The 218,085-nt window shown below is 56.6% G+C and overlaps 6 protein-coding genes, 3 long non-coding RNA genes and 1 pseudogene across 21 annotated transcripts; 5 read left to right on the top strand and 5 right to left on the bottom strand.

Annotated features, from left to right (window-relative positions):
- The first annotated feature begins 283 nt into the window (after nt 1-283).
- LOC141572067 (uncharacterized) lies at nt 284-8,247 on the top strand. Its single transcript, XR_012497108.1, has 3 exons — nt 284-367; nt 4,872-4,949; nt 6,549-8,247. It is a non-coding gene; the product is annotated as an uncharacterized LOC141572067 (long non-coding RNA).
- Nucleotides 8,248-11,357: 3,110 nt separating this feature from the next.
- FAAP20 (FA core complex associated protein 20) lies at nt 11,358-16,370 on the top strand. Its single transcript, XM_074334259.1, has 4 exons — nt 11,358-11,502; nt 11,879-12,017; nt 12,117-12,406; nt 16,213-16,370. The coding sequence occupies exons 1-4, from the start codon at nt 11,441-11,443 to the stop codon at nt 16,283-16,285; spliced, it is 564 nt and encodes a 187-aa protein (XP_074190360.1). The 5' UTR covers nt 11,358-11,440; the 3' UTR covers nt 16,286-16,370.
- Nucleotides 16,371-19,033: 2,663 nt separating this feature from the next.
- On the bottom strand, nt 19,034-112,490 carry PRKCZ (protein kinase C zeta). 5 transcript variants are annotated; one of them, XM_019712080.2, is made up of 18 exons: nt 112,178-112,490; nt 107,828-107,949; nt 106,827-106,916; nt 105,508-105,558; nt 48,204-48,289; nt 45,252-45,383; nt 44,075-44,156; nt 42,502-42,554; nt 39,844-40,032; nt 36,745-36,842; nt 27,315-27,401; nt 25,730-25,865; nt 25,432-25,519; nt 24,151-24,270; nt 23,603-23,682; nt 23,129-23,218; nt 19,498-19,613; nt 19,034-19,401 (listed from the first exon to the last, which is right to left on the bottom strand). In XM_019712080.2, exons 1-18 carry the CDS (start codon nt 112,246-112,248, stop codon nt 19,314-19,316), a joined length of 1,779 nt encoding a protein of 592 aa, XP_019567639.2. In that variant the 5' UTR covers nt 112,249-112,490; the 3' UTR covers nt 19,034-19,313. The 5 variants fall into 5 exon arrangements, with proteins under 5 accessions (XP_019567639.2, XP_019567643.2, XP_019567641.2 ...); XM_074334256.1 differs by lacking the exons at nt 19,034-19,401; nt 19,498-19,613 and adding an exon at nt 20,436-20,700 and having other exon boundaries at nt 112,178-112,480; XM_019712084.2 differs by lacking the exons at nt 105,508-105,558; nt 106,827-106,916; nt 107,828-107,949; nt 112,178-112,490 and adding an exon at nt 92,124-92,513.
- A 10,817-nt stretch (nt 112,491-123,307) lies between these two features.
- GABRD (gamma-aminobutyric acid type A receptor subunit delta) lies at nt 123,308-134,056 on the bottom strand. Its single transcript, XM_074334260.1, has 9 exons — nt 133,457-134,056; nt 128,004-128,116; nt 127,707-127,774; nt 127,381-127,601; nt 126,132-126,214; nt 125,572-125,709; nt 124,765-124,920; nt 124,352-124,563; nt 123,308-124,065 (listed from the first exon to the last, which is right to left on the bottom strand). The coding sequence occupies exons 1-9, from the start codon at nt 133,942-133,944 to the stop codon at nt 123,766-123,768; spliced, it is 1,779 nt and encodes a 592-aa protein (XP_074190361.1). The 5' UTR covers nt 133,945-134,056; the 3' UTR covers nt 123,308-123,765.
- LOC141572069 (uncharacterized) lies at nt 131,932-132,634 on the bottom strand. The gene is made up of 2 exons (XR_012497110.1): nt 132,295-132,634; nt 131,932-132,094 (listed from the first exon to the last, which is right to left on the bottom strand). It is a non-coding gene; the product is annotated as an uncharacterized LOC141572069 (long non-coding RNA).
- Nucleotides 134,057-136,018: 1,962 nt separating the features above from the next.
- Nucleotides 136,019-139,702, top strand: LOC141572068 (uncharacterized). Its single transcript, XR_012497109.1, has 2 exons — nt 136,019-136,918; nt 138,414-139,702. It is a non-coding gene; the product is annotated as an uncharacterized LOC141572068 (long non-coding RNA).
- A 4,091-nt stretch (nt 139,703-143,793) lies between these two features.
- Nucleotides 143,794-201,476, top strand: CFAP74 (cilia and flagella associated protein 74). 6 transcript variants are annotated; one of them, XM_019712107.2, is made up of 39 exons: nt 143,797-144,386; nt 155,367-155,452; nt 156,693-156,777; nt 156,899-157,042; nt 158,035-158,133; nt 159,207-159,311; nt 161,692-161,865; nt 162,598-162,708; nt 163,051-163,153; nt 163,842-163,999; nt 165,083-165,287; nt 166,669-166,827; nt 168,474-168,647; nt 169,155-169,273; nt 170,105-170,171; nt 170,549-170,638; nt 175,467-175,631; nt 176,134-176,272; nt 180,238-180,299; nt 180,861-180,986; nt 183,973-184,094; nt 185,060-185,188; nt 185,473-185,560; nt 186,023-186,196; nt 187,036-187,169; nt 194,141-194,417; nt 195,563-195,661; nt 196,726-196,865; nt 197,467-197,601; nt 197,787-197,896; nt 197,991-198,046; nt 198,149-198,268; nt 198,477-198,632; nt 199,390-199,519; nt 199,705-199,859; nt 200,051-200,183; nt 200,362-200,492; nt 200,686-200,820; nt 201,015-201,476. In XM_019712107.2, the coding sequence occupies exons 1-39, from the start codon at nt 144,229-144,231 to the stop codon at nt 201,114-201,116; spliced, it is 5,055 nt and encodes a 1,684-aa protein (XP_019567666.2). In that variant the 5' UTR covers nt 143,797-144,228; the 3' UTR covers nt 201,117-201,476. The 6 variants fall into 6 exon arrangements, with proteins under 6 accessions (XP_074190366.1, XP_074190363.1, XP_074190364.1 ...); XM_019712108.2 differs by having other exon boundaries at nt 143,798-144,386; nt 180,864-180,986; XM_074334262.1 differs by having other exon boundaries at nt 143,795-144,386; nt 200,362-200,820; nt 201,015-201,153.
- On the bottom strand, nt 147,929-148,417 carry LOC109434776 (small ribosomal subunit protein eS27-like; annotated as a pseudogene).
- Nucleotides 201,477-203,644: 2,168 nt separating the features above from the next.
- TMEM52 (transmembrane protein 52) lies at nt 203,645-205,610 on the top strand. 4 transcript variants are annotated; one of them, XM_074334266.1, is made up of 5 exons: nt 203,645-203,801; nt 203,887-203,930; nt 204,022-204,081; nt 204,705-204,883; nt 204,986-205,610. In XM_074334266.1, the coding sequence occupies exons 1-5, from the start codon at nt 203,733-203,735 to the stop codon at nt 205,162-205,164; spliced, it is 531 nt and encodes a 176-aa protein (XP_074190367.1). In that variant the 5' UTR covers nt 203,645-203,732; the 3' UTR covers nt 205,165-205,610. The 4 variants fall into 4 exon arrangements, with proteins under 4 accessions (XP_074190367.1, XP_074190368.1, XP_019567673.1 ...); XM_074334267.1 differs by having other exon boundaries at nt 204,756-204,883; XM_019712114.2 differs by having other exon boundaries at nt 204,040-204,081.
- Nucleotides 205,611-205,841: 231 nt separating this feature from the next.
- On the bottom strand, nt 205,842-207,503 carry CALML6 (calmodulin like 6). The gene is made up of 5 exons (XM_074334269.1): nt 207,429-207,503; nt 206,517-206,691; nt 206,281-206,425; nt 206,091-206,191; nt 205,842-206,019 (listed from the first exon to the last, which is right to left on the bottom strand). The coding sequence occupies exons 1-5, from the start codon at nt 207,429-207,431 to the stop codon at nt 205,973-205,975; spliced, it is 471 nt and encodes a 156-aa protein (XP_074190370.1). The 5' UTR covers nt 207,432-207,503; the 3' UTR covers nt 205,842-205,972.
- Between the last annotated feature and the right edge of the window lie 10,582 nt (nt 207,504-218,085).

The raw sequence follows: 218,085 nt of genomic DNA on the forward strand, positions 1-218,085 counted from the left end.
AGAGCTGTTGGACACTCAGGCCAGGGCTGCTGTCCTGCTCGGCAGTGGCCACGTCCAGCCTTGCTCTAGGCGGAGCCTCAGTTCTGATCAGGCAGCTGAGCCCCTCTGGGCCCAGGTCTCCTGCAGTGGGTCACCAGCCTATGTCTCTGGCTAGGCCACACTTTACTGAGCTGTCACTACATGCCCAGCCTGAACGCGGCCCTCAGCACAAAGAAGGGGAACGAACACTCAAGGCTGGAGGGCAACTCCAGCTGGGGTGGGTGGGAGGGTGGGCACCTGCACCCTGGGTCCCCCTCCTGGAGAAGCACCCTACCCCTGGGTGCCGTGCCGATTGGCTGAGAAGTCTCTGCAGTGCCTCCCAGGACAGGTGAGTGGTGCTTGGAGCTCCCCACCCCCCACGCCCACCCAGTCTCCCACCCCCGCCCCCACCCTGCCCGTCAGAAGGAGCGCTCCCTGTGGCTGGGGCCCCTGGGCTTGCAGAGACCTGCTACCCCGCCTGTGGGATGTTGGGGTCCCTTCCCTAAGTAGGGCCTGCCCCTCCCCATCACCACGTGACTAAATAAACTCCAGCCCCACCCCACCCCCCAACGCCTTGGCCTGAAAGCAGACCCTGGGTCTGGGGTCAAAGGGGAGGGGAGCAGGTAGGGTGGGGGGCTTTGAGGGGCTGGAGGCCCCAGCAGCGGCCAGGCCCGGGGTCAGGGCCACACTCCGTCCTGCCAGCATCTAGAAGGGCAAAGAAGACACTTAGCAGGTATCTCATCCCTGAAGTCTCTGCCCCCAGCAAGGATACTGAGAGGTGCTGTGAGCCTCACATTCCTGCTGGCTGTCAGGTACGAAGTCCCAACTCGCCTCCGTCTGACATGGGCAGACACACTCACAGGTCTGGGCACGAGGCAGGCAGGTGGGCGGCCCCGTCTCCATCCAGAACCCCACACAGACACGTTCACAAAAAGTGCGCAGAGAGCACGCTGTGCTGCCACAGGTGGGCCTTTCCAGCAGCCCCACCTCCAGAAGCCGCGCTGTGTCAAGGCCGCGTCCCCAGGACACGGTGCCAGAGGAGAGACCCTGGTGGCTACACTGCCCCTGAGTGCAGGTGGCTCTAGCAGGGAGGTGACAGGGCTTGTCCAATGAAGTACCTACTGCAACAAGCTCCATCTGGACAGAAGGCGGGAGGGCGCGACAGGATCTGGCATGTCATCATTACCCATTGGCAGCTGTGCCTGGCCAGTACGGGCCTCGGGCCTCTGCCCTTGTCCCACGGGTGTTCATGTGGGGCCCCTGCCACTTCCTCCCCTCCCTTTGGGTCTCCACAGGAGGCCCCTGGTCTGAGCTCTGCCCCGCCAGGATCCAGGTGGGGGCCCGGGGCTCCGGCCTGAGGGGCAGTGAGTGCCCCGGGTGGGACCCCACGCTAGGCGTGAGTAGAATTGATTTCCTCCACCAAGTTGCTTGAGGGCCCCCCTGTGCCCAGCAGAGGTGAGCAGAAAGCATTCCTGCTCTCGAATGTTTGCAGGTTCACGGGAGACGGTAAAAACTTACACTTCCCTAGGTTCTATATCAGATGGGGGCATGTGCTCTCAGAAAGCGTGGGCCAGGGAGAGGTGAGGGTCTCCGTACCAGGTCCGTTTCAGCAGAGCCCTGGGATGGATCAGAGCACGGCATTCTGGGCAGGGAGCAGTGGGGGCAGTGGCCCAGGGGGGCTCAGTAGGGGCCACGCACAGCGGTGGGGAGCAGGTAATGAGAGGAAGGGAGGGATAGGTGGTGGTGGCGTTCCCGAAGGGGGTAGGGAAGTCCAGCAAACAGTACCCCTGTACCTCCACTTCCATGCTGGGAAAACTGAGGGCCAAACAAGAAGAATCGAGTCGAAACAGATGAGGTTATTTTTCTGAACACTTTGTTCCCGGCCCAGCCCCCAGCCTGGCATGGGACTGGAGTGACTGGCTGAGCGGAGGGCCCTCGCCTGGCCTAACCCAAGCCCCTCTCTGGCCCCTGGTGGCCCCTTCCTGCCCTGCCCAAGGACGCACTGCCCACTCTCCTGCCCACTCTGGCCACAGCTGGGGGGTTAAGTAAACAGGCTGCTTCAAAGGGCGGGGCCAGGGGCTGGCAGGATGGGTACAGGGCACAGAATGCCCACTTGCTACCCAGCCCCACAGCCAGCGGCCCCACAGACACCTCAGGGAGGGCTCCCGCGGCCAAGGCCTGGCATTGGCCTGACCCAGCGCCTTCCACAGACCAGCCCACCCCCAGGCCAAGCACTGCCCAGCGGGCTCTCGTCCCCATGAGTAATATTTAACTTGGAAGTGCTGACGGATAACTGCAGGGGAGAAGTTAAGAACAGGTTTGGATTGCAAGCTGCCTGCCAGGGAGGGGGCAGAAGGAGGGAGGGCAAAGGTGAGAGGAAGAAAGGAGGGCAGGAGGCGGGCGGAGGGACCAGCACTCCGGGAGGCAGGGCTCCAACGACTGATGGGGCCAGGACCTCAGTGCTGTGGGCCACGAGCCAGCCCTGCGCCCGAGAAACCATAGGACCACCCCCACCAGAGAGCAGGAGGCCAAACGGCAGGTAGCACACTCGGAGCATGTGGCTGAGCCCCTCCAGCCTCAGTTTCCCCTACGGGAACCACCGGGGCCAGGAGGAGCCTTGGGCTCCCACTCTGGGGCGGGGAACACAAGACACACAAGCATGCACACGCAATCACAAGTACACACACCCATACACACACACACACAAAAGCACACCCATACCCACCTATATACACATATACTACATGAACATACACACCCCCCATCACAAGAACACACACCAGCATATACACACACACAAACACACCATATACACACACCCACATCACATGAACACACAACCATACACAAACACACACACAGAACATAGAATTGTGAGCAGAACGGCCAGCCTGCAGAATGGCCAGCCTGCAGCTCTGAGGCTTCGACACAAGGATGGAAAAACCCGGGAGGCGGGAGCAGAAATGAGGCCCCATTTTGGGGCTGGGGGAGGGCAGGACCGCAGCCAAGATGGGCCGTCACCAAATGGAGGTCCCCGCTGGCCAGGCTGAACACCAGGGCCCTGCCCGGTGTGCCCTGATCCGCTGTGGGAAGCGTAGGTGGTCTGCATCCCCCGCCCCCAAGGACCCTGTGCCTCAGGGCGATATCAGTCAGCTTAGCACAGGTCCATCCCCACTATGTCCAAAAGTGTGGGGCAGTGGGGTCGAGAGCAGCTGGCGGGATCCACTCCAGCTGTCACCTGCCTGCACCCACCAACACCTGGGCATGCTGGGCAGTCAGGAGGCCCCAAGGCTACGGCCCTCAGAGGAGGCTGCTGGGGCTGTGACAGGCATCTGAGGCCCTCTGTCCCCGCGGGGTCCCCGTGGCTGCAGGGCTGGGCCTGAAGCCCTGGGCAGACCCGGATCTCAGCAGCGTCCTTCCTGCACACTCAGCCGGCGGCTTATTCCTTCTGCTCCTCAGCCGTGAGGCCAGCTGCTTTCATGGTGTGGGGAAGACCAGCACTTTCTGGGAGAACTGACCATGCCAGGGCTCGTCCCAGCAGGGGACAGCTCTCTCAGCGGAGGTTCAGGACAGCCGTACTAGTGCAACTGCTTTCAGGGTCTTCCACAGCCACAGATGCAGCAGGAGCCGGGCACAGGCTCGTAATGCCGGCAGGACGAGCACCCAGGCCTGGGGCCACCACAGGGATCCCAGCCATGCCCGCCCGCTGCGCGTCAGCAGTTGGGGAAGCTGAGCACGGCAGATGCAGAGAGGGCCTAGGTGCCCTGAGGGGGGGACAGTCCTCTCCCTAGGGGTCTCGGGATGGGAGGGGTTGGCCTCACCATCTGCCCAACCTTGGGCTGGGTCCCCAGGCCAGAGAAGCTGCCCCAGGGCTCAGAGCACCCAGCACTGCCCAAACTCCTGATCCCGAGCCCCTTGCACAGGCCACTCGGTGCCCCTAAGTGAGCAAGACCATTGGCCCAGGCAGTGGCCCAGGAGACCTGGGTTCAAGTCCCAGCTCAGCACTCATAATCTCATGGCCTACGATTTGGGGACGTGGCCCTGGGCCTCAGCCGGCCCCTTTGTAAATGGGGTGAAGGAACACAGCTGCACTGCTGGGCTGGATGCCCGTGAACAGGCTGGCACCCTGGAAGTGGGCACACGGTGTGAGGTCCCTCACCCAGCACTGGGGCTGCCCACACAGCAGGGTGGGGGAGCAGCTCAGAGTGGGCCGGCCCAGCCCAGGGGCTCCCACCTGCTGCTCAGGCCCCGACACGGCCTCATGGTCTGCATCCTATTTGGTTCTGAGAAATAGGCACCTGCCCCCACTTCCACCCCTGGCAGGGCCTTGGGGGCACTGGCCAGCCCCAGAGCTGGGAGATAGGGGCTGCTTAGGCCTCAGCTGCCTGCCCTGCCCTCCCTGAAGGGGTGCAGAGTCAGCACAAGCTGACCACGAGAAGGACCATGCTGGGCCCCAGGAATGGTGACCCATGTGTGGTGGCTGCCAGGATCCCCAGCACAGCTGTGTCTGGTCTGGGCAGCGTGGCCTGACCAGCACCTGCAGTACGAGTTTGGCCACAGAGAAGCTACACCTTCCCTCCTCACCTTCCCTGCGGAGAAGGAGGTGGTGTGAAAGCAGAGAGGCCGCTGGGCCATCCCAGGGCCCGACCACCATGGCGGATCAGCTGGCGGGCTGTGGGGACAGAGTCCCAGAGAGCAGTTTCCAGGCTCACAGCCTCGCGTGGGGAGGTGCTGGCTCGGGTAGTGAATGACCATCAACTGTGATTGGTTGGCCATCAGCTGTAACCAACCGGTTGGCCAATTGGCTACTGATATAACTGCAGGGCTGCATTGATTGGTTGGTTGGTTGGCAGGCAGAGAAGTGAATGGCGGAGTGGGGATCGTGTGGCTACTACTGTGTGTCTCGCCCAGCCTCCAGTGAGACTGTGGAGGTATGACTCCCCTACCTATGGCTCCGTGGGTGTTCCTTTTTGGCCTCACCACATCCTGCGTTCTTGTGTGGGGAGCGGGAGCTGAGACCCCACAGGCCGCCCCGCATGACACATGGCGCAGGGAGCAGGGTCTCCCGCACGACACGGGCCCTCCCCAGCTCCACCATGGAGCGGGGGTGGGCGCCACAGTCCTGGCAGGTGGGCAGCCCAGGCAGGTGCCCACTGTCCATGGTGGCCGCACTGGGAGAGTGACCGCACACGTCACGTGTCCCCGCTGCCCACTTTCTCTCCATCCACAGCCCCCTGCCCAGGTCCCCCCACCTCCCTCACCTCTAGGGTTGTCGCCAATTTCCTGCTATTCCCCAACCCCAACTCTTCTCCTGCTGAAGGGCCAGATGGCCTGAAGGTGCCTCAGGGACTGTGAGAGGAGAGGCCGCTCTGTCCCTGGGCTGCTGCCCCAGCCAGGCCCCTCCCTCCCTCCTGCCAGCATCCGGAGGCCTGCAGAGTGGCCTGAGGGGGAGGAGGGCAGACCAGAGGCAGCAGGAGGGCACGGGCCAGTCTCAGTGGCCCAGGGGGCTTGGGCAGCTGCCTGAGTACAGCCCCCAGCCTGTCCTGATTCTAGCCACGTCTTGGCCCCACCTTGGGCTGCAGGCGGCTGTGACGCCAGTTAGATTCTGCAGCGCAGCAGGTTTCAGCTCTCACTGGCCAGACAGAGCCCTGCAGGGGACCCGAGGGACGCTGGGCTGCCCTCTGGCCTGGGGTGGAGGTGGGGTTGCCAGGCCACTCAGAATTGAAACAAGAGCAACTTGGTGCCCATCTCTGAGGCCCAAGCCCCAGGGCAATGGGAGTGGGGGGGGGCCCAAAGGGTCTCTGTGCAGAGGCCGCCTGGCCCCTGCTTGTTCCACGGGCCACACAACACTTATGCCCTGACAGCTGCCTGCCCCAAACCTGGCAAGTGGAAAGAGTAGACATAGACCCTCTGCCGGGAGCTGGTGTCCCTCACTGTGTCACAGGCTGATGACCCCATGACCCCTGGTTGCTGCTGGGTCCTCTGGTCAGCCAAAGGCCTGGGCGGAGTCCAGTAAGACTCAGAGGCAGATCCTAAGAGCTCTCATCACAAGGAGAAAACCTTTTCCCTTTTTATCGTATCTGTGTGAGAAGATGGATGTGACTCACCATATAAGTGACTCAAACCATCCTGCTGGCTGCCTAAACTTACACAGGGACTGTTAGCAGTTAAACAGTCAACTACTTCTCAGTAAAAAGGGGGGAAAGGGCAGGTGAAGTAAGTCCAGGAGCACAGCCCTGCAGGAGGAGGAGGGAACAGGCATCTCTCCCTGCCTGTACCTACCTCCCCTGCCCCAACAGACCTCCACTCCTGACTGCCAGGGAGGTCAAATAACCGTCTGCTGACCCCTGACCCAACCTCTGTGTCCATGCTGGGCGCTGGGCGGGGCTGAGGCCTCTGCCCCTTGTTGAAGAGAGGAGGGGAGGAGAGGGGGGAGGGGGGAGGGGGGAGGGGGGAGGGGGAGGCACAGCTGAGGCCCCGGGCCTCATCTGATGGAGACCCGCACGCAGACCACACAATGTCTCCACCAGGCCAGCCCCAGGCCAGCCTGAGGACGGCCCCTACCCGAGGAGGCCCCCACGGAAGGACACAGATGAGAGCTTTCTACATCAGACCTCCCTCACGTGAGGTCAGAAATTGCTCACCCAGAAATGGGGGTTACACAGCCGGTGCTCAGTGTGGCAATGGGGTTGGGCCTAGAAAGGGCCAGAACAGGACAGCGGCATCTCAGGAAGTGGTGGTCTCAGCTGGCGGGTCTGCCGCAGGGAGGTGGCGGGTGGCAAAGCTGCTGCTTCTGGAGCTGAGGTGCCTGGCCGTTCCTGAGGTGGCTGGCGGCGATGGCTCCCGCCCACCCTCTCCACCCAGGAGACACGTTGGTGAGCCGCTGAGCTGGCTCTCCCTCCATGGGCCACCTCTTAGCTCCCAGCTCGTTGGACGAATGGTTGACAGGACCCAGGGGGAGAGAAGCAGGTTCAGGACCCCCAGCTGCCCCCAACACAAGTTTTCAGGCAGTACATGATGCGAAGGTTTGGAGAGGCCCAGGGGCCATGTCAGTGTCCTGTGGCTTCTGCACAAGAGACCACAGACTGGGTCTGAAAACAACAGAAATCTGTTCTCTCAGTCTGGAGGCCAAAAGTCCAAACTCAAGGTGTTGCAGGGCCGTGCTCCCTCTGGGAGGTGTAGGGGCAGCTCCTTCCCGCCTCTTCCAGCTTCTGGTGGCCCAGGAGTCCCTTGGCTTGTGGCCACATCACCCCAATTTCTGCCTCTGTTGTCACATGGTCTCCTCTCTGTGTGTCTGTGTCCAAACTTCTTTTTGCGAGGACACCAGTCATACTGGTTTTAGGCCACCCTAACCCAGTATGGCCTCATCTTAATTCCATCTGCAAAGACCTTATTTCCAAATGAGGTCACTTTCACAGGTCCCCAGTGGACAGCAATTTGGGGGGATACTGTTCAACCCCCCAATATCCCCAAAACTTGGTCTCTGCTTGACTTACATTCCCCACGGGAGGAGTGCCCAAAGTGATCCCCTCCCCCTCAGGATTGGTTGGCTGGCCCCTCTGTGGACACTGTCGGGGGCAGGGTGCAGGATTGCTCTCCTGGGAACTCAGACAGCACCCCAGCCCTACAATTCTCACTCATGGGGCAGGAAAAGCCAGGTGGCTGGTAGGGTGGAGGGAGGGGCTGGGAGGAAGCTTCAGACCACGAAGGCTTCTCTGGGGTGGGGGCGCTGCCAGAGCAGAGCCTGAGGGTCATTGGGTGCTGCCATTGGTGGGGAGGGCAGCCAGGGCAGAAGCCTGAGCTGGGGCCACGGGGACAGAGGAAGGAACTGTGTGGCTGATGGAGAGAGTTGAGGGGGGGCCACAGCAGTGACGAAGTTCACTAGGAATGCTGGGAAAGGGCGGCTGTCCAGGAGATGGGGTGGCTGGGGTGGAGACTTGGAAATAGGTTCACTGTCTCTCTCATCAGCCCCCCAGTGCCCTTTAGTTTTCGGGCTCCTGGGGTGAGGGCTGGAGGCTGTGCCAGCCCTTGACTTTAGCCTGCTGGCCTCCGGCGGGTCCAACCATTGACGCTCAGCCCTCTGCAGCAGAGAGGAGGTGCCCTGAGGATCCACGGGTGCTCCCCCAATTCCTGCATTGGTGAGTGGACCCCTGCATGCCCGCTCGCTGCCCTATGATCCTTTGATGTTTCCCAGGTAACTGACTCAATCCAGCCCATCTGCCTGACACTCACACACCCACCAGTGCCACCGCCTGGCTCCGGGCAGGCTTGCCTGTTGGCACATGGCAGGCAGGTGTGGTTGAGTGCAGCCTGCTGCCCACTCGTCAGGAGCTGGCTCCAGGGAGGAGGTGGCCCATCCCTTGAGGCCATCCTCTCCCAGCAAGCGGGCCTGGGCAGGGTGCCTTCAGTGGGTGCTGTGCTGCCCTGGCAAAGGACGGTGGCAGCCCCACACTGCGAGCATGTGCCCGCCAGTGGCCACGGGTTCCACTTGGCATTGGAAGGGGCTGGTCCTGCCTGCCAGTCTCCCGCCCACGTCATCAGACCCATCTGCAGGGCAGCCTGAAGGCAGAACCGACCCCAAGAAATCAACGCAGGGCGGGTGGGGAAGCCAAGTGAGCTGGGATGCCTGTGCCAGGACGGGGCCCTGACTCTGGAACGGTTGCCTTGGAGGGCAGGGGCGTCTGGTTCATCGCCCATAGACACGTCACTTAGTGGGGGCTAGGCCCATCCCCCGCTGCACCATGTCCACAGGGTGGGGCCCCATGCCCCCGCCCATCAAGCACTTTCTGCCTGGGGGAGGCGCCTCCTCCAAAACACTGAAACCTTCTTAGACATGGTTTTGGCTTGTGAAAACTTGTGTCCGCAGTGCCAGCGGCGATTCCGATCAGAAATGATTCCCCACTAAAGCCCCACAACCTGTCACCCAGCAGATGATTCAGAGAACATGAGTCTGTTCACCAAGTTCAACTTTTAAATTTCCTCCAGGCCCACCACTGCCACATCTCGCTGATGACAGCGGGATAGCTGGGAGAAGGTGGGCCTGGCGGGGTGCAGGGCGCTCCCACGCCACCTCCAGAAGGTCCAGGTGCAAGGGGGGTGGGGGGTGGGTGGGCAGCTGTCGGAAAGCAGGGTGGAGAGGACGGGAGGGGGCTTCCTGCCACGCGCCTGGCTCAGGGTGGCCCCAGCTCTGTTCTCTGAGGAAGTGTCCCAGGCTGTCGGTCCCAGTGGTGACGGGGGTTAATCCCTGGCAGCCGGATGAAACCAGAGAGGAGACGCTCTCAGGAGGACTTTCACAAGCCCTGAGAGCTCCCAGCCCCGAGGGCCTCTGTTTGCCAGTTGGCGCAGGCCTGGCCTGGGGTCTGGGTCCCCTCTCCTGGCAGCCAAGGTAAATGAGACCCATTGGGGTGGTTAAGGCCAAGGAGAGTGGGTGACCCTGCCCCCCTTCTGAGCCAGGGCCTGACAGCCATCCAGGGGCCTTTACTGCCAGGGGCACCTGCCCTCAGGCCAGCCCAGGGTCCTGGGTCCACCTGAGACCCCTCCCCTGCTCCTGCCTTGCTCTGCCCTTCTTGGCAGGGAGTTGGCCTTGTGAGGTGTGTGGAGGAAGGGCTGGTAGGGGCTGGGAGGGGCTGGAGTGGCCAGGATGCTGAAGACCCCAGGGCTCGCTTCCTGGACCTGCTTAGCAGCTGCTGCTTACATAGATGTCCCCACAGCTTCCCAGCATGGCCCGAGAGCCGGGCACACATTGGCTGTCTGAGGCCTGGCGGGGCCTTCCTCTGCCTCAGGGAAGCCTGGCGCCATTCCTCCTGGAAGTCCCCAGGGCTGGCTTGCACAAGTGTGGTGACACTTCCAGGAAAGGCTCTCAAGCCAGGGCCTGCAGGGACCATCCATGTCAGGGAACCCCAGACACAGCTGTTTGGGAGTCCTCAGTCAGCTGGCACCTGCAATGTGCCAGACCCACGAGCCCCTGAAACTGGGAGCAAGCCCAGCCACAGGTCACCTCCTGCAGGGGCCCGGTTGGTTCCCACACACGGGGTCTGTTTTCCAGCAGTTGGGAGGCTCGGGGGTGAGGACCCCGTCTCGTCTCCCTAGGGGGTCTCTGCATCTAGACCAGTCCCTGGCACCGGCACATGTGCATAGCCCCGCTTGGGAGGTCTGCACTGGCAGTGGATGAAGGGTGACCTCTGTGCCACAGGAGGATGACTGTTCACCTGGATGGCCTCCACTCCGGGACGGGGGTCCTGGGCTGGAGAGTGCTATGGGGTGGGGGGTGCCAGGACTCTGGGCTGGGAGGAGGAGGGTCTGAGATGTGTGGAGGTGCTGAGGTGACGAGGCTGGAACAGCGCTGTGGGAGCCCCTGCAAAACGGGCTGCAGAGCAGAGCCCCAAAGCTGCTGGGTCCCAGCTCCCTGAGTGACATCTGCTTGTGGCCCATGAGGAGAAGCTGCCCACCACCCAGCCCCTTGCACACCCCAGCCCGGGAGGGTGGCACAAGGCGCGGGTTCTGCATAGTCAGGAGTGGCGGAGGGTGTCTGGGCATCTGCTGCCACCAAGTGGCAGATCGAGTGGTGGCTCCCAGAGATGGCTGGGGCCCGGGTATCAGGGAAGACCCTTGCAGGAGCCCCACCCCCAGGTCCCCGCCCAAGCCCAGGGCCAGCCACCTGGACTTTGTCACCTCATTTCATTTCTTCTTAATTTAGGAAACCAGATTCCTCCCGTTTGTAAGGACACAGTGATTGTCCTGGGAAGGACAGCTTGGGTCTACAGAGCTGGGAACTGAGGCTCAGAGCTGTTGTGGCAGCAAGAGGTGGCAGAGCCAGCGCTGGCTTCGCAGCTGCGGGTGGGCTTTAACTGCTGTGTGTGTGTGTGTGTGTGTGTGTGTGTGTGTGTGGCGGGGACCCCCTAGTGTGACTTCCTGCCAGGTTCCTCCTCCTCCTCGGAGACCTCTGCAGACCCCAGGCCGGCGGGGTGACAGCGGTGGGAATGGCCTCCACTATTTTCATTCGCTGGAAAATAGCTCCCTTCAGGACAAGTCCGCCTCCCCCTAAGTCCCACCTCTGTGGTGGAGGAAGGAACCCAGGCCTTAGTTTCCCCAAAGGTTGGGGTCAGGACACCTTCTGCTCTGATAGTGTCACAAAGGGGAGGTCACCTCATGGCCTCAGGAGTAGACCGTAGGGCCCCTCGGGGGTCGGGATCCAGAGCGCAGGTGGGGAAGGTCGGGTCAGGTGGGGCTGGGGGTCGGGGTCTACAGCGCACGTCCGGCGGGGTCGGGGTGGGCTCGGCGGCCAGGATGCGGTCCAGACGCCGGGAAGGTGCCGGCGGGTTTCTAAGGCGGAGGGCGGGGCCAATGCCCGGGGCGGGGCCAGGGGCGGTGGTCACCCGCGCGCGGGTTCGCTTACTTCCGCCCGACTCGCGGGCTCAGGCCGATGGAAGCGGCGCGGAGGTCGCGGCTGAGGCTGAGCCGCCGGAGGCCGCCCTCGGGGGCCGGGTGAGGCCGGTGTCTGGAGTCTGGGAGGGACGAGGAGCAGGGGGAGGCACGGGTGGGGGGGCCACCGGGCCGAGCTGTGGCCGTTGTCACGCTCCCACGTGTTTCCCGGAGCGCGCCTCGGGCCCGCCCTTCCCCGGCCACACTCGCTGGGGCCCCTCCCCGCGCAGTTCTCTCCACGCCTCCCCCTCCGGCCCCGCCCGCCCGGGCGAGTGCGCCCCCCCCCCGCGCCGCCCCCTGCTTTGCTGACTAGCCCCCTCGTTGAGTTCTCACCCCCCCACACTCCTCGGGTCTCCCCACTTTCTCAAACACTCCCCAACCCCCGCGCTGACTGCTCCCCCTGCTGAGTTCTCACCGCCTCCACCCCGCGCCGCCCCAGGTCCCCGAGCCCCCGCCTGGGCTCCCTCCCGGACGGCGACGTCGAATGTGCGCGGCTGTGGGCCGAGCTGCTTCGAACCGTGAGCGCGGATCTGAATCTGGACGGCGAGTTGCCGCCGCTGCCGGCTTTCCCCGGCCAGGTGCGTGTGCCGGGACCGACGGGTGGCCTGCGGGTGCGGGTCTCCTGGCCGGGAAGGGGCCGAGGCGCCGCTGACGCCGGCCGACGACCCGTTTTGCAGGAGCCCAGGAGTGGCCCAGAGCGCGCCGCGTCCCTCGAGGTCTTCACTGTGGGATCTGAGACCTTTTCCTGGACACCTTTCCCGTCGGCCCCAGCGGGAGGCGAGGGCACAGGTCGCTCTTATCGGGTGTTCGGCGGGGCTGGGGTGCGCCCCGGGCCACCGACCGGGTCCTGGCAAGGGCGCACCACGCCGGAGCCCCGCGGGATTCCCTACGCCCAGGAGCAGCCCACGGTGGACCGTGCGCAGACCCTGCGGAGCTGCCCCATGTGCCAGGCCGACTTCGACCCCGGGTGAGTGCATCAGCCTTGGACCTCCTCGTCCCCCTGCTGCCACGCCGTGACCCCGGCCACTTTTAGAAGGCTAAGAGGTGCCTGAGCTCCACTTTGGCCTTTTCAAGTTATGTTTCATACACTGAGAGTTGGCAGAGCAGCGACTATGAAGATTAGCCCGAGGGCACAGCACTGTAGGTTTGGGGACCCCCCACAGGCAGCATACTCCCAGCCACAGCTCAGATACTGCCCATAGGGAGCAGCTTCTCTGCTCTAACCCAGCCCATCCTGACGAGACCTGGGGGGCTGAGACCGCCTGTAGAGCCAGCGGGGCTGTGGGTCCCTGAGCTAATTCCTGTTTAGCCCCCCTCCCCCCAGCACCTTCCCAGTGGTGGGTTGTTTTAAAAATGAAGACTGTATGTGTGTGTGTGTGCACGTGCGTGTCTGCATAGGTGTATTTTTATTTTTAAAAAATCCAATACATGCTTTTATGCCTTATTTTAAGTAGGGGGATGGAATCCAATTTGCTAAGAAGTTAAACCTAAACTGCCCAGCTTGTGGACTGGGTGTCACACAGCCAAGGACACGGCTGTGGGGTTATGGGGGTCAGTTGGCCCGGAAGGACCTCAGTTGGGTGCAGTGAATGGATAGCAGGTTTCGGGAACTGGACCTGCTCCAGATTCCTTGTGGCCTGGAGATGTGTGCTCCAGTTAAGTGCACTGTCCTTGATCTTTCAGAAGCAAAACAGCCCCAAAGGTGAAAGAAGGGGATTCCAGAATTAGCTGATAACAAACAGCCGATTAGCTCAGTTGGTTAGAGCGCGGTGCTCTTAACTGGGTTGCCGGTTTGATCCCCACATGGGCCACTGAGCTGCGCCCTCCACAAGTAGGTTGAAACAACTACTTGACTTAGAGCTGATGGGTCCTAGAAAAACACTTAAAAATGAATAAAAGTAAAAAAAAAACGCCATCAAGCTGGTGTTCCAGACATACAGCACAAACCCGCAGAGACACCCCCTCCAGGCCTCATTCAGAGGTGCCAGCACCTCTAACGGTATATCAAGCCTCTCCCAGCCTGAGAGCCTGGTGTCAGGGGTGAGCCCAGATGGCACAGCTTGGGGTGGGGGGAGATGACAGTGGTGGTTTGGGCCAGGCAGTTCCTGTGTGCTGGGTGAAGCGGCCCCTGCAAGAAGTCCTGGTAGCACCCATGGGAGAATTTGCAGACCGTTTCCAGAGCCGGTGCGGCACTACCCGCCTCTTGCCTCCTGGTCTTCTGGGGTCGTTGAAAGCTGCCTACTGACTCGCTTGGCGATTCTGGTGAAGCAGTGAGTGGAAAAATGAAGCCTTCGGACTCCCGTATGGAGAAACCCAGGCTCAGAAGCCTGGAAGGTTCCTGATGCAGTCAGAGCGCCCCCACCCCTTGTCAGGTTCTGGGGGCCTTTGTCCTTGGACCGTCTGAGAAAAGGGTCTCGAAGACAGAAACGTTAAAGAGGAAAAAACAGTTCCAGTTTTGAGCTTTTAAAGCAGTTAAATGAAGTCTTGGCAGAGTGCCTGCGTTTTCCCAAAGTAGGTGTGAGCACGGGTGGGTCCAGGTCTCAGCGTGTCTGGAATGCTTCTAGCACGTTCTTCCATCTGATTATGAGGGTGAGAGACAGTATGAGGCCCAGAACACACCCCCAAGGCTGCAGCAGTGACTGGGGAGATGACAGGAGTCCTGCGTCTCGGAAACAAGGTCCCACCCGCCATAGGACGAATGCTCTAGGACCAGGGCACAGGCCGGGCCATGGGACGGCCCAGTTTAGCAGCTGGACACAGCAACTGCACTGTCATATCGGCTTGTGACTGTCCCCAGAAAAATGCTTGTAGTGATTCTCGGGAGCCAGAAGCGTGGCTGCCCTTCAGGCCGGCGGCAGCGATGATGCTCCTGGTGGAGCGAGCACGTGAGAGGCTGAGCAGGACAAGCTGACCTGTGTCATTTTCCTCCGTGTGTCAGCGTTTTCCGGGTCACTCAGAAGGGTTTTATTCTTTGGTGTGACGGACTCAACAAGCCATGTGTGAAGTGCTGTCCCCTGAAGACCTCCTGCTACTGAATTCAGTTATCACGTGGGTTTCTGCTGGCCGTGAGTCATGTGGGCGGTTGGAAAGATGGGCTCCCACGGGCCAGACGTGGAAACCAGAATCTATCGGTGCGGCTGTACCAGCTCAGTGGCCCTGTCCACGTTCCAGCCACTGGAGGTGTTGGCTGAGTCCCCTCTCCTGCAGCCGTGCCAGCCGTCCACCTCCACACGTTGGGTTTCAGATGCGACGACGAGGTGGGACTGTTGTGATGCAAGCTGAAGCAGAAGCCGTGTGTGACAGATCCAGCCGAGACAAAGCTCTGTCACTGGGGGGAGGTCTGAAGGAATCCCAGAGGCAGCCCCTACCCGAGGGACACCGCCTGGAAACCTCTGGGCGGGATGCCCCAGCTCCAGATCTTAGAATCTTCTGGTAGCTTTAGAGAAGGCTTGTGGGGGGGGCTGGTTCCGAGGACGGGCTGAGTGGCCCCAGGGACCTCAGAACACACTGGCCTGGGTCTGCAAACATGGAGAAGCCAGTTGAAGGCCACCAGAACCGCTTGGGCCCGAGTGCAGCAGGGTGTTGGCTGTGGGGCCAGGTCGGGTGAGAAGCTGGCACTGTCCTTGCCGGTGGGGCTGTGGCCCTCAGCCTTCTCGGTCGCTGCACCTTGCAGCAAATGGAGGTCTTTTAGATTCAATACTACGACGCTGGAGCTCCAGGGATGGGTCTTTCCAGTCTGGCCAGTGAACTTGGGCACTTGACCAGGATGGCCCTGGAGGTGGTCAGAGGAAAAGCCCTGTCCTAGGAGGTTCCTGTGAGCAGGGGGTGGGTGTCTGGGCTGGCGGGCAAACCACCTCCCTGGCTGTGGCCATGGGCATTTCTGGGAGGCCCTAGGTGGGCCTGAGCTGGCATCCCTACCCAGCTGCTGGAAGGGACCCTGGGTGACTGACGGGGAAAGCTGTTGGGGTGAGACGGGTGAGGTGTGTCCTGCTCTGTAAGATGCGGGTGCAGGTGGGGTCCCTGGCCGCCATGACACTTGGATGGCGTCGGGCTGCCAGAGCAGAGCAGAACCTAAGGGTCAGTGGCACCCCTTCCATGCGAGTCCCACCCTGGAGGGGTCATCCCCCAGGGCCCCATGGAGCCCTCCGGAGACTGGGCAGAGCTGACGAGTTCTCCCCCTGGGGCTCAGTCCCTCCATATCAAGAAAACACAATTCTCAAGCTTGGACTGCGCTCCCCGCTTTCGTCCGGGCAGAATCCTTCACGCTGCATCTTTCTGGGTGGCCGGGGGGTGGTTTTGAAAGGTGGATGCCCTGGTCATTGTTGATGCCAATGCCCCTGCCGGATTTTCCCCTCGACCGTCACACCTGGAGGAGGGGCCTTGACCTTGTGCTGCCGCCATCAGCTGGGTTCTCAGGCACAGCTGTCCCCAGGAACCTCAGGTTCTCAAGCTGAGCAGTTGCCAGAGTGCCCTGGGGGCTCGTTACGCAGTGCCCCTAGCCTGAGAGTACACCTGACGAGGTCTCCCAATGGCACCTGTCCAGGGTGCACTCAGAACCTTTGACCCAAGAGTAGGGTCTGGAGAGGCCTCTCCTGACTGGTGTGGCTCCTGCCTCGTTTCCAACTAGCCATGGAGACCCGTCAGGGTTCCTCTCCGCCGGCCATGCTTTGGTACAGTTGTGAGTGCCCGGCAAGGGTGTGAAAGCACGCCACGGAGGCCCTGGCCAGGGGTCCCCTCCGTGGGTGACTGAGTGACCGTCTCTCTTCCTCGCAGGCTGGCCCAGCTAGACATTGATAGCCATCTCGCTCAGTGCTTGGCAGACAGCACAGAAGACATGGTGTGGTGAGCCGCCGTGCCCTCGTCCCTGCAGGCCCCCTCCCTTCCACCCGACACATGGAAAAGCTGTGTAGTAAACCTGTTACTGCAAACTGCTTGTCGTGTTCTCCTTCTGTTGAAACCAAAACCGTGGATCCTTTTTCTTTCTTGGCTTTCGCTCAGCAGAGGGACTGGCTGTGGTCAGAGAGCAGACGTGCTCAGGCCACGGCTGGGCAGGCCAGGGCAGGCCAGCCGATGGTTTGGGAGCTGACAGGGCCCGTTTGGCACAGCGGGCAGGCTGGGGCAGCTGCTCTCACTCCTGTGTCCATTCCTCAGAGTGCTGCTGGGGTGAGGAAACTGTCAGGGGCGGTGCCCTGGGACCCTACCATCGGCCAGCCAGCAGGGGAATCAGGGCAGCTCCCGCTGGAATAAGATTTATGGGGCTGGAACTGGCAGAGGTGCCATGGGCAGCGGCAGGCCAGCAGGCAACATCTGTCTCAGGCTTGCGCGGGCTTTCAGGACTGGGGAAGGAAGGGCCGGAGTGTTGGCGGCTGTGCCCCTCCAGTGTTGGTCTGTCAGGTTCTGGAAGAGCTGGGCTTCGGTGCCAACTCCGCCTGACACCCTCATCTCCGTCTCAGCCATGGCGGGGGGAGGGGGCCAATAGGAAGCCCCAAGATTAATTTGCAGAAGGCCCTATTTTCCTTTCAAAAATGACCCCACACCAGCCGTGAAAAGATGTGGCGGGAACTTAAATAAAAGTTACCAAGTGAAGAGGGTCAACCTGAAAAGGCAACATCCTGTGTGTTCCCAACAGATTCTGGAAAAGGCACAACTACGGAGCTGCTAAAAAGGTCACTTGTGTTGGAGGAGCAGAGGGGGACAGTGGAGCATAGGGATGTCTGGGGCAGTGAGACAAGTCATCCAACGTTTTGTCCAAACTCACAGGACCTACAACATGAAGAAGTAAACGGGGGCCCTGGGTGCTGGTGACAGAGGTCAGTGCAGGTCCGTCGGCTGTAGCATGTGCACCTTCTGGGGACACGGACAGGGATGCTGATGGGAGTGGGGGGACAGGGGGACACGGGACATCTCTGGCCTTCCCCTCGATTTTGCTGTGAACCGAAAACGGCTCTAATAAATGGCTTCAAAAACCTCTGCTTCCTGGAAACACCTACTTTTAATGAAAATAATAACAGTAAGCGTTGTCATTAACGTCTTTAATAGATGTGCAAGAACACGAACGACCTTGGCCGAGGGTGAGAATATCCACAGAAGGAGAACAGCCACGGGCTCCGCTCATTAATTGTACAGAAGCACACGCACGGATTGACCGCTTTACAATCGTGACGTCACCAGAATTTCCGCGAAGCATCTCGAAAGCGCACACACACGTCGTGACGAGCTGCTCGCCAGCGCCAGGATGTCTGATCCCGTCTCACTTCAGTACATGTCACCTCTCATTTATAAAACACGTGGCTGTGCATAAAACCTCCCCTGCACAGGGAGCATGGCGTCCTGCACACGCCTCGCACGCGAGCAAGCACGCTGGCCGCCAGGAAGCTTCTTGGCGACACCCGCACTGAAGTACACGCGTTGCACTTGGACAAATCGCAGGCCTCGGTCCTCACTGAGGAAAGACGCTGTCACTGCCTGACACAGCAGGAGGAAGGGGGCTCTCGGGTGGTTTGTTAGCCCTGCCTGGGCACCCAGGGTGTCCCTCCCCGGGTGACGTCAGCACGTCCCAGCGCTCTGCTCACCTGAGTGACCACAGAGCCCTCAGATTAGGGCTCTGCCTCCCCACCGGCTAAGACCCAGAGTTGGTTCTCGGGTTGTGCCCTGTGGTCCCTGATCTTGGCCTTTGGGGGCAAATCTTCCTGGTGACACTTGGGGGCTGGGAGCACTGCTTGTCTATCACGGCAGCGGCTACTCCGTTTTCCCTTTTCTAAACCATAATATTCCTCAAACCGCCAGCCACACAGGGGAGAAAAGTGAGGCTCAGCAGTCCCAGAGGCCCAGAGGGGACATGGCAATAGAGGCCGAGGTCACGTGAGGGACGTTTGGGAACTCGGTGTCTGAGGAGCCCTCTCCCGTCCTCTGCGGGGCTTGTGCCACACCTGATGTGTGAGGGACTGGAAAACCCATGACTTGCATCTTTCTAGAAAGCCTTTGGTTCGTCTTGTCCCCAACGAAGCCACCTAAGAAGGAGGGTGACCGGGTGACACGTGCCACCTCAGGAAAGTACAGCACGTCTGTGGGTATTCTGGGTTCACTGTCCCACTTTAAGGCGAGGGCCCATCTACACATCTTTGCAAATTTTCTCAGCATCATCATTACCGTTAAAAACATTTTCCAAAAATCAACGTAACAGAAGACATCATGTAGGCACTGCTTAGTGTTTTCAGAAATATATTTTGAGCAGATCTAGGTTTCAGCTTTTTTTTTTTTTTTGGTGTACTGGTGCTTTGGTGAGCGAATCTGTCATCCCATTTTCCTCATCCTGGTCCCACGTGGGTAGGGGGTGACTGACTTCTGCGTTAAAGCACGCGGCCACTTACACGCTCGGTGTGAAAACACTTGTTAAATGTTAACAACAGGAACTTACCGGGATTTAGAAAATGTTCCGAATTTGTAAAAATTCTTTGTCAGTGTGTCCCTGCAGGCACTTCAGCTCCCGTCCCCAGCCCCCTCTGCACACGCCGCACGCCGCCTCCACACGTGTGGTTACGCCTGCGACGCTGGCAGGTGCCACACGCGGAAAAAAGGCAGCAAAGGGAGCGTCTACATCACCGGCACATTTTATTCCTCGGGACATTACAGGTAACTCCTGGAGGAGCAGGTCAGTTCTGTTCTGTGCAAAGTGTGCACCTTCGAAATCGTGGCTCGTCTTGTCTCTCCCTGACGCAGGCACAAGAAGCAGACGCCTCCAGCGTGAGGCCGCCCTGCCCCGAGCGCCGTGGACACCCGGGCCCGCCCTCCGTGGCGGCGCCCAGCTGGCATGCATGCGCTGTGGTTAGGACAGTTAGGGGTCAGTCAGACATGTCCACGGCGGAGCGGGCGCCTCACACGGACTCCTCGGTGGACAGCAGCAAGGGGTTGATGTACTCGAAGCCTTCGAACTCGGACTGGTCGATCCTCTTGATGACGTCCCTGTGGGCACAGGCAGAGGGCGCCGCTACTGGTCAGCCTGCGACGCCTCCCACCCAGCCCGCTGCCCACGGTGGGGGGGGGGCCCTCAGGGCTTACTCGTCGTCGGGGGTCAGCTGCACGGGCTCGCTGGTGAACTGCGTGTCGAAGTTGTCCAGCCCGTAGTCGTCGGTGATCTGCGGCTGGAACGGGGGCAGCGCCTGCTTCTTCTCCAGCTTCGGAGACAACGCACAAGGCAGGCACGTCAGCCAGCGTCGTGTCGTCTAATGGCCTCAGTGCCTGCACACTGCGGCCGCACGCAGCAGACGGTGCTCACGTTTACACACGCCTCGCTGACACGCCGAGAAGGCCCGAGCCCGCAAACGCCCACAGGTCCTCATCCAGGCCCCACGCGACGGGAGGGTGACCACCGAGTGGACACGAAGGTGACCCAGCCCACCCCAGCCTGCAGCCCCCCTCCCCCGCCATCTGCATCTTGGGGCCCAGGGCGGTCAGGGCGCCAGTACTAACCACAGGAACAACTGGGCCTGGAAGCCTGAAAACGGTCGCTACGTTCTGGGGACTTACAAAGAGTGAAGCTGGGGATGGGAACGCGGGCGTCACAGAAACGCGAGTCCTGCCCACGTGATGCCCGACAGGTATCAGAGATGAGCCAGCGAGGGAGCCCGGACACAAGCAGTGTCCACGGCCAGGCGACAGGGTGGAGACATGCTGGTGGGTGTGGACACGTGTGAGCCCGTGAGTGTGTATGTGAGCTGCCACCTGGCAGGCATGGGCCACAGCCAGGGCAGCATTATGGGGACACAGGCACTCCCTTCATTCATTCCTTTTCACCTTTCATGTGCAATTATGGATTCTTTTATCAGTAGGAAACGCTGTGATAAAAAATGGGAAAGGGGGGAATTTCGTAAACCATTCTCCCTGCCTTAGGTCTCAGCTGCTTTAAAAGACATGACGACAAGTCAGAGCCGACCACAAAGTAGCACAGCCACATGCTGGCCGGGCCCCCCAACCTTCTCCCCACCCCTGCCCCCGGCCGCATCGGCTGCTCTCCAAGAGCGGCCCTCTCGTCAGTGTCACCTCTTTCCTCAGTCAGAAGCAGTGAACAGGAACGGTGCCACCCTGGAGGGGCGCTCCTATGCAGGCCATGCCCAGGTATGCTTGGTGGCACCAGAAAGGTCGCTGGAAGGGGCCAGGGGAGTCCGCCATGGTGCCGGGGCTCAGTTCTGAGGTGGTGGCCTGAAGGCCGTGAGGGGAGGGGCACAGCCACGCAAAGGCCCCCGTGCAGAGAGTGCCAGGGACCTGTGGGGACCGTGAGGCCTCAGTGAGGGAGGAAGGAGGGGTCAGGGGTGACTGCTGGGTCTGCCGCCAGAGGCAGTGGTACCCAAACCACCACCCAAACCACCGTCCTGCTGAAGACAAAGAAACGGGCAAAATAGGAGACTTCTTCCTAAAGTCCCCAAGGGGCTGACGGGGGGTGGCGGGGTGACAAGACAGCAGGTAGGCAGCTGGGCAGAGCTGGCAGTCAGCAGTGAGCCCTGCTCAGCCTGTTGGAGACGGCTGCCCCCGGCCAGGGCCAGGCCCCCAGGGCAGCAGGGGAGCAGGGGAAGGGAAACCAATTGGCCCTGAACCTGGCCTGGGCGGCAGTGGGACGATTCTGGATTCTGGAGCCAGGACCCAGGTTTGTGGAGAAGACCATGGGCCTCAAAGGATTTACACACTAATTTTTCAGGGGCTACATCCAGCGGCCAATGGAAGGACGCCAGACCCGTGAGGCGCTGGGACATCCTGAGAACAGGCCTACGTAGGTCAGACGCCGATGCGGAACCCACAGGCAGTCAGCCTGGAGCCGCCCATCAAGTCTCTCATTCTGTGTTTGCCCAGTGGACGTGGAACATTCCAGCAAAGAGCCAGACACCATACAAAACGCCACTGCAGGTCAACGAATAACCACCTAGAAACCCCAAAACCGAGATGTGGAGTCACCAGACCCGGACCTCTGGCAGCTCGGTGTGAATGCTCAGGCGGGGCCAGCTGGGCCTCGCAGCCCACGTTCATTCTGAGGTGTTCCAGACCCAGGAGAACGTCAGGGCCAGGGAAACTCCATCGTTTGGGGCTGGCCAGCAGGAGTGGCCCAGCCTTCAGGGGACAAGAACAGAGGGACGGGACACAGGACAGCAGAGCGGCATCAGGCGAGGGGCTTCCGGGCAGGGCAGCGGGACCCCAACCCCCACTTTGCCAAAAGGCTTCTTCCCCTCTTGTCTCCATGTCCCCGCACAGAAAACAATCCTCCTCAAGTGCCCTTCTCCACCCTGTGAACAGGAATAGCCACCACCAGGGCACCACCGGGGTGTCACCCACTCAGAGGCCAAGGGTGGCCGTGCACCCCCCACACTCCATCAGGCACCACTGGGCTCATTCAGAGTCTGCATGTGGCAGAAACACTGTCCAGAAAAGAGGAAGCCACCGCTTCACACCCAGCCATCAGCCCTCACCCCTCCTTCCCAGCTCATGGTTTAGACGGGATTTAGGGGCATGGCCGGCACCCAGGCCGCACCCAAGAACAGGCTTTTCAGCAAGGATGCAGTGGCCAGAAGTGACCAGATGCCACCTTCAGGGGACACGGCGCCACAGGCCACGAGGGCTCTCATCGAGGCCTGCGATCTGGCTGGAGCCCATGGCTGTGTGGGAGCTGTACTTACTGGAACCTAAACCTGAAAGGCCAAGGGTCAGACCAGTGTGGGCGCCAGGCAGGAGACACGCCTGAAGGCAGCAGGACGCCCACTGTGATTAACCACAGCCTGGCGGCGACACCCCTCTGGGCCAGGTGTGCCTGAGCTGTGGGGCAAGGGTTACAGAGCAGAGTCCTGCTTTCTTCTGCCTTGTGTGAGCAGAACAATGACATTAAATGAAGACATCTGATCGGTCTTAAAAGCACTGATGCGCTGAACACCGTTTTTCATTGCTGCCCCTAAAACTGCAGGGGCGACAGTGTCAGATTCTGCTCTGAAATCGCCCAGCTGGGCCTGACAGCCACACGTGGGTGGGGATGATACATGTCCTGCCTGCTTCCCCATCCCAACCAGGGTCCCAGAAACTGGGGGCACCTGGCTGCGCCCCCAGCCCCTCAAACGCACCGATGAAAGTCCTGTGCATGGAAAGTATCAGCCACCAGAGGAGAGGGGTCCCCTATGAGAGATGGAGGGAAAAGCCCCAGAGCGGGCTTTCGTCCCACCTAGTTCAAGCTTAAATTCCACATTTACTGAATTAACTATATAGATTTTTTTCCTTCAAAAAACCCAGGCTTTCAAGTTACATTTCAGTAAGTCTGCAACCGTTCATATATTTTCCAACGGATTAGGCTCTGTTCTCCTCTAATACCAGGACCCTCAGCATTAAAGTCGAAAGGGCTTCAATTCTTTGCCCTCGGCGGGTCAAGAACACCAGGTTTTGGGAAACCAAACAAAACTTCCTTCTCTGAGCCAGCCCCACCTGCGTGGTCACACAGCAGGACGCCCCCCACAGGACCAGCAGAACACAAGGCTCCCAGGGCCACCAAGCGCCATCCCTGGGGCCTGTCCCGCCCTTCACTCTCCTGTCACATGTGAGTTCCCAGACCCCTCCCCCAGAGGGAGCCCACCACAGCCTCCCACCCAGCCCTCCCTGCTGTGTCACCATCATCGTGTCACTGTCACTGCAGGGAGATGAGGTGACTGCTGGAACGCCTTACCAGGTCCCAGTCTATGCTGCGGAAGAAGGCGTGAGACTTGATGTCGGAAAATCCGGTCTGTGGCCGGCAGCCCAGCCTCTCTTTGGGGTCCTAGAGGTCAGAGTTCAAGTAAGGACAAGTCAGCTTTCACAGCCCCCCACGCAGCCCCGCACAGCCAGCCCTGCCAGCATGGGGCTGCCTGCCTGCCTCACGTGGGGAGGTCTGGGCCTCAGTGGCCTGCAGGGCAGGATCAGACCACCCTTCACTAAACACCTCCCCAGCACGGTGGCCTAATTTCTCACTGTTCTGTCTTGTCATGTGTGAATAAAAATCCACGATTCACAGGACAGAGCTCGAGTGAGGAAACACAGGCTCCCATCACACTGAGGTGTCCCAGAGCTGACACTGAAAATGGCACTGAAAACACCTCGGCCCCTAAGCGCAGGTGGCCCGAGCCAGGCCCCCGGCGAGTCCGTCTGGTGGCTACAAGCGTACCTTGTTTAAAAATCCTTTCAAGACGTGGGAGGCTTTGACGGAGAGGAATCGGGGGATCCGGATGGGCTTCTCCAGGATAACTGTGGATGTGGGGTCCCGGTGAGAAGCCGCGCCCTGTGCTGTGCTCCCCGAGTACGCTCTGCCCAGCAGTGAAGGCGCCACGCGGGCGGAGGGGCTCTGGGAAGCCACCCAAGCAGGAGCGTCGAGCGTGCTTTGGGGCACTGGACCCCCTCCCTTCCCACAGCCGAGGCCCTGATCACGCATGAACCAGCAGCATCCCGTCCCCATGTACACGCAGCTCCACATATGACCACCAGAGGGCGCCATGGGGACAACCAGGGCCCAGATCCCAGGGGCAACAAAGGGGGCTCAGGGCCAGGTTCCCTGCTTCTGATGGCCAGGAGCCCCCGGGGACTGGGAGGGGCAACGCCCTCCGCGGTCACGGGAAGGGGCAGGGCATCCGACTCCCGCGTGGGTCTGTGAGAACAGGCCTGGCCCGACATGTCGGAGGTGCAAGGCCAGCCTGGGGACCGTCCCACCACTGTCACCTTGGAACAGGTAATCCTCCGTGTTCATGTCGGGGTTGTCGGTGATGATGTCGAAGGGCGAGCGCCCGGCCATCATCTCGAACATCAGGACGCCCAGCGCCCACCAGTCCACGCTGAACCCTGCAAGACACAGCCTGTCATGCCAGTCGACCCACGGCCGCCAGGTTGTCACAACACGTCGGGTCCAGTCGTGGGGGCAGCAGAAGTGTAGCTGCGAGTTTGCATTCCTCTGACCAGTGCTGAGGCGGGTGTCCCCACCCTCCCCGGGGGCTTGGCCTCCCCTGTCCGCTGTCCCAGGGATGCGGGTCTTGGTCTTACAGTGGCAGAGCTGTTCCACACCCCGGCCAGGAACCCTCCACGTGGCATTGTGCCAGCCCCCCAGATTGTCACCTGGCCTTTTAACTCGGCATGTGGCACCTCCGACCACAGACATAAAATGGAGCCAGTCTGCCGTCCTTCTTGCGTCTCCTCTTACTCACCTAAGCTTGAAAAAGCCCTCTCTCTAAGGCTGCGAAAATACTGTCCTACGTGTCACTGCTTTGGCTTAATGTTCGAATACAGCGGATCTGTCAGGGACGTATTTCAGGGCATGGGGGAGCGAGTGGGAGGGTGTGACTGCAGTTCTGCATTTCCGTGGCGGCCAGCTGTCCCCGAAACCCGAGGCTCAGGGGTCTCAGCACACACGGATCCCCACACCGGGCCAGGTTCCAGCCACCTGCTGTCCTCCTCTGGCTACTAAGTGACGTCCACCATAGTGGCCTCCCTGGTACCCAGTTACAGGTACTGCCCACCTTGCTTCCCCCACTTTCTAAGAAAATGCTCAGAAACATTTGATGGCATGTCTGCAACGTGCTTCACCAAGAACATGAGCACACAAGTGTGGAGTGTGCACACGTGTGTGCACCAGGATCGCATCTCGGTTCTCAGAGCGAGAAGAGTGGCAGAGCACAAGCGTTTCCAGGGGGGCTGGTCGGCACTCTTCCCACGTGGTTATGGCTTTGTTTGTCCCCCAGCCACACCCACTGACTCAGGACACCCAAACCGCTGGTTTGTCTCTGCTGCTTCCCAAGCCCTTGGGGCTCCTTGATAAGAGGAACCCTGTCCAGTGTCCCCCACCAGCCACACTCGAGTGGACACGGGGCTGCAGGGGCTCGAATGAGGGTGGAGGCCAGATGCGGACATGGGCTGGGAATGAAGTGAGGTGTGTGCATTTCAGGTGTAAGGTGGTCAATACAGCCCCTCCCTGGTGTGGCCCCTGACCCCCCAGCAGCCCCCCCTCACCGTACTCCTCTCCTCGCAGGATTTCTGGGGCGATGTAGTTTGGGGTTCCGCAGAAAGTGCTCGTCGTGTCCCCAGGGCCCAGGCCTTCCTGTGGGGACAAAGTCAGTGACCAGGAGGAAGGAAAACCTCCAGATGCCACAGGCCTCAGAGAGAACCAACACAGGACAGGTGAAGTGGGAGGTTCCAGGGCCTGGGCATCCTGGAGCCGAGGCGGCCGATCAGTCAGCATGTGTGCCCCAGACCAAGCGGGGCCGCTGGGGGGCCAGGGGCCGGGGGCTGTGGGTGGGGGGCCGCGTGCCTTGCACATGCCGTAGTCCGTGAGCTTGATATGGCCGTCGGCGTCCAGGAGGACATTGTCCAGCTTCAGGTCCCTGTAGATGATCCCTCTGTCGTGCAGGAAGTTGAGAGCGATGCAGATCTCGGCCGCGTAGAACCTGGGGCGGGACACCCGTCCTCAGCAGCGGACCCCATGAGGAGCCTGGACGAGAGGCCCGTGCACACAGCACCAGCTGGAGGGGCCGCCGACCCCCACCCTCACACCAGCCGTCCCCGTGTCAACACCCCAGGCGTCAGGGCACACGCAGAGCAAGACGACGAGACACCACCTCACACCCCCGAGGATGGCTCCTGTCAGACAGACAGGAAGCGAGTGCTGGCGAGGACGTGGGAAGCGGGACCCGGGCGGCCTGTCGGCGGGCAGTACAGTGGGGACGCCGCCAGCATGGAGGCTCCTCAAACACTTAAATGGAGAGTGACCATGTGACCCAGCAATCCCACTCCTGGGTGTTCACCCCAAAGGACCGAACACAGGTCTCTAGAGATATTTGCACACTGTGTGCACAGCAGACAAAAGGTAGAAGCAGCCCTCATGGTCATCAACAGACGGACAGACAAGCAAACCGTGGTCCAGCCACACGTGGAATGTTCCTCAGCTGCAAGGAGGAAGGAGACCCTGACACGAGCCACAACGCGGACAGGCCTTGTGCTGAGTGACATTAGCCAGTCACACAGGACAAACACTGTCTGAGTCAGATTGACAGAGCCAGAAGGGAGGGGGGTGGGACCAGATGCTGGGGGCAAGGCTGAGGGGTGTTTCATGGGGACAGCAGTCCAGTTTGGGAAGATGGAAAGTTCTGGAGACCATGCTGAGGAGGCAGGCACACGGTGTGGAATCGCTTCCTGTCACTGAGCTGTGCACCCGAAAGTGGTCAGCACGGTCACTGCATGTTATGTGCACTTCACACGGTTACAAACAAGACACGTGTGGTGGGCGGTCTGCTTGATTTATTACCTGCGCTTCCCTAAAAAGGATCTAAGGTGACCCAAACCCACATGGAATTTTTTTAAAGTGAGGAAATGGGGAAAAGGGAAAACAGGAAAGAGTGAGGGAGTGGAAATAAATGCCCCGCCCCCACCGCCTGTGAGGCCTGAGGGGAAAGGAAGAGGTGAGTGTCCTTTGGAGTCATTTACAAACAAACGGTGATGTCTTTCTCCCAGTGCCCAGCAAACCCCTGCTTTGCATCTGTGTCAAACAACAGGAAGCAGGGTGGCCTGCCATCCACTCAGGCGAATTTATAGTCAGAACTTGTCTCCCCACTTTGGAAACAGAGAGGGCAAAACCACAGCAGCGCCAGCCCACAAAACACCCACTTCTTTCAGACCAGGGATGACGCTGCCATGCTGCTCCTGCAGGAACAGGGTCTGACTGGCTGTGGGGCTCGGAGGCCCCGCCCACGTTCACACCCCCTGAGCGGCCCTGGAGAAAGCAGGGCACACATTTCCCCCGACTTCACCTCCTCCCTTCAGCTCACTGCTGACCTCCCCACTAAGGTTCCACACGCCCGTCCCTCCCCAGGGCCCATGCCCACCTGGCCAGCACCCACCTGGCGTGCTCTTCTGGAAGCTTCCTTTGTCTCTGCATGTGGAACATGAGGTCCCCACCGTTGACATACTCTATGACCAGGAACAACCTGGGGCAGAGAGGGTGATGGAGGCGAGGTCACGGGCGGCCAGTGTCGCCTGAGACACACTCACCACAAAGCATCCTCCCAGGAGTTACTCTTGCTGGTGGCCAGTGACCTGTCTACTTTCACTGCCGTGTCAACTCCTGAGTGGCCAAAGAAAGACACAAGCTGGGGTCAGTAGGGAATGCAGCCCAGACTGGAAAGGGAGGCTGTGGCCGACGCAGAGCTCTGAGCCCGTCATCGAGGTGTCATCCTGGGGACGCCCAGCGACCCTGCCATCGGCCCACTTCTGACCCAGATGTAGGAAGACTCAGAAACCACAACTTTCACCCACTCGTTCATTTCACCCAACAGATAGGAGCTCTCCTAGCAGTGCCAGACCCACCTTAGGGTAAAAAAAAGTAAACACAAGGCAGGGGAAGTGGCCAGAGACCCAGTGGGGGAGGGGAGGCCTCCCAAGGTCACAGAGGCCTGGACAGCGGGAGGCAGGGGGTGGGCAGAGAGCTGCCGGACCATGCTGACGGCGGAGGGGACCAGCTCGGCACATGGGAGGAAACACCAGGAGAGGAGGTGGCCAGGTGCACAGGCCAGGTGACAACGGGCCGGTGACAGGTCAGGTGCACAGATCAGGTGATGGGCCAGGTGATGGGGATGACATGGTCCAGTGAATGACCGCTCTGGCCACTGAGTCTGAATGCGCCCAGGGAGGGGACAGTGGGTGAGCGGAGGAGTGGAGATGCCCTGTAGCAGGTGGGACATGGGTGGCTTGGACTGGCAGTGTGGTGGCGAGGAGGGGCCGAGGCAGAGCGGACAGGGCTGCAGGTGGGACATGGTCACTGGGACCGGACACTGTGGGGCTGCAGGCCCAGGAGGGGTCCAGCAGGGCTGATCCGGCCATGGCGAGTCTGGGGAGCAGTCGAGGGGCAGGCTGGGGTCAGGCCAGAGCTGCCGTGACCCTGGGATTTAAAGCACCGAGACCCACTGGTGTCATCAGATACACACAGAGCCCTTCAGGTCTCCAGACAATTTACCACGAGGTTTCTTTCTGGGGAAGATCTTTCTTGCATTTAATAAGATTCCATTTTCAAAATTAAATTCCACCCAATTTCCCAGAAATACCCTGTGGAGGTGGATTTTTAGGTCACGGGCTCCTCTGGGGCGTCCTGGGAGGCAGCAGCTGTGCAGGGGGAGGGGAGGGGGAGCGACGCCCAGTCTTCAGTTTGCACAGGCTCCGCCTGTACCCACAGCACCACCACTGGTTCTCCAGAGCTGCAGCCACTCTCAGCTTCCCGGGTGCCTGGCAGTGGCGCAGGGGGACAGAGGTCACTGGACACTGAGCCAGTGAACGGGAGCTTCTGATTACTATTCAGACCAGAAACAACTAAACATGCGAATATGCAGAGATGGGAAACAAAGCCTCACTACTGAGCAGAGACCCAGACCCGGAGGGTCTGGGGGCGCCTTCCCGGAAGAAAAGCCCAGAGTTGGCTGGGGGCCATTCATCCTTTCTCTTCCTTCTGTCCCCGCCTTCAGAGGATACAGCTGGGAAGGGTCTGGTGGCCTTGACCTTGCCATGGGCAGCCCGCCCTCACACCAGTGAGAGGCGGGAGTACTTACTATCTGGCCCTTCCCAGAAAAGGTTTGCCGACCCCTGGGATAACCATGACGATGACAAACGACAGCTCGTGCAGCCTCACTGACCGTCTGGCACTCTCCTAAGCATAGGCTCTTGTTTAATCGTCAACCAGCAGGAGGGACCTAAGACCTAAACAAAGAAATGCACAGATTCTGGGAAACACAGGGCTACGGTGCCGAAGGAAGCTGAGAAACTTAAGGGACATCTGAAAACCGGGAAACGGAGAGGTAAAGCGAGTTTCCTTGTGGACCAAGAGCAAAGCCTGTCCTGGGAACCTCAGGGAGAACCGTTTCTTTACAGGTTGAGCTGGACTGTAGCTGCCACCTGTGGCCCTAGGTCCCAGGTTACTCGCCAATCCAGGAATGTGTTGAGCTTGCGACACGGATGAAGCCCCAATCACAGCGGAGTGTTTTCGGATAAACCTTAAAATTACCTAATGCTACTGACGCTGCTTCTGAGCAGAGCTCCAGCAGACCCATGCGGTGCTGACTCATTCTGACGACCACGATACGTGAGACTCAGATGAGCTGCTGTGACAAAACGCCCAAACGTCTGTGTCTGAGCGGCCAAAGTTCACCTGCGCCACACGTGATTCTGCACCTGGTCCTTCCATGGCGGGCGGCCGCCTGCAGCCGGGGGTGGTGAAGACCCACACCGTTCACGCGTGGCCTGGGAGTGCCACTCATCCCTGCCCCACTGCCCCTGGGTCACACAGTCTAGTGGAGGCCTGGGACGGCCCTCGTACTCTGAGGCCAAACTCCCAAAGGCACGCCCCGCCCGGAGGGGAAGGAAGCGATCCCTGCGGCCAGGATAGCAGGTTATGTTTCCTCAACACTTAATAAAGTGTGCAAGAAACAGTAAAAAGTAGCCAAATAGCATTCCCCCTGTTTTACAGATGGGGAAACTGAGGCGGCACTGGTAGGTTGATATCTTCCCCAGGACCGCAGAGTTACTGTCTAGGAAGAGCCGACATCAGACGACCTAGTGAATCCAGAACCCACACTGGGCAACCCCTCTTCCAGTCATGTCCCCTCATCACGGGGGTGGCCGTCCTCCAGTGGAGCTGCCGGAGGGGGAGGAGGAGCAGCGGGGCAGAGGTAAGGAGTCGTCCCAGGAGCGATGCTCAGGGAGAGGCAAAGAGGGTCAGGGTGAGTGCCCAGACCAGGAGGAATGACCAGGAAGGCGGCTGATGTCCTAAGAAACGACTGACAGTCAGAAGCGCCCCCATTCCCAAGTGAAAATGCAAACCAGAAACAGGACGAGCAGCGGGACAGACGCGGTCAAAACCCAAACTCTGACTCAGAAGGATCCAGAAGGCGCAGACGGACTCGACAAAGATCAGAGCCAGGGAAGGAGTTCGTGCAGCCCAGCGGTGTGTACGGGCCAGACTAGCCTCAGGCTTCTCCGGAGGACAATTGCCAGGACACCCACAAAACACCGTGAGTGAGGGCAGGTGGGAGCCGGCTAAGCTGGGGCTCGAGTGCAACCGCGAATGTGAAAGCACGCGCGTGCAAGCCCCACGCCTTCCCGACTCAGGAGACCCCTGAGAATGAACTTGAGCAAATGAGGAGAGACCAAACAGCGAAGCTGCTGTGGGAGGACGAGGGTGAGAGCGTTACCACCTAGAAAACGTAAAAGTAGTTCCATTAACAAAAACTGGGAGGCCGGGGGAGGGGTGGCCACCCTCTGAAACACCCCAGGCCTCAGCCGTCTCTGCCGAGAGATCAGTCCAGTGTGACTTAGAATGTTCCAGAGAATAAATGAGGAAAATTCAAAAATCCCATAAAGACTGCACCAAGGGAAGTGCAGACCAAACATCAATATTCATGAAAAAATCCTAAATAAAATATCTGCGAATTGAATTCAAAAGCACATCAACAGAATAATACACTCAGACCAGCCATGGTTTCCCCCTGGGATTCAAGGATAGTTCGACCCTAGGAAAAGACCGTGGTGACAGATTCTGGAGCTGCACTTCCAGGCCCCTCTGCCAGCGGACAGCCCTGGAGGAGACCAGACGGGGGACCAGGAATCAGGAGAGGACGGTTCCCGTTTGCAACAGCTCAGACAGGACCAGCAAGCACGTCCTTGGTCTCCAGGCCTGGCAGACGGCGCACGGCGTCCCTGGGCCCAGAAGCCAGTGTGATGGCCGCAGGTGAAGGCCCTTGTCTGCGGCGCTCCCTCCCCTGTCCTCTCCCAATGCTCTTGCAGCCCCTGAGGCAGGCAGTGCTGCCGTGCGTCCGTCTAAACCGGGTACAGTGGTCTGCTCTGCCCTCCGGACGCCCGATGGCCCATGGTGGCTGGCCCTGCGCTCACTGTGCAAACTCCAGAAGATTCCACGGGGAAGAGGCTTGCCTGCCATCACCAGTCCCCGACCTGAGGCAGGTACTCGCTCTGTCATTAGATAGAGAAAGAAATGAACAGAGGCATCCACTGGATGGCAGAGGGTAACATTACTTCTGTTTATAGATGCTGTCACCACGTACCCCTAAACCCAAGAAAGCCACCTGAAAACTACCTCAAAAGGAGAGGCCCTAAGGCAACAGGCATAGAGTTAACGTCACCTGCCAGATGCTATAATGGAAGGAAAAAACCCTCATTAAAAATAAAAACAACACACTCAGGACAAAAACTAAGCAAGGAAGTGAAAATACTGCACGAAGAAAGCTACGAAATCTCCCCTGAGAGGATGTGAGCTAGTGGGAAGGTGGCCGTGAGCCTGGGTGGGTGGCTTCCACATTCGGGGACGTTGCTTGGTGTCCCCTCGGGTAATGTGTAAACAATACATCCCAATAAAAATGCCAGTTTTTCTTTCTGGAGAGACACAGAGTGATTCTGAAGTCCAGGCGGGAAAATAAACAGCAAAAAGGTCCCCAGAAGCACAAGTGTGACACCAGCAGGACCAGGGGTGTGTGCTCCGTGACTTCCTTCTGCATTTTAAAATTGTGTAAAGTTTCAAAAAAGAAGCTCCTCTTTTGTGGTTTCTGGTATCATTTAATAGTTGGCAAAAGCACAATTTCCAATTTCCAGGTCTGGTCCTGACAGTTCCTTTGACACAGGAGGTCCGTCTGGGACCCACACCCGGCCAGACGAGGCCCATGCAGCACGGCCACGTCTACGCCGTCACACAAGCCGGGGGTGGAGGTGTCACATGCGAGGTCACCTCACTCCAGCGCTTCCATTCCCAGTAACACCCCACAACCTGTCCTGGTCCCAAAGCGTCCTGTCACCTCCAGCTTAGGAAGAAACAATGAATCACGTTCACGTGTGTCGTGCGTGGTCCACAACAGCAGAGGACTCCGTCCCCAGGCTCTGGGACAAATGCCACGTGCCCGAGGGTCCCTCACTGTCCAGGGCTGTGGGATGACTCAGCAACGGCCGTCAGTCCATCACACTTGATGCAGAAACAAACCCTGGAACTTGTCCCAGCGCCCGAGGGAAGAGCCGTGTCGCCCATGACGCCCTCGCGGATGGGCAGCCTGCCAGCCTGAGCGGTCCTGCTCCAGACCCCAGGGGCTGGGTGGCGTTTTAGCCATTTTAGGTGATCCACGTGAAAAGCGAGTAAGGTCAGGGCTTGTGAGCTGCCACCGCTTGTCAGGAGAACAAAGGCTGAGATGACTCAACCTCCACCCCGCTCTGCCACCTGTCACTCCACGTCCGCTCTATTCTGGGTTTCAATGCCGACTGCAACAGCGTACTGTGTGCAGGTCCTCAAGAGGACGGCCCCGGCCCCTCAGGGGCGCGGTCAGTCTGGGGTTCATGGCCCTTTCGCCCAGTCCTGGCATGCAGTCCTGACATGGCCCATTAGCACCTCCCTCTGTTCCCGGAGGCCCCAGGAGAGCCCGATTTTCCTCCGACCCCACGATGAGGAATTTGCCGAAGGTTCCATTGGGCCAGCCCTGCTCAGCTGGCACATCCGCCTGCTGCCACCAGATGACCCAGGGCCCTCCCCGCCCCAGTCTGCCCCCACCCGGGCTCGCTGACCTCTGCCACCTTCACCATGTCCCCAGGCAGGCACACATATACTCTGCGGTCCCTCCTTGTGCCGGTGGCCCATCACTGGGTCCAAAGCTGCGATGGGTAGATGGACACACAGAGAACGGTGCTCGGCTTACTGTCCAGACGCCACTTTGCAGCCAGAAGCAGCTACTTAAGAGTCCAAGTGGGTGCACAGCCCATGAAACTCCCCACAGACGAGGCTATGACAGATGCCTCCTTTGTAAAGGGTCAGAGCACATCCCACGTACCAAGTGGACGTGTAGTAACAAATGGAGTTAGACAGTGAAAGCTCAATGGCAAAGGAACCGTAAATATGCCGGATGGTGGTCTGTCACCTACGACCTGAGATGGTGCTGAAGTGAGAAAAGTCCCATAACCACAGTCTAACGTGGGGTGGGGTGGGTTGCTAAAAACAGGAATTTCAGCCACAATCTCAGATGACCCATTTTTCCTGCAACAGCTTAAATGAACGCAGTTCCCCATCTGGTGGTTCTGTAGTTCGTTTTCATTGGGCTGCTGTTTGGGAACGATGGGTCGTCCGTGTAGGTCTGAGGTGTGCTTTTCCAGAACTCTGGTATTTGTTTTGTATGAACCGTCTGTAGACATGTGGTGCTACGAAGGCCGATAGGAACACTCGGGCAGGGCATGTCACCCCTGGGAGCACAGAACACGGCTGACCAGACGGGCGCTACTGGATTTGGGGAGAACACAGAAAAATCCTTATTTCTCCCCATTTAGAGGCCCCCTCTTACCAGTCAGGCTCACAGGCAACCTTTGCCGGTTCACTGACCAGATTTCTACTGGAGGCCGCCAGTGGGCACCTGGCCCAGCTCCGGGTTGAATTGGTTTCCTGTTGTGTTTGTCTGCTCAGAATATGGTGACAGCCCTCTGGCCCCCAGCAGTGGCCAGAGCAAACCCTCCGCGACGTGATCAGCGAGGCTCCAATGAGCAAAGAGAAAGCCCCATGAGCCCTGCAATGACCCTCAGCTGCCAGGTACGTGGCAGGCACCGGCCAGCGCCTCCAGGCCGAGCCCTGGGCCCTCACCCCCTGCAGCTGCCCCAGCAAGTGCCCCCTTGTATTCCATGACCTGGGTCTGCGAGGTCCGGTGGCTGCGCCGGGAGGGCGCTGGGCTGTGTTGACAGCCAGCCGGGTCTGCCCCAGGGAGCTGCCGGCGCTCAGCCCATCGGGCTCAGACGATGCTCACGGTGCATTTCTCCAAAGACGCGGCGCCCACCAGAAAGGCGCAGAGCAGCAGCGCATGCTAGTTGGCAGTTTACCCTGCGCTGGGCCTTGCTATCAACACTTCAGTGTCTTAACTCATCCCCACAGGAGCCGCACCATCTCTGTACCCAGAAGAGGACGCTGCGGCACAGGCAGGGGACCCTTTGAAGGTCACACCGGTGATAAGAGGGGCTGGAATTCGAAGCCCAGCTCTGGCTCCAGAGCCTCTGCACAGCTGTCGGGAAAAGCTGTGCGCGGCTTTGAGGCTGCCCAGTGGGAGGACTGGTACCGGGGGCACGAGGCCCTCCCGGCACGCCCCTTCCAGGCTATGTTTCCACGGGCCTTTCACTGTCTCAGCCCCTTGCTAACTCAGACAGTTAGCCATGCCGATGGCACACAGACAGCCGAAGCAGAGGACACCACTCCCCCCTCCCCACCTCCCAGCCAGCCAAGCCCACCTGGGCCTGTCCCTCGTTCATCAACAAGTCACTAAAATCTGACACATGTTCACTTTCTATTTGTACCAAGGACATGGTTGCACCTTAAGGGAATCACCCTTTAACACCACAACTGCCTACGAGGTGTCAGGTGCTTCTAAAGGTCACGGACAAATTCTGTCCAAGTGACAGGCGGGGGGCTAGATGGGCACGTTAGTTACTCCAGCCTGTGAATGTCCAACGTACTAGCTGTAAACAAGTCTCCTAGACGTCAGCTTGGAAGAGCAGTACGGGAAGTGCTTACGTCACGGGGCCCCCCGGAAACACCTAGCGGGTGACATTTTTTACAGTTCTAAATTAACACACCTGGGAACATGTAACAGAGATGCTGGCTTGTGTTCTGGGCAACGGACTGAGGTGCGAGGTCAAAATAGTTCACCCTTTACATCCCCATCCCAACCAGTTCACGCAGGAAAATTCACCGAAACAGAACCAAACTCTGGACTCCACTTACGGAGTAGGGGGCGGGGCGGGCTGCCCTCCCCTGCGTATCCCTCACCCAGGACACGGTGGTCGGCACTGAAGAGGCTTGGAGAAGGAACGCAGAGCAGAGGGCCTGCCTGCCACCGGCCAGCGGGCTGCGGGGCAGGACAGGAGGCGAGCACAGAACGCGACCCTTCCCGTCGTCACACAGCACAGCCATCGGACAGAGTGGAGGGACCAGGGTGCAGCCTGGTCACAGCGACCTCATCCACACAAGGGATCCTATCCCAGAAGCCACTGGGAGGCTACTCAGAGGAGCTCTGAGGCAGGACAATGACCCTTCAGACCCGGGTTTTCAGTGTGACTTAGTTCCAATGTGGGGGAAGTGACAGCCTAGGGCCCAGGAACTGGGTGCCCCAAGGAGGCTGTGGCTGGGGTTCAGGCGGGAGACAAAGGGGATCTGAGACCCACTCAGGAGGTGAAATCAGTGAGGTCCGCGGAGGGACAACCGCAGATCTGGGGGGAAAGGCTGGCTCATCCCAGGTGCTTTGGGCGCACAGGTGACCATTCAGTACAGGTGGGAATGGGACTGAAGGTCAGGGGATGGAAAGGTATGTAAGCCGCTGGCCTGGTGTATATCAGGCACGGAGCAGAAAGGGTTAACACAGCAGCACTGAGGAAGGCCTGCTGGCAAGGGGGAGCCTCAGCTGGAGTCTGGGACCCTGACCGTGAACAGTCCCAGCTCTGAGACCAAACTTTCCCAAGATGACACGAGAGGCTCATGGTGCCCGAATGGCTCGCATATACATAATGGTTTATGCTGAATTCCTGCTTCCTTCTGGGGGTCTGGCATTTGGGGACCTGCCAGGAAGAAGGTGCCCATGTGACCAGCCCCCAGTGAAAACTTCTGGAGGAATCAAGTGTGTCACGTGTGACTCCACGGGAGGGTGGGGGGGGGAGCTCCTGGGCTCGTGCCTGGTCTCTCCCCCCTGCACCCAGCCCCTCTGCTGACTCTGCTGTTTCCCTTCACAGCAGAGTCGTAGCCTTGAGCACGACCACGTGCTGAGCCCTGAGTTCTCCCGGTAAATCAGAGACTGGGGTGCCCCTGAGGACCCCCTTCACCACAGTCAGTAATTTCTCAAATCAGCAAATTGGGTGAGTTCAAGTCAACTGGCCAAATGAATTCTAAGCAGAGTACGTTAAGTATCGTCGAGTAGCCGTAGTTGAGCCTTTTTAAAGCAGGGAATTCAGGAGGTGGGAAGCTTGAGGGTGAAGCTGTGAGCATTATTACTTCACTGGGCAGTGAGCGCAGCATCACAGAAGCCCACGTCCTGTTCAGGACCCAAAGCCCGACTCAGCGGGATGCTCTCAATAGATACTTTGGGAATTACACAATTTATGTTCAGATGCATGAAATTAGTGACACCAGCCAGTGAGAACAACAAAGCTAGTTGGAGGAACCACAAAAACCCCACATAAGCGACTGGGAGAACCCTACGGCTCATGGCTACTTAGCCTCTACACAGTTCACATTACAAATCAGCAGAATTCCAGAGACACCGGTTTTCTTACCTACTAGTCGTCTGGAAGCAGGAGTGTAGGCCGACCAGGAAAGGGTTGCTGGACGCCTGCTCAAACACGTGCTTCTCTGTCTGTACCCAGTCGATATCCTGGAATACAAACCAGGGAGCATTACGGGGGCTCCCGAAACTTCCCAGGCATCCTGCAGAAGGGGAGGAAGTCTCCCACCTCTGCTCATGGGAAAGCCATGCAGGGAGAAAAAGAAATGCCCATTTAGAAAGACATCACTGTCACCAACATCACTGTCATCATCACCACTATCACCACCATCACCGTCACCACCACCATCACCATCACCAGCATCACCATCACCGTCACCACCACCATCACCACCATCACCATCACCATCACCACCACCACCACCATCACCACCACCGTCACCACCATCACCGTCACCACCACCATCACTGTCACCACTGTCACTATCACCATCACCGTCACCATCACTGTCACCACCACTGTCACTACCACCACCACTGTCACCACGACCATCACTGTCACCACTGTCACTATCACCATCACCGTCACCCTCATCACTACCACCAGCAGCATCACCACCATCACCATCACCATCTATCACCATCTCCACCACCATCACCAAAGCCACCATCACCACCTGTGTGCTGGCCTCTGGGCTATAGGTTCTCCATACATGGCCTCACGTGCTCCCCACGGCAGCCTTGGGAGGTGGGTATTATCATCCCCACTTGAGACACGAGGAAGCAGAGGACGGAGGGTAAGTAGAGTCCCGCGTCCGTCTCCCCAGCACCGCTCCTCCCGTAGGGCTGTCTCCCTCCCAACCCAGGTGGGAACGTGGGGAAAAGCTGCAAAGTCAGGTCAACTTCAGAGTCACCATCAATGATTCCACAGCTCTGGTTCCGTCCCAGCTCCACAAAGCAGGGCTGGAGAAGGTTCCTAAAGTTCCTAGGTCAAAGCTCTCATCCTAGGGTCTGGGCAAGTGAGAGGGAAAGGGCCTGTAATGCTGCCTCCCCTGAAGGTCTGGGAACCATCAGCAAAGTCTCACTGAGCATCCGTTCAGCTGGGTCCCTTCTTGGGCTTGGTCCTGAGCCCCCTCTTCCCTTTTCTGTCTGCTAGGAGGCCCCTTGGGCAGAAGGCTTCAAGGCCATCTGTCTATACGGAGGACTCCCAGGTCCTCCTTTCCCCAAGCTCCAGACTTGTTCGCGCAGTGGCTGTGGGGAAATTCCACTCGGCCTCTCCCCCTGCACAGCAGGCCCTCAACAGCGCTCGTGACCAGCCCGCATCTATTCTCCAAAAGCACCCGGTCACCCCGCTGCTCAGGCAGAACACCCTGGTGGGTTGCCGAGCCCCCCCCCCCTGCAGAGATCATGCTACCAGGGTCTCGCTTGGACGCAGGGGCCTCCTTACCGCCTGCTAGACTCCTGGGGCTGTTTTAACAAAGTGCCACAGACTAGGGGGCTTAAAACATCAAAAGCTTCTCTCACAGTTGTGATGCAGCCAGTCTGAAATCGGGGTGTGGCAGGGCCCTAGGAAGGATCCTTCCCCTTTCCAGCTTCTGTGTCTCCGGAGTCCCTGACTTGTCCCTCTGCCTCCATCTGCACGTCACCTCCCGTGTGTCTGTCTATCTCACGTCTTTCTTACCTTTCTCTAAAGGGCCCACCCAGATAACCCAGGATGTCTCCCCAAGCTCCAGAACTACATCTGTAAAGATCCCACTTCCAAACAAGCTCATATTCACACAGTCTGGGGATTAGGATGTGGACATTTCTTTCGGGGGCCACCATCCAGCCCACCGCTGCAGTGGGTCTACACCTGATGTCCATGGCCCAGACTCACGGCCAAGGGACACCAGTGTCTCACACACACATGCACACACTCTGCTCCTGCTCACCAACCCTTCGAGTCCCGCTCTTCTCAAGAGGCCACATTAAATTCCCCCTCTGCCTCGTGGCCCACAGTGGACAATATGAAGATGCTGAAGAGCAACCGAAGCAGTGACTCCCCTGACTGCCTTCCCCTCGGGTCCCACACAAACTTGACCTCACACAGTCCAGGAGCTTCCCAGCCGGCCGCCGTGCTGGGGGGGGTCTGGAATCCCCCAGCAGTGCTGCTGCACCTCCCAGAGCCTCTGCTTCCTCACCTGGAGGCGCCACCAGCTTCCCTTGTGAGCTCAGCACTCAGGCCAGAGGGGCCAGGTGGGCAGTGTAAGCCCTGCACAAATGCTAAAAGCTCAGGTGCAGCCCCAGCTCTGCTCTCCCAGCCGTGAGCCCAGGCCAGGGGAGGGTTGGGGCTCTGTGTGCTGTGCCGGCTCCCCACACACCAAGCCCGGTAGGTGCCAGCGGCCAACAAGCAGCAGCACTGCCAGCTGTGCCTTAGCCTTTCCTCTGCTTCTAAGGGAAACAACCTGCATCCAGGTGTGAAAGGAAAAGGTCAAAAGGACACGAAGGAAGAGGTGTGTGGAAAGAGGCGCAGCATCACCAGTCTCTATGGGAACGCCGGCCCAGAGTGACGGCGCTGATGCAAACCCAGAAAACAGCAGGGGCTGGAAAGGATGCGTGGGAGCTGGGCCCTCGGGCACAGCAGCGGGAACGTGAAACGGTGCAGCTGCCGTGGAGCAGTCTGGCTGGTCCTCTGACAGTTACGCAGAGTTACCCACTCCTAGGGAAAGGCCCCACAGAACGGAGAACAGATACGTGTACACGTACGTTCACAGCAGACGCTTCACAACAGCCCAAAGGTGGCAGCAGCCCAGCTGTCCATCCACGGGTGGCAAGATAAGCCAGCCGTGGCCCAGCCACACGCTGGAGATATCACCCTGACACCCGGGGGCGGACCCTGGACACACGGAGCTCGGTGAGCGCAGACAGACCAGGCCACACAGTGGGGCTCCGCGTACGGGAAACGTCCAGAACAGGCACGCTCAGAGAGGGTGACTGCTGGGGGTGCAGGGTCTCCTCCCGGGGGTGGGAAGGGCCTGCTGCTGGACCCAGGTGACGGGAGCACGTGGCGAAGGCACTGAATGCCACAGCTGTGTCCACTGAGCTAACACGGCAATGTGGTGTGTGTGACAGCGTGGAGAGGACGTGGCCAGAAGCCGGGCGCGGGGCCCACCTCGTCATCGTGCACCAGCTCCTTCTTCACCACCTTCATGGCGTACACCTGGTCGTTCTTCTTGAGCCGCACCAGCAGGACCTTGGCGTAGCTGCCACGCCCGATGACCCGGATCAGGTCGAAGTCCTGCAGCCCCAAGCCCTGGGAGATCTTGATCCCGTCCATCCCGTCGATGACCGGCTTGAGGTCCTGAGTGGGAAGGGGCGTGCGGGTTCAGACGGCCGGCCTGCACCAAGACCCCTGCGCCCCAGACCTGAGCCCGATTCTGCTCACCCGTCTGACCCCCAACCCCGCTCAAGAAGTGAGGCCAGACGTAAGGACAGTGCCGCTTCTGATAGGACAGCTACAGGTGGCCCCTGTGGGATGCGGAATGCTCAGGGCCAGCCTCCCCAGGATGGGCTCAAGAGGTGACCACAGGCTCATACATCCCAGGGCCATCAGGGCTGGGACAGGGGAGCCCCCGGCCCTCCCAGGGCCACAGCCAGCTAATGTCTGCAAAGACCTGCCACGCCAAGCAAGTACTGCTGGGAACACACAATGAGACAGCAAGGCAACCTGATGCAAAACAGAAGCTTCCCTCCAGCGAGCTATTTCTGGCAAGGATGTCTGTGGTGGACGAAGGAGGCAACTGAGTGCTCCTGACTTATTCCAGACCCAGAACCACCAGGTGGAAAAATCTAGAAGTCCAGAGGGCGACCTTTGTCGGTTACTTTGGGAAAGCTGTGGCCTGCGGTTTTGTGGACAGGTGGTGAACACCAGCTGTGTGATTATTTTCCTGACTCAAGAGTACAATTTGTTTGTGCCTTACTTGTCACCCAGAGCGGCCGCAGACAGACGCCCAACGGAACCTCTCGGTCCGAAGCTGGTGAAGAACACAAAAGGGCAGAGAGGGTTTGCCTGGCCAGTAGGACAGTGTGACACTGTGCTTTATAAAAAGAACTATGTATTTGGTCTTCCTACCCGTGCAGGAGCAGAGCTCCTAAAACCCTAGGAATTTCCTAAGTGCCAGAAGGCGTCTTTTGTTATGCTAATGGGGTTACTTTTGGAAAGCCCCGAAGTCACCTAAGGATGGGGGCTGGTTGCCAGGGAAACCAACCGTGTGATTGGAGGGTTGGAATTTTTCAGTCCCACCCCCACCTCCTGGGAGGAGAGCCGTAATGGAGCCTCCATAAAAACCCAAAGGACGGGCCCCAGAGAGCTTCCCGGTTGATGAACGCATGGAGATTTGGGGAGAGTGGCCCCTTCCCCACACCTTGCCCTGTGCATCTCTTCCATTTGGCTGTTACTGAGTTACACCCTTTTACAATAGACCTGACGCATTTCTCTGAATTCTGTGAGCAGCTCCAGCAAATTATTCAAACCTAAGGAGGGGGTCATGGGAACTTCTAATTTATGGCAGGTCTGTCAGAAGCACAGGTGACAATCTGACTTTGCAGGTGAAGTGGGGCAGTCAGGTGGGGCTGAGCCTTTCACCTGTGGGTCTGGGGCTGTCTCCGGGCAGTATCAGAATTGAGTTAAACTGCAGGACACCCGGGCAGCGTCCACCGAAAAGTGGAGAACTGCATGGTGGTATGGGAAACACACCAAGGACAAAGAAAGAATAAATACTTTGACGAAAACTGCAACTCAAAAAGCAGCCCTGGACCCGCTCTGCCGTCTGGGCAGACAGTGTGCTGGGGAGACTGCATCCAGAGCAGAAGACCTGGACCCCAAAGTGCCTTGGGGACAGCAGCCTCTGAGGACTCATAAAGGGTGTGCCCCAAGCAAGACCCAGCTGTGACAGCAGCAGCCCGTGATGCTGGAACCAGGCCCCGGTCCCCTCTCCTCATGACCCCGACAGGTCCTCACAACACAGTATACCCCATCCCCAAAGCCAGAGGGCCCTCCCTGTGCCCCACGAGAAGTGCCCGTGGTGCCCACATCTCGATGCTTCAGGAGGCACCAGGTCCCAGTGAGGGGAATGCCTGGCACAGGTTGCAAAAGACGGTCGTAGAAAATGTAAGACTGAACACTGGCAGCGGCAGGAGAACCAAATTACTAGTGAGTCTGGACGGCAACTATCGGTCCACTTCTGACCCTGGGCCCAGAGACTGCCGGCCCTGTAAGCGTGCCCAGCAGCCCCTTCTCACCCCCGGGGCCAGCCCTCCAGCCTTTCCCAAAGCACCGTGTGGCGGTCACCTGCTGTGATGGCTGGAGCCAAGGGCGCTGATGTGGGAACGGCCACGCCAGCGTCAGCGTTGGGGAAACTTGCTGTGTGCCAGATGTTCGCCCTCATGAAAACATGCAATCATCATGCAAACTCGACAGAGGAGAATCCTGAGCTCAGAGAGGTCCCCTGACCCAGGCTCAGCACACGGACCCAGCGGGTGTCACGTCTGCCTGAGAATCGCGTGTAAGCAGCAGCCCTCAGCCGAGAGGCCGCCACGGCTCACATGTTCCCGTGTTCACAGTTCACCTCTGTGCCAAATGAAAGGCTCCATGGACCCCCGCCCCAAATGCTTCCGGGTGCACTTCTGGGCGCCCACAAGACCAGCCCTTGTGCAGGATGAGCAACAAACCCGACGCGTCTGGTCTGCACTGAAATCCCACAGTTGCCCCAGGAATGAGCTAAGAACCTAAAGGACACTGAAGTTCCCATGAGCCACTTCGTACACTCACCTCAGAATCATCTTTGATGCTGTCACGTTTCCGGGTGGAAGAGATATAAGCAACTAGTGAGGAGGGAAAGAAAAAGGGATGTTACAGGTGTGGAAGGAAATCAGCCCAGGCCCAGGGGCTCCCACAGCCCGTCACCCCTCGGCAGACGGGCCGCGGCCTGGCCTGGCCGCGCCAGCAGTGCTCAGGGCAAGTGCAGGGGACAGCCACATGAACCTAACGGGTCTGCAGAAATGCCGCTCCCTGGGCCACAGCCACAGCCGCTGACTGACCGCTTGGGGGTGGGGCCTGGGAACCTGCATGTGTAACAAGTTTCCCTAATGATTCTTCTGGAAGGAAGTATCATATAAGATTTTGGTGTCTAGCCGTCCAGCCTTTGTTCTTACAGTACGCGTGTGTAGATGGATGGTGAGCACATGGGTATGTGGGTGGGTGGGTAACTGTTTATTAGGAATCTCCTTTGTGTGAGGTGCCAAGTGCTCTATGTGCCGTGGTCTCACTTCACACTTCGAGAGCTCCCAGGGATGGAACCCACACTTGCCAAGCAAGAATTAGGGCTCTGGGGCGAACAGGTGGCTCAGCTGGTTAGAGCGAAAGCTCTGGGCAATGGGGCTGCCAGTTCGATTCCCACATGGGCCAGCGAGCTGCGCCCTCTGCAACTAGAATGGAGTCAATGAGCTGCCGCTGAGCTTCTGGGAGGCCACATGGCTCAGTTGGTTGCAGCGCGGGCTCTCAACCACAAGGTTGCTGGTTCAACTCCTGCAAGGGATGGTGGGCTGCACCTCCTGCCACTAACAACAGTGATTGGACCTGGAGCTGAGCTGAGCTGTGCCCTCCACAACTAAGATTGAAAAGACAACAACTTGACTTGGATGGAGCTGATGAGTCCTGGGAAAAACACACTACTATTACCCAAAAAAAAAAAAAAAGTCCTGGAAATACACACTGTTCCCCAATAAAGTCCTGTTCCCCTTCCCCAATAAAATCTATAAAAAAATAAATAAATAAATAAAAATAATTAGGGCTCTCACATACCTCTGTACTAGCCCCCAAACTTTGGAAGCTTAAAGCTGGGCCATCAGTAAAAATGGTATTCAAAATCGCTCTCCAAATGCTTCTTAGCATTAAAAAAGTCTCTCCCCACAAAAAACAAAAAAATCCCACCAAAGCCCAGGACCACCCAGCAGCGGGCCCTGGGCACTGAGGGCCACCCAGCAGGCCTTTCTTTCCGGGGATCAGCAGCAGCCGGTGTATTTGTGGGCAGGGCTGGCATGGCCGGTGTGGCTTCTAGAAGTCCAGAAGTTGGTACAGAGGGAAGATCCTACCCGGACTCCCATGGCAGGAACTCAGAGATGTGGGCCCCAGGGAAGGCCCCCCGCCCCAACTGTCTCTGCTCAGGGCCCTGGCATGTGTGTGCCTCCCAGCCCCTCCGGGAAGCGGCCACGCATGCTGACTTTGACCCTTGGAAAGCAGATGGGGCTAGAAAGGACTAGTGGTCTGGAAGGGGAGCAAGCAGGCAGGTGCCACAGGGCAAGGAGAGCCTGGGCTTCTCCAGCGGGAAGGAAGCAGCCCCTACTTCCATCAGTGTCCTCAGAAGGAAGGTCCACGTCGTCGTCCTTGTCACCTCCTGCAGGTTCTTGCGCAGGCATGACAGAATCCTGTGGAGAGATTGGGCCTTACTCAGTGACTGAACAGGTGTCACAGTGTAGCTTCTGGAGACACCTCTTGTGACATATACATTGTAACACATATCCCATACAAATACAACTGTCACATTCCTCAGGCAGAGGTGACCACTCAGCACGACGGGTGGAGACTCCCAGCAGACGCTTTACAAAACGGCTGTGTTTGCACCACGCTTGGTCATATCCCCTGCCCCCCCACCACATCTGGACATGTCAGCACCCTGGCAACGCCTCCCGGCTCGCGGGCTTCCATGCGCTGACTCATAATCGAGGCCGCTCCCTATTGGTGGACATCTGGGTCCCAGCGTGGGGGTCCCTTAGCCCTGGTGACAGAGTTCCGGGCTGGCCTCATTTCTTAGGCTGCCTGGACCCAGGGTGCCCGAGGGTCTGTGTGCCTTTCCGGTCCTTGGCAGCCACAGCTGAAGGGACCCCGAGAAAAGCACGGAATTCACCCACCAGCCTGAATGGGGCCCCATGTGCCTGTGCCCAGCAGTGTCGGGGGCCCCCATGTGCCTGTACCCAGCACTGTCAGGGTGGCACCCCATGTGCCTGTGCCCAGCAGTGTCGGGGGCCCCCATGTGCCTGTACCCAGCACTGTCAGGGTGGCACCCCATGTGCCTCTGCCCAGCAGTGTCGGGGGGACCCCATGTGTCCCAGCAGTGTTAGGGGGTGGCACCCCAGACCCACAGTGTGCCATCCTTGTCCACGCTACGGCAGATGCAAATAAGTCAACAACGTCCTACATGGCTGGAGGCTTCACACCCACGGTCCCGGCTGGTGAGGGCGGCACACGGCCGGGCCCCTCAACTTTCTGAACAGCTTCACGACTGGTGAGGACGAGTTATGGCTTAACACCGGCCTGGCTCTGAGCAGCAGAGGGCACGGGCCCCCCAAGAGCGTGGGGGCTCTCAGGGATGGGAAGAGGGGTCCTGTCCCAGACCGAGGGCGTGGGCCATCACGCTGAGCCCACAGGGCCCCTTCCCTTGTCCAGCCAGTGGCAGGGACAGTATCAGTGTCAGGACCTCACCAGGGGTCCCCAGGCGGCCCCCCCCACTGGCTCACACTCACCATATGCCTGTTGCAGGTCAGCGGGACGAGGACGTGGCAGCGTTTATGGACCAGCAGTTTGCAGTTGATGCACTTGTAACCATGCCTCGCGAGACCCCATATCCTTTCGCTGCACTGGCCACAGTAAGCTCTCTGTGAGTGACAATAGTAGCCATCAAGCCAGGGCCCCGGCGCTCCCCAAAGCCCGCACCTCACTGAGGGACCCAGCTCAGCACTGTGACACAGGTACCTGCCCCGATTTTCTCAAAAGATGACATAGAGCTGGGACAAGAGGTGGCCCGGTCCCCTTGTCATATCCAGCACCAGGCCCTGCCTGGGCTCAGGAGCCCCCACTTGGGTCCATCCCAAGGTTGGGGAGAACTGTGGCTCCTCTGGCTCCTGATCTGTGTGAGGGGCAAAGGGAGGACCGTCAGACAGGGTGACGAAGTCCCCTCCATGGCAAGGCCCCCTTATATGTTGGGGGCGGATTGTAGCTCCTGCCAGGCTGAGTGAGGAACAACCACGGGGTCCTGTCTGGCTGGAGTGAGCCAGGCTGAGAAGAGTCAGGGGGCAGCCCCTGGCCTGACCCTTATCCAAACATCTCACCCAAACGAGGACCACAAAGAAAATGACTCTGCCTGGCATTCTGTCAGGTGATAATTCTGAACTGCTATAGGGCAGGATGCAATTAGCTCGGCAATTTTATCAATATGTTTATATATTTTAGTGATTCCGTGGTTCTAAACAGCCTGAAGTTAGTGGTAATTATCAGCTTGTCTGGTGGTCCTGATGGCTGAGTGTTTCAAAGCTTGTGATGAACGTTGAGAACTGGCCACACATTTGCTCATCTGCTCCCTGGGGGGTGGGGGTGGTGGTCAGTCATCCGTTACCCGGCACATTTGCACGTCCACAGGTACCTGGGTTTCCCAATTAGAATTTTTATCCAGCCGTGGCTCATTTACATATTTTAGATGCCCTTTTGAAATTTTTTACAAATTCCTTTCTTTGAGAAAGTCCCAAATTACACCTGGAGAAGAATTAAAAAGAATCCACCAGCAGACTGAACTGAGCTCATTTAAGAAAACTGATGGAATCCCACCCTGTGTGGGCCTGGGGTATGGCCGAGCGGACGGACCAACGCGCCAGCCGTCACAGGATTTCACAGGACATGCCTGCTGGCGGGCCAACGGCACCGAGAAGCCGATGTCTCATTGGGGTAGGGACGGGGCTGTAGGGGTGTCCCCGTCGAGTCTCCACTTCTCCATGGGGAGGAAAAGCCTCTGCCCACTGCGTCTGAGGAGGGGGCAGCAGGAGGGGCGAGCGAGGCGTGTCAGAGTCTGTATCTAACAATCAGAGAAAGGGGTTTTGCTCTAAAACCTGAGGGTGGGAAAGTCCAGGCCCCTCTGCTGCTGGGCCCTGGCTGCCGCACTGGGCGGGTAGGCTTTGCCTTGGGCCAGTGAGAGAGCCGGTAATGCAAGTCATGGCATTGCACTGGAGGCCGGCAGGGGGGCAGGGCTCCAGAACCCTCTCTGATATCCTGAATGGACGGACATCTGAGCCTACGCAGAAAGGAAGGGCAAGCAGGGGCTCCGAGGACGTGGGGAGGGCAGCCGGCTGGGCCCCCAGCACGAGGCCCTCAGGTGAGCACGCTGGCTGCTGTGCTGGTGCAGTGGTGTCCCCCAGGCTCATATGCACCCAGAACCTCAGAGTGGGACCTTATCTGGAAAAAGCATCTTTGTAGGTGTAGTTAGTGAACACGAGCTTGTACTGATGGTGTGGCCTCATAGTAACGTGTCCTCTGAGGGCACAGAGACCCAGAGAGGGGAGGGCACGTGAAGACAGGCGGCTCAGAGCACAGCAGCAACAAAACTAGGAATGCCGGCAACACAGAAGGTAGGAAGCAGCAGGAAGGACGCTCCTGGGAGCCACGAAAGGGAGTGGCCCTGCCGACACCATGGTTTTGCACTTCCAACCTCCAGACTGTGAGAGAATGAATTTCTGTTCTAAGCCCCCAGTTTGTGGTGCTTTGTTCCAGCAGCCCCGGGACACTCTTGGTCCTCGGCCACCGAGGCGCCTGCTGACACTTCCCCTTCCAGAGGGACATGGAACAGCCAGGTGAATCACATCATTTCTAGAGATATAAAAGCATCATGAAGAGAAACACTGGGAACTAAGCTCAAGTGCCCTTCACAAAGGGCCAGGTGGTGGGACCATGTGGTGGCAGAGACTGGCGGGCTGTGTGGGGCTTCTGGGGTTCACAGGAGAACTTCCACCACAGCCACACTGTGTGCAGTACAGCACGTACCCTAGTGTTACCTACCAAATGCTGTCCGACTACTGGACATGAGCAGGCGGGACCTCAGCGTCACGGCACCCTGACCAAGGATTGCATAACCAGGAGGCTGGGGGTACCTGACCAGACTGCATTTGTCACGCAGCACCATCTGGGAATGACCTGAGCTGGAAACTTGACGGGCTCAGGAGGCCTTGTGAAGGCTCATTCGTGACGGAGAGAAAGTCTTTCTGTACCCAGTTTGGGACAGTCTCTCTGCTGTGTGCTGAACAAAGCCTGGCCCACTCGTAGCAGGAAGTGCTTCCCCTCTTTTCTCTTCTCTTTTAAAGTGACACTCAGCAAACAGCACTTGGCATTCAGTATTTGGCACACAGTACTCAGCATTCCGCACACACTACTTGGCACAGCACTAAGCACACAGCACTTAGCACTCAGCACACAGCACTAGGCAACAGCACTCGGCACTCAGCATACAGCATTCAGCACTAAGCACACACTACTTACCACACAGCACTCAGCATACAATACTCAGCATTCAGTATACAGCACTGGACACAGGACACAGTACTCAGCACTCAGTACTTAGCACAAAGCACTTGACACTCGGCACACAGCACTGGGCACACAGTATACAGCATGCGACAGCCCACGAGCCCAAATCCCAAGGCAGCAGCACTCACCCTGTTAAAGCGCTTGGCTTGGAAGAGATGGCCGTTGGCGCGGTACAGCTTCCTCCATCTTCTGGCTCCGCGGCGGTAGATGGATTCTGTAAAGGATATGAGAAAGGTGTGAAGAAACACGCCTAGCGCCCGCTGGCCCCACTCCACAGGTGCCTTTGGGACAGGCTGCTCCCGTCCAGGTGGCTGGAGCCGAAACAACAGCACCCCCAGCGGCGGGCCCCTCTCTGCCTCTCCTCACAGGATCCCCACGTCACAGTGTGGGTGGGGAGGATGGACACAGCAGCCAGGACGGCCGCAAGGATGGCCACCCACCCAGGGGCCGGCTGTAGGGTCACCCGAGGCCCCTGTGCTGTCCCACTTGTCTTCCCACGCACCCCCTTCCCTCCGGTATGAAAACAGGCCCCCTTCTCCACACAGACTCGGTTCAGATGGGCTGTGAGCTTGTGATATTTACGCCTGGCCATCCTCCGAGGGGCAGCGGCTGCCATTTAGCCAGCCTTGTCCCACCCCTCCCCGGACACAAGAGCCCCCTGAGGGCCCCTCAGCCAAACAAATCTTGGGGCAGAAGGAAACCAAGGAAGCAAACACTTGTGTTGGATCCAAGTTACCAAAACATCTCTTTCACAACACGCATCGGATAGTTCAAACCTCCCGAAGTTTTAGTGTGAAACCCTGTGACGGGAAAAGACGGGAGCTGAAGCCACAGCTGGAGCTGCTGCTGTCAGTCTCCCTCCAAACGCTCCAACCTCGCTCCTTCCAAATACTTGAAACGAATGTATGTGAAAACAAAGTCTTCAGGACACAAGGGGGGCTTTGTGCTTTTATAAAGTTCTGCGGTAAAAGCGACTTTCAGAGAGTCATGGAAGTGCCATGAAGACACGAACATGGAAACTGCAGCGGAATGTTTTTAAAACAAGCAAACGGCCAGCTCTGGCTGGAACCTGCCGGAGCCAGGCCACGCTGCTCACAGAGCAGCTTCCCTCCCTCTCCTGGGAGGTCGAGTGAGGAACTATGAGGTCTGAAGTCCCCGCAGCAGGAGCCCCATGGCCGGCGGGCAGAGGCCCAGGCAGGAGGCAGCCACCTGGCCCTCCCGCTCACACCTTGAGCTCACGCCTTGGGCTTCAGGCTGGGGGTCCACGGGAGGGACCCCTGTGGTGCACCCCCTGGCATGATCTGGGGGAAGCCTGGCATGGCAGTCCGTGCTAATGTCCACAGAACTAACTGTCCCCTCGTGTGGCATTCACACCCCCTGCCCAGCCCTGAAGAATGAGGGAGAAGGCAGGGAGGGACAGAGACAGATGGGGACACAGAGACGGCGATGGCAGAGGGAGCTGAGCTGGTCAGATGAGGACACCAGAGCCGACGAGCTGGCTCCTCCTCCACCCAGTGCTCACACCACGTCAAAGTGCAAAACTATACCCCTGGACAGCCTGCAAATTCGATCAAAGCCACCTGGCATCCTGGCAGGGACCAATGGCCAGGGAGCCCATAGCAGGCGGGACCAAGTGAGGGGACAGGACAGGGAGCCCCATGTGACCCCAGGGGTGCAAGAGTGACACCCCAGTATCCACAGAGAGAAAACCTGCATCCCTGCTGAGGGGTCTGTGCCCCCCATTCACATATCAGGCCCTGACCCCACCCAGTGTGGCTGCATTTGGAGGTGGGGCCTCTAAAGGAGTAATTAGGGTGAGACGAGGTCATGAGGGTGGGGCCCCCACAATGGGATTAGTGTTCTAATGAGAGGAAGAGCCACTAGGACACTCGGCCACATGGGGATATTCGGCCACGTGAGGGAACAGAGGGAAGGAGGCCCTCCCAGAACCCGAGCCCGCCGGTACTTTGCTCTGACACTTCCAGCCCAGCACTGAGAGGGGTCTGTTGTGTCACCCCCAGTCTAGGGTCTTGTGATGTCGGCACGAGCTGACTGAGGCACCGGCCTCACTCCATAAGCAAACTTGTCACCTCAAAACATAAGGACTTAAACATGAGAAGTGAAATGACAACAAATCTCAGAAGGAAGTGTAGACGACCTTAACAATCTCAGGGGGAGAAAAACTCAGAATTTTTATCGAGATCCTCTTTATAGTTTGCTTCTGGAGGCTGGAAGTCTGTCATCGGATCAACTGTCACGCTATCCCAGTGCTGTGTCCACGTCACCCTACCTCCCTTAATATGGGCCCCACAGCGCAGGAGAGGGGGTGCTGGCAGTCGGGTGTGACAGAGAGAAGCCGTGAAGTGCTTCCTTGAAGTAAAGAGGCGAAAGCTCTCGCCTTAATAAGAAAAGAAAAGTATCAAATGCTGAGGTCGCTGAGACCTACGGTGAGGAAGGACCTTCAATCTGTGAAACTGTGAAGAAGGAAAAAGAAATCGGTGCCGGTTCTGCTGTCGCCCCTCAGGCCGCAAAAGTTCCGGCCACAGTGCGCGAGGGGAGCTAGTTAGGAGGGAAAAGGCCTTGAACTGGTGGTGGGTGACGGACAGGAAACGTGTTTCGAGTGACGCAACGTGCTTCCCAGAAAGTGTGGCGCCTCTGCGAGGACTTCAGCAAGGGACCCTGAACGGTGACCGACCACAGGCGCTAGGTCTACCCAGCAGGTCGCTGTCACTGTTCTACTTTATCACTAGGCCTGTTGTTCGTCTCCGACTGGGCCTCATCTGTAAACTAAACTCCATCGTAGGTATGTCGGCACAGGAAAAGCTAGTACATGACGGGGTCTGGTACCCTCCGCGGTTCACACACCCCTGGGGTCTGGGGACGTGTCCCCCGCGGGTAAGGGGGACAACTGTAAAGGTTCCCACAGACCCCAACCCCGGCTCCCCCATCGCTGCCACCTCACAGATGTTGATACACTTGTTACAATGAATGAGCCGATACTGACACATTATTATTAACCAAGGTACACACTTTGTTGCTTTCCTTAGCTTTCCCCCATTCACTTCCCGACCCGTCTGCCATCCAGGATGACTGTTTCTCACACGCCTTTGGCGTTGATGACCCTGGCAGTCTGAGGAGCACAGGTCAGCATCCTGTGGAACGTCCCTCTCCCGCTTTGCCTGGCGTCTGACGGCCTCCTCACCGACTCCATCAACAAGTACCTCCCTTCCTGGGGAAACCCACGACCCACAATGGCAGCCACCAACACCCACACACGTTCCAACTCTGGACTCTGTTAGAAGACCCCAAGTGCAGGGCTGCGCTGGACACGGCAGGACGGTGCCACCTGCCTTCCTGAGCCCAAACCCGAGGTGACCACAAGGTCCCCTCCCCTCGCAGGCCCAGGGCCATCAGCCTCCTGGGCCATCGGCTCAACAACAGTCACATTTTTAGCGTATGAGTTTCTGCTCGGAAAGTCACAGCCCTATTCCTGACCTAAAGTGACAGCCGCAGTGTGAAAAGGAGAAAAGGCCACGTGCCCTCAGAGACCACGCGTGTGGAGCGCTCCCAAGGGGAGGCGCTCTGCGCACGTCCCCAAGCCGCGTGGCTGTGTGCCCGGCTGTGTGTCCCCCTTCTCACATCGACTGATCTCAGTGGAGATGATGCTGTGGGACAGAGTCCCGAAGACCAGCGGGCGTGCAGGAAAGGCCTCCCCAGGGACATCGGGGCCCCTGGGGGGGGTCCGGCCACACCCTGCACGTGCTGTCCTGCTGGGTCCAGGCCAAGCTCCGGAGTCAGAGCTGCTGAAAGGCACGTGACTGCAGGGTCCTTGGCACATCTCGTTGCCTCGCTGTGTCCCGTGCTCTCCACGCACATGGGACCCACCGAGGATGGAGCAGAAGTCTGGCCACAGCAGCAGCTCTTAGGGCGCCTGGCTTCCCTTGTCAGCCTCACTCCGTGCTCTAAAACTATAATTAGGACGGCTGCGGGGAATTTTAACCAGCTGTCTCTATGGTAACCCAGCATTTTGACGGCTCTGACAAGGCGAAGAAAATACATTTTAAGAACCTGAGAGCAACAGGCTGCTCAACACACCTCACACCCCCAGGTCTGGGGGCGCACGCGGCTGCGGTTTTCAGGAGCCAGTCGGGATGCTGGTTGAGGCCTCCCTTGTTCACTGGAAACAGACTGCTGACTCGTGACCGGCCCACACTAGCCCTGCAGCCTTTGGGACACGCTATGCGGGGACAGCTCCAAGCAGGAGCCAGTGAGGTGCCTCAGACCAAAGTGGCAGGAGATGGGGTGCAGCCCCGTGGTGGGGTTCAGGCAGGGCAGGTGCCCCCCCAGGCCAGCTTCCTCCTGGGAGCAACTTCCTCTGGATTCTGTGCCCCAGGAGGGCAGGGCCACCCGTCTTTCTCCCCAGGACCAGGTGCAATGCCAGCTCATTCTAGGCAAATATTGACACACAACGCAGCAATGCAGAAGGCCATGTTTCCAGGGCTGAGATGTCTGGGCTGTCGGTCACTGGGCCGTGTGCAGGGACATGGGTGTAGGGCAGAGAGGAGGCCCCCGCACGGCCATTCTCACGTCACATCACCTGCTCTACTGGGGTTCGGAGCACTTACTCCAGAAGCTCCTGGAACCTTCCAGAAACAGGCATTTGGGATTTCGGGGGGAACTTTAGCATGGCTCTTGGGAACACACCAGGGCTGCTATGAAGCCTGGTGGCCATGCCAGCTGGGGGGCCCTGGGGGTGACAGTGGCTGGGCAGACTCCTCGGACACGGCCTCATGTGACTACCCACTGCTATGTCCCCTGGGGCTGATCACTGGGCTTCAGGAGGCCTAGGCGCTCATCCTGTGACAGCCGCATGAATGAGAACCCGTTACTCCTTCCGCTCTACCGGGGGTCACACCAGCCATGTGGGTGCCATTCCAGGGGCCAGGGCAACACGAGTGGGACACAGGTGGGTGAGCACCTCAATCGGGACTGGAGGGCGAAGGGGCGGCTGGGGGTAGGCAGTCCTCCTGGTGGCTGAGCAGGGAGGGCAGCCCGGGCTGCAGACGGCCCCACTGGGGCCTTCCTACCACCAGCTGGCACTCCAACCCCCTGCTTCTCAGCACCAACCTGTCCCCAACTGACATGTGGCTTCAAATATGCTAGGCTTTCAGACATGAGTGACGAGTAAGTGACAGGAGCAGGCCTGCGAGAAGGGCAGGAAGCCACGTGACATGGGAGGCGGGTCCCTCAGCTTCCCCTGGGCTCCCACCACAGGGCAGCCACCTCCCACGTGCCCTCGTGTGCATGAAGGGGCCCTCTGCAGCCACGACACCGCAGGAAACCTAGGGAAATTCAAGAAACACCCACCTTGGCCACGCACAGGGGGCGCGAGATGAGGGCTGCGGCTTAGGGGTCCCAGGATGCACAGGCCTCCCGGGGTCCCCTCAAAGATGTCCCCCCATCATCAAATACCTTCAGTAACCGTTAAGAAAACCAATCCTAAGAGATGTTTTCAGACGGAGGGGCTATATTATAACAGTTCAACTTCCTAATAATTTTTATCATCAAGATAATTTGTCACGATACAAATTACGTTTGCATGAAACGGCTGAGCAATATTTTCATGAAGATTCTATGGAGAAATGTTTTCCAACTCCCAAGTAATTTGTTGCAAATAAATTCACATTGAACTCAACTTGTTTCTATGTAAAGGTTTTCCCTCATGGATTCACTTAAATAGTAGATACATATTTAAATACATATATTTACAGCGCTCTGCGGTGCCTCCCTGTGCTGGACAGGATGTCCCATGTCCCCCAGACCGGGCTGGTGCGCGCAGCACAAAGCAAAAGACACCCCAACAGAGCACTGTCAGGCGTGACCATGCTCACCCAGAAACACCCAGACCAGGAGAGTGGGAATGTCAGTGGTGCTGGGAAAGCGACTGGACGGGCCGATGACACAGCCAGCGGTGGTCCAACCTCACGTTCAAGAACAGTCACTGAAAGCTGGAAAACAGCAGTAAAAGTGTGCAGGCATCCCAGACTGGATGCGAGTCAGAACAGGAGACAATGCCTGAGGGACGTGTCTCCAGGGCCACCGCATGTCCTCGGTATTTGCTGACTCCCTGGAGAGCAAGGTCTAGAACTTGTGGGTATGCAACTGAGAAGGAAACTGGGGTTCGGGGTGACCCAGACCATCCAGACGATAGAACTGTCCCCGCTCAGCCTGCCCTAACACAGCACCTCAGCCTGGGGGCACAAACAAGAGACGGCTGTTTCCATCTGGAGGCTGGAGTCCCAGACCAGGGAGCCCACAGGGCGGGTGCCAGTGTGTGTTGCTGTCCTCGCGAGGCACACAGCTCTCTGGGGTCTGTTATAAGGGCACTAATCCCATCACGAGGGCCCCACCCTCATGACCTCATCACCTCCCAAAGGACACATCTCCTAATACCGTTACATTGGGGTTAGGGTTTCATCACAGGTATTTCGGGGGGACACAGCCCTCTGCCTGCTCCCCCAAACCCATGTCCTTCTCACATGCAAGACACATTCATTCCACCCCAACAGCCTCCAAAGTCCTGACTCCAGCATCAACTCTAAAACTCATCTAAACATCACCTACAGCATAGGGTGACACCGGAGCTGTGTCCCTCCTGAGGCAAATACCCCTCCACCTCGAACCTGTGGACCCAGACAAACTATGTGCTTCCAAAACACAGTGTTGGGAGAGGCCTAGGGGCGAAAGGGAGAACTGGGGAAGAGGGGGAGGTGACAGGTTCCAGCAAGCCCCTGGCCCAGCGGGCAAATCTGCCAGACCCTACGGCTCAAGAAGGTTCTCTCTGTTTTGATGGTGTGCCCCCGGGCCCACTGGGGCGGCAGTGCCACTTCCGCCCATGGGCTCTCTCAAGATCCCAGAGGAAAGGGAACAGTGAAGAATGAGGCTAAAATGCAGTGCGTGGCTCCCGAGGTGCCTGCTGCATCCTGAGCTGCATATGTTCAGGGCAAGAGGCCAAGAAACCCACCGGGCAGCTGTGCAAAGCTCGGAAAGCTCGGCAGAGATGCTGACGGACTCATGGTGCTGGGAGACAGAAGCTGGAGACTGGGGTCCCAGGAAGCCCCCAGCAGAGATGACAGAGATTAAAGGAAGAGAAACAGACCAGCCTCAGCAAAATCAAGGTGATTTGCCCACAGTCCACCTGCCAAAATAAAAGTGAACATTTTCATGAGGAAAATAACATCATTCAGGGCTGCTACCGTTTCACAGGGTCTGACGGTCAGTGTCTGATGGTCACTCGCAGTGTCTGATAATCAAAAATTAGCAGGCAGGCCAAGAAATGGACACACAGGACTGAATAGTCAACAGAAACAGACTCACAGGTGATTTGCATATTCAGATATATTTAAAAAGGTAGACGAAATGAGAGAAGTTCACCAATGAACTGGATCTACAAAGAAAGAATCAAATTCTAAAAATCCTAGGGGTTTAGAAATCCTACGTGTAAAAAGTACAGTAACTGAAATTAATAATTCAAGATATAGATTTAAGAGTCTATTAGACAGACTACGAGACAGCCGTAGGAAGGGTCACAACTAGAGCAGAAGGGCACATGGATTCAGGTTCGCAGGCCTGGGGAAGAAGAAGGTATGAACAGGACAGTATTTGAAAAAATACTCATCAATCTTTTGCAAAAGAGACAGAAGACATTATGCCCCAAACCCAAAAAGCTCGACAGACCTGTTAGGAGAAGTTCAGCACTTCCCCCGCTTTCCCAAGGCTGCTGGAATAGAGGACAAAGACCATTTTTAAAGCAGCCAGAGGGGAAAGGGAAGAATTACCTTCAGGGGAACAGTGACGAGATTGACAGGTGACTTTCCAACAGAAAAACCAAGCCCAGAGGACAATGGATAACACCTGCACAGAGACCTCAGTGTGTACCCAGACTTCAGACCCAGTGCAAAAAGTCCCTCACAGATGAAGGAGAAAAAAGGCATTTCACGGAAACAAAACCAATTAGCTGTCTGCAAACTGGTGCTAAAAGAAATCCTAAGGGGAGTATTTTAGACAGAAGGAAAGTGGTCTCAGCTGCAGGCCAGACCCGCAGGAAGAAACGCAGCACACGGAGGTAAACCTGAATGAACACTGCCTACAACAGTGGTGACTGGGGTTTAACACGTGTGCATGGCTCACACATGTGAGAGCAACAGTGTAAACATGACAAGGGGGGAGAAACAGAACGGAAGTGCTGTAAGGTTCTGGCCTTATCTGGGAAATGGTGAAAGCATTATTGAAGACACATTCCAGGGCTGTGTCTTCAATTTCTGAGGTGGCCAGAATATAGTTTTAATATATCTTTTAAGGTGTTACTTAACAAAGCTAATAAAAGAAAGGGGGATGGAATGATAACACTTGATTAAGCCAGAAGACAAGAAAGTAGGCCAGGGCCGGCCCAGTGGCTCAGGCGGTTAGAGCCCCGTGCTCCTAACTCCAAAGGCTGCTGGTTCGATTCCCACATGGGCCAGTGGGCTCTCAACCACAAGGTTGCCAGTTCAACTCCTCGAGTCCCTCAAGGGATGGTGGGCTCCGCCCCCTGCAACTAAGATTGAACACAGCACCTTGAGCTGAGCTGCCTCCTGAAAGGCTCAGTTGGTTGGAGCACGTCCTCTCAACCACAAGGTTGCCGGTTCAATTCCTCGAGTCCCACAAGGGATGGTGGGCATCGCCCCCTGCAACTAAAGATTGAACATGGCACCTTGAGCTGAGCTGCCACTGAGCTCCCAGATGGCTCAGTTGGTTGGAACCACAAGGCTGCCGGTTCGATTCCCGCAGGGGATGGTGGGCTGTGCCCCCTGCAACTAGCAACGGCAACTGGACCTGGAGCTGAGCTACACCCTCCACAACTAAGACTGAAAGGACAACTTGAAGCTGAACGGCACCCTCCACAACTAAGATTGAAAGGACAACAACTTGACTTGGAAAAAAGGCCTGGAAGTACACACTGTTCTCCAATAAAGTCCTGTTCCCCTTTTCCAATAAAAATCTTTTAAAAAAAAAGAAAGTAGGGCAAAAGAGCACAAGGTGGGATGCAGCGAATGGTAAGATGACAGATGGAAACTGTCACACATCAGTACGGCATTAAACATAAACAGACCAAATGCTGCAATTAAAAGGCAAGGACTTTCAGACCGGACGAAGAATGATCACTCATTTCTGCTGATTAGGAGCCATTTCCAAAGTAAGACAGAGAGAAGCGGAAAGTAAAAGGATGGAAAAAATACACCTTATAAACACTAAGCTCCCTCCACACACACACACACTCAAGCTGGTCAAGTTATACTAATATCAGACTAAAGAGACTTAAATGCGAATAATACTTTTCACCTTAAAGAACAGCATTTCATGGTGATGAAAGCGTCAATTCAAAAGGAAGGTGTAATGATCCTAAATTTGCACGCACCACATATAGCACAAAACACATGAAGAAAAATCAACAAAATTAACAGAAAAAAAAACCCTAATAGTAATTTAATATCTATAGATAGCGAAGATATTTATAAAAAGAATAAAGTTATGAACTATGTCCATAAATGATTTAGACTTTAAAAAATCCTTAAAAACAAAACTTACTGAGGGTGACAAAAGTAGAAATACAAAATCTGAATAGCTGATGTCTGTTTAAAAATTAAACCCAGAATTTAAACATTTCCACAAGGAAAACTTTAGACTCATAGGGCTTTACCGGTGTGAATTCTTCTAAATAATTACGTTGGAAGTGATACTAATCTTCTGTAAAATCTTCCCAAGAATTAAAAAAAGCCCAACTAATTTTAAGGCCAACATGCCTCCCTGTTAGATTCTGGCAACATGACGAAACAGGAAAATTACAGGCCAATCTCTCTCGTGAACGTAGTTTCAAAAATACCCCCAAAATATGAGCAACACAGAGAAAGGATACTATGTGACAACCAAACAGGGTTACTAAGGGGATGCAGGCTGGCTTAGAATTCCATCAATTGTATAATTCACGGTATTAAAGAACAAAAGAGAAAAAAGTTCCAGCATGTCGACAAAGAAAAAACAAAAAAAACACAGCATGTGGTAAAATGCAATAGCATTCAGGATTAAAAACTCTCGAGGAGGAAGAAAGGAGGACCTTCCTCCACGTGATGGTTGGGATTTATTTACAAAAGAAAAGTCGCCTTTGGTGGTGACATTCTGGACGCCTTCCCCTGAAATCAGGGCCAAGAGCTCGTCATCACTCCTGTCCCACGCTGCTTTGGAGACGAGCTGTGCCAGCGTGCCAGGCAGCACACACAGGGGTGGGAAGTAGGAAAGTCACTCCTTGGTGAAACGGAAGCCCACGGAAACCTGGGACAGAGGGCTGGGCTGGCTTACAAGCACGTGGCAAGATGGCGGGGCCACAGGAAACCGCTAATTGCATCTGTCCACACATTACCATAAACACATAAAAAACAAAACTGACGACGGACTTATAACAAGATATTAACAGTCATTACGAAGCTGAATTTTAACTGCAATACTGGCACACAGACCCGTGGGACAGACGCCCTGAAACAGGCCCCACACAGATGGTCACCTCATTTGTGACAAGGGTGTCACTGAAATGCAGCAGGAAAAGAATGGGCTTTTCAATAAATGCTCCTGGGTCCACTGGCACTCACCAGGGCCCCCACCACATAGCTCACGAGAGCGTGCCACTGGCGTGTGAGTGTGTCCAGGACCTCGGGTTAAGGGGAAGTCTCTCCAACAGGATACAGAAGGAACTAACTGTAAGCCTTCACACTGTTTATGAAAACGGGGGAGGCAGGCCACGAGGGAAGACGTTTGTAACAGGCAGCCACAGAATTCATACGTAAAACATGAAGAGCTCCTACAAATCAATGGAAAAGGTGAACAGCCCAATTTAATTGCTTTTACGCAACCCGATTTTGAAACTGGGCAGACTCGGAAGAGCAGGTCCTAAGCAGCTGTGAGAGTGCGAGTGGACACTCACCCTCGAAGGGACGAGGAAAGGCAAACTGAGGCCACCGTCTGGTAGCTTCACAGCTGCTCTGCTGGCAAAAATGAGGAGCTTCTGAGGGCCCAGTGCTGGGAGGATGTACGAGGAACCCCCCCCAACCAGACTCAGTGTGTAATAAACACATCTGGCTCCTGGCACAGCGCCTAAGAACCTTGGAATCTCTGGGTGACAGAGTGTCATCTGTGCCAATGAGGTAACTGGTGATGGGCCTGGATGGCTTCAGGCGGGGGCTGGTCCCCAGGAAGACCAGGGCAGGACTGGGGCTTGGAACATTCAGCCCTTGACCCCCATGGAGGGGAGGGGCTGGAGACTGAGTCGGTCACCAATGGCAATGATGGAGCCCCCAGGACAGGGCTGGACAGCTTCCGGTTGGTGAACAGGTGGAGGTGGGGGGAGGGCGGCCCAGAGAGGAAAGAGGCTGCGCAGCCCCTGCCCACACCCCTGTGCACTCTGCCAGGGCCGCTTCTCAGGTGGCCCCTCCCAGTGAGCCCGGAAGACGCAAGTGCAGCGTCTCCCGGAGCCCTGAGAGCCCATCCACAGAGTCTCGAACCTGAGGAGGGGTGTTGGGGACCCCGGCTGACAGCGGGTGGTCAGAAGTCCCATTGGTCCCAGAATTGAGCCTGGAGTCTGAAGGGGGCAGTCCCGTGGGGCTGACCCCCAATCCCAGGCAGTGTCAGGACGGAGGTCAACTGCAGGACCCTTGGGCATCAGAAGCGGTGCTGGTTCTGACTGGAAAACCCCACAACCGCTGTCAGGAGACAGGGCCGAGTGTGGGTGGGGATGACGACGTGGGACGCGGTGGCAGAGGCCACGTGAGGTGGGCAGGCGCAGACCCCAGGGCCCCAGTGCCCTGTGTGCGGGCACCTGAGACGCGGCCAGGGATGGTCACGCAGCGCTGTCTGCAGGGGCCGGGAACCGGCATGTTCGGGACACAGGAGGAAGTCCCCGCAAACCATGCCGGTGGCCCGTGACCCAGCACAGGGACGGATAAAGCAGAGCCACACCAAGCACTGTGGCCATCTCACCAGCAGGATGCTGAGCCCCATGTGACTCCATGACAGAGGTGCTCAGAAACAAGAACAAGCACCTGTGGTGGCAGAGGCGGGGGTGGGGGGGTGGCTTCCCGAGGTGGGGGAGGGGCAGGTGCAGTTGGGGGAGGGAGGAGACTGACAGGTGAGGGCTACACCTTGATCAGCGAGAAGGTTTCCTTTGTAAAAACCCACTGAGTTGGACACTCTAGACCAGGGGTGCCCAAACTTTTTTCAACGTTTTTTGGAATTTGCTGCGGGCCAATTAACAATGGGTTGCGGGCTGCAGTTGGTCCTCGGGCCGCAGTTTTCACACCCCTGCTCTAGAGTTTACATCTGATGGAATCTTTATTTCAACTTAAAAAATTAAGGAAAAAAAGGGATCAGAGAACGGGGGCCCAGGTCCTAACATCGCATCCACGGAGAGCTGAGCTGCCTGCAGTGGGGCAGCCTGCGGGTCTGACGCTGGTGCCTGACTGTGTCTGAGTTTCTGTATTTGCTCCATAAGATAAACTGTTGGAGCCACACTCAAAAGTCACCGGGCAATTTGATAATCCCTGTATACTATTTTTAAAAATCCACGTCTAAAAAGAATTAATGTCTACCATATTCTCATGTGTCCAGTGAAATAAGGCATTTCTCAGGTTCTCAGTTCTTCCATCACCAGACAGCCCTCACATAATGGGGGGGAAACCGAGTCAGGCAGTGGGGCTCGGGCCCCAGTGTACCCCGTGCCCACACACTGCCCCAGCACAGAGCACCCACATGGCAGCAGCCTTATGCCACACCGCCCATCTCCTGACACCTCACGCTGTCCCACAAACACGACACACCTGCAGTGTCCTCGCTTACGGCTTCGCTGTACAGCACGTATGAGCCACGTGAGCCAATGGGAACTGCCCCAAAGCCAGCCAGGGGGCCAGACTGGTGGCACCTCACTCTGTGACCTGCGCCCTCGGCCACCTCCAGGTCTCCACACATCAACACTGTCATCTCTGCCCTCAAAGACTGGGGCGTTGGGTCCCCTTCTCTCTTTATCTCAACACTCATGACCTTAACCTTCCTCCTCGGCCACACCCCAGACCTAGCGTCCCTCAGAATCACCCCCCAAGCTCCCCACTCCTAGCAAGGACTGGGCCACAGCCACCGGTGTCAACATCAGCCTCCCCTGCACCCCTGGTGCCAGCCCGCCCTCCCACACGCCCACGGAATCCCAGAGCCATCAACTGTTAGAAATACCGACTTCACGTACCACTAAGAAGAAAGACAAATGTCGCCAACGAAACTGGGACACACAGCCCTGCAAGACGCACCCCGATTTCAGCTACGTTAGGAAGCGAGAGGCTTGTCCTAGAACTGATGAAACCTGGGCGGGGGCTGCCCCCCAGCTCTTCTGGAAGGAAACAGTCCTGTCCTTTCTCTACGCTGGTCTTTTCCACTTGGCTGGCAATTTGGGAACTTCCAGATGGACAGATGGTTGGACAGGAGGCTGGACACACAGGTGCCAAATGTTTGTGAACCCTGAGACTGAGAATCAAATCATACAAAACAAGGTTTGGGGAAAGGATCTGGAACCCCCTGCCCCACTCAGGAGCTCGGAGAGGGTCTGACAAGGGTGGGCTCTGTCCCAGGCAGGGCTGAAGGCCAAACAGTGAGTAAGGAAGGGCCAGGCTGAAGGCCCTGAAGTGTCCTCAGAATCTTGGTTGGTGGCAGCCTGGAGTGACAATGGTGAGGGGCAAGGCGGGAGGTCCTCTTGGATTAGCCAACCCTTCCGAACAGATCTGAAACCAGGTGACCAGTGAAGGGGAGCTTGCAACCAGCGGACCAATCCCCCTACCCGCTCCCCCCCACGGCTCCTTCCAGCCCTGACTCAGCACCACACACATCCCTGCCCTGCTGCCCCCCCAACACACACCCCTAGGCCCACACTGAGCCACCCACCTCACATGCCCTCACTGCTTGGCTCTCATCCCCCGCTCATCCTTGGCTATTGTGTGGTCCTCTCCTGTCTTCCCAGGTGACCCCCAAAATACCACCTCAGTCTCCTCCCACCACCCCCGCTGTTATGGGCTGAATGTCTGTGTCCCCAGAATTCAGGCGGAAGCCCCAACCCCCAGTGTGATGGTGTTAGTTGGTGGGGCTTTTGGGGGTGACTGGGGGAGATGAGGTCACGGGGGTGCCCCCATGGGATTAGTGCCCCTAGAAGAGACACCAGAGAGCTTGTTCTGGCTCCCTCCTGGCCGTAAGGGCCATGAGAACACGGCATCAGCACACCAGGGAGACACCTCACCAACACCTGCCCTGTGGGCTCCCTGGTTTCAGACTCCAGCCTCCAGACCGAGAGAAACAACCGTCTGTGACGTCACTCCATCTGTGGGGCAGGCCATGGCGGGTGGGCTGACAGACCACAGTGACCTCAGACCCCGGCTGCTTCTGATCTGACCCCATCCCCACGTCCCAGCAGTTCTGCTCTCTCGACACAGCCGCCCTGCCCAACCATCCTGAGGCCGCAGCAGGCCCAAGACCCCACAGACCCGCATCCACAGATGCCAGGACCCTCCACACAGGTCACCCCCAGGTGGCCACGCTCCCTCCGCACACGTTCACGCTTCAATCTGTGGGTGCACAGAAGTGGGGCCCACCTGTGTGGTCTGGAACCTTCCCGATGACCCAGCTGCACCGACACACTGGGTCCCTCCCTCGTCTGCTCAGGGCACATCTGCTGATACTGGGGCACTGGGATGGACAGAGCCCATGCCACATAACTGGGGGTGCTGCCCTCGGGGAGGCCAGGGCTGGGGGAAGCAGTTCATCTCAAACTGCGCTAGGATGACAGGCGTGGCCCCCCAGGGGAAGGCGGAGATGGCCACGAGCTGCTGAGACACCAGCCCAACCCCCACCTGCCAGGTGCTTCAAGCCCCCCCACACCCCCTCCACCTTTTGAGGCTCCATTGCCCACCAGCCCAGCCCGGTCCTCCCAATGGCTGCTTCCCAGTTCCCAGGGCCCAACCTCCCCACACAGGAGTTTCCACCCGTGATGGTTTGAGGGTGGGCAAGTGACCAGCGCATCAAGGGGCTGCTGGGACCTCAGTGCCAGGATGGAGACCCTGCCTGCACCCCCGGGTGTGACCCAGCAGTGACTGGACCCCAAGGAGGCGCCTGGCAGAGGGGGAAGCTCTCCGAGGAAGCCGGGGTGCAGAGCACGACCAGGCCAGTCCTGGCCTTCGCTTTCCTGCCTCAGATCTCTGCGCTTGCGCCCACCTGTTTACTGCTCTCCGTCGCTCACCGGAGCCCTGAGGAAGTGCCCTGTGCCCCTCCCCGGGCAGAAACCCCCACTCCCCATCCCATCCAGCCAGTGACCAGGACCAATTGTGCCTCTGGCCGCCTCTAGATTCACCCCTTGTCCCTGCCACCTCCTGCCTGCCCTCCCCAGCCCCCTGCTGACCCCAGCACCAATACGTCAGGTCTCAGTGCACACACCAGTCCCCACTGATCCCACACCCCGCCCGTCTGCTGGCCGTCCGCTGGCCGTCAGATGCAGCTCAGTCCTGAGGTTATAATTAGCATGTGAATTTCTGTTACTGCACTTGATCATGAGAACAATCAGGTGTGTGGGGGGGTGTGGGTATCGTGGACTCCATTTCACAGAGGAGCAAACTGAGGCCACCCGGGCCAAGGTCCCCAGGGGAGCTGCACGTGGCTCCCAGGCTCCCACCAGTGACCCCGTCTGCGTCTCGCCCTCACTCCAGGACCCCTCCAGCAGGGGCCAGAAGCTGCCCACACCACGGTGCCGGCAAGTGCCTGCGGCCGGCTGAACAACGATGGCCCCAGACGTCCCGGTCCTTGTCCTCAATACCTGTGATGATGACACCTCACATGGCAAAAGGGACTTTGCAGGTGTGACTTAGTTAAGACCCTGCGATGGGGATGAGCCTGGATTATGTGGGGGACCCAATGTCATCACAAGGTCCTCATACGAGGGAGGCAGCGGGTCAGAGTCAGGAGCAGCGGTGAGCCTCTCGCCCCAGCTCTCAGCGTCTCTGCACCAACCTCAGACGCTCCAGGGAGCCCGGCACAGGGTCACACCAGGGGCCTCAAACCTGCGACACGGCCATCTGGCCCTGGTCAGCAAAGCCACGGCCAGTTCTGTCGCCGCCTCCTGCCTCCTTCCAGTAAGACGGTCAATTCGTTGGTTCAAACTGTTATAGATGCCGGCAGCACAACCGGTGCTCTGCCAGGACCCGGAAGGGACAAGAACACAGCCCCAGGACCGGGGACCCAGTGTCATGAGAACACGGCCCCAGGACCGGGGACCCAGTGTCATGAGAACACGGCCCCAGGACCGGGGACCCAGTGTCATGAGAACACGGCCCCAGGACCGGGGACCCAGTGTCATAGGAACACGGCCCCAGGACCGGGGACCCAGTGTCATGAGAACACGGCCCCAGGACCGGGGACCCAGTGTCATGAGAACACGGCCCCAGGACCGGGGACCCAGTGTCATGAGAACACGGCCCCAGGACCGGGGACCCAGTGTCATGAGAACACGGCCCCAGGACCGGGGACCCAGTGTCATGAGAACACGGCCCCAGGACCGGGGACCCAGTGTCATGAGAACACGGCCCCAGGACCGGGGACCCAGTGTCATGAGAACACGGTCCCAGGACCGGGGACCCAGTGTCATGAGAACACGGCCCCAGGACCGGGGACCCAGTGTCATGAGAACACGGCCCCAGGACCGGGGACCCAGTGTCATGAGAACACGGCCCCAGGACCGGGGACCCAGTGTCATGAGAACACGGCCCCAGGACCGGGGACCCAGTGTCATGAGAACACGGCCCCAGGACCGGGGACCCAGTGTCATGAGAACACGACCCCAGGACCGGAACCCAGAGGGGACAAGAACGAGGGCTCCGTGCGGCTGCAGGAAGAAGCAGGAGCCGTGGAGGGTGGAGTGGAGCCGAGCGGTGTGGCCTCGAAGCCGCCCCCAACGGTGCCTGGTCATGAGGCACTGAACACGGGCTGCAGTCAGCTCGGCGACGACACAGCAAGAGGAAGGAGCCACAGGGACACAGATGAGGCTTCTGGGATGAACTTCCAGGGCTGGCGCACGAAGCCGCTTCCACACACACGGCGGTTCCACTTTCTGACACTCTCAAGACACCAAAATTAAGGAGCCAGAGAGCAGGTCGGCGGCGGGCAGGGTGGGGGGGCCCGAGGGGAACACGAGGGACAGCCCTGTGTGGAAGGAACATCCTGCGTCCTGACTGGTTCCACACGTGATGTCGCCAGCTGACATCGTGCTCCGGAAACACAGCATAACACGGGCCACAGACCCCCCTCTGCTGCAACTGCCCATTGCAGGGACCTGCCTGATTTTAATTGATCCAAAAACAAACCATTTTTAAAAATTGAGACAGTTGGGGAAACTGGGATATTTGCTACCTATTTGGCGATGTTAAAAATGACAATAGATGTTTCCTTTTTTGTTTTGGTGAGATAGTGCTATGGAGTCTTTTAGAGACCACTGCTGAGATATTTATGGATGACACGATGTCTGGGATTTGGGGTTGAGGGAGGGGGTACATGTTGGCCAGAAGTTAAGGACAGAGCTAAATGAGGGGTACATGGGGCTGCATTACACAATCCTCTTTACTTTTGTAGATGCTCAGAACTTTCGTATTAAAAATTGCTTTTAAAAACACACCAAGAAACTCTTTTCCGCCTTTTGGCTTTCACACCCACCCTGAGCTGGAATGCTGGCTGCGGGGGTTGGGACGCAGGCCTCTGCCTTCATGGGCCTCTGGCCACTCCACCAGCTGGGTGGGGGCGTGGGGCACACAGCTCTCTAACCTCAGGAACCAGCCGAATGCACTGAGACCACAAGGAACAGAGTGATGCCCCCCACCCCTGTCCCACTGTTACCCTGCGGCACCCCTTTGACCATGGAGGGACCTCCCGTCAGGACTCGTGCCAGTCCCTGGGGACAGCCCTGTCCACCCTGGAGAAAGGATTCTCGTCCATGGCTACGAGATGTCTCAGAAATCCTCGTGACGTCCCCAGCTCGTGGCCCCCACAGCAGCGCCCAGATGATCTGGCTGGCCACCCCTGCTCCAGTCGCAGCTCCCAGCCATGTGACTACCTACCCAAATCTATTTCGCTTGGACATTCACTGAGAAAGACCTAACCTGACACTAGAACCCCTGAAGACTGCACTGACTTCACTCTCAGGCAGACCAAGGGCACAGCCCTGTTTGAAGTGAGCCCAGCCCACTCACAACGCGTCCCCCACACCCTCAGCTCCCTTCAGGGTCCTCTCTGCAAACCCCTGCAGGCTCTTGTCCCCAGTCGGCTGCTGGCCTGAAGTGCTGTCTTCTTTCCAAGAGCAGACTGAGTGCCAGGGCCAGTTAGAAGGGCCATTCGCCCCCCACCCTGGGCTGTGCGTGTTTGTTTCTGGGCCGTTTAGTGAGGCAGGGAGTGGGGCTGCCTTTTTGGACTTCTTTTCTGCAAAGGTGGAATAAAGAAAAAAACTACATGAAGTCTAGGAATCTATGGCCGCCCCCAAACAAATAAAAATGTAACAGAAGGCTTGTAACAGGCCACGGTGCAGCTCACACCAGACCCTGAGGAAAAAATATAAATTAAAAACGAACTCCTGGGGCAGAGCAAAGGGATGGGGCCCAGGGGAAGGACCGAGGTCAGGGACAGGCGAGCACCGGCTCTGACCTGTCACCCTCCTGATGTTAGAACCCAACACAGATTACGCTCCTCCACCCACGGGACAGGAAAAGTAGCTCTCCTGTGTCTGGCAGAAAGGAAGAGAGGAACAGAGGGAAAGGAAATCGGGCTGTTTTTCCAAACCCCCATCCACAATCCTCCCTCGTGAAAAGAATCCCACAGATAGTGACGTGGTCCCTGGCACACTGGTGAGGCATTATCACGCCTGCTCCTGTTATGTTTCTACTATGTGTATGTCACATAGCGGCTAAGTGTTTATTATGTATCTATTATATTTGTATCTCCACTATTGCCTATTATATGTCGACTATGTATCTGTTATATGGACTATGTATCGTATACCTACTATGTGTCTATTACATGTGGTGTGATAAAAAGAAATACAGTGAATGCTTAAATTGCCATATACCAGAAGCGATGTGTGACGTGGATGTTGTCATGATGGAAGATGATTTGTGGGACGCTTTAAAACACACCTTCTCTCAATAGTTCACACCCGACTGACTGCACCAAACAAGTTGAAACTTGTCACACACTGTTATTAAGGCTCGATGTGCCACTTCCCGTATTGAGGATCCCTGCCTTTCCGTGGGATGGCACTCGGCGGCAGCAGTCACCGTATTTTCTGACCACACCAGAAAGGCTTTGTGTCACGCATCGCTTCTGGTAACGGCAATTTCTGTCAAATAAAAACATTGTGGTGTGTCCTCATCCACCTTATTCATCGGACCTGGCACTATGCGACTTCTGGCTCTTCCCCAAAGTCAAAATGACCATGAAAGAAAAATGTTCTGAACTGATTCAGGACATCGAGGCAGCCATGACAACACAACTAAAGACACTCACAAAAGAGGACTTCCAGAACTGCTTCAGAAAGTGGCAAGAACGATGGCATGAGTGTGTTCAAAGTGGGGGGGGGGTGTATTTTGAGGGGGGTTAATGGCAATGTGTCTGTCTTACTGTAATAATATTTTGAAATGTAAGCATTCACCGTAGTTTTTGATCAGACCTCGCATATACGCTATATAGCTACTATGTGTACAGTATATTTCCACTCTGTGCCTCCTGTGCGGCGCTGCTGTTCGTTCCAGGGGAGAACACACTGAATCTTTTCCTTCTCACAGGCCGACAAGGCAGCATCGACGCCTCCATTTTCGAGGCATGGCTGCCTAGCTGCTAAAACCTTCGCAATGTCTGGACTTCAGGTCAGGTCTGCATTTCCAAAGCCTGTTTGACCCTTCACCTCCAAGGAGCGGAGCTACAGACACGAAGAAACACAGCAGGTAGGAAAACGTACACGCACACAGCAGAAGTCCCATGGGCCTGCCTAGCTCAGGCTTGGGTCACGTGACAGTTCTGCCTTCCCAGGGCCCTGTCCTGGTGGGGTGAAGGGCAAGCAATGGGGTGCTGTGACCACTGCTGGGAAGCGCAGCAGAGCAGGGAAAGGGGGCTCGAGGGTGTGGGTGCTGGACCATCACACCAGCCTTCAAGACAGGCACTCCTATCACCTCATTTCACAAGAAGGGGAACTGAGGCCCCGGGAGCCTGACATCTATTGTCCTGGGTCCCACAGTTGGTGACTGACACAGGCCAAGCCTAGCTGAAGTGGCCTGGCTCATGGTCTCAACAGCTGAGCTAGAATGAAGGAATGAAACACACAAATTGAAAAGAGAATAAGTAAATTTGCATCAGGGCCTCCCCCATGGGAGGTTACACCTGCGGTGTCACGAGCAGGTCCAAGGAGAAAAGGAGGGGCGTCAGCAGTGCACTGGGGTCCAGGGCCCCACCTGGAAGGACGAGGAGGGACGATGTCCACTGGCCTCTATCCAGTTAGAGGACCTGGCTAGTGTATTTTTTTAAATTTCTTAAATCATGTTTGAGATTCAAAACAGCCTTAGTAATTAAGCACACAAAGTGGCCTGTTTCTCTTGGAAATTAAGCCTTTTGAAAGGTTTTAAGAATTTCCTAGGGGAAAGCCCCTAGGTGTCACCACTACAATTCAGATTCAAAGGTTTACGCAAAGGTAGAAGGACCCTGAGGTCAGGAAAGATGGCGTCTGCCTGCCAGGGGGCAGGGCAGGCCCCGGGCCACTCAGGATGCCCGCCAAAGAGGCGCCATTTTAATGTCCTTTACAAAACATAGGGCAGAAAGGCACCCTCATGGGGACAGCCTCTCACGTGCCTGGAAAGCGAGAGGAAGCCACCTGGAGCACCTCGTGGACACTGCCACTGGTCAGCCTGTCGGTCATGGGGTCAGAGGAAAGGGAGGTACCGAGGGCAGAGCCTGGGCGTGTATCCCCCTCTCCCTGTGAGGCCCCACTTTTCAGCCCGAGTGACCACCGGGCTCCTGAGCTGGGAGGCCTGTTCCCAGTGCGTCCCCCAGAGTGATGCCCCCACTTCCTCTGCTCACCTCTCCTAAGACCGACTTGCAAACTGTGTCACCCACATCTCATTCACAGAAGTGGACACGAGAGAGCCGGCGTCCAAATGAGGTCGTTCTCGGAGAGGGGACGTCGCGACATTGAGACCCGGAGGCAGAGCCCTGGGAGCCAAACCCAGACCTAGAAGACCAGGGAAGCAGCCAGCAGGAAAGGGCAGCTGGGGGCTGGGGGTACAGGGGGCGGGGGCAGAGGAGAGGTCCCAACCTGCAGCTGGTGGCTGTCACGTGAGCAGGGTGACAAAGCGAGACTCGCCAACACAGAAGCTGCTGCCTCGTGGACTCCGTGGCTACTGCAGATGGTCCCCTGACGTGCACGTTTTTCCATGTGGCACATTTTGTAAAAACTTAAACAAAACCACCTCTACCACCGCAAAATAAAACCAAACCAAGCAAAAGCTTGCAGCATGAGTTTGGGAGCGAAGGGTCAGCCGTGGCGGAGGACGTCTCCTGTCTGCCTCTGGGCCAGGGTGTAAAGAATTACAATTATTGTTAAGTGTTAGGGAGACACTGGGGTATTTCATATTTGACAGGGTTGGAAGAGCTTTGAGAGGATGAGACAATTCACGGCGTTAATGAGCAGGTCCAAAGCAGGGTGCCCGTCACCCAGTGGGCACAGCTCATGGCTACCATGGTCGTCTTTTTCCACAAGGCATCCTTACCCCACTTTCATTACTTTGAAAATGTACTGCAAGACTTTTCTGCTCCTTGCAAGTACACCGATTTAGCTACACATGGACAACTACCCTTCAACTTAATTGGAACAGGAAACAGGTCACTCCCAGGTTTTCGTTTCACTGAATGAACTCTTTAAAGGCTCACAAAATGCACAACTAATGGGCGACCACAGACTCACGCGTGTCACCCACCCAGCTCCCACCCTCACCTCTCAAGGCTGTTCTGTCCCTCGGGGCCTCCCCATTCCTCTACCTGGCCACCATCCCTGCCCCCCAGGGCCTTTGCACATGCTGTGCCTCACACCTGAAGAACCACACCTACTCTTCCCACAGCCAGGTCGTCCTGTCCTCTGAGCTTCACCTCACGGGCCACCCCTCCTCGGGCCATCCTGGAACCATGGTACCAGCCACACCCACCCCAACCAGTGTTTCTGTCTTGGCTCCGCTGTGACGGCCACCTACATTAATTATGACTCGGAACTTTAAATTGCCTGTCTGCTGTGCATGTCTGCTCGTTAACAAGGGGCGATTAGAAGTATATCCTCCCGATCACTGCGCTCCCAGCGCCCGCCCAGCCCAGGCACCCAGGCGCCGCCATTAGTATATGTGGAATGAATGAACAAATGAACGAATGAATGAATGGCAGAGCTCTAGGGAGAACTCTCCGGAATGCCATCCTGAGAACAATCTCAGACAGTGAAATAACAGACCCTTCATTGGCTACCTTGTGCTACAATTTAATACTGATTTCCTAATTTACTATCCCAGCGATTCGGGGGAGGGGCAATGTCACCTGCTGGGAGATGAACTGGGTCACACAGAGCTGTGTGGCTCCAGGAACCGGCTTCTCCCACAGAACGTCTCGCAGAGCCCAAATCACAACACAGATAAAGGTGGTATGTGATTAGCTTCAAAGCAGTAAACGCCTTATTATTCAGGCAATTAGTGAGCACAGAGCTGCTTGTTCACAGAGTCTTCTTGGAGGCCGGCGGACATCTGTGGTTTCTGTCCGGTTGTTTGGCTTGGATGGTTCAGAGTTGAAAAACCTGATTCAGCAGTAAACTGACCAGCAGCTTCAAGGGCAGGAGCGGGGGGGTTGGTTTCGAAGGTGAGAGAACTGCCAACCACCTCCCAGCCACAGCCCATCTTTTCAGAAAGGCTCCGATGGCAGCAGCACAGCTCCGATCTCCGTCCCCAGGAGCCGGCACACCTGGTGCACCTGCCCTGCCGTGTCCCACCGCGCACAAAGAGGAGGTTCCAGGGGCTGCTCTAGGCCAAAGCAGGGTTGCAGCCCCAGCTGAAATGCAGTGTTCCTCACACTCACGTTTTCCCAGACGTGTTTTTCTTTCAGTACAGCATCTCCTGCATTTGGAGAAACAGTCTGCAGGCCAGCACATCACAGGGCTGCACCCCAGTGAGAAGCCACGCACCGGACAGCTGGTGCCCGGGTGACTGAGTCACCTGAGGGGCCTGGCCGCCTGTCAGGCGGTCAGTCTTCTCCTCGAGGATGCCCGGTCCCGGGGGCAGAGGAGGACCTGGCTCGAGCTCCCACACCCTCCGTCAGCCCAGAGAACCCTCTGTCACACCAGAACGTAAGGCGACCCAGCCCTCCAGCACGGCCACATGCCTGACACCAGCACACGGGCTTTTACACGCAAGCTGTCACGGGGTCTCCACAATCCTGAGAAGCAGCGATCTCAGTGCCTCCCGTGATGAGCGGGAGCCACGCCCATGGGCACGTACCTTCTCCAAGACCACCAGCTCCTGGGGAGGGAGTGTGGCTGCCTGTGCCACCAGCTCTGCCACCCCCCAGTGTCCACCTGACAACCTGCCCCAGGCAGCAGCAGTGCCGGGTCCCAGGGCACGCTGCAGTCCACCGGGGGCCAGGGCACCACAACCCTTCCACAACGAAGGTCAGGGTGGGCCCTGGGCCCGGGAGGAGGCATGGGCGTCAGACAGGACCTTCATCAAAAAGGAAGAGAAACCTGCTTTGTCCCCTGGGGGAGCAGGAACCACTGACAGCAGGAGGGCAGGGCCCCCAGGCGCCACGTCAGCTCCTCCTTCTCCCCTGGTCTGTGCTCGTGGCTGGGCCCTAAAGCCACGCTTTCCGCCAAGACAGCAGACACGCAGTCCCTGCTCGCTGCACAAGGATTCCCTGTCCCCCAGCTAGGATGCCGCTGGGTGACGTCAAAGGACCTGCTCAGTGACAAGCGCTGTTAGAACCCACCTCTGCTGTGATAAATCACACAAACCAGCTGCACGGATAGTAATCAGACTTTCTGACTGTTCTTTTCCCTCCAAACACTGCAAAACGCAACAGGAAACAGGCCTGACGCCAGGAGCGCCCAGTTCCTGAGTCTGAGCCCCTCCCTGAGCGCCACTCGGTAACTCAGAGGTTCAGCAGAGACTGAGGGCAGAGCGGACGACCCCCCAGGTCTGTGCTGGAGGAAAAGCCAGGAGCTGGGCAGGCAAACCTGGCCGTGGGCACGGGAGACGCTCACATCCACATTCTCCGCTCACGGCTCACAGCCCAGGCCCGTGGTGCGTGGCACGGCGGCAGCTGCACCGAAGCGGCTGAGATCTCCCTCCAGGAGCTCTGTCACCCCCCACTCAGAAACACGCCAACCACGTCAACACACACTGGCACTGAGTGTGAGCACCAAGGACAGGCTGGTGCCGGGGACGTTTCCACATCGTGGCACTAAATCCACGTGATTATGTTGTGTCCACATCCGCCACCTGAGGAAACCGAGGCCCTGAGAGGTGACTCCCCTAAGGTGACAGCAGGAGGTGAGGGTCTGTCCCACGCACACACCCGTGCTCCGAGCTGCCTGGCGGCCAGGCCTGTATGCTGTGGCTGCTTCCAGACACTCAACGACCTCAGACCTTGGCGTGAGTCCCTCAGGCCCCCACAGAAACTGCCGCCCTGATCAGGGGATGAGCCACAGGCTCAGGAGGAAGAAAGGGAGCAGCTCCTTCACCGCAGCACCCGCCCTCTTCCCCCCACACCCCGAGTCAGACTGCGGGGGGGCGGGGGGGGCGCCCGTCTTGTGTCCAACTGGGTCCTCCGTCCAGCTGACCCCTGCCTGCCTCCCTGGGAGGAAGGGCCCTGCCAGGCCGACGGTCCAAACACTGAGCTCACCCCTGCAGGACCCCCGGCCCCACAAGTCCACTGTCAGCAGGTGTGCGCGCCAGGCCCGCCCAGGCCCCCGGCACACTGGCGACAAAGCCGACCAGGTAATATGCGCGGCCAGGTGGGCACAAGGTAACTCTTGGTGCCTGGGGCCGGGCCCACGTCGGGCACTGACGGAGACTGGAGGGCACAGGAGAGGACGCAGGGACGCCTGAGTCACATGTCATTCTTTCCCTCCTTAGTCTTTCTTGAACAAGTTGAAAACAGTCATTTCCGGGGCAGTGTGCTTCTTTGCTCTCCCAGACCCACAGCGGGCGCTGCCTCTGCAGAGAACCATGGACGGGCCAGCCACCCCCAGTGAGCTCACAACACGTGCTGGGCTCCCGCCACGACCGGGGGCACCACTTACGGGAGGAGAAAGCCACCAGGACAGCCCAGGACTGAGAGGTCCAGAGCTCGGAGCTGGACCATCGCAGAATCCACAAAGGACCTGGGAGGCCGTGATGTGCTCCCGACCTGAGGATGCCACACACTGTGTGAGGCAAGAACACAGGCGCCCCCGAGACGGTGTGGCCAGGGCTCAGGCGACCTGGCACCCAGCAGAGACACGGCTCAGGCCCCTGGGTGACCGACAAACCCGCAGCCCAAGACCTGGGGACGAGCGCCTGTCCCCAGGCTCCCAGGACAGCTCAGGGTGCTGCAGGCTGGGCTGGTGAGCGGCATCCACACCACTGCTCAGCAGGGGCAGGGGGGCCCCCAGGGAGCACTGTGTACAGGACGCAGAGCGAGAGATCAAAAATGAGCTTTAAGAAGAAAGAAGTCAAGGCCGAGCGCAGCCGAGCCGGGAGATGGGGCCCCAGACAGGAAAGGAGGCCGCAGCAGAAACCCAGGGAAGACGGCACCCCACGACTGAGCAGCAGTGAAGGCTGCGCCCCCTGTGTGGCCAACACTTGTCCAGCACATCCACACACCCACACACCCTCCCACGTGAGAACACGCAATGAGGGGAGGCCAGGGCCCCAGGGCCACACGGCTCACACTGGACCTGGGTGCTTTCCAGCTCTCGCCAGAGATGGGGTCCGGACAGTGGGGTGCTGCTCCTGGGGTGGGGGTGGTGATGGCAAGGAGAGCCGCTCCAAGACAGTACGTGCACTGGGATAGAACATTCTGGAGAACGGGAGGGTTCCCATGAGAGGTGGCTGCCCCAGATATGACAAACAGGGAGGGTCATCAAAAAGGGGGTAGGGACAAAGGTGGGTGTCTGGAAAGAGACGTGGCCCTTGAACTCAAAGTCGGAGACAGTCCTGGGAATCAGGGCACTCCCTCCCCCGCACCCCAGACTCAGCTGCAAGTCCCCCTCTACCTGGTGCCTTCCCTTGGGGTGTCCACGCTGTGCCCCACCCAAGCAGCCCCACCGAGGCAGCTGGACTGGCAGGTAGGGAGCAGGGAGGTTCCTCTGCGAGATGCCGGGGGGTTGGGTCCTCGGGGCTCATCCCCAGCATGCCCTCTTCATGCCACCATGCTCGGGGGCCAGGCAGGGACCCAAGCCCCAGGGCCCTGGAGACATGGGTTCTGAGTGTCCTGCACTGATGCCCATGTGGCTGCCCTGGGCAGCGTCACTTCTGAGGACACAGGAGCATGCGACCCTAGGGCCACCTACTGTCCCGCCAACACCAGGGCTGTTTCCAGGGGAGCCAGCTATGGCAGTTCCTCAACCCTCATGACAAATAGACCCACCCACCCCTAGAGAAATGGGTGCCAGGGTGCTGGCCAGGCCACAGAGCCCACAACAAGCAGGAGTCTCGAGTCACTGAGAATTAACTGCTGCCAATGCTGCACCCAGAGTCCCCACACGGAGCAAGTCGGGGTCCCCTCCAACATGGTCGGCCCTGTCCAGGGGACCCCGAGGATCCAGGGGGACCCCAGGCTTCGCCATCCAAGAGAAGGCTGGGTCCAAGCAAGAGACTGAGGGCTGGCACAGAGGAACGAGGAGGCCAGGAAGGGGGGGGGGGGCGTCTGCACTGTCCATTCCTATGTGCACAACACCCACTTGTCTACACCTGTCTATCCCATGACACAGCGTCCACACCTGCCTGCTCGCACCCACGGCCATCGCACCTGTCTACACAGCATCCACGCACGCCTGTGCACACCTGTCTGCACCCAGGAGGAGGCACTTTTCAAGGGGGCAGGTGCTGTTGGCCTGCCATTAAAGCCAACCAGACAACCCAATTAAAAAATGGATGAAGGACTTCATGGGCCATTTCTGCAGAGAAAACGTGCACGGCCCGGGAAGAGGTGCTCACATCCCCAGCTGGCAGGGAAACGCAATTCAGAACCACCTGAGACACGGCTCCACACCCACTGGGATGGCCACCACCAAAGCAAACAGAAAGCAAGTGTCAGCGAGGACGTGAAAAAACCAGGGTCCTGTGCACTGTTGGCGGGAAGGTGCAGCTGTGATGGAAAACGGTGTGGAGGCTCCTCAGAGTTAAACACAGAGCAACAGGATGACCCAGCAACCCCACTTCCAGCTTGTCCCCAAAAGGGCTGAAAGTGGGGACCTGAACAGAGACGCAAACACCCACGTTCTCAGCAGCGCTATTCACAATCGCCAAAGGTGGGGACCACCCAAGCGTCCACCAGCGGGTGGTGTGTTTGCATGTGGGGTATCACGCGGCCTTGAGGAGGACGTAGGCACTGAGCCCGCCACCCTGTGGCTGGTTCTAGAGGACGCTGCGCTGAAATAACTAGTCACAAAGGACATGGAGACAGTTCCGATTTGGGAAGATGGAGAGCTCCGGAGAGGATGGTGGGGACGGCCGCACAACAGGGTAAGTGTGCTTGGGGCCCGAGTGTGCACTGGGCAATGGTCAGCACGGTGAATTGTAACTGACGTGTGTATTTTACTGCAAGTTAACAACGGTGCTGGGCTGGATTTGGCTCATGGGCCATAGTTCTGTGACTCTTGTGTTAAAATACACCCATCTGATGGCACATTTGGCTTTTAAAAAATTGGCATTTACAACGACCATCAATAATACGCTTAGGTCGTGTCAAGAAAAGGGAGGTTCTGCAAATTGTACAGAAAATTAAATTAATACAGTTAAAATATGTGTATGGAAAAAAGCCTGGAAGTAAATTAACTAAACGTTACAAACGAAGACAGAACCCGACACAAGCTGGAACCCTGGACGCGATGGCCATTCTGGGTGCTTCCTTCCCACAGGCAGCTCAGCTGATGCTCAGAGACCACACCAGGTCTGGGGGAAAAACACACGTGTGGGAACAGGACACAGGAGGCGAGGCTTGCTTTGTTTGTACCGTGCAAGGGGCCTCCTGCAAGAAAAATCACGTTTCTTCAAAACCATCCGAGTGCAGGGCTGCCCAGTGAACGGCCCTCCCTCAGGGGCCCACGACCTGGAGGGAGTGGCTGCAGGTGAGGACGCCACAGGCCAGCTCTGTGCTCGTGGAGGTGTGATGACCCTGCGGGGACACTGGACATGGGGCCCTGACACTCGGCACTTGGGTCAGCAGGGTCCTCTGGTCAATCGTACACCGTCCACTATCACCTAAGTCAAGAGGTGGGTGTGGGGGTTTGTGTGGCACCCAGCAGCCCTGCAGATAAGTCCCCCACCTACCGGATGGCTCTATTTCACAAATTTTTAAATGATCAAACGTATTGCTGTTTTTTGATAGAGTGATTGCTCTTCTGGGATTCTGCACCGAGGTAACAAAACACAGCCTGAGATTTCCTCCTGGGAATGCTGGCTGGAGGACCTCGGTGAGGGGACACGCTGCCCAGGTGACCGGTGAGTTCAGAGGACCCACCGCCCTCAAGGGAATCCTAAACCATTAGCTAATAACCAGGAGGAATTCTAACTAACCTGATGTCATTAATATTTTCTTAATACTAATAAGCATACAAGGCTAGAATATATTTTAAAATGGTATGTCCCCCAGGGAGAACCACGGGGGCAATTAAAATGTGTTTCCTGACATTTGGGTGCATGTTTCAAATTTCCAGGTTCAACGTGTGCTGCTTTTACCACCAGAAATGCCGCTCTAAGTACACAGTGGAAAGTCCGTCCTTTCTGGTATTGTCACCACACTTCCTCCCGAGACACCGAGTGAAGATGCTGCAGCCGCGAAGGCTTCTGGGTGGCCGAGCGGCACACGTGACTCAGACGGCTGGCTCGAAGTTCCCGCAGCCTGACCCAGACAGCAGCAGTGACACTCCAGCCGGCCAGCGGGCAGCGCTGCTGCAGCCCAGCCCTGACCAGTCCTGGCGGGGCCTGGGGACCTCAGGAGGCACCCTGGTGTAAGGAGGGGTGGCAGGACCCTGCACCCACCACTTGTCACGAAGGGACTCTTCACTGAAGGAGGTCCAGCAAATGTCCATGGAGGACACACCCGAGGTCAAAGCAGATGGACCCGCCCCCGCCCCGTGGAGGCCACAGTCTGGGGGGAGGGGCACAAGCCTGTGTGCTGGGGAAGGAGGAACGGGGGAGCCTTCATGTAGGGAGCAACGGCCTTTGAGCAGAGACTCCAAGGAAGGAACGGGGGATGGGAGGGAAGGATGTGTGAAAGGGGGTGGGGAGGAGAGACCATGGGGGAGGGAAGGGGGGTGAAATGGGCAGACCTCTGGCATGAGCTGCAGGGGTTCAAGGAGCAGTGAGAGGCCTGCCTAACCAGAGAGAAGTGGGGAGATGAGTGGGGGAGGGGAGTGCAGGAGAGAAAGTGACAGGGAGGCATTGAGGGGGTCATGGCCAAGTGGGGCTGTCTACAGGCTCCTTCAGCCTGCAGGGGTGGGGCCATCCAGGTGAGGGAGGCAGAGCCCAGGCCAGGTAGATGAGGAATCTGCTAAGTGACCTCCCTAAGGTCACATGTGAGGGAAGCACCAGAACCGAAATTTGAACTGGGGTAGCATCTAAGACACAGCCCCCCTCACCAGCACACGGGACAGCTAGAGAAAGCCACTATTCAGAACTGGCCCCGAACTGGTCAGAACAAAGGACGCCTTCAAACCATGTGTCCAGGCAGCCAACACGTGCCAGTCACCACGCAGCCTGCCCCTCACGCCTGTCCCGGCGACTCCCCTCCAGGTCAGCCCTCCCCGGCTGGGGGTGCCCAGATGCTGCCCCCCCAGCACCAAGTGGCCTGGATGGAGCGGGGGCTCCCTACCCTGTTTCTGGGACTCAGATGTTTTTCCTTAGCTGGTCAGTCCCAAGGACTCTCCTCTCCAGAGACAGCAGAAGGCGGCAAAACCCTTCCCCTTCCCAAAATGCCGGTTTTGAGGAAAAGCTACATCTGAGTTCCTCATTTATTCTTTTTACAATAAATCTTTCTGATGACATAATACACACCGCTCAGGTATCCTGCTATATTCCTCTGGTACCACGACACCAGTTTTCTGGATGGTGAGATAAGACCAAAATAACTTCTGCAAAAATAACGGCTTCACGAGAGTCCCTCAGTGCAAAGGTTTCAAGCGAGTGGCACAGAAGCAGGAGAACCACACGACGTCTCGGACCGCTGTCCAAGGTGCTGACCTCACGGCCCGCGTGCTGGGCCCTCCCCCTGGTAATACAGGAACCCAGGGCAAGGCCTTGACCTGGTAAGACGCAGTGCCCAATGCTATTGGGCATTTCCTGTTTCTTACAGAACTCGTCTGTGTCTCACAGCAGAAGGTGGAAGAGCTCTGGAGGCCACACAGTGGGACCACAGTAACACTTCTGATCTGCACCGTAAAGATGCTTAAGAGGCACCTGTCACAATGACCACACCCGGATGCCTGCCGACAACACCCAAAACTGGCAGGACGTGGAGCAGCAGGTGGTCAGTCACTGCTGGGGGGACGCAGGCGGTGTGGCCACTGCGGGACACAGCTGGGTTTTACAAAACTAAACAGACTCGCATCTAGGATCCAGCAAGCATGGTCCTCAGTGTTTGCCCAAAAGAGCTCAACACTCACATGCACACAAAACCCGCACATGGACGTTGACAGCAGCTTTAGTCATAATCACCAAAACTCGGCACAACCCACGTCCTTCAGTGGGTGACGGGTAAACTGTGTCCATCCAGGCAATGGGACACGATTCAGTGACAAAGAGAAACGAGCTGTCAAGACATGAAGAGATGTGAGGAACCTTAAACGCACATGACTAAGTGAGAGAAGCCAGTCTGAAAAGGCCATACAATGTAGGATTCCAACGTTCTGGAACGACATCCTGGAAAAGCACACCTACTGGGACAACACAAAGATCAGCGGTTGTCAGGGGTTAGGGGGCGGGAAGGATGAATGGGGGGGCACAGAGGACGTTTAGGGCAGTGAAATTATTCTGAGTGACACTAGAATGGTGGACACGTCATTATAAACCCACAGAATTTACAACACCAAGACTGACCCTCACATAAAGTATGGACCCTGGTGGTGGTGACGGGTCAGTGCAGCTCCGTGGGCTGTAACGTGCACTGTCTGTGGGGCGCTAACAGGGGGAGGCTGTGTGGGGTGGGGGGCACATGGGACATCTCTATGCCTTCCCCTCGATTTTGCTGTGAACCTAAAACTGCTCTAAGAATAAAATCTTAATCAAAGCAATCATAAAAAAGGCTAAGATGGTAAATTTTCTACTTTTTACCACAGGTAACAAAAGATGATGTATCAGGAGTGTAGGACAGCATATGTTCTGCGGCGTCTCACTGGCTGCTACGCTGCTCTGTGTGACAGACAATTACCAATCGCTGACCTCCAGCGGTAAGGCAGAAACAGTTATTTTGAATAAAAATTGTATCTAATGAAAAAAAGAATGGCTTATCTTAGAAAGTGTGAGAATCACGGTGTCTCTGGTCACAAATCTCGAGCAGGATTACAGACAGCTGACTTGTGTGTGACAAGCTGCGCTTTACACATTTCCACAGGAATATTGAATGAAGCCACACATTTCACTCATCTCTAAAAAATTACAGTGTGAATGAAGGTAACGCAAGCTTCCTAGAATGTGTGCCTATGACGAGCACTTTGCCAAGAAACGCGGTTAACGCACGACCGTCATCTCAAAGAATAACACTGCAGAAGGCTCACTGCACAAGACTTGAGATGTTCTGAGGTCTTACAGAACTTAGAGGAAAGAAACTGAGATTTCCCCCAAATTTGAAAACAATCCTAAAAATTTATGTGACATTACCAATAATTTGTGAGACTAAAGTAAAAGATTTTCTAAATGGCCAAAAAGTAAAAATTTGCAACTATATAACAGAAGAAACTGCAGTACAGTGGTACCTCAGTTTTTGAACATAATCCATTCCGAAGACCGTTCGAGTTCTGAAACGTTTGAAAACAGCCGACAGCGAGGCCTGAGGGTCTTGCACTCAGCGGGAGCCACGTGACATGTTCAACTTCTGAGGCGTGTTCGAAAACTAAAGCATTTACTTCCGGGTATACGGAGTTCGTAAACCAAAATGTTCGTCAATGGAAACGTTTGAAAACCGAGATACCACTGTAATTACCTTTAAAATTTCTCTAGAAAATATTGCAACATTGTCATTTGAGAAAACAACAAGTTTGAAGCTACAAAATACTGGGGAGAAAGTATTATAGGACCATGCCCAGCAGACATCTAATGATAAGTCTAATTATTGCCATCTTCCTGGATTTTGTGATACTGTTGGTATTTAAAAATTTTATTTACTTTGATTTGTATTCTCATCCTAAATATACACACATTCATGTCTTAGAAAAACGTAGACAAGTGTAAGAAAATAGAGACGGGTAATATACGAGGCTACCCTTTATGCAACAAAGAGGAGTAAATAATACACATACACTTATTTTTACAAAAAGAAACAAAGGAAGGATAAGCCAAAAAAATGAACTAATGTGGGTACCCATGGGATCGAAGTTACATGAACAGGAATCTTTCCTGTCGTTATTACTTTTGAATCATGCTAACGTTTTACACAACCCATAAATATAACAAAATTTAAAAGAATGGGGTAAATACCCTAAAACTGAATGCAAACAGAAATAAACTCAAGTGACAATGACATTGTAACACAGCCACGCAGGTGACAAGCATCCACGCTGACACCAGGACACCGCGCCCACCTGCACTGACACAGAATGCAGTCTGAGGACAAAGGGACCCTGAGGGACCCTGCCGTCCCTGAGCAGCTGGCTCGGTGCTGACACGGCAGTTCTGAAACTGCTCAGTCCGGTCCGGGTCTGAGTGACGCCATGAGAGCGAATGGACAGGCTGGGCTCCCTGATGCGTGTGGAGACGTGGGGGCAGCACCGGGTCCAGCATGAGCCCAGAGCCCCAGCCCATACCCTACTTTCCCAGTTCCCTTCTCCCCCAAAGGACGGCCCGTTGCCGGAGGACCTGGACCGCACATGGTGACCCTGGGGACCATCAGGCCAGGAACGCCCGAAGCTCACGGGAGCAGCTTCAAGGGACCCTGCCCGCCTCACACAGGAGAGCTCAGGAGTGACAGAAAGGGAGTTTCAGAGCCCCCGTCCCCGTCCATACTGGCCTCACAGTATCTCAGGCAGGGAGGGGAGAGGGGACGTCCCTTCCTGGCAGCACATGCCAACTCACACTGGTAAAGGGAATGACAGAAACAGCTGCCACGTTAGCCCCAAGCAGGGATGCTTGGGTCGGGCACACCCACGAGTGAGCGTGGAAGCCACCGGCGAGGGGGCCCGATAGCAGCCGCCACTGACCTCACTGTGGTTCCAAGGTCCCACTGTCCAAAGTAAAATCACTGGCTGGCACTAGCTTCAAGCATCTTCAGATAAAAAAGGATTTTGAAAAAATACAATAAACAAAAGCATGGTTTGCCAAAGCGGAGGTTGCAGGCGCTGTGGAGGAGGGGTGGGGTTTTGGCCCTGTCGCCAGAAACCACAGGTGGGACCCAAGACAGCCAACCCCTCGGAGCCTGAGTTCTGATGACCTGAGACCACACAGTGCAAAATGCTGGTACAAATGCACCTCCATTCTGTCACCTGGGCTTTCTGTGTGTCACTAGCTGTGCCTGACTCACTGCAGTGCAACCCACGTCCTCAATCTCCGGTCACATAAGTCCAAAAAAGTACTGAAAACACTACTGATATATTCCTGTTAGAACAAAACCCCACCCAAGGAAGTACAACTGAATGACACAAAAACTAAGGGTGGGGGCTGACACTGCAGCAGACCCCAGGTGCCTCCCGATGCCCTCCCGCCCTTCGCCCCAAGCCGATGACTCCGAGCTCACCGCTCCCTGTGAGTCTATTTCTGCCCTCCTGACACACTGTTCCCCACCATGTTGCAGTGCCCTCCCCGAGCTGGTTCACCCCGAGAAGAACCCTCTGTACTCTCGACTGCCTCCCCTCCCCCTCCCCAGCGGACCCAGGAGCAGGGTGTGTGGGGCCAGAGGCAGCAGCAGACTCATGTCAGCTCAGCTGGGGCGCAAACAGCCCCCTGTGAGACTCGTCAGCCTCCGTGGCCCTGCTGACCTCCACGTGGCGACAGTGCGACCCTGCAGGCCCAAGTCTGAACAGCCTGGAGGGTGCAGCGTCCAGAGACAGTGGACTCAGAACGTCCTCTGCACCCCTCTAGTCCCTACCTACGTCCCCAGCTCAGAGAGCAGGGCAGGGGTGACCACGGACAAGCTGTAGGCCCCCAACACAAGGATGGCCCATCCGTGGGCCAGCCAGCGACACGTGTGCTCTGCCATACAAGGGGGCAGAGGTACCTGGCTAAGCCCAGCAAGATCTGGAGACCCTGCTGGGAGCCTCGGGGGGGGGGGGGGCAAACCGTGGCCATAATGAAAAGACAGCACCTGCCTCCTTCTCTCTCATGGCTCCCGAAGGTAGAGGGGAATTTCCACAGCACTTCTGGAAGCTCTGCAGAACTCAGTCGGCCAAGATTTCAACCCAGGAGTAGGAAAACGGCACAGACGTGGTTTCAAGGTTGCACGAACCTTTAAGAAATGACCCTTGTCGAGTTTGAGAGAAATGCGAAGGAAGAATACCCACATGTATCGATTGGGAAAGGCTGTTAAAACACCCCACGCTTTTCCAAACGTTGCGTTTTCCTCGAATACGTCAACCACTAACAGACTGTGGCAGAAGCGGGCAGGCCCCGCCGTCCCTAAGCCAGGCGTGACGAGCTTTGCAAAAATGTTGCCACCTTCTCACTCAGTTTTTTCTTTCTTTTTTAAAAAATTTATTGGGGTGACAATTGTTAGTGAAATTACATAGATTTTAGGTGTACAATTCTGTATTACATCATCTATAAATCCCATTGTGTGTTCACCACCCAGAGTCAGTTCTCCTTCCATCACCATATATTTGATCATTTTTTCTTTATTTTGAAGGCTAGTCATTTTTCATTAAAAAGGTGTAATTTCCGTTCAATGTTAACGGGTTTTAATTTTTAAATGAATGACTATTTCTCATTTTAAATCTCCAGTGCAGTAAATACTGATAAAGTCCACGTATCAAAGAACTCTCTGAGGTCCTCAGTGATTGCCACGAGCAGAGGGGGTCCTGGCATGGCTGGCCGAGCCATCAGACAGGCCAACAGCAGGCTGGGTGGCTGGGACTACAGAACAAAGAGAAAGAATGGGGCATCGAGTGGCTCCCGGTCTGCACCACCCGTGCAGTATCCCCCCTCGTACCAGCACCTGCTCCCCAACACCCCTGTACTTCCAGGGAGCCCAAAGCAGAGTCCCCCAAAACTCAATGCTTTCAGGCCAGCGACGTGTGAATGCTAACCCAGAGAGGGTACTGAATACTGGTCTCCACAATGTGACAACCTGAAAGGTCCCTTTGTCTCCAGACCTATCAAGAAGACAAGCAAGTGAGAGGGGACGGGCTTCGCACGAGGGCGACACTGTCCGTTCACCTGCGTCTCCTGGGTCTGCTGCCCGGAAGCTGCTCGTTACCTGGCTCAGGTGCCTAGTATCCACGTCAAGCTGCTACTCTGAAGGGGACAGACTGAGCCCATCAGGAAGGGTGACGTTTTCTGAGAGGCCGTAATTAACTCAATGGAACCGCCTCCGGGGACAGCTGGAGGAGCGGGTGCCAGCTTGAGAGCCACCGCGAGCATCTCTCCCAGTGCCACCTCCAGGGATGCCATGTGGCAGCATGAAATCAGCCAGGGAGGGAGCAGTCACATCAGGGTCCCCTCTGTCCTCCCCAGAGAGCCGGCTGCTGGACCCTTGGGTGATTAGTGACAGTCTACACCCAAATCCACTTTCCTTCCTGGCCAAGGTAACTCCCTGCAGTTTAAGGCAGACACCCGGACGGCAGCTTGCGAGTCGCTCTGCCGGTCCATCCTGACCCCACTCGAGCAGCCCGGCCCCACGCGTGACTGTGCCTCATGTTGCCCTGCACGGGCCCCTCTGCCCAGACACAGCACCACAGCGGGAAACAGGCACCCAGGACAGACAGAGCATGTGGGGGCAAGGTCAGGGCTACAGACATAAGGGGGCCCCTCCCAGCAGTCCTGGGGTGCCGTCCTGGGGCAACCATGCGCTGTCCAATCTGGGAACCCAGCTGGAGCTGTGACGACCAGGGTCAAGCCTGTCGTGATGCCACCGCTATCAGAGTCACGAGGATGCTTCCAGAGGAGACTGCCCGTCCAAAGGTGGCTGCGCCGACAACAACGGAGCTGCTGTGAAAGGCTGACCACCGCACGGCCCCTTCACCGCCCCTTGCTTGCTCCTGCCTTTGTCATCTTGGTGGGTGCGAGAGAGCGCCAAGGGCGAGGGGTCAGAGGCCAAGCCTGTGTCCAGGGCGGGAGAGGGTGTCTCCGGACAGAGGAGCCTGGCCAGCGCGTGTCTGCAGTGCGTTTCTGAGAAGAGGACAAACCAGGGGTCCATGCTGGAAGCCCCCATCTGGCAACAAATCCAAGGTCTGGAGAGGAGCCCGCCCTGTGCCCCAGGGTCCCCCCAAGCCTGTCCTCACCCCTCAGAGCCCTGGAGGCAGCACTGATAATCCCCCAGCACCCCACACCCTCCCCGGGACTCACAGGGCCACCAGGGCAGGGTCCACGCCCACAGCCACAGCTGCCCGGGACCTGCTCCTCTCCTGCTTGGCTGGAGGGGGCCCAGTGGGGGCAGAGCCCCCTGCCTTACCCTCCCACCTCTGACCCTCCCGTATCTCCCCTGCTGGCCCAGTCTGGCCCTTAGCGCTCCCCCCACCCCCACCAGGACCAAGCGGAAAGAGCTCCCAGTGGCCAAGGCTGGACCCGTGTGAGCATAAGTCCTAGCAGACTGGAGCCCAGGGGCAGAACTGAAACCCACGGGTTGTTTCCAACGTTAAGTAAGTCGACGACTGAGTAATAAATTAGTGGGAGACTCTCATTTCTGTCAACACCCCTGCAGTGAGGTAAACACAAGCCCTCCCCTCCACGGTGGGCACAGGGAGGAAAGGAAGCCTGCAGTGCAGACAGCTGGCAGGCACAGCTCAGCCAGGTATTACGGTCCCATCTGTGACAGGCCATGGAGAGCAGCACCCTGACATGATGAGATGGGAAGGGCAGCGCCCCTGGGGTCCCCTCCCCAAAACCCACACCCCAGTCTGACCGTGAGAAAAATATCAGAGCAACCCAGATAGACAGAGGGACATTCTACAAAGCACCCTCAAAGCCACCAAGGCCATGAAAACAAGGAAAGTGAGGAACCATCACAGCTCGGAGCAGACTGGAGACGTGAGGACTAAATGTCACGTGGGATCCTGGGTGGGACATTAGGGGGAAACTAAGGAAACCTGCATAAGGTGTGGACTTGAGCTAAGAGCAGCGTCTTGACATAGTTCATTAATTATGACTATTAATACACACACCAGGGCTGGCCCGGTGGCTCAGGTGGTTGGAGCGCCGTGCTCCTAACACCAAGGTCGCCGGTTCGATTCCCACATGGGCCAGTGAGCTGCGCCCTCTACAGCTAAGATTGTGAACAATGGCTCTCCCTGGAGCTGGGCTGCTGTGAGCAGCTGGAGGTTGGCGTGGGCTGCTGTGTGCTACTGTGTGCCGCCATGACTGTCTGGCAGCCAGCATGAGTGGCCAGCAACCATCGTGAGCTGCTGTGCGCTGTCGTGGGTTACCGTGTGCTGCCAGGAGCGGCTGGTGGCCAGCGTGAGTGACCGGCAGCCGGCAAGAGCTGCCGTGAGCTGCCGTGAGTGGCCGACCAACGACCAGCGACCGACTGCCTCAGCAGCGGGGAGCGCAAGGCTCATATACCAGCGTGGGTCACAGAGCTGTGTCCTACACAACTAGACTGAGAAACAATGGCTTGAACCAGAGTGTGTCGGGGGGGGTTGGGAAAAGGGGGGGAAATAATACGCACACTAACGTAAAACATTAATAACGGGACCTTGTGTTTTCCACTACTTGTTACCCTTTTCTGTAAATCCAAAACTGTTCTAAAAAACAGTCTATTAACACACACACACAGACACAAATATACACACACAGAGACACAGACACACACACACACACTCACACACACCTGTGCTACCAAAGCACTTGTGGGCCCACCAGCTCCACCTCCTCAGTGTCCCACCCATGCAAGAGGCAGAAGTGACCTACACCCACGACAGTCACCCCATAAGGGGTCATCAGAGAAAAACAAACCACAGCCTATCCCTTTAAGCCTCTGCTTCGTGCTTAGTCCCATGGTGACACGGGGCCCTTGGACGTGCTGGTTCATGATGTCCACACGTGCCCACGCCCACTGTGAAAACCCTTCCCAGGCCCAGGTCCCCGTGTGACTGAGCCTTGGAAAGGTCTAATCGACATGGCATCCAACAGCAGGGACATAGCTGGCACCTGCGCTCCCTCCAAGGCCACAGGCAGAGGAGAAAGGCACTGAAAACCCACAGCAGCAAAGAGAACAGGACAGGCAGCACCACGTGGGAGCTGGACAGGACAGCTGGTCACCAGAAGACTGAGGGGACTGGACCCTGAAGGTCCCGCGTCAGAGGCTACAGGCGTCAGGAAGTGGGTGCCCACGGCGCAGGCTGCACACCTCTGAGGAGGAGGCTCGTCCACCCCCAAAGTAGCCAGCGGAATGAGGGCTCGGCCTTGGGGACACCCCTGCTCCCCGCCAGCAGGACACTCCCAGGCACTTGGACCAGCCACCTGGGGGCGCCCAGGGCAGTCCCCGCAGGACCGTGATGTCCACAGCGGCCTGGTGCCCTCCATGTCAACGTGGACAGATGACCACGGTCACTAGGGGCAGAGAACAGCGGAGAAGAGGAACCCCAGCGGGAACGGAAGGGCCAAAGTAAACAAGAAGAGAGCACCGCCCAGCAGCGCCAGGTGTCACCTCATCCTGCGTCTACACTGTCGCTCTGAGCTCCGGCCGCGTGGTGGGCGGGAGGGCAGGCACAAGCACCTCACTGACTTCGTCCTCACAGGGATGGGTGCCATGCCCATGATGGCCACCCTGTTCACGAGGGAGAACCACAGCTGGACGGTGCTGAGACTGAGGTCACAGGCTGGCCAGCGGCACAGCGGGGGCCTGACCCCTCGGCAGAGAGCACAGACTCAGGCCCAGCCCGGAGGAGAGGAGTCCAGCTCCACACAGAGGCCGCCGTGAGCTGGGGAAACTGCTTGGCTTCTCTGCGCCTCAGGCGCCATTCTCGCCACAGAATAGAGACGACAATGGACGTACCTCATGAGCACTGTGAGGACCACAGTGTGAAGCCTGAAGTGCTCACTAACTTGCATAACTACGTTCCGGGGGCTTCTTGCCACCATTAACCTCAAAGGGACAGTGGGATCTTCCTTGTCTGAAACAGGAGCAGGACTCTGGTTTAACAAGGAAACGTCAGGGCACTAAAAGAGCGCTTGGAAATTAAAAACATAAGGACAAGAAAAAAAAACTTAATATTGATGGTTTGGACAAAAAAAAAAAAAAAAAAAAATTTTTTTTTGAGGGTATCTCCTGGAAAGTAAAATGGACAGAAATGGAAAACAGAAAAGAAAACTGGAGGACCAGTCTACGAGTTCCAACAAATGATCAGTGGTAGATCTAGAAAAAAGGTGATAGAGGGAAAATCATCTAAGAAATAACTGAACAAAACCATCCCACGCCTGAATGTCCCAAGTTGCCACACTGAAAGATCCCAGCACAAGAGACAAAAAGAGGCCTCACACCACGGCGTGGCATCATGAAACTTGAAAGCACTGAAACAAAAGGTCTGAAGCACTTTTAGAAGAAAATACACACACGAAAGTCAAAATGTCTTCTGACTTCTCAATCAGACTGAAAGCTAAGGGAAAGTTACTTCCAACACAGGGTTCCACACCCAGCTAAACTAGAACCAAACCAAAGGCTGGAGCAAAAGCATTTTCAAACGAGGTCTAGGAAAATTTACCTCCCACGCCCCTTTCTCAGCATGTCCTGGCGGATGTCTGAACTGGAGATTAAGCCAAAAAGGGGGCAGGGGGCCAGGGATGGAGGGTGCAGACAGAGACACAGAGATCCAGGGTGACAGCAAAAGGAGGTCCCAGGATACGCCGTGCCAGGGCACCAGTGGCACCGGGAGGGACGTGCCACACGCATCAAGGGGCCTGCTCATCCACTGGGAAGATTATGGACAAATTGGAGACAGGACTTCGAGAAAAGTCTGAGAAAGAAAATCAAAACAAATATGATCTACAAGTTATATAGGAAAGGAAATGTGATGCTATTTATATAATCCATAATGAGCAAATGCTCAATGAGCAAACAATAAATGGTGACCTAACCCTGCTTGGAGATGGACGGAGAGCTGAAGTTCCAGAGACTGAGGGGAATAAGTCACGCCCCAAACAGAAAAGTGTTACTCAGCGATCTGGAAAAGATGCCAGGAACCTGCTGAGACCGAAAGTGAGCCCTCCGAGGGGTGGGGGAGGGGCGGGACACCTGTTCTCTCTTTAAACCACAGGGGCCTAGTCAACACCTTAAAAGAGAAACACTGAACTCAAAATTAACTTCAAAATATGAAGATAATGTACAATGTAAACTTCACACGCAAGCATTTAGCAATAAAAGGTTTCCTGACCAGGACGACTCCCAGCCTTTCCATGCGCACCTGACCTCATCTGACTCTTTCAACAGTCCCATTTCACAGACCAGTAAACAGAGGCGGGCACTCAGGGGGCCATCTGGGACCACGTGACCAGGGCTGCCCTGGTAGGCACTGACCACCTGCTCTCCATCCTGGCCCCACACTGTGCATCCACGCACACACGGGGCAGCTCCATCTTGCTCCAAACCAAATCTTTTAAAACTTCCCACAGAAGAGACATTAAAAAAAGCAAACTTTAAAAAGACCAGACACATTCAAACCACCAAATTAGACAATAAAATATGCAATCGGGGTCCCCCCCACCCAACAGCATCCTGCGTACAATCTCATTCACCCAATAAATGAACAGAAATAAAACGAAGCTGAAACAGCCCCCGGGGCTGTCAGACTACAGTCACAGCACCTTTAAAACAACTACCAAGAAAGGACTTGCCACCAGGGTGGCATTCTTGCCTCTCCTGATTGTGACGCTCCCTTGGGGTAGACAGCCGCCTGGGGTGGGTTGGAATGGGGCTGGGTCAGCCTGGAAACCTCGGAGACATGGAAGGGACGAACAGATGAGCAGCCAGTCTTAAATGAGGTGCCCTGCTCTACGTACTTAGAATCATCCTAAAAACAAACCACCATACCCAAATACACCAGCCCCTGTATGAACAGTAACTGCCCTAACTTAATTACCAAAAACAATCTAAATGTTGCACAGGCAGTTGGTTCAGATGGGATATTTTGGACACAAATATCTTTTCCTGCCCCTCCCATAAACAACAAACTTTTCCTGCCCCTCCCATAAACAACAAACATTACAGAAGGCCTCCTTCATGCCAGGCCACTGGGCTGGAAGCACGAAATGCCTACCAACCCTCCTGGGGAGGTGGTGATGGGAGCAATGGCTCTAAGTACTGTTCACCCTGAAAGAGTGGAGGGAAAGGCACATGCAAAGGCCCAGTGGTCGCTGGGATGGAGCAGATGGGCCAGACCCGCTGGCCCCGGTCCCTGGGTCTTTCCCCATCAGTGAAGAGGAGAAGCACAAAAAGGAGACTTTCTCTGTCCTTTGGATATAAAAACCACAGCGTCATCCACCCTGGAACAAAGGTGTCTCCTCCATGGGGCTGGGAATGGGCCTGGCTATGGAGAGCCCTCATTCAGCCCCCCCACCCAGGACAGCCCCCTGCTCAGCACATCCTGGCTCTCAGTCATGGAAGGAGACAACTGCTACCTGCGTCTTTGGATTCTCAGCAGGGTTTGGGTACTGACCCCAGACCCCACTGCGCTGAGCCTGGGGAACGGTCCTCCCAATGGTTAGGCCTCCATGGGTTCCACTCAGTCTGGGTGACTAGTTGTGCCCAGCAGTCGAGACACAGCCTCACTTCTACAAACACATTCCAGGAAGCTTCTGAAACAGCCACAAGCCAACCCCCAAAGGAAGGCTGGCGGAGGGTGACATCCACCTGGCATGCCCAGTTGGGACTGACCGGGCCTCCAGGCTGCTGGGCTGATGAAGGTGGCTGTGGCTGCCCCAGAGGTGAGGTCTGGAAGGTTAGCCCAAGCTAGGAGTTGGGCAAACAGCACACACGACTCCTTACATAATTGCCAGCGGCTCCAAACTTTGTGAAGGCACCTGGTTGGCGGCCGAGGCAGCTAAGACAAGGCTAGTGAGTCCCCGCGGGTCTGCCTGGGACACAGGTACAAGTGACACGCAGCCACAGCCCTATCTGGCAGCATCAACACAGAATGAGGTTGTTATGGTTTTTGTCTTTTTTTTTTGGGGGGGGGCATAAGGTTAGCTCCTGCAACCTGTCCCCAGTTCATGGCTCTGACTAGACCTAGCAGAGGCCCTGAGGCCCGGAAGCCACTAGCGCCACTGGTCCCCTGCCATGCTCTGGGTCCCCTGGGCTATGCTCTGGGTTCCCCCAGCAGCATATGTGCAAGGAGGGTTTGTATGAGCCGAGCACGGCAACGTGTGATCTCGGGAAGGAAAGAGGCCAAGATGTCCCAGTCCTCCGAGGAAACCATGACACAGCTCGTCTCTGCCCACTGGCACGCACCCACGTGAGCCCACACCCTCCCTGCTCCACTTCCCTTTCCTGCGGCCCCGCACAGGGCCCCGCACAGGGCCCCGCACACAGCCAACGTTTCCTAATTCAGGGGTCCCAAACAGACGAGCTGGCCCTGCTGCTGTTGGGGGAGGGGCGCACGCGCCGTCCTCGAGGGGGACCCACCGCCAGCCCCCCCGCCCTGGCCGCCAGCCCCCCCCACACCCGTAGCCCGTGGTGGGGGGGCTGCCTGCTGTTGTTTGTCTTTTACAAAACACCTTGCAAAATGGACGTCAGAAAAGCACCCACTCCCCACTCCCCTCAGCCGCCGCATCCGTCTACCTCCGACCATCTCAGAGTGGAGACGCGGGCCTCCAGCCGCGCTCAGCTCATCGCCCACACCGGGGACCTGCGGGCAGAGCGAGCGAGTGAGCGCACGTCAACACGGGCCGCGCCACGACGCTGTCGTCAGTGCAAACCGGAGCCAGGACCCGCAGAGGCGGCAGGGACGGGAGCCGCCGCGGGCTCGGCCGGGACGCAGGTGCCGCCAACGCGGCCCGAGCCCCCACGCGCAGCCACGCAGGGTGAGCCACCAGCCGCGCGCACGCCCCTCGCCCGTGGGCCGGCGGCTCGGAGGACGATGGATGTTCCGTGAGCCCGCAGCCCGACAGGCCCGCCAGGCGCGCTGCTCTGGGGCCAGTTCGCCCCAAACGCTCACCCCTCCGAAGCAACGGCCTCCCCCGGCTCCCCCTGCGCTCGCTCCCCCCGCGCGGGGCTGCTGCGGTCGCATCACCGCGTCTGTGCCGGGAAGGTCCCCTGCGGGCACACGGCCTGCGAGGCGGCTGCCGGCCCCTGTGCGGGCGGAAAACGCAGAGCGCTGCCCGCGCGGTACTCACGGCGTCCTCCTGCCTCCCCAGCTGACTTCTTTATGCTCCGCGGCGCGGCGGGCGTGAATCGTGCATGTCCCTGCCCTTCAGCGCTGATGCTGCCCCGCGCCCCTCGACCCGACAATGGGCTGTGGGCTCCCACGCAGGAGACAGGAGGGGCGCTCAGAGGCAGGCTGGCCGGCCCGTGCCCCTCCGCTCACATCCCTGCCGCCTCATGTCTTCAGGCCCGGGTGGTACCCGGCTCCCCTGGGAAGCTGGAGCCGGCAGCTGAGGCACCAACTAAAACACGGCCTGGATATCAAGGAGCTGACGTCACATGAAAACAAGCATCTCTGCATTGAGCCGGTCCTCAGGGCGGGCAGTAGCCAAACGGAGGCAGCTGGGCCTCAGGGAGTCTTTCAAATGCAGCCTCCCAGGGACAGAGCCCAGCTGGCCCCGCGGCCAAATCAGGTCCGCTGGCCAGGCTGCAGGGACACAGTGGCCACCAAGGCAGGAGAGACCAACCTACATCCAGAGACCAAGAATGGGCCCAACACAAATGCTTGAGGGTCCAAGCCAGTGCCGAGGGGAGACAGAGAAGCCGAGAGTCCAGTCAAAAGCGGGCTGAACCCTAGGTCAGGTGGCCTTTGGAAGTGGTTGCCGCTCTGGGGGGCAGTGGGCACCGGGAAGGGAAGAAAGGGGGACATTCCACACACCAGGAGGTGAGAATCGGGGTGCCTGGCTGGGATCACAGGAGGGGCCCCCGCTGACTCATGCCACCTATGTCCTGCCCATGGGCGCCCAGAGCAGAACACGAGCCCAGGCGTCCAGCTCTCACCCGCCACCTGACAGCCCACTCCCACTGCCCTCCAAATCCAAAACACATGCAGAAAAGATGGCACCAGCCCTGCATCCACCTGGCACTCCACACTGGGAGCACGGGCAGTGACAGGAAATGTCTATCCCCGCCCTCCAACAAACACGTGCTGCCACCATGGGCAGAGATCTGGGAAAGGTGAGGGTCCGGCTGGAACCGCGCACCTCCGATGGGTTATAAGCAGGCAGCCAGAGCTCTGGGTGCAAACTCCCGCCCTGCAGGCTCTGGCTGTGTGGCCTGAAGCATCCGGCAGCTGACTGGCCGTGCCACAGCCTTTCCTAGGACGTGCTATACGTAAATACAACACTCAGGGGCACCATTCAAGGAGAAGGTCCCCAAGTGTCCTCTACTGGAAACGCAGGTTGACCAGGTCTCGGTGCTCCCAGACAACAAACAAGCTTAAGGCTGGCTTTTACAGTTTCGGTTGACTGAGTAACACCAAAACACTCACTATCGGGGCCTGTAGGAAAGCTTGCCGACCCGACTATGACCAACTGTAAAGTCACGAAATAACTGATGCTCCCTCTCCCCTGGGCTCCCAGGGAAACGCAGGGTTAGTGTGTCCCGTGTGAACAGTCACATGACTGGCGTGACATGACCCCCAGCACCTTCCAGCTGTGGCAGGCCCGGTCCGTCCACAACACGTACTTTGGTAGGACACAAGAAAATCAGGTTGAACTGGCAGACTGCTGATTTTACTGGAAGCCGATTTTAGGTGGAAAACTAGCTTTTCCGGTATGTTGCAAATAATTTGAGACAAAACTGAATGAAACTGGATTTTTAATAGCCATACCTGTAAGTACCAGGGAATGAAAAGCAGGTGTTTAAGTCATTTTGGAAGCATTTGTAGTAACCTGCCCACCTGTGCCTGAGGGACACTCCCGACGGCCTCGGCCCGCAGGTCCGGACTCCCCACTCCACCAGCTGCATCCCCAGGCCCCGCCCTGAGCTTGTCTGGTCCCTGTCACTCACGAGGACGCTGCACTGGCTTGACCACACCTGATGGGGGCGCTTTGCTTCCCACTTGATCAAGAGCTGAGCTGGGGGTGGTTGACGGTGAGCTGGCCTTAGGGAGCCCTCAGCACGTTTCTGGAGTCCTTCCAAACTCAGTTAATGTGCATGCAGCCTCCTTTATGGGGGGAAACTGAGGCACAGGGAGCCACACCCATCTGCCCAGAGCTGCTCAGCTCACTGCAGAGCCAGGGTCTGGTCCCAGCAGCTCAGCAGCACCCCTTGAATGTTATGCCCACCACATTCTATGGTCTCACAGACACATACGTCCCCTGCTGCCACCAGGGCCATGCTGAGCCGACACCTGGCTTCCCCATATGGGTCATGGTCAGTGGAGGTAATCTCTCCGTGGACTCAAAGGACTGACAGGCCGAGTGAATCAGGACTAACTCAGCTCTGCCCCCAATCTCAGTGTGGACACCATGGCTCTCCTTCCATAGCCCTTCCCGGGTGGCCACCCCGAGTGTCCACCACAGGCCCCAGGGAAGCCAAGGCGCCAGCCTGGGACAGGAGCCTGCTGGAGGACCACCTTATCCCTTGGGTGGCCCTGCCCAGCTGCACGCTGCCCAGGCCTGTGGCCACCCACCAAGGGTCCCCAAGGAGTATGTGGGCTGGAACAACAGTAGAAATGCCCCAAGGAGGGACAGCACTGGGGCCTGCAGCCTCCATGTCCAGCCCTGTGTGACAGGCCCTGCTGTCCAGCGAGCCTCCTCCTCCAGGAAGCCCCTCGGGCCAATGCTCATCACCCCCAGGACAGCCCCAAGTGACAGAAAAGCTTGTTTAATGCACTGAAGTCTCCAGCCCCGTAAGTGCCACCAAATGTCCCTTAAGACACACTGAATACTACTGCTACTCCACCTTTTACAAGCACTATTGTACTTACAGCCCCATTATTTCCACTTTGTAAGTATGGACAGGCGGTCACTAAACAGCCAGTCACTGGCTTAAGGACGATGTAAGTGTCCCTCCCTTTGGCACAGCCATGGCCACTGCTGGGACGCAGGTCTGCACAGGCATGCACTGCCACACCTTCCCAGGAGGGTGACTGAACCCCTCCCAGCCACCCTGCTGGGGCTCGCTCCAGCTGTCAATCACCTCCCAGCCCACAGTCCCTGGGAAGGGCCCACGGGAAGGGCCCACAGGATGGGCCGGCAGGAACTGGAGGTCCGGTCACATGGAGCAGGAGTTGGCTGGACGTTAAAGGCAAGCGGCTGCCCAAGGGAACGAGAGGGTGGTGGGTGGCAGGACACAGGCAGCAGGACCCCAGTGTCCTTGGGAAAAGGTGCCGGACCTGGGCCTCCCCACTTACGGGGACCATGGTGGGGGTGATAGTCTCAGCTACACCTACCTGCGAGGCCTGCCCACTGGGCCTCAGTCTCCCACAAACTGGCCCAGGGCGTGCTGACCACCAGCACTGGCGCAGGACCGACTTCACAGCCCACGGACCACCTCGGCTCCAGCCCCCAAACCTCTCCAGTGACCCTGTGTCAGAAGGGGTCCTGCACCTCCAGGCCATCCTGGTGTGAACCCACCACCCACAGTCCGACTCAGAGCTCTGCATGGGACTGCCCCCCCCAGAAGCAGCTCTGCGAGGGCACCAAGACCCCATAAACCTGAATAGCCTCAACCACAAAACATGACACGAGAGGGCCACGGAGACCCCATGCAGAGAGCATGTCCCAGGGACAGACCCACCTGCACAGTGCTGGGGGAGTCAGGCCCCCACCCCCGAGGAGACTAGACAATCGGACCTGGATGGTGGCCCCCAAAAGACATGTCCATGTCCTAACCCCAAGAACCTGCAGATGTAGCCGTTTGGAAAACGTTTTTGCAGGCAAGCTTGAGCACCTCAGTCACGCTGGAGTAGCTGGTGGCTGGTGTCCGCAGGGGGAGGGACGGTGCCATGTGAAGACAGGGAGGCAGACCGCAGGGCAGCCTCTCGCAGTCAGGGAGGCTCACACGCTTGCCTGGCCCCGCAGCCTCCACAGGCAGCTGGGCGTCCGTGCCTCCAGGCTCAAAGGGAAAGTCTGTCTTTCTGAGCCGCCCGTCGGGGAGCCGTTATGGCACTGGGGGACCGAACTCACCCTTCCACACACCGCAGTGAACAGGGACGGTGAGGAGAGGGTCCCTGAGAGGCCCTTGGCAGGGTGCCCCAAGGGGGGCTGTGACCATTACTGCAATGACGGGAGCTGTCGGCAGGGGGCTGGTCCCACCCCCTTCACCTGGAGGCACCCCTTCTATTAAGGGGACTAATCTGCTGTTTGTCACGGTGATTATCTGATTTTAGGGAACCACAGCCCAGGTGTCCTGGCGGCCGCCAAGTAAGAAATTTGCTGCATCTTCAGGAGAAGCAGCTCGGCCCTCCGAGTCCCTGCTGAGGGGCAGAGCAGCGACGCGTCCTACCAGACAACCAGCCCAGCACCACCCTGCACAGATATACACGCCAACGGAGCAAAGCCCAAAATGCAAGAAACAAAACATTCCTACCCTGTGGGGTCGCCAGGAAGGAAAACACTAACAGATGTGAACGCACCAAAGCAAACACCAACATGCCGTTTGACCAGAGGCACCAAGGCACCAGGCGGGGCGGCCTGGGGGAAAGACTGCAGGTGCACTGTGGTGTGGCATGAAGAGCCCATCCAGCGTGAGAATGGGCACAGACGGAGGGCCACAGGGCAGTACGACCTGGTGGGGACCCCGAAGGTCAGAGTCAGGCACAAAGAGCCCTGGGCTGCCCGGCCCACCCTGCCCAGACCAGCAGGCGACCACCCTCAGACACCAACGCTGCCGCGTCATTCTCTGCCTCAGCAAGCCCCCCAGAGCCGTGCGGGCCCCACCTTGCTGGGACATCCCAGCTAGCCCACCTGTTCCCACAGCACCTAGGGCCACCATGTCACCAGGTTGTCGATTCTTGGTCATGCCACTCACTCACCACCACCCCCACCCAGCCCTGGAAGGCCCCGGAAATGTGCCTCCACTTGCTTCCCAGCCCCTAAGGGGCCCTCGTTGCTGACGGCAGGGAGCACGGCCTCCTGCCTGAACCCCGACAGCGTATTTACCTCTGTCACTTGTAACTGGCAGGCCTGCTCACGTAGGACCCAGAACCAGACTGAAGTCAGACCCCTCAGAGTGGGAGCCTCACAAGGCCCCGTGCATGGCTTCTGATGATGTTTCCACACACATGTGTCTGATGTGTGCGTGGATAAGCAGCCCAGGGGGTCCACACGATGGAATATTACTCAGTCACAAAAAGGAATGAAGCAGCAAGCAGACAGGAGATGAGTAAGGACACGGACGGCCTGGACAACCCTCAGCCCAACACCGTCCAGCAGACAGACACAGAGCACAATACCCCCAACACCCTTCTCGGGGGCACACGGCACATTTTCCAGGAGAGACCACTAAGAGGCCTCAAATTAACTCTCAATAGACTAAAAAGATGGATCTCATGCAAAGCACCTTCTCCGACCACAGCAGGAGGAAGTCGGACATCAGTAACAGAAGAAAAACTGGACAATTCACGAAATTGTAAAAACTAACGCACCTTAAACAACCAATGGATCAAAGAAGAAATCACAAGAGAAATAAAAACATACTTAGAGACAAATGAAAACGAGACACAACACACCAAAACTTACAGGGAGCAGAGAAAACGGGGCTAGCAAATGTGAATGCAGACATTAAAAACAAGAAACATCTCAGGTCAGCAACCTAACTTTACAACTTAAAGAACTAGGAAAAGAAGAACAAACTAAACCAAAGCTACCAGAGGAAGGAAATAATAGATTAGAGCAAAGAGAAATGAAATAAACAACAGAAAAACAATAGAAAAAATCAATGAAAAAATCAACAAAATTGAAAACCCTTTAGCTAGATCAGGGGTGTCCAAACTGCGGCCCGCAATCCATTGTTAATTGGCCCGCAGCAAATTCCAAAAATATATTTAGTTTACTTAAATAAACCAGGTGAGGCAATACATACTTCCCCTCGAGTGAGTGGCCCGGCTGTTTGTGTATTTTACCGCATGTGGCCCTTGGTAAAAAACATTGAAAAAAAGTTTGGACACCCCTGAGCTAGATGGTCTGAGGGGGAAAAAAGGAAAGACATTACTAAAATCAGAAGGGAAAGTGGGGACATTACTATTGATTCTACAGAAATAAAATTGATTATAAGAGCGTACTGCGAACAATTACATGCCAACAAGCTGGATTACCTAGATGAAATGGACAAATTCCTAGATCTACAAAACCAACAGGACTAAACCACAAAGAAATAGAAAATCTAAGTAGACCCGTGACTGGCAAGGAGAGTGAACCAGAAATCAAAGTCTTCCCACAAAGCAAAACCCTGACCTGACAGCTGCACTGGTGAATTCCACCAAACATTTAAGGAACTAATACCAATCCTCCAACTCTTCCTAAAATCAGAGAGGAGGGAACAGTTCCCAACTCATTCAAGGAGGCCAGCGTAACCCCGACACCAAAGCCAAAGACACCACAAGAAAACTACAGACCAACTTCCCTGATGAACACTGACTCAAAGGTCCTCAACAAAATACCAGCAAACAGAATTCAGCAGCACATGAAAAGGACTACACATCCTGACCAGGTGGGGTTTATTCATAGAAGGGAAGCTCAGTATAGGAATAGTAAGTGTAATATCCACATTGACAGAACAAAGGAGAAGAAACACACCACATGATTACTTCAGCTGATGCCCAAGAGGCACTTAACGAATTTGAAAATCCTTTCATGATAAAATACTCAACAAACTAGAAACAGGAGGTAGCATGTGTGCTTTTTCGCCACACTACCAAGCAATTCCTCAATTTTGATATTATCTGGAGATAACGTCACATCCCACAGGTTAAGGGCTTGGTCCTACAAGGCTCCCCCCTTCAGATCCCAATCACCAATCCAGGTTGTCACCTGTGCTTCTGACCCACCAGCTATAGGTCGGACGTTCCTGTGACCCCTCCTCTGAGTCCATTAATTTGCCTTGGGGCTCACAGAACTCGGAGAAACATTTCACTTACCAGATTAACTCAAGCCAGCCAAGTGGAAGAGATGCATAGGGCCAGGCGTGGGGAGAGGGCACGGAGCTCCCACGCCCTACCCAAAGGGCCCAGCAACCTGGACACTCTCTGAACCCACCCCAAAGTTCCATAGGACTTTAGGAATTTCTATGGAGGCTTAGGTACACACACACACACACACACACACACACACACACACACGATTGATTAACTCACTGGCCAATGGAGACTGGCTCATGTACCAGCCCCTCCCCCTCCCCCAGGTCAGGAGGGTGGGGCTGAAAGTTCAAACCCTCTAATCACAAGGTTTTTGTGGTGACAGCCCCACCCTAGGCTATCCAGGGGCCCCACCCAAGTCATCTCATTAGCAAAACTCAAGTGTGTCAACAGTATGGCCGAATGAATGACAAAAGACACTCCTATCCCTCCGGAAATTACAAGGGTGTTCTGAACCTGGAATTGAGGACAGAGACCACAGACAGATGCCAAAAAAATGTACACATTGTAAGAAAGCAAAACGGTATTAAATTGTAATACTCAATATGTACCTGTAACAAACGATGAATACAAGTCCCGTTTGACGTCTGCAACTACAAGAGGTGCTCAAAGGGGTTCCCATCAGTGTCATTTTAATAGTTTTTCTCCTTTCTTAAAATGTGTATGCATTTTTTGGCACCGCCGGTATTTCTTATTATGCCATAGAAAGAAAGTACCTCAACGTAATGAAAGCCACATATGAAAAGCCCCCAGGAGGCGTGTGTGCTGAGGCTCCCAGAGCCGTCCCGTGAGGCCCATGTTGCCTCCTGCTCACCAGTACCCCAGGGACTGGAAAAGCACTGACCTCACCATCAGGACAGAGGTACTTAATGTGGGTGCGAGCTCGGGAAGTCTGACCACCGGATATCATGGCACCCGGCAAGATGGCTTCTCCCAAGGGCACGCAGACACACGCCCCTACGACGGCAGAACTCCCGAAGGACTCGGGGATGACGCATGAGCCGAGACGTACAAATGAGGTGTTGGAGTGTGCCTCCCGATACGTGACCATGATTCTAGACGGTGCAGGAAGCTACCCAAGCCGTGCTAAGAAAGCTTGTCGCAGTAGACAACGTGTCACTGGCCACCCAGTGCCGTGCTGACCACTCTTCTACCTCTCGTCCCCCAAGAGACTTTCGATTTGCTATTGCGAGGCACAGAAATCAAACCCCTTTGCTGTTGATGAAGCCATATTCAGCCCCCAGATCATACCTGAAGGTACTGCTGGACTCCTCCAAACTGAAGTCTTCACCAAAAAAGGCTTCTACTTGTTGTGGGAAGAATAACAGTTCTCCAACTGTTGGTGAGATACTAGCAGACCCAGTACTCCCACATTTGGCACACCAACCCCACAAACCATGTCTGTTTCAATTAAAGTACGGACGCCAATGTCCCTCACAGGGTAAAGGGTTACAGTACAGACGCCTGCTTTGCAGCCCCCAGCTGTAGAAGCCTCAATGCCTTCAACATCAGCAGTTCAGAATGTTCTGATTAATCCATCATTCACTGGGTCAAAAACATTCTTATTACCACTAACGTAGTGTCATCACAAAATACTGCCAGTGACTCATCAAGTGCATTGAAAACAAAATGTGACGATGACATGATAACTTGTAATCTAGCCTTGATACATGTAACATGTACACTTGGTCTTGAATCCATTGTACTGAGATTGAACTGTTGTGTTGTAGAAAAAACTTAAATAGTATTTAATGAGTAAACAGTTACCATACTTTTCAATCAAGATGTTTTTTCTACTGAGATGGTGGATTTTCTTTAACAGCACTCGATGGTTTTTCATCAGCCTTTACGTGTAAAACATAAAGTTGTTATTCTTCAATTTAAAAAAAGAAAAACTGACAGCAATCTTATCAACGGTGAAAGACTGAACGCTTTTCCTCTAAGATCAGGAACAAGGCAGGCATACCCACTCTCACCACTTCAGTTCAGCACAGCACTGGAAATTCTAGCCAGAGCAATCAGGCAAGAAAAAGAAATAAAAGCAATCCAGATTGGAAAGGAATAATAAAATTATCTCTGTTCACAGATGACGCAGAAAAATCTAATGATTCCCCAAAAAACAAATTCAGCAAAATGGTAGGATACAAAGTCAACACAAAAATCAGTGGTGTTTCTATACACAAGCAATGAACAACCCAAAAAGGAAATTAATAAAACAGGTCCATTTGCAATAGCATCCAAAAGAATAAAACACTTAGGAAGAAGGCTAACAAGGAGGTGAAAGACTTTTACACTGAAAACTATAAAACAGCGCTGAAAGAAATTAAAGACGACATAAATAAGTGGAAAGATATTCCATGTCTATGGATTAGAATGTTATTCCCACCTAAAGCGATACACAGGTTCAACGTAATCCCTATCAAAATCTCAGTGATGCTTTTTTGCAGAAATAGAAAAACCCACCATAAAAATCCATATGGAATCTCAAGGGACCCCAAATAGCTAAAGCAATCTTAAATAAGAACAAAGCTGGAGACATCACACTTCCTGATTTAAAAACTTACTACAAAGCTACAGTGATCAAATCAGTGTGGTCCTGGCATAAAGACAGGCATACAGAGCAGTGGAACAGAACGGAGAGCACCGAAATAAACCCTCATGTCTATGGTCCAATGATTTCCAACAAGTGTGCTAAGGCCATTCGATGGGGAAAGCAGTCTTTTCAACATATGGTGCTGGGACAATTGGACAGCCACACGCAAAAGAATGAAGTGGGACCCTCCCCCAACACCACATACAAAAATTAACTCAACATGCATTAAAGACCTAAAATCAAAACCACAAAATCAAGATGAAAACGAGACACCACCTCACACCCATCAGAATGGCTCCTGTCAGACAGACAGGAAGCAAGTGCTGGCGAGGACGTGGCAAGTGGGACCCGGGCGCCCTGTCGGTGGGAGGTAAAGTGGAGCAGCCACCAGCATGGAGGCTCTTCAAAGACTTACGCAGAGAGTGACCATGTGACCCAGCAATCCCGCTCCTGGGCGTTCACCCCACAGGACCGAAGGAACGCAGGGACGCAGACAGGTGTTTGTACTCACAGTAGCCGAAAAGTGGCAACAACCCAGGTGTCCATCGAGACAGGCAGATAAACAAAATGTGGCCCGTCCACACAGGGGAATAGTCTTCACCTGCTACAACATGGAGGGACCCTGAGGACACTGTGCTCAGTGAAATAAGCCAGACAAAGAAGGACAAGTCCTGCACGACTCCATTTATAGGAGGCCCCTGGAGGGGTCAGATTCAGAGACAGGAAGTAGGAGGGTGGGGGTCAGGGGCTGGGGGAGGGCATGGGGAGTGAGTGTTTCATGGGGACAATCTCAGTTTCGGAAGATGGAAAGTTCCGGAGATGACGGTGGTGACACCTACACAATGGTGTGAATGTACTAGATGCCCCTGAACCGGACACTTAACAATGGTTAGATGGTGAATTTCATGTTATGTGTATTTTACCACAATTTTTAAAAATGAGAGGGAAAGGATTGTTGTTCTGACACACGTTACACATGGATAAACTTCAAAAACATCGAAGTGAAAGAAGCCGGTTCCAGAAGACCACCTATCCGAACTTCATTTATACACAACGTCCCAGAAAGGAAAACCCAGAGACGGAGTGAAGATTGGGGGTTGCCAGGCGCTGGCGGGCAGAGAAGGAACGAGGAGGGTCAGTGGGGGCATGAGGTTTTCTTTCTGAACTTATTTAAAAAGCAGGCAGAGGGAGTGGCTGCACAACCGTGTGTGTATCAACTGCCACTGAATGTCACTTTAAATAGTTAAAATGGGAAATGATATGTTACATGTACTTTACACAATGTTTTAAAAACCCTGCAAAACTGATTAAATGCATAGAATGTGCATCTAGAGTAGAATGTGTGGAAGGTGTTTTGCTGAAAGTAAACAGGCTGGGCTGCTGCAAACTGGCCGCGAGCAAAACGTGCCCAGGCGCAGCGGGTGGCTGCATTCCTGCCGCGTGGTCATGTCAGCAGATGTCGTCCATCCCCCCGGTTCTCCTGGTGAGGACCTGCCGTGGCTCAAGGGCGCCCTGGAACCCTCACAGTCACCCCTGGCGGGGGCAGAGCTGCTCCACGCCAGGAAAACAGAACAGGATGGCCCACGCGGGTCCAGTCCCACAAGCGTGCTGCCCACCACAGCCATCGGGAGGCCAGAACAGGGCTGTCCTACGTCCAAGATCAGCATTAAAATCGAGCCAACGTGCAAACAGCCCGGGCGCCTGGGAGACTCCGTGTGAGAGGGTGCTCTGTGCTGCTCCCTTAGTTTGCTGCCCGGCCAAGCGGACGTCAGCGTCGGGAGTGGTATCCATGCCGGGGGAGGGACACCGGCCGGGCACCCAGCCACCACCCACAACACCACGGATCCCCGAGCCCCAGGGCCACCCCGTAAGGTCCTCATGGACGCACTCCTGTGCCCGGGCAGCGCTCTCGTGAAGCTCACCGCATTCTCCACATTCCTCTACAGTGACACGGCGGCCGGTGCCCACGTGTCGCTCCCACCTCTAGCTTGGCAGAGGGAGGGTCAGCCCTGTCACCCTCCCTTGGACAAGGCCAGCGTGGATGTGACCTGGGGCGGGCAAAGCGAGGAGCCTGGGGGCAGTGCTGCCAGGCCGTGGACTGAGTGGACAGCCCGCTCCAGCCTCTGGGGTACTGGACAACGCTGGGACCCCTGCGCCCCGGGGCGGCGCTGGCTGCTGGACACATCTGTCAGCAGAAACAGACAGCCTGTCACCGCTGTCAAAGCCTAGCGCTGTGAGGGGGCGACATCTTACTTTCTTTTCATGTGTCCAAAAGGACACGTAAACTGTCAAGTGTGATGCTGCCCTTTCGGGGTGCACGACCCTTTCCATGGGATGTGGGCACCCCCAACGGAGGGACACCAGCAGGGGCAGCCCCGTGGGGGACGAGGACCCTGAAACCCCTGTGCCGCCGCCCGTCTCTCAGGCCCCATGGACGGGCTCCCCTCTGGCCGCCGGGGGCTGCTGCAGGTGAGCTGCTGCCTCACTGGCCACCTGCTCAGCCCCACCCTGAGTGCCTCCAGGTACCCACTGCACGTCCCGCCTCACAAATCTCCTCCTTTGATCCCCCATCCTTGCAGCTCCCGAGCCCCACAAGCAGAAACCCCACACGTGACATGTGAGTAAGTCACCAGCTTCCCCTGGCCCGCCCCCCCCTGGCTGGGCTGCAGCAGGGAGTCCGCTGACAGCTTTCTCAGCATGGTTTCCTGGCCTCTGAGTCTCCAGCTGCACCCCCACAGCCACCCAGCCCTTCGCCCACCTCTGGCTCCATTTCTGAGCCTCCGACACTCATGTATCTAGCTTGTCATCTGCCGCCTACTAGGACATACGGGGCTCCGACTGTCCCCCTGCACTGCCAGAGTGGGGCCAGCTCCAAGACACACACCCAGGACTGAGGGAAGGCATGTCCCTCCCTCTGCCCCGCAAGATGGCCCTCACACCGCCACTGTCACCTGCTACGGCCACACCTCGCCAGCTCCTGGGCACTTCTGGCCTCAGCAAACTGCCAGCTCCACCTGCCCAGATCCACGGATGTTTCTGAGGCCCCACTGCACCCTCCTGCGGAGTCACGTGTTCTCTCTGGGAGCCCGCAGGGCGTGGGCCGATCACCAACCACTCTCGCCGTGACTTCAACAGTCTCCTCCATGCTAAAGGCTCCCCATATCTATCTTCACCCCGACTTCTCCCACAAACCCGACACGCACCTAGCCTCCCACTCAGCACATTTACCGTCCCCAAGGGGGGACGCGGACTCAGCACGGCCTGGACCTGAGTCTGCTCAGTGCAGTTCCTGCCCCACCCAGGGCCGAGGGGCCACCCAGGCCCCCGAACTGAACAAGAAGCCACCTTGGTCAGGGCTTCACGCTCACCATGCCAGAGCGGGCGCAGCGCCAGGCCAGCGGCCCGGGACACACGGGTACCCTGCCCTGAGGGGGGGAACGGCTGCAGCGTGCGGGCGTCCGGTGGCCTCCTCTGACCCCACCGCTCCTGGGGACTTCATCACCATGGGGACGGGAAGGACGCCCATGTCACCCGTGGGGCCAGTGTGCACTGGGGGGCAGACAACCAGGTTCGGGGGTGGCAGTGAGCTGGGCAGACGCATGGCAGCAGCATCCAGCTGTTCCAGCCCGGGTCCTTCCCTCGCAGGGAAGATCAGGGCATTTTCTAGACTCTGCCACCAACTGAGCCAGCTGGTCCCCTCCCCGATAGCCCCGCTCATTTGCCAGGACAGACACACACAGAAAAGGCAGGGGCACCAGCCAGTGAGAAGCGCTCACTCCCTTTAGTCTTCACAGGGTAAACAATCCTAAGCCACAAAAAGCTCTGCCTGCCCCTTGCTGGCATAATGCGTAAGTTCAACCCACAACGTGCGACACGAGCCCGGGGAAAGGGCAGTACTCACTGTCTTCTCCTGGGCAAGGCATGCCGGGCTGCTCAGGGATGCTCGGGAAAACTGCACGGAGAGAAAGAACGTGGTTAGCGCCCGCGCCTGGCCCTGGGCAGTGGCACAGGAAGCCTGCTGGCTGGACTGCCACGAGTCCTGCACACGCTGCCCACGTGCCCGAGGATCAGCTCGTGGGAGATGCCCAGTGACAGAGCCTTGGACACCCATGTGCACATGTGTCCCCTGCCCCCTCCTCTGGGACTTCCGGAGCACTGGATGCTGGGGAGTCACGGGAGACAAACAGGCAGCACAGCGCCTGGCGTGGCGTGTTGACACAACCACGGAGGAGCCGCCCGCTGCGAGCGCATCACACCCCGCTCGCCGCCTGCTCCCCACAGAGCTCACGGTGAGGCACTTCCAAGTGCACCCTGGACTCCGTGACACGTACTAAACAGAAGCTGAGAAGACATTAAAGCCACCTTTTGCTTAGTCTGGAGCACAGCTGTCAGCATGACGGGCACCGTGAATGAGCTCAGCGCCATTGTCACCACCAAGTGGACGAGCTGCACTTTCAAATCCAAATGCCACTGGTATCCAGAGCGACAAACTGGGTCTTTGAACCAACTATTGCCCAGCGTCAGACAAAATGATGACGGACAGAAAACGCCAGGCGGTTTCACACTTTGGACCCGGCCACATGCCTGGCAGTCGAAGCTGCACCAGAAGGGGCTGCAGACGTGGCTGGTTGGCCACAGCTGCCGGGGCCACATCTCTCGGGCCCCACAGACACCCTTCAGAACCCTGACAGTGCTGGGGAGCAGTCTGAAAACCCCAACTTACAGGCTGTACTGAAATGAGAATATTTCCTCCGTTTCTAAGCCAGCTCTGAGCCTCCTGGGCGGAGGAAAGCTGTGAGCCTGGGGACACCCACAGGAAAGCCCCGGTCCACCCGAGCCGTGCCCGTGCCAGCCGTGAGCCCAGACCCTCCGAGCTGCAGGAATGCGGGGGCCGGTGTGCGAGCCCTGCTTCGGAGGTCCCGGTGACACCGGCCGAGGATCAACAAGCAGAAGCCAGGCTCCCGTGTCCAGTGAGAAGACACCTCACTGACTCTTCACCAGTCAGAGCAACGTTTATTGGGGTTAATAAAATGGAAGAGAGAAAAGCAAACCCAAGTTGCCTTACAGCCAATGTCTTTACATGCTCTAGCACCTAAGATTTCAAACTGTGATCCTCCGTGTGGCTTCCGGTCTCCCAGGGGGTCTGCAGAGGTGCCAAGATTGGCCCCGGTTCCCATTGCCCCGCCCCGCCGGCCCCAAGGTCCCCAAGGTGTCACTGACCATGAAGGATGAGCCCTTCGTCCCTGCGCTGACAGGACAGGCGGAAGGCCTCCTCCAGCTCCATCTGGGATGACACAGTGCAGGGGTCACCTAGGAGGGCAGGAAACAGCACTGAGGCCACTGCAGGCCTAAGGCAGAGGGGCCCACGTGACTCACACTCAGTGTATCAGACTCGAGTTTGGGGGGCAAAGTCCCCCAGAGCAGAGCTGGGAGGACGTGGAACAGCCAGCACATCCCCCAGCCCAGGGCCCACGTCAGAACCCAGCCACACCCAGAAGGAAAGCACGTTCACCCAGCAGCCAGCGCCCGACAAGCCATGTGGACAGCGAGGCTGGGCTAACTAACGTCCCGGGCTTGGGTGAGATGAAGCACATTCTTCTTAGGTCAGTCCCAGCCCGAAGGGAACGGCTCCTTGCCCTCCATGCTGGATGGGGACACAGAAGTTCACAGAACCAGGGCCCCATGGAACCAAGGGGAAGGGGCTCCCCTACCCCCTCAGCTGCAAGCTGCCAGTCGTAGTGATCTGGAGAAGGGGGTCTCTCCTGGACTGTCTCCCAACCCCTCAGCTCTCCAATGAGTCTGACTGAGAGGTGGAAGGGAGGGAAAGGGGGGGAGGGAGGGGGCAGGAGCAGGGAGGGATGGCAGGCGAGGGGGAAGGGAGGCCCTCGCTGCACTTACCCTCCCCACTTGCCCTGAGAACAGGGAGAGCTCATCCTGACTAACCACCCACTGGAAAAGCCGGGACTAGGAGAAAGGTCAGGTCAGGAGAGTAAGGGCGGCCCATGGGGAGACCCCTGCGGCCCTCTCCTGTGTCAAGACCAGCTCCTCCCAGGGGGCGTCTCTCCTGTCCCACCCAACCCAGTTGCCCTTGGGCACTTGCAGGTCCCCACTAGGGAACCCCTTTAGTTGCATGGTCCACATCTCCCCAAGGAAGGGGCTGAGCCAAGTGCGAGGCACAAAAGGTTCAGGGATTTCCACGGATGACACAGGGCCAGGGCTACCTTCACTGTCCACCCACTTGAGGGTGAGCGGCTGCCCCTGGTGCAGGCGGCACATCTCTCTGACTTCCTCGCAGAGCTCCTCGAAGGTGGTGGCCGCATCCAAGCTGGTGATCAGGATGTCCCTAGGCAGAGGATGAGTGGTCACCACGGAGCACAGGGAAACCAAATCAAACACGGTCACTGATTAACCGCGCTACTGATGAAATACGTGAAATGAAACTTTCCCCAAGGAGCCACCAATCACGGTCTTGCTAAGTCAGCACAGTGACTGTCCCAGCCCAGAAAGGAGAGCTCTGTTGGGAGGTGCCTGGGTGCTCCGTGCGGAGAAAGAACCAGGCAGAGCCTCAGAAAGCACCCCAGCACCCGCTCAGGTCCCAGGTCGGCCCGAAGGTCACCCCAGCAGGTGGGGCAGGGTGGGGTGGACACAGGCTGTTCAGTTCAAGCCCATGGCTTCATTAAAGTTTCCCCCCAACCCGCATAGTGCCAACCAGGGCACGTCACACGCAAGGACTGAGACCTGCAGGAGGAGGGGGACGTGGGGTGGGGGCGAGGGCAGAATGGACTAACACAGTCCAGGCTGCTGTTTTAAACCCTGGAGCGACCATTCAAGGGCCTGTGGTGAGGCTGTAACATAATTGCAGGCACTTTTTTTGTGTGTGTGAAAAGAAAGTCACATAACTCATCCCAAAATGGGATGCTAGAGCTGGATGTCTGGGTACAGCTCAGGGTCACCCTCTGAGGGCTCTGAGGGTGCGACCCCCCCCAGGGACAGGGAGGGAGGGAAGGCGGGGGCATGGCTCCCACTCCCCACCATGAATGCCAGTCCTGTCCCCCCACCACAGAGGGAAAGTCTGAGCAGGAAATCACATCCTCACGGGAAACACTGAAGCTGCAGGGAAAATGTACCCACATTTGACAATGAGACATGAGAGGGCAGAGCCTATACAAAGAAATCTGAAGGGCTCTGAAAAGTCACAAGCCGTGGAAGTATAGGGTCTGCTTGGTGTTGATACCGCTGGCTTCTGAACTCCATGAGACAAGTCTATGCAGACTTTGTTCCCAAGGCAATAAATCCAGCGCCACCAGGATCTGGGATCCATGCACAGGGCGCCCACCTTGGCTCAGCATAGCAACCCAGAGCCCAGCCCACAGGCCTCAGTCACCCTGGGGGCTACAGGGAGATGGCCCCAGCTGCCCACCCCTTCCCCCAGCCCCTGCCCCCAGTACCCCAAGCTCTCCACCAGGGCTCACCCAGCCCATCTTTCCCACAGCCTGCGCATCTCAGCAGACGGGGAAGCTAAGGCACAGAGGGGCGACCTGGCTCATTGGTGGGGGCTCCAGAGACGAAGCTCCCGCCCTCGCCTACCTCACACCCTGGAGTCACCAGACCTGATACTTACACTGCCCGGCACGCCTGTCACCTGACCCAGTGTCCCCAGTCCTCCTGCCACTGGGAACTCTGGAAGTCAGGGTCGACCACCCCTTCACCTTTGACCTCTCCCTGCCCCAAGAACCTCTCCCAAGTGGAAGCTAGTATTTCCTTGCAACGCCTCAGGGCCTAGAGGCCAAGTGGGCAGCTCCTGTAAAACCCCAGAACCCCAACCCTTGGGAAGCGCCTGGCATCAGGGCTCGTTGTCACACATCACAGCCATTTGCAGCCATTGGGCTCCTCCCCTCCTGGGCAGGACCGCAGCACCACGGGGAGGGGCCCCACCCCCACCAGGCCCCTGACCCCCACCCCTGATCGCACCCCAATCCTGAATCCAGCAGCCCCTCTGAGCAAGCCAGAGCCCGGGGCCGGCGACCAGGTGGACTGCCCCTCCCTGGACTCCCAGGTATGTCAGGCCACAGAGCACAGCCCCTGCCTGGGCTTCGCACAGGGCAGGTCCTGGACAATTCGCGTTCTGAGCTGGAGAGGGAAGACCCAGCACAGTCATCTCTATGACCTTAGAAAAGTGGGCATGTGAGGTTTAGCCTGGCAGAATAGGGTCTCCAAACACCCCAACCATCAACCGGAAACCCCCTGAAAACTCCCTGGGAAACACAGGTGCTGCCAGACCCCACTCAGACTCCGGTGACCACACACCCTCCAAAGGCCCAGCTAGAGGGGAGGGAGACCCCGATCTCAAGCCTCGGGAGGTCTCAGGGGATGGAAAGGGTGACCAGAGGGGCAGCTGAAGGGCCTCCCCCGCTTTTAAAAAATGGTGTCTTCAATGTGTCTGGCCCCCGGCCGGGCTGCCCCCAAACATCCCCCTTCCCAGAGGCACCAGCAGCATCTCATCCAGAGACCGAATTTCACCTGGACCTGGGGGGGTCTGTGTGAGAGCCCTGGCCTTGGTGGGCACTTTCTGGAACCTGCATCACTGCCGCGCTCTGAGGACGAGGTCTCCCAACTCAGACAGCGGAGTCCCTGGGTGAAGCGCCCATGCAGGAGGCCGTTAGGAAAAGCAGGCACGGGAGGCAGTGAGGAGCTGGGCCTGCGAAGGAACCTAGGTGGGGTGTCTGCAGGCACAGCCGGCAGGAAAGGGGTGCGGGAGGGAGAGGAGTGTTGGAGCAGCGGGAGGAGGAGGCGAGGAAGAGGGACGGGAAGGGAAGAGGGGGGAGGTGAGGGATGGGATGGGATGGGATGGGTGAAGGGGAGGAAGGAGCAGAGGCTGGAATGGAAGGAAAAGGAAAGCGGTGGGGCGTGGCCGCCTCTGCCTGAGGAAACCAGGCTCAACTGGTCACATTACTCCTGGTAACCAAATCGCTCTCCCGGGGCCAAAGCCAGGGGAGCGGACGTGGTGGGCGGGGCGGCTTCCCCAGAACTCCCCCAAGTTTGCGGAACTTTCCCCAGGACCTGCCTCCACTGTGGCCCCCACGCCACTGCTCAAGGCCTACAGGTGCCTCCTGGAACTTGTCCCGGGGGAAGGCTGGAGGGTCTGCTCCCCCCCCACCCCCACCCCCAGGCCCAGGCCACTCCGGGTGCGGGCATCTCTCATGGAGCACCATCTCTGATTTTCACAAAGGCCGGTTGCTCAATTGAAAGGCTCCACAGTGGATCCACAGTTTACCCCTGGGCAAGCCAGTGGAGAAACTCAAATCTGTGGCCGGGTCCAGAGCCAGGGCCTAGCTGACACCCCACCAGCTTTAATCGCAGCCCACCCTTCCTGGCCAAAGGATAGAACTCAGGGCCTCTTCACAAAGGCCTGCGAGTGCGGCCCCCAGAAATCCTTCTTCCCTGGGGCTCTGCCACCAACCCGCCAGCACCGTTCTGCACCTCAGCCAGGCTGAGGGCCACCGAGGGGACAGGAAAGGCCTGACCCAAGACCGGAAACAAGAAACGCTCAGGTCAACAACCCAAAGCCCCTGCTCAACCTGAGCACTGGCTGGGCGGTGCCCATAGGGCTGTGCCCACCGGGCAGACCCCACTCCATGCTACTACAGCCGCAACCGCCAAGTTCACCCGTGGGGTCGGCGCTCCGCTCTGCGCACCCCCACCGGGCAGTGGTGACCCTGGGAGCAGCCAGGTCCGACTTGGGGACTCCTGGAGACCAACACCGGTGGAAAGCAGCACCAAAGAGCCTAGTTCTTCCTAGAGCGCTGTGTACACCGCGCAAGGGGCGGCGGCGGGATCTGGCCTCTGGACGCCGCCCCCTCTGTCCCCACCAGGGCTGCTCGGCGGCCAAGTGTCCAGCGCTCCCGGCCACTGACCCCTGTGAGGCGCCGGCTCGCCCCATTTCACAGCGAGGCAGGTAGAGTCCAAGGTGCTGTGCGCGGATGCGGGGCTGATCAGTGTCCGAAAGGTGCGGCCCCAACCGAACCGCGCCGAGCCCTTCCAGGCGCCCGACATTCGTGCAACCGCGGGCGACTAACCGCCTGGCCTTCGCATGGGTCATAAACTTTCCTTAAACTGAGATCTCTGGCCGCGGAAATTGAGAAAATTTAGGAAACCCCGATTTTTAAAAGTCTGCCAGCAGTTTTCACAATTTGACAAAAACTTTAATCCTTACGGTTTGTGGCCTTAATATCCTAGCCAACTTTCCAGGGAAAATGTCAACACTGCCCAGGACCGTGGAGCGCTCGGCGACGCCCGCCTCCCGCTCCCGCGCCCGCGCCGCGGAGTCCCCCCCGCAAGTCCGAGCCCAGCAAAACCTCGTCCCGGCCGCCTCTTGGCGCTGACGCGTCAGGACCTCCCGGGACGCCCCTGGGCCCGGTGGGGCCTCGCTGTTCCTTCCCTCCCGCGCCGCGACCGGGAGCCCCTGGCTCTGGGCTGCCCACTGCAGCGGCGACACGGCCCCCGACGACCCGCGCGGCGCGGGATGCTCCCGCGCCCGCCCCGCAGGGCCGGCGTCGGGCGCCAGTGCTCACCCGTTGTAGTGCGCCTTCAGCCGGACGCGGCCGCAGCTCCCGTCCATCTTGGGGCCAGTCCTGCTGGGCATGGCGCGCTCCGCCGGCCGCCGTCAGCGCCGCGCCCAGGGCGCTCGGGCCATGGCACGGGGCCCCCAGGGGCCCGGCGCCAGGTGGGGCCGGCGGCGGAACGCGGAAGGGAGCACTCGGCGCGGGTCGGGAAGCACTGGCCGCGCCAACTCCGCAGAACTTCGGCGGCCAGCGAGGCGGGGAGGGGGCGCGGCCGGCGGGGGCGCGCTCCCGCGGAGTCCGGCGTCAGGCCCCGCGGGGGGGAAGTCCGAACATGGCCGACCCAGCCGGCGGCCAATCGGTGGGGCGGACGGTCCCGGGGCGGGGGCGGTGGCACCTGCGGCCAATAAGGGCGAGGCGGGGCTGCCACCTGGGCCAATCCCCGGGGGACCCCGCGTCCGCGGCCCAATGGCGCGGCGCGGGGACACTACCTGTCGGGCGGGGCGCGGTCCACCTGCGGCCAATGGGAGCGCGCGCGGCCCGGCTCTGCCCGGCAACCCCCGGCGGCTCCGGCGGTCCGGGACTCCGACAGCAGCCGCCCTGCGCGTTCCCCTCGGTGCAGTGGGCTTCGGTGCCCGCGATTCCTAGGTGGGGTCTCCGTGCTGCAGCGCCCCGGGAACTTGGAAATGCCAACTTTCGGGTATAGATTCGCTGAATCGAAACTCCAGCCGTCTATACTAACAAGACCTGGGTGATTCCAGGGCAAGCGCTGGTCTGGGGTACAGAGAGGAGTGGGTCGCTGGTGACGTGGGCGGGGGGCGGCCAGAGAGAGGTCCGCCTCCGGGGACGACAAGTGTGGGTCAGCAGCTCCGACCCCGAATCCCCAGTGCCCCGCGTCCAGACAGTTTACTGATGCGGAGACCGAGGTTGCGAGGAACTGAGACCCCGGCCAAGACCACGGCTGAGAGGGTCCAGGCCCCGATGGTTGTCCGGGCCCCAGCCGCCCTCCTCCACCGTGGAATCCAAGATCCCCTTGCAGGGGAGGCTTGTCTACACTCGCTAGCCGGCTCCCTCTGCTCCTGGGAGGAGGAGACTGCGTTTGCCGAGGTCGCCCATGACCTTCATTTCTGAATCCACAACGTCCACCTTGGCATTTGGTCTGGACAGTTGCGTTTGAATACTACCCACGGCTCACGCCTTCTCTAGGGGCCTACAGCTGTGGGGGTTGGGTTTCCCTGAGGAACCCACCCCTTACTGGTTGCCTCCACAGAGACCCACATGTGCTGTTAGCAGGACCTCACCTGGGCCCCAGGTGGGCATCCCAGGCTCATAGGTCTGCAGCCCCCATCCCTGCCACCCCTGCCAAACCGGTCCTTCCATTGGCTACTCTCCGGCTGCCTCCCTCCCCTTCCACATTCCACCCAGCTGGCAACCTCTGACGCAGTCCCTGCTAAGCCTTCACCACTCCTCACCTGGACAGTCCTAAGGGCTTCCCACTCACTCTCATTCCACAGATGCTTCCTGGCGCCTCCTGGGTGCCAGGCGTTGGAGGGACCCCAGGGAACCAAATGGTCATAGAGCTCACGTTCTTCCTAGAGATGGCCACAGAGAAGCCCTTCGACGGCCCATCTCTCACCTACTTAAGGTGCTGTGAATTCTCCCTTCTTAAAGAAACCCTCTGCACCCCACACCCCTCCACCCACCTGCTCATTTTTCTGCTCTACTACAAAGTTCCCGTCAGGAGGGAGTCATCTGCAGTCCTTACCCCACTTCTCCTGCCCCTTTCCCTGAGTCCCTCCCCCACCAGGACTCCTGTGTCACTCCTCAGACTTTTTCTTAATTGACCCCTGATGACCCCCTGGAAACTCACCCTAGGACTCTCGCTCCCATCGCTCCTCCTTGGCTCCGAATGCCATCCCAAGCTCAGCCCGCTCCTCTGAACCCCCCTCCACCATGCCCTTCACCACCTTCATTGTCACGCCAACCCCACCTTTCCAGGTGCTCAGCTCGAAAACCTTGGCGTCACCTTTGCCTCTGACACCCCACTCCCCTCCAGCTCCCCTCCAGCTGCAAATCCGGGCCCCTCCCCTCCACCCTCAACATAGGTCCAGACTCCAACCACGTCCTGCCACCTCCACGGCCACCTCCCGCTCCACCCTCAGCACTGGGATTTTTGCAGAAGCTTCCAATGTCCTTAAAACATGCGTCAGTCTGTGTCCCTCTGTCTGGTGTTCAAAATCCCCAATGATCCCCCATGGATCACAGGCAAAGACCCCAGGCTCTGCAGGGACTGGGGTCCCATTTCCTTCTGCCCTCATCTCTCACCATCCTCACACTGGCTCACTCCACCTGGCCACCCGGCCACCGGGCCGCATGCCTGCCTCTTGCTCACCTCAGGCCCTCTTCACTGCTGCTCCCTCTCCCAGGAGCCACTTCTCCCAGACCCACACTTCCTTTGAGTCTCTACTGAGCATTCCTGCTGCCTGCATCAGTCTGCTTGCCCGCCTCCCCCTTGTGGGGTGACCACTGCATCCCCCAGCCTGGGCACAGAGCTCCATGACTTTCAGCTGGACGTGAAGGGGAACCAGGTACGAGTGTTTACCCTGTGAGGGATGAGCAGGAATCTGCCATGGGAGCGGCAGCCCAGGAGGCAAATGTGTGGGGTGCAGCCCCCCCCCAACCCCACCCCCATGCCAGGCCTGCAGCCTTGTCCCCACAGCCTTGGGCACTCCCGACAGGTTGCACTTCATGGGCACAGGCCATCTGACATCCCACAGCATCCCCGGGTGTTCTGATTTTCTGCCTCAAAGCGTGGCCCAACAGGGAAGGAGTCCAGAGCTTGAGGCCCACGGCAGGCAGGACGAGCTGGTGGGAGGCCATTCCACGGGACACCATTTCTCGGATATGCCCTAGCCAAGGCCCCAGTGGACACAACAGCCCAAGCACAACCCCAGAGCCCTTTCTAACCGGGACAGCCTTGTTGGGGTTGGAGCCACCGGCATCCAGTGTCCCCTGGGCACTGGTCTCGCCTCAGCTGCCATGTGGGAGCCTCCCTCCTGAAGGCTGGTACTGGGTCACTGCAGTCCCCAATCCTGGCAAGGGATGTTCGGAAGAGGGCTGGGATGGGAGGGCTTTGTTCTCCGCGGGCTTGGGGAGCTGGGGGTGCCTATCTCAGGAGGGAGTACTGGGGGGAAGGTTCCACTCCTGGCTCTGGGACCACATCGAGCCCCAGGCCGGAATGAGGGCACAGGGTAGCCTGCGGTGCCCAGAAAAGATCCCCTGAGAACAGGTGGAAGCAAGGACTTTTGCATTCTGCCCACCAACTAGCTCTGCAAATCAAAGGCCCCCACCCGCCCAGGCCCTCAGACCACCTCCGAAGGTTGGGGGCGGGTGACCTCGGGGGTTTCCTGGTGACCACTGGCGCTGAGCCACCCCTGTTAGGGACTCAAGGGTAGAATGAGAGGTTGTGATGTCCTGGGCACACCCAGTGCCATCACTGTGTCTGCCACCTGCTCTGGACCCTGGTGACCGGAGGGTGGGGGGTGTCTGTTCCCCAGTGTTCAGACCACTTGCCCCTCCAGAAGTGGTGGGGGTTGGGAGCCAGTCAACCGGGGTCAACGTTGTGTCCCCATGTCTCTGAGCATCTGGCACACAGTGGAATGAATGAATGCATGAATGAATGAATGAATAGGTGAAGACCCCTTGGAAGTGCTGGGACCAGGCCGGCCTCCTAGGACCACGGGCCCTGTTCTGGGGGTCACTGGGCAGAGTTACACCTCTCCCCTTCTGCAATCAGCAGCTTAAAGGCGGGTGCAAGGACAACCCACGTGGGCGGAGCAGGAAGGTGACCCTTGGACCTGAGCACAAGACCCAGGACAGACCCAGGAGGGACCCAGTGGCTGAGGAAGAGTCCTTTTCTCCTCTGGGCAGTTTCTGTTTGCCCAGATTTTCACAAAGACCTCATATACTTTCATAATCACCAACACCTCTTATTTCCAAATGAAAATTCAAAGATGTGTTTTTGTTAAGTGATTATAAAAGTGACATGGGCTTCTTGTAAAATCCCACAACACAGAAGGGTGTGGGCCGAGGAGAAACCCTCCAATCCTGACCCGCCTCCTCCCTGGACAGACCCGGCCGGGCAGGGGACATGCCTGTGGAAGCCACCAGCACTCCCTGTGCCCTCTTGTCACCTGGGGGTGGGGGGGTCCAATGGTCATCCTGGCAGGTGTGAGACTGACCCAGTGGGGACCACGAGGACCCAGCAGGTCACAGGAAGAGCCCAGGACATCTACTGACAGCACTGGGCCCACACAGATGGGAGGCATGGGCAGCAGAAGTTTCCTTTCTTTGTCACAAGTCGCGGGATTTTGAGAAACTGGTGCAAGTGATGACGTTCACTTCACTTGCTCATTTATTCATTCGGCGGGTGTTGGTTGGGTGCCCCAAGTTGTGCCGGGATGCAGTGGTGACCCAGCCAGATGTGGCTGCTCTCTCATGGACACCAATGGGGGGACAGGCCACCGTCACTGGGTCACACAAACATGGCAGCCCTGTCAGAGAGAGCAGGATCTGACCAGGTCCTGGCAGGGGCCAGCTGTGGGGTCCGAGGATGTGTGAAGTGGAGCAGGGGAGCAGGGGAGCAGAGGGCTGGCCTGTGCAAAGGCCTGGTGGCCTCAGGGAGCAGGGTGTGTGGAAGTGTGGGACAGGTGAGAATGCAGAAGTGCTGGGGCAGACCCCGGGGGCCTTGTGGGCCACGTGAAGGGGAGGCAGGGAGCCAGTGACATGGCCTTGGAAACTCTCAGAAAAGGTGGGTCCATCCCGCTGTGCAGGGTCCTGCCCAGAGGGAGAGGGAGAGAGGGGTGTCTGCATGTCTGCGGGCTTCTGGGCCTGGGTGTGTATCTGTGTTTCTGTGTGAGTCCATGTGCCAGTTACTGTCACCTCTCAGCTCCAAATTCACCATTTACCACCTGTAATTACAGGTGGAGCTCCTCCACGGGGAGGGTCAGCCCGGCTGGCATTTGGGGGTGGCCCGCGCCCTCAGGCTGTTGGGCAGCGCCCCTGTCTGCCCCCAGCACACCAGCCGCTGGTAGGCCGAGCATCCCTCCTTCCCGAGAGCGCAGCGCTGCACGTTCCCAGTAGAGGGCGCGGGAGAGCCAGGCGTGAGGAAGGGGCTGGCTTGTTGCTTCCCGGGCTGCGCTGGGAGTGGGGGGTGCGGCTGAGGATGTGGGAGCTTCTGCGCAGCCCTGAGTTCGCACACCCGGGCCGAGCTCCAGCCTGGGGAGGGAGCCCCTCCAACTTCCCCTCCGTGGGCGCCTCCCTCAGCTCCCCAAGGACCATTCCTGTCTCTTGTTCACAGTGTCGTCACCCTTTAGATAAGTGTCCCCGTTTAAGGCCACTGGGAGGCGCCTGTGAGCTGAGTGGACCCCAGTGGAGTGTGTGTGTGTGTGTGTGTGTGTGTGTGTGTGTGTTTCTCCGTGTGCCCCTGTATGTGTTGCCTGTGCGTGTTTCTGTACCTATGAGTGTTCCGTGTGGGGCATGTGCCAGAGAGGCCACGTCTGGCTAAGGCAGGACAGCAAGGAGGGGTGGGGTGGCTGTGTCCAGGGGCTGGATAAGAAAGGAGACGCTGGCCTGGGAGACAGAGGGGCTGGGAGGACACCAACCTTGAGGCTAGAAAGGGCTGGACACCGCTGTGCCAGGCATTGTCGTATGGTACTTCCCACACACCCACCAAGAATCACAGCAGAGGCCTGCAGTTGTCACTGTCGTATTGTACCCTGAGGCACAAGCACTCCCACCCTCCAGGTCCACACCCTGCACCAGGCACAATCGTGTCTCCCTGAGGAAGTCCCCTTGTCAGGTGTCACCTCAGAGACCTTCAGCACCTCTCTAGGATGTGGGAATCGCGGCCTCATTCTCTGAAGGCAGACACTGAGGGTCAGGGTGGCCCAGTGCTTTGTCCAGGGTCACAGGGCCAGCCCCAGCCCAGGCCAAAGGGGACACGCTGCCCATCTCTTCGATGGACCTGCCGGCACAATGGAGCCCCTCTCCTGGGAGCCTAGGATGAGCGGGTCACAGCGCCCGTGGAGGAAGTCAAACAAGGCCGCTGGTAGGCGGAGCCTGTCGCACTCTTGCATCCCCTGGGATTATATTTAAAACCCAAAGTGGCCTGATGTGCGTCTGAGGAGGCAGCACCCAGAACCTCGGTCACCATGGCAATACTGTGGCTGCTCCCTGGGGGCTGCGTGTGGGCTCTATTTTAGCCATATGAAGATGGACAGCATCACGGTCAGCTCGAAGCATCACAGGTAGACGCAGTGGCAGAGCTCCCATCTGTCCTTGCGTGGGGAGCTGAGCTCGCCAGGGTGGGGCTTCCCATGCCCAGCCACTTGTGTGGGTGCCACCACCTCGCGAGGCCCCCTTCCGTTTCCTTTGCCTTCTGCTTAAAGACTGAGAGTGTGGCCCCAACCCCAGCATTACTTGTCAACTGTGCCAGAGTCAGGCTTCCAGGCCTCGGGACAAGGACAGCAGAGGCTCTGTGCTGTGGCCCCGCCCTGGGCAGGGTGTGGAGGAGGCCTCACTCCGTCCACCAGGAGGGGCGGCTGGGACTGCCTTCTAGAAAGCAAGGTGACAAAAAGCACCCAGAGCATTAAAGATGTTTATGCCACGTGGTCTCACTGTTCCACTTCTGGGACTCTGTTTAAAGGAAAGAACTGGAAAAGCAAACAGCTGTGCCTTCCATGAGTCTGCCATATTAGTTGCAGAGTCGAAGGTAGGAGGTGACGTGGCTGGCTGAATACTGGAGGCAAAGTCCACCTCAGACTCCGTGTGACCTTTGAGATCTAACATTGCACACTCACACATGCATGTGCTCGTGCGCACATATGACACACTCAGCTCTCACTCAGGCCAGGCAAGGGCGGCTTTGCCAGGACAGGCGGGACCCTTGCCAGGTAGCGCCAAAGAACCAGCACCTGGACAGCAGGGCCCTGCCCAGCAGGAGGCTCTGGACGCCAAGGCCTCACAGCTTAGCTGTGTCTGATCTCTCTCTCTCTCTCTCTCTCTGGGGAAAGGGCCCCAGCTGTCCCCAGGTGAAAGAGGAGATCCCCTGGGACCTTATCACCCAAGACCAGCAACCTCCTGTAGGGAGAACCCAGGCTGCCATCCCCAGGGGACAGCTAGCCACATCCAGAGGCAATGCTGAGCCCTCTCTGACCCCCAATCTCCCTTCCCCAGGCAGGGCAGCTGGAGCTGACAAACTGCTTTCAGGACAGGCCCTCATTTAATCTCCACACTCCCACCTGGGGGAGGGGCACTGCGGCTCTGATAGATCCAGCACCTCCCAGGATCCATAGCAGGTACCCAGGCGCCTGGGAAGTGTTCTTGCAGCTGCTGTGACAGCCACCACCTCCGGGAGCCAGTGGCGGTCAGCAGATGTGAGCACTGCGGGGTGACTGACTGCTGGCTGCAGTGGTACTGGTGTTATGGCCCCTGTGCAGCCCCTGCCACGCAGCAGCCACCTCCAGCGTCACATGACATGTAGCGTTGCAGGGGTGTCTGCTCAGCTCGGAGGCAGGCAGACCGGGGGAGAGGAGCTGCTGATAAATGCCCCAGCCACTCATTCTTCAAAGGGACAACTTGGGGTGCATTCCATGTGCTCTGCAGGGTTCACCAGTGGGATTAGGACCTGAACACCCCAGCCAGCAAAGCACCTATGGGATTTTCCTCCTTCCTCTGCTCTCCCTGCACCTGTGCTCCTGCTTCTGGCACATCACCCCCTGTACTGGAGTGAACAGTGCCCCAAAACTCATGTCTACCCAGAACCTCAGAATGGGACTTTATTTGGAAGTGCCCTGTTTCCCCTAACTGGACAATCAGCTCTAATTCATCTTTTGGAGCAAAAATTAATATAAGACCCAGCCTTATATTTTATATTATATTATATTATATTATATTATATTATATTATATTATATTATATTATATTATATTATATTATGTAAGACCTGGTCTTATAGTAAAATAAGATCAGGTCTTCTATTAATTTTTGCTCCAAAAGATGTATTAGAGCTGATTGTCCAGCTGGGTCTTATTTTCGGGAAACATGGTAGTCAGGACCTTTGTTGCTATAATTGGTTAAAATGAGGTCGTGCTGGGGCTGGCCTGGTGGCTGAGGTGGTTGGAAATCCATGCTCCTAACTCCGAAGGCTGCTGGTTCGATTCCCACATGGGCCAGTGGGCTCTCAACCACAAGGTTGCCGGTTCGATTCCTAGAGTCCCGCAAGGGATGGTGGACAGTGCCCCTGCAACTAATATTGAACACGGCACCTTGAGCTGAGCTGCCGCTGAGCTCCCGGATGGCTCAGTTGGTTGGAGCGCGTCCTCTCAACCACAAGGTTGCCGGTTGGAGTCCCGCAAGGGATGGTGGGCTGCGCCCCTGCAACTAGCAACCACAACAGCAACTGGATCTGGAGCTGAGCTGTGCCCTCAACAAGTAAGACTGAAAGGACAACAACTTGACTTGGGAAAAAGTCCTGGAAGTACACACTGTTCCCCAATAAAGTCCTGTTCCCCTTCCCCAATAAAATCTTTAAAACAAAAAAAAGAGGTTGTGCGGGATTGAGGGCCCTAAATCCAATGACAGATGCCTGGATGAGGGGAGGAACCAGAGAACAACGCCACATGACTAGGAACAGACACTGGGTGATGTGTCTACAAGCAAGGAGTGCCAGGGGGTGCCGGCAGCACCTGGAGCTGGCAGAGGCCTGGGACCGACTCCCTCAGAAGGAACAATCCTGCCCACACGTGGGTCTTGAGCTTCTGACATCCAGAACTGGGAGAGGGGAGATTTCTGTTGTCGTAAGCCCCCCAGTCTGGGATGCTTGGTTACGGCAGCCCCAGGACACTTAACCCCTCCCCAAATAAAGTCCCTGCACCCAAGTCCTGGTCTCAGGCTCTGCTTTTGAGGAAACCAAACTGGTGCCCCCAGGTGTGGGCGTTTCCTTCACTCCACGGGGAAGGTCAGTGCTCTCCTGCCCCCACCACAGGTGAGAGCGGGAAGCTGGGGCGCTGTCCCCAGACTCCAGGCCTCCAGCTTGGGGGCAAACTGTCCCAGCTCTCAGGTAAGCATTAAGTGTCTGCGCTGGCAACCCGCACTCCAGCCTCTGCCAGATAGGACAGGCAAGGAAGCCCCCAGCCCCCAAAGCCAGTCCCTACAGGAATGAGGCATGTGGGGAACCCGCCTCCCGCTGCCTCCTGCCTCCTGCCTCCTGCCCTTGCACCAGCCCAGGTGCGCCTGTTGCAGGAAATGCTCACATCTCCTTCCCAGGCCAGCTCCTCTCAGCTGCAAACCTTGATCTGCCTAGCCTTCAATCTGCTCGTGTCATCAACACGAGAATAGAACTGTGTTTAAAAGCAGCCGTTCTTCCCGTCCCTTTTTCCTGCCCTGTAAATACGCGGCAGAAATAGCGGCCTGCAGGCTGGAGGGAGTGATTGCTGGCAGCGGAATCAGGCGCAGGCTGCTGCCCGGGGGCCTCGCTGCGTGGGTGCCTGAGGCAGCACAAAGCTGGCTTTAAATAGCTCCTTGTGGGCACAAGGCAGAAAGGGGGCAGCCTGCAAGCCTGGGACAGGCGGGAGGGGGGCGGGCGCTGAGCATAGGGTCCTGGCAGCAGAGGGGAGATGGCCTGACCTCTGCTCCCAGGTGAGCCCAGCAGCTCTGTGAACTTTGAACCCACCTGTGCGTACCCTGAGGCCTGGGTAACAGGCTGGGCCTTAGGGCAGGAGCCTGGATGCCCCCGGGGGTAAGGGGTGCTACCGCAGTCTTGGACCCAGCTTGGTAGCTTCAGTGAGCCGCCCCACCCCCAGGGCAACTCTCCATGTTCCAGGGAGGAGGGGGCAGTGACCGTGCCCAAGATCACACAAAGGGGAAGGTGCTGAGGTGGGGGAGGGGAAAGGGTCACTGCTCCTGGCACACTGTCCTTTGTCTCTCTGTCCTGTCCACGTAGCTGTCTGGGCTCGGCCAGCCACCACTGCTGCCGGAAGGTGGCCTGGAGCCTTGGCTGTTCCTTGGCCACCTGCTGTCTGCTCGCTCCTAGCTCCTGGTCACACTGCAGCCTGGAGGCCCTGCGCGCGGGTCCATCTCATCCCCGGCATGACCTGCAGCCAAGTCCCTTGGAGCAGCGGCCCAAAGGGACAGCAGGGTTTGAGGAGGGGTCCTTAGGTGGCAGGGGCCTTCGAGCTAGGGCTGGGGCTAGACGTGGAGGTGGTGGGCCCCAGGCTGAGGTTTGGGCAGGCGGCCAATGCCCTCCTCTGCCCTGGGACACGGCCTGGTCCTTTGGAAAGCAGCTGGGCCCTGTGTCCCTGGATCTCAGTGGTCACTGCCAGCTGGGCACTGCCTGTGGGTGAGTGTCCTTCAGGATCCAGCCCTATGGCCTAGGGACACTGGGGTCCCCTGGGCAGCTTGTGCCAGCTGAGGGCAGATGGACCAGCAGGGCTCCCTTTCTGATTCACACCCAGTCACCAGCATGCTCCCCTCAAGGTGGCTTGGGGTGGGGTCCCACTGGAGGGGCCCCATGGGGTCAGCAGGGCTGTGGCCCAGCTGCCACCCTAACCACAGCAGGGCACCTTGCCCATAGGGGCTGGCATTCCCAGCCCTGCAGCACACAGCAGCCCTTGCAGCTGCTAATTGCACACTCCTGCTTCTTCTGAGGGTACTGACGGGAAAATCAGACCCCCTTGTTAAGAGCTGCCTGTCTGGTGTCCAGCAGTTAACGGTTGTCAAACTGCAATCTTGTCACCCCACCTCCAAGGTAGCACCAGAGGTGGGAAGGGGCTGGAGGGTGTTCGCAGGGACTTGATGGCTTCTATTCCCATACCTCCACATCAGAGAAGGCACCACAGTGGCACCCTGGCCGTGGGACCAAGAGACCAGGGAGGGATGGAGACTCCTCGAGGGCCCCTGTTCCCTGCCCCTCCCCCTGATGCCCCCGATGTGGCCACCTGGCTCAGCCTCCTGGACACCGCCCAGAGGCACTCTGTCCTCACGTCTCTGTGTCCAAGTCCCCGAGCTCACGGAGACCATGGCTGGAGGAGAGCTCTCTAGGTACCGGGAGAGGCCACAATCCAGCTGTCGTGACACTGAATGTCACCGTGGCTGAAGGCTTGGTTTTATTTCATGCTGGTACCAAAGGCCCATGACCACCCTCTCCACCATCTCACCAAGGCAGTGAGCTCTGTCCACACCCAGCCTCTTCCCGCTCCCTGGTCCAACCCCACAGAGCAAAGTCCGAGCACCAGGATCCTTTTCCAAGTCGAGTGCCGAGTCCCCAAGGGCCCTGCGCCCGCCTGGCTCCACCTCGGGGTCAGGCTGGCTCTGCCACTGGGAAGGAGGAACCAGGCCGGGCGTCCGCAGGAGGGACATGTGGAAGGGCTCCTGGGTGGTGTCCAGGCAAGGGTGGGGACAGAGCCCAGGGGCTCAGGGTGGCTGCAGCTTTCCTCTTGTGTTTTGTGACTCCTTGTTGTCCCACTTTGAAACACATAGAGCGGGCAGGTCAATCCGAGGAGCCTTTGTCCCCAGAGGTTTGGGCAGCAGGATGCCTGGCCTCACATGGCATAGGCCGCCCAGTAGATGACATTGACAGCTGCAAACGCCGCAGGGAACACGGCACGGGCATAGATGTCAATGGTGTCAGCGTCGATGGGCTTGAAGAGTGCACGGAGGCCTCCCTGGCCCCCCGAGCGCGCTGCCCCCTGCTTCTCCGTGTCCCCCGACTCCACTTCCACCGACCTGTAGGAGCCCATGAGGTTCCCAGCCACACGACACGGCCGGCGGGACACGGCCAGCTCCTGGGAGACACCGGCAGCCGAGAGGGAGAACAGGACAATGGCGTTCTTCACGTCCACCTGCCCCAGGGGTGAGGAGGAAGCAGGATTGAGCCCGGCCCAGGATGACCAGGGGCTGCCACACAGGACTCTCCACCCAGGCCGGCCATGACCTACAGCAGGCTGGAGCTGGGGTATCAGAGCCTGCTCCCCTGGAGCCCACAGCCTTCAAGGAATATCCCAGAGCAGTCGGCAGAGGGTCCCAGGTTGGGCCCAGGAAAATGTGGCTGCCTCCCCCCTGTGTGTGTTGGGGGTGGGGGCTGTCCTTGGCTCAGAGCACAAGAGAGCCAGCCTGGCCCAGCCTCACCTCCGCCCGCTGCTCTGTGACCTTGACCTTGGCCTTTTGCTTCTTCCGGTAGTCGGCATTGAAGTGGGCGAAGGCGTACTCCACCAGTGCGGCAAACACAAACACATAGCAGATCCAGAAGTACACGTCCAGCGCCTTGATGGCCGATGCCCGTGGGAGGGAGGAGCGGGCACTGACCATCAGTGTGGTCATGGTCAGCACGGTGGTGATGCCTGGTGGGAATGGCGGTGCCATCTCATCGCCCTGCCCCAGCCCAGCCCAGGTACAGGTCAGGCTCCTCAGACCAGGCCCGGCCAGGGCGGCCACTGCCCCGGGACAGCCAGCTCGAGGAGCTGGGGACAAGGCCTGGGCTCATGGCTCCCGGGACCCCCGCCCTACCACCCGCTCCCTCAGAGGAGTGGCCAGGCCCGTACCTAGAGACACCCTGGCAGGCACCGCTGCCTGACTGATCCAGAAGGAGACCCAGGACATGGCAACCAGGAGGACGGAGGGCATGTAGGACTGGATGATGTAGACGCCCCGATTCCTCCGGAGATGGAAGTGTAGGCTGAGCCGCGGGAACTGGCCAGCTGCAGGGGTCACCTGTCAGCGCCCAGCACTGTCCCTGCCCCACCGCCACACACCGGGCCCTCGGGCCACTGCAAGCCTCAGAAGGCAGGAAGACCCCAGACCTCCGCCATCTGCACCTCCCCCACAGCCTGGAGGGCCAGGGGTCTCCCCCGCCCTGGGCCTGGCCTTAGGGGACAGGCTGGCCCTGCCACACAGCCTCCCAGAGGAAGAAAAAGAGAAAGAGTTCAGCGGTGCTCGTTGCTCGCTGGCCCAGAGGGACCCTCCCAGCAGTGGGGTCGGCCCGCCTCCTCCTCTCCCGGCCCTGCTCCACGCACAGCCAAGCTCGAGGAAAGAGCCAATGAGCAGGCAGGAGGGGACAGCACACAAGGCAGCCCCCCAGGCTTGGTCCCTGAGCCCCTGCAGTCCTGGGGCTCAGGGAGTGCCCCGCCTTCCTCAGGTTCCCCCCAAACCCAGAGTGCTGCTAGCCCGGGAAGCAGCAAAGGACCGAGGAGCAAGATGGAGGACATCCGCCGTCACCGTAGCTCATCCCACACCCAACAGCTGTGTTCCAGCTGCACCCTGGGGGCCCTCAGAGCCACTAGTGGCTCAGCTAAATGCACGGGGATGCCACAAGCTGGGCTCGCAGGAAGAGGCCGCAGAGGCCACGTTACCCAGTTTGAAGTTCATCAGCTCCGTGGTGAAGCGGTAGCTGGTGATGGTGAACTGGGCCAGCTGCAGCTTGTCTAGCCCGTGGATCTGCTCCTGGTTTTCAGACCAGTAGTAGACGATGTCCTCGGATGAGTAGCCATCTGCAGGAGAGCCCACGATGGGTAGCAGAGCGCAGTGCCCTCCACCCCCAGCAGCCCACGGCAGGAACACCCTGCCCATGTGGAGGCCCGAAACAGTGGCCACACCTGGCACCTCGGGAGGTGGACGGGGCCAGAATCACCGGGTGACCCACAGGGGCTGCCATCCTGGCCCAAAGATGTAGCTACATGCCTTGTCTGGGCTCCAAGGCCGGCTGTCCCTGGCGGGGCACTGACCCCTGGGAGGCAGGCCAGGCTGCTCAGGCCTTATACACCCTTCTCTTCCCGCCAGGCTCCTCACTCCGTGGATGCCCCGTGCCCTTGAGCCAGGCCAACTGCTCAAGTCCCCTGCCTTCCGCACCAAAGTCCCCGGAGAAGCCAGCGTGGCTGGCCACGCGCAGCCCCCCAGCCTGCGCGGCACTCACAGCTCTCCAGGTGCAGCATGCACTCCTGCTCGTCCATGGGGTACTTGGCCAGGTCCATGTCACAGGCCACCGTGGAGGTGATCCTGTCAGACAACGGGCCAGTGAGGTCCCCGGGGGCGATGCCAGCCCCCGGGAGCTGGCAGACCCCCTGACCCGACAGACGGAGACGCCCCTGCACCACCCAGGGGGCCCCGCCTGGCATGGCAGTACCGCCTCACTGCCTTGTGCAAAGGCTCCAAGGGCAGGGCGCCAGCTTCTGGGTGGAAACTGAAAACTTTACAGGTATTTGTGGGTCTTCTTTCAGGAATCAAAGACTGGGTTTCATTCACTTTCTGCATCCTTCAAAATGCTGGACTGTGTGGCTAAGCCAGGTCTAGAAGGTGGGTCCAGCCTGAGCCCCCCCCCCGCCAGCCCCCGGTGAGCCCCCAGGGCGTCCCACTGACCCTGTAGCGTGTGCAAAGCCCTGGCCACCAAGCATTCTGACTTTCCAGTAGAATTTAGATTCCTGTAGAATTTAAACCTGATTTTCAAAATGTTGGCAATTAATTCCATTTTTAAAAGGCACGTGTTGGAAAACACGTGTTCAAAGACACGAACACACGTGTGCACAGCAGCATAGCTCACAATTGCCAGAAGGTGACACAGCCCAGCATCCGTTGATGGACGAGTGGACAGAGAAGCAGTGCTGGCTGGACCCACGTGTGGGATGTCACTCAGCCAGAAAAGGAATGAGATTCTGACTAGCGATGCAAGTGGATCAGCCTCAAAGGCACCATGTTCAGTGAAGGAAGGGCACGGAGAGGTTCCAGAGATGATACACAGAGCATATGATTCACTTTGTACAAAGTGTCGGAATGGGCAAATCCACAGGAACAGAAAGCAGATTGGTGGTTTCAGGGGCGGGTGGGGGGAGTGACTGCTTAGTGGGTGCAGGGTCTCCTTTTCCAGGAATGAAATGGTTTGGAACTAGATAGAGGTGATGTTAGCACAGCATTGTGAATGTGCGAAATGCCACTGATTATTCATTTTTAAATGGCTGATTTTGTTATGTGACTTTCACCCCAATTGAAAAGCAGATGGGCTCCGTGCTAACCAAAAGCTACACCTGCCAGCTTCCGGTGGGCCGGCAACCTCTGCAGACAGAGAGGTCCATGTGTAAACAGCCCCCATCCCCCTGGGTGGGGGTGGAGCTCACCAGATGCTCTACAGGACCCTCCCCCAGCCCCCCTGGGCGGCAGGTGGGGCTCACCGGATGCTGTACAGGATCACCCCGTCTGGCTGCAGCCGGATGAGCTTGTTCTCCACGGTCACGTCGTGGAACCAGGCGGACTTGGCGTTCACGATGAAGGTGTCAGGAAGCCAGAGCTTGTCCACGAAGCGGCTGTCCAGGCCCAGGGTCTCGTTGGTGTGGTTGTAGGAGAGCCTGCTGTCCCGCCAGCTCTGGTGCAGGAACACCGTCATGGTGTACTCCTGTGGGGATGGGGGGGCGGGAGAGAGGGGTCCTGCCGTCAGCCTGCTCCGTCCCAGGGGCACACGCAAGGGGCGGGGGGGGGGGCAGAGACCAGCGGCACCTACCATGTTCACCTCTGAGATGTGGTCAATGCTGGCCACCTCGATGGCAAGTGCCACGTTCACAGGCGGACCTGTGAAGAGGGGGTGGGGCTGCGGCCCAAGGCAGAATGCGGAGCGCCAGGGGTTTGCAGGGAGGGTCAGCTCCGTCAAGTCTGCATGAGGCCTCGGAGGACATGGGCCCCAGCTGCATCCCTAGGGCCTGGCGCTGGAGGCCTGCTCACCCCTCAGGGGAGCCAGACCAGAGCCTGGGGACTCACACCCACAGCTGGGCCCAGGGCCCCGGCTGACCGCCGCACTCACCTCCAATGCCTGGCCGGAAGTTGCGGGCATAGCCCTCCACGAGGCCATCCAGGTTGGGGAGCCAGGATATCTCCAGGTTGGAGCCCACGTAGTCCCCAATGTCAGTCATCGCTCTGGAAACACGAAGACCACTGGTCACAGGCAGGCCACCAGGGACAGAGCCTGGGTCCCTTCTTGGGGCTGGAGCTCTGCCCTGGGCACCTAGGCCATGGGGGACGGGGCCGACCACTGTGAGAGCCCCTCCAGGGAGGGCTCATGGGGAACAGGGAGCCTAGGAGGGGCCCTTCGTCTCTTCCACCAGCCTCTGCTCACCCACATGGCCTGGGGGAGGCTGCCCACTTCAGGCGGCACCCCAGGCTCTCTCCACAAGTGGCCCACAGAGGCAGCCAGCCCTGGAGCCCCCACATTAAGGGCCCTCATAGGATAGGCCTCAGAGGACCCCAACAAGGGCACATGGCCCCCATTTCAGCCTCTGAGGAGGAAGTGTCCCACAGGAGGGGACTTGGGAGAAAAGATGTGTGACCAGGAGGCTGAGGGCAGAGGAGGAGAGACTAGGTGAGGTCCCAAACCTGACCCAGAGCCAGCCCACGGGAGGCTGCAGCCAGCCTCCTGTTCTGTCCATTCCCAAGCAGGCCCAGGCCTGGCCCCACATGTCCCGAAATGGCCGTGTGTTTCTGACCCCAGAGAAGCTGGGAGCTGTGCCTGCTGGTGGCAGGACAATCCCACTGACAGCCTTGCAGGGCCATGGGGGTGTCCACACATGGCAGGCATCCGTGGCCCACACACTGGGACTGCCAGAAGCACTGAGCTCCCCAACAGTTCCACCTGGCCACCCTCCTTCTGCTCCCCTGGCCTGGGGTGAACAGTGACCCCCAAAACTCATGTCCACCCAGAACCTCAGAATAGGGCTTTATTTGGAAATAGGATACCTATTCACTGCTGTAATTAGTTAAGATGAGATCATGCTGAATTAGCAACATTCTGAGACCCTAATAAAACAACTGAGACCCTTCTAAGAACAGAAAACAGATGCGTGGGGAGAAGGCCATGTGACGATGGGGCAGACACTGGACTCGGGGCACCAAAGCTGGGGGAGGCCAGACCGGATTCTCCCTCAGCCTCAGAAGGACCAACCTACCAACACTTGATCGCGGACTTCAGCCTCCAGAATTGCTGGTGTTTTAGGCCCCCAGTGTGTGGTCACTTGTTACAGCTGCCACAAGAAACTCACACCCCGCCTCCGGGACCACCACAGTGGACCACCACTTCTCCTGAATTTGAGCCTGGAATGAGGTGCATTCAGGAATAATCCTCTTGTTCTTCTCTGAATCACATATCCTGACAAGGTCACCTTGGGCCCCAAGTCTGGCCTGAGCCAGGATCTGGATCCAGGGCTTCCAGGAGCCCTGAAGCCATGGGTCTCTTCCTGGAGACAGACACACTGAAGTTAGCTGTGGCTACGTACCCAGGTGCCCCATTCTGGGCCCTTCAGGCCACAGCGAGAAGCCCACCGTCCCTTCTCAGCTTCCAGTGCGCTGCTAGCTGGCCATTCCTCCCCTCCCAACGGTGCAAGCCACACCCCAGGTTCCCCTTGGCCTCCTGCTCCCTCAGGGATTGTCTCCTAGTCAACTGCGGGCTGGACCATCTCCTGCTCATCAGCATAGCCAAGCTGAGGCCCCGCGTCCAGCCTCTGTGTCCAGCCCCTTCCTCAGCGCCCTACATGGGCCCACTGCTTCCCACACCCATAGCTCCAGCTCCGGCTGTCTTCTGGCCCCTGCTCCTCCAGGCCCAACCAAGGCTTCATTCCAGCCTGTGTCTACTCATCCCCCTTCCAGCCACCACCTCCGTCTTGGCAAGCCCCCCACGGTTTCATCCAGGGTCAACAAGTACACCAGGGCTCTGGGGCGGGAGCTGCGTGAGGGGACCCTTTCAAAACCATGTTTCTGGTGGGAGACGGACATGCATGTGGGAGAGAGTGAGTGCAGGTGAGCCGGGCTAGACAGCGCAGCAGAGGGAGCTGGAGGGAGCCCACACACCTGAGAAGGCAAGGGGCCTGTCCCAAACTGGGTGCCACCAGGGGGCCTCGGGTTGCTGGCTTAAGTGCTGGAGTAACAGTGGGTGGGGCCAGTTCCACTGCTGACTGCGCAGAGCCTCCAGGGAAATGTGACCCTTACACTGTCCTCTCAGGGGCTTCAGGAGCGCCCAGGGCTGCCTGAGTTTGGGAGCAGCAGCAGCCTCGTCTGTTTCATGCACGGCCTTTTGAAGAAGGTTTCCTTTGAACTGGAAGTTCCTTAGCTCATGAAACTTGCAGACCCCCGATCTATCCCATAGGACCCCCTTGGTCCTCCCAGACCATGGCCCAGTCCAGGGTGGGGAGGGCTGGCACTTTGTAACAAAGTATAAGAAGGAATGAAATGAGGTCCTGGCCCCCAGCAAAGCACAATTAAAAATGCAAATGGAGGTCACCCTGAAGGTCGGATGTAAAGGGATTCGAAACAGGCTTTATTTTTGGACTGGCCCAGCTGTCATCCTGCGGCAGTGGCAGCCTGGAACGAGGTCGTCAGGAGACACCGTCCTCTCTGGGCATCAGAGTGGTGGGTGGCGCAGGCAGACACCCTCCCCTCCCCCACTCTGGTCCCAGGCCCACTGGGGACATGAGGGCAAAGCCCGGGACAAGCCCCCCACTGTAAAGCTCACCTGGAAGCGGCAAGCTGCTAGTAGAGTTCTTAGCCTCTGCCACCTAGCGGGGGAGGGGACAGGCTGCCCCCTGATGTCACTTGTCACCTAGGACAGGGCCCATGTCTTCCAGTGAAAGGCCAGAGAGCCAAGGAACACGAGCTCCATGGTGGCTGGCATTCAGGGCTAGAGTTAAGGGGTCGGCTCCCAGTGGGGGGCGCTCAGCATGAAGCGAGAGTGTGGGGACTCTGACTAGCTCCTCCGAACAGAGCTCCTGACTCATCTGCTGGCCTGGGACCCAGCGGTGGCCTAGGGTTGGGGCTTCCATTGGGGACACATGCCAGGCTCAAACTGCTGGGGTAGAACAGCTGCCACGACTCCACAGGCAGCTCAGGTGTCAGCAGGCCTCCCTCCCTCTCTGGGCCCCACCCAGGAACAACCCCACCCTACACTTGTCTGTGCCCCTGGGGACAGAAGGGGAAGGTGGGAGGCTGAACAAGGCAGCAGGGTGCTCCTCCCTCCGAGGGCCCCTCCACCACGCACACAAGCCCACGGATCCCTGACGGCTGCGTTTAGAGCAACACCAGCCCCGCTGGCACCTCAGTTACCAAGGCAAAGAGAAACACCGTGACGAGTGCTCGGTGAGCTGGCACACAGGCACAGCTTCGCCAGGGAGACGGAGGTGCCAGCAGCCGGGGAAGGCCACCCACTCAGCATGCAGCTGGCGAGCTTGGTGCCCACTGCGTGAGTGGGTCTTCAGACTCGGGGAAGGCATGGCCTCCACCCGACGACAATGCTGCACAGCAGGATACTTCTCATCCTGCCCAGCCTCTCCCACCGGGACGCCTGGGCTCTCGAACAGGCCCCTCCCGTTAGCCCCGCTGTCCTCCCACACTGCTGCAGGGGTGAGGGCCCGGACAGCGAGGGGCAAGGGGTGCAGTCCTTGTTTCTGTGCTGGAGGGACACAGAAGCTAATGGAAAGGAAGACCCAAATGGACAGCAGCGCTCTGTCTGAAGGTCACCCATGAGGCCACAAAGCCTGAGGCCCTTATCCAGCTGGGGCCAGACACACAGGCACATCCCTCACCAAAAACACCCGGGAGCCAGATGGGGTCGGAGTTCAGAATGTGTCATATTTTAGAAAGGCGAGACATGGTGCACGTGCAGACTTGGGGGTGTCTGGAGAATTTCCCAGCAGGATATGTATAAATATGCCCGGAAATAGCATGAATAAAGACAAATGAGCCTCATATCAGAGCGGGACAGGCTTTCCTGCCAAGTGAGTTTTGGAGGCAAACTTGGGCTAAGATGTTGGGGTTCAGAGCGGCTTGGATTGCAGAATTGTGTGGCCATGGCCGTGGGCTGGAGCCAGCAGCTTATCCCGTCTACAGCCACGCCTCAAAGCTTTGACCTTCCTGGTGCAGTGAAGTAGGAAAGAAGGAAGGAGAAAGGCCCGTGGGGCGGGATGAAACAGCACAGCCACCGAGGACGGGCTGCATCCATGATCCCCGATCTCCAGCGGGATGGCCACTGCACAGCTGGACAAGCCTTCCTGGCTTTGGCCCCACCCCCACCCCCACCCCCAACAAGGAAACTGACCACATTCCCCACTCACAAGGACGTGCTGCCTGTGTGCTTACAGCCAACACAGCTTGTGTTCAATCACTTCCGCCCCTCACGTCTCTGACCTCAGCTGGCTGACATGACACCTGGGACGAGGGAGACGGCCGCCTTCGCTCTGGTTTCTCTGCAGAGCCTTTGCACCAAGGTGATTTTCAAAAAGCCCCCCCACACACACATACACACAACTCCCATGGAAGGTGGCCAGGCTCAGTGTTCAGGGCGCCAGGCAAGCCGGAGCCCATTTCAAGCCCCCAGAGAGGAGCAAAGTGCACTGGGATGATGCTGGTCCTTGGGAATCAGGGTGAGGGAGTCGTGTCCGGGGAGGCCTCGCTTCTTACCCTCTTCCTTCTCTGGGACTCAGGGCCCTCGTCCCCTCCTGGGGGTTAAAAAGAAATCCTCCTCTTTCCAGCTGCCAGGGGCACCTGGCTCCCTCCCACCTGCGTACTCCGGAGCTCAGTGGAGGCCATTTGAAATGGCCCCTGAAAGGAGACCGCACCGCATCCTGGTCCCGCACTCTTCACAAACACACAGCCGTGAGGACGCGCCTTCTTGTCCACCCAGATCTGCGCGCTCAAACGGGAAAGGGAGCAGCCTCCTCCCCCGTTCTCAGGATCTCTCCCTTCATCCAGCCGGCAGCTCCTGCCTGCAGAGCGCGCAGCCCGCGCCTGGTAGGGCACCCGCCAGCTAGGGACCGGCCAAGTGCCAGCTGGGGCCAAGGACCTGGAGCTCGCCACGCGCTCCGGGGCTCGGGGAGAATTGGGAGCATTGGAGAATCCGACGCCCTCGTTCCACCCCGAGGCAGCGGTTCAGCACCGGGACGGCGGACAGCACCCGGGCGGAGGGGCGGAGGGGCGGCGGGGCGGCGGGAGGCAGGGTCCGGAGATGGAGGACCCGCGCCGGGAGACCGAGTAGGGGGTAGTCCTGGAGGGAGGGGGGCAGATGGGGGCAGACACGGGCGGAACCTGGGGGTAAACACCGGGGTAAGCAAGGGGTAACCGGGGGACAGACACGGGGGAACTAGAAGGGGGTGCAAACACGGAGGGAACAGGGGATGGTGGCAAACACGGGGTAATGAAGCTGGGGGTTCGCGCCCGGCTCCATCCCAGCAGCCCAGTCTCGGCCTCCGCGCAGCGCGGACCCCCGCGCTCGCTCACCTGGTGCCGCGATGCTGCTGCGCGCAGAGCAGGACGAGCAGGGTCAGCAGCCAGGCCAGCGTGTCCATGGCCTTGGGCCTCTTGGCGCTGGACAGACGCGGCGCCGGGGTCCGGCCGGTCGCGGGCTCTCGCGAAGTTGCTTCTCCCGCGGCCGCGGCGGCGGCACGGGCGGGAGGGAGCCGGAGGGCGCGAGACGCTGGCGCGAGGGCGGAGGAGCGCGGAGCGCGGAGCCCGGAGCCGCCCCACCTGCCGCCCCGCCCACCCCACTCCGGAGCCCGCCGATTCCTCCCGCCCCCGAGCCACGAGCGCCGCCCCCTCCAGCCCGAGCGGCCCAGCCTGGCCGAGCCCCATCCCTCGCCGGCGTGCTTCCGGGCCAGGGGTTTGGAACTCTCCATCCCACCACGGCTGCCCTTGCTGGCCGCTGACGGGTCCCTCTGCGCGACTGCACGGGAGGCGACCCAGGTGCACCACCCGCGGGGGCGCAGCATCCCGTTGCCCCCCGGGCGTCTGCAGACCTACGTGCGCGCGCACACAACCTAGTCCTCGAGTTTGCCCGGGGCTGTTTGTGGAGCTCAGAGGTGCCAGGGAGCTGGTTCGGGAAGCGCGGGAGGGACCCAGGAGGGTGCCAACGCCCCTGCAGCCTTTGCTTTCTATTGGGAGAGACCCCCACCAGCAACTCCTCCCAAAACCCTCACCCAAACCAGAGGACTGCTCTTCACGAGCAGTTCTGGTGAAGGGCGAGAGAAAAGAGGGTGGGCGCTGTCGCTGCTCCCTAGCGGGGTTCTGTGCTCACAAGCTCGCTCTGGCCACGGAGTACGGTGACTTCTCTGCCTGGCCCGGCGAGGCTCGGCCACGCCTGTCCACAGCCCCTTAAAGGGCACTGCAGATGGCTGGGCTCTGCCCACGATGACATCTGCCCTCCAGGAGCTAAGAAAGCCCAGGCGTTGCCATTTTCTATTTTAATTCTCTCCAACGTGAAATTCTGCAGCAGTTTGCCCCCAAAAAGCTGGCCACAAACTTTAAACGTTGTTCGGTCTCGTTTCTTCACTCTGGACTTGATATCAGCTGGCAACAGAAAGTTCACTTCTCTTGAAAACCGCAAACTCGTTGTGGGGTGGGTTAAGTCCCCTGTGCTGACTGGACACTGGACAGAGCAGGGGCAGGAGGAGGGAGGTGTAGACAGGGCTTTGCATCCCGATCCTGAGTGCCCAGAACTGAAGGGAAGGCTGGCCCCAGCTGTCTTTCCCAAAGCCAGTAACGGGCTCTAAGGGAGCCAGTCGGGTCTCAGCGTAAATGCCTCCCTTGGAGGGTCCTCCCCGGCCCCTGCTGCAGTGGGCCCTCTTGGTTGGGAAGCCCTGACCTCAAGCTGTCCACACGCTGCATATCTGGGTGTGCCTGGACAAGTCTGGGGCCCCGTGGCCTCACTGCCATTTGTCTGTGTGCATGGGCTTGCAGAGAGATTTGAGTCAACTCGTGAAAAGGTGTCCACAGGATTATTTTTATTGTCCCCACCCCTCCCCCCACCTGCTTCGTCATAGCATCCCTTGTGTCTAAGCCATGTACTAGGTATATAACACATGTAGGGAAACACACAGACGGTCTCCAAAAGCCCACCCAGTGGGTATGCTTAGCGTGGCCCCCGCAGAGAGCTCTGCCTCCTGCTTTTCACTCTCGAGTTTTGGGGCGGAGCAGCGAGGCCAGGTCTCTGTGCTGGTCCAGATGTCTGTCCCAGCACTGTAGCTGGGCTCACTGTCACGCTCCTTCAGCTACTGAGACGATCCAGGTGCAAATAACCTCTGAGAAGTGTTGACCTTGAACTACTTGATTCGATGAGTTCAGCTTATTGTCTTCACTCCCCTCTCTGAGCTGAGGCAGGGAATTGGCCTTGACCTTTCCGTGGGGAGCAGTGCGCTGCATGGGCCTCTGAGCCACACGTCTTGTCCGGTGGCATCAAATTGACTCCTCTTCCTTGAGGCACATTTCCAAACAGAGCGGAGAGAGGTGACGTCACCTGCAGACCCCTAGACTCGCAATGCCGCCCACCAGCCACAGGTTTCTCCAGCAGTAGCCTTCCCTCTCCGGAATACCCAGGGATACTCACGAACCTTAAATCAAAGGCTTGATTTCTTCCCCAGAGTCTACAGGCTTCATTCGAGTTCTGTATTGTCCCTGACTGGTTTCGGTTCAGATCTGAAGAATGTGAGTTTTCGTTACTTCTTCCTCAGATCTTTTGAAAATTATTAATGGTTTGTGGCCCGTCTCACTGATGTGTGAACAGCTGGTCTCCATCCTCATCTTCAGCTCCATCCAGACTCGCTCCAGCTACTGGGAAAGACGACTGGGACAGCCCCACCGCAGGGCAGGAGACAGGAGCCTGGTCCTGAGTGCTGGGCTCCCGCTGAGATGAGCCCTGCCATTGACTGATCGATGGGGCGTCCACACCTGCGAGGAGGGGAGCCTCGTCTTTCTCGTCCTCTCCCTCTGAGCATTCTGGAAATGCTCCACGAGCAGAGGTCTGACACGCCCCAGCTCTGCTCCTAACTGGCTGTGTGGCCTGGGAAGTCCTTTCTCCTGGCTTTGGTCGGTCCATTTGCAAGAGGAGAACGTGAGAGCAGCGCCTGGCTTCCTGGTATGAAAGCCCAGGAGGCTGAGCTCTAAGCAAGAGTCTCAGTCTCCCTGTCACAGCAACAGGTCGTTTTCACTGGAAACAAGTCAGACTTGCAGGGTGTCAGGCTACCTCCCTTCTCTGGAGAGCACTGGATGTTATCCCCATGTTTATTTCACTCCTGTTTCTTTTGGGGGGGAGCACCTCACCTTCCAAGTGTGATTTTGGAGAAATTTCCAAATCAATATGAAGGCTCTGTTTCAGATGAGGTCGGTGTTCGGCACCCACGTACCTGGACGAGCCCACCCCCTTGTCCTGGCACCCCAAGAGCTCAGGACGGGGGCCTGGTACCCACCCTTGGACAGTGGTAAAAATGAGGCTCGGACTCCAAACCTAAGACCCCTGACCGTCTGGTAACTCGTCCGTGGTCTTCCTTTGTGCTTATCTGTCAAGTAACGCGGTTGCTTCTCCCTCAGGTAGCACGTTACCCTGTGGTTCCGGGCTCAGGGCAGCGGCTGCAGCTTCCTTCTACTTAGTGCAGGCAGGCATGATGTCCTCCCATATGGCACTGAGCAGACAGTCATGCGTTTTGCCCTGGGAGGTATGGACACTGCCGCCTTAGCCATGGAGTCCCCGACGACACATCCATGAACAGCAATGCGAAAGCCACAAAAGTGTGGTCTGCTCGCCCACTCGGTTCTTGAGAGCATCAGCCTGCAGCCTTTTCTGCGTCATTCCTCTGGGCAATTGCCTTGCCTGGCGCTTGCAGCACATGGGACGGGATGGCACCAAACCCAGGGCCGCGCGAGCACTGGCCTCCGTCCATGGCAGCAGCAGGATGAGCCCCTGGAGCACAGGTGAGTCATAGGGATCTGGGAGGGGAGCTGCTCCAGCTAAATTTAAAATCCTGGCCGATGGGTTTGTGAGGTTGCTTTATTCTCCTCGGAAAATGCGCCAAACAGAGAAAATGGCAGTGACACACAGAAGAGTTTTCTTGCGCTGGGAGTATAATTATTAATCCTATGATTTTCAGATGGAATCCATTCATTTGGAGAAGCAGAGGGAAGTTGGCAGAAAAGATAAAATACAAAGTACTCGCAGCAGCCTGAGACCCACAGGCTGGTTCCATCCCCAAAGGACGCAGTTCACCAGACGGAATGGGCTGAGTTTGTTGCTGTTTTTAGTAATCAAGGCCCAGAGAACCAGTGAGCTTGGCCACTGCCCGGATTTTTTCTGCACGACTTCAGTAGGCAACGTCCAAGCACAATTGCTCACGTATCATGTGGAGAAGTCAGAATTCTATGTTCATATTTTGTGTTTTTCTAAGTGGCAGTTTGAATTCTTTCATGGGATAGAAAATGTGAAACACAAATGAACAATTCCTGACAAAAGGGCTGTCGATCAAATGAGAAAGACATTCTCCTTTAGATGCCAGCTTGACTGAGTGACAGCAGACAAAGCCTGGGAAGGCCTCTGGGGAGGGTGGGGCCTGCCACTCTTCCCCTCTGTGAGGAAGGCCCCCCGTGGGTCCCCTCAGCCTCTCTGGTCCTCTGGGTTGATTGTCAGAGAAATAAAGCAGGAGGTTTGCTGCCATCTTTTTCAGGCTTGATCTTTGAATACGTTTAGTAAACTTAAAAAGGGCCTCCACACAGATCGGTATTCGTGTAACAAATATGTATGGAATTATTCACCCTACTATGTGCCGAGATTGGTTTAGATGTTGGGTGTGAATAAGATATAAAAAAGCCCCGCCCTCCTTCTAGAAGGGAGAATAGGGACAATTGCAAGTAAACAAACAAAAGACACCATGTAAGACAAGATGGGAAGGAACTTAAGCAAAATAATGACTGTTTTTTTGTCACTTAGTGTGGGCACTTAGTGTGGTCAGGAAGACTTTTCTGTGTGGTAACCTGTGAGCTAACACTTGAATTATAGCTTAACCCTCCTGAGAAGACACCAGGCATGTGTTCCAGGCAGAGAATGGAAAAGTGCAAAGGCCCTGGGGCAGCAATGAGCTGGCAAGTTCAAACAGAAGCAAGGCCATGGGCTGTGGGGGAGAGAGAGAAGGAGGGAGGGGCCAGCTCATGCACCTCCAAGTGGGTTGCGGCCTGGAGACTAGGTTTTATTTTATTTTACTTTCAGTCAGTTGTTTTGGAGTATAATTCACATACAGTAAACGTCACCAGTTGCAAGTACACAGTTTGATGGTTCTGAGACGTGTGTGTAGGGCTGTACAATCACCACCATAATCACGACATTGCCCGTGTTTGCCACCTCCTGCCCTCTGCAGTCCTCTGCTCCCCGCAGCCCTGGTCCTTAGTACTCACTGGTGTCCTCCTCCTGTCCCTTTAGGTCTCCTTTTCAGAAGTCTCCTATCAGTGGAATCTCACAGTATGACGTTGGTGGAGGCAGCCTTCCCCAATGGCTTCCAGTGACCTCTGCCTCTGGGCCTGGGCCTGGGGTCTACACCCAGCAACTTGCTCCAACATGACGTCCAAAGCAATGAGTTGTCACTCCCAAGGTCAGCTCGTAAAAGCCTGTGACTTGGACCCTCTTTCTGGTTCATACCAGCTGCCATGTCATGAGCTGATGTGGCAAGAGGCTCACCGGGCAAGGAGCTGAGGGACGAGGCCTCGGTCCAACAGATGGTGGGAGCTGACACCGCCACGGCCAGAGCGAGCTGGGCAGTGGGTCCTGCCCCACTGAACCTCATGGTGACGACGGCCCTGGCCCACACCTTGACGGCAGCTTTGTGAGAGGTAGAGCTGGAGACCTTGGCCCACAGAACTGTGAGATAACTATGTGGCAGTTTGTTACGCAGCCATGGGTGACTGATGCAGTAGTCTGTGGTGTCTGAGTTCTTTCACTGGCATAATATGTCTGAGATTCACCCACACTGTTGTGTGGGCCCGTGGCTTATTTTTTATTGCTAGGTAATATTCCTTTGTACAGCTGCACCGTAGCTTGCTTAACTACCGCCTGCTGACAGACACCTGGGTTGGACCCAGTTTGAGGCTATTAGGAGTAAAGTTGCACAAGTCTTTACGTGGACACGTGTTCTCATTTCTTTTGAATAAATACCAGAGGTGGGATCACAGGGCTGTAAAGGGGAATCTCTGTTGACCTTTGTAAGAGACGGCCTGCCCGCTGGCCAGCGTGGCTACACCATTTTGCAGTCCAGTCCTACCAGCACTGCATGGGGCTCTGAATTGTCCCATCACCTCAGCAATGCTTGACTGTAAGCCTCTAATGTGGGCCATTCGTGTAGCTGTGTGGGGGCATCTCGTCGTCAATTGGATGGACATTTCCTTAACGGCTAAGGTCCCTGGGCATTTTCTATGTGCTTACTTATTTGTTCAAAACGTTCGTCACTAGGGGCAGCTGGATGGCTCAGTTGGTTAGAGCACGAGCTCTCAACAACAAGGCTGCCGGTTCAATTCCCACATGGGATGGTGGGCTGCACCCCCTGCTACTAAAGATTGAATATGGCGACTGGATTTAGAGCTGAGCTGTGCCCTCCACAACTAGATTGAAGGACAATGACTTGGAGCTGATGGGTCCTGGAGAAACACACTGTTCCCCAATATTCCCCAATTAAAAAAAATTAAAAAAACAAAATTTTCGTCACTAGTTAACAATGACACTGTTGGTCTTCCTAGTATTGAGTTGTGAGAGTTCTTTATATATTGTAGGTGTAAGTCCTTTGTTGGATATGTTTGCAAAAGTTTTCTCCCAGTCTGGGTCTTACTTATTCATTTTCCTAACAGTATCTGTTGCAGAGTGAAAGTTTTTCATCTTGGTGAAACCCATCTCTAGCCTGTCCTCCCGCTGGGTCCCCTCCCCCACAAGGGGCCTGGAAGCTTTGTCCAGATAATCAGCTGGGACAGTCCGAGGGCTTCCCTCATCTGTTCCCATCTCTCAGGTCTCATGTCCTTAATTCCCTCGTGTTCAATAACTTGGGCTCATGTATCTGACCAGGTGACCCTGCAACTTATGCCCAACTACAACCCTGGCATCCAGGAGCCAGGCTGGAGGCAGATGCTGGAAGGGAGTCTATTGCTTTGTTTGGAGACCACGGAAGGGGGTGCTAGCTCTTCCTGGGGAGGGTGGGTCACCTCAGCAGGCTCTGAACCTTCAGAAGAGTGTGGGGAGCCAAAACGTTCAGAGGTGTCCACCCAGATACCCCCATCCCAAGTGTCAAGGTTTTCCCAACCAGGACCCTGACCTTGGCACAGCCCATCTACTCAACTGAGATTCAATCATCTCTAAAGCTCAACACGTCCAGCTAGTCAGCTCGCAACCAGGTTCCAGCTTTTCCTTTTCTCTCACGGAAAAAGGTAAGGGCCTCTTTACAAACCACCTGGAAGCACTGGCCCTCACTCCCAGCTTCAGTTTCTTATTAACTGTCTCCAGCATCCCAGGCTCCCTTGCGGGTGTCAGCGCAGCTCAACCGTCACTCTGCTAACTGAGCTCAAGCGTCTCCTTCACGTCCCCAAACACACCTCCTTCTCAACCGTGGTGCCAGCCTCCATTCTCCCATTGTTGGTGAAAGTTTTACCAGCTGCTGCCGCCTGTTCTGGGCTTCCACACACAGCAGGTCCTCAGATAACATCACTCCGCTCAGCGTCATTCTGTTACATTGATGAGATGCCAAAGGGACTTAACTCCTGTTTATATCAATCAGCCCACGGTGGTAACATTGGCTTCGTTACTGTGCATCGTTTGGTTTAAAGTCACAGATCCCACAAACAACGCTACATGAGGACTTACTGTACCGCCCAGGATGGGCTCCTTGTGGCCAGCGGGGCAGTGAGTGACCCAGTTACAAATCCCACCTGACCATCTGCTTTGTCAGACCGTTCCCGGTGCCAGCTGGGTCAGGCTGAGTATGCCAGTAAACAGACCACACGATGGGATTCGGAATGCAAATGATTCACTGGGGGCTGGAGCCTGCGAACGACCAAGGGGGAGGAAGAAGCACTGGGCTGAAGCCTTCTGACCTGACACTGGTCTGACAGCAGTGACTGCAAGTGGGACGAAGCAGGACTGGGCAGGGACAGCCCGACCCTCATGCAGACCTGACCATATTTTGGCCAACCCAGTGGAGGGCATGGAGGGACTCTGGGGCAGAGGTGGCCCGTCAGAGACCTGTGATGGTGGCGATGGACAGGCCCTAGTGGCCCTGCGGTGTCCGTCATTGGCCATGGTCTGCCCAGAAAGAGAGCGGGCTCCCTCAAACAATTGCCCTCCTCCCAGCTCAACGCAAATCTTTTCAGGAAGGAGATGGGAGAAGTGCCTCGCATGGCTGCTACCCCAGTTTCCCGAATAGTAACAGCATCCAAGCACCCTTCCAAAGTGACCAATGAGGGTCCCATTTTAAGCATGAACTCACGGACGTTCACAGACTTGATGTGCTTCAAGCCATCGTAGTTTCTTTTTGTTTCGATATTTGGGTTGTCCTTACTTTGGCCGGTAGGAGCCCCTCCCAGTTGGCTAATGAGCACTTTGATGTCCTGCTACGACTTTTGACAGTGCCCTTGCTTTCTGTGGGTAAGACGCTCCAGGACCATCTTGTGCGCTTTCTGCCTCAGGTCTGAAATTATTTTCCCAAGAAGCTACGTATGCTTTCTTGCCGTGGGAAATGACAAGTAGGGACAACAATCTGGGTGTGACGAGCGCTCCTGGCTACTGGTGGCTGTCATTTGCAGAGGAGGATGGGCACTATTATGTCGGCACGCTCCAATACGGCAGCCACCAGCCAGCCGCACAGGCTACTGAACTTGTGGCCAATGCCACATTTTAAATTTTAGCTCATGAAAAATTTTGACTGTGGTAATACACACATCAAATTGATCATTTTAACCATTTTTAAGTGCACAGTTCAGGGGCATTACGCACACTCACAGTGCCGTCACCACCACCATCTCCAGAACTTTCCATTTTTCCAAACTGGAACTCTGTCCCCGCTAAACACTAACTCCCCATTTCACCACCCCACCCCCAGTTCCTGGCAACCAGCATTCCACTTTCTGTCTCTATAGATGTGACTACTCTATGTACCTCTCATGAGTGAAATCAAACAATCTTCATTCTTTTACCACTGGCTTATTTCACTTAGCATAGTCTTCAAAGTTTACATTGTAGCACGTGTCAGAATTTCACTCCTTTTTAAGGCTGAGTAATATTCCCCTGTGTGTATATATCACATCTGGTTTGTCCATCGCCATTGATGGACATTTGAGTTGTTTCCACCTTTTGGCCATTGTGCACAATGCTGCTGTGAACACTGGTGTACAACTATCTGTTCAGATATTTAATTGTAAATAATTTAAATAGCCACACGTGTCAAGTGGCCTACCATATTGGGCAGTTCTGGACCTTTGCAGTGGATGGAGCTAAGAAATGCATTTTAAAAGAAAAAAAATCATATTAATTCATACTAATGTTTTCCAGGCAAACCCAGGATTACAAGTTTTTCACTTATTACTTTATATTTGTATCTCTTCTCTCAAGCTGAACATTTTGATTACTAATATTACCATACTACTCATTTGCTTTATCTTGTTTTATATAATGATTCTAGAATAGCAGTATCAATAGCATTAACAAGACCAGGATTACTGCAAATTTAAGATTTCTTTGCAGCTGTTTTTGTCCTTAGGATATAGTTTACTAGGTATATATAGTCAAATTGTTGAGTTTTAAAGTCCCTTGAAATTATCCTTTTCTGTATGGTTAAGCCACCAACCTGACATACAGTTAGGCTCATTTGTTTCATTTTGTTTCCAATTTTTAGGAACTGTTTTTTCTATTTTGACTTACGTTGGGTTTTATAATTACGCAGTTGCCAAGCCAAATGTACACGTACATTTAGAGAATGTCCTCCTGGCCCTCCTGTCGCTGGTTGATAAGCATTTTTCTGTTACCTTTTCATGTAAGAAAATATGTGTGTATGTTCTTATTACCCCCTGTCTCTTCTTGGATAAAACACCACACATGCCGCTCTGCATCTTGGTTTTCATCCCCTAACTCCACGGCAAATGCAGGAACAGTCCTGCCTGCCACAGCTGTGCTCCACTATGTAGCTGCCATGCCTTCCTCTACCAGTTCTACTGGGGACACTGGGCTGTTTTCAGTCTTCTGCTGTGCTCCCCTTCCTTAGAAGAAAGTGCTGTAGTCATTCATATGGAAAGGCCCAGAAAAGTAAGACTGCTAAGGAGGAAGCCCATAATTTGGGTGGGGAGGAGGAACAGAAGTATAATTTGTCCCAGAAAAACTATCCTGGGTTCATGTGGTGACTAAGTTCTGCCCTTACCTCCAGAATCCTGAGAAGGGAAAAGACCTGGGCACCACGAACGGGAGCCGCGGGCAGCGGTGATACGGTGTTATCTGGCTAACTCCCACGGTTCTCACAGGCGAGGCGCTTTTTGCGAGGCTTAATGGCGCTGATGGATGACCATCCCAGGATAAAACGAAAGCATTTCCCAGGCCTCGCTGCGCCATCAGGAGCCACTGGTCAAAGCCAGCGAGTGGCCCCGGAGCCAGCCGCCTTGCAAATCCCATGCAGGCGAGGTGCTACAGGGCACCGGGCTCTGCAAGGGCAGGGGACACGCCTGACTCACTCCTGTGCCCAGGTCGTGCACTGAGTGGGCTGGTGAGAGGGACCTGTCCTCACCCCGCCCCCACGGCGCCTGGTGCCAGGCAGGCCACTTAATGAGAGAAGCAGGGCTGCGGGGAGTGGAAAAGGTGTGGGGAAGCTCAGTCCGGCCCCAGCGCAGTTTGGCATATTGTGCACGTGTCCCAGGTTAGAAAGAGAGGTGGGCAACCCCGACTCTATGTGAACTCTCCTACTTTGTAAGTTGGCAACTGAGCTGAACTTCAACAGGTTTGGGCCAAACCAGGGAGGCGGTCCGGCGCGGTGTCCAGCCCACGGAGCAGCGCTACGGTCCTGCTCTACAGCTTGGTGGCCGGGTCAACCGAGACCCTCCGCCTCTCGGCCTCGGCCTCGGCCTCCGCCGGGGCCTGGGTCCTGGCCGCGAACCCCGCGCAACGCGCCCCGGCCTCCCGCGCTCCGGGCGCTCGGGCGCCCGCTCCGCCACACTGCGCCTGCGCGCGGGGCGCCGCCTCCCGCCCGACACCCGCCTCCGCGAAGGAGCCGCCCGTTGCCATGGAGCTGCCCGCTCAAACCACGCCGCTCGCTGCCAGGGAGAGCCGCCGTGCGGGGCCACCAGCGCTGCCCGCCGGGAGCTGCCGGGAGGGGCCACCGCCCAGGGGTTCTCCGCCCGGAGCCCGTGCCGCTCGGACCCCAGGCCAGTCCGCTGACAGGTGGGTCCGTTTGTCCCGGAGCCTGAGGTTGGGTTCGCGGGCTTTGCGCCCCCAGGCACCGACCAGCACCTTGACCAGGGGAAGTCCGGCCTGGGAAATACCTGCTAATGCGGATCTCGCCGGGCTGGTTTCGGAGAGCTGGGGGCGCAGGGCTCTTTGCTGGATGTTGTCACAGCACAAAACTGAAGGCTGAGCCAGCTGGTGAGACTGAGTGTCTGGGCAGGTGAAAGAAAGGGCACTGTTCATGAAACCAGAGGCTAAACGAGTCCGGTGCTGGTGCTGCCTGCTCCACTCAGCCAATAGACCGACACAGGAGCTGGGTCGCAGAATAAGCGTTTATTCTCAGAGCACCGGTGGCCTGAGAAGGCAATGGATTAACACCTCCAAAAACTGCCTTAACATTCTCAGACCAGCCTGGGATATTTAAGGGGAAATCTGGCCATTCCTCTAGAGGCTACGTGGTGGTTCCTGGGGTCTACATGGAGCCTCCCCTCTGGCAATGTGACGCTCCAGTGGTCCCCAACCCAGGAGCAGTGATGACAGTAACCTGGAAGGAATGCTAGGCCACAGAGATTGTGATCAGTAAGCATGGGGGTAGTAATTAAAAGTTCAGGGTAATTTTCTAAAACAGGGAACTGGGACAGGGGACATTCCAAGCTCAAACCGCGAGGGGATGATCTGTCCTTAATTGGTAGGTCAAGAAAAGAGGAGGCTGGGGACGTGGCAAGGCCTCTACTGTGGGGGTCCCAACCGGGCCCTGTTTCATTCATAGTTCCAAAGTCACCCCAATTTGGTTTTTAAATGGATACCTGTTTGGGGACCTAGATAGACCTTTATTACTTTCTTTTCTAAAAACAATGACTCCTTTTATCTGCTCACGGTTACGTATCGAGCAAATGTTCCTTGAACATCTGCTCTGAGCCAGACACTGAGCTGTGTAATGAATGGACCTGCTCTGCTACACAGTTCGAAAGAGGACCTAGTAGCCCCTGGTGCACACAGAAGTGGCGTGAGTTCATGTGTGCTATGCAAGGGCTGGTGATGAAGCAAACACGGTAGCCACTGCCCCAGTCATGAAGCAGAACCTTGTCAGCACCCAAAAAGTCACCCACACCACCCTTGCCACACACAGACCCAAACCCCACAACCATAGACTGGCGTTGGTGCTTCTAATTTCCTTGCTTTTCTTTAGTTCTAACACCTATGTATGCAGCCCTAAACAATATAATTAAGTTTTGCCTATTTTGCAACTTTATATAAATGGAATGATACTATATGCATTCTTTTTTAAATTTTTGAAACAATCTGAAATTTGCATCAAAGTTGCAAGTTCAGCACACAAGCCCGCGCACACACACATCTTTTCCTGAAGCATTTGAGCATAAGCTACTTCCAATGTGCTGTGACCCCAGGTACTGTAGAGTGTATTTCCTACACAAGGGCATTCTCCAACAGAATGACCATCAAAGTCAGGGGAGTGACATGGACATGTCACTATATCTGATCCTCAGTGCCAGTCAAGCATGCTTTGCCAGTTTGTCCCATAAAGTCACAAAAGCCAAAGGATACAGTCTGGGACCACACGTTGCACTCAGCTGCCTTCATTTTGCCTTCGTATCCTTCTGTCCAGAATGTTCCTCAGCTGTCCTTGGCTCTCAGGACCCTGACACCTTTGAAGGTCATAGGCCAGTTACAACCTTTGTAGAAAGCCCCTCCATTTGGGTTTCCTTATGATAGGATTCCTGTTATGCATCTCTGGAGGACAGTCATAGAAGTGACGCCATGTGCTCACTTGCTGCTCATTTCATTTGTCACATTACTGATGATGTTTGCTTTGATCACTTAGTGAAGGTGGTGTCTCCACGGGGAAGGAAGTTACTGTTTCCCTTTGTAATTAATCAGTATTTTGTTGGGAGATACTTTGAGCCTATGAGACAATGTCATCCCTCCTGGGCCTGGGCTGGGTGGCTGTGACCGTGGGCACCCACCCCACCCCGCCTGGGCTTGGATGCCCTGCACTGGCTGCCGTGTGTGGTGCCTTCCTCTCACGCAGGCTGTGACATCCAGCTCTGGCCTCAGCCCACACACACAGGCTATGAGTTGGGTTATGTCTCCTCAAAAACATTTGGTGTTGAAGTCCTAACCCCCAGTATCTCAAAATGCGACCTCATTTACAAATGGGGTCACTGGAGATGTAATTAGTTAAGATGAAATCACACTGGAGTAGGGTGGCCCCTAATCCAATATGACAGGTGTCCCTATAAAAAGGAGACATTTGGACACAGACATGCACATAGAGAGTGTCATATGAAGACTGGAGTTAGGCTGCCACAAGCCAGGGAAATACGAGAACCTAGGAGAGAGGCCTGGAACAGACCTTCCTTCACCCTGTGAGGGAGCATGGGCCTGGCGTCACCTTGATTTCGGATGTCTGACCTTCAGAACTGTGAGAGAACACATCTGTTGTTCTAAGACACCCAGTTTGTGGTGCTTTGTGATGGCAGCCTTGGGAAAGTAATGCAACATCTGAGAGTCTGGGGGGGTACACACCTACCGTAGGAGAGGAAGTGCTGAGTCGGGAGCTGTTGTTGGCGGAATAATGATGTCATGTCCTCCTCCTTGAAACCTGTAATGCACTGGATTACACGGCAAGGTGTAACCTAGGATTATCCAGGTGTGCCCAGCACAGCCACCAGGGTCCCTATAAGTGGAAGAGGGAGGAAGGCAGAAAGAAGACAGAACCGGAATGATGGCAGCATGAGAAAGACACTACTTGACATTGCTGGCTTTGCAGAGAGTAACGTGAGGCTAGAGCCAAGCAATGTGGGTGACGTCCAGAAACTGGAAAAGGTGAGAAAATGGATTTTCCGTTCAAGACCCCAGAGAGGAAGGCAGCCCTGCCGACCCCTGGATTTTAGCCCCATGAGACTCCTTTCCGAACTATGGCCTCCAGGACTGTAAGATAATACATGTTGTGTTGTGTTTCTGGTCATTTGTTATAGCAGCAATAGGAAACTAATACAGAGGGTGCGTGTGTATTTTAACTGTACTAGACAATGCCAAACTCTACAGAGTATTTGTCCCTGTTCTCACTCCCACCACACGTGTATGAACGTTCCACGGTGTCACGCCGTGTTAATACCTGATGTTGTGAGGCTTGTCATGTCTTGGAAGTCTGACTATGTGACGGCAGCTCATTGTGGCTTTAACTTGCACTTCCCTGATTACAAATGAGCTTGAACCACTTTTGTTGGCTTATTACCAAGAAATAGTTTATTATCCGAACCAGGACTCTAAGAGTTAAAGGGAGCACTGCTACTAATGCTAAGAAACAGGCGTGAATTAGGACGGGTGGGTACACTGGACACGTGACTGCCATTTGAATGTCCTTTGTTGTAAAGTGTCTGATGAAGTCTTACCACTTGCTGTGGGGTTGTCTGTCTTTATTGAGTCATGGGTATTCCTTACATGATCTTGGTGGTAAACCTTTTGGATAATGTGTTGCGTTTATGTCTTCGACTTGTACATTGTCTTGTTTTTTTTCCCCCATAATTAAAACTTTGTTGAAAAACTGACACCGAAATAGGAGAGATCACTGTTGTATACTTACAAAATTAAATGTAATTACATTATCTTGTTAGATTAACTAGAATGACTGAACTGGTAAGGCTTTCTGTGATATAACAAATTCAGGAAGTTGTGTGGCTCATTAGCGTTGCTTTCTTCTGCATGAACACCCCTCTGTGAGTCTGGCCTTTCCTCCTGTCGCCTGGCACAACACTGTTGAACAACCTACACAAAGAACCACTGTCTTAACGTGGCTAAAAACCATGGTAATCTTGTAGTAACCTGGACATTTCACATCCATAAAATAAGAATTTGGACTTTGAACTAGCCGTTTCTTTTTATGTTTTTTCTTTTCCTCTTCCAAGGACGGATGTAGTAAATCTCTAGCCAAAGGCATGTTGACCTTTTTGCAAGCCCAGCCCGAACAGGTCTCTGAGGCGACACCCCTGGCGAGCAGCCCGCGATCGGGCCTGTACCTTTTCTTTAACTCTCCTTAGACTGGCATCTGAACAAAAGTTTTCAGTTTAAATGTACATGACTCTACCAGCTTTCCCTTTTGTGGCTCATGTTTTCAGGGCCTTGTTCGTGACCCTGAGGTCATGACCCCTCCTGTTCAGGACCCTGAGGTCATGAAGCTCCCACCCCCTTCCCTGTAGTAGAGCTTTGCTCTTTGGTTGGGAGTCTGGTCCACGTGGGACAGATTCTGGGTGGCTGCCCAGTTTCTTAGCATGTTGGTTGAGGTGTCCTTTCCTTGCCAACTGCTTGCACACACACGCACACATTCCCGTTGGGTTTGGTGGGGGTTCAGTGAATCTGGAGAGCAGTTTGGGGAGAACTGGCAGATTGACAGCACTGGTCTCCAGTACTGGAAGGCATACCTCCCAATTTATTCCTTTATTTTGGCTTTATCTCGTTTTCAGATCATTGATCATGGAAAATTTCAAGCTCACAAAAGTAGGGAACCTGATAATATGAACTCACCTGTACCCATCCACCCCTTCCCCAGTACCAGCACCTTCATTCCTCTTTCAGCTACTCCTCACTTTTAGTTTCTGGTTGATTTTTCTTTTTTAATTTTTATTGGGGAATATTGGGGAACAGTGTGTTTGTCCAGGACCCATCAGCTCCATGTCAAGTCATTGTTTTCAATCTAGTCGTGGAGGGCGCAGCTCACTGGTCCATGTGGGAATCAAACCGGCGACCTTGGTTTTATGAGCACTGCGCTCTAACCACTAAGCAAACCGGCTGCCCTGTTTCTGGTTGTTTTTTAAAAAAGAAAATCCTAGGTCCGCTGCCCCGTTTCTGGTTGTTTTTTTAAAAAGAAAATCCTAGGTCCAATATTTTGCCTGTGAATACTTTTGTATACAACTAACAGATAAAGACTCATTTTTAGCATAAACACAAAATCATTCCCAACCCCAACAAAACTCACATTCATTTCTTAGTCAAATCTCATACTGCTATGTGTTCACTTCCCCACATTGTCTCAAAAATGTCTTACAGCCATTTGCTTGAATCAGGACCCAAAAAAGGTCCCCACGTTGCGTGTGGCTGGCTTGTCTCTTCAGGCCATTTTTATAAGACACCCCCTTCTCTGTTCCCCCACCATATCCATTTGTGGAAGAAACTGGGTGGCTTGTTTCGTTGATTTTTATTTAGGCCTCCTTACTGTCAGCCAATGGGGTGTCATCATTTAGGGGTCCGCCACATCTTTTGTTGAACTTACTCTTACACACTCTGGAGTTCCTGAAGTAATTACTTTCTCATTATTTGTTCTGGTATGTTGGAATGTAGTTGATTTTTATTATTAAGTTCATATCTAGCAACATTACCAAACTGCCTCAATAATTTTAATAATGTACCTGTATATTCCTTTGGGTTTTCTGCGTGTACAACCATATGCTCTGGAAACAATGATGTCTCCCCTCCACGCTGGACCCCGTTTCTTTCTTTTACGTCCATTTGCTCTGGTTGGGCGACCTCGTGACTGGTAAGTGAGTGGAAGGGGTTTAGCGAGCAGCCTTGTTCCGTTCTCATTCTGCAAGGGAACGCTTTGAGTGTGTGATCCAGGGTGACGTTCCCTGTGGGTTGTTTTTGGCACATATCCTTTATCATATTCAGGAAGTCTACTTCTAACACGAGTTTGCTAAGGTTTTTACAAGTATATGTGGGTTGTTGAATGTTATCAATACTTTTTCCTACATCTACTGAGCTGATCACATAATTCTCTCCTTTGGTCTGTTACTGCAGTGGATTAAATTGAGTTCTGATGCTACACGAACCCATCTTGGTCATGACAATTATCCTGTTTTAATGACTCTGGGTTTAGGCTGGTCATCCTTCACTTTGGATCTTTGTGTCTGTGCTGATGGCTGAGGCTGGGCTGTAATTTTCCTTTCTCTACTTCCATTGTCAGGATTTGGAAACAAAAGTTAGGTGAGCTCCGTGAAATCAGCCAGGAAGTGGAGTGGACCTCTGGCTCTCTTTCCTGGAAGAGTATGTGTGGAATTGGGACATTTTGTATCTCAGCTGCTTCATAGAACTTGACAAGGAAGCCTCTGAGCCTGGAGTTTTCTTTGTGGGACTGTACGAATGACTGCCAACTGAGGTGCTGTTATGCTTATGGGGTTTTCAAGTTTTCTTTTTTTTTTTTTCCTTGGAGCAATTTTGGTTAGTAATATTTTTCTAATAATTTGTCCATTGTCTAAATTTTCAACTTTATTGGCATAAAGTTGTTCAAGACATCTTTAATTTTTTAACGTCTGTAGCACCTGTGGTTATAGACGCTTTTGTTCTGATGTGGAGTATTTGTTCCTTCTCTTTTTATTTATCAGTTTTGTTAGAGATTTGTCAATTTCATAAATCATTTAAAAGCCCAGACTTCTGGCTTTCAGGAGCATCTCTGCCACATGCTTATTTTTGTTGGACTCTTTTCTAATCTTTTTAAAAGTTTTCTTCTACTTTCTTTGGGTTTATTTTGCAGTTCTGTGGTAACTTCTTGAATTGTGTGTTTCCCACATTAGTCTTTAGCGTCTTTTCTTTCCTAATCTATGCGTTTAGGGTTACACATGTACTCGGGACTGTGTTCGCAGCTCTCAGGCTGATACATGATGTTTTCATTACAGTCAGTTCACATATTTTATTTTATTTTATTTTATTTATTTTTTAAGGAGGGCGCAGCTCACTGGCCCATGTGGGGATCAAACTGGCAACTCTGGTGTTATTAGCACCGCACTCTAACCAGCTGAGCTAACCGGCCGCCCTCAGTTCAGATATTTTGTAATTCCTACTGTGCTTTTCTTTCTTCAACTCATGGGTTATTTAGATGTGTCTTATTTTCCAAAAGTAAGGTGCATTACAATTCTCTGTTTGTTATTAATTCGGGCCAGTTACTTTTGGTCAGAGAACAAGCTTTGTATGGCTTTAGTCCTTGAATAGTTTTTGTAAATACTCTGTGTCTGCTTTATGGGAACACTTAGGATTCTGTAGTCGTCGTTTGTGTTCTACGTGTGTCTGTACGGTTCCGTTTGTTAATGATGATGTTAAAATGTGTGTCATTAATGACTTATTTTATCTGGTTTTGTTATCAGTGCCTGAGAGAGGTACGTTACAGTTTTCCGCTCGAATTTGTGCTTTTGACTCTCTCCTTGTTCTGTCAATCTTTGCTGTGTTTATTTTGTGGCTGTGTTATTGGATACACGTGGATTTATTAATCAAATCGTTGTCCCTTCTTGGTGAGCCGGGCATCTGGTGACGGCATGAGGCTCCTTACTTACTGCTGTTACGTTTTTTCCCTAAAGCATCTTCTCTGCTTCCCCATAACGCCACCGGCTTCTGACTTATAGTTTCTACACAGCGCATCTTTGTCTGACTTTTAAATGCAGTGCCTCTGGGAGCTTGTCCTTTCGATGTCACTTTTTAAGTAGAATTAGGTGCTGCTGCTGTTGTTACTGGTGTTCTAATCCGGTTTGATGAGCTTCTTTCCTTTAGCTCGGGCGTCATTTCATCTACTTGCATTCTTGCCTTCACGTAGATCTCGACCTGATCATTTATTGTTGTCAGTTCTTTAAGGTTCTTAAGATGATTCAAATAAAATTCTAGCCAGCATTTTTGGTTGTTTTCAGTGTGATGGGGGGGTGGGGCGCTCTGGCCACATTACCAAGAATGGGCATTCCAACTGCTTCTCTCCAGCAGGTTTTAGCAAGTCTGTTTCAATGCTGCCTCTCCCCCACTTTGCAGACACCATGTCCCTTAGCCTTTCTCGGGGTGTGCGGTGTGTCTGGGTTTCGGGGTTCAGGTTCTCCCTCCTGCAGGGCCAGTTATCTCCCACCCTTCTACTTCCCAGGTGCCCTTCTGTTTAAACTATTCCTTCTCCCATTTGCCTGTCCTTGTACAGTCACGTGTTCAAATCACTGAATCCCCCACTGTTATTTTAGTGAGGACATAAGAGGAATCGGGGCTACCGGTCCAGAGCTGCCGTCCTTAACTGGAGTTCAAGGTGGATGTGGTCTAACATGATTATTTCAAACAGAACTGTGTCTGTGTAATATGCCACCTTTTATCGGATTGTTACATGTTTGGTCATCGATGAAACCGTGTTGTGAGGAGCACAGGGAATTCGGTAAAACCTCTGAATGCCCTGCCATTCACACACTAGGAGGGTGATAGATTTTTTCAAGTAGAAGCAGTGTTGTTGGTATCTTACAAGATTCCTGAAAATTCTGTCGCTCAGAACTTTAGCACACAATTGTTTCTCTGTAGCGTTTTTAAAAAATTAATTACTGGCATTGATTTATTAATGATTTCATCCAGGAAGCATTATTAGGCTTTGAAAATATTTTTCAGCTAATTATTCTGATGCAATTACTAACTTCAGCAGTGACAACCAGTGTCTCGTCGCTGTTAGCGTGTCATACATAATAACATTGACGTTGGGTGTCACTACTCCATACCTAGTCCCACACATGCCAGCTCCCAACATTCCCAAAACGATAACCATGGAGTAAGGAATGTTCTGGAATTCCTGAAGAATTGTTTCGAGCTGTGACTGCGTGTGTGTGCTGTCGACATGACATTAATGGGCTGTCACAGGCATATGTCTTCAGTGTGCCCTGAGATGAGTTTGACACTCGCACACACCTGTGCAGCCACCCCCCAAAACAGAGGAGCAGCCATCTCCACCCACAGGCTCCCTCGGTCCCACCCCCTTCCTTGCCAATAACCCTGAATCCACTACCTCATTTCTGCCGTGTGGTTTTGTTTCGTTTGGCCTGAGTTTGGGTTTCACACATATTCTTGGGGTCTGACTTCCCTCACTTAGCATAATGTTTCTGAGATTCATACGTGTTGTTGTGCATATCAGACCTTGTTCTTTTTGACTGTTATTGTGTTGCAGGAATGGACCCTAATTGGGTTATCCGTTCTCATACTGGTGGACACTTGGGGTGTTTCCAGTTTGGGGCTATTACAAGTCGAGTTGCTGTAAACACTCCTGTATAGGCACCTTTGTGAATATACTTTTGTTTCTCTTGGGTAAATACTGTGCAGTGGGGCTACTGGGTCACATGGTTCATGTATGTTCTTAAGAAGCTGCCCGCCAGGGTTCCACAATGCCGTGTCACACACCCACCAGCAATGTGTGCGTGTGCCAGTCGTCCTACCGCCTTGCCAACATTTGGTGTGAGAGGATTTTCCCCCCTTCTTCCGCCTCCTCCCCCCCCTCCGGTTCAAGCCGTTGTTTCTCAGTCTAGCTGTGTAGGACCCACTCCCTGGCCCATGCTGGTATTATGAGCCTTGCGCACCCCCTGGCTCAGGCAGTCAGTTGCCGGTCGCCGGCTCATAGCGGTCCGCGGCAGCTCAGCCAACCTCCAGCTGCTCTTGGCAGCCCAGCTCCAGGGAGAGCCGTTGTTCACAATCTTAGCTGTAGAGGGCGCAGCTCACTGGCACATGTGGGAATCGAACCGGCGACCTCGGCATTAGGAGCTTGAGGCTCCAAACACCGGAGCCACCGGGCCAGCCCCCAGTGTGAGAGGATTTTTGATAAACGTGTGCTGGACTCTCACCATGGTTTTAACGTGCATTTCCCTGAGGACCAATGATACTGCGCTTCACAAGCTTACAGCCCATTGGTGTATCTTCTTTCCTAGTGTCTGTTCTGAAATGTTTGCCCTTTTAAACTGGGATTTGGACTTGACCTGGTTGGTATTTAGGAGCTCTTTACATATTCTGGATACAAGCCCCTTGTCAGATATACTGGGTCAGACAATTAAGTTCACGAACTTGTTGCAACAATGTTGCTACCCTTTTCTGATATCAGAGGGATTATTCATTATGAATTTGTACCAACTGGACAAACAGTTAACAAAGTTTACTATTTGGAAGTGCTGAAAAGGCTGCATGAAAAAGTTAGACGACCTGAACTTTTTGTGAGCAATTCATGGCTCTTGCATCACGACAATGCACCAGCTCACAGGGCACTGTCTATGAGGGAGTTTTTAGTCAGTAAACAAATAACTGTATTGGAACACCCTCCCTACTCACCTGATCTGGCCCCCAGTGACTTCTTTCTTTACCCAAAGATAAAGGAAATATTGAAAGGAAGATATTTTGGGGCCAGTCTGAGAGGTTGGGGCGCCATGCTCCTAACACTGAGGTCAGGGATTGGATTCCCACATGGACCAGTGAGCTGCGCCCTCTACAGCTAAGATTGTGAACAACAGCTCTCCCTGGAGCTGGGCTGCGGTGAGCAGCCAAAGGTTGGCATGAACTGCTGCGGGCTGTGGGCTACCGTGTGCTCCCATGAGTGGCTGGTGGCCAGCTTGAGCGCGAGCGAGAGCTGCTGTGAGCTGCTGTGAGCGGCCGACCAACGACCGGTGACCGACTGCTTCAGCTGGGGGAACACAAGTCTCATAATACCAGCATGGGCCAGGGAGCTGGGTCCTATACAACTAGACTGAGAAACAACCGCTTGAACCGGAGTGAGGGGGGAGGGAGAAGGCAGGAGAAAGAGGGGGTGGGAGGGGAAGGAAGACATTTTGATGACATTCATGACATCAAGGGTAATATGACAACACCTCTGATGGCCATTCCAGAAAGAGTTCCAAAATTGCTTTGAGGGGTGGACTAGGTGCTGGCGTCAGTGCATAGCTTCCCCAGGGGAGTACTTCAAAGGTGACCGTAGTGATATTCAGCAATGAAATATGGAGCACTTTTTCTAGGATGAGTTCATGAACTTAATTGTCTGACCTCGTATATGTGCTGTGAATATTGTTTTCTTGTTTATAGCTTATCTATTCATTTTCTTAATGTCTTTTTACAAGAGAAATGATTAATTCTTATGAAATCTAATTTCTAGGTTATTTTTTTAAATTCTATGATCTTGCTCATCTATATTTTGTAATAATTTTTTTATAGTTACTTCCTGCCTCACAAGATGGAAGAAAGTGATAGTCTGTTCCCTGAGGAGGAGCTTTCGGGCAACGTCCTGCTTGTGGATGATGGTAATAAAGGTTTTTTCACAAATAACACACATCTCAGAAGCAAGCAAGACAAAGGATGTACTTCACGTTCCCTTTAATTCTCTTCCTACAGAGAGACGATATCCTTTAAACTCACTTTTTCTCAAATAGGGAGCTTATATTATTCTGTCTTTAATGGAAAGAAAGATAAAGTGTGGTTGAGAATTTTGAAAGTGGCAGATGACAGTTTTTTTAGTTTTTAGCATCTCTATTGAGGAATCTCATTCATGCCATTTTTATCCCAATCCTTTGAGTGTGACCTATTTCCCCCGTCCCCAGGAGCTTTTAGATTTCTTTTCTTTCTTTTTTTTTTGTAATCTGTGATGATCTGAAATCTTTCTAAGATGTGCCTTTTTTGGGTTACTGCTAGATACTGGGCAGGACAATGCAATCCGGAAACTAGTTCCCTTGGTCCACCATCCTGCCTACCCCCAGCCCCCATGTCCGGCACTGTGCTGCGCTGGACACGTCACCATGTGTCCATGGGCTTCCATCTTGTAAAACTGTTGCCTCTCTCACCCAGTGTCTTCCCTCTCCTGTTCTCCTGGTGATTGTGGATTGATGTGGGATTTTAGAATTCCCCTTCTGCCATTTTTATGTTGACTTAATGAAGGAGTGGAGATAAACCCAGTCGTTCCATTTGCCGTGTTTTGCCAGATGTCTGCAGTGAGTCCCTAAGACAGTAATTCTCAGACCGTAGTTGTGCGAGACCCCCCCCCTTTACATGCTTAAAAATTATTGAAGACCCGAAGAGCTTTGGTTTGTGTTGGTTCTAACTTTCCATATTTACTGTATTGAAAGTTAAAGCTGAAAATTTATATTTATTAACTTAAAATAACAGTAATGGGCCTTTGTCATATGTAACAAGAGGGTCTGGTGTAGCAGAAGACAGCTGGCTTCTCATGTCTGTGTCCACATTAGCCTGCTGTGATATCACATGGCATGTGGCCTCTGGAAGACTCCACTGTCCAATTGTGAAACAAGAATGAAAAAGACAAATTATATTCTAGTATTATTTTGAAAATGGTTTTGACTCTGCAGACGCCCTGAAAAAGTTTTAGGGAACCCCCCAGGGTTCCTCGGACCATGCTTTGAGACTCATTTCTCTGAGATTCCATCAGCATGGTTGCCCAAGTATGAGTTTGTCAAGAATATCTTAGAACTTCACTCCTGACTGTCTAGATCTGCTTTTTGTCTTTTTAACTCTCGCCTCAATTTCTAGAAAAAGGTGAACTAGAGGACCCAGAGTTTGAGGTTGAAGCTCTTTGTCTGGAAGCAGAGAGCGCTGCTGACCCGCGGGGCTGCTGGTAATTAACCTCGTGGGCAGCTTGCTTCCCTCCCCAGCCTCGGGTCCTTGCGGGAAGGTGGCACTGCTTAGAGACAACGTGCTGGCCGCACGCTGGCAGCCGCTGTCCTTTCTGCCTTAAGTCCAGAGAAAGAGCAGACCGCTGCTGCTGAGAAAAGGAAGAAGACAGCCGTGCACTGCAGGGGTCAGGCTGCATACCTCCCGAAGGAGGTGATCTGCCTGGATAAGCTGCGCGAAGAGAAAGTTCTCTTCATTCAGAAAACCAGGTGAGTGGCAGCGGAGAGGCAGGGGCCCTGGAGCAGCCTGCCGAGCTCACAGGCTGTCCAGGTCCTGGGTCTGCTGTCCTTCAGGCCGGGGCCAGGCTGATCCAACGGAGGGAGGCCTGCACACCCCCAACCCCTGCTGGGCTCAGCCTCCCTGGTGCCCCAGGCTCCACCCCGGCCCCATCAACAGTGCTTCCCAAACATCTGTGATGAAACATTTCAAGCATGGAGAGGTGAAACCGCACAGCTGTGGCCCATCCAGCAGCCTAAGTCACTGTGAAGCTCTGTCTGCTGTCACTTGTGTCCCTGGGTGTGTGCATGTGTGTGTGTGTGTGTGTGTGTCCTATGATTTGTTTGCCGAGTTACTTGGAAGCAGAGAGCAGACATCATGCTACTTGGCTCTTGAAAGCTTCAGTGTCTCCTAACAGACATCTTCTGTGTGACCTCGGCACCAGCACCTCACCCGGGAGCCATCAGCATCCCCTAATGTCGCCCTGCAGCAGGCCCCCTCCCTGCTCCCCGTGTATTTTAGGGCCAGTGCTCTCAGTTTTGTTCTGTTGTTTCAATGGAGGTGACACGCACATGGCAGAGTAACATTTTGAGCAGGATTCAGCACAGGTCCCATATCCCATATTAGTTTGGCTGTCCTCTGGGTCTGTGGTCCAGGGCACTGATGGGGGCTGGCCTGTGCCCTCTGTGACCCCCAGGCCTCACGGGATACCCTTCACCACCTGAGCCTGTTCACTTTCACTCCCGCAGGTCACACAGGGGCCCCTGGCAGGGTTTTCAGAAAGCAGACTGCCAAGACCCTGCACGGGGCCTCGACTGTGTCAGAGAACCCCCCGGAAAAGATGACAAGCTGGGGTCCCGGCCTGGCCCCGCCCCACCCAGGCCACGCCCCCGCGGCTGGGGGCGGGGTCACTGGGGCGAGGGGAGAGGGAGGCCACAGGCAGGTCCTCCCAAACAGCTTACCTGACTCTGGCTTCCACTCCCAGAGCAGAGCTGCGAGCTTGCCGCGAGCGGATGGGCCTCATCACCAAGCAGCAGGAGAGCGTGGCGGCCGAGGTGGCAGCAGAGAGAGAGGCCAACCACACGTAAGTTGTCCGCTGTGGTCGCAGGCTTCGTAGGTTACTGTGCGGGGCGACTGTGTGTGGGTGGACGGGCAGGCGTCCACCGGAAGCAGACAGGCCTCCCAATGTGCGAAACGGACACAACCCAGAATGGACACCAAGAGTGAGGTGGTCGCAAGGACAGAAGTCAGTGGCCTTGGGGCCAGGGGAGGGCTCCCTGAGGAGGTGACTTCCAGGCTGGACCTGAGTGACAAAAACAAGCTGCCATGCAGTGACTAGGAAAGAGCATTCTGGTCAGTGGGAACCTTTGAAACCCCAGGAGCCACCCAGGGGAAGGGACAGGTGCCCTGGGGACAGGTGGGGGGAGGTTAGGGGAGATGTGAGGACTGGTTTGCCCAGCTGTGCCTACAGAGCCACAATTCCACACAACCAGGGCCTCAGAGAAGTGTCACTCTGGGCCCCACCTCTCCTGCCCTGAGAGTGGGTCTTGGGACCGTCCCCTCCCCGACCCGTACCTGCGTGGCTCATCTCAGCATCCCCACGAAATGGTTGTGTCTCAGAACATAGCTGGGCTCAGGGTCTGTGCATCTGCTGGGGAGGGACGAGGGAAACGCAGTGAGAGGATCACGGGTCTCTTGGTGGCCTTTTGGCCACCCAGCTGCTTCTAGTTATTCAGCAAATGTGCTGGGTCCTTCCTGGCCCAACCCCCAGTGGGTCTGCTGCTCCAAGGGGCTGGCCACCCTGGGAACTGGCTCCCCATCCTTGGAAAGGAATGAGAGGCCTGCAGAAGCTGCGTGGCTGGGGGTGGGAGGTCTCTAGTGGAAGCTGAGTCTGGGGGTCAGCCCCCTCTGAGGAGACGCCTGCCTGTGAGTGGGCACGTTCTTTGACACCACACTGCCTGTCTTCCCAGTAGCCAGTGGCCACCAGTTTCCTCCTTGAAATGAAAAGGCCGGGGGAAGGCATCGTTGAGCCTCAGTGGGGAGGTCTGGGGGCCCTCTGGATTGGAGGGAGCAGGCCAGGAGGGACTTGCTCCCAGGTGGCAGAGGCTCTAACATGCATTTCCTCTCTCTCTTTCCCCTGTTGTCGTGGCACTCCAGTGCTGCTGTGGGCCGCCTCCAGGCGGTGTCCAGACGCCTGTGCACGGAGCTGGAAAACGAGAGAGACCTACAGTCGAAAATCTTGGCCACACTGAAGGAGAGCGAGTAAGTTCCCTGCCAGCAGGCGTGCTGGGTCGTCAGCTTCCTGTCCATCTGTGGGCTGCTCGTCCTAAGTGACTTGGAGGTTAATGCCTGGTTTGAAGATGCAGAGTCAAACCTTGACTTTCAAGCTGCCTAACAGTTAAAAGGGGGTTAACTTGTTAAGTGAAATAGTTGAAAGATAAAGTGCTTTTTGATGTTTTCAGTTTCTCCATGTTTACTCGGTTTCTTAAAACTATGAAATCAGCTTCTTTCCCCTTTTCCTGTTTCCTGCCATGGTTTAGCAGCAGGGCTTTCATCAGAATTGTCTCTAGTTAGTTTCAGTAGAAAAGGGCTTCAGTGAGGGGTATACAGAACTAGAGAATCCACTGGGCTGGTGCCAGGACTCATTCCCCAAACACAGGGGCCGATGTCCTCAAGAGGGTCAGGAGACGAGGATCAGGGAGCTTCTGGGGATCTGGGGGTCCTGAGTCGTAGCCTCACCCCGTGTGCTGGGAACCATGCTTGGAGCTTTCCAGCCCTGCCATGCAAGAAAGCACGGGAAGGGCCAGGAATGGTCACTGGGCGTGCCAGCCCATGGGCCGCGTGCCAGCCAGTGGTCCACAGGCCGCCCTGTGCTGTGAGAACCGCACTCCCCACAGACCCACCCATCAGGCCCAGAATTAGCCTCTGGGCTGTTACAACACGCCCTCCGTGGACTAGTGGGGAGCAGGGAGGGAACAAGGATGGCAGGTCCGGAGCAAGGCAGAACGGCTGGTCGTTCCATGGTCCTGGTGAGGACAGCCGGCCGCGAGGCCAGGCCCACCAACCAGCTCCTGAGCTGGGCAGTAGCCTTTACTCGAGGTTCAAAACCCCTGGGACCCCACCCCTGTCAGGTTGCTGTGATGATCCATCTACTTAAAAATTAAAAAAAAAATTTTGAAACAGTCAAACTTACAGAAGAGTTGCAAAAATAGCACAAAGAACCTTGTTTCCCCTTGGCCCCCGTCATCCCAGTGACGTCCTTTATAGCAAAAGTGTCCCATTTGGGGTTGTCCTGTCTCCAATCGGGAAGACCCTTCGGTCCTTCTGTGACACTCGTGACCTTGACATTTTTGAAGATTATGGGCCAGGAAAGGTCCCTCTGTGTGATGTTTCCTTGTGACTGCTGACGAGGACACCCCCACTGCCCCTCGTGATGCCATGTCCTTCCCAGGCGTCCTCACCTCAAGGTACCCGATGACGCTAGGTCCCATTTCTGGTGGGGGCATTTGATCCCCTGATGGAGATGGTGTCTGCCAGGTTTCTTCATGCAGACTTACATTTTTCCTTTGGAAATTAACACGTAACTTGTGGGTAGCTGCTTTGACTCTGGAGAACCCCATCCTCACCCCCTTTCATACACTGGTTTTGCATCCATTGTGTTTCTCGCCTGAATCAATTATGACAACGGTGACACAGGGTGACTTCGATTTCATCGCCCCTCTCACTTTCTACTGCCAAGGACAGCTTTGCCTTGTCCACTGTGTTTATCTGTCAGCGCAGACTCCGGCTTCTCTTTCATTCGCTGTGTCTAACAGGCTCCGTCATCTCTTCCGTTCAGTGGGTTCTAATCTTTATGGTGCTGCTCCAGGCCAGGGGACCTTTTCCAAGCTGGTTCCTTGTCCTCTTGACGTGTGCCTGTCTCGCTTTGAGCACTCTGGCACACGAGATGTTCCTGGCCATGTTGTTCAGGGAGCCTGGTGTCTGACAGTGAAGAATGGTAGAGCCCCGAGCTGGGTGCTGAGTGGACCCATCGCCATGAGGGTGTGGCTGCTCCCAGGCCCGGCAGTGGGCAGAGTGAGGACACACGTGCATCTGTCTGTCTGTCTGTATTGAAGCCATGCGTTCACTTCCTGCTGCCCATCCATGCCGAGGCACCTGGCCTCTGCCCAGGTGGTCCCAGCCCCTCCCACTGCACCGAGCACTGCCACCTGCCTCTGTGTCCCATGACCCCACCATCCCAGTGCAACAGGAAGCCCCTGTCAAAGGTAGCATCTCCCACCTGTGTCCCCAGCATATTTCAGAGTGGCACAGCAGCCCTCCGGCAGGCAGAGGCAGGGGCAGGGGCAGGCCTGTGGGCACTTGGGGAGTGGAGAACCAGGTTCCGGCTGGGCTGGACTCAGTCCGATGGCAGCAGGGATGGATGGTGCTGGGGGTGAAGGGGGAGCCTCGGTCTCCGGCCACTGTAGGCCCAGAGGGCTCAGCGGCGGGGGAGCTGAGCCGTCAGAGGTGTGCAGTACCTGCCCAGAGGGTTTGTCCAGCCTCGGTGCCCGGGCCTTCCCAGGTCCCTGAGGTGGACGCTCCGTGGGGCGTCCTGATCCCCAGCCCGTTTCCCATATAAACAAAAGCACCTCTCGTTTGCAAGGAACATCATGTGGCACATTGAGATCCAGGACGGGCAGCTGGAGGGTGTCCGGGAGTCTGCCCGCGCGCAGGCAGAGGCCGCCAAGAGGTGCTTCCAGATGCGGGCGGCCGAGCAGCTTGGCAAAGAGACGGAGACACGGGGGAAGGCGGAGAGGAACCGGGTGCTGAGGGTCAGGTGGGTGGCCCGGCCTGCAGGCCCCTAGCTTCGCCACTTGCTCGGCCCTCCTCGCACCCTCCTCCACAGCCAGCTTATCTGTGGTCCCAACACCGGAGCCCTGCCCTGTCCCCCAGGCGCTGGCCGGAGTCACTCTCTCAGTGGCCTCACGTGGCTTTTCCTCTGGACACCCCTTTCCACTTCGTCACTCCGGCTGTCCCTGTGCTGCTGTCCTCCCTGAGGCTCAGCCGCCAGCATAGTTCTGTTCCCAGGCTCCTGGGTGGGGCCAGGCAGGCGTCCCCCGGTGTGTCACAAGCCATGGGACCCAGCACTCCCCCACTGAGGGGGGGCGCCTCCTCCTCTCGCTCTGCATGTGTATAATCCTTACGTTGTGCCTCCATCTTCATCCAGGGGCTCCAGCCCCCGCCTCCTTCATCCCCTTGCCAGACCTTGCTGCTGTTTCCGTCCATCCAAGTCCCCCAAGGTTCTCATCCCACTCTCCTCACCCACGTTGTCCGGGTCCCTGAGCTCCCCAGGTCCCAACCCAACCTGTTTCCCCCTAGCTGAAACCGCCCCCCCAGTCATTCACTGCCATGCTGCCTGCGGTGCCAGCTCTGCCCGTGTCCCTCTACCCCCGCCACCCCCGCCCCTGCACGTGCACACGCAGCTCCTTGGGGTGCCTGTTCTCTCTTGGACGGGGCGTGCTGGAGAGCAGACACCCCACACGGCTCTGTCCACCACATGTCACTGCAGGAGGTCTGCGTGTCTGCAGAAGGAGCAGAGGCTCCAGCACCAGAAGTTGGTGGAAGACGCCAGGAAGAGCCACAGGATGGCCGTGAAGTTCCTAAAGGCCTCGCTGGGCAGGTAGCACTTCCTCTCCAGACCCTCCGCCCGGCCCACCCCGGAGGTCACCTGCCTGTGTTCCCAAATCCTCACATTTTATTATTAAATCATCACCTTATCATCCAGAGAGGCCACGTCTGTGTTTTCTGTTTTGAGCTGCTCGCCTGTGTTTCTTCAGGAGCCTCTCGCCCCGACACCCGCGTTTCAGGCCTTGTTTCCAAACCTCCCTTCAGCCACAGCACTCTTTCCACCACCTGTCACATCGCCACGTTTAGTTACCTCCCTGGTAGACGTGACCAGCACCCAGGGCCCCTCCCGGCTCTGTCACTGCTGGACCCGCAGCCCAAGCTGGTGTCTCCCCAGGGTTCAGGAGCGGGTCAGGCAGCAGGAGATGGAGTCCCGTGAGCACCTGAGAAGACGCATGGATGCCGTGCTGGCCCTGAAGAAAAACATCACCGCCAACCGGGTAGGTGCCCGCACGCACATCCGGTGACCTCACCTCCGACACCCTCAGGGCCCTGTGCAAGCCTCTAGGAGCCATCCAGGCAGGCTGTCCGTCCAGGCCGAAGTCTGCCTGCCCCAGCCCGCCCCCCAGAACCCCTGCTCCTCAGGAGAGTCCTGTGTCACTCATTCACTCCCTCGGGATGTACCACCACCCACCCCAGGCTTCTCGCCCATGGGTCTGTGCTGGCACCAGCCTGGCACCAGAGTCGGGCAGGAAGAAATCACCACGGCCCCATCCTCTGGGGCCTAGTCCTGTGGGAAGAGCAATGACACGGCTCCAGGGAAAGCAGCTCTCTGTGGCCGTGTGCTGGGGTTGAGGCCTGCCTGGAGGAAGTGACATCCCCTGGGGCCTGAGGGTATGCAGTTAGGCCAGGAAAGCAGAAAGGGGAATTGGGGAACAGCGCATGCAAAGGCTCAGAGGCAAGGAGCATGCCTGGGAGGGAAGCCCGCGTGGCCAGGAAACAGCGAGGGAGTGGAGGTGAGCAGGCCAGACAGTGGGCTCTGGCCACCCTGAGGCCTGAGGAGGCGAGGGCAGCAGGTGGGGGCCGGGGAGCCTGGCAGTGATGGAACACCGTCAACAGGAAGCTCCGGTGTGCCCGTGTGCACACGCGTGTGCGAATGCTGTAACTTCTGTGTTCTCTGTTCCCAAGGAAACGCTCCGGAAATTTCAAGCATGGGGCCAGGTCAAGGCAGAGCTGGCTGAGCAGAAAGCCCAGGCCGAGAAGGAGGCGATTCTGGCCCATGGTGGAGACGCTTTCAAGCACCTTTTCCATCAACGCCGGCGCCAGGAGCTGGAGGCCCAGAAGCGGTGAGGGCCTTGGGTGGTGCTGTCTCTCCCTCAGCCTCCCCCTTGAGGATGGGGCCTGTGGGACAGGAATGGGGCTCCAGCCCATGCCCCCTCCATTCCTGCCAAGCCCCTCCCTCCACACCCCAGCAGGCAGGACGCTCCTGGGCCTCAGAGCACAGCCCTGTGCCCCTGTCCCCACCCTGGCACGGCCCCTCCCCCTCGGGTTCCTGGCCTGGTCTCTCAGGAGCTCCTCCCAGGCCCACACTGCGGGCTCTCCTGTCCCCTCCTGGGGGCTGCCAGCCGCCTGGGCTCATCCTTAATGCACAGCCCTCCCGGGCACCACTTTCTGATCTCCCCCAAACCAGCACTCAGTGCTGCCTTCTCAGTGCAGCCTGCTCCCCCGTCATTAACCCTGAGACCCCCTTTGGCCCTGTGAGGTCCCCATACACAGCTCCCCAGGCTGCGCCCCACACTGAGATGTGAGGGTCCCCCTGGGCCTCCCACCTCATGGTGTCCTTGCAGGAGTGGCTTCCTGAGGTTTGTGCCCTGGAGGGCCGGTCCTTTCCCCACTCCCAGCCCCTAACCCCGCGTCCCCTATCATGCTGCGGTTAGGATCTGCCTAGGTGTGGCCTCCTGGTCCTCTCCTCTGGGAGTTGTGGTGCCCCGAGTGTCACTTCCAGAGTTCTGCCATCACCCCACCTTGGTGGGGGTTCCCAGGGGCAGCTCTGCCCATCCAAGTCCCTTAGTTTGGTGCAGGCCTGGCACATAGGAGGCAACAGCAAGGAGCAGCTGGAATGAATGAATGAATGGCCTCAAGCCCTGTTGCTCCCTTGGTTTGTACCTCAGTGAGGGAACCCCGGCTGCCAGCCTGGAAACCAGAGGCGGGGGAGTCAAGGTTTATTGTGTGAACTGGACAGGGCTGGGGGTTCAAGTCCTGGGGCCCAGCTTGGCAGCCCTCCTGGGAACCAACCACCTGCCCCCTCCCGGGAGCCTGGGGCCCACGCCAGGACCGGCTGAGCTGCACCTGTGCTCCTGGGGGAGGACTGGTGCTGCCCAGCTCCCGGTGGGGGCGACATGCATGGCAGCTGTTGGCATTTCCCCCAGCACCTTCGAGGACAAGCAGAAGCTCAGAAAGCATGAGATTGTGAGTCGGATTTTGAAAGAGGAGGCTGAGGAGGAGAGCAGGAAGAGGAAGCCGCTTTCTCCAGCCAAACCTGCGGACAGGCTGACCCTGAGGGACAGGACCTGGGGCTACATCGCCCAGGTCTGCCAAGGGAAGACCGCCACAGCCGCTCCCTGCTCCCCAGCGGTGAGCCCTCCAAATTCCCGCCCCTCTCAGGGAGCAGAGGGGCCTCAGGCACAGGGGTCCCAGGGGGGGGTCATGGGGGCCGGACTTCAAGTCGATGCCTAAATCTCCCCAACTAGAACCCAGAAGCAAGAAACACCTCTTTTTCCCGGTTCTCCATGTGTTCTTCATGAGGGTGGTTGCCATGGCCTTGTGGCCCTGTCAGGTGGCCCCACTTGTGGCTGTGTGTGTTCTGATGTCCCCATGATTCCCTCTGAGGGACTCAGGACAGCGTCGGGCTCCACCTTGGAGCTGACCTCTCCCACGTGCTGGCTCAGGTGCCAGGGGCGAGACCCAGGTCACTGTGCCTCATCTGCCACAGGAGCCATCCCTTGGGCACGCCTCTGTAGTAGGGAAGCCCACAGCCATGGTGTCCCCTGCAAGGAGACTGGCTCAGGTCACCTTACCTGTCCCTAGTTGACAAAGCCAGGCCAAGACTGAAGGTCAGTCACGGGCCAGGGGCAGATTTGGGCACCGTTCACTCCACATGCATGTTATCACCTGGTGCCAAAGACTCTTAACCACCCCTAGAGATGGGCAGCTTTCCTCTCATTCATTTATTCATTCATTCATTCATTCTGCGGGCGGGCTCTGTGCCTGGGTAGGTGACTTGTTTACCTCTCCCTGAGGGTGTGGGGCAGAGACGTCAGGATCTGCTTCTGAGCCTGGCTTGGCACCTCTGCTTCTGGGCTGTGACCCCAACACCTGAAGGCCATGGTCACTGGCTCCTGACAAATGAGCTGCCAGCAGCACCCCTCAGGTTACTTCTGGCCACTGTGGGGTCTTCACTCTGCTCCAAGTGCGTTTTAGGTCTTGTTTCCCAGGCCCGGGGCTGAGCTGATGCACAGCTGCCTCGTCCTCTCCGTCCTCTCCCCCAGGCTCTGACCAGCTGCCCCAGGAGCCGCCCCTGCCCCCCTCCAGGTGCAGAGTGCTTCCCGGGGAGCACTTCTCACACTCACAGCCACGCAGCCCCAAATGCGTCCCATGTCCCCCGTGGGCCACCCAGTGTCTCACTGTCCTGATAACCATGAGGGCTTTCCCAGGTGTGGTTTTTATCAGGGAAAAGCAGAAGCGGTGAGCAGCTAAGGGCCATAAAAAGGATGACCGCTCGCCCCGAATTAGCCGGTCCACGCGCTCCTGTGTGGGCACTGGAGAAAAATGGGTCGCGACCTACAAAGACACTTAAATTTTAAATGGAAACAGTTACAAAGCAGCATGCGCTCCAGTGCATAGGACAGAGTGGAGGAGCAGAGCCGGCCGGGGTTCCCACGACTCGCCGTTCCTTGCTGATGTGCGTGTCCCCAATTTCTATAATTAGCTACTGCATTCCTCTCCCTGGCCACAGGAGAACGACAGTTTTACACACCCAGAAAACTCTCAGCTACTGAAATGTATCTCCTGCGAGTCTGTCCAGGGGGACCCTGGGAACGCCAACTGGGAGGACGAAACACTGGCTGAGCCGGAAATCTCTGGCCTTTGGAATGAAAGCTATAAGTCGTGCCAGGTAACCCTTTCGTACTTTTTATTTTGTAAAGGTCCATCAACAGATGATTTTCCCCCTCTTCTTCCCCCGCCCCCCCCCCCACTTTGGTTCAAGCTGTTGTTTCTCAGTCTAGTTGTGTAGGACACAGCTCCCTGGCCCATGCTGGTGTTATGAGCCTTGCGCTCCCCCGGCTGAGGCAGTCGGTCGCCGGTCATCGGTTGACCGCTCACAGCAGATCTCACCAGCTGCGAGCTGCTCACAATGGCTGCCGGCCACTCACAGTGGCACACAGTAGCCCGTGGCCCCTCACGTCGGCCTCCGGCTGCTCACGGCAGCCCAGCTCCAGGGAGAGCCGTTGTTCACAATCTTAGCTGTAGAGGGCGCAGCTCACTGGCCCATGTGGGAATCAAACCGGTGGCCTCCACATTAGGAGCACCGCACTCCAACCACCTGGAGCCACCAGGCTGGCACAGCCCCCTTTTGTACTTTTAAATCGCTCCTAGTTGGACACCGGGCTGTGTCTTTTCATCCGTGTTCATCTCCCGAGTGTCCGCTGCCCCCCCCCCCCGCTACCCCTATCCCGGCGACCTGTCTGCTGCTCTGAGGACCCCCCAGTGCCCCTGCTGCTTCCAGCCTCCCACGCCCTCCACACCGGCCAGCCGCCACTGGCCAGCTGCCCAGCTGCTGCCCTCCTCCAAGCTTCTCTCCTTTCTCCCCTTCCAGAGCCTCCCTGAGAACCGATGTGCACACCACCCCCAGCTTCCCCCAACTTGCTCCCGGTCACTGGGCCTCAGTGGTCAGGCACACACAGAGGGACGCAGTCAAGAGGCTCAAGGGTTGGGACGATTCTGAATTGTTCTGCTTAGTCTTAGGGAATATATTTCCAGAAAAAGGCACAAGTTGAAAACCTTCTTTGACAGCCTTTTTCAAAAAATACACACTGTCCAGAGCACTGGTCATCCTGATTCTAAGAGAGCGGCACAGCTCAATGAGTCGAGAAATTAGTGAGTGTCTGCGGTACTCCAGGGAGCTGCCACCATCTGTGGCTGTGACACCGCCCGGCCAGCCAAAGCCAGGCCACCCCCTGGGTGGTCATCACTGTCCTTGGTCTGTGCACAAATTGGTTCCCTTGCTCTAAGGGCCAGTCCATGTTGCTTCTGCTGGTCACTGGCCTGAGGGAGGGCGGTGGGCACCAGACCACAGATCATCAGGCCGTGGGCCTCCCACCCGGGAGAGCGACAGCAGGACACCCAGCTTCTTGGCCCTGCGTCAGCATCTCGGACCTGGACCAGGGCCCCAGACAGACTGCACAGACCTTCAGAGAGGAAAATCCTGGACTGCCCTCAGTTACCGTGTCAGGGAGGCTCCTCCATTTGTGCCACTTGAGAAAATGTTTCCTATAAAACTTCTCAAAAACATTTTTTTGGCCTGATTTTAAAGTGTAGAAAACTCCCACTCTGCCATTATTTTACGGAAATCTGTGGAGCTCTCTAGTGACCCGCTGGACGTGGCGTGTCCCTAGGCCTGTGTGTCCCTCCACCCTGGCCACCTTGCCTGGCTGTGCTGTTAGCACCTGTCGCCCTGAGCACCCCAGGACCCTAGGCAGGGAGCCCCACGCTCGGTCGGCCCTGCCCTGGAGCACAGCCACTGTCCCTGTGGGTCCCCAGGTGCCCGGAGAGGATGTGGACCGGAAGCCCGTGGGCGGGACGAAAATGGAGAAGGGCATCCTGGCGCGCACGGTGGAGCGGCTGCGAGACGGTGTGACCCACAAGCAGGTGGTGTCAGGGCGCGAATTCAAAGGCTGCCCCTTCAACAGCAAGCCCAAGCTCATCCACTTCAAGGTGAGCCCATGGGGGTCCCGGGTCACGAGGGGGACACAGCACCAGTGATCTCGCCTGCGGCTGGGGGTGACCATGCTCCTCCCCTTGGAGGGTCACACACCAGCCCCAGGAGGCCTCGGCAGGAAGGGGTGTGGCTTCAGAGTGGCCTGTAGCGATGAGTGAGAATGAGCACAGCGGGGACATGGGTGCTCATAGGTCTCTGCAGGAGGGGAGGCTGCTGGGCTCTTGGGGTGTCACGCCAGCCCTGGACCCGACGCCTGGAGCCCTCCTGGCCCGCTCCCACTGTGGTCCTCTGGGGCGGCTCCTACAAGCCAGGCCCCCTCGCCCTGCTCCCCTCATAGACAGGCAGCCTGGGAAGTGTCCCCTCTTGTGGAACGGCCATCAGGCCATCACGCTTATCACTGCATGACCGTCCCTCTTCCGGGCGGCATGTGAGGGGGCGCCCCCCTCGGGCACATGCTGAAGAGGCCACCAGGAAGCTCTGAATGACAATCTCTGGCTTCCTAGGACTTTGACATTGGCAAGGTATACAAGGAGAAGGTCACGTTGGTCAATGCCACCTACACGATTAACTACTGCAAGCTGGTGGGCGTGGAGCAGCACCTCAGGGACTTTATCCACGTTGAGTGAGTGGGCGGGTGGGCGGGCATCTCTGTGGCGGGTCCAGGCGCGCTCATGCCATGGCTCCCCGAGGATGTCACTGGCCCGGCCTGCCCTTCTGCGTTACCTGGCTGTCCTCGGGGTCCCGTCTTTGGTGTCCTGTGTGCCACTGCTGTCCTGTGTGCACTGCTTTTCTCAGGCCCGCTTAGAACTCACGTGCATCCAGGTCTGAGGATTCAGAGCTCGTGCTAGAAATTCTCTGGGGAGCTCCTTCAGTCACCCGGCTCCACACCAAGTCCCTCAGGCACCCTGAGTCTCCCTGGAGGCTGGGCCCTGTCTCTGGATCTTTCGCTAAAAGTGGGGCTCAGTTCCAGCTCCGTAGCTGGCTCCCACCACTCACACTGGTATCAAAACCCTGGGTCCTTGGTTCCAGGCCTAGCACATCCCCAGGGCAACCGTGGCCGCTGCTCACCCCTCTGGAGTTGGCCCCTGGGGACTTTTCTCCTGCCTCCTTCCTTCGTCCCTCCATCCCTCCCTCCTTCCCTCCCTCCCTCTTTTCTTTCCTCCCTTCTATCCTTCCTCCTTTCCTCTTTCCCTCCCTCCTTCCCAGTCTTCCTTCCTCCCTCCCTTCTTTCCTTCCTCCTTCCCTCCCTTCACTCATCCATTCACTTACTCAGCAGACATTCAGATGTCACTTGAGCACCTCCTGTGAGCTGGTACTGGGGACAGCAGGTCACTGGACCCCAGGACAGGTGGGAGGGAGGGAGCAACGGCCGGCCGTGTCATCCTTGCTGCACGATTGGCCCCCTTCTGTGGAGATGTGGTCACGTGTGTGCTGATCACCTCTGTGCCCTCAGTTTCTTCCCACCTGGTCCCATGTCAGCCGGGATGTCCTGCGAAGTGCTCGTCACCTTCAAGCCCATGGTGAGTGTCTCAGTTCCAAACCGGAGAATGTAAAAGGGGACTTTTCTCACTATTGTGAGCAGGTGACATTGGGTCCCTGCTGCTCCTCGGGCTCTGGGACGCATGGCCTCTCGTTTGCTGTGTTATTCACAGGTAGCTGGCAGGTGTGACCTGTGTGTGCCCTTAGGTCTGAATGGTGTGTTAGGGTTCCCACAGGCCCTGCCGGTTGGTGTGCCACCCGCCTGGCCACATTCTACTGACCCCTCCCTCTGGGGCCACCAGAGCTTGGCAGGTGGCAGGTGGGCCCAGGCCCAGGCCATAGTTGCATAGACATTGCGTGTGTCACTGGGTAAAGTTACAAATGTTCATGGTGGTGGAGTTGTTCCTTTTTTTTTTAGATAAACAAAGATCTGGAAGGAAGTGTCTTGTTTCTGGCTCAGACTGGCAGATTTTCTGTCCCACTGAAGTGTTCAACAAAGAAATGTTCTGTAAGTTCCAAGACGCAACGCCTGAGCCGGCATTTTTCGGGCTGTCCCTGTTGGGAACCTTGTTTTGGGGTGTGCGTCCTGGAGTGAGGATGTAGGGACCAGGGCCAGGTCTCCACCAGGCTTCCGTCCCAGCCGAGCTCAGGTCCCCAGTAAATGCAACAAATCCTTCCGAGGGCACAGCCCAGACTGCAGGCCCCAGTCAGAGGGGACGCTCTGGCCTTCTCTGCAGCTCTGTGGTGTCCTCTGATTTTCTTTTAACTGCAGTCACCATGCCGTGCATCACAGCCCCAGAACTTATTTATCTTGTAACTGGAAGTTTGTGCCTTTTGACCCCTTTCACTCAAGTTGCCCACCCCACCCACCTCCAGCAATGACCAACTTGTTCTCTGTATGTGAGTCCCGTGGTTGAGATGCTACCTACAGCGGGATTTTGTCATCCTGACATGGTTTTGTCATCCTCTGTCGGACTTTTCTCACTCCACTCAGTACATTCCATGGTATGTACGTGCCACATTTTCCTTATCCAGTCGTCTGCCAATGGGCAGTTAGGTGCTGTCCATGTCTTGGCCATTGGAAACAACACTGCAGTGAACATGGGGGTACAGACATGTCTTGAAGACAATCGATTTCATTTCCTCTGGATAAACACCCATTTGTGGAATTGCTGGGTCATATGGCAGCTTTATTTATTAATTTTTTAATAATGATTTTTTTCCCCTTTCTTCCGCCTCCCCCCCACCACTCCGGTTCAAGCCGTTGTTTCTCAGTCTAGTTGTGTAGGACCCAGCTCCCTGGCCCATGATGATATTAGGAGCCTTGCGCTCCCCCGGCTGAGGCAGTTGGTCGCCAGTCATCGGTCAGCCTCTCACAGCAGCTCACGGCAGCTCTCGCCGGCTGCCGGCCACTCACACTGGCCACCGGCCACTCCTGGCAGCACACAGTAGCCCACGGCCGCACATGCCAACCTCTGGCTGCTCACAACAGCCCAGCTCCAGGGAGAGCTGTTGTTCACAATCTTAACTGTGGAGGGTGCAGCTCACTGGCCCATGTGGGAATCGAACCGGTGACCTTAGCATTAGGAGCACGGGGCTCCAACTGCCTGAGCCACCGGGCCGGCCAGCCTTATTTTTGTTAATACTTTCTTGAGGAACCTGCATACTGATTCCCATAGTGGTGCACCAATCTGCAACCCCACCAGCAGCGCACAAGGGTCCCCTTTTCTCCACGTCCTCGCCAATACCCGTTGTTTGTTGATTTATTGGTGATGCCATTCTGACAGGAGTGAGGTGGGCTCTCACTGTGGTTCTGATTGCGTCTCCCTGGTGATTCGTGGCGTTGAGCATCTTTTCATGGACCTGTGGACGTCTGTGTGTCCTCTTGGGAGAAATGTCCGTTCAGGTCCCCGCCCGTTTTTATTTTGGATTGCTGGTTTTGTTATGGGGTTGAACGGTTCTTCATGTGTTTTCGACGTTCGCACACGCTTCGCGAATTTCCCCCGTTCCTTTGGCACCTCCTTCTCTTGTCTTGCAGTCCCTTTTCCTGCGTACAGCACTTCCAGCACTTCCAGTGAGAAGCAGAGGGCAGGCTCCCGTGGGCACTGCACACCCACCACCTAGACTGTTGTCAGTATTTGCTTCGGCTGCTGTCCTGCCTCCTGTGGCCAATCCACTCCCGAGTAAATTAGCCATTTCACGGTACTCACACCCCTTGTAAGACGACGACATTCTCCTCTAGAAACCACCACTTCGTAGTCCTCTAATTGGACTGCTCACACTTACCACACGATGCTGCTATCAGATGGCTCCTAAATTCACAGCTTGTACCAGCAACCAGCTTGTGTCCCACGGTCACAGGTGTGCAGGTCAGCTCTGGTTTGTCTGATCCAGGCGAGGCTTGTCTGGGCAGCTCTGTGTCCGGCTGCAGGTGAGCTGGGGGAGGGGATGGCTGCCGGCTTCTGAGGCAGCAGCTTCCCCAGCATGAGCTGCTCAGACAACGGGAGCCCACATCGGCCTTCCTCATCTCACAGAGCAAGTCACGGGGCAATCCCTCCATCACTGGGGCAGAGTCACTGCCCCACGCGAGTGCAATGCTGCAGAGCAAGACCACAGGGTGTGGGACGGGACCGCACAGTCTGACGTTCTCCACTAAGGAAACTGACATCCCTAATCATCACCTGTTACCCAGCCCATGTTCAAATGTGCCCAACTGTCCCCAAACCTCCTGTTATAACTGTTACTTTCTTAGGTAGGATACAATTAAGATCACACATTGTGTTTCATTATTACGTTCTTCAGTCTCCTTTTTTCTTCCTCAGCTTTTCATTGTGGTAAAATATACACAGCACAGAACTTACTGACTTAGCCATTTCTGAGTCCCCAGCTTGGTGCCATCACACGGCCGTCGCCACCACCCACTGCAGACTCGTTTCATTTTGCAGAATGGAAACTGCCCCTATTAGACACTCGCTCCCAGCCCCTCCCGCAGCCCCTGGCACCGCTGTCTGCTAAGTGCCTTCTCTTGTATAAGTGGCACAGTGTTTGTTCTTTTGTGACAGGCACGATGTCCTCAGAGTCCATCCTTGCTGCAGCAAATGCCACAGTCTCCTTCCTTCTCAAGGCTGATTGAGACAAGAGCCACGCGTCTGTCATTGTGCCACTTGGTTTCCCTGAGCCGCTCAGCTTTCCTTGTCTCTCATTTCCTGCGTTACTGTCTCCTTTCATGTTTGCTTGAGTTCTGTGTAGGGAAATATTTAGGTTCCTTTCTCATTGCCCTTCATGTGTCTTCTGTGTCTGTTTTCTTTGTGGTGACCGTGGAGATTACTCGTAACGTCCTGAAGTTATCACTCTCCAATTCGGATTTCTACGTAGCGGTGTAACCTCAGTGGCTGCAGAACCTCCGCTCCACACAGCCCCGTCCCACCCCTTTCAGTTTTCGGCGTCACAGAAAGACATCTTTATAACTTGTGTGTCCAGTGACATAAGCTAACAGTTTTCAAAAGTGTGTTAGTCTCTCAGTCATGTAGGAAACAACGTGGGGTGGCAAACGTGTTACAGTAACACCGACTTCCACAGCTGCCAGCTGCTTGCTTTTCTGAGATGGTTACTTCTTCACACTGCCTCTTGTCTCCCCCTGCAGGCTCCCTGAGCATGTCCACAGGGCAGGTCTGGTGGCCACGACCTCCTCAGCTTTTGTTTATCTGGGACTGTCTTAATTTCTCGCTCACTTTTGAAGGGCAGGAAGTAGTTTATCCAGGGCTGCTCTGTGTCCAGCTGAATCTCAGGGGCTCCATCAGGAACGGGAAGAGGGGAGGATGCCCAGAGGGCCCCAGTGCAGCCCCCCGCCACCAGACATGCACCTGTGCTTTTTTCTCAGCCACACACGTCAGCCCCCTCCCAGTGCAGCACCCAGGGCCACCGGGCACTGCGTCCAGCTCAGCTTGTCTGGAGGGGCGGCCCTCCCATCCTGTCTCCTTGTGGCTTCTCAAAGTCTGGTGACCCACAACTAGGAGACGGGTCATCTGCCCACCTACCCTATACACACATTCACATCACACACTCACACACACACCACACAATGCACTCACTCATCCACACACACTCACACCCACATGCATACACACTTTCTGATTTTAGTAACGTGAGTCTTTTTTCCTCAGTCCATCTAGCTAAAGGCTTGTCAATTTTGTTGATCTTTTCATTGATTTTCTCTATTGTTTTTCTGTGGCCTATTTCGTTTCTTTTTGCTCTAATCTGTATTATGTCCTTCCTCTGGTAGCTTTGGTTTAGTTTTTTCTTCTTTTCCTAGTTCTTTAAGTTGTAAAGTTAGGTTGCTGACCTGAGATGTTTCTTGTTTTTAATGTCTGCATTCACATTTGCTAGCCCCGTTTTCTCTGCACCCTGTAAGTTTTGGTGTGTTGTGTCTCGTTTTCATTTGTCTCTAAGTATGTTTTTATTTCTCTTGTGATTTCTTCTTTGATCCGTTGGTTGTTTAAGGTGTGTTAGTTTTTACCATTTCGTGAATTGTCCAGTTTTCCTTCTGTTACTGATGTCCGACTTCCTCCTGCTGTGGTCGGAGAAGGTACTTTGCATGAGATCCATCTTTTTAGTCTATTGAGAGTTAATTTGAGGCCTCTTAGTGGTCTCTCCTGGAAAATGTGCCGTGTGCCCCTGAGAAGGGTGTTAGGGGTACTGTGCTCTGTGTCTGTCTGCTGGATGGCGTTGGGCTGAGGGTTGTCCAGGCCGTCCGTGTCCTTACTCATCTCCTGTCTAGGGTGCTGTCCAGTCTTGTGAGAGGAGTGTTGTAGAGCTGTCTGTTCCTCCCTTCAGCTCGGTCTGGTTTTGCTTCATGTATTTTAATGGTCTGTCATTAGGTGCGTAAATGTGTATAATTGTTATATCTTCTCGCTGTGTTGACCTTTTATTAATATTCAACCACTGATCCTTTACCGCCTTAGTTGTACCGTTTCCAGAGTGTCACAGTTGGAACCACACAGCATGTAGCCTTCTCAGACTGGCTTCTCTCACTCAGCGACAGGCACTAAGGCTCCTCCACGTCCTTTCAGGGCTCGACAGCTCATTCTCTTTAGCTTCATGTTTTAGAAATGGGATTCAGGTGCTCTCCATGGTCACAGGCTGCGGTTTTCTACGGTGAGGGTTGTGTCCCTGGGTGTGCAGAGGCCCTGCCGCTCTCGCCTGCAGCCAGATACAGCCACACCCCCGAGCAAGTGGAAGGGCAGGGCGTGCCCTCGGGGCTGTGGTGACAGGGGGGAGGGGGCTTTGCTGTGGACCTGGCGCATCAGTCACCCTGTTCACTCACGGTCCGCTGGCAGCTGTCCCTTGACAAGGAGCTCATCGACTTTGGCAGCTACGTGGTGGGGGAGACAGCATCCCGCGTCATCACACTGACCAACGTCGGGGGCTTGGGCACCACATTCAAGTTTCTGCCGGCATCAGAGGCCCGTGACATGGACACCTCCCCGTCGGTCAGGAAAATTGTGAGTGTTGACCACGGCTTCTGAGCAAGGGTGTGGCCGCCCCAGGACACAGTCCCAAGAGTGACATGAGTGATGATGCCAAGGGGTGGCCCCTGTGGGGCTGGGAAGCGGGTCGTCCTGGTCAGTCCACATAGAGACATTGGTCTCTAAGGAGGACATGGGGCCACCAAGCCACAGGCACAGTGGCAGCAGCACACTGTCCCGTCTCGAGCGTGTGGTGACAAAACAGTGGCCAAGAGCTCTAGGCCTGAGAGCCCCAGGCCACCCACCCCCACCCGACCCCCACTGGTGGCCTCGAAAGTCCCAGCTTGGAGGCAAGTGGCCTGAAAACCATGGGTGCTGCCCATTGTGGCCCCAGGCACAAGGACGGGTCTCCCCAGAGAAGGACGGGATGGGGGTCTCCACACCATCGGTGTGGAGCCATCCCAGCCATCAGGTCTGGGCTGTCGGGTGGGAGAGGCGGACTGAAACCGCAAGCAAAGGCGGCCTGTTCTCTTTTCAGAGCAGCACCCTCACATACAACGATAGAGGTTTTTACGAAAAAGTCATCTCCAGTTTCTCTGAGCAGCAGCTGGACGGCAACGGGTCCTCCCTGGTGGACATGCCCAGCCAGAGGTTGCAGGACGAGGGGCACCCCGCAGGTGAGATGGGCGGCAGGGTCCGAGAGCCCAGGGCGGCCTGCTGGAGCCCCCAGCACCTGCCCATCTCCCCCAGGCTCTGATGTGTCCGTGTGGGGCCAGTAGGCTGGACAGGCAGCATTTTTCCAGGAATATGGTTTTAAGTGACAGTAAATGGTAAATAGCCATATATTCACATAGACGCTGATAGAGGTGGGATTCAATCCACATCCGTGTTTAAGGGGCAGGAGACACAGGAACTCCCCAGCTTTGGACCTCCAGGCTGGCCTTAGGGTTGTCCTCCTGCTACCCTGGAAGGTCCTTGTTGGGACATTGGGGAGCCCTGACCCTGGGGTGCAGCAGCCATGGGATGGAGGGAGGAGAGGGAAGGGCAGGAATGCCAGGGCTGCTGACGGGTCACGGAGGCACCAGCTGCCCGGGCTGCCCCAAACTCTGTGGACAGAGGGCGGCTGCGACAGGAGCATGGCCGGAAGGACGTGGGTCCCTGCTGTACCGGCACTCTGTGTGGCGCCGTCTCCGCTTCTTTGCCTCCCTCCAGTGCCCCGTCCTTGTTCCTGGGGCCACAATGGGCAGCAGTGTTTACCCCGTTCCAGGCTTTGTGTGACCGTGAACTCAGGGGCCTCCTTCTGTGAGTTCAGTGCTCAGCGTGGAGCTCGGGGCTGGATGGGGCTGGTCCACGCTGAGGGTGAGCCTTCCTTACTGTCGGCCCCCAGATGGTGGCTCCAGTCAGGGTCACGCTGGCTGCCCTGGGGTTTTGCAGGACCACACGTCCCCACGTGTGCACTCCACATGCCAGTGTAGTTTTGCTTCTATTAGCTCCTGTCAAGTTCTTTTTTGACGTGGTGGTGCCGTCCACACTCCACCAGCAGTGTCCAACAGGGTGCTGCCCAGCAGCCCTGGCCACACCTGGTGCTTCCGTTTTGTTTCCTCTTGTGTGAGATACCCGACAGTTTGCCACCTACTTTTCTATAGAGTTGCTTGTGTTTTTTGTATTTTTTCCTACGAGGGCCTCAGATGCTGGATACTTGCACTTGGTCAGCGGTGCAGCCAGGACTGCCTCCCAGCCTCCTTACGCCATTCGTCGGCTCTTCTTACACCAAAGCTTTCATTGTAATGTTCGCAAATCTCCCCCTCATTCCCGTTAAGGTTTGTGCCTCGTGTGTCTTTGCAGCACATTTTTCCCATCCCAAGGTCAGAAAGACATGGACATGCTTTATGTCTGGGTCTCCAGCCCACGCGAAGGTCGCTGGGTGGTGTCAGGTGCATCCAGGCTCTTTTTCCCACATGGACATCCAGCTGCTTGTGCAAAGTGCGTTGAAAAGACTTTCCTTTTCCCATCAGACTGACTCGTTATCTTTGTCAAAAATCAGTTTGTTTTCTGTGTAGCAGTGAATTGTAAGTGTGGGTAACATTTCTGGCCTCCCTGTCCTGATGGGTTGACCCATTCGTCTGTACTATGCTGGTACCACACTGTTGGATTATTACGGCTTTAGATTAAGTCTTCAAGCCACATAGTGTTAGTCCCCCAGTTGTTTATTTTCCTAGATATTTGCTTTGGATATTTTAGGTACTTTGCATTTCCATATGAATTTTAGAAATAGCTTCTTGATATCTCAAAAAAAAAAAAAAAAGAAAGAAAGTACTGGTACAGCATTGAGTCTGCAGATCAATTTGGGGAGAAATGACATCTTAACAATTTTGAGTCTTGCAATCCATAAACATGAGCTATCTCCCCGTTTAGTTAGGTCTTTTTAATTGTTTTCAGCAATGTTTTGTAGTTTATAGTATAGAGGTCTTAAAGATTTGGGGTCCGTTTATCTAGTGTGACAATCTTTGACTTTTTCCAGAGTATTTAGTCTATTTACATTTATTGTAACTCTCAATATATTTGCATTTGTTTCTACCACCTTATTTTGTGACTTGTGTTGGTCCTGCCTTTTTCTTTTCTTTTCTTTTTTTCTGATCTCATTTTCAGACCTTTTCACCCCTCTGCTGCTTTTCCTTCTCCACTGATTAGACGGCCCCTGGTCTTCGAAGTAGCCTCAAAACAGGGAGCCACACCCTTCTACAACTTTTACTGGCAGCCTTGCTAGAGGTGGATCCGTCTCACCCGAGGTCTTGTAAATCCCACCAATGTCTGGTGTGAATGCAGGACACAGGGGTAGATGGAGCCTGCTTGTTACTTTGAAAAACATCACAAAGGAATAAGATCAAATAGATTTGAAAATCAACCAAATAAAACTTCCAGAAGTAAGAATATGATCATTGAAAATGGAACCCCAATCCATGGGTTAAACTGTAGAGGAGACACTGCTGAAGAGAAAATCAGTGAACTAGAAGATAGACCCAAGGAAATGTTCTGAATGCAGACAAAGAGACAGATGGAAACATGAAAGAAATGGTACAAACTATACCATTAGGATTAGGAGATTGAACTTGTCTACTGGAGTCAGGAAAAGGCACTGAAATGCTCACTGAGAATTTTCTAAAATGTTGAAATATGTCTGAACTCACATCCAGGAAGTCAGTGAGTATCCACTCTATGACTGACGGAATGGAACCAATGCCTGGAGAAGATAACACTGGACATGCAATTAAAGAAAATTTTCCTAATCGTTAACGGGCCTGACTCTAGAATTTATGAAAGCTCACCATGTTCCCTGCAAACGGATTAATGCAGCTCCTCCCTAGGACACCAAGGGACCCCAGCCACCACTCACGCAGGATGAAGCAACTGGCCCCAGGCTCAGGTCCAGACTGTCACAGTGGTTACTCCTGAAGCAGACAAGGTTTCCTGCTCCTCCCCTGCCCAGGTGACAGTCGTGGCCTCTGGGCAGGGTGACAAGTCCACCAAGTTGCAGGAGCCCAGAACTGGGGGCTTGCTGCCTTTCCAACCTCAGCCCCAGAAGTGGGGCACACCCCTGGGGGATAATAATATGGCCACATGGGTGCCCAGGGTGCTGAACCTGGGGCTGTCCATGGAAGCTCGGCCCGGCAGGTATGCAGAGGCCAGAGAATGACTTTGGCTTCTCCTATCAAGTTTTGTCTGTCTGTGTGCAAAGTCAACAGATAGACCTTCCCAGACAAGAGGAAACAGCATCTGCTTTCAGGGGCTTTTCTGATTCTTGAGGTACTCCCCTGAACCATAAGGGGTGAGTCGGAATCCACAGCCCACCAGTGGGGAAGTGATGATTGGAACATGCCGGCAGCACACACACAGGCAAAACTAAGTATCTGTGAAAGATTAGGCTATGAAATTTGATTGTAAAATAAGTTGTTGAAAGATAATATTGTTTAAGTTTTTAGGACTTAGCTCCACTAGGTCACTAGAAAATGGGGGGCATCAGGAGGGAGATCCCACCCCCACAGTGTCTGCCCTCCAGATCGTGGGGAGCCGGCTGCCCCCCTCCCAGGCCCTGGGCCCGGCCCCTCCCCCCAGGCCACACTCCTGCCACCTCCCCTCTCTGCACTGGCGTCTTTCTTTCTCCACCTGGCATTCTCATCAGACACGCTTTCTGCTGGTTCCTCATCTTCACACAGAGCCACTTTTGACACCACTTTCCAGTCTCCTCCTGTTTCAAAGCAAATGCCAAAAGGCTGACTGCCACCCTGTCCAATTTGTCTCCATCCTCACTGCACTCAGATTCTGACCTTCAGGCCACTGCACCCCCCAGGGGGCCAGCTCTGCTCCCCCTCCTGACCTCCCCTCACTGGGGCTTTGGGCAGATCCTGCCCCCTGTCCCAACCCAGCTTCTTGCTTCCACGGCTGGCAGCCCACACACATAGCAGCAGGTAATCTGGGAGATGGAGGGGCCAGGTCACGCCCTGACACCACAGCTCCCCAGTGGGCCCCATGGCTCCAGGAGGATGGCTCGGGGTGGGGGGTGACTGTATCGCAGGTGGGTCTGGGCACAGCTGTCCTCTCCCTGCCCGGCCATTCTTCACATCTGAAGCCCCTTCTCTTCCAGAATCAGCCACCACCATGACCATGCCCCCCAATGAGGAATCAACGGAGATCTCACTGGGAAAGGTCAGTGAGGCCCACTGCCCCACAGCCCACCTTCCTCCAGCTGCAGCCTCTGACCTGCTGACCCACCTCCCCCAGGTGGCCCTTCCATTTGACGAGAGCTGGACCAGACTTATCTGGCCACTGGACTTGAAGCCTCCGTGCAGCTGGCAGTCTGGCCTGCATCCGGCCAGCCCCGTCCCAAGCTGGGGTCTGCCAGGACCGCAGTAGTAGTGGCGGTTTCCTGGGTGCCGGGCCTCCCGGGCCCGTGTTGTGGGCAGGGGGCAGGTACACGCACAAGGACCGGGGGTCACTGAGGAAAGCAGTGAACACACGGGAGGGGGAGCATTTGGGGAGGTGTTCAGGCACCCCTTGGCCTCTTCCCCTTGGCTTGGGTCCTGGGCAGTAAGTCCTCACAGGGCAGGGCCAGGCTTGGGACCAGTGTCTGTGTGGCCAGGAGGACATCCCAGGAACGTGGGTCCTGCCGCCACTGAGGCTCACAGTGAAACATCCCATGGTGGGGACAGTTGGAAGTGCCTTCATACACAGGAAGCCTGACTGGCTCTACGGCCCCTGTTTCCCGAGCAGATAACAGAGGGTAAGATTGGACCCTTCAGCTCCATCAAGGTGCCCATCATCTTCTCCCCGGTCATCCCAGGAGCCATCCAGACCAGGTTCAAGGTCATATTTAAGAACCAGCAGTGCCCTACAGTAAGTGTCCCACAGCCACTTTACACACATGGTCACTGGGGCACAGACCCTTCTCTGGGCACAGGGTCGCCACCGCTCTGCATCCCCCCCCCAACCATGAGGCGGCTGCCCAGGTCACCCACATGGATGGCTAGTTGGTGGTGCAGCTGGTTAGCACCCGTAGCCAACACACACACACAGCCATTGCTCTTAATCACTAGAAACATCTTTCTTAATTTCCAAGTAGCTAAAATTTTTATTCATTTTTTTTATCATTTATTTATAAGTTTGTTATGCTCAGAGATTATGATCTGCAAACTCTTTTTTTATTGTGTTAAAGTTTTCTTTGTGACCCAAGGCAGGATTGATTTTATAAATGTGATGTATTCTTATGAAGACGGTGGATTAGCTCACGAGCTGGAAACAAGTTTAGTGACTAGATTATTCACACTATCTGTGCCCTCCCTGTTCCTGCCCCATGTCAACCTTCCATTGTGATTATAGTTTTGAGTTGTTCTCCCTACATTTCCAACTGATGGACTTTCTACAGCTGCTTTGTAGTTTGGTGCATGAGGGTTTGTAGTTGTTTTCTTATCATGAACTGTGCCTATCGCCAGAGCCAGACTTCCTCTTTATCCTGCTGCTTACATTACCTCGAGATTCCAGCTGATCTGAGGATAACAACAAGGCCATGCCTTCTTTCCTCGGGCTGGCAATTGCCTCTTTGTCCCGTCCCCCCCCCCCCCATAGACATCCTTTTTTCTTACCACCTTGCATCTTTCAAGGAGCCAGGTTTTGTCTGTCAATCTGACTCACGTTCTCCACCTCTGGTGGGAGAATGTAGTGTGTACACACAGCATAATAACCAGCATAGTTTCACTCCTTCCATCTCAGTCTATGTTCACTATTTATTTTTTGATATTGTTCCCTCTTTTTCAGTTTTCTTGTTTTCATTGGTTTGATCAAGTTGCTATTTATTCTGTTCTATGCCTTCATTTGGAAAGTCTTTCCAAGAACGGTTTCCTCCCCTTTCCCAGCCCTCAAATCCCACATGACTTTCTATTTCTTATTGGAAGGAGGAGAACCCTCCACAATGGCCTGTGTCCCTGGTGAGGCTCCCCCAGTATTGTCGTATGACCAAAACAAAATGCAACTTGGAGCCCCTTTTATTTACCTGCTTTCTTGGCCCTCAATGCCTGGGTTTCCTTCCACTATCATTAGAACTACTAGAATCTCCTCCAGCTACCACCTGGCCCCACCACCGTGGGAATTCTTAGCTGACACCCACGGCTCCAGGCAGGTGGCTGTCTCCATCCAGGTCTGACCATGGCTGTCGTGCATTTGTGCTCAGCACCTCTCCTCTCCCTTCTTCTCCCCACCCAGAACCTCTGCTCTGCGTGTGTCCCGTAAAGAAACGATGCAACAGCCCACAATACACCACACTGCTCCAAAATTTCCACAGCACCCCCAGGACCCCATAGGACCCCACATCACCGCACAGGACCCCACACTGCCCACAGGACCCCACAGGACCCCACACTGCCCCACAGGACCCCGCAGTGGTGACAGGAAGGAACAAGAACCAGAACTTGGTGACCATTGTGCTTGGAGAGGGTGCCCCGCCAGGGGCTGTGACCTTGGGTCACAGGAAGTGCCAGTCTAGCCCACGGTGGTCCTGCTGGGGTGAACAGGGACAGGAAACACCCTGGTCACTCTCCTTTCTCCTCTGAGCCCCCCAACTGGAAGCAGGGTGCACACTGTCAGTCTCGTGGGGTGGGGTGGGGGTCTGGATTGAGTCCTGCCTGCCTGTCTTCTTGAGAGGGGCCCCTGGTGACAGGTTCCAGCTTCTGTCCACCTGTAGACTCCTCCCCTCCAGGGTCTGAGGCTGCTGCCCCAGTGCAGGCTGGCCCTTCCTGTCCCTGTCACCATGCCACGCCCAGGTCCTCCGTTCTTTCTCGTCTTGGCTGGACTCCTCCTTACATGGGGCTTCCGCTGCTGACTGCGCCCGTCTGTTTCATGGACCCACTGGTATTTCCCCTGTGTCCTCCAAGTCTCGGCTCTTTCTTCAGCTTGGCATGTCCTGTGCCACCTGTTGACCTGCTTGCCTGGCCGCTGGCTCAGGTGCTTTCCCGTCACCACCTGACAGAAGTGAGGGGCTGCTCCTGGACCTCCCAGGCCCTCTCCCGGCAGCAGCCCCAGCCCTCGTTAACCGTTTACCAGCCCGGCACGGCCTCTAAGTGACGTGGACCGTCCCGACTCTCCCGGCAACTCCTCTTCCCTGGGCGTTTTATGTTTCTTCTGCCCAATTTCCTGTCTCTGGCCCCCGGAAATGGGTTGTACGTTTTGGCAACACTGTGGCCTAAGATCTGGTGGCTCGCATGTCCCTAATGTCACAAGTCCTACAGGTTGTAGAAAGGGGAGCAGTCCCCGCTTCCGTGCCCCCCACCCAGTCCTGTGGGCTGTCGGGCTAGAAAGGGTGGTCACCCCCAGTCTGAGGGGCTGCTGTGCACAGCTTCCCCTACAGGACACCAAGGAGCCCCAAACTCCCAGGGCCCCGGCCTCGGTTGGACTGGGAGAGGCACGGCTAGGGTCCACGGTGGAGGGGAGAGACGCACCCCGCTCTCTCTTCCCAGTCCCATCGAGACTTCTGAGCTTCCGTTTGTATTAGCCGTGCAAGTTCCATGACGTGTCCTCTCTGGGTGATGCATTATTCTGTAATGAACGGGTTTTCTTAAACAGCTATAAATGTTGGTAATTGTGAAGCTGCGTGAGGGGCACATGACAGTGATTATGGTTGTAGCTTCCTTTGTTTGAAAATTTTGATAATAAAAGGGAGTTTTTCCATGGGACACTATGAAAAGTGCCAGGAGCCCAGAGCACGGCCTGTTTAGTTATCAACCTCCCATGCTTGGAAGAGCTATAAAAGCGTGCCTGCTGGGTTCTGTGCTAACAGTACTTTGCTGACGGAAACACGGTTGTGTTGTTGAATTCACACGTTCAAATGTAGTTGTATTTCCGAGCCGTTGGTGTTGCTGTTGACGTGCCGGTCTGGGTGCCGAGGCCCAGCGTGGACCTGAAGATATGCATGTACGACCGGCTGTACCAGGACTCCATCGTCATCCACTCACGGTAAGCAGGGGCCCCGCCGTGTCCAGCTTCTGTCCTGTATCGCTGTGGACTCAGGGCCATGGCTGACAAAGGCCCCAGCAGCCATGGGGCTGGCAGGATCACCCACAGCTTTCTGAGGAGGAGGCAGAAAGTTCTGGAAGGCTCTGGACCATGGCCCACAGTTCCCAGGCAGACCAGGAAGCGGCTCCCTCGCCAAGCTGGGGCAGCCCTCTGCCTTTCTTCCTGTACCTTAGAGCTCACTCCACTTGTGGGGTGGGAAAACTGGGCTGTGATGAAGGGTCGGCCTCCTTGCCTGATCTGGTGGCGACTCAGGGCGAGCAGGGGAGGGGGAGAGCCTCACTGGGAGAAGGGGGTCCAGGAGAGCCCTGGTGGGGGCGTGGTCTGGTGGGGGCGTGGCCTGGGAGCTGGACACATTGACTAGAAGCAGGCTTTCCCCGTGATTGGTTGTGGGCACCCTTGGCTCTTCTGGCTGGTCCTGGTTTGGAAGTAGGGACAGAATTTAGGGGAGCTGCAGTCACTGACCAAGGCCAGGCTGTCTAGGGGCCTTCCTGGTGTCCTGCAGAGCTTGTGCTGCGCGTTGGTGAGTGGCACCCAGTCTAACCCAAGCCTGTAATTGGGTGGGAGGAGGACAGAAGCCAAGGCGGGCAAGGGCCCCACCCCCCAGCCTTCCAGGCCCCTGTACCCAGCACCTGCCTGGTAGGGGTCTTCCCAGAAAACACTCAGGTTCCTGAGAACCAATGAGGGCCAAGCCCAATTGTAAGAAGCCTTGTCAGACTTCAGTGCAGGAAAGCCAGCCTCTAAAAGCAGGGCTGGGGGACCCTGGCTCCTGCGTTCAAGGCGTGGCGTGGCTTGCCTTGGGTGTGCACCAAGCACCCTGGATGGCTGGGTGGTGAGAACTAACATTCCTCAGAGGATGAAACACCACGGTGTCCGTCTTGGGTCCCTTTGTGTCCCTTGAGCTGCAGGTCGAAAGCAGCCCTGCGCCTGAAGCTGGAGGTGTGCAAGGAGCTCAGGGCCCACATGGAGCTGCTGCCCAAGATGGGCTACATCCAGGCCCTGTCGTCCTACTCCGCGCAGCTCAAGTTCCTGCCTCGGTGAGCACAGTGGGGTGGGGTGGGGTGGGGGTGGCTGCAGGTGACCATGGGGGGGGGCTGCAGGTGAGCACAGGGGAGGGGGGCTGCAGGTGAGCACAGGGGAGGGGGCTGCAGCAGGTGAGCACAGGGGCTGGTGCCAGGCATATCTCATCATCTTACATTCTGTGGGTTTCATGTGTTTTGAAGCTCTCACGTGATCTGAAGCACAGCTCAGGTCAGTGTCACTGTCATTTTGCAAAATTTGAACAAGAGAAGTGCATTCAGGTGCACCCTGTCTCTTCCAGACACTCCCTCCCGGAAGACGCAAGGAAGTATTTTGATAAGGAAAGCAGAGTCCTGGAGGCCCCGATGACAATCTGGGTGGCTGATCAGGTCTGTGTGGGGCACTTCTTAGAGGTGCTGGTGCTCATGGGGAACAGGGCCGCTTTGGGAGCCGGGCTCCGTACCCCAGCAGCCCCGGCACAGTGTAGGCCAGGGGAGGGGGTTTGTGGAGAGAGCGGCTCTGAGTGCTGTCCCATCATCCGAGCCCCGTGTGCCACACGTTCACAGACACACACGTGCTCACATGGTCTACCTTCACACTCGCAGACCTCAGTGCACACACGTGTACACACACATGCACTCACACTCTCGTTTGGCACTGCTTTGTGACGGCTGCTTTCACGTCCTCCCAGGTCCGGGGACAAGAGGAAAGTAGAGTTGTTAAAGGGACACTTGTGTCCATGAAAGGGTGCACCATGGACCACAGCAAGGCTGTGCCTTTCTTCTTTGGGAATATTTGTCAAAAGTGATGCAAACACATGACCAGAAACGCACTTGCCCTTTGCACTTCAGATCAGACCGGTGGGGTTCACCGTCCACGCCATCATCACCACCTCGGACCTGGAGCTCAGCCCCTCGGAGGTGGACTTCGGCTACTGCACCACCTACGAGGCCATTAGAACCCGAGTCAGCCTCTGCAACCGCTCCCTCCTGCCCCAGGAGTTTGGGTTCGTCGGGCTCCCAAAGGTGCCTTGCGTGGCAGTGAGGGGTGCGGGGACATGGGGGTGGGTTGGGAAGCTCTGAGAATGGGCCAGGGCATCTGCCCCCCTGGGGTTCAGGTGGCCCCACGCCGGCTCCAGGCACCTCAGCCTCATCTGGCTCTCCGCTCGTCCTCCTCCTCACCCCACTGGCCCCACACTGCCTTGCGCTTGCCCTGCCTCTCCCTGTCCCTTCATCCCTCTCCTCCACCACACACGCCCGGCTCCAGACTCCCCTCCCCTCCCTTCCCTCCAGTACTGTTGCCTGCCTGGCCCTTGGGGACAGCGAAGACCAAACCCCAGCTTGGCTACCCCTCCCCCCTCCCTGGGCTGCCCCACCACAGGCCCTGCCATCCAACATACATGCAGACACACATACACACACATGCGCTCACATGCATACAGGCATGCACTCAACACACAGACACGTGTTCACATACACATAGACAGACACGTGCTCACATGCAGGCAACATTCATACACAAACAGATACATAAACATACACATAAACTTACACACATGCACTCACATGCATACAGACATGTTCACATGTAGACATGTGCTCGTGTGCACACACTCACAAATATATACACACATACATGCAGACACACTCACACACATGCAGACATGCTCACATACACAGATGTGGGCTGACATATGACCACACACTGACACACACGCCTATGGGCACGTGCACACACACTCATACATGCAGACTGGCACAGTCGCACTCGCTCACACACCCTGCCACACGTGTGTCCACAGTCCCCCGTGACCTTCCCCAGCAGATCAATGTTTTCACTTGGCACCGCGGTTTCCCTCCTGTAGTTTGTGGACATTCAGCCCAACGATGGGTTTGGGACGATCCTGCCACTGGACACTCTGGAACTCGACGTGATCTTTCAGCCCACCAAGGCCAAGGTGTACAGCTTCACGCTCACTTGCAAGTCAGAGATCAACCGGTGAGGCTTGCGGGGCTGTGGCGGGCCGCTCAGGGGGGCCGCGCCTCCTGCATCTTCCGCCCTGGTCCCCAGCCTGACTGCGGGGCTGGGCACCACTGCTGGCTGCAGGAACCTCAGACTGGGGAGCAGACTCCTGGGACCTGGGGCCTTGCACACTGGGTTAGCTCAAGCTGTGTGTGCGTGTGTGTGTGTAAGTGGGTGTGCATGTGTGAGCATGTGTGTGTGAGTACACATGGATGAGAGTATGTGTGTGAGCAGTACAAGTGAGGGCTGTGAGTGTGCACGTGTGACAATGTGTGAGTGTGTATGAGTATGCATGTGTGGACATATGTGTGTGGGGTGTGCATGTGTGGACATGTGCGTGGGAGCCTGTGTGTGGACGTGTGCGTGCGTGCGTGTGGGCATGCGTGTACATTTATGTGAGCATGCACACGTGGGTATGGGTGTAGGTGTGTGTGAGCGTGTGGACGTGTGCACGTGAGTGTGCACATGTGAAAGTGTGTGTGTGTGAGCGTGTGTGGATGTGTGCACGTGAGTATGCACATGTGAAAGTGTGTGCATGTGTGTGTGTGTGGGGTGCAGAGCACCCTCTGCACTCAGAAGGACCTCGGCATGAGCACCGTTGCTTGAATGCGCTGTGACTGGGCCACTCTCGGAACCTCCCTGAGCCGCCATTCTGCCCCCGAGAGACAGGACTGAGAAGATGGTGGGGAGGGAGAAGGGAAGCAGGACACGGCGGAGGCGGTGGTCGGGAATTAGGTGCTGGCTCCTGCCGCCCACGACCTGGGGTCAGTGCCTCCGGGGAGGAGTGTCCTAGGGGAGGAGTGTCCTGGAGCGTCCCTGTGCGTCAGGTCACCTCCTGTCGAGCTGTGCTGCTTGCCCCGCTCGCCCCTTCCTCTCTCGTCCTGTCACCACACACGCACGCGCGCACCCCAACCTGAGATGCTGTTTGATCCTGGCTGGGACCCTGGGCCACCTTTGGTGGGGTCGGGCTAGCCCCTCATCCCGCAGACCAGGCCCCCACCAGCAGGGCACGTGACCTGGGACTGCTGGGCAGGGAGCAGGACTGAGTTCATGGGTGGTGAGATTTTGGGGAACGAGTGCAGACTTAACCTCCGGAGCAAACGGAAGGGACTAGAGCCCGCCCACCTGCCTTGCCCCGCCCCCGGCACTGCCCTCCCCTCCTGCTGGGTTCTGGTGGCCCCAGGTGCCAGGTGTTCGGTGGCTTGTTCACATCTCTCTCATCCTCTGGAGAAGAGGGGTTCTTATCCCGGTGCCCCGCACGGGCTCCGTGGAGGGTTACAGGAAAGTCAAGCCATGAGGCGGCAGTAATCACAGCCCATAGTGAGCGCGTAGCCAGGTGGACTCTGCAGCCCAGAAGGGCCCCACTGCACACACACCACAGCGGGGAGCCTCACGCTCCGGGCCTGGCTGCGCATGCGGCTACCTGGCAGCTCCCCTGGAGGTCCAGGAGATGTCTGCGATCTGGACACATCCCCATTCCCCACCTGCTCCCACACCTGCTCCCCCTGCAGCCCAGGCCTTCCTGTTGCTCACCTCAGCCTTGTCCTGCTTCCCTTCCCTCACCTCACATCCACGCTGCCCACTGTCCGTCAGTCCTGCAGTCCTGTCGGCTCCACCTTGAAAATGCACCTGAAGCTCTCCACACCCTCATCTGGACAGCGGGGCACCTCCTGGCTGGTCCCCTGCCTCCATGTCAGAGCACATCCCTCCTCCAAGACAGCCGACCTGCCCGCTGCCTCCCACGCAGGGCACACAGCCGCCTGCACCACGCAGCCCCTCCCATCACGTGATGGGCACCCACTCCCCTGCTGGACATGTGGGCGGGCTCCAGGCTGGTCAGTGACCCACAAAGCAGGTTCTGTGTGAGCCCGGGCGCTCACTGCCCTGGGCTACATGTTTAGGAATGGGGTCGCCAGGTCCTAGGGTAACTGTTTAATTTCAGTGTCAAACAGAGTCCCAAAGTGGCTGTACCATTTTCACTTCTCACCAGGATTTGCTGCTGTCAGATTTTTTTGGGGGAAGGGGGTGGAGAGGCATTATAATAGGTGTGAACGGCATCTCATTGTGACTTAATTTGCATTCTCTAGTGACCAAGGTTGAGCACCTCTTATGTACTTATCTGCACCTGGGTATCTTCTTTGGTGAAAGGTGTGGTTAGATCTTTTGCCCATTTTTTAAGTTAGAGTTTTTTACTGAGTTTGGAGAGCTTTTTGCTTGAGGTATAATTGATATGCCACATTGTATCAGTTTCAGGTGTATACCACAATGCTTCGATATTTGCATATATTGCGAAATGATCCCACAATAAGTCTCTTAACATCACCACATTTGTAGTTACAGATTTCTTTTCTGGTGATGAGAACTTTTAAGGTCTATTCTCTGAGCTACTTTCCAACGTGCAGCACAGTGAACTGTCATCATCCCCAGGACTTAGTATCTATATTCTAAATATAGTATCTATATCCTGATACAAATCCTTTGTCAGGCTTACAAAGAATTGGCCCCAGTCTGTGGCTTGTCTTTTCATTCTCTTACCAATGTCTTTCATAAAGCGAAAGTTTTTAATTTTGATAAAGTCCTGTTTATTAACTTTTTCCATATAGATCATGAGTTTGGTGTCATATCCAATAATTTTCTCCTAACCCAAAGTCGCACAGATTTTCTTCTAAAAGTTTTATGTATTTACATTTTACATGTGGTTCACGATTTCTTTTGATCAGCTTTTGCATAAAATGTGAGATGTGGGGGTGGCTGGTTAGCCCAGTTGGTTAGAGCGTGGTGCTAATAACACCAAGGTTGCTGGTTCGATCCCTGCATGGGCCACTGTGAGCTGCGCCCTCCTTAAAAAAAAAAAAAAAAGTGAGATGTGGCAGGAAGTCCGGGTTACTTTTCTTCCAATTTTACTGATGTCATTGTTGAAAAGACTCTTCTTTTGGGGCTGTGACAGAGACCAATGCCCCTCATTTCTCACATATTGGTGACAGTTTGCCTGTAGCCATTAAGACTTGAAAATCGGTTCAGTTGAGTATCTTAAACACAAACATATTAACTATCCACTGCCTTGTGGAATAAAACGTGTCTGTCAAAGTCTGAAGGAAACCCGAGTTTCTTTTTGCCTGGGTACCTAAGGGATTGATTTCTTCTTATTTAAAAATCCAATGATTTTATCAGAACACATTTTAGTGTTGGTTGTTCTGAACCCATCCACCCAGGTACGCAGTGTTTTTCAAATCTTTCTAATTTCAGGAATATTTCCATGAATTTTAGTCCTTAATAGTTGCTTCGGTTTTCTCCTTTGGGGCCTCCTGTTATAAATATGGGTCTTTGCTTCTTCCCCATTTGTCACCTTTTCTTCACTCCTTTATTCCTTCAGTGTTTCATCTTGCATCTTGTCTTTCTCTTAAAGAATTTTCTGCTTCTTCCTTCGTCACTGCGTTCCTTAGAGTTGAGCCTTCGTTTCTAAATGATTGTTAGGACTCTTTCCTGAGCTCTGACGCCTCACCTCTGAGCCCCGTGGTTCTGACCTGTGCTGTTTCTCGTTTTCTCAAGTCTTCCAAACGCACAGTGAGTGTCCACGTTACCGCTCCCATCCGTCCCCGGCACGTCTCTCTGCAGGCTTGTATTGTTGGCATGAATTTTTTTCTGCTCCTTTTTCTCTTTTATCTAATAACGTTACTTGTGATTTGTTTGATCTTAGTCTTTTTCTGCTGCTCATCTCTCCGTTTGGTTTCTTCTCCTGAACCTTTGGAAGGGGGCCAGTTTTCAGCCCTTTTCTCGCTTGCTGGCTTGGCTCTAGAGCGCACTCTCCCTGCTGTGTGTATGAACTGCAGGGAGACATGGTCTCCGGCTCCTCTGCTCCTAACAGAAGTCCGTGCCCAATGTTCAGCCCCGCCAGCGTCTCTGCTCCGCCTCCTTTGCTTTTAACCTGAGGCTGTGCCGGTGTTAGGCCCCGCCAGGGTGCCTGGACTGAGGGGTTTCCAGGATGTGGGAACCTGGGGCTACCCCTCATTGATGGTATCTTACTCCACATATTGATCTGCGTTTGGCTTTTACGTTTTCCCCCCAACTTTATATTTTTGTAATTGATCCATGTTAGCACATCTAAGGGTTCAACTTGGACACGTTGAGTTTGAGGGCTTGTGAATCATCAGAAGCAGTGCTTAGCAGGAAATTTCTACCTCCGCATGCATTTAAAGAAGACAGCTTGAAAACCAGTATAATCTAGACTTCCTTTCCAAGAATTAGGAAAAGAGCAAATTAAACCCAAAGAAAGTAGACATAATAATGAGTGGAAGTCAGTGAAAGAGAAATCAAATACAACAGAGAAAAACAACAAAACTATTAATAAAAGTCTTTTTTTTTGGGGGGGGGGAAATTAGTAAATTCATTACTCCTAGTAAGACCAATCAAGGTAAAATAGAGAGAAATCACAAATTACCAACCTCAAGAGTGAAAGGGGCCATCACTACAGAGCCTACAAATATCAGAAAGATAATAAGGGACTGTTTGTTATGAACAACTTCACACCAGTGAATGTGACCATTTGGATGAAATGGACAAATTCCTCAAAAAACACAACTTAACCAAACCTCACACAAAAGAAAAATAGAAACTCTGAGTAGGAAATCAAATCCAAAGTTTAAAAGCTTCCCACAGTGAAAAATGCAGATGGTTTCACTGATGAATTCTTCTAGACAGTTAAAGAAAAAATAATGCCGGTCTTACAAAAATCTTCCAAACAACAGAAAGAGAAGACAAACCTCACTGCCATCAACAAGCTGAGGGGCGATGGGCACTGGGAATTCAGAAACGTTCAGATTGGGGCTCAGGGCCTGCCTGTGGGAACGAGGACAGCCAGCCAGGCACATATCCGAGCTCTGCCTGGATCCTTGAGGCCTCAGAGCCCACAGTCATCAGCCATCAGCCACCTACGTGGACAGGAGGTGTGCTGATGGCAGTGCGGTCGGGCACGCTTTGCCTCTGAACTTAGGTGGGGAATAGTATCACACAGCGAAGAAGACTTTACCTCAGTGATTTTTGGAGAGAAACATTTTAAAGCACATGCTGACATAAAAGCATTTTGTCAGCAAACGTGGTGGTGTTCATGTGTGCTGGGATGACAGTGAACGGTTGGCTCAGGCCTTTCTCAAGATCCTGCATTAAACCCGCTGCCTCCTAGTCACAGGGATGACAGCATCCGGCAAGGCTCGGGCAAGTCTCAGTTGGGCCTCAGAGATTCGACTCCTGACAGGCGAGGGGCTTCAGAGGGCAGGGGCTGCAGCTGTCTCCTGGGAACAGAGTGATAGAGGACCTAAGTGAGTTGCCAGAGGTGGACTATCCAAAATGATGTTGGAAGATGTGTGAGCAACGTTGGGGAGCAAACCTCCCTCACTCCTGTTCCTGGGTCCGCGGAATGAAGCGCTGGCCGCTAGACCACAAGTCACATCACTCAGCGAAAGTGGGAAAAAACAACTTGGTCTACTTTCCTAAGAATGATGTCTTTTTATATGTAGAGATTACTGCTTTTCATCTCAGCCTTTACAATTAGCTGAGAAAAATAATAACCTCAGTGGTACCTCTAACCCAGAAGGAATTTTTTTTTTTTTTAAAGATTTTATTGGGGAAGGGGAACAGGACTTTATTGGGAAACAGTGTGTACTTCCAGGACTTTTTTCCAAGTCAAGTTGTTGTCCTTTCAATCTTAGTTGTGGAGGGCGCAGCTCAGCTCCCAGGTTCAGTTGCCATTGCTAGTTGCAGGGGGCACAGCCCACCATCCCTTGTGGGAATTGAACTGGCAACCTTGTGGTTGAGAGGATGTACTCCAACCAACTGAGCCATCCGGGAGCTCAGCGGCAGCTCAGCTCAAGTTGCTGTGTTCAATCTTAGTTGCAGGGGGCGCTGCCCACCATCCCTTGCGGGACTCGAGGAGTTGAACTGGCAACCTTGTGGTTGAGAGCCACTGGCCCATGTGGGAATCGAACCGGCAGCCCTTCGGAGTTAGGAGCATGGAGCTCTAACCACCTGAGCCACCGGGCCGGCCCCAGAAGGAATTTTTTAAAAACATTTAGAGCCTGTCCTCACAGGACATAAAAATACGCATTGAGGGGCAGATGGATGGCTCAGTTGCTGAGTGCGAGCTCTGAACAACAGGGTTGCCAGTTCGATTCCCACATGGGCCAGTGAGCTGCGCCCTCCATAACTAGATTGAAGGACAACAAGCTGCCACTGAGTTTCCGGAGGGGCAACTGTATGGCTCAGTTGGTTAGAGTGTGAGCCCTTAACAACAAGGTTGCTGGTTCAATTCCCGCATGCAACAGATGTTTTTGTTACAGACTAGTATGGTAGAGCAATCAACATCATCCTTTAAAACATTGAAATAAGGCACATTTTTGAGATCTTGCTTCCCTGAGATTGTTAGTTTTGGCTCAAATGAACTCATAAAATTTTAAATTAAAAAAAAGCATTAAAATATAACAATCAGGATAGAATTTGATGGGGAGAGTGCGGTGAAAATAGTAGTTCAGAGAAAATATGGAATGTAAATGTTCCACGGTGAAAACACCCCGCTTCTGTTCTTTTCAGTGGGTGGCAGCAGGGATTAGCTTACTGTGGTACATTGATCCCTGTGCTAACATTTGGAGACCAATTTTATCAGTTTTATTTTTAAATGTCAATAAATACGTAACACAATAAGACAGAAATTACCCTCTTAGCAACTGTTCGGACTTGTGATTAGATTTTTAACTACCCTCTTAAAACATGTGCAGAGATACACAGTAGTTTCAAAATTCATCACAATTCATTAACAGGGTAGAGAGCAAGATCTGGGCCCACAGTCCTGGGCACCCCTGTGTGCGGGCGGAGGGAGGCTGCCGTCTCCAGCCAGAGGCCACCTCCCAGGCTGCACAGGGACCCAGGCTGAACCTGCCCGCACTGGTCACTTCCAGGTGCTTCAAGCTGACGTGCCGGGCTGTGGGTGTCCACCCACCCCTGGAGCTGTCCCACTACCAGATCAAGTTTGCAGCCACTTCCTTGTACGACACATCCTTGGCCTCCCTGTACGTCATCAACTCTCACCTGAGCATGAACTCACTGACCCACTCTGTGCCCCGCATCGGCTCCGAGGACACCTGCCCCGTGGGGCCCACGTCTTTCCAATTCCTGCTGCCCCCAGACTCACCCATCACCATCTCGCCCTCGGTGGGGACTGTGTTGCCGGGAAAGGTGGGTGTGGACACCACAGCCTGGCTCTGGCCTTGACCACACCAGATGTGGGGTCAACGCTGCCCATCCTGAGACTCGGGCAGGCTAAGAAGGCCTCTGGGCCTGGTGAGCAGGACTGGGCATTTTAGCCTGCTGGTGCGTGTGCAGCAGGTGGGCACAGAGCCCCGTCACCAGGAGCGCAGGGGTCTGTCCATTGGATTGATCCAGGGTTTCCCCCCTACTCTGTTTTTCCCGATAAAACAGAAAGAGCTGGGGCCTGGAGACAGACGTCTCAGCCAGTCCCCCAGGCCATCACAAGCTCTCTGAGCTTAATTCCTTCCCTTCAAAAGTCAGGGGTGACAGCCAGTTTGAGGCCTGGGAGAGGACTAAGTGAGAAGGGGCACAGGCAGGGGCTGGGAATGACCAACCCCACCCTCCAGGGTTTCAGGAAGCATGTTATTTAAAACATTTCACTAAATTTAGCAAATACTGCTTAAGTAATGGTCTCCCAAGGGGATCATTACAGTTGCACTTCTCTGTTCCCCTCCCTCACTTCCACTCCCCTCCTCTCGCTCACTCTCTCTTCTTCCCCCATCTCTCCCCTGTTCCCCTTCCTCTCCACCATCCCTCTTTCATTTTCTCTACCACTCCCACCTCCCCCCCCCCCCAACCGCACATACACCACCTGCCCCACCTGATGTGTTTTGAGCCCCTTTGCTGTACTGGGCACTGTGAGACCCAGGACTTCCCCGTGGGATGGGCTGGAATATGGAGGTGCTTTGGAAAGATGCTGTGCTGCTCACGGGGACAGATTAGGGTACAGGAACTCACCCCCAAATCTCAGTGGCTGAAAACAAAGTTTCCTCTCTTGCTTGTGCCTCGTGGGCTGTGTGCTGGGTCCTGGCCCATCCAGGGCCTCCATCACAGGACTCCCCACCCCGCATGGGAAGAGAGGGCTTGGTAATCATGCACTGCAGCCCACCCCAACTTCCAAAATAGGGGGTGTGGTTGTCAGGGAGGCCCTCCTGGAAGGGGCACACTAAACTGAAATTCCTAAGGAGTGGGGGCTCACACCAGGAGTGTCAGCATGACCTCTGGGGGATCCAGGAGCAGTGGGGGTAGTGGGGTGCTGAGAAGGGCTCTGCCCTCCAGACCTGTCCCCACAGAGGTGCCTGGTCCAGGTGGCCTTCCGGCCGGCACTGCCCAGCGAGCAGATCCGCCAGCAAGCCTTCCAGACCCTGATGAAAGACATGGAGAGCAAATCGGTAGGTGGGGGCGCTGAGAGTTAGGGCCTGCGGGGCATAGGGTGGGAGCTGCCAGCTTCCTGCTGGAAGGCTCTTGCAGGAGGGCTGGGGAACAAACTCTGCCTTGCCGCCCTGGAGGGCCTCAGGCCCAGGTACCCTGCCTGGGGTGCCAGTAGACTCTATTGTTTTAAGAGATTAAAACTCTTTCCTGGCAAAGCCCCTTCTTCCTCCCTTGAAAGCATAAGTAGGCAGAGTGGATCCCCAGAAGGTGATCTCGGGAGGGTGGGCTGGCCCCTCTCACTGATTAGCAGGTGGGAGGAGCAGAAAACCAGCAAAGGAGCCAGTGGATCTTAGCGCAGTTTACAAGCATGGGAGACAGCCATGAACCAGCCTGAGAGCGTGAGTTTGAGAGGTGGGATGCATCCGGTCTAGGGGTAAAACCCTGAGGAGTGTCAGGCTGCCCACAGCCCTGCAGAGGCTGCCTCAGGTGGGCACAGGTGGGCTCCTGCTGGAGAGGGAGTCTGCAGGGACCACACAGAGCTGGCCAGTCAGGGCCCGGGTGGCCCAGGGACTTCTCCAGTGGTCTGCACACTTCTCCAGTAGTCTGGGTTTTTTGTCTTGAACACACTTGCTCAAACACTCCCAGGAGGAAGAAGCACTTGCCCTCACCCTGCAGGGGTGGGGTGGAGTGGGCGGATGGCATGAGGTATGGAGGAAGGGCACCGGGGCAAGGGCTCAGGCTCTGGCCCACTCTTTGCTCTCTCTGTGCCTCAGTCTCCCTGTAGCCAAAGGCAGACATTGCAGTTGGTGCATGGGCCCTGGGGGGGCTCTGCCCTGGGACCCTGGGTCTCCCTCCGGACACCCACTCATCTTTGTTGATCTTGCTCCTGCTGCCAGTCTTCCTGGGGGAGCAATTTGGGGTTTCGGTCCCTGTCCACTGCAAACCCATGCCCCCAGGGTTCCTACACCAGGCACTCTGCCCTAGCCTGTGCCGGGCCCCAGAGGAGCCTGTACTGGGCAGCCGGGTGCCTGCCTGGCCAAGCAGAGCCTGGGGCAGCCCGACAGCTGGCCTCTCCACCTCACAGTTCCGCAAGGACATGGCCACCCAAAGGAAGGACCCGAAGGGCCAGTCCCTCTCCGTCCTGAGGCTGCAGAACCGAGACCAACTCTTCCAGGCCCCCACCTCCCACAGCCTGGAGCTGCAGAGTCAGGACCTCAAGTCCAGGTGGGCCCTGTTGTTTCCCTCCAGGACCCTGTGATGGGACCTCGCCCTGGCCCCCACAGACACTTTCCCCCACAGACTGCCTGGAGCAGAGCTGCTTTGAGCTGTGGGGCTGACAGTCCAGGACTGGGGCGGCTTCAGATACAGCTGGCTTCAGGGGCTGCCTCGAGGGCCCCCAGGAGATCCCTTCCTGGGCATATGGCCACCCCATTCCTCTGGGGCCGGTGGGGAAGGTGCTGCCACCCTGATTCCCACATTCCCAGCTCAGCAAGCCCTGCCTACCTGGGTGCAAAATGAGCCCGAGAGAGCTGTGGTGGGCTTGAGTCTCTGCCAGCCCACCCTTGCCTGGGGCTCCAGGAGCATGGCTCTCTGATTAGGAGCCTGACCAGGACCTGGGGGGTGGGGGCCCCCACAGGAAGCTTTGAAAGGGTGGGACAGCTACAGCTGGGTCCCACGTGGCCCCCAGGCTGCCGCCCCTTACCCCTCTGGCTCAGGACCCTGGGGAGCAGGTGTGGCCTTGTGGACCCGTCAGTGGGGGTGAGGCCGGGCTGCTAGGGGGCAGTGTGGGAGCACAGGGGTGAGTGCACTGCTGGCTTCATTCCAGTGCCGACGAGTACCAGGTTGCCCAGGCCACTCTGGCCAGATCTTACGAGGGGAAATTTGACAAGTTTGTGGTCCCGTGTGTTGTTGCCAGTGGCGACATCCAAGACCAGAAGGGGATGGAACCCCTGAGCTTCAGGTGTGGTGCTCTGACCAGGATGGGGCGTGGTCAGCCAAAACGCCGCAGTCCCTGTTCTGTTACCAACCCAGATCTGGGGCCGGGGGTGGGGGCACAGTGGCTTCAGTGGGAAGGGGCCAGGGCTGGAGGTTAGGCTGGGGGAGGAGGCAGGGGCACAGTGCCATCAGCAAGCCCTGCCCACCCAGTCCCCACAACACCCTGTACCTGGAGCTGTGGTGCCCGGCTGTGGCACCGTCCATCATCGTGACATCCGACAAAGGCAAGACCATCTCCAACTTCGGTGACGTCGCTGTAGGTGAGACCCGATTGGGCCCGGCCGCCCCTCACACACCCCCATCCACAGGGACCCAGGCCTCCACGCCCCAGCCTGACGCCTCATCCCATTACAGGACACCGTGCCATAAAGAAGGTCTCCATCCAGAACATTTCCCACGAGGATCTGGCTGTATCCTTGTCCACATGCAGGCCAGGTGGCTTGCAGTGGAGGGGGGCCTGAGGAGGGGCTGTGGGCCCACCCTCGCCACCTCCCCTTGACCTGAACCCTCAGGTGGAATTCTCCTTGCTGAACCCCAACGGCCCCTTTGTCCTGCTGAACCCTATCAGCAAGCTGCCTGCAGGAGAGACCCACGTCCTGGCACTGGCCTTCTGCCCCCGTGAGAGTGTCATGGTGAGTCCCAGGCCCACCCACGCCATGCTGCAGCCTGGGCCTCCATAGTGCATTCTCCACGCTGCAGGCCCCACCCACCATGTGCCCACCGTGTGCCTGCTCTGTGCTCAGGCCTGCAGCTCACTGCCGGGCCCTGGGAGCACGAGGTGAGGACACTAGGTGGCACCCAGCAGTGTCTGCTCCATGCTGAGGGACATGGTCTCCACAGGCCCAAGAAGCACTGGACATCATGACCAAGAGAGGCACACTCTCCCTGACCCTCGTTGGCACTGGGGTGGCATCCATGATCACGTGCTCCATCGAAGGGCACGTCCTCAACATGGGTTATGTGATTGTCGGAGAGTCTGTCTCCTCCAGCTTCAAGGTGAAGCACATTGCAGGGGCCCTGGTGCCTGCCCTGGCCTTCTGCAAGGGTGTTCCACTCTGGGAGGGGTCAGGCCTGCCTTGGTCAGGAAGCCAGTGGGAGCTCCAGCAGCTGCCACCTCCACTGCCCTCTCCAGCAGGGGGAAGGCTCAGAAGGCCGCTCCCTCCACCCCTGGGCTGCTGGGGCCTCCTCAGGGCCCTTCATCCTCCTGCCTCAGGGCCTTTGCACAGCTGTCCTATATGTGATGAGGAGTTCAGCGCAGGCCCTGCTTGGTGAAGGGGGGTACTTTGCTGACTTCCATGCCAGGTCACATTGCCCTGTGGGCTTCCACTCCCGTGCAGAAGGGCAGGCCTGGCTCCCAGTGCTCCTCCTGCATCTGAGGGGCACCCGAGCCTTGGGATCCAGCCTCCTGCAGGATCCAGCCTGGCTTGAGTCCTGGCAGCAGAGCCCAGAGCAAGGATTGCTGGAGGTGTTACTGAGGAGGGGGTGCTCTCAGGAGAAAGGGGTGGAGAGCAGGGAAGAAACTGGGTGAGGATGTTGGCTCAGCTAAAGGCTGGCCTGGCCCGGGAGATTGCTCTAGGGGGTCAGAGGCCACCACCAGTTAACCCCCTTGAGGCAGGGCAGCTCACGCAGGGCACAGGGCGCAGGGCACGCCAGCCTGGAAGAGGGCGTGCGGGACTCGAGGACGGTACAGGCCCGTGGGGACAGCCCTCCGGGCCCGATGAGCGGTCCGCTGACAGGCGCCCGGTCCCTACAGCTGCAAAACAACTCCTCTCTGCCCATCAAGTTCTCCATGCAGCTGGACAGCGTCTCCAGCAGCAGGAGGGAGAACCAGCAGCAGTTGCCGCAGTTCCTCGCCTCGCCCGCCCAGAGGACGGAAGTTGTGGGTGAGCGGGTGGGCGAAGGTGGGGACCGTGATGGGGGCGTGTCTCAGGGCCCCGGCTGCGGAGGGAGGGCAGGTGTGGGGGCATGGTAGGCGGGGCGCAGGGACCGCCTGGGGTGCGGGGTGGGAGGAGCGCTGGGCCGCGGTGGGCGGGCCGGAGCGCAGGGACCATCACGCCCCTGCCCGCAGGCACGCAGAACCACAGCGGCCAGAGCGTGTTCAGCGTGGTCCCGGTGAAGGGCGTCATGGGCCCCGGTGGGGCACAGGACTTCACCGTGACCTTCAGCCCAGACCACGAGAGTCTGTACTTCTCCGACCGGCTGCAGGTCGTGCTCTTCGAAAAGGTGCGGCTGCGCGAAACCAGCCTCGCCCCCTCCTCCCGCCCTTCCCTGCGCTGCCCCAGTCGGGAGGCCCGGGCCCCATCCTGGGGCTCCACACCGGGTGGGAAGTCGACAGGTGAAGAGACCAGCACCCCAGCCCTGCCGCTCCCGGAGCCCCAGCTCTTGGGACGAGGCTGCTGTGCTCCCTGCCCCAGAAAGTCTCCCAGCAGATCCTGCTGAAGGGCGCGGCCTGCGAGCACATGATGTTTGTGGAGGGCGGAGACCCCTTGGACGTGCCCGTGGAGTCCCTGACCGTGATCCCTGCCTGCGACCCCGAGCGCAGAGAGGGTGAGGCCCCCGCAGGGTGGGCTCATTCCCAGCCCAGCCCCTAGCCAGGCGGGAGTGGGGCTATGCTAGCGGGAGACCCCAGGAGGATCAGCTGCCCCCCCCCCCCCCGCCGTCCCCCACATCCTTGGCGGGCCGCACCCTCCCCGGGCCAGACCCCAGCCAGGCCCTCCCTGTCCAGTAACCGAGGAGCTGAAGCCCATTCTGGTGACACTGGACTACATTCAGCTGGACACTGACACACCTCCCCCACCTGCCACCCGCGAGCTGCACGTGAGCTGCATCCGGACCACGCAGCTGTCCCCAAAGAAGGTGACCAAAGCACTGCCCCTGAGGCCCTGCCCCTCTGCAGCCCTGCCCTGCATGGCCTTGCTCATGATACGAGTGGGCTGGGCAGCCTGCTGGAGGGCTGAGAGGGTGGCTGGAGCTGGGCTCCCTGAGCCCCAGACCACTGCCTCCAGGGAGCCGAGTCCTGCCCGTCCAGCAGCAGCTCCAATGCCCACAGACAGTCGAGTTCAGCCTGGACAGCGTGACGTCCTTGCAGCACCATGGCTTCACGGTCGAGCCCTCCAGGGGCTTTGTGGAGCGTGGCCAGACCAAGACCATCAGCATCTCTTGGATGCCGCCCGCTGACTTTGATGTAAATGCCACAGGCTGTGGCTGGCGAGTCCTGTGGGAGCCAAAGGCTGGACAGGATGACCGCCTGCCTGTGCAGGGAGGGGGCTGTTGGTGGGCCCTGGGTGGGTGAGGTGGGCTGTGCAGCGGCAAGACAACAGATCTGCCTGGTGCTGTACCAGCTGGCTGAGTGTCCCCTCTACCCTCCCCCTCTTCCAGCCGGACCACCCACTCATGGTGTCAGCTCTGCTGCAGCTCAAGGGAGACGTGAAGGAGACCTACAAGGTTTTCTTTATAGCCCAGGTGGTGACCAGCCCCTGAAGCCACAGGAGTCTCTCTATGGAGTCCCCGCAGACCCTCCTGCCCACCCTTGAAGCCCTTCCCGTCTGTGGGCCAGGCCAAAGCACCCAGCGGCCAGGACCTGGGCATCCCCTGCTGGGCAGGTTCAAATGGGCAGCCCTCTGCATGGCCACTTTGCCAGGATACCGCAGCCTTACAGCCACGGACGCTTCTTGCTCCCCCTCCCTCCCAGGCCCCCACACTCAGAGCCAGCAATTAGGCCAGTCCTGCCCACAACCTCCTCCTAGCCTGAGCCCCTCGGAGCCCCCAGCCCCACCGGCACCTGCCCAGCCTTCAGAAGCCCCCATAGGTCGGTCAGTAAACTCTGTGTGTGCCTCTGTGTGCAGGTGTGCAATGTGGGTGCCAACAGGTCATTCACTGGGGTAAGCACAGAATGAGAGGTGGGAACAGAGCCCTGGAACGACTGGCAGGGCGGGTGCCAGGGTGTAGGGCTGGAGGTCAGACTGGCCCAGGCCCAGAAAGATCCGGTGAGGAGGGAGAAAAGGGCAGGCTCCAAATCCCAGGCTGGCCCTTTAGGCCTCCCTGCTCCTCCAGAATTCCAGGATTCCTGACCCCAAGCAAGGAGTGAGCAAGTGTCGGGACACACCCTTGGCGGCATCCTGTCTTCCCTCAGCCCAGCCAGGGGCCCAGGGTGAGGCCAGTGCACATGAGTTTGGTTCCACTTTTCTGAACTGAGTCCATGCTCAGCCTTCGGGCGGAGACTGGCCCTTCAAGGTGGAATCCACCGCTGCCCCTATCCCACCCCCAGCCCATGAGATACTCCTGGGAGTTCAGAATGGTGTCCGCTCCCCAGCCCCTACCTCCTAAAGAGTGGCTGGTTGGACACTGTCCTCACAGAGTCCCCCATCCTGGCCCCCCTGTGCACAGCCCAGCACGCCCACCTCTCCCACCTCAGACGCATGCCAGCTGACAGGAGAGCACAGGCAGCCCTACCTGGCAGGACTGGACGGTGTGGTGCAGCCACCTGCCCTCACCTGTTTCTCAGTGCCCTTGGTGCCTGGAAGCTTGCCATCTCCCTAACCTTGAGCCAGTGACAGTGACCCTAGAGTGGCATTTTGTAGGACTTCTGTCTGGTGGGCAGGCCCAGGTTCCTTCCTATCTGTCACTGGGGCTGACCAGCTGTAGTCCCAGCCACTTTCTTACCAGGTGAGAAGGCTGGGTCCTGCAGCCCAGCGCAGGCCCCAGGAGCGGGTCCTCCCTGCAGGGCATAGGGCGTATTCCCACCTCCTCCTTGGGTGGCCAGCAGGAAGGCCAGGCCACTCTCTTCTAAAGCCTGGCCTGTCCCTCCTGCTGAGGTGCCCTGGTACTCATACACCCAGGCCCTTCCCAAACTCCTGCCCATCCTCCTCCCTCCCTCTCCTGGGCTGGGCATAGAGGGCAGTAGAGGCAGGAGGAAGCATGGCCTGCCTGGAGGGGCCCTGGGGCTGCATCACAGGCCAGAGGTGCAGCACAACTTCGGGACAGAGCCCCAGCAGAGATCAGAGATCAAGGAGCAGGTGCCTGACAGATCCAGGCAGGCACCAGGGAGCCAAGCCGAGGGGCCCTGCCCTCAAGGGGGTGAGGACACTTCCCTTCCAGTGGGGGAGGGGCATGCCACGTATGTCCTGAGTGGAGTGAAGGGTAGCTGCTCCCCCCACCCTCCCTGGACAAGGCAGACCACCCTTGCACCTGACCATGCTGACCACCTCCCTTCACTTGACCACCAGATGGTGGAGCAGAGGGCAGAGTGAGCCTAACAGGGCGCTCAGCCTGGTGTGAGGAAGGGTGAGGGCTAGGGGGCCTCCTAGAAGACATGGCCCCCAGCCTTCCCTGGGCAGAATGGACAATGGGCAGTCCAGGCCGACAGGGGGTCTCTGGGCTCTCTGTGCCTCCCAGGCCCAGAGCCCACAGAGGCCACGTTCTGCAGGCTGAGCGTGGCTTTCATAGCAAAGTGCCTCTGCAAAGTAATCTGCACCCAGGCCGCAGTGAAGGCCCAGAGCCCAGCTCAGATTCCCCGTGGGCCTGCCCCTGCGTGTGCTTGCAGCGAGCATGCACAATAAATGTCGAACAACCGAGGAACGCGCCAGGGACTCGACTGTCACAGCCCTTTAACTTGAACACCGCGGTGTGCCAAGTTTGGCCACATTTGTCCTGGCCTCCACCCTCCCTGGTCACAACTTCCCAGGGGGCACCCCGGTCCACACCGAGCTCGACTGCAGGACAGGTTGGGGGCTCCGCGCTTGGGCCGAGGGCGAGACCTCCCCCCACCCTGAGACCCTCGGCTCAGAAACACGGAGGAGACCCGCCAGGCCGGGTACCGGCCTGGAGAGCTGCACCGGAGGGCGGGGCCGCAGTAGGCGGGGGATCGCGTGAGAGGTACTTTAAGGCGGGGGGTCCGGGGCGTGGCCAAAGGACAGGGCCTCCAGCAGGCGGAGCACGCGTTAGGGGGCGGCCTCTAAAAGACGCAGTATCATTGGATGGAGACTTGGGACGGGGCGTGTGGGCGTGGTTGCATGCCTCGGTGGCGGGGTTTGCGCTGGGCGGGGCCTCCATAAAGCGGCGGGGCCGCGCTGCTAGAGCTTCGGGTCCGCGCAGAGCATGTTCCCTGGGGTGTCGGCCGTCCGCGGGCTCCTGCAGCTGCTGCTGCCACTCCTGCCGCTGCTTCAGGTGAGTCGCCAGGGGCTCTGCTTGGGCTCCGCGGGGAGGGTCTGCGCTCGGCGTGCCCCGGCCCAACTCACCCCTGTCCCCACAGGTGGCGCTGGGCTTCGCTGAAAGCAGCTGCGACCCTTCGGACCAGTAAGTCGGGGGGAGGGAGCGGGGGCCTGGCCCCGCCCTGTAGGGAGGCTAGGGCGGGGCGGTCGCCGGACCGGTGCCCCGCTTGCTCCAGGTGCCGCCGTCCCCGCAGGTGCCCGCCCCAGGCCCGCTGGAGCAGCCTGTGGCACGTGGGGTAAGTGGAGGCCGCGGCGCGGAGCCGGACCCGACGGTTCTGCCTGGGGCCAATCCCACCAGATCCCCAGCAGCCTGGCTCCAGGGCTGAGGAGTCACCAGCATTGTCCAGCTCCCGGCCAATGGCGGGAAGGCGCTGGGGCGCTCAGCAGCCTCCAGCCCCCAGCACCGGGGGCACCCTCCCTTGTGGGTCCTGCCCCAGCCCCTGCACAGCTCCGGGCACCCTTGGCTCTTGACAGGACTTCCCTTCATAGCCGGCTTGCCCATCTCTCATGCCCTCCTTCCTCTTTCCTGAGGGAGCCCCCAGCCAACTTGGTCATTGGTCTGGGCATAGGATTGTGTAGTCAGCCCAGGACAGTGTGTCCTGGGAGTGAGCCCAAGGCCACTTGTGGCCAGCCCTGGACAGACAGCCAGGACAGGCTCAGCAACAGGAGGCTGGGCAGGCCAGCTCCTCAGGCCCAGCTCTGGCCAGGAAGGAGGTCTCTGGCTTGGAGACATTCTCTGGTTTTTTTTTATCCTGTCCATTTCCTGTCTTGGGGGTTCGGGCCATAACCGCCCGCAGGGAGCAGGTCCCTAGTGGCGGGGGGTCAGTCCAGCGGTAGGGTCTTGCTCCCCCCTGCCCAGGCTTATCCTGCTCGCTGTCCTCCTCCTGCTGCTGTGTGGGGTCACGGCCAGCTGTGTCCGGTTCTGCTGCCTCCGGAAACGAGCACACACCCAGTCACACCTGCCATCAGCACCTCAGCCTTGCGACCTGACGGTCATCCCTGTGGACAGTGACAGCCCCGTACACAGTACGGTGACCTGTGAGTGCCTGCACACCTCGCCTGGTGGCCCACCTGTCTGCCAGGGGAATGGGGGCGGGTGAGGGCCAGACCACCCCACAAATGCACTCTGGTTCTCTGCAGCCTACAGCTCCGTGCAGCTCCCGTTGGGCATGCGGCTGTCCCTGCCCTGTGGGGAGCTGGACCTCGACTCCATGACCCCCCCTGCGTACAGCCTCTACGCTCCCGAGCTGCCACCCTCCTATGAAGAGGCTGTCAAGATGGCCAAACCCAAACAGGAAGAGCCGCTCCCCTCCCAGTAGCCTAGCCCCCTCCCTGGGGCCTCAGGCTTAGAGACCCCTCCAGGGCCCCAGGAGCTGAGCCTCAATGCCCAACACCTCCAGCACCTCCAGCTGGTGGCCCTCAGAGGAGGTGGGTAAGCTCTCCTGAATTGCCAATGCGTCAGCCACCTGTGCTCACAGGAGACCCCCAGTGCACTCTCAGCATCCTTCCCCCCCACCCGGGAAGGCCAGCCGTCCAGCACATTGCTGCAGCCCTGGCCTCGTTGCTATGTAACGCCAGGCGGCCAAACTGGCAGGCCCTGTGTTGGCCACACACACACACACACACACACACACACACACACACACAGGCTGCTGCATTCAGCCCAGCCCCTGGCCCAGCCCCAGCAGGCCCTCGGCCCAAGGGAAGCCCCACAGGCCGAAGCCTGTAGTCTTTTGGAGAGAATAAAATTTGTATGTAAATGGTCTCCACATGTAGGAAAGGGCTCCGGGAGAGGAGGTTGGGCAGCGGCCCCAGTGCAGATAGGCAAGGTGAGTGCGTGGGCCCAGCCTGCCTTCAGGCTGCTGTCAGAGCCCAGAGCTGGTCAGTGGGTGGTTTCAGGTATCACAGCAGAAGTGACGGGCTGTGTGCCATGGTTGACTCCAGCGGGCTGGGGTGGGCACCTTTGCCAGGCCAGGTACAATGAAGCACACATGAGTCTGGCTGGAGTGTTTATTGGCTGCATTGCTGGGGTGGGGTGAGGTGGGTGGCAGGGTGGATGGCAGCGGGCAGCCGCGGGCAGCAGCCTTCCATGGTTGGGCAGGCCTCCCACAGCTGAAGCAGCTGCTCCTACTGGACCAGCTTGAAGGACTCTCCGGTCATCATGGCCACAAACTCTGAGAGCAGAGCGACAAGTCAGCAGCCCAGCCTGGCTGGCTGCGGCCTCCCAGGCCCATCCCCCACTCACCCTCGTAGTCGATGGTCCCGTCCCCGTCCTTGTCGGCCTCCTTCATCATCTGCTCAGCCTCTACCTCGTTGAGGGGCTCACCCGCATTCATGAGCACATACCTGCGGACCCCTGCACTGAGTGGTGGCCCACAGGGCACCCGCCCTCACCCGCCCCGCCACCTCCCCCCCGCCCCGCCGACCCGCCCTACTTGAGTGTGTCCCAGTCAATGTAGCCCTTGCCCTCCTTGTCGAAGACACGGAAGGCCGCCCTCAGCTCGCCCTCCTGGTTCTGGGACTTCTCCCAGTACACCGCCATCAGGGCCAGGAAGCTGTCGCAGCTGAAGAAGCCTTTGTCTGCGGGAGCAAGCAGGCGGGTCCAGTGAGGGTGGGTGGGCGAGGCCCTCCTCCCACACCAGGGCGACCCGCCCGGGACCGGTGGCCTCACTGTCTCGGTCCACGTCCTTGGCCATGGAGGTCAGCTCACTCCTGGTGGGGTTGATGCCCAGCAGGCTCATGAGCCGCTCCAGCTCGGCCGTCTTCACCTGCCCGTTGCCCTCCTCGTCAAACATCTCAAAGACCCCCTTGTACTCCTTGATCTGCTCGGCCGTCAGACGCTCCGTCTGTGGGGACACGCCGGCCCAGCGTCACGGGGCCCCCGGTCCAGGGGAGCTTGGAGGTCCCGAGACGTGTGGCACAAGGTACCCTTCAGAGCCTGTGGTTTCAAAAGGAGACCCCAGCCCAGAGCCGGCTCCCAGAGAAGGTGACACAGTGGTGGGCCCTGAGGGATGAGCGGGACTTGCCAGGCAATTTTGAGGGGATGGGCGCTCGAGGTGGGACGCCAGGGGCACGGGGCACAGGAGTAGGGGTGCAGGGTAGGGCGGCCAGGCAGTGGACACAAGGTGAGATCAGGTCGAAGACACCCTGAACCAACATGGGGAGGAGCCTGACCCAGGACAAGGGGAAGGCTCCAGGGCAAGGGGCTTCCAGGCCTGGGGGCAGGGGCCACGGCCCTGCCAGTTCTGGCACACCGGGGGAATAGTCCAGCACCTGACCACTTCTGCCTGCCACCACCGTGGCAACTTGCAGAAAGGGCTGCTCTGCTCTGGTCCCCAGAGCAAGGGCAGTGTCAGTGGCCAGCAGGGCTCAGCCTCGGCCCCCACCCTGCCTCTCTGTCCGGCCTCGCTGAGCTTTTTCCTCAGGTTCCCAGAGAGACCCTCACACCTTTGGGCCTGGCCCCAGCTGACCCCTGTGCCTGGAGTCCCTGCCCGTCCTCTCTCCCCCTGGGCACTGCTCCCTGCTCCCCTCCAGCACTGACCAGCCCACCAGGGGCTCTGCCGGGCGCTAGAAGCAGCCTTACCATGTCTGTGGCTAGCTGAGAGGACACTGCAGGGTGGCACTGGAGCTGCTGTGGGCAGGGCACAAAGGGCAGAGGTGGCGGCTGTGTTTTAGCGGGGCCTGGCTGCCTGGGGTCCCCAGGGTCCAGATTCTAAGAGCCTTTTATGGCCAGCAGATCCTGCTGGCCCTATTTTGGGACAGGCTTGGCCCATCCCCACATGGCCTCTCCCTGGCCCTCCATGCACTGGGCATCCCTTACCCTGGAGCCCCCCACCCCCACCCCAGACCCTGCGTCCCAGCCAAGGCCCCCACCCCAACCTCAGCCCTCCTGGGGCACAGCAAGGAAGGACATGTTGGGCTGAGGGCAGGACAGGCTGACGGAGCCTTCGCACATGCTGTTCCCTCCACCGTGCCACCCTCCTCCTGCCTTGTGCAGTAGCACCCCCACACAGGCTGTCACCACTTATTTGTGAGGGTTCTTGTTGGACGCCCACCCCGGTCAGGTGACACCCTCACGTCCATGTGGGCCCATCACCCAGCCCAGTGTCAGCCCCTCGCAGGCACTCTCCAAAGACAGGTGAGGACACACATGCATCGGGGCCCCTCAGGCCACCCTGTGCTAAAGGGCTGGGGGTCCTCAGTCCGAGAAGAGACAGCTGCACATGCTGGGGCAAGGGGGCAGGGCAGCCAGGACCGGGGCAGGACTGGCCACCAGGAGGCCAGGCCAGGCTTCCTCTGGGCAGTCGGGGCTATTCTGAGGCTTCTCAGGGAAATGTGACCTCCCTTCCACGCAGAACAGCAAAGCTGGCTCCCTAGGGAGCCGTGGGCCAGGCTGTTCAGTGACACCACAGCAGCATGCACACCTGCATGCGTGTGCTCAGCCCTCAGACACGCACCCACCCCCACCTGGGGCAGCACTTGGGCTCCCAGCATGGGGACCCAGGCCTCATGCTCCCCGCCACCAGCAGTGAGCACAAGCCCCATGAGGGGGCTCTTTCATCCCCCTCCAGCTCTTGCCCCCAGGAATTGTCACAGACAGGCCCCTATCCAATCCACCTCACCCTCCTGCATGGCCCCAGAGTCTCTCTCTCTCTCTCTCTCTCTCTCTCTCTCTCTCACACACACACACACACCTGCCGTGTGACTGCATGATGAATGTGAGCAGGTGAGGTATGCCACGTCTCCCGCCAGCCCAGCTGGCTCCAGCCTCCAGAATATCCGAAGCCACCGGGAAGCTTTCCATTGAGGCCCAGGCCAGCTGCTGAGGCTGCAACATTTGTGCTGATGGGGACAGGATGGCTGCATCAGGCAGCAGCTGCTGGTGGGACCAGTGGGGCTGGATGAGCACTGGCTCTGGGTCCCCTGTCTTCATCCTGGCTGCTCTGCGGCCCTCGCTTCAGGCTCTTGATGGTGAAAAAAGACTTTCCCCGGGGGGTAGGGGTGGGAGATGAGGGTAAGGGAGATCAAATATATGGTGATGGAAGGAGAACTGACTCTGGGTGGTGCACACACAATGGGATTTATAGATGATGTAATACAGAATTGTACACCTGAAATCTATGTAATTTTACTAACAATTGTCACCCCAATAAATTAAAAAAAAAAAAAAAGACTTTCCCACCCTTTTCCCTTGAAAATCCCAAAGAAGAACAGGAATGGGAAGGAAAACGCCAATTCAGTGAAGCTCCTCACATCCCAAAGGCCAAACCACAATGTGAAGAACAAAGTTGGGGCGGGAGCCCCCAGGGCCTGAGGACAGAGTCACTTTCGCGAGGCACCCAGATGTTTGTTCAGAGCTAGGCTAGACATTGCTGCTGTGGAGGTTTTTTCATATACTGATTGATTGGTGAAATTTGCATGAAATATTACTCAGAGAAGGGCCAGCATGGACACCTGAAAGTGAGGGGTGTGGGTGAGTCTGAGTGGGTCTGAATGTGCGTTTGATGTGAGTTGGCGTGAATGTGGGTGTGTATGTGTATCTGTGGGTGTGAGTGGGTTTAATGTGCATGGGTGTGGTATGGATGAGTGTGGAATGAGGGGGGGATGTGGATAAGTGGGGGTGTGATGGGATGAGTGCGGGTGTGATGTGGGGTAAGTAGGTGTGATGGGGTGAGTGGGCATGATTTGGGGGAATGTGGAATGAGTGGGGGGATGTGGGTAAGTGGGGGGTGTGGGGGTGAAATGGGTGAGTGGGGGTGATGTGGGGGGAGGGTGTGAGCACCAGTGAGGTTGCTGCAGTGGAGGGCAGAGAATCGGAGGCCCAAGCTCTGGACTAAGAGAAGCTGGGCCAGCCCGGTGGCTCAGGTGGTTGGAGCGCCGTGCTAATGCCAAGGTCGCCAATTCGAGTCCCACATGGGCCAGTGAGCTGCGCCCTCTACAGCTAAGATTGTGAACAATGGCTTTCCCTGGAGCTGGGCTGCCGTGTGCGGCCAGTGGCCAGGCGTGAGTGGCTGGCAGCCAGCGTGAGCTGCCATGGGCTGCTGTAAGCGGCTGATTCAGCCAGTGACTGACTGCCTCAGGCGAGGGGAGCGCAAGGCTCGTAACACCAGCAGGGGCCAGGGAGCTGTGTCCTGTACAACTAGATGGAGAAACAACAACTTGAACGGGAGGAGGGGTGGGGAGGCAGAAGAAGGAGGAAAAAAAACGGAGGAGCTGACTGTCGAGGACGGGAGGAAAAGGGGGACCTGGCACGTGGTGGGTGTCCAGGTGGGTGTTCCCTGGGTTTTGAGCCCAGACTCCTAACTTTCCGTGCCTGCAGGTTTTGCTCACCTCTACCCTGTGAAGAGCTGCTCCCCACACTCCCACTCCAGCTGGAATACAATGCAGAGGATTTGCCCCAACCGCAGTCCCAGTTGTCCCCCTCCAGACCCCCCACCTGGAAGGAACCTGGTAGGCTGTGCAGGCAGGAGCCAACAGCGTGTGTGGGCCGAAGCCACACTGAGGGCTGGAGCTTGACGGGCGTGGGACTCTGCACAGACTGGGCGGGGCCTCAGAAACCCTCCCTCTTCCCCGCAGCATCTGCCTGAGGCTTCCTCTGCCAACACAGAGCAGGCCACTGTCTGAGACTGGCAACCTGGGTGGCACTCAGCCATCCGCCTCACCCGAGGGGACAGCACTGTACCTTGTCATGGTCTCTCCAGGTCCCCAGTGGACTGAGCCCCAGTGCCCCCGGTGTCACCTGCTTAGCCCAGGACTGCCCCTTTGCTATCCTAACTCCCTGTATCTTAGTCTTGAGTCCAGGTTGTCAGTCCTTGTCTCAGGGTCTGCTTGGGGGGAGCCCAGCCTGGAGAAGGGGTGTGAAAACAAAGTAACCCAAACCTGGGACCAGCACCGTGCAATTGGAAGGGGTGCAGTGTCAGACCCCAGGCCTGTTCAGGGGATGGCAGAGCTAGTGACTGAGGTTAGGACATAATGTGAGACTCTAGGGTCAGCACAAAACTAGTAGAAATAGGCTGTACAACTTCCATATCTGCAGCGCAAAAAAAAAGAATAAAGAAACTGATGAACCTGATAGAATACACAAAAGGAGAAAGGTGCATAAGAAAAGCAGCGTAACTAGAAAGCAGAAAGTAACACAATGAAAGGAAGTAAACCCAGCCTCAGGACTGAACCTCCAGGGGCCCAAGCTGGAACAATGCAAGCAACTAAATAGATCACTGGAGTATTGGGTTACAACCAAAGCGAAAAATGAATACCCATCGAGCTTCAAAGCACATCATCTACAGTGAAAAGGCACCCATAGCATGGGAAAAAAACGTTTGCAAACTGTGTGTCTGCTAAGGGATTAACATCCAGGATCTGAAGAACTCCTACAGTTCAACAATAACAAAAACAAACAACCCAGTTCAAAACTGGGTAAAAGACATGAACAGACATTTCTCCAAAGAGAACATACAGATGGTCCATAAGTATACAAAAAGATACTCAGCGTCACTAATCGTTTGAGAAATGCAAATCAAAACCACGATGAGATGTCATTTCACACCCACGAGATGGCTCCTATCAAACAGGCAGAAAGCAAGTGCTGGCGAGGACATGGGAATTGGGAACCGGGTGCCCTGTTGGCGGGAGGTAAATTTGGGGCAGCCGCCAACGTGGAGGCTCTTCAAAGAATTAAACAGAGAGTGACTGTGGGGATATAGTCCCAGAGAGCAGTTTCCAGTCTCTCGGCCTCATGTGGAAAGGTGCTAGCTTGGGTAGTAGATGGCCATCAGCTGTGACTGGTTGGCCATCAGCTGTAACCAGTTGGCCAATTAGCCACTGATATAACTGCCGTGACTGCGTTGGTTGGTTGGTTGGCAGGCAGAAAAGTGGACGGTGGATCGTGGATCGCGTGGATCCTACTTTCTGTGTCTCAGCCGGCTGCCAGTGAGACGGGTGCAGGAAGACCCCTTGTTGGGGTACTGGCGGATGTTTGCTCCCTGTGTCTCCAACCCAGCCGCCAGTGAGAATATAGTGGTATGACTCCCCTATCTATGGCTCCGTGGGTGTTCCTTTTTGGCCTCACCATATCCTGCGTTCTTATGTGGGGAGCGCGACCAGAGACCCCGCATGACACCCCGCGTGACATATGGCACAGAGAGCAGAGTACGGCACTGGCCAGAATGCCCAGAGGGGTAATGGAGCAGTTTATGCGTATGAAAGCTCAGCTTCAGGAGGCCCATGCGGAGCAGTGCCGGGAACGGGAGGCGCGGTCAGCCTGGGAGACTCGAGCCTCCAGATGGCACACCACCCTCTTGGCCATAGAAGGCATAGCCTTCCTTTTGGTGATCTGCTGCTGCCGTAGGCTCCGAGGGTTGCAGACATCTTGCACTGAGACCTCCACCCAATCGGATGCCTGGCGTGGCGAGCAGGATTCCAGCCAGGTAGGAATGGTGTCTGACTCTGGGCAAGAGGACAGGTGGCCCCTACACAGTTTGTGGTACCTGGTGGCCACTGTTCTCAGAAGTTGGACCCCTGAGCAGGGGTGGGAGGACATGGATGGCTCACTGGCCAGCGTGGAGAGGGCCCTGCAGGTTCTGGCTGAGCAGTTGCCGGAGGAGGCGAAGGGTACAGCCGGCTGCGTGGGCTGGATGTTCCTCACGGCCTTGCATTGTAACATGGAGGACGGGCTTAATGAAATAGCTTTGGTGCAGGACCAGGTGTCCCGGGGGGGGGGGGGGGGGGGCGCTGGAAGCTCCGGACTGTCAGTGGTGCATCGCAACTCAGAGGAAGCGCTTGCTGGAATAGCCTGGGTGCGGGACCAGGTGGGAGGTGTTGGAAGCTTGGGTTCACCTGTTAGAAGAGGGGCCCCACAGAGGAGACTCTGAGGCAGAGGTGGAGGAAGCGAGTGGAGACAATGTAGCTCCCAACCCCCAAGCCTGGCCAATCTTGAAGCAAAGGGTAAAACGTGAGCAACCTTTGGGCCCCCGGGGGCGTTGCTGCCACCCAGCTGTGACTGAGTTCACAACCTACAGCCCTTACATTCCCCCTGAGTTGCAGGAGCTGGGGAGGCAGTACAGACAGCGCCCTGGAGAGCGAGTCTCGGCTTGGCTATTATGTTTATGGGATGAGGGAGCAGACAACATTCTCTGCTCCCCAGGCAAGATGGAAAAGCTAGCCTTCATGACAGTGCATCCGTCCCTGCGACAGAGGTTACAAAACTGCCATAGATTGGCCAACAACCAGGGCAACCATTCTCTAATGGCGTGGCTCACTGCTGCGGTACGCACCGTATGGGAACAGGCTGGCGAGCTGCCAGACACTGTGAGTCAATGGCAGTCGTATACGGAACTTAAATCATTCATGAAACGGGTATGAGACACGCTATGTTCACCTCTAATATGCGGGGGCATATTAGATGACGAGCTTTTTACAGCCAGGATGAGAGATCTGGTTTTGGATACTGCACCTGCAAGTGCTTTTGAATCCTTGGTTGCCATTCTTACGCCCTATGTGGGGCGGCTGATCCATGAAGTTACCATCGCCTTGGCCACCCTGGGGGATGGGGAAAGCCAGAGGCAAAGGAAGTTAAGACAGGAGGTCCGAGAAGTCCAGACCTGGAAGCCCAAATCAAGAGTAATGGGGCAAGGTCACAGCCCTCAGAGAGTAACATGCACGCAGATGTGGTGTGATCTTGTGGCAGCAGGGGTCAATTGGGAAAAAATAGACCAACAACCCAATGCACTCTTGTTGGAACTCTGGAAACAGTTGCGTCCGGAACAGCAATTCCGGTGAAGCCTAAAGGAGAAGTCTGCGAACGTGCGACCTGTGTCCCTCCAGGACTTCATGCGGCCGCTTGAGGCCGACTCCTTTCAGCTTGATTAGGGGTGGGGCCAAGGTACCCAGTCAGAGGGGATGAGCTGGGACCAGAGGTCCCACGTGGAACTGTCCATACGTTGGTCCTTTCTAATGTGCAGAGGGTTTTGGCCCCAGTTGACACTGGCACAGACTGCAGTCTTGTTTGTGGGAACCCTGGCTGTGCCCAGGAAGTCTGGCTGTGCCCAGAAAGACTGGTGGTGCCCTAGGAGCTCTGGCTGTGCCCAGAAAGTAGGTGGACTTCAAGGGACACCCCGGGACATTACTTGAACTAGATTGAAACTTTTTCTCAGGAGCTGCATTCCTGACACAGGGCCCCTCGCGGAAGACGCTTGTTGCGTAGATTGTGAGGCGAGACTCTGGAGGGGTGGAGTGTGGGGACAGATCCCAGAGAGTAGTTTCCAGGCTCTTAGCCTCACGTGGAAAGGTGCTGGCTCGGGTAGTAGATGGCCATCAGCTGTAATCAATTAGCCAATTAGCTACTGAAATAACTGCCGTGACTGCGTTGGTTGGTTGGCAGGCAGAAAAGTGGACGGTGGATTGCAGATCGTGTGAATCCTACTTCCTGTGTCTCGGCCGGCCACCAGAGAGACTGGGGTGCAGGAAGACCCTTTGTTGGGGTACTGGCGGATGTTTGCTCCCTGTGTCTCCAACCCTGCCGCCAGCGAGACTATAGTGGTATGACTCCTCTATCTATGGCTCTGTTGGTGTTCATTTTTGGCCTCACCATATCCTGCATTCTTATGTGAGGTCAGGACCAGAGACCCTGCATGACACCCCGCATGACAGTGACCATGTTACCCAGCAATCCTACTCCTGGGTGTTTACCCCATAGGACCGAAAGCAGGGATACAGACAGGTATTTATACACAAGTGTTCATGGCAGCTCTACTCACAGAAGCCAAAATGTAGAAACAGCCCTACTGTCCACGCAGGGTTACATGCATAACCAAACGTGGTCTGTACGACGGTTAATATTACGTGTCAACACGACTGGGCCCCGGGTGCCCCGATGGCTGGGTAACAACATTTCCAGTGTGTCTGTGAGGGTGTCTCTGGAAGACATGAGGGTTTGAACCTGCAGGCTGAGTGGAGAAGGTGGCCTGGTCATTGCAGGTGGGCATCAGGCAGGTCTTGAGGGCCCAAGTAGAACAGAAGGCAGAGAAAGAGTCAACTTCCTGTCTGCTTGAGCTGGGACGTCCAAACTTTCCTGCCCTCGGTCATGTGCATTCCTGCTTCACAGGCCATCAGTTTTGGACTGAATGACAGCACCAGCTGTCCTGGGTCTCCAGCTCACACACAGATGGTCGTGGGGCTTCTCGGCCTCCATAACCACGTGAGCCGATTCCCTCTGATAAAATATGTATGTATATGTAGTTATATTCCATGTATGTATATAATATACATTTCATGTGTATGCAATTGGTTCTGTTTCTGTGGAGAGCCCTAATACAACAGACAATGAAATGGAATTTTTATCATCCAGCTTTGAAAAAAAGGAGACTCTGACACCTGACAGTGTGGATGGACCTGGAGGCCATGATGCCGCATGAAATGAGCCAGACACAAAAGGACAGATACCATGTGACTCCACTCATGGGGCGTCGCGAGGAGCCAAACCCATAGAGACAGAAGGTAGATGGCTGTACAAGGGGCTGGGGTGGGAGAGAAATGAGTTGGTGTTTCATGGGGACAGTTCCAGTTTGGAGATGGTGGTGATAATGGCCACACAACACGGTGAGTATGCTTTCTGCCACCAAACTGCACGCTTGAAAATGGTTAAGATGATAAATTTTATGTTATGTATATTTAACAACACAACACAAATAATCCATGAATCCATATTGATATAAGTGACTAAATAAATGGGGGAGAAGAGTCAAATCTCCCACAGAGAAGAATTCCATATAATGTACATTGATATTCTACCCTGAGGAAGGGGAGCACAACCCCCCACTCCTTAACAGTGGGTGGCAAATAGTGACGTCCTTCCAAAGAGTGGAGTACGGAAAGGAAGAAAAAAAGAGGCCTGATGCTGGCAGGTGACCAAGGCCACCATCACAGTGATGAGTCACGTTGACAGCAGGCGCCCCTTATATGAGGAGATGAGAAAGGCACTGAACCTCTGTGCTCTTCCCTGAAACCCATCAGCCCAATCGAACCATCAGAAAACCCCAGACAAATCCCAACAGATACAAAATACCTGACCAGCACCCCTCAAAACTGTCAAGGTCATCAGAAAGAAACAAGGAAGGTCGGAAACTGTCACAGCCCAGTGGAGCCCCAGGAGGCCTAACAACTGAATTTACTGGGGGTTCCTGGAACAGAAAAAGGGTATTTGGTAAAAACTAAGGCAATCTGAAGACAAAGCCCAATGGGGCAGTGTCAGTCTTGGTTGGTTAATTGTTAGTTGATTAATCACGCTAATGTAAGATGTGCCTAACAGAGGAAGCTGAGTGTGAAATGTATGGGAACTCTCTCTACTCTCTTAGCACCTTTTCTGTAAATCTAAAACTATTCTACATATAAAGTTTATTCTTTAAAAATCCAAATGCATCAATAATCAAAACAATGCCATTTAAAACAATCACCCCAAACCGGCAGATTGTGAGGTTGGATTCAAACAAGCCGCTGACGCTGTCGTTGCACAAGATGCAACCTCCAACGTGAGGACACGGAAAGTGGAATTTGGTGAAAGGGAGGCTGGCAGGACCGGGCTGCAGGGACCCCTGGGACCTACAGGCTCCTTCCTTGGGAGTGTGTCGCGGGCATTGCCAGCCCCTCTGCACCCGCTCTCCACGCGCATGCCGGGTCTGGGGTCGCAGCCTCAGAATATCCTTTACAAGCACCACTGGATTGGTCTAAAAATCGATCATTTATTGAACCACAAAAAAATCTCAACACTAAAGAGCAGCATCAAACTGACCACCTTCTCTGACTGCCAAGATTTCGATTAATTCTAAACCAATCAAGAGCAGAGGAAACAGCTAAAAGAGTTGTAAGGGGTTGTTTCCGCTCAGGGAGCGGGTGGGGTGGAGGGGAGCTGCGGGTTCCCAGCCTTGAAGACTACAGATAGTTCTAGTGAAAACGCAGCCTTGTCTAGTTGCAAATCACCGCGGCCAAAGAGGTGTTCCTGGGCAGTGCCAGACCCCGCCCACCGCGGAGAGGGCTCCCCTCGCTCCCCGCCCGGCCCCGCCCCAGGCCCGCTTGGCCCCGCCTCCTCCCCCTTTGTCGGACCAGGCCCGGAAGCGGCGCTCCCGCTGGCCACTCCACGCGTCTGCACCAGGCGGCGCTCGCGGGCCGCCGGGAGCCAGGACGGGAAGGGGCGGACCGGGCCTCCGGGCAGCGGTTCCGGGTCTGCGGCGTCCAGGGTAGGCCCCTCCTGGATTGGAGCTGGGCGGGGTCTTTTTCCGGGGTCGCCTGCCCCGGCGGTTCTCCGTCCCTCCTTTCAAAACCCTGCTCTTGAAAACTCATTTTTGGGTCCCTACATTTGCTAGGACAAACAGGCATAAATAGCCCTTTCATTGTCCTGTAAAGCCGACGACAGCCCAGCCCGCCGCGGGGGCGGCTAGTGGGGCTGGGGGCCGACCCTGACCGGCCCCAGGGAATCAGCCGCCTCCCCAGGCGGACCCCGTTCACACTGCCCACCTGTTCAGGGGCCCGGCCTGCGGCCCTGACCCGCTTCTTGTGACTTGGTGGGGCTCCTTCTTGGTCCAGGGCCCTGGGGCTCATAGCTGACGCTCAGCAGCCCTGGGCCGTGTCCCTTGCTTTCCGCAGGGCTTGGGGGCTCTCATGTTCTGGGGACTCTTCCTTGTTCTCTTCAGTCTTGTTTGAACGTGACAACAGTAAAGTCATTTTGTCCAAAGCCTAAAAGAGGTTTTAAATGCATCAAGAGCCTCAGACCTCTGTGGACCGAGCTCCCATGGGCCCAGCGGCCAGAGGGGAGCAGAGCCTGGGGGTCCTTTCTGCACAGAGGGGAAACTGAGGCTTGAGAAGGTAAAGGCCCTTGACAGGGGGACTGCCTGCCCATCCTCCCTGTCCTGCCCATCCTCTCCATGGAGCCTGGCCTTGGGGACAGCACCCATGAGCTGGGGGCAGGACCGGGCATCAGGGTGGGGCCCACATAGCTCTGGCCTCAGCGGTGCCCCAGGTAGTACCCAGACAGGGTTGACCCACAGCCCCTCACCCTGCACCATCTTTGGGGCTTCCTCCCCATGGTCTCAGAGGTCGGGCACCTCGGTCCCCACCCAAAGCCTGATCCCCGTAGCCACCAGGGGCTGTTGGAGTGGCAGTGAGATAGGACACACAGGCCCTTAGAATTCTGATCTGGTAGGCTGAGCCACTCCCCTTGGGGACGCCAGGGTAGGCCTGGGCAGGGGAGC

This window comes from Rhinolophus sinicus, linkage group LG06 (genome assembly GCF_036562045.2).
Source record: "Rhinolophus sinicus isolate RSC01 linkage group LG06, ASM3656204v1, whole genome shotgun sequence".
NCBI classification, from domain to species: Eukaryota; Metazoa; Chordata; class Mammalia; order Chiroptera; family Rhinolophidae; genus Rhinolophus; species Rhinolophus sinicus.

Bases quoted from the DNA above. Each gene is read 5' to 3' on its own strand.
- FAAP20 (XM_074334259.1), top strand. From the start codon at position 11,441: ATGGAAGCGGCGCGGAGGTCGCGGCTGAGGCTGAGCCGCCGGAGGCCG. The intron at 11,503-11,878 runs GTGAGGCCGGTG...GCGCCGCCCCAG, and splicing joins AGGCCGCCCTCGGGGGCCGG to GTCCCCGAGCCCCCGCCTGG. The intron at 12,018-12,116 runs GTGCGTGTGCCG...CCCGTTTTGCAG, and splicing joins TGCCGGCTTTCCCCGGCCAG to GAGCCCAGGAGTGGCCCAGA.
- PRKCZ (XM_074334256.1), bottom strand. From the start codon at position 112,248: ATGCCCAGCAGGACTGGCCCCAAGATGGACGGGAGCTGCGGCCGCGTC. The intron at 45,384-48,203 runs GTGAGTGCTGCT...TGTCACTCACAG, and splicing joins AAGCCAAGCGCTTTAACAGG to AGAGCTTACTGTGGCCAGTG. The intron at 44,157-45,251 runs GTGAGTGTGAGC...ATCTCTCCACAG, and splicing joins TGACCTGCAACAGGCATATG to GATTCTGTCATGCCTGCGCA.
- GABRD (XM_074334260.1), bottom strand. From the start codon at position 133,944: ATGCTGCGCCCCCGCGGGTGGTGCACCTGGGTCGCCTCCCGTGCAGTC. The intron at 126,215-127,380 runs GTGAGCCCCACC...GTTGTCTGACAG, and splicing joins GTGATCCTGTACAGCATCCG to GATCACCTCCACGGTGGCCT. The intron at 124,066-124,351 runs GTGAGGCTGGGC...CCCCTGGGGCAG, and splicing joins TCACAGAGCAGCGGGCGGAG to GTGGACGTGAAGAACGCCAT.
- CFAP74 (XM_074334262.1), top strand. From the start codon at position 144,229: ATGGAGCTGCCCGCTCAAACCACGCCGCTCGCTGCCAGGGAGAGCCGC. The intron at 144,387-155,366 runs GTGGGTCCGTTT...ATTTTTTTATAG, and splicing joins CCAGGCCAGTCCGCTGACAG to TTACTTCCTGCCTCACAAGA. The intron at 197,602-197,786 runs GTGTGGTGCTCT...CTGCCCACCCAG, and splicing joins ATGGAACCCCTGAGCTTCAG to TCCCCACAACACCCTGTACC.
- TMEM52 (XM_074334266.1), top strand. From the start codon at position 203,733: ATGTTCCCTGGGGTGTCGGCCGTCCGCGGGCTCCTGCAGCTGCTGCTG. The intron at 203,802-203,886 runs GTGAGTCGCCAG...CTGTCCCCACAG, and splicing joins CACTCCTGCCGCTGCTTCAG to GTGGCGCTGGGCTTCGCTGA. The intron at 203,931-204,021 runs GTAAGTCGGGGG...CGCTTGCTCCAG, and splicing joins AGCTGCGACCCTTCGGACCA to GTGCCGCCGTCCCCGCAGGT.
- CALML6 (XM_074334269.1), bottom strand. The intron at 206,426-206,516 runs GTGAGGCCACCG...TTGCTCCCGCAG, and splicing joins CAAGGACGTGGACCGAGACA to ACAAAGGCTTCTTCAGCTGC. The intron at 206,192-206,280 runs GTAGGGCGGGTC...AGGGGTCCGCAG, and splicing joins ATTGACTGGGACACACTCAA to GTATGTGCTCATGAATGCGG.